This window comes from Canis lupus, chromosome 15, assembly GCF_048164855.1.
Source record: "Canis lupus baileyi chromosome 15, mCanLup2.hap1, whole genome shotgun sequence".
In the NCBI taxonomy this organism is placed as follows: Eukaryota; Metazoa; Chordata; class Mammalia; order Carnivora; family Canidae; genus Canis; species Canis lupus.
The window spans coordinates 28,823,375-29,111,732 of record NC_132852.1 but is presented as its reverse complement, the minus strand read 5'-3'; the positions used below and the strand labels follow the sequence as shown (position 1 = coordinate 29,111,732).

Sequence of the window (288,358 nt, the reverse complement as noted above, 5' to 3'; positions counted from 1 at the left end):
GGAAGGTTGTTTTGTTTTACAATGATAATTTTACAGTGAGAGAAGTTTGCTAGTTTTTTTTATGATTTTATTAATTAATACCTCCCAACAGCCTGAAATAGAATAATTAACAATGCTTGCAAAAAATTTACTATATCTATTTTTGGAAGTGGCTTGACTATAAAAGGAAAATATCAACATCAATAAAGTAAAAAAGCATGCTGAGATATATAACTAATCAGTCATTTCACAGAATCCTAGGGTGTTAACAACTGATCAGGATCTTACAGATCTTCTAGTAAATTCATATAATACTCAGCTTGGAAAATCTCCAAAATGAAAAGACTGAGATTGAATACATAAACTCCTTCAAGGCACAGAGCAGGTTAATGACAAAGACAAGAATAAAGCACAGTTTATGTGCTCATTAAATCAGGATACTGTTTTTCAGTACTGTCCACTGTAAGAACAATTCAGGAAGTGTTTACTGTTCTTTGCAAAGTCCTTCCTAGTCATTACTTCATTCATCCTCATAAGAACCTTATGCAAAAAAAATGACTGTTCCTTTAACAACTCCAGAAATGAACTCTTGCCGCCCCCTCTTGAAATCTGCTCTCTCCGTAGTATGGACCACCCCAACCCCTTCATCACATTGCTCAAGCCAAAACCCTGAAATTGCCCTTCACTGATCTCTTCCCATGCTTACATTCAGTCCATCAGCAAATTTTATCTCAGTCTGCCTTCACTCTTGTCCAAGTGACCAATTTCTCTAGCCTAGACTACAGACATCTGACATATAGTTGATGGTAACTAAGTAACAGCTTAATGTCAACTGAATAGGATCCCAAGTGGTCCCAGCTCCCAGCCTGTCCATTCCTGCCTTCTTTAGTCTATTGCTTATTGTCTGGCAAACAATCTGAAAAGGTAGTTCAGCGAAAAAGTAAAATTGGTTGTGTCACGTTACTCAAAAGTTCCAAATGAGTAGTTCTCATCCCATTGAGAGTAAAATGTAAAATCTAATGGCCTTGCTCACTCAGTTCCAGTCACTGTCCTTATGGCTGTACTTCAGGCATTCCAAGCATGCTCCTGCCTCCTCCATACTCCTCCATCCCTTTACTTTGTTCTCTCTACCTCGAATATTTTTCCTTTCCTTCATTTATCTTTTGTCCAGCTCAGACCTCCTTTCCTACACTAACTCCCCACACCCTCTCTCTCAACTTCCATTCATAGGGGAAAAAAAGAGTTGTCTGCAATTCCACATATTCTCATTCCACCCTTATTTCTTAGTCTTTTCCCATCTAGCTTCCATCCCCATCACACCCTGAATTGATTCCTGCTAAGGTCACCCATAAAGTCCAAGTTACCAAAAACTAATAAAAAAGACTGTCTTCCTCATCTCAACATTTGACACTGTTTATGCTTTCCTTATATTTTGAAACATCAATTTTCATGCCTTCCACAAAACAGTAATCTTTTCATTTTCTTCCTGTCTGGCTATTCTGTTTCTCCTTGAGGGCTCTCTTCCTAATGCAGCTATTAACTGTTGTGGTTCTTTACCCCAGGTGATCTCATCATGCCCATACCATTTGTGGACCTAGATTTTTCTTTTTGAGTCCAGATTCATATTTCTAACTGGCTTTGCACATTTATAAGTTTCACAGGTGTGGCAAATACATGATTCGTGCCTCTAATTCAGCATGAACAACAGACAAATGATCCAATTTTAAAAGTCAAGTCCTCTTTTCCATTCCTTATTTCTGTGATCATACATCTTACTGTACTGAGTAGAGGTCTGTCACCTTAAACATCTTCCTCTTCCTTATTTTCTCATATGCTTTTATCCATAAATCCTATTAATACTACCTTTCATCCCCAAACTGTTTACACATCTACACCTCTACCGAAGCACTTCATCTAAGCTACCCATGTTTCACCCAGATCATTGAACTGACAGTCTACCTGTGCCAATTGGTTCTCTACACTACAACCATAATGATGTACTGAGAAAGCACATATGTTCATATTAAAACCCTTGATTAAACTTTGATTTAATCAAAGTTTGAAAAATCTTTGAAAAACCTTGATTAAGCATTGCTTTTAGAAAGACAGAAAATTCCTTAAGGTGGTCAGAAAAGCACGGCCTGGTCTACCAAATCTTCAGTCTCAGCTTCTATGGTGTTCCTACACATCCTGTCATTCAATCATATTTGTCTTCTACTGCAGATTCTTTGCAAATGCTGCTTCCTCCTCCTCTTTACTCAGGTAGCTCATATCCATCTCTTACTTAGTAGCCCAATGGTCATTTTTTCAAAGAAACCTTCCTTCCCTCTTCCACCGCCCCCCCCCCCCCACCTAGGGCTTATGACTAATTACTTAACTTAAAATTTTAAGAATTTTAATTTTTCAATTATATATATGTTATATACATAACATATAAAGCCAACTGCCTCAGGGTTGCAAAAATATTAAATTGTTTCTAAAATGTCTTATCTATATACAGTAAGTAGTTAGCAAATAGTATTTCCTCATCTCTTGCAATTCCCCTTACCCTTATGATTTTGTAGGACCTAGAATATTGTCACTGTAAACTATATTTCAGGAATTGAAATAAAAAGAGAATGGCCCTTTGTTTCCACCTCAATAGAAAATAATTTGATTAGTAATTGGGAGAGCATAATTCTTCCATGAATTCCACTTCTGAATTATTATGCCAGTTTCTAATGGAACACATAAATTCCAACGACCTGAGGTTCATATATCCAAATTGCTTCAAGAGATACTGTCAAGTTATGTAAGCACTTAGAGAACGAGGAAGAGAGAGAACAAGAAAAAACACTAAACTAGAAGAAAGCTAGAAGAGGTCAAATCCCCTATCTGAAAATATCACATAATTAAGAAAAAACACACAGTATTAGGCAATGTTCATTTAGCATAGTAGCATTCATTTCTGCATAAAAATTTAGATGGTCACTTGTGGTTTGTTGTAATAAGATTTGTTCTATACAGCAGTTCATTCTTAATAAAGAAAAGCATAATTCAGAGTTTGCTTACAGCATCAGTACTCAGAGGGTCTTAGTTCTCTCTACTGATAACTTTTAATTTTAAATGTACTTGAGATTTATAATTTACTTGCTAATCGTTTAGTTCTTATGTTCACCTCTCTTTCACACATCACCATCTAGACAGAAAAGTAAAGAGTGTGGTTGTATATAGCAATGTCTGACATAAGATTTAGACATTCAATTTTGCATTTGCATATTTTTACTGCAAAAACACTCCTATGCATATGTGGTATCCCTGAGATATAATAATAATAATAATTCCATTATAGCATGGTACTTCTTGCTATCCACAGAAACCTCTGCTAGTGCCAGCCCAAGATGGAAACAACTTACATTTGAGGTTGACCAAGGGGGGACATTAGAAAATGGATTAGGAAATGGCTCCCCAACCCTACTCATCACATTCCTTCTCCTTTTCCTACAATCAGCTGATGCTCAGGAGATGGGATTTCATCCCCTGGGAATCTCTATTTGAAAACAAAACAACCATGTTCTTCTATTCTATGGTGATACAGTCCGTCAGGAAAGTAAATGGCTTGTCCTGGTAGAAGGTGGCAGTGACAGAATAGAACCATCCATCCTATCACAAGAAATGGGCAGAAGAGAAATGGAGAAGCTCAGTGTGTCAAGAAGCAATCCTACTGAAAGCCCATCTGTGCAATGTTCATGCGTTACACAGAGGGAAGCATGAAATTCAGGTAACTACTGGCTTGGAGTCTCCCACAAAAAAATAAACAAAATTGGCAAATGCTCATTGCAAATGAGTGTAAGCAACCCCTAATTTGCAAACACTAAATTATACTGGATATCCACTTATATTCCCCACCATTGAGGCAGATACATATTGCCTACAGTGTATCCTTACCCTGTCTCTTCACCCTTTTTTCCAGCACCAGAGTCCTTGCTTCCATGGTGAAATACAAAACAAAACAAAACAAAACAAAGGCAACAAAATAAAATATGAACTTCTTAATAGAAAGATCAAAGCCAAAAAAGTTAAGGAGAAAGGTGCATAAAGCAAGAAAAGCTTAGTGGGCTGCTTTCACAATTCAATTTCAATTGCTCTAGTTCAGTTACTACCCCTCTATACCTGCCCAATTTTGGTTTTGGTTCATTTTCTTGAGCTGCTTGAAATCCTGCTACTTAAAGATATATTAGGGTTGGCAAATATCATTTTTGAAAATGGCAATACATTTAGGAGTCTTAAGAAAAAAATTAGGCAGTTTATTGTAAATGAGGATTTTTTTCAATTGAACATCTATCTATTTTCTGGATTGTAAGACCAAAACATTAGAAAACTGGAAAACTTAAATAACTATTTTTATAAAATACCAATATCCCAATCTATAAAACTCTAATATTTGGTCTTTTCCTCCCTTTTTTATATGCATTTTTCTAGGGTTGAAATCACACTGCTTTAAACTTGAACTTGGTCCTTTACATTTAAGCTTACGTATTTTTTTCCCTGTCATTCAGATTCTTGATAAATATAGTTTTTATGGTTGCATAACACTGTGTTGCATCCATTTACCATAATTTACTTAACCATTCATCCAATGTTGCACATTCAGGCAGTTCCCAATTTTTTATTATTGAAAAGAAAGCTGTGATTAACATCTTTATGTGAAAATCTTTGCATTTCAGAATATTGTTTTAGGATGGATTCTGAGAAGAGGAATTATAGGGTCATAAGGAGGGTAGGCTGCTTTCTGTTTAACATGTATTTGAAGTGAGCTACACTGAGAGCTTGGGACACTCTTAGGGATTGGACAGGCCAGAGGTACTGAAAGTGAAGCAAAAAATAGCATAAAAGTAAAGAAAAGGGGTGCCAAAAAGTGAGAAAGAAAGGTGAAAGATGGGAAAGGTATTCTTCACCTCTTACACAAGTTTGCCTTGGGCTGGTCCTGAGGAAGATAAAAGGGCCTTTATTCTATTTTCTTTTCATATGATCTGCTGTTCCAAAATCTAGGTCTTAGGCTACAAACTGCTCAAGGTCAGCTACACAATTATAAGTTTAAAAACAAAAATTTATGTTTGCTTGTATCATTACGTGCATTCCAAATTCAGAACAAGGAACTGGAAGCTAACTTAAAGAGACAATACGTGAAACAGTTAAAGGCACAGATGCCAGAGAGGAAGCAACCTGCCTGGGTTTAAACATTGGCTCTACTACTTACCACCTAACCTTAAATAAGATACTTCACTGCTCTAAGCCTCAATTTCTTCGTCTATGAAATGGGTTCAATTAATACTATTCACAGGGTTGTTGTGAGGATTAATGAGTAAATGGTATAAAGTGTTTAGAATAGTGCCTGGCACAGACTGAATACTATAAAAAGTATCTGTTGTTATTACAAATAAAGTCTGAAAAACAATAAAAGCTGAGAGCAACCATTTTACTATGGACAGGATGTTAAGAGAGAATGAGCCAGGATAATAAGAAAGCAATTTAATTTCTTAAAATAATGTAAATATCACAGGTAGAAGGGTAACCTTTGTTATGCAACCTTTTGGAAAACACAACAAAAACAGGGTCAAAGTGGACCTTGAAAAGTATTGCTGGGACATGATATTAAATTCAAAACAATAAATGCAACAAAAAAGACTGGGTAGTATTAGTCTTAGTTACCTTAAGAGGTCAGTCATCCTTAGAATAAGGTATCTACACCTGCAGTTAAGAAGCTTGGATAGATTTCAACTCTAAAGACCCAGACAATTTCATTTCAAGATGACATGTATTTGAAACCAGTTATATTCCTAGGTTCATCTTAGACCACACAACTATGTATTCCAGTGAGGTTCATCTTAATTCAAACTATACCTTGAGAAATCAAACTCTAATAAAGGTAATTAAAATGGCTAATATCTCCCCCAAAAAAGTCCAAGATAAGTAGAGAAATGGCTCTGTGATAACTCAGGCATCTCTATCTGGCAGAAGCGCCTAAACTTTGGAGGAAAAAAAATAAGGGGAAGAATCAAAGAGGAGACAGTGTTTACACATTATACAGAACAGGTACCCTCAGGAAATGTTGGTTAATGAGGAGGAGACACTCTTGCTTGAACTAATTAAGTAACTGGAAAAGAATTTCCATCTCCAAATTTGGCAATCCACATGAGACTGCGTGGTCCCTTACTTAGCTGACAACAGCAGTGTAAGCAAACAGCAGGAACACAAACCCAGGTAGTTCTTGTCTGAAATCCCCCAGCATTTTGACAATACTTCTCTTACTTCATCAAGCCTGTCTGTAACACGAGAGAATACATTTGTAACGTATTTCTTCCAACAAACCAACAGTAGGGACTGTCTTTAACTACTTTGCCTCACTTTCAGCTATCATATACTAAATAAGAATTGAATGAGTGAACGTACATCTAATGTTGAACTCTTTCTGCTTGGCCAATTCCATCCCATTCTTTTATTTTTGATTAATTTAAGAATTTAAGAGAATTTAAGAAAATCAGATTGCTCACATATTCTCAGTCAAAAGCAAGCACTAAGATGACCATGGCAGTCATGCCTAAGCTTTAGCCAGTCTTTCCCATGGAGGTTTGCACTGACTGGTTCTGGTTGGTGGACAAATATTTTAACATTATCCTAGGGCTGTTTTTGTACTCCTCAAACAACAACCAAAAAATGCATTTTCCCTTCTCTTTTCCTCCTACACATTTAGCTATTGTGCCAAGTAATAAGGGTTAGTTCAGAGAAAAAAATCTCCTGTAGGATTTAACCAAGTTTACACTGATTTGTCAAGGTACACAGAATACAGAATTTCAACCAAAGCAGTTATTGTCCAGGGAGGCAGCACACAATGTCCTTCTGTGGCCCTGTCTTCATGCTGGCTGGCTACTATAATCTCCTGATGTTATGTCAACTGATGGAAATTTACCTTTCGAATAACCTTCAGATCCCATGATGTTAACATCTTTCTCTCTTCTTTTAACTTCTTTCCTTTTATCTGATGGTAATAACAATATCATTTATTAAGATTATTAAGTACCTATCACATCACTGGTGTATATACATGAGCTCAGTGATGCTCACAACAAGCATGAGAAGTGAATATCATCACAGTCTCAATTTATACATAAAGAAACAGAAGTTCAGTCAGATTAATTCTCCTAAGGATCTCAACTGTAAACAACAGAGCTAGGATTCCAGCTGGGATTTGTTCCATGTTCAAGACTATGATGTTTCCAACGTGTTGAACAGTCTCACACTTTTTGGATAGAGTAGTCTGTTCTAGGGATGCCTGGGTGGCTCAGTGTTTGAACATCTGCCTTTGGCTCAGGTCGTGAACCTAGGGTCCTGGGATTGAGTACAACATCGGGCTTCCTGCAGGTAGCCTGCTTCTCCCTCTGCCTATGTCTCTGCCTCTCTCTCTGTGTCTCTCATGAATAAAAAAAAAAAAAAAAAAAAAAAAAAAATCTTTTTTTTTTTTTTTTTTTTTTAAAGAAAGGTAGTCTGTTCTACTATCAGGTCAAACTCAGCATAGGAAATTTAGGGATGTCTTCTCTAAGTCCCAGTATCACCTAAACGTGTCCAAGATAATGGTTTATATAGCATTTTAATTTTATTTGCAAATCACATCACTCACACCTGAACTACTGAGTTTCACACCCTGCCACCACCCCTCCTATATGATGTCCCTCAGTATGTGAAGTACTTAAAGTACTTTGAACTCAAATCAAACTTGTTGGCTCAGGCTGTTCCCTGTGTTTGGGGAAAAAGCATGTCTATTCTTGTCACTCCTCAAGCCTTCCTCAACCACCTGCTGCTCAGCAGCTTTCAAATCTCTCTAATATCATCACATAAAATGAGTGTGTATTTAGCATCCTCCTCTCAATTATAAACTACTTGGATAGCAAAGTTTTCTTCATCATTTTCTGCCTCATTTCTTGAAAAAAAACTGATAGTCATTCTGCAATAACATTTATTCAATTAACAACATTAATCGGGATCCCTAGGTGGCGCAGCGGTTTGGCGCCTGCCTTCGGCCTAGGGCGCGATCCTGGAGACCCGGGATCGAATCCCACATCGGGCTCCCAGTGCATGGAGCCTGCTTCTCCCTCTGCCTGTGTCTCTGCCTCTCTCTCTCTCTCTCTCTCTCTGTGACTATCATAAATAAATAAAAAAAAAAAAAAGAAATATTCCTCATTTAAAAAAAAAAAAAAAAAAAAAACAACATTAATCAAGTTAGTGTGCCATATTGTGTGTCTTCCTCTTCATTCCTACTTTAAAACTTCACAATTATCTTTCAGATAATATGCTGTTTTAGGTTTCCACTTCTTTTTTTTTTTTAGGAAATTCCAAAGAATATTTGCTAAGCCATAATATCATTGAGTCAGAAACCCAACATACTTAAGAACACTACTCAACAAATAAAAGCAGCTTTTTTCAGTATTTTTTGGTTTGTCTTTTGTTTTACAAAGAAAAGATGAAGGAAAATGCCAAAAAACAACTGCTACAGGTATTCACAGTGTGGAATAATATAGCTGTACAAAGTGGAAACTTGTATGAATTTCAGTTAACTTAGTACCATGCAAAGCAAAGATCATCTTACACAATATGCAAAATCCATGGGCTCAGATAAATAGTCCATGAAAGCAAGGAGCCCTGAAACTTAAACTTCATTAACTTCATGATAAGCCCACCTTTGGGGGGAAAAAAACAAAACAACAAAAAACAAACAAACAAACAAAAAACAGGGATAAATCTTCAGGAAATCAAGCTGATAGAAACAAGTCAAAAGAACCTCTTGGGCAGCCCAGGTGGCTCAGCGGTTTAGCGCCACCTTCAGCCCAGGGCCTGATCCTGGAGACCCAAGATCCAGTCCCACATCCGGCTCCCTGCGTTGAGCCTGCTTCTCCCTCTGCCTCTCTCTCTCTCTCTGTGCCTCTCATGAATAAATAAATAAAATCTTTAAAAATAATAATAATTAATAAGTAAATAATAAAATAAAATTTTAAAAAATAAAGTAAACCTCAACTTTCTGGGTGGGTGCAGGATAGGGCTGTGCTATTATGATCCACTACACTAATGAAGATAGAGAAACCAGGGGAAGCAAAAGATTAAGGAAACATAGCTAGGACATTTTAGAGGAAGAAATAAATTCCAGAAAATGCTTATGAAAGTGACTAGCACAGGGTTTTTTGTTTGTTTGTTTGTTTTTTTAAGGATATTCGATTGTTTCTTGTTCCTATCCAGAGATGTTGGACTATAGCTTGAGGATCTTCGTTAACTGTAGAACATGTTCAGAACAAGCAACACACAGCTAGCTGCACATTCTTCATATCTGAGATGAAGCACAGAGCAGAGGCTCAGAATATCATTAGAAAACCTTTGGTAACACATGCATAGGTGAATTATTCTGCACTGTGAGTACCGGCCTTTCTATTCAGAGTCAGGTCCATCAACACCAACCTGGGATTGGCTCACAAGACATCAGCAAGGCTCAAAGGAATCTCAGCAAAATATTTTAACAGTTTCTAAAATGTAGTCTGTCTCCTCTGTTTAATTTATATGTTTACAGAGTGAAGACATAAGAATTTATTAATTTGTACATAGCGATCTTCTTTACTATTCCTCAGCTCCAAAACAAGGAGCCTTTTTTTTTTTTTTTGCCAAGATAAAACACCAATTTTGCAAAGCTACAATGTTCCTATGGAAGCTTGAAGTTTGAAAGTCATAAAAAGAATAAGTCTCAGAGTTTTTTCTAACAATTTTATTATTCTAGGAAGATGGAAAACTAGTTTTAGTGCTATAGGCACAGAAAGTATCAGCTAGAGCTTTAATGCAGATTCTCCAACATACTCAAACCATAGACTCCTTAAATCTTTTCCTATATTTGCCCTATAAATTGTTGTTTACAATAAAATGTATTAAGCAATTTCTTCTAGATGCGCACACGCACACACACACACACACACACACACACACACACGTCAAACAGAAGAAAAAAAAAACCCTACCATTATAGCTTGTGATCATGATAGTGACTGGTCTTAACACACTAAGTCGATATAATTTCAGCCAAACCTAAAGAAACTTGGCACTTAAGTTTGCTGTAATGATGATGATATCAGCAGTACCTATTATGTGGTCTTGTTATGTGCAGTTATATACATTCATTAACTCATGCAACTCTAGGCCAAAATGCAGTCATACAATAAGCACAATTGTATGTACTAGGAATACAAAGGGTGGAACCAAGGAGAACAATAACAAAGGACACTCCCCACCTTTCAGCAGGATGTTATTCTTGCCACGCACCAGTCCTTGTCTCCCACCCTCCCCTTTTCCTAGTAGGCATTTTTATTAGACTTATACCTTCTCTCTTTCCCTGCTATACAATGGGGATAGGAGAAGATAAATTGTCTTTTTCAATTCAGAAGTTACAAGACTGTAAGAACTGCACCCAATACTGATAAGGAGGACTTCATATTACTGGGAGATACTGTTCTTTGAGCTCAGTGCAGTGATGGGACTTTGGACTGTGTTCCATTAGTGAGTGGGTTCTATGTCTAGGGAGAATAAATGGATATTTAAGGAGATGATTTAACTAGATGAATAAAACGCAGCAGAAATTCATAGAACCTGTCTCTTTTTCTTTTGCACACACAACTAGGTAACATTTGCCAGCCTCACTACCAGTTAGGAAAGGCCATGTATTCTAGCCAACAGAATGGAGATAGAAGTATAGGCCTTGCTCATGAAAATCTCCCTCAGAAGTAATATTCTGTGTTCTTTCTCCTCTCACTTATTGAAGAGAGTAGATGCCATCAGATGCAAGGACCCAGGGCACCCAAATTACTCCTTTAAGATGAGCTGCTATCTATATGTAATCTCATCCTTTCCCTGACTTGGGCAAGAAATAAACCTCTACTGTGTTAATCTACTAAAACTGGGGGTGTGTACCCTCAGAGGTGAGAGAATGCCCAATATGTTCTAGAAAAAAAAAACAGTATGATCAGAGAAAAATAGGCAAAGGAAAGAGTTATAGGAAATTCCCCAAACCTGATCCTCCTCTAAGCTCCCCATATCTATAGAAGAAAGGTCTATTCCTTTAGTTGCTCAGGCCAAAATCCTTGAAGTCACCTTTGACCCCTTTCTTTCACATTCCTCAACCAACTGGAATCTGACCATCTTTCAACCCCTTTCTGCCATCACTGTGGGGCAGGTCACTACCAGGCAACAGAACTTCTGCAATAGCTTCCTAACTGGTCTCCCTATTTCCAATCTTGTTTCCCCTATTGTCTTTATCTCCTCCAACTCTCCGAGTTTTTTAATTATAAGTCATTACTCAAAGCACTTCCCATCTTACAGTAACATCCAAAGTCTAGAGTTCTTATTTTGACCTTCAAAATCTTACAGCAAGCATGGTACTCATCAGTCCTCTAATCTAATCTACCACTCTCTTTCTTATGCTCCCTAACCTTAGGGCCTACTTTATGTGTCTGTCTTTCTCTATATATATCACACACACACACACACACCCCTACTTCAAAATTCCAGTTTACCCTCATGGAGAAGAGAGACCTATTTGCAAGTTGACAAATTTGGCAGGTTTTGGTTAGTAATGAAAGAAATCCCTGGAAGTTTGTTTAAGCATTATCTTTTCATTCTTTCCTATCATTTTTTCCCATTTTAAAATAGTAGGAACTGTAGAAAATATCATTCAACCCTATATTTTGGTCTGGCTTGTGTATCAACCAAGAAATTTCTCTATTTACTTATAACCTAACACAACTTAAATCCTATTTGATAGATCCCTTTAGAAAAGTAAAAATAGAATACTGTCTGCTATAGATGAAATTAAAATTAGCTTCCAAAGTAAGACATATAAAATCAAAAGTAAAAATAAGGCATATCTTTCATAAAAATAAGGCATCTCAAACACTTCCTCATTTCTCTCTTGAGTCCTGTGCATGGGTTTGATCTGTTCATCTAAATACCTCAGTGGCACAGTTAATTAACAGGGTATGCATTGCCTAATATATATTAAAAAAAGAGAGAGAAGAGAAAACAAAACATTTAACAGAAAACGGCCTCTTTCTTTCCCCCGATAAGGCAAAAAGATTTCAGCTGCAACAGCCTTAAACATTTATAGCTAACTAAATTTTTTATGAGATGCTACTAAGAAGGTTCAATCCATTTCTTAAGAATGATAGCCTGGTCACAGAGAGTCTCTTAGAGAGTGAGTCCAAGTCTTTTTATTCTGAATTGGAATGTTCATCAAATGTTGAGGAGAGCTCAGTAACAACTCCTCCCTATACAATCCCACCTCCTTTATTCAAAATACTAGCCCGCTTTTCTTTTATAACTGTTATAAAGAACAAAATAGCTATAAGGGATAAAGTACAAATTGAAAAAGAAAACACTCTCATGCATCTGGCAATATTAGCATCAGAAGAAGAAAAATTCCTATTCATAGTAAGCAGTGTACAATATTAACATTTAGACATTGTGCTCCCCCAAATGTCATTGCCCCATTTTCTTGCTATTCCAAGTCTGCATGAAATTATAAAATGCCTTTCTTGTACAATCTCCACAACAATGTTTTAGCACACACAAGCACAGTAACACATTTTAATATTTATGAGCCAGGAGAAGTCAGTACAGCTTGGCTTTCAGAAAGGCCACCCTGCCTAGCCTCCTACCATCCAAAAAGTAATAAAATTAGCTCAGAATGGCTTAGTGAAGTAACCTGAAAGAAAATATATTTGGATTATAAAAAGGGGAGGGGAGCTGAGGTATAATAAAATGCTAGACCAAAAAGAATACATTAGTAGAATTACCTCTTAAAATTAGTGTTGCATTATAAACTCCAATTTGAATGAAAAGACTAGGTAGCCCAATAATTGGTTTGCAGCACGAGGAGCAGGCATGACAAATTCTACCTTTTCACACTGGGCTTTGTCCATCTTTTGCAGCATAAAGGGTAAACAGGTCATTTCTTGTAAGCAGGTGTCAGGAAAACTACTGGCAAGATTGAGAAGAAATTTCTTTGCATGGTATGTTGGCATATTATACACACACACATATACACACATAATTTTGTGTCCCCAAAAGAGAAATGTTGAAACCCTAATTCCCAATACCTCAGAATATGACCTGACACTATTTAGAAATAGGGTCAATACAGATGGGTTTAGATACGACCAAGCTATACTAGAGGACAGTGGACCCTCAATGTAACATGACTGGTGTTCTTTTTAAAAAAAGAAGAAATCTGGACACAGAGACAGACAGGGAGAATGCCATCTGAGGACAGAGGCAGAGTGTGGAGTGAGGCAGCTGCAAGTCAGGAACATGAAGCTTTGATGGCTATAACCAGAAGCTAAGGAGAGACAAGGAAGGATTCTAGTTAATCTCAGAGGGAACATGGCCCTGCTGACACCTTGATTTCAGACCTCTAGACTCCTGAAATATAAGAGAATAATTTTTTTCTTGTTTTAAGCCACCCAGTTTGTGGTGCTTTGTTACAGCAGCCCGAGAAAATGAATACACACACACACACACACACACACATATACACACACACAGATGCATGCACACACTTCACAGGGAAAGACTTGGAAGGCAAGACCTAGGAATAGGAATTTGTATATGGCAGTTCAAAAAGATTTATTTTTAAAAATCAACACATACTTTGAGAATAATAAATTACAATTGGCTATAAACATCTTGATTTTTAACATGAATATAAATACAGCAGGGCATCATACATGCATTAAATAATGATACACATCTGGCTATTTAAGGAACCAGAATGGTTTAAAAACAAAGTCAAGCTCTTCCCTTTGAAGGAAAGCACTACAGAGCCCTGATTCCCTAACTACCTCAGCTAGTCTCAAAAGAGGCCATCCAGTAATGAGATCAATTTCTTGTACAAATATTTTCATTCCTCATTGTCACTATGAGATCTTTTGTTTCAGGCTCCATCCTCTTCCATCCAGCTTTCTATAATCGCCTCTCTACTGATCTTACCTCTTTCAAACCATCCTGCTCACTACCACATGATGGTTACTGTATAAAGTGACTCAATGGCCCCTATTTGCATACATCTACACTTCTTAAACCATGTCCAAAGAAACACTCAGTAGGAAATAGAGATAGTGAAAAATTGTGTCTCAAAAAAAATTAGAGTTCTTTACTGAGTGATTCAGTGTCTGTAATATGCCAATGTCTGTGGCAAAATTCCAAGGGGAAAGGTTAATGAACAATGTTTTCCAAACATGTTGAACCATGGAGCCCTTTTTAGTCAAATCTCATGGGACTAGATTCTACATAAGATTTTAAAAGAATATATCCCTAAGGTATTAGTTTATCAAATTAACCTAAATAGCACAAACTCTTACTACCCAGGTTATTTAATTATTCAACAAAGAGTGATTAACCCCAAAACTGGTAGGTGTCAGAATTTGGAAATTTAACCAAAACAGAGCTACATCTTTATTCTAAATGAAAGATAATTTTACTAAAAGAGATATGGTAGGTAGGCCAGCAGTGTCAAGAATTTTGCCCTTGGAGTCATTCATCCATTTACTCCTTTATTATTCATTTAGCAAATACTTATATCAGGCCCAGTTCTTGATTCTAGATATGCAATGGAGAACAGAAGACATATGGTCTGAACTTCTAGAGAATACAGTTGAGTGGGCAAAGCAGACAAATTAAAATACAGATTAAAATATAAGTAGGATAATTGAGAAAACTAGGTAATCACATTAGAGGAGCCACCTCACACAACTTTGGATGGGGGGGGGCAGATTTCCCAAGAAAAGTGGCATCTACATTGAGCATGGAAGGGGGAATGGGAGGGAACAAACAGAAAAAGGCTGGAGAAAGGGTATCAAATCCCCTTGGTCTCAACTCACTTCTAAGCTCATAGATACTCCCAAAGTGGTATTAATAACAGGTTATACTTCCACTATAAACTCAATAACTGCTATCTCTCCTAGGAGACTGAGAGGATTTTTGGAACAGTCCTAACTTAGAGGGATATAGTTTTATAATCAATAAGTGAAGTCTACCATAGAGGAGAGGCAGAACCATGTACTTGTCCAACCTACTCAAAATGTTTCTCATTTTCTTTGCAATGGGTCCAAGAGGTATGGAACTAACAGAAACTATCTCAGATTTAGGAATCTGAGATAAAGAAAAGTTAAGAACCTGCCAAGGGAAATATAGCTAGTTAGTGGCAGATCTACACTAAACTAAGTTTTTTTGGCTGCCTGTTCAAGCTTTGGTCTACCACCCCATGACAGAATTATTAGAGATGAACTCATTCAAAAAATAGTCATGAAGCAGCTACTATGTTGTGGCACTGCTTTAAGTATTGGGGATCAAAACATCTCTACTCTGATGGAGCTAACAGAGTACAGCAGGATAAGGAAGTTGGAATTGCCAGGTGTGGAATAACAGGATTCTAGTTCATGAATAGTAGCTGAGGAAGGCCTCATGGAGAAGATGATATTTGAACAGACCTAAAGAAAGTATGGAATTAAGCCATCCGAATATCCAAAGGAAGCTCAATCCTGGCACAGGAAGCCCTTAGGGCAAGAGTGTTGGGTTTCTCAGAAAAGGCAGGGAGGCCCCAGTGTCAGAAGCCAAGTGAGCTGGGAAGACTCTTAGGAAATGAGGTCAGAGAGTAACAAGAGGCCAGAGGATAAAGGGCATTAATAGGTCTTGGTAAGGACTTTGGAAATTGACACTAAGTGAAGTTGGAAGTCACTGGAAGGTAGGGGTAAAGGAATTACATGATTTGATTACAGCTTTAGAAAGTTCACTCTGGCCAATGAGTAGAGTGCACAAAGACACAAAAACATCAAATATGAGATTATTGTAATAATGCAGGCAAAACATGGCAGATGGCAGCAATTAAGGGAATAAGAAGTGGCCAAATTCTGGATGTATTCAGCTAACTTCTTATGAACTGGATGTGAGATATGAAAGAAAGTAGAAAAGACTCTTAAGTTTTAAGCCTGATCTACTGGAAAACTGGAGGTGCCATTTTTTTGGACCAAGGGAATATGGGGTGGGAGACCAGTTCATGTATTATGTTAAAAAGCTAAGAGTGTAATGTTAAAAAGCTAAGAGAAAAAGAAAGTCATCTATATGTTTGCAAATAGACAGACTTACACCATTTAATTGTAACTACAGGTTATATGACAAAGAACTAAATAAAAGCAATCAATAAAAACAAAGGGCATAGCCTGATTACAATGCTAACCTCTTACAATGGCTACAAAATACTGTTTTGAGGTCCTATTTAGATATCAAAGTATATATTTTTGTTAACCATTCACATATGTAATCATATTGTACAGATACAGAAAGAGTAATATACATTACTTCAAATTCTGACCTTTAAATATCAAGGGAAGTCAGTGGTTTTCTTGTTAAAAAAGGTAAAGCTCTATACATAGTAAGTGTAGCTTTCACCAGCACTCAGTATGCCTCTTAAATAAATCTTCTCCTCTTTAGACGCCAAACCTGCAAACATAAAATTTATCATAAACCACTTTGGGTTTAGCAAAATTTGTCTTCAGAGTAAGCAGCGGGTGTGTGGAGGCTGGTGGTGGTGCTCTGTTTAAAGTACATCTAAAGACCTTGTCCTTCTCTTAGTCCCTAGAAGTTGACTTGGAAATCGCTCCCATAGGGTTTAATAAAAGATTGGTTTAGTGCATTGTGTCCAAAAAGTCATTTCCAACTCACTCACTTAGCCTATGCCCAGGTGTCTCACATTGCCCACATATGTGAAGGAGACCATGGGCCTCTGCCCGTGTTACAGATTAGCTAATTTGTTCACTGGGTCCTTAGAGCAGTAATAAGATTGACCAGAAGGAGGAAAGAAGGAAGGTAATGCAAACAAAGGGAAACCAAAGAGGTCAGAGAGACTTACAATGAAAAACAAGATGGGGGTAGTTAAGGCAAGAGTTTTCCTACCCCACAAGATCAATCCCAGTGCCCTATCTGTGAATGGACACATTTATCTGCTTCTTTGGTCATAATGAAAATAAGTTTGCAGTAATATGCAGGGGGGGAAATGGACAAAATAGTATTTTGAATATGTAATCATTATTTCAGCTGTTACTGGTTTCAGATTGAAGAAGAATCTATTAATTCCTAAGATTTATAATGTGGTTTTTAAAAAAGCTTCCATGTTTCAGAGAAATGACATCTATTATGTAACTATTCTAGTCATCAAATCCTCTAGAATACAGTATAATTATTTCCTATATGGGTCATATGATTACAACTTAAAAGATTTATAGTAATGTCATTGTCATTATCTTATCTCAGATGACCAAGAGAGGGTAGGATATTGATTCACTATTGCCAGCAATTAATTCATCTGTGATGGAATATAAACTCCACTTCAGCATTTTGACTTTAATGTCTCTTTCTTCAGTAGCAAATAAGCATATTTATGCTGAAGTTCCTTTTCTCTTTCCTGTTGTCACTGAACATCTTCCTGTAGACACTCTAGCCTCAAGGGTAGAGGAGTATCTTCTTGTTTCTCAGCTTCTTCAAAAGTGCTTAACTCCAAGTAAGCCAGCTCAGTGTGGTCCCACAAGTTATTCAATTGTTCCCTATAAGTTCCATAGTAAAAGAGCACATTTTTAAATCTTTTCCATTTTATTTAACATGATGGTAAGGCAAACATATGGCATGGGTGGGATTGGGAAAGAAAGAAAAAGAGGAAATGTTCAATTCTCATTGTGTAAAAGGATCATGAAGGTCACCTAGTCTGTGTCCAATGATACAAACAAGTGATTTTGCAGCCTCTGCAGGAATGTATGTCTGAATGTGAAGCTTGCATCTGCCAAAGGCAGCCATTCTCACTCAGGAAAGCTCTCATTATTTAAAAGGCTGACTGCGGGGTCATATGGGTTCACACTTACAAATGGCACATGATGAAAAGTATGGCAGGGGCGTGGCAATTGGGTTTGCTATCTACCAGAGGCAGGGCTTTCACATCCATCTGTTGTCTATTAAACCCTTTCCCAGAGAATTACCCGGGCTTCTCAAGAGATGGGATGTGGAAGGAAATTCAAGAGCTCAAACTCCTCAAAATATTCACAGGCTCATCCAGCTCACTAAACCCATCATCTCTGGGGAAAAAATGTGACCAAATTTCAAAGTGCATATTCTTATGATGCTTCAATCTTATTTTAGGTGAGACGGGGTACTGTTTTATACCTACAGGTATTGGACTGTAAGGATTCTTAGATGGTTTAAAGAAGTAGACTAAAATAGAGGCAACTGATATACCTATTCTATGTTTGTATTGGTTTCCAGAATCTGGGTGGCTGTTAGACTACAGGATAACCAGAATAACTGGCCCAAGATTTTAGGAATTGAAGCTATGTGTATGCCTCTTGATTTGCCTCTGCCAGTATGATTAAATTCTCCAAAGTGAGAAGCAGGGTTAAGTGAAATAATCAGTATGGCAGTGGTATTGGCCAATCACAACAGTTTCAGCTGTGAACAACCAGTCATTGAACTGAAGCAAACCCTCTGAACCTCGTCCTTGAGAGAAAAGGCTCTGTGTGATTTACTCTCTAGCTGCTGTGCCCTGCTCTCATCACCAAGAACAAGGTACTGATTTCATGTAGGAAGACTTCCAACACCTTAAAAGTACTAAGAAAAAAAACAATAAATAATTATGTTTACGTCTGTTCTGTGTTTAGAGGACAAGGAGAAAGAGGCCTAGGAGCTAAAATTACCAAGCACCTACCATGTTCTAGATCATACTGACTCTTCACAAAAATACTATGACAGAAGTATCAACACTCCAGGGTAAGAGGAACTACATGTCTTATAATACAATGGAATTTTAGTTCAAACAGGTCTACTGCTATTGTGCTGGTTCCTACCACCTTTATTTTATTTAATATTACAACTGCATTTTGAATAAGAGTCTGAAGAGCTTCAAACTGCATCTTAGGTCTGAATTTCCATAAACATGGAAATAAACATTTTTATGCTTTCCTTTCATGGGAAAATATGTTTGTTGACTATATGTAAATTAACTGGGTTATGCTTTAAGTATTTTAAAAATTAGGTTACTGAAACATGCTTATTGTTGAACATTTCAAAACTGAAAAATGTTTTAAAAAATAGAAATCCCATGTAACATAAAATAATTTCTATATGATTTATATATTTATATCTCATATATGCATATAAAAATATATTTTTGTTGTTTCAAAATATGTAGATACGTATATCTCATATAATTTTTATCCTACTTTTTCATTTTAGTTTATAGCATGGATTTTTCCTACATCATTAGTTTTTGAAAACATTTTAATAGCTTCACAGTATCTCCATGAGTTATTAAATCATCATTTAACAATGCTCTTCAGTTGGCCATATGGACTTTTCCCAGAAATCTGGTATAAGAGTAACATAAACATTCTTTGATTATACATCTTTGTATTTATCTCTGGTATATTTCTAGGCACAATTTCTCTATGAATATTTGCTAGTTCAGCAAGTATGTAATACTGAAGTTTTATTATACATATTTGCTAAACTGCTTTCCAGAATTATGAGGCTTCTTTCTCTCTCCATCTTTCCCAGAATTTAGTATAATTTATTGAAACTTTCTGAAAAGTCCTACCCCTCAAAAGAGAAACAAGTTTTCAAATTATTTGAATTTAAAAAGAAAAAAAATGCTATTTACTGATTTTTCCATTTTGATTATACCCTCTATATTAATATGCTAAGATTTTTTAAAAGCCACATGTATTTCTTTTATTGGTTAAAATATTTAAAATATATTTTCCAAGTCTGTCACTTCTAACTTTATTTATTGTGATTTTTAAATGTTTACTATAGTTTGTGCCTTACCAAAGTTTGCTTCATTGTTTCTTCTTGCTTTTGCATAAATATTTCAAATTATTCTTTTATGGTATCTAGACTTCATGATTGCTTTGGGAATCTTTTCTCTTTTCAAGACTATACAATTATTATATATTTTCCTCTAAACATTTATAATTTTATTATATGAATTTTTAATCCATCTATATTTTATATAGCTAAGTAAGCTAAAAAAAATCTACATTTATTTCAATCCCATTTGTTGACCAGCCTTTTTTTTCTTTATAAATTTATTTTTTATTGGTGTTCAATTTGCCAACATATAGAATAACACCCAGTGCTCATCCCATCAAGTGCCCCCCTCAGTGCCCGTCACCCAGTCACCCCCACCCCCCGCCCACCTCCCCTTCCACCACCCCTAGTTCGTTTCCCAGAGTTAGGAGTCTCTCATGTTCTGTCTCCCTTTCTGATATTTCCCACTCATCTTTTCTCCTTTCCCCTTTATTCCCTTTCACTCTCCTTTATATTCCCCAAATGAATGAGACCATACAATGTCCTTCTCCGATCGACTTATTTCACTCAGCATAATACCCTCCAGTTCCATCCACATCGAAGCAAATGGTGGGTATTTGTCGTTTCTAATCAGCCTATCTTTCCTCATGGATTTGAAATATCAGATTTATCAAATTCTTAAATACATCTATATTGCATATATGCATATAAATATAATTTTCTGTATATGTATACGTACATATGTACAAATACCCCTCATATTATCAGAGAGTGGCCCCTATTAGGCCAATACACCAACAGAATTTGTGAAAAATTATTATAAAACAATATATTGAATTGACATTTACCTTTCACCTTTTGATAACTTGGTGAATGACCATAAAGTCTATGACTTATAACAATAGTTTTTATGAGGCATAAACTTGAACTGTGTGAGCTATGAATTTAGCAAGCAGCAGTGAATCCTTTATGACAATAACTAACATCCCAGCTTTCTGATGCAACTTCTTGGGTTGTTTTTGTTTTGTTATTTTGTTTCTGGTTTGGTTTTTTGCGGGGGGGGATTTTGTTGTTGTTGCTTGTCATCATGTTCATGATAATTCTATGGAAAAGATCCCTGAAAATTACTAATATTTGGAACAAAAGTGAAAAGATATATATGAGGCAATCAAAGAAATCAATTTCTTATTCAGAAAGTAGGAATACTAATTACTTTAGTTACAGACTTCGAAAGAGTTTAAAATACTAAAGGCTTTGGTTCTATCTGGATGAATTTTACAAAGGACAATATATGGTACAATTGTGGTCATTAATTTGAAAGAATTGAGGAATGCCTGGGTAGCTCAGTCACTTGAGCAATGACTCTGGGTTTTGGCTCAGGTCATGATCTCAGGGTCATGGGATTGAGCCCCATGTCAGGATCCACGCTTGGCACAGAATTTGCCTAAAGATTTCTCTCCCTCTCACTCTGTTCCTCCTCTCTCTCTCTCTCTCTCTCTCTCTCTCTGTCAAATAAACAAATCTAAAAAAAAAAAATTGAAAGAATCAAGAAAGGGTATCAGGATCTATGCACTGTATATACCAAGAGTTTATTCTGGCACTTCATACATTTGGTTTAATTTTCAGCAAATGGTTTGATTGTAGAAGAGTATTTGTTTTTCAAAGATTCTGGTTGCTTCATCAAAGTACAGTAAGAAATTAGAAAACATGGAAACATCTGTGAAGGAAAAGAAACTTAAATTGACTATTAGATTTGTAAACTGTAATCTACCAAATGAAAATAAGCCACATAAGAACACTTTTTTGTAAACCAATACATTCAAAAACATCTTGAAACCCATAAATATCCCCCTATTTTAGCAATTATGCCTTAATTTTTTATGTCTCTGCCTTCAACTAGATAAGTAAGATCCTTGAATGAAGGGAACTTACTCTTTCATGTTTATATCTTGAGTACCTGACACACAGAAGATACTCAGTACATGCTTTAGAAATAGATAAATGCCCCTTTTCTGCTTTGGAGTCCAAATACTTGCTCCCAGTAACCCTTAAACAATCACTTTTTTACTCCTAAGAATCATTTGTTGTAATGGATGCCTTGGGGCATTGTCCAGAAACACCTTTGGGACTGAAGTGCTCATACTTTTGGTTACCAAGAGTGTTAACTGTTTTTAACACATAGGGAGACCCTCTCTGGCAACTATGCTCTATTGAAAAGATCTGCCTCACTCAGGTTTTTGCCCATCTACCCTAACCCCCCACCCCAGGACAGCCTCCATCCAGTGATTGTCAAGGCAAGGCTATAGTCCTCCTTGTCTTAAGGGTCATCCCAGCTCCAGGTGGAACTTGTACTGCAACTACTTTGAGGTTCAGCCTTTCCTATTTTCCAGGCATGCTTCTCTCTCCAACTATATTATTCCCTAGAGCACTCCCCAGAAAACCTCCTATGTAATATTAACTGCCTCGAATTCTATTCCCTGGAACCTACTCTAAAACACTCGTGGAGCTTTATAAAAATATAGATTTCTTTGACTACAGCCTTAGCCACATTTTTCTAGATAGGTCTCCTACGGCAATGGAGACAAAAGCAAAAATAAACTACCAGACTACACAAAATTAAAAGGTTTTACACAGCAAAGGTAACAATCAAAAACCAAAAAGGCAACCTACTGAATGGGAGAAGATATTTGTAAATTATATATCCAATAAGGAGTTAATATCCAAAATATATAAAGGACTGAAACAATTCAACACCAAAAAATCCAATTAACAATGGGCAGAGGAGCTGAATAGACATTGTTCCAAAGACAACAGATACCAAATAGACACATGAAAAGATGTTCAACTTCACAAATCATCAAGAAAATGCAAATCAAAATGCAGTGAGATATCATTTTACACCTGTCAGAATAGCTATAATCAAATGGACAAGAAAACAAGTGTTGGTGAGGATGTGGAGGAAAGCAATTCCTTATGCACTGTGTGAGAATGTAAATTGGTGCAGCCACTATGGAAAACAGTATGGAGATTCCTCAAAGAATTAAAGGCAGAAATATCTATGATCCAGTAATTCCCCTACTGGGTATTTAACCAAATAAAAACACTAATTTGAAAAGATATATATGTACCAATATGCTTATTGTAGCATTATTTACAAGAGTTAAGATACAGAAACAACCCAAGTGTCCATCAATAGATGAATAAAAGAAGGTGTGGTGTGTGTATACACATATGTGTGTATGTATGTATACATACATACATGCATATATACAGTGGAATATTACTCAGCCATAAAAAGCATGAGATCTTAACCATTTGTGACAGAGACATAGAGACTATATCCTAAGTAAAATAAGTGAAACAAAGACAAATACCATAAGATTTCACTTACATGTGGAATCTAAAAAACAAAACAAACAGACTCCAAAATACAGAGAACAAATTGATGGCTGCCAGATATGCAGCGGGTGACAGGACGGAAGAAATAGATAAATGGGATTAAGAGGTCCAAACTCCCAGTGATAAAATAAATACATCATGGAGATGGAAAAATACAGCATAGGGAATATAATCAACAACATTGTAATAACCCTGTTTGGTGACATGATGACTATACTCACCACAGTGAGCACTGAGTAATGTACAGAATTATTGAATCAATATGTGGTATACCTGTAATTAATATAACACTGTGTATTAGTATTTCAATAAAAAATAGATTTCTAGACATCATTTTTTGATCTACTAAAATTGATTTTTAAAGCATGTGAATTTTAGTTTTGTAAGTTATATGCCAAAAGTTTGCCTTATAAAGTTTCTCTTTCCATTAAAATACCAGCCTGTTGTTTCACTTCCAGAGAAATTTCAGGCCTGAGGACTAATTGCTAAGTGGTTGTTGACCTTTTTAAAAAGTCTTGATCTTATAACACTTCTCAGCTAATGTCTTCTTTTAGTATCTTTCATCTAAATTGGGCACATAAAAGTTTGTTATTTCTTATATTTGCTTAGGCAGACATCTATTAATAGGTGATTACAAAGCTGTGCCCTCTAATTTGTACCAATAAGACCTTTTTCAAGGCAAATAATTCATTTGAACCATTGGAAAAGGAATTAGGCTCAACATATACAATACTCTATGGTCTACAATGAAGACTCCATCTACATGTGTTGTAATCCCCAAATCCTGTTTCTAACTCTGTCACTATTATCTTTCAAATAAAGGCAAGGGAATAGGTATGATCATCAATACTGCAATTTTATGATTCTCCTTAGTCATCTCTTTGTCTCTTAAATAACAGCTGTGGTGACCACACATGTCACCTGTGTAATAAGACATTTTACAAAACCATCCATGTGATGGAAATCTCTTCATTCCAAAAAACTGTATAAAACTGTAAAATAACTGTATAAAATACAAAGACCGAGAGCAAATATTTTTATTTGCAAAAATTCTTTAAAAATAAACCTATTGGGCCAACAGTTGCAAATAAATTAATTAAATAAGCACCTTTCTGCCCCCCCTTTGGCTGTTTTGATTTCAATGAGCTTTCTACTTTCAGCCCGTTTCTGCAATATAAAGAGATTGGCTCTGGAATATAACTAGCAAAAATAAAAAGAAAGATGAGAATTTTACATTGAGACTGGGAATTTGTGTGCCAAGATTCAATCTGTGGTGCCTGGAAAAGTGCTGAGACCTCAAAACTTTGAAAAATTTGTTTTTGAACAGAAATGCTGACACCACTTATCTGTATCAATTCAGCTCTGAATTGTGTGGGTGCAGTGTGCTGCTTTCACTACTTGAAACATTCTGCCTAACTGTGAGGCAGGCAAACAACAGAAAATTGTTTCTGTGACTGTATTCTTGGACATTACCTGGGAACACATGCAAAGACATGTTCTCAGTGTCATGGGAAGAAATAGGAGTCAATCACCTAAATGGCTTAAGTAAATGCAATCCCCTAACACTACCACAGTACTATAATCCCTTCAAATTTGGAACTATTTTCTAATTGGACAATCACCTAGAGAAAGGCTGGCAAACTATCACCTCAGGCCAAATCCACATTTTTTATATAGCCTGTAAGTTAACACTGGTTGTTACATTTTGAAATGATTGTGGGGTGGGGGGGGAGGGGAGGGAGTCAAAAGAAGATTTCACGATATGTTTCACAAAATTCCATTTCTATCTATAAATAAAGTTTTATTGGAATATAGCCATATTAATTTGTTTATGTACTGTCTAGGGATGCTTTCATACTACAATGGCAGAGTACAGTGGTAGCAGCAAAGACCTCTGTCCTACAAAACATAAAATATCTACTATCGGGCCTTTTACACAAAAAGCTGGCCAACCCCTGACCTAAAACATTGCAATTTACAAGGCTTTTTGATATGCATCAAATTTAATCCAGTGGAGAGCATTATGTCTATTCTACAAAGGAAAATAAAAAGAAATGGCTTGTCCAAGGTTATACAGCCAGTATGGAGAGTTACTCACATTCTTTCACATTATCACAAAGCTTCTCTACAAATAAGTGTTATAAATCTTTAGTAATACTCATTAGTATTTGGTTTGTAAAAAAGTTGCCATCTTTTCATTTCTCAAAACCATAATCAAAAGTAATTGCTTAAAGCCCAGCACTTTAGAGTATTTTGGTGGTGAAGGGCCAAGGATTAAACTCTTGAAAAGCATATTTTCCCTGACAACATTAACTAACAGACTTGTCACTCAAAAGACAAACAGAAGTTTCTCCCTTCAATAGCCCAGATACTCCAATGCAATGGAGGAGAATCCTGAACATGTCATCTTTCTTTTCTCTTGGACTCCTTAATATTTCTCATGCAGATATAGCAGATCTTTCTGACAAGGTCAAATTCTTCTGAAATTGAGTTACTAAAGCAATTTTGTACATTTTCTCTGAACATGCCATTGGCCTTGGCCTAAAAATACTATTCAAGCAGAAAAAATAGTTTCATCTTTTCCACTAGGTTTTCCCTCCACATTTTGCACTTGAATAACTACAGAATTTATATTCTTAATCTTTATACCTATCTTCTTTTTATATGTGTATACATATGAGAGAGAGAATATAACAATTATCAATTGATAACCTTATTAAATGCTTCATAAATACAAGGAGTAGGTAACATTCTACTAAGAATAATGGCCAAGTAAATACTTAAATCCAGGAAGAATGAGTTTTAGCCCCTGCTTGACCACTAAATATAGGACTTTGGGAAACTCCCTGGACCTCCCCAGATCTATTTCTTCACCCATATGATAAGAGAGACCACATGACCTTTATGGGCCATTCCTGTTTAAAATTCTCATTAACTCTGAATATGTGTTACATTGTCATTTAAGCCAAACCTCAATTTCACTATTTCTAAATCAGAGATAAGACCTATGACACAGGTGGTTAATTAAAGTAAGAAAGTATTTAGAGGACATAGCACGTAGTGTTCCAAAGATGGTAATATGATAACCCTGTGTTATAGATCGTTTCACTCATGATAAGCAGTTAAAGAAGAGGCTAGAAAGCAAGAATCAGACAGAAAGTGAAAATGGTATTTTTTTTCTTTTTTAAGTTACAAAAATTCATGACAAAACTTCTACTTGGTACACAGGACTATTCCTTGCCCTGCTCACGTGAGGCAGGTAAGATCCCAAGCCCTGGCTGGCTCTTCTCTGTCCTCCTCACTCATCTTTGCACAGACCAAGAGCATGAACTGTGGTCCTTCCATACTCAATGAGAAAGGCGCTCGAATACACTACCACTTTTCATAGTGAAAGATCTTATTTGATAGCTTATGAAATAATCTCTATTATATATTCTTTTATAAACTCAAGTTGTTTCCAGTTTCATTAAAACAAGCTCTGCCTCAAGATTAAAATTTATAATCTTAAAATTTATTAAGTATGACTTCTCAATTGTCATGAGTATTTTTATATTTTGATTTAAAAGATCCTAATTTGAATTTTTTCAATACTATGACTTTATTACAGTCACCAAAGTAGTTTACATTTTTTTAATATTTTATTTAATTATTTGAGAGAGAGAGTTTGAGTGTACAAGCAGGGGGAAGGACAGATGGAGAAGGAGAAGCAGACTTCCTGCTGAGCATAGAGCCCAACATGGGGCTCAATCCCAAGACCCTGGAATCATGACATGAGCCAAAGGCAGACACAACCAACTGAGCCACCCAGGCGCCCCCAAAATAGTTTACATTTAAACTGATCAATCACACCTCAGAGACTGCTTAGCACCATCACATTAACCTTTAAAAAGTTAACATTTCTTAACTGATAACAACAAAACGGGGATATATAGCAGAAGCACCCGATATTGAGCCAAAAGCTCTTTAGTTCTTTTCTAATCTCTTTCCATAAAGTCATATCGTTTGTGGGTTAAATCTCTTATTCTATATGTCTGATTATTTATCTGAATGCATGGTCAACAATACCACTCTTGGTAATGTTCTTAGATTCAACATTTAAGGTTACAATGGATTAAATTGAATACCCTCATCAGGATTTAAATATAATTGGATGAAGCCAAGGCTTGATTAAAAGTAAATGAAAATACGGAAAGTACTTAAGAACAATTAACCTATTTCTTAGGCTCATTTATCCATTTATTCATACTACGCATTTCCAAGCAATACTACCACAGACCCTGGAGACTCTATGCCCACTATCAAGGGACAGTGAACCAACAGGATTAATAGGGGATGATAAGTGCTGGGAAGGAAATGTGCCCCTGTTTATGGGAGTATAGATGAGAGGCATGTGGATTAGACACTGGGATGTGACAACATTATCTAGTGTTAAAGAACCAGGAAAAAATTAGTTATATAAGGGGAAGGAGATAAAGAGAGATTTGAGGTTGAAAAAATGCACATGGAAAATCACAATGGTATATACCACAACACAAATGACTAAAACTAGGTAGTCACAGGAGGAGTATGCAGTATTTTGGGAAAGTGACCAGAGATAAAAATGTCAGGCCACGAAGAGCCGTATTTGCCATGCTAATGAGCTTGAACTTCAACCTGAAAGCTCTGGGAACCCAGTGAAAGATTTAAGCCAGGGAATGACTACTCAGGTTTGACATTATGAAAGATATAAAGACAAGTTTGATTTGGGATAAGTAATGAATGGGGAGAGACTTGAGGAAGGTAGACAATTTAAGAGTCTAGTGAAGTAATGCAGACAGTAAACTGTGAGTTCATGTAGGAAGAACCCTGGGAGAAGGACAGAGAAGCAGCAAGGAAATGTGGTGCTTTATTAGAAATAATGAGTAAGTGAATGAGAAAAATTTAGAACAACTCCTGGATTTAGGATATGGACAACTGCATGGATTATGACACTATGCACTATAAAGGGGTGCATAGAAGAAACATTATTGATCACTTTCTATTTTATTTTAAAATTTCCTTTTAAAATAAAAGGAATTTATTACATATAAGGAATTTCACTTATAGGAAGGACTTACTTTCTTAGTTTTCAAAAAAGTTCTAAAGAGCAAGAATACTAGACAATAAACACAGAAAAGATAGGCAAAGATGGCATTGTGAAAAATGTTCACATCTGCCCATGTAGAATAAACAGCATCATGAGTTTTGGGGAGAAAACAAGACAAAGTTAGAAAGGAAATTCAATGCTTGATTTTCAACGTTCAAAAAAAAAAAAATGAAGAAGAGTAAAGAAAGGTATACTACAACTCCCAGACAAAAAAGACAGAAAATTTTTCAGACAGAAAGAGTCAAGGAAATAGGATGATTTGATAAGAAGTGGTACTGTCACACAAGAAATTATTTCAAAGGTTAAAAAAAAAAAACATCAAATGATCATTTTTAAAAATATTTTATAGAAACTATCAAGATTTGACTACTTAAATGCATGCATAGGGGGAGGTCAGATAATTTAGGAATTACATCTATATTTAGATCTAAAAGCTATCAAAATGAAAAATGGCAGCATAATTTCACTTTGTTGAAAGCAGCTGCAAATGTTCATACACAGCATTACAATATCCTATAGAAAGAGTAGCTCAGATCTAATGCTTTGGTTATAATAAACAAATTTGCAATTAGGAGACATTTTTAGTCCTATACAAGTATGCAGAAACAAAGCCAGAATTCACTTTTCAAGAAAAAAAAAATTGGCAAAGTTTCCTAAACAGAAGCCCCACTTACACCAAATCTGGTACTGTTGGGTGCCAGACATCCACAGCAGGCACAGACGGTGGAGCTCCTATTGCTTGCTTCACAGATTGCTGTCTGGTTACAATTTCTAGTCATATGTGATTCGATGGAGCAGAGAAAACCCCCTGGCTTTCCTCTATTAGTTCTGCATCCATTGCTCCATCCATCAAAAGCAAAAGTAATTGCCCACAAAAATTAAGCCTAGGTATGCCTCTACTTATCCATGTAGCATACCTTTACTCCTATGCAAAGTTAAAGGAATGATTTGATTTACAAGTTGTCAAGCAAGCACAGGTTAAATAAGGCTGATGAGTCAAGAAGCATTCTCAGTGTCATCCCTGCATCTAACTTCCAAAAGCTCTACATCTTTCCTTCCTTCCTTGATTTCTACCCTGAAATGAAAGGAAGTTTCATTTCTTGAATTAAGGGCCAAAACCATTATCACTGCATTGTCTCTTTCAGGGTGGGGGTGGGGAGCGTTTACATGAGATCAATTAATCATTCACACACCCATTCAAACATTTGTATCATGCACCTACTGGATGTTAGGTGCTATGCCATCACCAGCAATAGAAAAGTAAGCACGGCATGTTTGAAAGCTTACAGAAACATCTAATATGTTAAGATGGTTATATCTTTAAAATATAATCTGATAGATGCTATAACAGAGATATGAGCAAAGTGTTGAAAATCCAGAAGGAAGAAACTAGAAATGGTGATCTTTTATTAACCATGCATCTTTTAAAAGCCCCTTCTTCCATCAAACATAGAAACAAGGACATTTCAGATGGCTTTTTGATAGTGCAATGTGTATTTACTCCACAATTTACAATTTCGAAGAGGATTAAGGAAAAGCTAAGGCTCTTGTCTCCCTACTGAATCATACTCTTTCTCCTACTGAATTATGCCAAAAATCAGAACTTTACAAAAAAAAAAACCAAAACAAAACACCAAATCCTGTATTCACTTAAAAATTTTAACACCAGAGACTCGACATACACACACACTTCATATAGTAGTCTCTGCACATAAATTTCCATTTATTCTTATCCTGACATACATCATGCAGGACTATGGTTCATCGCAAGTGCCAGTGCCCCAGAAGAGGGTATACCCTCCTTTATATCAATATTTACTGAAAATTATGCTCAATTTATCTTTAAAAAGGTGAGAGGGAACAGTGAAAGCACTACAAATGGAAACTTTCTAAAAAGTGTGGCAATTTTAGATTTTCAAAGATCTATATTTAGGAGTTCTAAGATTAGGGTTGACCAACAAAACATCACTTTTCCTCATCTCTAACTTCAAGACTTACTTCTTTCCCACATCTCTATCTTGACAAATTGTTTGGGGTTCATGTAGCTTCTAAATTATTTTTAAAAATGGAAACAAGAGTTTCCGATAAGTAGAACTAGCAGTTACCTTCTATACCTAATTTTCTTTTTTTTTTAATTTTTTTATTTATTTATGATAGAGAGAGAGAGAGAGAGGCAGAGACATAGGCAGAGGGAGAAGCAGGCTCCATGCACCGGGAGCCCGACATGGGATTCGACCCCGGGTCTCCAGGATCGTGCCCTGGGCCAAAGGCAGGCGCTAAACCGCTGTGCCACCCAGGGATCCCTATACCTAATTTTCTGAATATTTCTCACCTCACTTAAAATAACACTTCAGAGCAATTGACCATAAGATTAAATTAACAATCTCATTTGTTTGCTTTTTAAAGATTCATTTATTTGAGAGAGAGGAAGAGTACAAGTGGGAGGGTCAGAGGGAGAGGGAATCTCAAGCCAACTCCATGCTGAGCACAGAGCCAGACACAGGGCTCCATCTCACCAGCCTGAGATCATGACCTGAGCTGAAATCAAGAGTTGGATGCTTAACTGACTGAGCCACCCAAGCCCCTCAACATCTTGTTTTAAAACATTATAGACATTTTTATTTCTATGACAGAAAAAGCCCTAACACGTTAACCAAATGAAAATATTAAAAGAATATATGTCTAAAACTACGTGAAGGGCAGCTTCCAATATAAAAATCCATTTGATCAAGATTCACCTTCAGAAGGGAATAAAGACCAAGAGGATTGTGGTTGTGTTAAAAACAAACAGTTCTAATATTTTTAAAGGTGGACATGGAAATATTTACAGATGCCGTGATATAATCTGGACTCTTGCTTCAATATAATATTGGGAGAGATGAGGTGGAATTACAGTTTGGCCATAATTTGATCATTAACTGAAGCCAGGCAATGGTACATGAAGATTAATTATATGATTCTGAATATTATTTTGTGAATACTTTTTAAAAAAAGAAAAATAGGGATGCGTGGGTGGCTCAGCGGTTGAGTGTCTGCCTTCAGCTCAGGGAGTGATTCCAGGATCCGGGATGGAGTCCCACATTGTGTTCCCTGAGAGAAGCCTGCTTCTCCCTCTGCCTAGGTCTCTGCCTCTCTCTCTCTCTCTCTCTCTCTCTCTCTCTCTCTCTGTGTGTGTCTCATGAATAAATAAATAAATATTTTTTAAAAATAAAAATAAAGAAAAACAAAATAAATGGTCACCTAGCAGACTATCAGGGGAAATGAATCAAAACCAGGACATCATTTGCATGAGAGATGTTTCACATTCACATCATATTTATTTCTTAGAACACCTGTGCATTAGCCAAGGACGTTAGGTACCACTGATAGGGATATCCAAATAATATCCTCACACAGACACACACGTAGCATCTTTTCCCTAATAACTAGTGCTTTCCAAACATACTATTACATTTAACAAGAACCCACAATAAAACACTCTCAATCCTCAATCCTCACATACATATATTTAAGAATAATATCACTGTAGAAATATTTTCCCTTGTTAGAGATGGTTTTGCTTTTACTCATTGACTCTCTTTTTCTTGATCTAGACTAAGCATTCTGAAAGTATACCACCTCCATAGGAAAGGTTTTAGTTCTTGAAATTTTATAGCTACATATATAAAAGGTGCCAGTTGAGTACTTCTTAAGTTTTGTTTCTACTGGCATTATTTGTGAGTATCAAGATATATATATCTATATATATATATAGATAGATAGATAGATAGATAGATAGATAGATATTTATAACAATTGTGTACAAAGACTTTATCACAGAAAAATGATAGATGTGGTTGGTACACAAAATCCTGCTGCAAACATACTGATTTACTTAGGAGTGAGTAGTGTTTGTGGCACTGAATGTTTTCTGCTATAAAGCATGAAGCAGCTTAGGCCTTTAACCACTTTGAGCAACCATGAGTGCATTAAAGGATTCATAAAAGAAGCACGCATGATAGAAAGGAAACTACCTTCCACACAACCTATATACCCACCTAGTCTAGTTGTACATATTATTTGAAGTATATACTAAGGAAAGACAGGATGTAGAATTCTCATTTACAAGTCTACATCATTCTTTCCATATTAAGTGATAAAAGAAAGTAAAAGCGAACAATTTCAAATAAGAAATGTAGAACTAGCAGTTACCTTTTTAACAAGTTTCATTTTCTGAGTATTTCACTTCTCCCAAAAAATGATTCTATGCAGCAAATATCCATTAAAGAATGTAAACAATCTTGTTTTTAAGAAGCTGGAGAAATTTTTATTTCTCTGATAGGAAAAATCTAACATGTTAACCAAACTAGAGTACAAACAGATGTCTAAATCTAGAGAGAGACACACACACACACACACGACTCAAAAAGGCATTAATCACAACATAAAGTACAGTAACCATGGCAATCTGTTTCCAAAGTGGTAAATCACAATCAGGGTTTTTCAACAATTTAGGGTATTCCCAGGTATCTCACATATTGCTACAAAAATAATTCAGCCCTGGTGGCTCAGCGGTTTAGTCCCGCCTTCAACCAGGGTGGGATCCTAGAGACCTGGGATTGAGTCCCATGTCGGGCTCCTTGCATGGGACCTGCTTCTCCCTCTGCCTGTGTCTCTGCCTTTCTCTCTCTCTCTCTCTCTCTCTCTCTCTCTCTCTGTTTCTCATGCATAAGTGAATGAAATCTTTAAAAAAAAATACAACAATAACAACATAAATGTCACTTGATTTTCTTTACACTATGTTGCAGCAATTCAGAGGGGGGTTGAAATGACAAAAAAAAGGAGGAGCATCACTAAAAATCAAATTAAGTGTTTTGAATTTTCAAAAATTTTAAATCACTTCTTTTGGGCAAATAAATATGAAGCTGTGGATTCTTTTCAAATAGCATTGGATAATGTGACTTGTTCTCACAAAAGTGAATGTGCCCAGGGACTTCAACTGAGCTTCTCCTTTGCAGATTAGAGCAGGGATTTCCAAGAGGTAGACACTGATCATCAGTGCTCTTCTCATGTGTTCTGTCAATTTCTCTTCCCTCTGAGGCTCCCATACCTTCGCAAATATCAACATTTACTTTCCTTCACACCTTTCCTTTAAGAAACTTAGAATGATAGAACAAAAAGAACATACATGGGGAAAAGAAAGTTGCAACTTTTACTATGAGTTTGGCTACAAACTACCAGTATACCTTGAATAAGTATGTTCAGTGCTCAAAATTTTATTTTCTTTAATCCAAAAAATAAAGAGACTGAACTAAAGGTTCCAGCTCTAATATTTTCTAAATATGTAAATCAGGCATAACTTCTTTTAAATTACAGAACTGATATTGATGTATAATTTTCATCTCATGGTGTCACTGATTAAAGCTGCCACTTCTCATGACTTTGCCCTAAAGATTGTGTATTTTTGATGACACGTTACTCTCTGTAGAAAACCCAAAAGATTCCACCAAAAAAAATTGCTAGAACTGATATGCAAATTCAGCAAAGTCATAGGATATAAAATCAACAGAGAAATACGTTGCATTTCTATACGCCAATAATGAAGAAGCAAAAAGAGAAACTAAGGAACTGATCCCATTCACAATTGCACTAAAACCTATAAGATATATAGGAAATAAACCTAGCCAAAGAGGCAAAAGATCTGTTCTCTGAAAACCATAGAATACTTAAGAAATTAAAGAGGACACAAAGAAATAGAAAAATATCCCATGCTCATGGATAGGAAGAACAAAAAGTTAAAATATCTATATTATCCAACGTAATCTACAAATTTAATAAAATCCCTATCAAAATACCACCACAGCATTCTTCACAGAGCTAGAACAAACAATCCTAATATCCATATGGAATCACAAAAGACTCTGAATAGCCAAAGCAATCTTAAAAAAAAAAAAAAAAAAAAAAAGCTGGAGGCATCAAATTCCAGACGTCAAGCTATATCACAAAGCTGTAGTCATCAACAGAGTATGGTATAGTACTGGCATAAAAACAGACATATAGATCAATGGAATAGAATAGAGAACCCAGAAATGGACCCTCAACTCTATGGTCACCTACTCTTCAACAAAGCAGGAAGAAATATCCAGTGGAAAAAAGACAGTCTCTTCAACACATAGTGTTGGGAAAACTGGACAGCAATGAGCAGAAGAATGAACTGGACCAGTTTTTTATGCCATACACAAAAATAAATTCAAAATTGATCAAAGACCTAAGTGTAAGACAGAACCATCAAAATCCTAGAGGAGAAAATAGACAGCAACCTTTTTGACATCAGCCATAGCAACTTCTTACCAGACACATCACCAGAGGCAAAAGAAACAAAAGCAAAACTGAACTACAGAGAAATGACCAAGATAAAAAGTTTCTGCAGAGCAAAGGAAACAGTGAACAAAACTAAAAGGCAGCCTATAAAATAGGAGAAGACATTTACAAATGACATATCTGATAAAGGGTCGGTATTCAAAATATATGAAGAATTTATCAAACTGGGGATACCTGGGTGGCTCAGCAGTTGGGTGCCTGCCTTGGGCTCAGGTTGAGATCCTGAGATCCAGGATGGAGTCCCATATCAGGCTCCCTGTGAGGAGCCTGCTTCCCCCTCTGCCTATGTCTCTGCCTTTCTCTCTCTCAGTCTGTGTCTCTCATGAATAAATAAATAATTCTTTAAAAAATAAGAATTCAGGGCAGCCCAGGTGGCTCAGCGGTTTAGCGCTGCCTTCAGCCCAGGGTGTGATCCTGGGGTCCCGGGATCGAGTCCCACGTCAGGCTTCCTGCATGGAGCCTGCTTCTCCCTCTGCCTGTGTCTCTGCCTCTCTCTCTCTCTCTGTCTCTCATGAATAAATAAATAAAATCTTAAAAAAAAAAAGAATTTACCAAACTCAGCACCCAAAAAACAAATAGTTCAGTTTAGAAATGGTCAGAAGGGTGACATGTGGGTGGCTGAGTAGTTGAGTGTCTGCCTTCAGCTCAGGGCGTGATCCTGGGATCTGGGATAGAGTCCTAGCAGGAAGCCTGCTTCTCCCTCTGCCTGTGTCTCTACCTGTGTGTGTGTGCCTCATGAATAAATAAATAAAATCTTTTTAAAAAAATGGTCAGAAGATATGAATACATTTTTCCAAAGAAGATATCCAGATGGCCAACAGACTCATAAAAAGATGCTCAACATCACTCATTATCAGGGAAATACAAATCAAAACCATGAGGAAATACCACCTCACATCTATCAGAATGGCTAAAATTAACAATTTAGGAAACAGATGTTGCAAGGATGTGGACATGGGAAACTCTCTTACACTACCAGTAGGAATGCAAACTACTACAGCCATTCTGGGAAACAGTATGAAGGTTCCTCAAAAAGTCAAAAATCTAACTACCCTATGACCCAGCAATTGCACTACTAGGAATTTACCCAAAGGATACAAAAATATGATTCAAAGGGGCACATGCACTCCAATGTTTATAGCAGCATTATCAACAATAGCCAAATGGAAAGAGACCAAAAGTCTATTGACAAATGAGTAAATAAAGAGGTGGTACACACACACACACACACACAAACACATGTACACACACACAAACACACACACACAATGGAATGTTACTCAGCCATCAAAAAGAATGAAATCTTCCCATTTTCAATGATCTGGATGGAGCTGGAGTGTACTATGCTAGGCAAAATAAGTCAGAGAAAGAAACACTGTACGATTTCACTCATACGTGGAATTTATGAAACAGATGAACATATGGGAAGAAAAAAGAGAGAGAGAAGCAAACCATAACAGACTATTAACAATAGAGAACAAACAGGATTTTTAGAGGGAGGTGAGTGGGGAATGGGCTAAATGGGTGATGGGTATTAAGGAGTGCACTTTTTGGGATGAGCACTGGGTGTTGTATATAAGTGATGAATCACTAAATTCTACTCTGAAGCCAGCATCACACTATAAGTTAACTAGAATTGAGATAAAAAATTTGAAAAAAAAAAAAACTAAGGCTATACATTTTTAAAAATTTTATGTGATTAGACAATAGTCTAAATATTTCTATGAAACTCTAACTTATTAAAAGTATACAGAGAAAAAGCTAGAACTAAGGGAAACAAGTATTTATTTCGACAAGGGTAATATATGGTACTAAGTTAAATTCTGACAATTTATAAGTGGAGGGAAATTCAACAGTCTAAACGTTATTCTTTATAACCTTTTTCTCTGAAAAGGAATGTCTGAAGGATACCAAGGCAACATGACAAAGCAACTTTGAAATCCTTAGAAGGTAATTTCCATGGCACATATTGTTTACAACCAGCTAACATATCATATAATCAAGTTACACTTCTAAGGGAAAAATGATCACATTTGTCTCTATCAATTAAGAGGAGAGGGGAAAAAAGAGCAATATAGAAATTAACATATGTAATGTGTGATTGTGACTTGGAAAGAATATTTCACCTAAAAAAAAAAACAAAAAAACAAAAAGAAAAACTATTAGGGACACCCGGGTGGCTCAAAGTTCTGCCTTTGGCTCAGGGCGTGATCCTGGAGTCCTGGGATCAAGTCCCTCACCTATGTCTATGTGTCTCTATGTCTCTGCCTCTCTCTCTCTCTCTCTCGAATAAATAAAATCTAAAAAAAAAATTAAAAGAAAGTTCACTAGAGAGTAAACACAATATGAAAAATCACCACCACACAAGAGGAACTGTGAATGGTTGTCAAAAGAGGCTAACATATGCCCCTGAGGAGAATCGCTCCTGCAAACAGACACTTGGCACAGACTCCATCTCTCACTCTGATTATGTGTAAGGTGTCTACAAAACTACCTGTCCAGTTACAAACATTTACTGAAGGTACTCATACAGATCTCATCTGTGCTGCTGACATCAGACCACAGCAAAATTTCACTAGCTTTGGGGAAAATAAATGGCACGTATTCTCTGAAAAAATTAACATCATTATCTTAAAACTGTATATTTTCAACTGTTCCTTTTATAAAAACTCTAAATATTGATGACTCTGAAGCTATATTTACATAAAATGGTATCTCAGAAGGTCTACTAAAACTTCCCTATCCTCCAAGATCTAGAAAAGTTCTCAAGGATTACCTTGAACCTCTAAACTGAGATTCAAGGCCATACAGTAGATCAAAATAAACTCTTCCCATCTTATCATATCAAACACCTTAATTTTTTGCTAGCGCTACTGTTTTCAAAATCTCTCACATTTCATCCCAAATGGCTTATCAAGTATTTTTCCCCAAAACACAGTACCTTCCCTAGAAGTAATTATGGTGCTAGTTGGATACAATAATTTTTTAAAAGCTTGATAGAAGTAGTTGAATTCATAACACAAAAGTTCACAAATAAGAAACTGCACTGTTAAGAATAAATTTAAAGTTATTTTACACTTTAATTATTTTCTTGATTCAATTCTATTAAAATTGTTTTAGAAAATTATGTAAGCTTATTGTTACCCACACCTCTGTTAGGAAGCTGCTCTGTACTCTGACAAGGAATTTGACAGTAGTCCAAGTGATCAAGTGAACTCTGAATTATTAACTAGGTAGACTTTCTCTTGACCTAATCATGGATCCTGTATTTCAATTAGGTTGAATTGCCTTTTTTTTCTTTTTTAGCACTAGTCAATCTCTGGCCTATATTGTATACATGCACCTTTCATGAAGCCTCACCTTGTTTCCACATCTAGATTACATATTCTATAAGCCTAGGTCATTACTCTGTGCTTTTATCATACTTAATAAATACAAATGTTTATAATTAAAGACTTTATCATGGACCTAATCTTAAACTTTATATTAAATGAGACTCCTTAATTAAACCTTATCTATTCATCCTTGCATAAACATAGCAGAAATGCTGTTTTTGTTTCTGTCAGAAAGGGAAATATCACAGGTAAAAGGGAAAAGCAGAGACAAACCCATTCCAATTTTTACTTGGAAAATTTAAACATCCATAAGGATCCTTCACAAAGAACATAAGAGGTATTGGGATGCCTGGGTGGCTCAGTGGTTGAGCATCTGCCTTTGGCTCAGGGTTTGATCCTGTGGTCCTGGGATCGAGTCCCGCATCAGGCTCCTTGTAGGAAGCCTGCTTCTCCCTCTGCTTAAGTCTCTGCCTCTCTGTGTGTGTGTCTTATGAATAAATAAAATCTTTAAAAAAAAAAAAGAACAGGTATTGAGAGAAAAAAAATTAGAAAGTACAAGGCTACCAAGGTTACAATTATTCTGTTCACAGAACCAGCAGTGTCCTCCTTCATTCATCATATATGCAAGGAATGTCATATGCCTCTACATACGAGTTCTGCAAAATTCAGCAAATGAGTTGGTTCCATTACAAAGTTAGCAATTTATAAGAGATCCAGTCTTCTTTAATTTGGGGGTCTAGTGCTAGGCAAGGTGATTAGATACAGACTTATACAGATAAGTAACTATCTCAGAATGCAAAGTAATGCCTTTTATTTCCTAACATGGCACATGAAATGCTTAGTCATTATGAGGACAGACCAAGAACCACTTTTCTCACACAACTCTAAGTTAAAGCATAATATGGTCACACAGTAACAAAACAGTCTATGAATACTGAAAACAAGAAATAGATATCAGCATGATTCATGTGGGAAGAAAAGAAAAGTTATGAAAATGCTTTCACTTTATCATTCTAAATCCTGGCTAATTTTATAGCCAACAATGATGCACATCTCATTTTGACCTATGTATAATAGTCACCAATGCAAATAAACCTAATAAAATGAACAAAATTAACAAATAAAATTTCACTGTCTTCTAGTGTGAACATGGGATCAGAAGGAAAAAACATTTCCACTTCCTAAATAGGATACAAAATTAACAAGATAAAAAGAAAAAAAGTTAATCTCTGTTTCCAGCAAGTGTGTAAGGATAAATCTGCACATCTGACAAACTTGTACAAGCTCCCGAAATGAAAGGAGAGTGGACAGAAAACTTACATAGAAGTTACTGTAACTAAATGCAGAGATGGCCCTTCCATGGCAGATTTCCAAAGATATCAGCAAAAACACTTTCTCAACTTGTATGGTACCCTGAGGTGTTAAAACTTTATTTTCTGTATGCTAAACTGTCTTGTCAATAGAGTAGAGGTCTGGCAGAATGAGAAGACGTGAAGGGAAAATAAAGTGAAGAGTGAGGTTAAATAAACAGCAGTGACAGTTCTCTGAAAATACCAGCAAAAATACATCACCATGGAGAGAAAGCATAGTTAAGAGTAGAAGACATCACCACCCCAACACCTCACTGTGTGCTGAAATGGCAGAAAGTATGGGAGGGAATAGGAATGGTGCAGAAGACTTCCTGGATACAGTGTGAAGCAGAGAAGTAGAAACAATAGGCACACACACACAGAGAGAAAAAGATCAATCAATCAAATGAGCCATATTTGCAGTGAGCTCTCTGCTTCTCTGCAAGCAACTAAAAAGAGAGTCTTAAGTAGTAAAGTTTGAAAGGCTACCCCAATCCCCCACCCCGTCCCACTCACATCTCTGCTAATACAGCTAAGGCAGGAAGACCCTACTCATTCAATATTGAGAACAAGCATATCTCGTCTTATTGCATCTGGCAGATACTGTGTTTTACAAATTGAAGGTCTTGGCAACACTGCATTGAGCAAGTCTCTTGGCACCATTGTTTCAATAACATTTGCTCACTTTGTGCTTATGTCACCTTTTGGTAATTCTTCCAGGATTTCAAGCTTTTTCATAATTATTATATTTGTTATGATGATGTGTGACCAGTGGTCTCTGATGTCACTATTGTAATTGTTTTGGAGTGACACAAACCATGTCCATATAAGACAGCAAACAAATGATACACATTGTGTGTTCTGACTGCTGCATGGACGGGCCACTCACCCATCTCTCTCCCTTCTCCTAGGACTCCCTATTTTCTAAGACACAACAATATTGAAATCAGGCAAATCAACAACCCTACAATGGCCTCTAAGTGTTCAAGTGAAAGGGTGAGTTGCACATTTCTCACTTTAAATCAAAAGCTAGAAATGATTAAGCCTAGAAAGGAAGGCATGTCAAAACTGAGACAGGTGAAAAGCTAGGCCCCTTGCACTAGGTAGCCAAGCAATGACTGCAAAAGAAAAGTTTCTGAAGGAAATGTAAAGTGTGACTCCAGTGAACACAAAAGAATGCAAAACAGCCTTATTGCTGATATGGAAAAAGTTTAAGTGGTTTGAATAGAAGATCACCAGCCACAACATTCCCTTAAACTGAAGCTTAATCCAGAGGAAAACCCTATCTTTGAATCTATGAAGGAAAAGACAGGTGAGGAAGCTGCAGAAGAAAAGTCTGAAGCTAGAGGAGATTGTTTATGAGGTTTAAGGAAAGAAGCCATCTCTATAACATAAAAGTGCAAAATTAAGCAGGAACTGCTGATGTGGAAGTTATGGCAAGTTATCCAGAAGATCTAGCTGAGATCATTAAGTTAGGTGGCAACACTGAACAACACATTTTCAATGTAGATGAGAAAGTCTTCTACTGGAAGAAGATGACATCTAGAACTTTCATAGCTAGAGAGGAGAAGTCAATGCCTCGCTTCAAAGGACAGGCTGATCCTCTTGTTAGGGGTTAATGAAGATGGTGATTTTAAGTTGAAGACAATGTTCATTGATCATTCTGAAAATCTTAGGGCCCTTAGGAATTATGCCAAATCTACTCTGCCTGTGTTCTATCAATAGAACAATAAACCGTGTATAAGTCTGTTTACATGATTTACAGAATATTTTAAGTCCACTTTGAAACCAACTAGGCAGAAGAAAATTCCTTTCCAATTATTACTGCTCACTGACAAAGCACTTGGTCACCCAAGAGCTCTGATGGAGATACACAATGAGATCAATGTTGTTTTTATGCCTGCTAATACAATATCCATTCTGCAGCCTGTGAATCAACGAGTAATTCTGACTTTCAAGTCTAGTATTTAAGAAATATATTTTGTAAGGCTATAGCTGCTACAGACAGTGATTCTTGTGATGGATCTGAGCAAAGTAAAGTAAAAACATTCTAGAAAGAACTCACCATTCTAGATGACATTAACATTTGTGAGTCATGGAAAGAGGTCATAATACTAACATGAACAGGAATTTGGAAGAACTTGATTTCAACCATCATGGATGTCTTTGAAGGGTTTAAGATTTCAGTAGTAAAAGTAACTACAGATGTAGTAGAAATAGCAAGAGAACTAGAAGCAGTGCCTGAAGATGGGGCTGAATTGCTGCAATCTCATGATCAAATTTGGACAGACAAGGACTTGCTTCTTATGGATAAGCAAAAAAGTGGTTTCCTGAATGGAATCTACTCCTGGTGAAGATGCTGTGAAGATTGTTGAAATGACAACAAAGGATTTGGAATATCACATAAACTCAGTTGATAAAGCAGCACCATGGTTTGAGAGAATGGACTCCAATTTTAGTTCTACTTTGGGTAAAATGCTATCAAATAGTAAGCATCACATGCTACAGAAAAATCATTCATGAAAGGAAATTAGCCCCATCAACAGATAGGGCAAACTTCAGTGTTCTCATATTTTAAGAAATTGCCACAGCCACTTTGGTCTTCAGCAACCACCACCCTGATCAGTCAGCAGTCAATAACATTGAGGCAAGGCCTTTCACCAGCAAAAATATTACAACTCTACGAAAGCTCAAATGATAGCTATCATTCTTTAGCAATATTTTTAACTAAGATATGTACATGTACAATTTTTAGAAATAATGCTATTGCACACTTAACAAACTGCAGTATAAACATAACTTTCACACGCACAGAGAAATCAAAAATTCATTTATCTTGATTTATTGCAATATTCACTTTATTGTGGTTCGTTGGAACCAAACCCACAATATCTCAGAGGTATTCCTATTTCCACAAAAATATGTCATAGCACCAATACACAGTGTAAGAAAAATATTGAGAAAGAGCAGTAAAACTTACTAACAAATAAGGAATGCGAGATTTCTTTTCTGCAACAGAACAAAGATCTGACTCAAATTTTTGTCATTAATTTTATAAAATAAAGGGAGAAAATATTGTTTTAAATCATAAAGAAAAAAGTGGGAATTCAACAGGAGTTCAATTATGAGTAGTCAGAACTCAAGAAACACTAAGGAAAAATAATCAGAAATGATAGTAAAAAAGAAAATCATCTTAGAGTAAACAAATCTGTAGAAAATATAAGAGACATAAGACACACACAAAAAAAGTAGAACAAATTAAATGGAAATAGACTTAAAATGAATTAGAGAAAATAGATATGGAAGACAAAGTAGATAAATACATATTTGCTGTGCTTAAAAAGAAAAACAAAATAGCATAACAAAGAATTTAAAAATACAATTCCAAAAATATTCCTTGAAATAAAATAAAACTTAACTATATGTATTTAAAATTACACTGTGGACCGTAAAAAACTAACCCACATTATACAACCCAGATACACAGCCTAGTAGTGTTACTGAACTTTAAATATTAAAGTAAAGCAGACCAGAAAAATTAACAATTATTCCTAAGTGAAAAATACAAATTTCTCCACAGTTGCACTCAACTCCATAAAACGGCAACATCTACAAGATCCTCAAAGAAAAAAAAAGTATGTATCAAGTTGTTTTTCAAGAATAAAAATAACATGAGGCACCTGGGTGGCTCGGCTCGGTTGAGAGTCTGACTCTTGATTTCAGCACAGGTCATGATCTCAGTGTCAGATTGGGTTTGTGTTAGGCTCCACACTTACATGGAAGTCTGCTTGAGGTTCTCTTGCTCTCCCCCTCTCCTATTGGCCCTCCCCCACTTGCATTTGCTCTCTCTCTCTAAAATAAACAAATAAGAATAAAAGCAACAATGTACAGCAAAGTGACTACAGCTAATAATACTGTATTGTATCCTTGAAATTTGCTAAAACAGATCTTAACCAAAAAGAAAAGGTAACTACATGAGGTGATGGATGTTTTAATTAGTTGGGTGGTAGTAATCATTTCACACTGTATATATATATCAAATCATTACATTGTACACCTTAAATATATACATTTACATTCTATTATACCTTTAAAAACCTGGGGGAAACCCTTTAAAAGAATGAAGACAACAAACAGCTTTTTAGCATACAAAAACTAATCCTACTTGAAGATAATACTAGACAGGCTTAAGTCAATAAAATATGACTAGGGAAAGTCATGGAAAGATTTGAGGATTGAGAAGAATTGAGGAGACTAAAACAGAAAGCTAATACTCTATGTTCTGACAAGTAGAAATGGTACAATTAGTAAAAATAAGGAGAAAAAAATTAGAAAGTTGAAAAAATTTTTTGAAAAAAAATGTTTATTGCCTTAATATCAAATATCATTAAAGCAGACCCAAAAATACTGCAGAAATAGAAATGTATTTTACACAAAGTAAACCCAAGATAAACTCAGACATGAGTGGTAATGAGGAAAGAGAAAAGGGAAGAAGAGGCAGGTACTCATGTTCATTACTGAATTACCTTGTAGAAAACTGATACACTCTAAAGAAAAGGAGATCTAAGGGTATAATATAAAAGAACAGTTTTAAACATAACCCATAGAATATGAGACCTTCCTAATAACAAAAAAAAGTGAATACTTAAAGCAAAAGACACAACATAATGATAGAATACAGAATAAAGCTAACACGAAAACAAAAAGTTAATATATGACAGCACTCAAAATACATCTAGTATATCAATATCAATAAGTTTGCTTTGTTAAAAGATTTTAAGATTGAATCAGAAAGAGAAACCTAACTCAATGTTTGAAAGAACACCTAACACAGTGGATTCACAAAAATTAAAATGTAGGCAAAGATACCAATGAGATAGAAACAAAAATAGAACATCTGATATTCATATGCAAGGTATATTTCAAGTCTAAAATTATGTCAAGTGTTTATAATCCTACACAATGCAATTCTCAATAAAAGTTCAACCATTAAAAATAACTATAATAGAGCATAACATCCGCAAAGTTGAAAGTAAAGGAAAAGACAAACAGGGACGCTTGGGTGGCTCAGTAGTTGAGCGTCTGCCTTCGGCTCAGGGCATGATCCTGGAGTCACAGGATCGAGTCCCACATTGGGCTCCCTGCATGGAGGCTGCTTCTCTCTCTGCCTATGTCTCTACCTCTCTTTCTGTCATGAATAAATAAATAAATCTTTAAAAAAAGACAAACACACTAGCTACAGAGGACTGGTTCTCTTCCTTCAAAATACAAGAAAACAAAGTAGCTTCATTAGCAAGTTATAACTGTTTGATATATGACAAAACCACACAAAATAAGCTTCATTAGCAAGTTATAACTGTTTGATATATCATACAACCAAACTATAACCACACTATTCAATGACCCATATTTATGGATTTCTAGTATATTTATGAAAATTAATAATATATTAGGCTATAAAAGACATTCTCAAATATATCCAAATTCTAGATATCACAGAAAATATATTCTGAACAGAACACGCAAAATCTAAAAATCGTAACACCAGGAAAATGATAAAAAGTCTTCTCTTGTGGAAGTTTTGAAATTCCCTCTAAAACAACTCCCTCCTTGAAGAAGACATATAGCCAGAGATTTATGAATTTATAGGAAAATAATATTAATGAGGGCGCCTGGGTAGCTTAGTTGGTTAAGCTGCCTTTGGCTCAGGTCATGATCCCAAGATCCTGGGATCGAGTCCTGCATCAGGTTCCCTGCCCAACAGGGAAGCTGCTTCTCTCTCTCCCTCCACCTGTCAGTCTCCCTGCTTGTGATTTCTCTGTCAAATAAATAAATACAATCTTTTTTAAAAAAAGAAAAGAATATTAATGAAAGCATCATATATCTGAATTCATGGGATGTAGTTAAAGCATTGCTTAGAGGAAAACACCAAGCATTTAATTTTTATAATTATGTTTGAAGAAGAAAATAGAGCAAATTGAACATCTGAATCAAATTTATGAAAAAGAAAATGAAAAAACTCAATGAGAAAATAGGATAAATGATTAATATCAAGAATTAGGAGAAAAGGGTAGACTTAGTAAATAAATTTAAAAGCCTTCTCATTAAAAAAAAATAAAATACAGCTAAACTAATCAAATAAATAAGAAAAAACACAAGCACAAAAATAAGAGTAAGGGGAGGAAAAAAGCCATTAAATAGAGAAAAATAAAAGAAACAGAAAAGACCATTTTACTCACCTCTATTCAAAAAAAAATTCTAATCTGGATGAAGTACATAACTTTCTAGGAAATATAATTCCCCTAAACTGATTCCAGAGGAGAATAAAAATCTATTTTCAATGGACAAATTAGAGAAAAGTGCCAATAAAATCTCTAGGCTTTGGAAGTTTTACAGGTGAATTCCACCACACTTTTATTTTTTTATTTTTTTAAAATATTTTATCTATTTATTCATGAGAGACAGAGACAGAGAGAGAGAGAGAGAGAGAGAGAGAGGCAGAGACACAAGCAGAGGGAGAAGCAGGCTCCATGCAGGGAGCCTGAGGTGGGACTCGATCCTGGGTCTCCAGGATCATGCCCTGGGCAGAAGGTGGTGCTAAACCACTGAGCCATCTGGGCTGCCCATTTCCACCACACTTAAAGAATAGTGAAGTTCCAATGCTTTAAAACAGTCCTAAAACAGGGGAGAAGAAAAACTTTTATTCTCTCCACAAAGATTAACATAACATTAGTATCAAAACCTGATAGAGACTGCGGTAAACAAAAACAACTTAAAATTTTACAAACGAATATTAATGAAACACAGCCAGAACCACTATAAAAGAATACTTCGTATCAAATGTGACTTATTCCAGGGAATGCAGAAGTGATCAAATACTATAAAATTATTAATATAATTTATACCAATATATTTAGAGACATATTACATGATCATCTCCCCAGATGGAAAAGGACCTTTTACTTTTTCACATACAAAAATATATATATTCTTGATAAAACAAATCACCTAAAATCTAGGACTAAATGTAGATCAGTATGAATAAAAGGCTAAGTGGTATAATAAGATGGGAAAATAAAATGGTTTCAAGAACAAATATATTTATTTTCCTTTCTCAAATAATAATGTAATAATAGCATTTCAGGGAATCTCTTCTGGGACCTGGTGGCCTTGCTGTCATTGTGCAGCTGAAGCTGGGCTGCTATCACTTCCAGTTTTCTCCCAGCAGGAAGCGAAAAGAAAGGTTGTGGAATAAATCGCATATCCCTTTCACTTACATAACATTGGCAAGAACATAGCCACATATTAATTAAATAACCACACTTAAATGCACCATAGGCTGAGAAATATGTCTCAAGGAGGCGTCCACATGTCCAGCTACAATTCTATTACTCTACAGATGATATTTCCTTAACAAAGTAAATATATCCAAACTCAGACCAAAAGCCATCCTCATGCTTTATGATAAAATACTAGGAACATTCCTGTAAGTCAAAGGTAAGACAAAGATGCCCATTATAACTGACATTATTTAAAGCTGATATTTAAAAAACAAAAAAAAGGCGGGGGGCGGGGGGGACACCTGGGTGGCTCAGTGCTTGATACCAGGGTCCTGGGATTGAGTCTTGCATTGGGCTCCCTGCAGGGAGCCTGCTCCTCCCTCTGCCTGTGTCTCTGCCTCTCTTATGAATGGATAAATAAGATCTTCAAAAATAAATAAATAAAAATAAAGCTGATATCTAAATGCAACCCAAGGCAATTAGATAAGCAGTAACCAAATTAGAGTAATACAAATTGGAAAGTAGAAAATAAAAATGATTTGTTAGAGGAGCTGTGATTATATACCTGGAAAATATAATTAACTGAAAAACAACTATAGTGAAAGACCTCAGTAAGGGGGTAGGATTAGAATTCAATGTGCAGAAATCAATAATAGTACCAAAAAATATATACACCAAGGAATCAAGTTGATAAGAAATGTGCAAGACTTACATGATAATTTAAATACTAGTGGAGGATATCTAAAAAATTGTACACATGGAAAAGTAATATCATGGTTTTGAGAACAAATTTCAACATCATAAAGATAGCAATTTAAGTTAATTTGAAAATCTAATGCAATCATGGTAAAAAGACCAACTGCTTATATGAAATAAGTCAGTCTAGAAGTTTATAAAGAAAAAAATAAGAAGATTGTCCAGAAAAACTCATAAGTAGACAGTTTAGCAATTTCAAATATTAAAAGTAGTTTAGAAATGTTAGCTGTTAAAACATATTACAAAGCCTCAGTATCAGTGAGTACTGGCAATTAAACAGATCATTCAATAATTAAGTAACAACAACAACAAAAAAAAACACAAAATATAGGGTGGGAGGGTGTACCGGGGTGGTTCAGCATCTGACTCTTGATTTCAGTTTAGGTCATGATCTTAGAGCCCTGGGATTGAGCACTGCATCAGGCTCTCCGTTCAGCAGGAGTCTGCCTTGAAGATTCTCTCTCCCTCTCTCCCTTCCCTCCATCATGCTTTCTCTCTTAAGTAAATAAATTTAAAACAAAACAAAACAAAACAAACAAAAAAAACTAAGTAACCAACATAAAGAAAAAAAAAAAACCTTATCATTACTGAACAATTCCAAACGAGAATTCCAAAGATTTAAGAGATAGTAAAAGTAACACAAAAGTATTAGAAGATAGAATTCCTTTACAATCTTGAAGTTCTAACTATGACTAAAACTCCAGAAGCCATAAAAAAACCCAGATATATTAAACTGAAGATCAACCAACTCCTCATGGAAATAATAAAAAATACATATAATCAAAGAAAAAACACAGATGATAGAAACTCAAACACAGCACAGCCCCGGGTGGCCCAGCGGTTTAGCGCCGCCTTCAGCCCAGGGCATGATCCTGGAGACCCAGGATCAAGTCCCACATGGGACTTCCAGTGTGGAGCCTGCTTCTCCCTCTGCCTGTATCTCTGCCTCTCTCCCTCTCTCCCTCTCTCCCCGCCCACCCCCCGTGTGTGTCTCTCATGAATAAATAAATAAAATTTAAAAAAAAAAGAAAAGAAACTAAAACACATTTTTCACTTGACATCAAAGAAAAATGCATCATGTATAGAAAGCCTCTGGGAATCAATAAAAAGACCAAAAATAGGAGGAAAAAAATAAGGTTCAGAAAAATATACTGCTTAAATATATAAAAGATGTTTCACTTCAGTCATACTTCTAAAAACAAATTAAAAATTCACAAGTATGTTATTTTTCATTTACCATACTGGCAAAATTCCAGAAGTTGACAACACATTCTATTAGTAAAGCTGAGGGGAACAAGTAATCTCATATATTTTCAGTGAAACTAGAAATTAGCATGGTGCCTACAGACAAGCAATTTGACAATATCCATAAAAATTAAAACACATATATATTCTTTGATCAGGCAATTCCAATTGTGGCAATTTATCCTACAGTATAAAATTATGTATGTATAACATTCTTTGCAAAATAGTTTATAACATCAAAAGATTGTTAAAAAAAAATAAAATATCCGTAAGTAAGGGAATTGCTAAATTATATATGATGGTACTTCAGTGCAATGAAGTATTATGCAGCTATAAAAAAATAACTCCAAAGTATACTGTGTTAAGTACAAAAAAATCAGGAGGAAAATATTTGTAAAATATGCCTTAAGTGGAGGAATAAGAATATATGCTTGTTTTAGCTTTTCTATGTAATGAAACTCTGGTAGGACACCTAAGAAACTAGAAACAACAGTTTTATTATTGATGTAATTGATACATGGCATTATATTAGTTTCAGGTGTAACGATTCAATGTTTGTATCTATTGTGAAAGTAATGATCACCAAAGTAAGGCCAGTTAACATCCATCAACACAGTTATAATTTTTTTCTTTTAATGAGAATTTTTAAGGTCTACTCTCTTAGCAACTCTCAAATATACAATCCAATAGTATTACCCCTTACCATGCTGTACATTATATCCCCAGGACTTACTTATAATTGGAAAATTGTACTTTTTGAATCCCTTCACTCATTATGTCTACCTTCAATCTCCAGTCTCTGGCAACCACCAAACTGTTCTTTGTATCTGTAAGTTCAGATTTTTATTGTGGTTTTTGTTGCCGTTGTTGTTTGGGTGTTGTTTTTTGTTGTTTTTTTTAGATTCCACGTGTGAGATCATATAGTATTTGTCTTTCTCTGTATTCATAGGGAAGAGCAGGGCAAACAACAGGAACTAGAAAAATGAGGACATACAAAGGAAATCTTTTACTATATACTCATTTACTCTTTCAGATTTTTGAACCATGTGAAAGTATCACCTATGCAAAACACTCGTTAATTTAAAGGTAAAATTTTAGTTTTAATTTACTGCTCTTGCACTGAGGAACTTAAAAGTGTGTAAGAAATTATAAATCTAATATAGCCCCTAAGATGTACAGGAATTCAATCATCAGACATGAAACAAGCATTGCAGTCCTTTTGGACATTGTACTTTGGAGTCCATAAAGTAGTTTTAAAATTGTTTTAATTCTGGCATTCGATTATCTCCTTTGTTAAGTAGGAATCACAGAAGTATGAGCTTTTCTTTCTGAAAGCACACAGTATTAGTACACATAGAATTAGCAAGTAGAAAAATGGGTGGTAAGTATTTTTATTGTTCACAAGGTAGGTCAAAATCCTATCTCCCTAATTACCACTCTTTGGTAAGGACTAATTGGGAAGAAAGCCAAGAATACACATGCAAAATAGAGAGGGGGGAAAAAACCTCACAGCAGAGGAACAGTGGGGCTTGATAGCTTTTCAATGATTTTATTCATCAAAATAGAATCATCTTGTCACAACATTAATTTTCTACAATTTACTTTCATAAAGCATAGAACACAGGCTTTCTCCATAAATTACTATTTTCCAACTTTCATCACATCTCTTGTCCTACAGTGGCAAGATGAGGTAAGGGGAGGGGGGGCAGGAAGGAGGATAAAAGAGCAAAACAGAAATGACATTTCCAGAGTTGAGACATTCTTTTGAAAACTGCTCTTCTCATGCAGCTATGTGTTATAGGAAATCTGTGTAGAATTCTATTTTAAAATATCTTAAGGCTTTATCTTAAAACAATGAATCAGAAATGCATCCTACTTATACTTCGTCAGGGGAAAGTAACCAGAATCTTACTTGAGAGATGGAATCGTTAATTTTTCTAACCAATCAAAAACAAGTTATGAGTGTTAATAGTGAGCTTTCAAGTTTTATGGGAACTTTGCTTACAAGGCCAATAAATCAACATGTGAGTACATTTTACTTGAAAATATCAGACTACCACACAGCTCACCACACTCTTAGCATTCACATAGAAATGTTCCATTTATTTGGAGTTTAATAATATTGTACACTATCCATATCATAGGTAAGAACTCAGAAATAAGCAAATAATAAAGGTATCCAGGCAGACAAAAAAAAATAGTACCACCAATTCATGTACTTTATTCATAAGCTAGTTCCTTAGAACTTATTCAAAGTCCATTTGTTTTTTCAAATTAAAAAATTTCTGGAAGCTTCACCAAACTACAAGTGGAAAAACTATATTAAAACGTACTTCTATTCAGAGACAAATTCAGCAGTAAAGACAGATACTGATAGCTATATAGAAAAAAATTAAGATTAAATATTATGGTAGATGGATAAAACAAGAAAGACACAGTCCAGGTTCATTTAAAGTGAAGACAAAGAGTGCTTAATACCTTACCTGTCTAGTGTAAATAACTGTATTACAACTTATTTTGTATAATGTTACCCTAAATTATCTGGAAAGGATTGTGTTTAACATTTTCAGTTTGAAAAACATGTAGTATGATTAAGAGAAATTCAATAAACTGGTTAAATTCAAATTGTTTTAGTTAAAATGTTTACAACACAGAATTCCTAAAAGAGTTTTAGGATGGGTCTGCCTTCCTCTATACATAGGGACAGTTATATTTATGATCTGAATGGAACCTCTGTAGGCACAAAGGGCACCTTAACCCAAGGGTTAAGGTTAGGGTTAGGGTTAGGGTTAGGGTTATATATAGGGTTATATATATATATTCAACTGAATAAATGGTGGGAAGAGGATAGTCTATTCAATAACTGGTGGCAGGAAAGTTGATACCCACATAAAAATGATAGGATGCAACTGAACACCGATCTTACAGAGACACATACAATGGAATATTATTCTGCCGTTAAAAAGAAAATTCTGCCATTTGCAACAACATAGATGAAACTGGAGAGCATTCTGCTACGTGAAATAAACCAGAAAGAGAAGACACATACTGTAATGGTATCACTTTCATGTGGAATCTCAAAATTTAAATCCCCAACAACAAAAAAAAACACACACACAAACAAGAAAATGCTACACATATTTTCAGCCCACACATCATTATCTATTTTAAGTCTACTGACCAGGTTTTTTGTAGTCCCCTGGGAACATGGACATTAGACTAGAGGATCATGGCTGCTTTCACATCTTCCTATAAGCTCATCAACTGTGTGCTAATAATTCATATACTTAAGCAAGACATTCACAATTCATTTTAAATGGTGCAACTGTCTAACAAATTGTTTAAAACTTTTTAAAATCTTCAGTGTTCCATAAAAATAAAAGCCTTTTCAGAATAATTGAAACCAGTAATGCAAAACAAATGTATTTCCTTGATAAATTTAGTTTTAAGTAAACTTTAATTTATATGCTAAATTTTTTAATTTAGTTCAAGTTTTGGCAGAGACATGTTTATTTTAATTGTTGGCCTTCAAAATTCTAGCTTAGGAATAAACATCTGCTTCTTTCCAATTTTCTGCAGAAAATGGGTAAATTTCTGTAAGTTGTAAATGAGGGCTGAAGACAAACTCTACTGCTTCTGGAAGTGTTACAAAATTGCAGCACTTTATGTGAGATCTAATAGCATGAAATGCATTACCATTAAATTTTCACTAAAGTTCTTTATATTTAAGATAACTTTTAAAATATTGCATTCTTTCTATCAAAACATAGCTATTTAGTGTGCCTAAATATTCCTCTTTGGAACACTTGTTGAATACCCTTATAAATTTTGAATTCTTCCCATTGCTTTATAGAGAGATACACAAAACAAATGGATCCTTACCACAAGACAAAAACCTCCCAGTGGAAAAGCATAAACACAGTTTCAGCCCATCTGTATTGGAAGCCTTGTAAATAATCTGACAAATAATAGCAATAAACAATGTGTATTTCTTCAGCTATATCCTTTGGAGGAAATCAACAAAACTTCCAGAGATTAAAAGTTACAGCTGTTATATTATAAGAGGTAACATTCATCTTTTGCAAATACCTTAAGAAAACAGAATTCTGAGAAAATCCAATCGCCGTTAACAAAAATTTTTCCTTCCTTCAACAGTGATGGCAACATTAATGAAGGTATTGCTAAGCATATTTGTATCCATCAAAACCCTGTAGTCAAAGAATCTGGGTAACAATAATCACTGCCCATTAACAGGATTAAAAATATACACGTTTTGGGATAAAGATGTAAAACTCAGATGATAGGGGATCCCTGGGTGGCTTAGCGGTTTAGCATCTACCTTTGGCCCAGGGCATGATCCTGGAGTCCTGGGATCGAGTCCCGCGTTGGGCTCCCTGCATGGAGCCTGCTTCTCCCTCTGCCTGTGTCTCTGCCCTCTCTCTCTCTCTCTCTCTCTCTCTCTCTCTCTCTCTCTCTCTCTATCATGAATAAATAAATAAAATCTTAAAAAAAAAAACTCAGATGATATTCACTGATACCCCTGAACATCTGCAAGAATATTTTCTTATGGGGCGTTACGTTTACTTTCTTCTTCAGTCTATCTTTTAAAGTATTACACAATTGCCATGTAATGATATCTAAACCTGCCAGTGATGTTCATGATTCATGAAATGGCATATTCAGGGTTGTAAGAGCGAGTGGTAAAGGACCAAGAAATACATACTTTAATAGAGCCAGTTAATTGCTAGACACTTACAGCCAGTCAAGAACCAAAAGGAAGACCTCTGCCCAACTGTTTCAATTGCTAAATATCAACTCAATAAGGCAAGGTTCAATCACAAAATAGCAAGTCTCAGGGTCCAGAGAAAATGCCTAAAGAGTACTCTTTATAACAGTAATTCTCAAACTTTAAAGTGCGTAAGAACCACCCGGTGAGCTTGTTAAAACTGTTTCTAGGACCCATCCTGAGATTCTAATTAGTAAATCAGGTGAGGCCCATAAATTTACACATCTAATACTGCTGGTGGTACCAGTGCTACTGCTCTAAGGAACACACTTTGAGAATTTTGCCCCACAACTACAAATAAGAATTTTCATTTTATAAAATTTCCAGGTGATTAACATGAAGTTTGAGAAGTATTGTTTTAGAGAATGAGTAAAAGGATTTTTTTTCCTTCCTCTTATGCTATCAGGGCAAGGAAACAGGGAAAAGAAAAGACAGTTTCAGAAAAAACTAAAACTAAGTGCTTAAATCACACTCTTTGTCATGAAGCAATTCTATTTGGTTAGCTTGCTCGCCTTTCTCAATGAAATGTCACTCTTTCCTTCCCTTATTCACCTGTTCATTCTCACTTTACCTTACCTAGGGCTCACCAGAAGGCAGAAGTTCCATTTGGAATTCAGGTCTGCATGTTGTGGATTTTCTGGGAAAATCTAGATTCATATAATTTTGCTCTATTCAATAAAAATTATATTGATACTTGGAGCACCTGCATGGCTCAGTCAGTTAAGCACCAGCCTTCTGCTTAGGTCATGATCCTGGGATGGAGCTCCATGTTGGGCTCCCAACTCAGTGGGGAGTCTGCTTCTCCCTCTGTCCCTCTCCTTCCCCCTGCTCATGTTCACACTCTTTATCTCTCTCAAGTAAAATCTTTTTAAAAAGTTATATTGACACTAAACAAAAAACTGACTTTGAATGATATATTTATAAAACTTTTCATGTAAAGAAATTCACAGAAAAACCATTCACCAAAAAATCCCATATCTTTTATCAGACTGACATGGGGTTTAGAAACATGGTCACAAGGGTAGGAAATCTCAACAGTGGCCTTCTACGGTCATTTTAGGTCTCAGAAATAGGGGAAGGAAAGACAGTTTCTTGTGTTACATGTAATTTTATGTTGGGTGTAACTACATGAACTAGACCAAGGATACCCCCAACTAAGCCATATAGAAGATAAATATGCCATCACATAGAGACTTTTTATAAAGGATAAAATGAAAATAGCAAGCTTTTGGCGATGGTTCATGCTTGAAGACTAATAACACTTCCTACTTGTTGATTCGTGCTACTGTGAGTTCAGGAGCTCAAGTGGCAAAATGGCTTGTCTACTAATAAGCTAAAGACAGAAGAAGAGCTCTAGTCCATTCAGAAACTGCAGAAATGTGACTAACTGGGAAACTTCTCTTCTACCACAATAACCCATCTCTACTTGTTTAGCCTACCTAAAACTGCTACATAGACCTCATTTCCCCAATTATTTCCATAATGGATGAGCCTCTTTCTAGGCTAAAACCTGACCACATACATGAGTAGATTTCAGGTCTGGTAAGTACAAGGAGCAAAGGAAGAGGACATACAGAAACACCAAACTTAGTCTCATTTTCTCTAATAAATTGAGAATTCTGGAACAGAGCACTGGACTCAGAGTTCTAAACGAAGGTTCCAATACTAGTTTTTCTACCTTGAAGCAATTCCCTTGGTCTCCATTTTTTTTTCAAAATGATACTACATGATTATTAAGATACATACATATCTAAGAGTCTATGATTATGTTGGTGATCTAAGCCACTAGAAAGCCAGAGAAACAGCTAGTCAGTAACAAATGGAAAACAACAATTTTGTATGAAACCAAGGAGTTGCAGTTCCCCTAGCTCCATCCAAAGTACTTTAATTTCAGATCAGAACGCAGTACTTTGGGCTACCCAGGAAATAGGCTGTAGAATAAGAAATATTCATGTAAGCATGCTTTGTAATTTACTCAACCAAAAGTCTTTCAGGAATACCACCCACACACTGAAATCAGGGTTTCCATTCATAAGTACCAGGGATTAAAATAGGACCCAGAGGATTAAAGTTGCCTCCAAAAGTCTACAACTCCTTGGAAAGTGAAGGCTTCACTCACTCTTATTCCCATCACATCTTGCAAGTCTTTCTTAGAAGCAAATCAGAAATACTTTTTAGAAGAGACATGGATAATTTCATGTATAATCATCTAAGGGAGTGCCTACATGGGGCCTCATTCTTTTAAGATCATAGAGATTTTATCCTAAAAGAACCAGCAATGTCAACTATATCTAGATGATGTGTTTAAAGGATGATTAAGAGCAGAAATTAGAGGGACCAATTCTTGTTTATTTCTAAATAGACAAATAAACCTTTCAAAAATGGTTCTCTGTCATCTGCCTTCTCAGTATCCATGTCCTCTTATGGTAATATCCACAATTTTTATTTGCAAACCATCTCTACTGCTGAGTCAACTGACCCGTGTCTTCAGTCTAATGGTCCCTTTTCCTCTAATAATCATGTTTCTTCATGAATCAGTTTGTAGATTTAACTAAAATTTATTAAAGTCTGAAATTTTAAAAAGGACAGAAAAGAAGGCACAGAATGTCCTTTCCCTGATTTGCTTGTTTCAGGATATGCCTACAGAGTTCATGGAAGTGAAAGCTGCAAAAGTTTTAAAGGATCCTTCTCTCATGTAGGAAGACTTGGGCATGAAGTAAAGTACAAAATCATACAATGTTGATGTCAAGGAAAACATACACTGCTTCATAATAGTTTCCATTTGATTCAAGCAGCAAAGACCTATATACTAATATCCCATCTCCTTTTCTTTTCTTCTCAACTCTATATATCAGAATTCTCATGAAAATTTTCATTTCAGCCACTATAATATCTTGTAGGAGGCAGGCACTCAATAAATACTTGTGAAGACATTTTGAACATACAAACACATTAGCTCAACATTACAGAAAGTTAGCCTAAGGGTTTTTCACTAAAAGAAAGTCATAGTGACGAATTCTCTCTTTGATCCTGATGCATTTTTTAACATATTCTTTATTGCCAAATGAAAGTGTGTGTGTGTGTGTGTGTGTGTGTGTGTGTGTGTATATATATATATATCCTTGTTGGCTAAAGGATACCCTTCCCCACACCACTGGCATCAAATGGCCATAAATCACAATTGGTCCTTGTCATGAGAGAAACTGTCAACTTGAGCTTGTCTGCTTTAGAATACAGCTGTAAGGGTATATAATCAGACAGATAACTTAAATGTTTGGTTAAGAACCACTGCCATACAGAAGCAGAAAATATTAGGAGTGGGAATTATAAACACATTATATCTTTCTACAACAGTAAACTCCTGGATGGAAGTCAGAAGGAGATTGGTCTACCTTGGCACTCATCTGAGCGGGCTTAGTGAAATATGAAAATATAAACCCAAAACTCTGTAGTTGTAGTGCCAACATATGTATTATTATCATTTTGGATTGTACCTCCTTTCTGCACCAAAAGAGCTGTTAACCATTCAAAAGTCTTAAAATCCTAATTATTAGATAGACTACTGGCAAACTGGAGAGACACAGAATTCAAGCTGACTTTTAAGAAAATAGGCACATCTCATATTTTTCCATTAGACATACTATGACAATTTTCAGAGTCCTAATAAATTACAGAAGAGACACATGTACTGTAACTTAATACCTTGCATGCCTTCTAAAAATCCTAGAAGACTTGGGGAGTCCTATATCATTTATTTGAGCCTAGAGACATCATCCAGGACTGAAAGTAGATGATGCACAGAAGAGCATTCCAAAGCTAACTCCTCTACTTTCCCAAGCCAAAGGAAGCCAAAAGAAAAAAACTCTCTCAAAATAACTCCCTGTCAACAACATTTTAAAAATACAAATATTTTCAAGACAGTTAAGAATTGGTGGCTAGGGGATCCCTGGGTGGCTCGGCGGTTTGGCGCCTGCCGTTGGCCCAGGGCGCGGTCCTAGAGTCCTGGGATCAAGTCCCACATTGGACTCCCAGCGTGGAGCCTGCTTCTCCCTCTGCCTGTGTCTCTGCCTCTCTCTCTCTCTCTCTCTCTCGGTCTATCATGAATAAATAAATTTTAAAAATCCAAAAAAAAAACCAATTAGGGTAAAAACTGACTTGGAATTGATTATGGGATCACAAAAAAGGACCCGAAATGTTCACTTTTAGTTATTACCGGAGTTTCTATAAAATCTCAACATAGTCATTACAGCTTTACCAATTAAGATGCGTAACCCAAGTACAACTAGACTTGGGTTGTTGTACTTAACAGATGTTTTCTTGGAGAAAGAAAGTTAACATAACAGATGTTTTCTTGGAGAAAGAAAGTTAAACTACCAAAGGTTTACCAGCTGCAGGATTTCAAATGCAGTTATAGGAACACTGGTCTCCAATGACTCAATTTGCAAAGAAAAATCTCCCACACAACCCACACATTAGACAAGATGACACAGACACCTATTTCAGAACTTAAATTTGGGATGAATAGACTTGAATTTATCTCACAGCCAATAGCTTGCCAGAGAGAACTTTACAGAGTTGGATACTATTATTTCAGACACTAAATCCACAGCTCAAAATCAATCTGGATAACCAAACACATCTGTAACTAGTGATGGTCATTAAAACCAAGTATGCTGGAGCCCTGACTTCACTATTATTCAATTATTCCTATTACATGAAATGGTTTTCATACTGTGAGTATGGAATGAATGAAATTGTGCTCTCTTCTGATCACCATGCATATACACACCCCTACACATCTGAGAGGCAGTGCAGTGTAATGGAAGGAGCCTGGACTCCAGTCATGAACAGTTCTGTCGCTATCTTGCTGAAGACTTTGGGCAAACTAGGTGATCGTTTAAGTTATTAACTTATTTAACAAACAATATTTGAACTTTTTAAATAAACATTATGTGAACAAAAACCAGGAAACACAAACTTTACTCAGCTGTTAAAGGAGGAAAATCAGATCTAGTTGTTTTTTTTTGTTTGTTTGTTTGTTTTGTTTTTTTTTTTTAAGATTTTACTTATTTATTCATGAGAGACACAGAGAGAGAGTCAGAGACACAGGCAGAGGGAGAAGCAGGCTCCATGCAGGGAGTCCAACGTGGGACTCGATCCCGGGTCTCCAGGATCAGGCCCTGGACTGAAGGTGGTGCCAAACCACTTGAGCCACTGAGCTGCCCCAGATCTAATTTAAAGAACTGGTGTTAGAGAGACCATGGATGCACATTGTTTCCAAGACACACAGTTCCACTCCTCCTTCAATCTCAGGCACTGTTAGATTGCAGTAAGCACTGTGGAAGTTCCCATCATATTTGTCATCACTAGGGTCAGTCTCTTCTCTCCTACCCTGTAAAATCCATTAAGGCCGGGATTTTCTTCTTTCTAGCACACAGATATATCCTTTGAACCTGCATATATCTCGGCACACAGCAAGTACTTAATAAATATTTGTCGAATGAATAATCTTTTAATCCTTAAAGTTATTCTGGATCTACTAATATTTTTGCTGTTTTATAGTTAGGGGACTGAATAATGAGATACACTCTTTTGGGGCACCTGGGTGGCTCACTGGTTGAGCGTCTGCCTTTGGCTCATGTCATGTTCCCATGGTCCTGGGATCAAGTCATCAGGCTCCCTGCAGGGAGCCTGCTTCTCCCTCTGCCTATGTCTCTGCTTCTCTCTTGTGTCTCTCATGAATAAATAAAATATTTAAAAAAGAGAGAGATACACTCTGTCTATAAAATCAGGTGATCAGTCACTTCCAATTCCTCAAAGTTAAGATTCTTATATTTTCTAATACTTTATCATTTTAACCTTCTTCCTATATAATTGTTATTTATATTTATTAGTTATTGGTTAAATAAGAAGATCCTCAAACTATAACATCTCCTTTCTATTCTCCCAACTTTAAGGAAAATAAAATACTTAAACTTAGAATGGTTTGTTTTTAAAAAAACCTTATTCTCACCTCTCCATATAAACTATCTAAATTAGATTATTCCTAAGAAATTCTCTCAAATCACTTCCCCAACCTAAATTCCATAGCCCTTTCCCCAAATAAGAAGCTAAGTAAACAATCAAGAGTTACATTTAAACCATGGAGGCAGGATCCCTGGGTGGCTCAGTGGTTGAGTGTCTGCCTTTGGATTAGGTCATGATCCCCAGGTCCTGGGTTTGAGTCCCACATTGGGGTTCCCGCAGGAAGCCTCCTTCTCTCTCTGCCTATGCTCTGCCTCTCTGTCTCTCATGAATAAATACAGTCTTTAAAAATAATAATAATAAATAAAACATGGAGGCAAACATTTCCCCAAACAAAATTTGGACTATTCTGTTTTTAAGAGCAGCAAGAAAATCATTCCTAGTATCTTCCAGATGTAATTTTAGCCCCCTGGTCTGGAACCCTAAATGAAAAAGACTTGGGTCACACACAGCAAACGTCACTAGGCTACAATGGCTCCAAGTCATTATTTTCACACACTGAGTCCCAGCCACCAATGCCCCTTATAGGCCTCCTGTGAAAAACAACAAAACAAAACACAAAAACAAAACAAGTAGCTTTGCTAAATCACAAGTTTAGGTTTAGAGAATGATTACTTCCTCACAGTTCTTTCTTATAAGCCATATTTGCAAACTGACCATATAAGCTCACTCTTCCTTCTTCAAAAGCAGCCTCTCCCTTACCATGTGTATAGTCTTCTCCACTAGAGGAATGGATGTATATTTGGGCACTTAGCAGACACAGTGTTCTGCTACACCAAGGATGTCATTAATTTAATCTAGCAATATAATAATATTCAGAGCAATAATATAATATTCAGAGAAGTGCTAAAACAAAAAGCTTAAGGTTGTAATGGCAAAATCAGAATGTGATTCCTGGTCAGACTTCCCATTTAATACTGTTTCTGATACACAGAGTGACTTTAAGAGATAGAACATAATGATTTATAATTAAGGCACCACTATAGGACACAGAGTATTTCACTTTGCCTCACCTCCCTCCTACCTAAAATATAATAATGAATTTTAATGTACTTTAAAATTATGGTAACTTATGATAGAATAGTCACAGAGACACATGTCTGCCATTGACTATGCTGATACTTTACATATTATCAATATGTAAAGTATCAAATTCTCTAAGGTGGGAAAGTCAAAAAGAGCTGCATTCTTCCTCAAGGAGAACCAGAAACCAGTATGTTCAAGACAGAATTTCCTTAGGAAAGCAGCCCCTGCCTCAGACAGCACCTACAATAAACATGTTTATGAGCAAACAGTATCAGAAAAGCATATTGTGAGTCTTGGAAACAGCATATGCCTCATTTCATGGGGGTTGCTATGGTGCTAGGCTTTTTTTTTTTTTTTTTTTTTACTGCATTTTAGAAAAATAACTGTAAAATGAGGGTCTATCACCAGCATATAATACAAATAACAACAGCATCAACTTCTGCACCCTTGTTGTGAATGGTTTCCCTACGTTTTCATTGAAAATGTAAATTTAAATACCTTTTGTGTTGTCTCAAAATAGTTCAGGACAAATTCTATTCCAAGGAAGATTTCTCTGCTTACCAGCTCTATCTAATTCCCAAAGAGTACAGGATTTCTAAAACATAAATCAAGGAAACCCCTGCCAACACACAGACACTACCCACCCAGTAAGAAAAGTGGTATGACAACAAAGTCCCTGAATGAATCAATGAAACACAGAGAGGTATGGTGGCATTGAGCAGCAGTGATGGTCATTATAGGCTTTGTCTTGGAGTTCAGCTAAGGCCTTTCTGAAAGCTTGTACTAAAAAAATAAAATCAAGCAATAACACAGTTCACATTACTTTCCTGAGTCTAAATACATAACAGATCTCGAGTAACTGTCCAATCCAGGCTATATCTTTAGGGAATTTAAAACTACCATAAAAAACTGAAGCTTCTGGTTCAAGAAAAGGCTCAGAGTTATAGATGAGTCTTCTTAAATTGCTGGTTCCTACTATACTTACCCTTAACATACATTTGTTTTGCCACTTGATTCAGTCATTTGGGGTTCTCTTCTGTCGTGAGAAAGCTCACATGGCTCCCCAACCAAGCTATCTACTACTCATTGACAAGTTTTGATTATACTGGGGCTGACCTAATTCACTTTAAAAGATATGAACTACTACTTAAGTACAGTAGTACCTAATTCATAGAACTTTCAACCACATCAAGGCAGCTAGGTTTACGGGTTAGATTTTCTATTCCTCTTGTATGCTATCAAAACAGGTATTTCTACTCTTTCAGTCTATTCCCTAATATTCTTCAATAAATTTCCCTCTCAGCAGAGAGTACAATAGTAATTAGGAATCAGACCTTTAGTAACGTCATTTTACATTTTCCCAACTAAATTGTTTATGTACATTTCCATAAGTGCCTTAACTTTTTAACTTAGGATATGAAACTCTTGAAGAAAATGTCCACACCTATACTCTGGCAAGATACATGCTCAATACAATTTTCAAATTACCAATAACACCAATCATGACCATGAAGAATGTTGAAAGTTCTACTTATAAATTATCAACTATAAGGAAACAAAAATCACATAAATAAAAATAATCAGTTTTACAGCTATAAAGCTACTTTAATATGAAGAATATAAATACATATATGGGATAATTTCTAAAATTAGCCTTAACTCCTTAAATTGCTACTCTAAAGTATATTTATAAACAATGGAAATCATCAGTCTTAAGAAATGTATTCATCTCTATACAGAAGGAACATTTTACACATTTTCTCAAAGAATTAGTCACACCAGCATATTTAGTACCATGAAAATTAGAAGTAATTGCATTGAAAAAATTCTTCAACTTACTAAAATGGATGGTTATTACTTTTCTTATATATATTTATAGAATGGAAGAACAGATCTTTTTTCTACTCTAATCCCCATGACTCACTCCCTACCCATTCACTAATGATATAGGTAAAAAATTGATCCTATTTTCACCTTTTAAAAATTCCACCTAGAGAAATAGAATTCACCATTGCCCTGTTACTTTACCTCCCCCATTTGTGCATTTACCCACTAAATAAATATCATGACTACCAAGCAGTGTGCTCAGTACTGGGGTCCAATCTTAGCTTCCTTAGCAGATTTCCCTTCCCTGTCCCCATCTCTCAGTATTAGAGAGTCCCAGAACTCAGATTACAATATCGTTCTCAAGTCAGTCTACACCTGCTTATCTCGAGCCTCTAACACTCGCCTGGTTTAATTAGCATCTACCATATGCTGACAACTTCCACATTTACATATACTGCAGACATCTTTCCTGAATTCCAGATTCATATATGGAACTGCCTACTCTTCTGCCACTAGATGTTTTACAGTACCTTGAACTTTTAACATGCCCAACACTAACTCCAGATCTTTTGCACCAAGCCTGCTCCTCCCACAGCTTCCCCTGTCTCAGTTGATGGCAACATTATCCTTCTAAGTGAGGCTGAAAATGCTAAAGTCATTCTTAACACCCCTTTCTTTCCTATCCAAGCTATCAGCAAGCCTATTAGCCCCATCCTTAGAGGACAGCATATCCATAATCTCATGACCTCACATCATTTTCAGTGCTACACTCTGGTTCAAGCCACATAATCTCTCTCCAGTATGATTTCAATGGGGTGGTCTCCTCCTTCCACCCTTTGGCATCCTTTAGCTGTGTTCAACAGTGTAGCCAAATCTACATGCAGTCTCCTTGAACAGTCCTAAAATATTCCTGCCATAGAGACTTTGTACAGACTGTTCCTTCTGCCTTCAACACAATTTCACCAGTGATCCACATGACTCCTAAAAATCCTTAAAGTCTTTAATCAAGTGTCATTCTCCTAATGAGGCCTACTCAGATAACCTTTTTACAATTGTAAATGATCCCTCACCCTGGTACTCTCAATCCTGACCCTGGTACTCTCAATCCTTCCAACTCTCAATCCTCCTTCCTTTCATTCATCACCTATTATAAATAAGATGTCTTCTCCCACTACAGAACTAAAATCTTTATTGGTTTTTCTCTATAGATATATATGAATGTTCAGAAAAATATCTGGCATATAAAAAGTGCTTAATAAATATTCATTGCATGGACAGATAAATTGAAATTAAGTATATAGCTCTCACCTTCAAGTAAATCCCCCCAAAAAAGTGGGAGAGAGACCAGGACAGTAATGATTTTATTTCACTAGTAAGGACTCTAATAGAATCCAGCATGGAAAAACCATAAAAGACTAACCATACAAGATGGACATTTTTCTAACCAAGATGATTTTGCCTATATGATTTCTTACTAAACTTTATTCATACCATGTTTTAAGGAACAAGAATTATCTCTTAAATTACATATTTGCACATCCATTTTCTCTATTCTTACTTAATTGATATCATCTGAATAAGAATTAGGAACAGCTAGCATGCAGGTTGGAAGCCCACTGTTTTACTAGTGTACTATGGGAGGAAAGGGGAGAACAATGGCCCTCCAAAGATGTCTGTCTATCCAGTGGAACCTGCAAATAGGCTATGTTATGTGGCAAGCAGGAAGTAAGGATGCAGATGGAATTAGGGTTCTGATCACCTGACTTTAAATTTAGGAGATTATCCTGGATTACCTGAGTAAATCCAAAAATCCTTGTGAGTGGAAGAAGCAGGCAGAAGAGGAGAGACATGAAGATGCCACTCTGCTCTTTGAAGATAGAGGAAGGGGACCACATCAAGGAATGTAGGCAGCCTTTAGAAGCTGGAAAAGGCAAGAAAACAGATCCTCCCCTAGAAGCTCCAGAAAGGAATAGAACCCTGCTGGCATCTTGATTTTACCCCAGTGAGGCCCATCTAAGAATTCAGTTTTAAGCCAAATCTGCGGCAATTTGTTACATCACCAATAGAAAACTAATACATCTACTGAGCACACAACTATACCAAATGAATTACAATTTCAAATAATACAGAAAAAAATGTGGAATTACCATTCTTCTCTTTTTGCTCACTCCAATCCAATCTTTGAAAGGTAAAAACTTTGGTGAATGTATGTGTGTCTATGTGTCGTATGCACTCATATAGCTTTTGTAAATAAAAACAGAACCATAGTATATGTGAATACATAGTTCTTAACCTATTGATTTTCCTTCTGTGATAACATGGCAGATTTTCTTATCAGCAGGTATAGATGTACATCATCTTTTTTTTTTAAAGATTTTATTTATTTATTCATGAGAGACAGAGAGATGGAGAGAGAGAGAGAAAGAGGCAGAGACAGTCAGAGGGAGAAGCAGGCTCCATGCAGGGAGCCTGATGTGGGACTCAATCCTGGGTCTCCAGGATCACATCCTGGGCTGAAGGCAGTGCTAAACCGCTGAGCCACCTGGGCTGCCCATATGTACTTCATCTTATTTTAATGCCCCAAGGTCTATAATTGTAAAGTTGTACAATAACGTATTTAACTATTTCCATATTAAATGCACATTTAAGATGTATAATTATACTATGTTTTTAAGCAGAAAAAAATATATTTTTTAAAAAGCTTTTGTAAAGGTTAAGGGGATGGTGATCGATATGGTATGGCGGCTTTGGGAGAAATTGCACTGGGACCAGTCTTCAAGGGTGAACTTCTTGTCCCAGCTGTTAAGAGTATTGTCAGAGGACAGTCCCAGCTGTGAGTCTCTTTGGGAACTAGAGTTACTGGAGCTTCAGGGAGTGCCTAACCCAAGGTCACATGGAGGACAGCCTTATCTACTGACTGGTGAAGGTAGGGTATAAAGATTTGGCCATTTTGGCATAACATGGGACTACACCAATAAACCATTTCAGCTCTAAAGCTCCTTGTGTTGTTGAGCAAGAGGACATCTTGACTTTTGCCTCTACCTAATCCTGATTCCTCTGCTTCCCTTACACTGTGTTGACATCTGATAATAAATAACACATTAAATCGGGTCTCAGAGTCTACTACCCAGATGACCCAAACTGTGAAGCTTCCAATCTTCTTTATAAACATCCATTACTCTACAATGGTGTGCATAATATGGGTTATCCCTACCCTAAGTACAATTATGGATGGTTTAAGTTCATATATGTGTAGAAAAATACAGTTCTATACAGATTAAGAGTATGTCTTGTCTTATTTACAAGGAACTGAATGCCTCATGCTGCCTTACTATTCTTTTTGTTTTCATACTGTAGCAATAAAAGGCTTCACTCTGCCAATAAACAAATCTTATCCATTCAAATCTAAATGTTATTTTTCCTTTTTCTTCCCTAAGAAGTATATTTTTTCTATACAATCACTTCTCTATTACTCCAGCTACTTACTGCATTTAGTGGCTTCTTCCCCACCCCCTCAGAAATACTCCTTTCTAACAAGAAGGTACTAAAACCTAATTTTGTAAAGTAGATATGAAAAAGAAACAACCTGAGAAGGAATCTAAAGGTAGCTAATTTGGTATAAAATCCTTTAAGAAAGCATTGTGACAAAGAAAGATAAAGTCAAACATTAACAATTTACTGAATGTAAAATTTCATCATACAAAAAAGCATTTCCTCCTCAAACTTCAAAATATTACTACGAAATAGGACAGCACATAAAATCGAAGTGTCAGATGTAGCTAGACCCCAAAATGTCATGTTTTTACTTTAAAAATATTTTTATTATTGTTGAAATGAGAATTTTAAAAGGAAAAGAAAACTACCATCATTTTCTTAACAACCTATAATTTATTTGTAAAAGTTGACCCCCAAAAAAACCACGAATTCCATCATCAGCTCAGGAAGCAGATTCTATATCATTTTTCCCTAAATACTAAATGACACAGGCAGCAATTAAATATGCAGAGAAAGAAACATATCACAGAAGGATGGGACAATTTTGATAAATGCTGATAAACTGGGATGGAGAATAGTAGTTTTGTAAATTGCTGTTTTCAAAAACATGTATTTTAATGATTATTTTTTGCCAAACAGAATTTGAGGGATATTTTGTATAAAACCACTGATGAACAAAACTGGTGCCTTATTAAAAGTATATTTAGTTTCAAATAAAATTGTCATTTTACTTTGAACAAAAAATGCTTTTTAGATCCAGCCAATTCCTTAAAATGTTAAATACAGTCATAACCTAACCCAGCAATTCTACTCCAAGGTATAAACCCAAGAGAAATAAAAACAGACACTCACACAAAAACTTGCATGTGCATGTTCATAATAGCATTAATCATAATAATCAAAAAGTAGGAACATTCCAACATCCATCAACTGATGAATAGATATACAAAACATAGTGTATCAATACATGGAATATTATTCAGCAATAAAAAAAGGATAAAGTACTGATATGTGCTACAACATGGATGAACCTTGAAAATATACAAAGTCAAGGAAGCCAGTCACAAAAGACCACATATCACATAAGTCCTTTTATATGAAATGTACAAATAGGCAAATTCATTGAGACAAAAAGATAAGTGGTTGCCTCCAGTTCGGAGTGCAGAAGGGATGGGGAACAACGGCTAATAGATATTGGGTTTCTTTTCAGGACGATGAAAATATTCTAGATTTTGCATGTTAATGGTTGTACAGCTTTAAATTGTACATCAGATGGAGGAACTATATGGTATGTGAATTATACTTCCATAAAGCTATAAAATACCAGTTGAAAAGGCTGGTTATGTTGTAGCTATTTATAATTTGTGTAGATTTTGACAGAGTATAAATCTGTAATTATCAAAATGTTTTCTACTATCCCCAAATCTCACATTTTTTTGTATAAAAACATCTGCCTATCCCACTATAAATACAAGTTATGAAAGGAAAAAATGCATCTAAAATTAAATGGTATTTTCAAATCAGATTTCTCTTTAATATATTTCATTTGAATGATTTGCATGTGAATTATCCACACTGTCCATTAGCCATGGTTAAATTCTGAATCTCAGATATAGATCTCCCAATACAAAAGCAGATCAACAGATCATTCCCCTCCCAGCACACAAGCTGCACAGACTAGTTTTTTAATAATTGGCTTGAATTTTTAAAAAGTAAAATTAAAGAGGCAAAACTGAAAGAAAAATAAGCATGTGAAGCTCATAATTTTAGAATGGGAATTTTTTTTTTTTTAAGTAAGCTCTATGCCCAATAAGCGCTTCAACTCATGACCCTGAGATCAAGAATCACATGTTCTACTGAGCCAGCCAGGCTCCCCTAAAATGAAAAATATTTTAAATTCATCCACTTCAGAATTCACTTGGCGTAATAAGCACTGGGTATTATATGCAACTGATGAATCACTATGAAAAATATTTAAATTTCACTGAATTTAATTTAGTTTTATTCTTTTAATAAAGGTGATTATTAAATACTAAAGATCAGGTTTATATTTTTAAGATTTTTAAAAAGAGTTGTAATAAAATAGTAATTAATAAAAATTTTAGAAAAAGATTATAAATCTTTAAGGACCTCTGAGTCCACTTGTTTGCTCACATACCCCCCCCTTACTCTCTAGATAAATACCATCTTCTATTTTGTTTCTTATTACTCATTTACTCTTAACAGTTTTATCACAATTGTATCTCAAAATAATATATTGTTTAGGTTGTGTGTTTTGAGCTTCATACTATATCTTTTTTCAGGCAAATTGCTTTTTTATTCAATATGATATTTTAAGATTCAGCCCTGTGGTTTTTATCAATAGTTCATTGTTTTCAAGGCTGGATAGCATTTCAACTACATAGACAATTTTCAAGTTGTTTATCTTTTTATTTTGAAAAAAATTAGAGGTATACGGAAGTTGCAGAAGTAGTACAGAGATGCCCTGTGTACCCTTCACCCAGTTTCCTCCAATAGTTATATCTTACCTAATTATACTACAATATCAAAACCTGCAAATTGGCTTTGGTACAATGTGTGGGTATAGTTTTATGCCATTTTATGCATGAGGGCTTTTTCCCCTCCAATTAAAAACAATGATTCTACCTTTTATAAAAACTAAAATCCAAACACAAAACCAAATGCTGGCTAGAATGTTAAGTGACAGGGACTCTAATCCATTGCTTCTGGAAATGCAAAATAGTACAGCCATTTGGGAAGACAGTTTGGCAGTTTTTTACAAAACTTAACATATTCTTACCATATGATCCAGCAATTACACTCCTTTACCCAAAGGAGTTAAAAACCAATGTCCATCTACAAACCTATACATGGATGTTTATAACAGCTATATTCACAATTACCAAAACTTGGAAGCAACCAAAATGCTCTTCAGTACATGAATGGATAAGCTGTGGTATATCCAGACAATGACATATTATTTAGTACTAAAAAGAAATAAGTCATCAAGCCATAAAAAGACATGGAGGACTCTTAAATGCATATTACTGAGTCAAAGAAGCCAATCTGAAAAGGCTACATAGTCTGTGATTCCAACTGTATGATTTTCTGGGAAAAGCAAAACTATGGAGACAGTAAAAAGATCAGTGGTCTCCAGGGGAAAGAGGGACAAATCGGTGGAGAATATAGGATTTTTAGGGCAGTGAAACTTTCCTTTGTGATGCTATAATTTTGGATAAGGTTATTATACATTAACCAAAACCCATAAAATGTATAAAACCAAGGGTAAACCCTAATGCAAACTACAGAGTTTGGGTGATAATGATGTATCAATGTACACTGATCAACTGTAAAACAAATATACTTCTCTTGTGAGGGATGTTGATCATAAAGGAGGCTGTACCTAGTGGGGACTGGCAGTTACCTGCAAACTCTCAATTTAGCTGTGAACCTAAAACTGCTCTAAAACTGAGGTCTATAAACTTTCAGCTCTAAAATGAATTATGTCTAAGGTTCTAATGTATAAAATAGTAACTATAGCTGATAACACTGTGTTGTATAATTGAAATTTGCAAAGAGAACAGAACTTAAATGTCACTAAAATATATATGTATAAGATACATATAAATGATATACATGTTTATATGTAAATAAGTATACGAGGTAATACATGTTTTATTAAAGTATAATTGACATATTAGTTTTGTGTGCACTGCAATTAGACATTTGTATACACTGTGAACTGATCATATTAAGTCTAGTTACCATCTATCACACAAAGTTAATACAATAGACAGTACTCACCATGCTGTACATTACAATCCCAAGACTGCAAGTTTGTACCCCTTAACCTCCTTCACCCATTTTTCCCCCCCACCAACCCTCCTCCCCTCTGGCAACCACCACTCTGTTCTCTGTATCTAGAAGTCTGGATTTTGTTTTGTTCTTTTAGACTTCACTTATAAGTGAAATCGTATAGTCCTTGTCTTTTTCACCTAGCATAATATTCTCTTGGGTCCACCTATGCTATCACAAATAGCAAGCTATCATTCTTCTTTATTGCTGAGTAGTATTTCACTGTGTGTATGTATGAGTGTGTATATATATATTTACATATATACACATTTATTTATATAAAATGCAAATTTTCTTTACCCATTCATCTATCAATGGACACTTAGGTTGTTTCCATATCTTGGCTATTATAAGTGATATTGAAGTAAACAAAGATGCACGTATCTTTTTTAATTTGTTTTTGTTTCTTCAGATAGATATCTAAAAGTGGAATTACTGAATCATACAGTTTTATTTTTAATTTTTGAGAAAACTCTGTTTTCCATAGTAGTTGCATAAATTTACGTTCCCAACAATGGAGCACAAGGGTTCCCTTTTCTCCACATCCTTGCCAACATTTGTTATTTCTTATCTCCTTGATAATAGCCATTCTGTTATGTGTGAAACAATATCTCATTGTGGTTTTGATTTGCATTTCCTTGATGATGTGATGTTGAGCATCTTTTCATGTGCCTGCTGGCCACCTGTAGGTCTTTGTTAGAAAAATGCCTATTGAGATCCGCTGATCACTTTTTTTTTTTAATAATAAATTTATTTTTTATTGGTGTTCAATTTGCCAACATACAGAATAACACTCAGTGCTCATCCCGTCAAGTGCCCCCCTCAGTGCCAGTCACCCAATCACCCCTACCACCCGCCCTCCTCCCCTTCCACCACCCCTAGTTCGTTTCCCAGAGTTAGGAGTCTTTATGTTCTGTCTCCCTTTCTGATATTTCCCACACATTTCTTCTCCCTTCCCTTCTATTCCCTTTCACTATTACTTATATTCCCCAAATGAATGAGAACATATAATGTTTGTCCTTCTCCGATTGACTCATTTCACTCAGCATAATACCCTCCAGTTCCATCCACGTCGAAGCAAATGGTGGGTGTTTGTCGTTTCTAATGGCTGAGGAATATTCCATTGTATACATAAACCACATCTTCTTTATCCATTCATCTTTTGATGGACACCGAGGCTCCTTCCACAGTTTGGCTATTGTGGACATTGCTGTGCTGATCACTTTTAATTGAAAGTTTCCGGCTATTGAGTCGTAGAAGTTCTTTATACATTTTTAATATTAACCCTTTATCAGATATATAATTTGCAAATATCTCCTCCCATTCAGTAGTGGTCTTTTTACTTTGTTGATGGCTTCCTTCACCAAGAAGCAGCTTTTTACTTTAATGTAGTCCCAATAGTTTATTTTTCATTTGCTGCCCTTGCCTTTGGAGTCATATTCAAAAAACAATGCTAAGACTGATGTAGAATTGCTTACCACATATGTTTTCTTCCAGGAGTTGTTTTAAAGTTTCTGTCAAATCTTTAATCTACTTTGAGTTAATTTTTATATATAGTAAAAGATAATGGTCCCATTTCATTCTTTTGCCTATATCTGCTCAGTTTTCCTAACATCATTTATTAAAGAGATTTCCCCATTTTATAGTCTTGCCACCTTTGTGGTAAATTAATTGACCATATAAATGTGGGTTTACTTCTGGCACCTGTAATTCTGTTCCATTGATGTAGGTGTTCTCTTTTTATGCCAATAGCATATAGTTGTAGTAACTATTTTTATAATATAGAAATCAGAGAGCATGAAGCCTTCAGTTTTGCTCTTCTTTTTCAAGATTGCTTTAGCTATTCACGGCCTTTTGTGGTTCCATAAGAATTTTGGGTTTTTTTTTTTCTATTTCTTTGCAAACTGTCACTGGAATTTTGATAGCAATTGCATTGAATCTGACTTTTGGGGGGGTAGTATAGATTTATAAACATGTAATATCTTTTCATTTATTTATGTCATCTTCCATTTCTTTCATCAATGTTTTATACTTTTCAGTGTCCAGGTCTTTTCACCATTTGGGTTAAATTCATTCCTAGGTATTTCACTTTTTATGATGCAGTTGTGAAGGGGATTGCTTTCTGCTTTCTCTTTCTGATAGTTCATTATTTGTATATAGAAATAATATATTTCTGTATATTAATTTTGATCCTGAAACTTTACTAAATTATTAGCTCTAACAGGTTTTGCTAGAGTCTTTAGGTTTTTCTATACATAGTTTCATGTCATCTGCAAAAATTGATAGTTTTACTTTTTCCTTTCCAATTTAATTCCTTTATTTCTTTTTCTTGCCCAACTGCTGTGCTCAAAATTTCCAATACTATGTTGAATAAAGGCGGGATAGTGGGCATCCTTGTCTTGTTCCCAATCGTGGAAGAAAAGCTTTAATTTTTCACCACTGAAGATGATGTTAGCTGTGTGTTTGTCATATATGGCCTTTAGTATATTTAGGTATATTCCTTCTATACTCACTTTGTTAAGAGGTCTTATAAACGATGTTGAATTTTATCAAATGCCTTTTCTGCATCTATTGAGGTGATGTTTGGCTTTCATCTTGTTTATATGTATGTTTATCACGTTGATTGATTTGTAGATGTTGAATCATCCTTGTAAGCCTGGAATAAAATCCATTTGATCATGATGCACGATCCTTTTAATGTATTGAATTCAGCTGGCTAATATTTTATTGAATATTTTTCCATCTATGTTCATCAGGGATATTTGCCTGTAATTTTCTTTTCTTGTAATGTCATTGTCTGGTTTTATTATCAGTGTGATGCTGGGCTCATGAGTTTAGAAGCTTTCACTCCTATTTTTTTTTTTTAAGTTTGAGAAGGATAGGTATTAAATCTTCTTTGAATGTTTGATAAAATTCGCCAATGAAGCCATCTGTCCTGGAATTTTGTTTGTTGAGAGGTTTTTGATTCCTAGTGCAGAGAATAAATCAGTAATCAGCCTACTCTGATTTCCTATTGGCTCATGATTCAGTCTTAGAAGATTGAATTTATTTCTTCTAGGTTGTCCGATTTGTTGGTGTATAACTGTTCATAGTAATATCTTGCAAGCCTTTGTTTCTCTAGTGTCAGTTATAAATTTGTTTCATTTCTAATTTTTATTTATTTGAACCCTTTTTTTCTTGGTGAATCTAGCCAAAGGTTTGTCTATTCTGTTTATCTTTTCAAAAACCTGTTCTTGGTTATATTGATCTTTTCTATTCTTTCTAGCTCCTATTTCATTTACTTCTACTCCAATCTTTATTATTAACTTTTCTACTAATTTTGGGTTTCATTTTTTTCTTTTTTCTAATTCTTTTGGTGTAGAGTCAGCTTTTCTTATTTAAGAGAATTCTTATTTTTTGAGGTAGGCTTCTATTGCTCTGAACTTCTCTCTTGTAACTGCTTTTGCTGCAGTCCACATCATTTGTTTTCATTTGTCTCTCTATATATTTTGATTTCTCCTTTTATTTCTTCAATGACCCTTTGATTTTTTTAGTAATATATTGTTCAATTTCCATATTTTTGTGGCTTTTCTGGGGGGATTTTTGTAGTTGATTTCTAGTTTCATACTATTGTGGTAGGAAAAGACACTTGATACGAATTCAATCTTCTTGAATTCATTGAGACTTGTTTTGTGGCCTAACGTGATCTATCCTTGAGAAAATTCCATGTGCACTTGACAAGAATGTGTATTCTGCTTCTTTTGGCTGGAATGTTTCGAATATATTAAATCCATCTGGTCTAATGGGTTAAGGCTGAAATTCTTACTGATTTTCATTTGGATGGTCTATCCAATGATGTAAGTGGGGTGTTAAAGTCCCCTACTATTATTGTATTGCTGTTAATTTCTCCCTTTAGATATGTTAATATTCACTTTATAGGTTTTGATGTTCCTATGTTGGTGCATATGCATTTATAAATGTTCTATCTTCTTACTCAATGGACCCCTTTATCATTCAATAATGCCCTTCTCTTTTATTACAGTCTTTGTCTTAAGTCTACTTCACTGGGAGCATCTGGGTGGCTCAGTTGGTTAAGCATCTGCTTTCTGCCCAGGTCATGTTCCCCGGTTCCTAGGATCAAGCCCTATGTCAGGCTCTCTGCTCAGTGGGGAGCCTGTTTCTCCCTTTCCCTCTACCTGCTTGTGCTTTCGTGCTCACTCTCTCTCTTTCTCTGTCAAATAAATAAAACCTTTTTTAAAAAGTATTTCATCTGAAATGAATACAACTATACCGTTCATCTTTTCATTTTCATATGCATGGAGTCTCTTTTCCTCCACTTAACTTTACAATCCCTTCACTTTGTATGTGTTCTTATTTCTGAAGTGAGTCTTTTAGGCCGCATATAGTCTTTTGTTGTTGTTATCGTCGTCAATCTATTCAGCCACTTTGTCTTTTAAAGAATTTAGTCCACTTACAAAGTAATCATTGATAGATACATACTTATTGCCATTTTGGTAATTGTTTTCTAGCTGTTTTTATAGTTCTTCTCTGTTTCTTCTTCTGTCACTCTCTTTCCTTATGGTTTGATAATCTTTGGTGTTATGCTTAAATTCCTTTTTTTTTATTTTTTATTTATTCATGATAGAGAGAGAGAGAGAGAGAGAGAGAGGCAGAGACACAGGCAGAGGGTGAAGCAGGCTCCATGCAGGGAGCCTGACGTGGGACTTGATCTCGGGACTCCAGGATCACACCCTGGGCCAAAGGCAGGCACTAAACCGCTGAGCCACCCAGGGATCCCCTTAAATTCCTTTCTTATTTTCTACATTTACTATAAGGTTTTTACTTTGTAGTTACTGTGAAGTGCATGTATACATCTAACATATACAATAGTCTATTTTAAGGTGATAACTCAAATTTGAATACATTCCAAACTGCTACAACACTTTTACCACCACCACCCCCACATACATTTTGTTTTTGATGTCAAATTTTGATTTTATGTATCTCTTATTATAGTTTGTTAATTTTACTATTTTGTCTTTTGACCTTTATATTAGCTTTATAAATGATTAATCTACCACCTTACTACATATTTACCTTTTCCAGTGAGATTTTTCCTTGCATATATTTTGTCATTAATTAGAGTCATTACTTTCCAGGTTAAAGAAGTCCCTTTAAGGTGTTTTATTAGGTCAGTTTAGTGGTGATAAGCCCCTTTTACCTTTTGCTTATCTGGAAAACCCTTTTTCCTTCTATTTTCTCTATTCTCAACAATAACCTTATGGGGTAGAGTATTCTTGGTTGGAACTTTTTGGGTTTTTCTTCAGTACTTTTAATACACCATGCCACTCCCTTCAGGACTGCAGTTTCTGCTGAAAAATCTGCTGGTAGCCTTCTGTGGTTTCCCTTGTACATACAGTTGTTTTTTCTTGCTGAGTTTAAGATTCTTTACCTTAACTCTTGACATTTTAATTATAATGTGCCTTAGTACTCTCTCTCTTTGGGTTCATCATTTTTAACTCTCTGGGATTCTCATACATGAATGTATTTTCTTCCCCAAATCAGGAAAGGATTTCTTCAAATCCTTTGAATGTGTTTTTCTACCCCTTTCTCTCTCCTTTTACCTTCTTGGACCCCTACAATACAGTATTTATTCCATTTGATATTGTCTTATATGTCCCTTAAGGTATCTTCATTTTTTTCAGTTTTTTTTTTCTTTTTGCTGCATTGTATGGGCAAGTTCCATTCCTTTATTCCAACTCACTGATCCATTCTTCTGCTCCATCCAGTCATTGAACCTTGCTATATTTTTCAGTTCAGATATTGCATTCTTTGGTTCCAGAACTTCTGTTTGGTACTTTCTTATATTTTCTATGTCTTTGTTAGATTTCTCACTGTGTTTATCCATTCTTCTTCCTAGTTCAGTGAGCATCTTTATGACCATTACTTTGAGCTCTTTTTAAGGTAGATTACTTATATTTCATGAAGGTTTTTTTTTTTCTGAGCTTTTGTCCCTCTGTCTCATTTTGCCTAATTGTGTCTGTACTAGGCAAAATAGCTAACTCTCCCAGGCTTGGAGGAGGGGCCTTTTGGGACCCAGAAATATAATCCTTCATGGCCACCACAGCCAGGTACTCCAAGGGCATCCTGGGGAAGGGGTGAGGAGTTCTAGGCCTGCCAACTGTGGCAAGCCACAGCTGTGATGCAGATGTTCAGGATGCTTGCCCAGAGTGACATGGCTCCACCTTGGGTGGGGAACAGGGCACACACCTGGCCAGCTATGGTACAGGGTAGGGCAGCATTCTTGTCCAACTGGCTGTGGCATAGCTATGATGCCAGTGGGGCAGAGTGTGCCTGCCTGTGCTAGCAGGCTGAAGGGAGATTGCTACAATGGCATCTGCCAGTGCTGGCATTAGCCTGGCAGTGTGAGGTCACAAATATGGCAGATGCCAGAGCACTTATGTCCCTGGAGAGAGTCCCAACACGTTTCTGCCTCTTGGGCAGTCACTTTGAGATTGGTAAATGGATCTCCTTCATATATAGTCTAAACATTTTTCAAATTGCTGCTTTTGCACTGGTCTGAGGTACACTAGTCTATACATGAGATCTTAAAAGGTAGGTTCTCCATTCTCCACAGTTCTACAGTTCTCCTGGATATAATCTCCATTGACTTTACATTCTGGGGGTTTATCTCTCCAGTTCATAACCCAAAGGTTGGATACCTGAGGTTGGGGCATAAACCTCTTGAACTTCAGAGAAAAGTTCCATATTTTTTGAGACCCCTCCTGATTGTGGGTGGCTATGTCTGGAGCGGGGTTTTTGGTAAAAGCATAACTCTCTCTCTTATCCATCTTGATGTTTCCCTTTTATCTTTTGCTGTGGAGGTGCTGCTAATCTAGTTTTCAGGACTTTTTCAGAAGAAATTATTCCATTTGAAGCTGTAGATTTGTTGTGTTCATGGGGAGAGGTGAGTTCAGATATTCCTACACTTCATCTTAAATTGTCTTATTGGATAGGTTAATTAGCTAGATGAGAGGAATCCTTTTCACAATTTATACATGTACCAAATCAGCACAATGTACATTTTAAGTATCTTACAACTTTGTCAGTTATGCCTCAATATAGTTGAATATGTTGAGCAAATAAAGTCTACTTGAAAATTTTTTAAACAATTATTTTATAAAAATTATGGTTATCTGGTTACATGAATAAGCCTCTCTCCAAAGTATGTACCTAGGAGTGGAATTGGTATCTTACACTTGACAAAATAAAGCCCAAGTGTTTTCCAAACTGGTTTGTTTGTTAAGATTTTATTTATTTATTCATGAGACACACACACACAGAGAGAGAGAGAGAGAGAGGAAGAGACACAGGCAGAAGCAGGCTCCACTCAGGGAGCCCGATGTGGGACTCGATCCCAGGTCTCCAGGATCATGCCCTGGGCCGAAGGCGGTGCTAAACCTCTGAGCCATCCGGGCTGTCCCCCAAAATGGTTTTAAAGACTTAATCTCTCGTCGAAGAAATTTGCTTTGATGTGGATGGAACTGGAGGGTATTATACTGAGTGAAATAAGTCAATCAGAGAAGGACAAATATGGTCTCATTCATTTGGGGAATATAAAAAAATAGTAAAAGGAAATAAAGGGGAAAGGAGAGAAAATGAGTGAAAATATCAGTGAGGGTGACAAAACATGAGAGACACCTAACTCTAGGAAATGAACAAGGGATAGTGGAAAGGGAGGTGGGTGGAGGGTTGGGGTGACTGGGTGATGGGCACTGAGGGGGGCACTTGGCGGGATGAGCACTGGGTGTTATGCTAAATGTTGGCAAATTGAACTCCAATAAAAAAATTTTTAATTTAAATTTAAATTTAAAAAAAAGAGAGAAAAAAAAATAAAGTAAGTAAAGACTTAATTTCTCTCCATCATTCTATGAGTCCCTAAACTGCAGCTCCTGTTATTGCTGATGTCAGTTTTTCTACAATGCTAAGAAATGGTATGTCATAGTGGTTTAAATTTAAGCTTCCTTGATTACTAATGAGATTGGGTATCTTTTCCTAAGATCTTTTGGCCATTTGTGCTTTCTCTTTTTCAAGGTACTGGTTCAGGTCCTTTGCCTATTGTGTTTAGGGATTGTTGGTCTTTTTAACATAGACTTGTTCTTTATTCTTATGTATATATTACTGAAAAAAGGTAAGCATAACTCCTCTCAGATTGTGGTGGTTTGGGGTTTTTTTGTTTTTCTTTTACTTAAGTCCTTTGATGATCAGTGTATTGACATAGTAAAACTAACTCTTTCCCTTCATGGCTGATGCTTACTTCCTTACCTGGGGGTTATAAAATATATTTCCCCATATATTTTTTTTCTAACAACTTTTAATTTTGCCTTATACAACCTGAATTGATTATTTAATGCATGATATGAAGTGGTGTCCATATTTTCTCCACATATATAATCAATTGTCACAGTACCATTGATTGATAATTCTTTTTTCCACTTATTTCAGAGCTGTTTATAAAGTTTCCAGGGGGTGCTCCTGGATTCTCTATTCTCTTCCAATTATCTATTTTCCTGTGTCTTCTCAGTACTATACTGTCTCACTTTATAGTTTTATAATAGTGAGACTTAATATCTGGTCCATTTGCAAGTAGGAATTAAATTTACATGTTATATGTTGGGGAGGGAGGTAAAGGGATTTTGATTTTAGTTTCAGAAAACTTCTCAATTTGGGGAGATTCATATCATCTATGGATTGAAATTTTTTATTCAAAAATATTTATTTCTCCCTTCATTTAGGTTAAGTGTCTTTGTTTTATAATTTTCTCCATACAGATGTTACCTACTTTTGTTAGTTGTTTCTAAGCACTTTATATTTATGATAATACTACTAGAGGTATTCCATTGCCTTTTCTAAATAGTTATAGCAGAGTATAAAAATACAATGATTTTATATACTGACTTTGTTTGCAGCAGACTTGCTCACCTCTTTTATTCATTCTAATACTTTACCTATAGAATCTTTCAGTTTTTCTACATGGACAAAATATCCTCAATGACTAGTGATTGAACTGGAGAGGAAGATATAATGCTATGAATTCTTTCTTTTCCTTCCTGCATTATTTTAGTTAGAACTTCCTTATGTAAATGCTGCATAGAAATAGTCTTGTTGATTGAGAATGTCTTGTTCCCAGTATTTAAAAGGAAGGATTTCAATTTTTCACCATTAAATATTATGTTTGCTCACTATACTATACACTTGAAACTAATGTAACACTGTACATTAACTGGAATTAAAATAAAAAAATTAAAATATGTTTGCTGAACGTTTATACCTTCTAATCATAGTTTGTTGATTTTGTATCATGGATATAGAAAGGGCATTCCATAAAATCTGATATCTACTGAGATATCTACTGATATACTGATATTGTATTTTCATTTAATAAAAATGTATTAAGCATCTATAATGTGTCACGCTGTTTCAGACAGTAGAAATAAAGCAGTAACAAAACAGATGAAAACACTTGCTCCCAGGGAGCTTATCTTCTATTAGAGAACAAACACAATGAATAAATAAAATGCACAGCATGTTATTACATATTGATCAGGAGAAGGGATGAAAATGAAGTACAGAAGTAGAGTAGGTATGAGGGGGGACCGCAATTTAATTCTAGTGGTAAAAATGCATCTCACTGAGGAGAGGACATTGACAACCTTCAAGGAGAAGAAAGAGCAAATGCAAAGACAGTATGGAATAAGTATAATAAGTGAGGCAATATAAAGTTCTGGTATAATTTTACTCCAACTAGGTTAATTAACAAAGAAAATGTTAGTATACTATTTTAGTTATTTATTCCCTATCATAAGCAATGAAGCTTAAAAATCATGCATGAACTATTAACAAAAACAGCTTAAAAACATTATAAATCATCATTAGTAATAAAACAGTATTCGTGTTAAAAAATACTAAAATAACCATTTCAAAAAAGAAATGTAAGTAATAAACAAATTATCCTTTTGTTCAAAGTAAATGTCATTAGAAAAGTTCAATTAGAGACACGAACCTGTCAAAACAAGAGATGGGAAAAGTATAAATAAGGAAAAAATATTCACCAGTATGAGACCTAAAACTCATTATAAGTGTTCCCTATCAATTATCGGACCCAATCCAGTACTAACACTCTAAAGAAACATGAAAACAACAAGGCAATCATTCAAGAGACTGCTGCAAAAAAAGAAATAGTTTCAAATTCGTGTTCTAGAAAGTTTAAGCTAACCACAAGCACAAAATTTTCAAGTTAATGTTAAGAATACGAAAGAAAAAAAAGACTCAGCACTTCTAACTAGAAAAGAAATAAATAGAAAAAGAAGAAAAAAGAAGTACATCTAAAAATGTAAAGTTTGGCCAAAAGAGAATAAGGAAACTCCTAAATTCAAAAGTCTCAAAAGTGTTCTATGGAACACAGTTTGTGGGATAACAGGTGTTTATGTAGGGAGAAAAAAAATAGGTCACATAAAATTGATCTGGTTCCTGTATGCAGGATATCTCAGAGTCTTTAAATATATCACAATGAATTATGAATTACTAAACCATTTTCAGGGGTAAGGTATGGGGGACATTCAATAGGTGTGCAAAAATATGTGACCTTTCCCATGCCAGCTAGACCATGCAACCCTTCCTTTCAAGGAAAAACAAAACACTGTTAGTGAAATGCTGCCCTAAGGAATGCAGGTCAGATGAAATTCATAAAATACTTTGAAGACTTTAAGGAATGCTTTGAAAAAAAAGTTAAAAGGATTTTCTGGTTGCTGAGGGGTTTTTTTCTTTTAATTTATTATTGGCAGAAAGCCAGTGGAAGAATCAGTTGGACTTACAAATCTGAGTATGTGGATGAATAAAAGGTACAAAAGAGAATAAATAAAAATTCTGACACATTTTACTGAAGAGGCTATTTGGATACAAATATCCCAAAAAATAACTGAAATAAGTAGTCCAAATATGCTAAATCCAAGAAAGATAAATGCACAGGATGTTCTAAACCTAACTGATAAACAAAAAGAAAATAAATCACCAGGATGGAATGGTATCCAACCAGATCTCTGGATGATTTTGAAGACAACTACAATTTGTAGGCAAAATTAAGTAGCTAGCCCAAGAATTGGCTCCTACAAAGATCTAATAAACTAAAATTCAGCATGGATTTGTTCAAAGTATAGAGTATGTTGATGGAATTTTTTAAAGGTATTTATTTATTTATTTATTTATTTGAGAGAGAAAGAGAGAAATATGGACAAGCAGGGGAAGAAGCAGAAAAAGAGATTCTGCAGCAGACTCCATGCTGAGCACAGAGCACAATGTGGGGCTCAATCCCAGGACCCCGAGTCATGACCCAAGTCAAAACTCAATTGTCAGATGCTCAACCAACCGAGCCACCCAGGCACCCCAATGGAATTTCTAATAGATTTGGACACAGAACCAAGAATAATCTATTGTAAGAAAAGGTATAACAATAGCTATAGAATTTATAGAGTCTATATCTATAAAGGTAGATTCCATAAGAGAATCTAGATATAAAACACCTGAAATTTTTTTGAAGGAGTGAATAAAGTGAGGAACGAAATCATGTTTACTTAGACTTTCAACAGGTCTTGAACCACACTCTAAAAACAAAGACTTGAAATATTAAACTACTACCAAAACAAAGATTCTGTCCCAGATAGGAAACTGTCTTGGTGGCAGAAAACAAAAGGCAGACATAAGCAAAATTTCAAATATAGTTCATCTAGGGATTTTAATGTGAAAACTTGTCTCATTTTCATAATATTGAAAATGGAGTACACAGCAAATTTTCAGGTTTAGAAATAAGTAGCAAAATGTCAAGCTGCCAAAACAAGTGAGGGTTATCTAGCACAATCCTGGTAACAACAACTGCCAGAGCCAGTACCAACCAGGACAGCTCCATTCAAAGATGCTTATCTTGTGTCAGACACTACATGAGGCACTTTATATGCATAACTTTATTTAGTCTTTACAACTTCCTACAGAAGTAATTATCATTTCATTCCACCAGTTTACAGACTATACAATTAAAGCTTAGAGAGGAAAGTGACTTCCCCAAAGATCATTTAGGTATGTAGGTAGAATAATAGTAGCTGCTAAATGGTAAAGCTAAAATTCTAAACCTGGCCACTGACCCAAGAAGCTTTACCCTTAACTACTATGATGCATTAGAAGCCCCTGGAAGGTGTGTCAAACACAAATTGCTGGACACAATCCCCCAGAATTTCTAATTAAGTAGATTTTGTGGGTCTTGAATTTTTATTTCTAACAAGCTGATGTTCTTGCTTGAGGGACCACACCCTGTGAACCACTGTCCTATACCAAATGGCCTAAGCCACAGGTGGTAAAGCAGAGGAAGAAAGAGATCACAGTAAGGACGGCTCCTGGAAAAAAGAAAAAATCTTGGTGGAGAAAGCTGTCGTACCATTAAGGAAGAAAGAAACAAACCAACCAGTAATAGAGAGCAAGCTAAAATCATATGAAAATGTTCTTAAGCCTTTTTCTCACTTGGTGGGCAAAGAGTCTTCTCTGGAACTCAAGGAACCTAGAAATATTCAAACTAGCTTTGAACAAGGTATAAATTTAGAGGCAAAAAGATGTTCCCATGTTCAGGAACCTACCTCGCCCCCCAAACCCACTACAAATCTCTCCCACTCACAATCCAATGCCTGGAATTCCTTTAACAGGAAATAAGACATTTCATCCATCGTAGTCAGAAATGGAAGCCTGAGAAAGAAATAAGCCCTAAAAAGTGAATATATCATTGTCCGGATTTCATTCAAAATGTAAATGACTGCTTGTAGGTTAGCTATAGGTCTAATGTGATATGACATATCTAATTTTCCTAAAATTATAAAAATTCAATGTATTACTTTGGGGAGAAAGCATGGTGCTACATAAAAGTTATCAAATTTGGTGTCAGAAGTCCTCTATTTGGGAATAAATGACTTCTGACAAGTTATTTTCTTCACCCAAGAAAAAAGAATAATTCCTCACAGAGGTACAAAGATCAAATGTGATCATACCTATGAAAGCATTTGGTTCACCTAACTGACTTTTTCAATTGTAAGGTGTTATTCCTGTTTTAGAGAATAATAGGTTTTACAAAAGCAGTTACTAAATGCGCATTGTATTTAGATTTATGATGTATATTGATGCTCAGTATTACTTTGAACAAGAGAGGTCTTCTAGATTCCTGAGACAAAAAAGACATCAGGCATTCCTGAAGTAGGACTTGATAATATTTCTCAATGTTCAAGTCTGAAGACAATGAGAAAAATCTAGAACGACAAGAGCATACACACTGTTCAGCATTTTAGACAAAGATAGAAGACTGAGAAGTATGAAGTTTATCAGCCCACAAGGAGACTAGATCTCTACCTACAGAGACTGCAAACAGCAAGTTCCTATGATGAAACTCTAAGGCAGTTTTTTCTCTCTTTTAGTGAAGACTTAACTGAATGAGAGCTGCTGTCAGGACATCATCCTCTGAAACCTGCAAAAGATAGTCTGTGTTCCCACAGTTGTGGAGCTTTATAGAGTTTCCTTTCCTCTGGAAATCGAGTAAGGAGGGCAGTGTTACCTTGGAGCACAACAAAATATGTTAAAGACCCACATTCCCCTTCATCTGCTGATGGCAGAGACTAAGAGGAAGAAATTATGCTAAGGAGGATATGGCTATGACATGAATGGTGGATGAGTCCACCAAGGCTTTGGTTGGACTCATTTATCCGAAGTCTAAGACTTTAGGATAATTGTTGATACATTTTCAGTAGAGTAGGTTTAGGTCACAAACTGTAATATTAATAGTTCATCTGTTTATTTTTTTTTTAATTTTTTTTTTATTTATTCATGATAGGCACACAGTGAGTGAGAGAGAGGCAGAGACACAGGCAGAGGGAGAAGCAGGCTCCATGCACCGGGAGCCTGACGTGGGATTCGATCCCTGATCTCCAGGATCGCGCCCTGGGCCAAAGGCAGGCGCCAAACCGCTGCGTCACCCAGGGATCCCTAGTTCATCTGTTTAAATAAGGCACTAAATACTAGGTACCCCAGTCATTTCATACTAAACAAAGCCTACAAGATTTTAGGTAAGCCTCAAGAAGCCATGGAAGTTATATCTAAGAAATCTTTGCCTAACCCAACACAAAAAGTATAGTGATAAAAACTGGTAAGTCAGGCTTTACCAAAATAAAAACATGCATTTCAAAAGATGCCATTAAAAGAGTAGAAGGAGAGCAACTAACTAGGAGAAAATATTTGAAAGTCATATAATCAATAAAGGGCCTGTATCCAATAATGACAAGTGTTGGCAAGGATGAGGAGGAACCAGAGCACTTCTGCACTGCTGGTAAAACTAAAATTTGAAACTGCTACTCTGAAACATAGATTTACCACTTGACCCAGAAATCCTACTCCTAGGAAACTACCTAAGTAAAATTAAAACTATTTGCAAGCATTAGCCAGAATAGCCAAAAAGTGGAAACAAGCCAAATGTTCATCAACTGGTAAGTGAATAAATAAAATGCAATCCATCCAATACAAAAAAAAAAAAAAATATTCTGACTAGGATACATGCTACTACATGAATGAACCTCAAAAACATTATGCTAAGTGAAAGAAGCCAGACACAAAAGACCATAAACCATATGATCCCATTTATATGAAATGTCTAGAAATCTATAGAGATAAAAAGTAAACAAACTTGGTTGAATGGATGAGAATGGAAATAAATGCAAATAGGCACATTTCTTTTTCGGGATGATTAAAATTAAATAATGTGATAGTTCCACACAACTCTAATTTTACTAAACTCTACAAATTGCACAGATTTTACTAAAAATCATTAAACTATACCTCAAAAAGATGAATTTTATAGTATATGAATTCTATCTCACTAAAACCATTTAAAAATTAAAGCATTTTTTACAAAGAACACATGGACAGCCCTGACTGTAAATCCCATTAGGAAATGTTAATGTGGGATGCCTGGGTGGCTCAGCAGTTGAGCGTCTGCTTTTGGCTCAGGGTGTGATCCTGGTGTCCCAGGACCGAGTCCCACAGTGGGCTTCCTGAGTGGAGCCTGCTTTTCCCTCTGCCTGTGTCTCTGCCTCTGTGTGTGTCTCTCTTGAATACATAAATAAAATATATTTTAAAAAGGAAATGTTAATGTATTTATACAATAATATCCCACTTATACTGGTGTCACACTACTAGAAAACTTGATTCTTAGGATGACAAGGAGCACAAAGAATAAAACATCTCCCAACAGGGAATAAGATGGCCATTGGTAAATGTATGTGCCTTAGACTACAGGAAGAAATGGGAAGTTCTCTGCCCAACCTCTCCCAGGCTTGAGATTAGAACTTCATGACCTATTATATGTATAAAAACAGAGCACTGATTTAATAAGCTTAATTATCTGGTTTCCCTCAGCAGCTAACATTTAGGAAATGACAATTAGTACTGAGTAAAAAATCAGAATCAAACACTATCAAAGCACAATCATCTGAGTCTGACCAACCTCTCACAACTCAACACCACTGATGGCAGAGCACAATGATTTTTCCAAGACCCTGTGGCCAACAATGGTCAGGGCACCTGCTGTACAATACTAGAAAGAGAATCAGTGTTTCTCCAAATGAGATCATCAGAAGGGCCACAGGTGCTTATTTCTGACAGAGACTCTCTTGCCTCATTCCCAACCTACTGAGTAAGAACCCCCCAGGAATGATGCCTGAGTATCTGCATTTTTTACAAACACCCTAGGTAATTCTTGTACACACTAAAATTCAAACCCTAAGAGACTTAGGCTTACGGAATATTTGAGATGGAATCCTTATCAAAGACTAATCCAAACCTCATATTTTGTAGATTAGAACATTTTGGACCAATAAGGTAACATCATATTCCAAGATCCCCAAATATTTCTTCAAACTCAGTTTTTTTAAAAAAAAACTATGACTCTAGTCTTATAAATTATCAAGCATATTTACTGACACAGAGGAATGTATAACGAACCTTGGAAATATTTTCTTCAAAGATTGATGAAGATAAAAATGTTTAATCATTTAATGAGATATGTCTCTGCTCTCAGGAAAATTAATTCAGAGCACCTCATTACCCGAAGGTACCAATTAAATGAGTCATCTTATATATAAATTATTTTCACTTGTTGATATGTTCAGTTTAATTATTACATTTTCCAAAATCTACATTTTTTGTGGAAAATACATAGGTTATTTGACCAAAAGAGAAACTGGCTTTATCACAAATCACTAGCATTAAGTTATCATTTGTTCTGAAGACCTATATCTCCAGCGCTACAATTCATTTTTTATATTAACCCAATCTCAATTCTCTTATGCATAAGTCCTAAATCACAAGCTAGCAGACATAGATAGCTTTTATACAGAACCTTGGAAATCCAAATGCTTAAATCAGTCCAGATTGTTACTTCACAGAAACCTTTTGTCCATAGCCTTAATCATATGTGCAGCTTCAATAAAACTATCTGTATTCCATCTGTGTTTAGTGATTTTGTCATTTTTTTAAATGGGGTAAATAATGCAAGCCAATATCGAAACTCTCTAGATCCTAGAATATTGATCTAATGGCTTGTCTACTACAAGGCTGGTGTCTGATGTTTCCTTATGGTTGAAATAGAAAAAAAGAAAATCTTCCCACATCAATGATATAGTGGGCTTGCTGAGGTAGAAAACATTCTCGCTACTACACTATCCAATTTTGGTCAATGATATTGTGCTGATATTTAACAGGGAGGAAAAAAGACCCAAATAGCAGACATTTTCCAGACTGACAACTGAAAAGAGTTTAGGATGAGCAAATTCAAATAGATTTTTAAAAATGTAATTACAGTAAGACCTCTTACACCAGTGACATTCAATACATTCTTATATGCAACATTTTGACAATCTCAATCTTTTTTCTCTTCTTCTCTTTCTATACTGCTATCTTTTTTATTTCTGATAGATTGCGAAAGACCTAACATATGTCTTGAAAACAACTCTATTTTCTGCTATTGAGAACTGTTCTTCAAATCCAGAAGCCATATTCTGGTACATAGCTCTTTGCTAGTGACACTGGTTTTAATCTCTAGGAAAATGAATGGTGGGCTACTAACTCCTCCATCTCATGAAATTTTTACTTCAAGGATGTCAGCATCTTTTTATTTCCTTGGCTCCTTTCATGATATCATCACTGCATTCTACAGAATATTTCACAAAACTTAAGTCAGTAAAGTCATTAATTGTAAGTCTACTTGGTTAGGACAAAGTTTGATCTGTGTTGGCTTCTGTTCTATCTTTAACGGGAGAAATATTAGCAAATAATAGCAAAACAAAGAGTAAAGCCTAAAATACATATATATCTTTTAGAAACTAATCTGTTAACAAATTTTCCTAAAAATAGCCATGCATATAATGATCCTCTTCTGCCTGGTAAGGTTGCCAGATACTCAAAAGTCTGCTTTCCCCCACTTGATTTTTTTTTTTTTTTTTGACAATTGAATGTATGAGGAAACAGATACTTAACAAGAAACAAAACGTTTTTGATCTGATGTTTTTCCCTGGTAACCTGTCATCCCTTCTCACTAAAAAGGTTACTGTGCTTCCACAACATCCCATCTCCCAAAAGTCACAGAAAAAGTTCAACGGAAAGAGTTATAATAGAAAATAACTTTCTTTCATTTTAACTTGAGGTTTGAAAGGTAAGATTCTGGACCCTCTTCCTCACTGCCCCCTTCCCTCCCATGCCACCCCACTATTACCACCTACCAGGTGGTAGAAACCAGGGAGTTTCTAACTTAACACCAAGTAACAAAAACTAACTTGTGCCAAGCTTGGGAGGTACTCCTTTAAAATCCACATTCTGGGAGCTTTGATCTGCCCATCTCTTGCCAAAAGGTCCATTTTCTATAAAATAGTTCTTAAGCTTGTTCAGTAGTACATTTCTGCCAGTAATCACATTTCCTGCTTATCACCTTTTGAGATCTTCCTGATTTCAAATATACATATAATGTAATTGAATGAAATAACTACTTTAAAATAAAGTAAGGGCAATGTAACATATGCTAATGACTTTTGATTTAAGGGAAAAGGTTGGTTGGGGCAATGTAAAAGGAATGAAAAGAAAGGCCTGCAACCCAGAAGCTCAGGAGGACTGGGCAGGGATTTGATAGAACATGCCAGTGAACAAAACAATGGTTAGAAAAAGGAATCAGAACATAGCAATAGTGGCTTTAGTGAGTAAGAACAGACCCAATGCTGGATGGATTGTTTTTAGTAAATTTTTAGCCTAAAAATATCATGTAAAAGATTTTTTCAATGACCTATAGAGCTTTAAGAGAAAAGGCTGAAGGCTGGCTTAGGGAGGACAGTAAGAAAAAAATAAAATAGACTAGATGCAGAAAAAATGTCTTTGTCCTGAATTTCTCTAAGTCTGATGGCTAGTTTTCCTTTTTGTGATGCATATGTTATGCCAAGACTCCTCATCCCTATAGTAGCTTAGTTATATATAGCACAAGCCAAATCATTTATGCTGATTATATCATTCATTCATTCTTTCTTTCATTCAATTACTGAACTCCTATATGTCACACATTCTGTCAGGATCTGTATAAAGTTATATAAAACAAATGTTTTTCACAAGAGATTCCAGTCTGTAGCTACTATGACAATGTAGTGTTCAGGCAAAAGGGAAAACGGCTCTGGAGATACAGGCCAGAAAGCCAGGCCTCCACATCTACCCACACCTTTCTCTAGTGTTTAGTTCCGAATACCTGGTCTACAATTTCCTAATCATTTCATTTTAGCTGGGGACACAGTACTTTCTCATCCACTCAATTTTACAATAAGCTGAAATTAGACTCACGCTTCTAAATAGTACTCTTGGTACACTGTTCATTCTGACACAGTAAGAAGCCAGATTGAGATAAGAAGGTGTCTCTCTTCCTATTTATCCTAGAAAAATGTCCAAGAAGATATAAGAAAGGCCAGTTAGCTTTAGGGATTTCTGTGACTAGGGCATTCCTCCACAAAAAGCAAAATCCCATCTATTAACCCACTTCATTTCAGCCACTGAGCAGACATAAAATTGAAATAACTTTTAGTTACTGCCAATCTGGGATCTATCTAAACCAATGATCCAAGAATAAGAGGTTCCACAACCCACTGTCAAATTCCACTCCATTCCTTTTAATTCTGAAAAGTGTAAGATCTGGTTGCTTTGTAATATTCTCATTACTTGCTTAGAGAAATTTCAAATATCCACCCGTAAATTATCTAAGTCTCCTGGTTCCATATTATGATCTTATAATGCGATCATTCAATAAAAGGATCAAAAATTAGTTTTATGCGCATCAATTTTTAACCCCCTCCTTTTCCTTTCTTTTCCAACAGCATCCTCATTGCTGAACCAATATCCTAGAAATAGATACAGGATCTGGACTCTTCTTCACAGTCTGTCTCTGGTAAGAAAATAGCTACAAGCTATAAATAAGAGCAGTGATTTCCAATCTTCTGAAATTTGCAGTATCCTATCACTGCTTAATTTTAGGTTACTCTTCAGTTCTTTTCTCTTTTTCGGTTAAGGTGACCTGAGACCATAGTGCTGGGCACAGAGTACTGTACTCATTGTCTTGTCTAGTGTCTCTAAGATAGTAGACAGTGCCCATGACTCCTAGCCCTTCCCGACAACCTCTGCAGCCTCCCGTCCTCCCTCTTCTCCATCTGTACTCTTTTCTCCAGACATAGTAAATCACCATGCAGCTCCCTGACCAGGCCATTACCTCTCTCAGATCTGTGCCTTGTACATTTACAAATGCTGTACCCCTGCTGACACTTGGGCATAATCATAGCAATTATCACACCAAACTGCAATGTGCTGTTTCCTTGTCCACCTCTATTAAACTGTAACTACTAAAAATGGACAACATCCTCTACCCATCTACAATGCTTAACATATACGAGTACTATATTCTTTGTCAAAATAATGAAGTGATGAGTGAGGTTCCAAGCCTGGGGCAGATGCTCCACCCTCTAGCACCCTATTGGCTTATCTGTCTTCCATAATAGATTGGGAGCTCCTCAAATGTGGGAATGGAGTCTTTTCTCATATTGTAATGCCTCTTTTGTTCCCTGAAGACTATTCAATATTTATATGTTAGGGTGGTAGGTAGTCTTTTGGAGTAACAATCAACCGTCAATGAATATTCAAATGACACCAAATGAGATGGAGGCATTCTGTAGTACCAGGTTAGAACAAGTTAACACTCCAGCCCAAAAGCCTCTCTCCAACCATGGACTCACTGAAGCTCAGTTTCCCTGTTTGCCAAAAAGGGTCAGTCAGTTTTAACAGTCCCAAACCCCATAGGGTTGTTTGAGGACTGAATGAGTAATATATCTAAGGTTTTAGTGTTTGACACATAATAAGTGCTAAAATATTGTAAATTTGAAAAATGATATGAGACTGCCAGGTAGGTTGTAGAATCTGAAACCTGCTCCTAGTCCTGCCAGAAACAACACACGTGGTAGTTTCCTATCACAAGCATTCATCATTCTGAGGGAACCACCATGGCATGGAATCCAATTCCATCTAGCCAGCTCAGTACTTAATCAGTTATATTCCTTGGGACAGACACCAAGTCACATGTCACAAAAACGGACTTACAGAATCTTGCAGTAGTTCCCAAGCTGACACACACAGTGGTAATTTGCCCAAAAGCTAACCACCAAAGAAACTGAATGTGAAGGAAACACTTGAGTGGGTGTTCTGCCAAAAAAGAAAATTACTTGCCTTTTTTTTCCTTCAGAATAAAAGTGAGCATTTCAAAGATTACCATATTAAAGGGCTATCCCACGAGTATTTTTTCCCAGCCACCATTTTTCAGAGAAGTTCTAATCTATAAAATTTAGATCACCTCCCCACTTTCCTCTAATCAATGTCAAGGTAGGAAATGTAGAGGCCTTGGAGCAGTGAGTCATTAGACTTCGCAAGAAATGCAAATTAGCAAAGGAAAGGGATTTAAAAAAAAAAAAAAAAAAACTTGCAAAGCTCACAGCCTGAGGAAAAGTAGTGCCTCCCACCTGCCCACCTCCTTCACTCAATTCCAGCTTCTTAAAACCAAAAGGCTTTCACCTTTTCTTTAAAGGAGCCCAGGAATCTGCCCCATAGCTGCTGCTACCGCCCGGTTTGTCCTGAAGTTTGCAATTAATGCAGTAATTAAAGCCCTTTCAAAGGGCTCTTGGTTCAATCAATGGTGTTTTATTTTCTAGAAGAAGAGGCTCTCTTCCTATAAAAACACAGGAGGAGGTACATTTAAAAACTATATTTTAATTGCAAACAATGTGGCTGTGATTCCCAAATGGCAAAAAGACGGTAAGAAAATAACTGGAGGTGGGGGGGAGCCTGAGATGGCACTAGAGGGGTCCCCGAAATTCCTTTTCTGCCATGTTCATGCCCTGCTGCTGCCCTGCGGCAAAGGAAACTCATTTGAAAATGGAGCAAATTGGCAAAATTAAACAGATGGGAGCCCTGGGTCATATCACACCACTTCATTAATGCATCCAGGATGAACACGACATAACTAAACAAAACCAGAAGAGTTTAAAAAGTTTAAAAAAGAAAAAGGAAAGCCTATACTTTTCTGTATTGACTGATAAAAGGCAGATTTAACCCAAACTATTTTAATAACATTTTCAGATGCAGGCTGAGACTAAAAGCAATCAAGTTTAAAATGCTACCAGTTAAATGACCCTTTTTGCCATGTCTACAGAAATCATTCCTTTCATAGCTCTTCTGTGTGACAGATCTCTAACGCACAGTTTGGATGATCCCCTCCTTGTCTGGACCTCCTTCAATGGCTCCTTCTTTGTGTAAGATACAGTCTCTGCTCCTGCCCCTATGAGCAGCCCCGGCCCATCTTTCCAAATTCGCAGCTTATTTTCTAATTTTCTAAGTGATTTTGCACACTCCCCAAAACCATCTCACTTCCATCCTGGGAGTGCATAATAGTTCATGTTCCCAGACCAGGTCCTTTGGACAGAATGTCATAAAGGCAAGCTGGTACTAGAGAAACCCTAGGCTTAAAATCCAGCTCTGACTTTACTAGTGGATGAGGAAGTTCAGGTCACATACTTATATTTTCTGAGCCGGTGTTTCCTTATACAAAAGAAGGGTAAGAGAGCTTTCTTCCAGATTGTTATAAGGATGATTGTAGATTTATAAAGTTCCCAAGCCACTGCCAAGCACTTGTGTCTGTTCCTCCCAAAGATTCTTTGCTTGACCAAACTTTAGTCAGGCTCTTAAACTTTCACCTAGGTCCATCTGTATAGTTCTCTATAAAATCCAGTTTTAGCCAGAACCCTGAAAAGCCCATTTCTAGAGTCACCCCTCCCCTTACCCCATTCTCCTAGACTGATATCTGATCAGGTTTTCATCCTGCACCATCCCCAAGGTGAGGTCTGATCATCCTGGCCTATCTTCAGCAAGAACTCAGGTCAGTTTAGCCAGAATCCCTCTCACCTCAATGTTTCCTCTGAGTAACGTTCTAACCACTGCTCCTAAACCTGCTTCTTGGCTATAGATCCCCACTTGCCCATGCTGTCTTGATAACTAAGTCCAGGTCTATGCTGAAGTTTCTTTTCTTTTCTTTTCTTTTTTTTAAGATTTTATTTATTTATTCATGAGAGACACAAGGAGAGGCAGAGAGACACAGGCAGAGGGAGAAGCAGGCTCCATGCAGGGAACCCGGCACGGGACTCAATCCTGGGTCTCCAGAATCACACCCTGGGCCAAAGGCAGGTGCTAAATCGCTGAGCCACCCAGGGATCCCTGAAGTGTCTTTTCCCTATTGAACGGTCCTGAATAAAATCTGTTTTTACTACTTTGACTACTGTCCAGCTCTGGTTTTTGACACCACCCACCATTTAAGGTCCACTTCCAACCAGGCTCCTCTCAAAAAAAGCCTGTTCTGTCCCTTTCAGGTGGAAATGAGCTCTACTTCCTCTGAATACTTATATCATTTATCCATGACTTGCTCCTTTGACATTTTGCCAAAAGTAATCTTGTAGTGTAGTTATTTTGCAAGGCCCAGATACCTTCATAATGAGACTCTAAGCCCACTGGCCATAGACCATGCCTTCAAGATCTTTTTATCCACCACAGTTCCAAGCACAGAGCCTGTGACCTTAATTAATTCATAATCTAAAATGAAATCTATTGAGTTTCGCCAGGTCATTGTGGCTTGTTCTTTTTTTTTTTTTTTTTTTCCATTCCAAAAGAACTTAGAAAGTACCACACCTAATTTCGCAGATCAACCACCATCCCCCTCTCCTCATGGTTCCATCCTCCTTTTGGGTCTCCCCAACTGGCACAAAAAAACCTAGTGAAACAATTCACTTTTTTCCCTCATTATAATATTAAATTAAAATATAACATGTCGTTAAATTATTGTTTTAGAAGTTAAAGAGAAAATTTTACAAAATTACAAAACCAGATCATGAAGACTATCACAAGAAGAAATCTTAATGTACTGGTAGAGCAATCTTTCCACCCGGTTCTGAATAACTTCCCAGCCAAGTTTCTTAGCAACCCTTCACTATCAATTCTACTTTCTCACACAATGTCAACATTTCCCTTCTCTGTGCATGAGTACCCACTGCTTCCCTACACCCCATTAATCTCTTCATCACTTATTTAAATCAGCTCTTCTTCAAAGAAGCCTAAAATTTTGGGGGTGGAAAAGTATAATTATTAATTGATTGAAATTATTAATTAATTGAAAGTATAACTATTAATTGATTACTTCTTTCTTTTAGGGGAATTCCCAACAGCGTGAAGCCCCAATTGCAAGGGACTGCTTCTCTCTGTTGGAGAAGAAAGAGGACTCTGAGGAAAGAGTGTGGGTAGGGAGAAGGTAGGTGCTAGACTGTCAAAAATGACAAACACCTACCATATCACAAAGAAAAATAAAACCTTTCTACCCCCTGTCTTTTTTCTCAGCTGATCAACCAGAAAATCTTATTACAGGGAAAAAAACACATTCTCCTAGTAAGACTTTGAGTTGTGAATGAAATGAACAAAGTTTATCTACCTATTCTTTGCTTGCTCTATTTTTCCCTACGTCAAACTGCAGCATCCTCCTCCTCCGACTTCCAGCTTTAAAAATAGAAAGGATGGGAAAATGAGACAAGAAAACTACCCACCAGAGGAAACATACCAGTACTTTTGAGTAGGTGAGAAACTTTCCAACGTGTGGTACAACCTACCTGCTTGTCCAATAACTGGACACAATCCTGCCCTCTGCCTCATGGAAGCCCTGCTACTGACAACTAGACAAGCCATTAAATAAGTCTTTCATGTTTGAGGGAAAACAAAATTGTAGTAAGTCAGGTTTTATGTAAAATATTCTAGTAGGTTCTGTCAGAGACCCACAGAAATGTGGCCTTCAATTTCGCACTCATAACCTAACCAGAAAAATAAGCACATATATATCATCATCCACAACTAACTGCATGATGAGTATCAAACGAATAGTAAAAGTAGTAATACTGGACCCTCCTTGGACTGTGTTGGTGGCTTGTTGGTGGGGCGAAGGGTATTGATTCTCTGTCTCCCCTCCTCTCTGGAATTTCCTGAGGGAAACAAACAAAATCATCGGCATCATTTTTGTAAATAGTTGGACAAGTTCCAAACACCTATTTCCAAAACCTGAGCTTCTTTGGTAAAAAGTGCCCAGGTACAATGCTTAGCCACAAAAGCCCTTGGAGGTTCCCTACTTTATCCAATCCAATCTATCCTGGGTCTATGGAACAGAACAGTAGTCCCTCCAGCAAACCAACCTATAGAGCACTAACAAAGACCCCTGAGCATTGCCCAGTGTCCCATCCTCCTAGTAAGCAAGTTAGGCCAGAAAGTCTGCCATGTATAGAAGGCAAGGAGGATGTCAAGCCATCCCTGAGAACACAAGCCCTCCCACACTTGGCCACAGCAAGGAAAGAAGACCTAAAATGGCAATGGCCCACTGAAGGGCAGACTGGATCAATCATATGACCAACTCCTAACATGGTAGGAGCTTGCAAGGAAGATGGTGAAAACAAGGAGCCCACAGAATTCCCTGATTTTCTCTTCCCACATCCCAACAATGAACTCTTGGTAAATTTTCTCAGGCCTATAAGGGTTTCTACTATTCATAAATCCATTTCATCCTAGTAATGAAAAGGTGTAACTAAGGAGTACTTCCACACAGGCACCTTATGCAATGAGACATGTCCAAACTAGGCAGGTGCAAGAGCTCTGCTTACACTTACTACAAAGTTGGTACCTGGGTGAGGTCTGAAAAGATAGAACTTTCTTATCTACCATTCATTGCCCCTATAACTAGGCCATGGCACATTAAAGCAATCGGGAATTTGTAGACCAAATGAGAGTTAGAAATGGACAGAAGCGGGACCCAGGAACTCAGGAGTAGCAAGTGAAATGGGCAGATATTGAAAACACAGAGGTGTCAACATATATTTTGTCTTTTTGAAACAATGCTGTACACCACATATGCTAAGGTCATTAGAGCCTCCCATAACACTTTCAGGAGCCCTTGATTCATGGAGACATGGCTTTGTTTGTTTTTGTTTTTTGTTCTTTTTGACAGCTCATATTTAGCTTCACAATTATCAACCTGTATAGATTTATTTTTAATTACAGATAAAGGTGTTTAAATGCTAATTAGAGCTCTTGATACCGTAAAGCTCAGGAAACCTCCCCAGAACCCACAAATTCCCTGTTCCTGTCCACCAACTGCACAACACAAGTTTATGGCTTCATTGAGCCTAGAAGTACCTGCCCATGTCCTGTAACTGGAAAGTATTTGCTCTGGGAATATATTCTCTTGTTGTTCTAGGGCCCATTGTGTAGTCAGGAAAACATAAAGCCTAGAACTCAGGTTAAATCCCAAGATGACCCCTTTTCCTTTTAATTTCAGCAACCTCTTCAGGAAAGATGGCCTTTCAAAGAGGCTGAGCTGACAGATTGTAAAATAAAAATATGCATCACAATGGTAAGGTTCTTATTCAGCATGTACTCAGAGCACTGCATTTGGCTCATAAGTGCTCAGGCATATTTATTGAATAAACAATGATGAATATGGAGAGCATATGCAGTGCTCTGCTGACAACATTTTCATTGACTTTTAACATTTTGTTGGGAATTTAAAACTGGACCTCCACAGGACACTGCTTAAAAAAGGTCAGTATGTATTTAATTAATAGCCTTGTATGAAGTCCTATGCTGTATAACTATGAATGGAAATCAACGATACAGTGAACATGCTGATTGTTTAGTTGGAAAATCATTGGTTTCATCCCTATCTGTTCAAAAAAAAAATGTTGCAATGCATTTAAATGAATGACACCGCAATCCAAAGAATCATCAGAGTTTGAAAAACACAGACCCATAATTCCCTGAAATATTGCCAACTCTAGGCTAGGCAGACCTAAGTTTGCACCATCTCTGCAGGAACTAGCATAGGTGGAACCTATTGAAATAGGAAGTTGAAAATTTAGAAATTCATGCAGTGTTGCCTGCACTTCTCCACCAAGATCCTGGTGGGAATTAGTTCACTTAGGGCCAGGATCAGATGTTCGTACTCTGAGGAACCTTCGTTAAGACCCATAAAGTTCAGTCAGACCACTGGGAGTGGCCAAGAAATTCCTTTGATCTACTAAGAATTGCCTGAGAGCTAAAGAGAATATGGTTTTGTAAAAGGATTTCTCAAATCAACAGCTCGGAGAGTTTATTCCTTTTAAATGTAACTTTGAAAATATCCTGTCCAGCAAATAAACACACAAATGAAGAAAGGGACCAAATTACACAAACTGTTTGGGAAATGCTAAATCATCATAATAATAGCACTACAAGAACAAGATTTGTAATTATTTCCCAGTTTATAATCCAGGAGCAATAACACGTCAGATAAATTTATAATATACTTAGGTACCGCAATAGGTTTAATGGGTGGTTGCTATTAAATATTAGTAATAAAAAAATGTAGAAACAATTATAAATGAGACCAGAGACATGAATTTAAATGAATGAATGATGGTGAAATAATATCATAGAAAATGACTATATTAGTACAGACTTCCAACTCTATATGGAAAGAAAAAAAAACAAACCCCTTAAGATTAAAAAAAGGGGAGGCATGTTTTCTAATAATAGAATTTAAGCCAGAGTGTTATTCTAGTTTTCTCCTATTAAAACAGAAACGACTTTTCTTCCAAGGAAAAGTGTTCGTTTTATTTTATGAAAATATATAAGAACACAGAAATAACCTCTTCCCCATTTGATGAGGTTTTTTTCATGAGAGTTTAATTAAACTCTAATGGCATGTGGGCCTCGGTTTGTTAGTACAAAAGCTGTCCAAAGAAGGGGCAAATGTCTAGTATTGATAAGATGCTCTCTGTTCTAATTATTTTTCTTAACCAAGATAAATACATGCAAAGTGCTTCTGCAAATGATTTATAACACACTATGCAAACACAAAAAGAAACACAGTCTTGTTTACCCAAAAGCACCATCTTAAATTAATATCCTCTCTAGAGTTTTTTGTGCGTTTTCTGTTTGTTTTTATTCTTTCTGATATTTCCCCAGAAGAGGTGCTTTCTCCTTCATGGGAGAAATTTAGTTTTAATCAGAAAGTCAAGATCTGAACACTTGTGACATGTGATATCTCCACTCTGGTTAAGCATACATGTTTCCTCTCTTCCAACTTCTCCACATCCCACCGAATAATTGTAGCATATTAGGAGCAGTAAATAATCAAAATGTACTTGCTGAATAAGGGAAAGCAAGGAGTAAATACTATTTTTTTTATTATTTACACTACCATGGTTGCCATATATGTTGCCTTTCACTTTTTTCCACGAACTAAGATAGAAAAAGGCTGCATTTAGTAAATAAGGAAACTTTCTAAGAAATCTGAATTAGTTTCGAATTTCAACTTCATTATTTATTAGCTGTATATATTGGGCAAATATCATAGCTACTCTGAGACAGTTTCATCTGTAAAATGGGTACAATGATGTCAACTTCTTGGTTAGTTAAAATTTGAGGAGACAATAAATTTAAAGAGCTTTAGCACAGGATGAGAACAAAGCTTAAATCATTAGAAGATGGAAAGCAGCATTATGTCCATTTTTTTTTGTAACTACAAAAAGGTTGGTTTTCATCTTGCTCAATTCCCCCAAGATAATCTAAATACAAAAATTCTGCTCTCAGCCTGGTTCTACAGAGTACTCAGCAATATGGGAAATATTCCCAAAGTCCTGAGCCCAAAACATAACAAGCAGCTACTCTGCACTCCAGTTAGGCAAGTGAGGTCTGGCAGACTGCTTTTTCTCTGTGTATGTGCTGGAAGGGTCCCTCGGGGTCGTTCAGGGAACAGGGCCATCTCTATTCCCCTGCCCAAGGGCATCTGCCCCAATCTGCTGCTGCTTAGGCTCATGGCTTAACATGAGGTACAGACAGCACATCCTCTCTGTACCTCACGCTAAGCTCCGAGCCCAGCTGCTATTCTCAGAGTTCCCTTACTGGGTGTTTTATTACTGCTCTTTCTCAGAGTCCTATTCCAGAGTCATTCTGGAAAGGGAATATTATCACTTAACTTTTTAAGGAAAGGTGCTTCTCTCTCTCTTCAGTCTTTCACCTGCCTGGGCTGCTACCATCTACCGCATTTTGCAGAAAGAACCCCTGTGCAGAGCCAGCACAACTGAGCCTGAACAAATACTCCTCTCTGACCAACCAACTGCCCCAGACACAATGCACACCCGAGAGAAGCTGCCTGCTGAAGTGGTGCTGCTCAAACTTCAGAGAGCACAAGAAACACTCAGACAGCAGCAGCTCTGGCAAGGACTCAGGGGTCTGCGGGCCTGAGGAGCGTGTGGCCAGTACGAGGCCACACTTGATCTGCACACCACACTTAAAGGAACTGTGGCATCCAGATTGGGAGAGTATGGATTCATAAGGGAATGGACAGAACAGCACTCAAGGAGCTGATGCTCATCCTTATGTCTGCCTCTACAGTGACTTCCATGTCCCCAGCTACACTGTATCTTTGTTGCCCTAAGCTGGCCCCTGATGACTACTTCTTTGTAGTCATACTAATTAACATTAGTAAGGTGCTTACTATAACCTAGATGCTATACATATATTATCTCAACCCACACTCACTCATCTCTAAGGGAGACACATTACTCTCATTTTATATCAGGTTCAGGAAACACTGAGCAATGTTCCCAAGGTCACAAGTGACACAGGTAAATCTAGAAGCCCAGTTCTGACCCTTAAGAAGGGTGCTAAGTCAACCCCAGGCTCCAGATCTTCCTCTATTGGATCTCACCATGTCTCATTCCCTTCCTGGAGAAATATTAATGTACACGTGAGTTGTTTCCTCATTCAGACAATAAACTTGTTAGCACAGACCTTTTAGAGACACAGTGTCATCTCTGGACACAGAGATACCTGGCTCGTTCACTGCAGGCTGTTGAAGACATAGCCTTGTCCAAGTTGGTCTGACTTCAGTAGTCTCAAAACACATCCAGTCCTCCCTACCTAATCACTCACACAAACTCCTTAAATAAAGATCAACAGGAAAGTTTACTGGTAGCATTAGGTGCCTACTATGACAGACAGGACAAGACAGCCTCACTCAAGGGACAATGAAACTAGCATTCTATCAGACTGCACTGTTCTGAACCTTGTCATGGTTCTAACAGAGGAAATCAAATGACCTGAATGCAAATAAATGCCTCTCAGCAACTCTGTGACCTTTAAAGTTCTGTAAACCTTTTTGAATCTTGGGTTAAAATTGGAATAAAATGACATACCTTGGTGTTAAGGAATAAAGAAGGCAAAATATGTAAAAATGTTCAGCACATAATAGAAACTCAGTAAGCTCTAATTCTCTTTTCTTATGCATCTTCTGGTTTTCTCAAGAATCTTTAACTTTAGTAGTTGAAGAATCCTTAGTGACTACCAGGTCTCATGGCTCCCAAACCTAAGCACCCACCAGAATCACCTGGAGAGGTTTCCAAAAATGCAGATTCTCAGGATACACTGTCCGGACCAAATGAATTCTACTCTTCAGGAGAGATCTCTGTATTCTAGTCTGGAAACCACTTTTGCAAACCACTAGCCTGTCCAAGATCGGAACATCTGGTCCAAAACTCCATCCATGGTTCTCCAAGATGAACTGGACTGAGAATCTGCTGTCAGAGGTTTCAGAGCTTTTTTTCCTATGTTATAGAGATTTCCTTTTCAAACTTTTCCCGGCTTCCTTTGATTTACAATGTATGCTTTTCATAAATATGAGTCCCAGGCTATTTACTTATTACAGTTAGGAATGCCCAATGTAAAAATCATTGCACGAAAACACTATTATTGCACAGAAGGAAACAAACGAAAACAGGAAATTTAGAACCATTCTTCCCATGATGGTTCAAACTCCTTATGCAAATATCACTCAATGTATCAATTCAGCAGCTTACTGGACAATAAAAAGACTGTATGTAGAAGGGCAGGAGAAATGCATTCAGTTACTGTCAGAATAATAACTTTGCATTTCTTGACTGCTGTGCATTAAAATGCTCAGTCATAGCTTCAGATACAGCTTGCTCTCTGTCAACCTAACACACAGTCCAAGGACCTTTTGACTCAAATATTTTTTTAAATTAGATTGATAGATGTCACATCACAAGTATGGATGTGACGATGCATTAAGTTCCTATAGGACCCAAGTACTATATACAGACAGTAGTTAGTTCTCAAGTCAATGTGTCAAGAAAAATCTGAACAACAATTTGTCACTAAAGTGGCTTTCATGGTACATAGGAAAGATTCTTATCTAAGGGCAAAACACTAATAACAAGGTGACCTTCAGCAACATTTTAGTAACACTAGATATAACTTGATTTTTAAAAATCATATCTTTGTATAAAGATTGTATCTTTCAAACAGTCATTCTTCCCAATTCTATGCAAAAAAAACAAAACAAAGGTTCTGAAAAGGGCTTCCTGCTTATGTCTAAACTGATAAAAGCACTACTAAAACTAAATCTTAATAATCCAGAGGCTAAAAATAAAATAATAATAATAATAATAATAACAATAATAATCCAGAGGCTGCTCACAGTAACTCCAGCCCACCCCTGTCTGGGCTCCACCCTGGCACTCAGCCAGAACCACTTGCTAGGGCCTCTGTGTCGCTACTGACAACACATACTTTTAAATGCAGTGTTTGGCAGTGGTCAGCACTTAAGAAATGCACTCTGCTTTGGACCCTCCCTTCCCCGTTCTCCCAAACAATTTTCTAGGGACTCAGGCACAGGTGACAGACTTGGACACTTTTTCCATCCTGGATCCACTTACGCCTTCCTTTCACTTGTCTGACTGCTCCTTTCCTGTCACCTCTGTCTCCTCTTTAGTTACTGTTCCTCATGCTTCCTTCTCTACTCACTCTACCTCACCCTCTACCCACTTTTCCCTAAGCCAGTATACCTACTCTCATGGAGACAGAAATAACTATGTCCTTGTCCAAAACTCCCACATGCACAAAGCCAGCCCAGACTGCTTTGTGAGCTCCATCCATTCCACTGCTTCCTTGGCATTTCCACTGGGATAGATCAAAAACACGATGAGCTGAATGCTCCTCTGTCTGCAATCCTCCCCATTCCAGTAACCCAGGAGCCATCTTCCCCTCATCCCCTGTACAAGCAATCCACCTTCATAACCAGGACTAAAAGGGGCCTCCAAGGTAGTCTCAAATCCATTTGCTTCTCTGGAGCCTACTGTTCCCACTCTAGTGCAAGCCCACAGCCTAATCTCACTTGCAACCTGACCTGAACACCTGCATGAACTGTAGGTCCCTTCTGGTTCACACTCTGCCCAACAGCCACTTGTGATATTTTCATAAGGGAAATCTTGCAACTCCTAGGCTTAAAAATCCTACAGTGATATCTTATATTTTTAGGACCAAGTCCATAATCTTTAAAAATCCAGATATGATTGTATTTTTCTCCTCACTTCTCAGATCTCATCCTTCCCTTGTTTGCACATATCCTCCTCTCTGCTGTCCCTCATCCCTGCTTCAGAAATCAGACGTGATTTTCTCCCCTCCCTTTCCCTGCCCCCTTCAGAAATGCCTCATTTTCAAGGAGCCCTTCCTATAGCTTTCAAACTAAAATAGATTTTTCTGTTATGTTCACATAGTACCTTGTACTTTTCCCTTATAAAGCTTACTGCAATTGTAAACATTCATCCTACAATTCTTTGTGTAACTGTTCTTTCTACTCTGTGAGCTTGAAAAGAGCCAAGTCTAATTTCATCATTGTGATCCCAGAAATCAGTACAAAGACTAGCAAATAACAGATGCCCAATAAATATTTACTGAATATGTAAATTCAAAAAGTACACCCACTGCTCCTCTTTTTCTATTAGTTACGTACAATGATTTAGTGAGCTCATGATTCTCATCATTTATTTAAGCAACATCCTCAGAATGGCCTCTACGGTTTCTCTCTCACAAGTCAGGAATACCTAAATCTAAGAGGACAGAAAAGGATTTGGGACCGTATAAACTGACTGCAAAAGATGAGGGACAAATTAATGATAAATCTCTAATCCATTTTAATGAACAGACATGTCCCCCAATTTACCTACAGGTAAGAGATGTCTCCAGCTACTGTCTAGTCATCTAGAACTCAAAAACTTTACAAAGCCAAACAGCCCATGACAAAAAGGAAACTGAAGAAGAGAATATAAAATATATCATTATCCTTTATACTTTACACATAACTCTTAAGTATCCTCTTTATCTTCTTAATATTTGATAAAAAGATATTTTTATAAAAAGATTTTTAAAGAGAACAGTAACATGCATGATGTAGATGCACAAAAGACTATTTCACACAGCTTCGAAAGCATTCATTTTTGTCTCTCTCTATTCACCTATTATGAATTGATTCCTTTTCCTCTTGGTCACACAAAGGAAGCACAAGCACACACCCCGTTAATCATAAAATCACCAACAATTCTTACATTAAGGAATTAGGTGGATGATATTGGCACCTCAATCATTTTCATGGACTTTCCAATGGTATTTTAAAGAGAAATATTACTAAGTACATAATGACAGTTATTTAGCAGATTACTGGAAAAAATACTAAAAAGTTAATAAAAGTGATTAAAAATGGTGAAAAGATTACTCATCAATACATTTAATACACCGGGCAGGTTTAACCTAACAATTTTGCTTTTATGGGCAGCTTTATCAGCCATTTTAATTTATCCTACTAAGAAGAAGTGTGCATGATGAAACCCAATTAAGTCAGCAGTGATAAAGCCTAAGAGTATTTCTCCACAGCCCCTATATCAAAATGATTTGTTAAACACGGAACTCTAATAGTCATCCTGATGTGCTAGTGAAAGACACAGTTAATGTGGCCTTACCCTCTGCATTTTCAATGACACTGAATGAAACCAGACATATAACTTTAAAGATTTATTGCAAAACTAACCTATCAAATGTTAAGTTGAGCTCAAGGAAGAGCATGCAGTTAATACCATATTTGTCAACGATAAACATAGATGGCTGTTATGATCTGCTCTACATATATCCATTGGACTCTCCACTGTGATGAAGCAGAAGACAAATTTGTCCACTTTTCAGATAGCCAAGCTATTAAAGATAAAATGACCATCACAAACTGGAACCCTGCCTATTTCAACCAATTTGGTCTGAAGTGAGGTTCAGCTATGGCCCCCAGGTATTAGTACAGGTCTCTTTCGGAGGAAAGTAAAGACTAGAGCATCTCATGCCTTGTCCACACACTAGGCAGAAATAAACTATTGCATTTGAGCCATTATATATTTGGGATACCATTTGTTACAGCAGTCAACCTACCCTAACAAATACATCTGCTATGAGAAGGCAGTGTTCCAAAGGAGCAAAAATCCCTTAAACAATACATAGTCCTTGTTACAAGTTGTATTAAAAGTAGTATTTATTGCTTTTCCTTGCTAAAAAGTAATGCACATTAAATATAAAAACTTTAGAAATACACACAAATGAAATGAAGCAAATTCTAAACATTGATAATTCCAATTCCCAACTGTTATGTAGGCTTCTGTCATATAACTTTGCAGGCCTTTATTTCTCTTGAGATAGACACACAAGATAAACAGATTAAGACAGAGGAGGTAAACAGATGATAGATAAAAGTAATCATACACATATTGTATAATATTGACAATATACTGTGACCGTATCCCTAAGTTATGATACTTTAAACATTCTCCCACTAAAGCATATAGTCTAGAATGACAGGTAGCAAAAGGTAGGCAGAGAAGCAGACCATTCTGGGAAAGGGGAACAATACAGGCAAGTGCACAGAGATCTAAAGCCACTAAGCACGTGTGGAGCAATGCCATCAGTAAAGTACAGGGTTTCAGGCAGAAGAACTGTATAAGAACACTTAGACAAAAGTTAAAAGGCCTTATACACCATTCTAAGCAGCCTGGATTTCATCCTGATGGTAACCAAAGAGCCTTATGCAAAGATGTAGTATGATCTTTTCTGAATCAGAAAGATCACTGGGGTGCCTGGGCTCAGTTGGTTAAGTGTCTACCTTTGGTTCAGGTCATGACCCAGGGTCCTGAGATCAAGCCCCGCATGGGGCTCTTTGTTCAGTGGGGAGTCTGCTTCTCCCTCTGCCCCCTTTCCGTGCTCTTTCTCTCTCTCTCTCTCCCGCACACTCTGAAATAAATAAAATCTTTAAAAAAAAAATCACTCTAGCAACAGTATAGAGAATGAATTTAAGAAGGGGAGAATCCATGAGCAAAGTGGTTGTGACAGTTACAGTAAGAAATAATGACATTGGTGTAGAAGGAAGAAATGAGAGATATTACAGGAAGCATAATCAACGGGATCTGGTCACCAAAGTCACATGGAGCAGAAAGAGAGACCTCTGATTTGAAGTAACTAGGAAGACAATGATGCTATCATATGGTGAGGGGTTACATGAATTCAGATCAGCACCTACTACTCAGGCACAGAAAAAGCTATCAAGAAAACCACTGAGAGTAATAGTAGTCACCACTGATAGCAATAGAAGTGATTATAATGGCAGTGAAATAATTTCATTATTAGTACACACATTTACCCATGGATTGGCAGGGGAGATGATGAGATACCATTTGATATGTTTAATATAAAAGGTCTATAGGAACTTTGGGTGACTTATCCAGTAAGTAGCTGGATATTTGGATCTGGAGCCAAAAAGCAAGGTTTAGGCTAGAGATAGGGATTTAAGAGCCACAATTTATAAGCAGCATTGGGTCTGCTGGAGTAGATGAATTCACCAGGGGCTCGGGGAGGCCAAACTGAAGGGGAAAAAAAAACTGGATGCAGCCCAGCTGAGTCTTGCCTTGCCCTGCCCTGCCCGGCCCCTGTGGCACTGTCAAGGCCTCTTCCTGCAGTAATTTAAAAAGTCAGATCAAATTATTCCTCATTTGACAACTTGTTTCTGCATTGCTCATAAAAGGACTAAGATATATTGTTTTCTTGCCAAAACCGCAAGACTCATAAACTGAGAAAGTCTCTTACCCCTACCCTACATCAAGGTAGGAATGTTCTCCCCACCATCGCCAGAACGCTGCCATCCAGCTGAAATCAAGCTTGCCCATCTCTTCATGCTGGCCTCCTCCATATCCACAACAGTGCTAATTATTAGAACCTAAAAGAGTACTAGATTAACATTTTAAAATAAAATTCACAATAAAACACACTTTGAATCATTCCTTTTCATTTTACTGAAATAAATGAGTGAACTTTCTCACTCTAAAAAATTTACACATGTGGATTAATCTATTAATCATACTTTATAATTTCAAAGACAAACCTGAAGAGACAATGGTATTTGCTTCTGGGGGAAAAAAATGCTCAAGAATACAACCAAAGGCTACTATTTTAGACAATGTAACACAAGGACACAAAAAGGCAATGGAGGTGGAAAGCCTTGGGGAAGAAGAAGAGACTCTTGGGAGGGCTCCCACTCATTAAGCTCTCCTACTGCCCTTTCAGATGGTATAAAAGTTTCCCAACTGTCTTTTCTATAATTAGCCGCCTTAGAATAATACAAAAATGAGAGAGGAAGAGAAAAGCTCCAGGAGCAGGAGCCGAAGTGGTTTGTACCATTGGGTCATTTCTGAATGAGGATCAAAGGCACTGTGATCCAGGAAGAGCATTTTAGTTCTTCCCACTCATTCTGCATATTAGGGAACAGAGACCCAGAGAGGGAAGGTTACTTACCCAAACCACACAGGTACTAACCTACAAAGCTGGGCATGGAAACCAGTTTTCCTGACTCCGAGGCTGGGCACTTTGCACTCGTAAATAAGCAGAGAACCACCTCCCCACCTCCCAGTGCCTACCCACTGTGGTCTAGTGACTGAGGTGGGACAATACACACACAGTAAATTTTTAAAACATTTTTTAACAAAGATAACAAAAGGGAAATTTGTAATGGCAGCATGTATAAAGTTTTCAGTAAAAAGGTGCTCTATGCTCAAAGACTACAGTGAATATTTCTGACAGGATCATTACTGGGACTGTTACAGAAGCAGTAGGATCTGAGCCATCCCTTGAAGAAGACATAATTTCCACAGGCAGAAATGAGAGAGGATGTAGATCCAGGCGGAAGGAATGGCCCATTGAAAAACAAGAGTCAGAAAGTGCATGGCCTGCTCATGGTGCAGTTAAACGGGATGAAAACATTTATACAATAAAACTCAGAAATATGAGGCTTGGTTTAGAGTATGAATATCAGGATTAAAGAGTAACTATGGTATATCCATCGAAAGTTTCTGAGCAGAAAAAGGTCTAATAAAAGCAGTATTTTAGAATGACTCATCCTCTCGTGCAGTGTTTAATAGAAGACAACCTTTAGCAGTGGACAGAATAAAGCAAGGAAATTAAGGAGGAGGGAGAGGTGGTGGGAGAAATTTAATGAAAAATAAAATCAATTAAAAATTTTTGATACTAATCCAAATATGATAAGGTGCTTTTCTGGACCATGTTGATAGCATTATAAAGACAAATATAATATTCTTATGATGACCAAAGGCCAAGTCTACTCTTTAAATCTCTTATTGGTTTTTATTAAGCTATTATCTGTTATAATTTTGTTATTTTGTGGCTTCAGCTTCAGGAACCTAAATGCTAGGTAAATTAAGAATGGAACAGATGAAAACCTCTGTTTTCTGAGCACTTTTGCTTCTTATTAATGACAGTGTAATTAGAGGCACTAACTTCAGAAAACAAAATAAAAACTATTCATCACCACTTCACATCCATTAGGTTGGCTGTTATCAAAGCAATACAAAATCACACACCTTTGAGAGAACATGGAGAAATTGGAAACTTTGTGTGTCGCTGATGGGAATGGAAAGTGGTACAGCTGCTGTGGAAAAGACTATGGTTGTTCCTCAAAAAAATTAACATAAAATCACCATATGATCCAGCAACTGCACTTCTGGTATACACCCAAAAGAAACGAAAACATGGTCATGAACAGATATATTTATAGATGCATGTTCATAGAAGCTTTATTCCCAATAGCCAAAAAGATAGAAGCAACCTGAAAGTCTACTGACTAATGAACAGATAAACAAAATGTGGTATATACATGCAATGGAACATTATTCAGCCTTAAAAAGGAATGAAATTCTGACACATGGTAAAATATGGATTAACCTTAAAGACATCAGTGCCAGGTAAAATAAGCCAGTCACAAAAAGTCAAAAACTGTATGATTCCATTTATACGAGATATCTGGAATAGTCAAATTCATGGAGACAGATATTAGAATGGTTGCTGCCAGGGGCTGGGGGGAAGAGGAGGATGGAGTAGGGAGTTATTATGTAATGGGTATGGAGTTTCAATTTGGGAATGTGAAGTTACAGAGATGGATGGTGCTAATGGTTGCCCAACAATGTGAATACTTAATGTCACTGAACTGCACACTTAAAAAAAACATGGTTTAAGTGGTAAATTTTTGGTTACCATCACTGGGGGGGGGGGGGTTGCCGGCATTAGACTACAGTCCAAAAGGCTAGAATTTTTAATAAAATTCCTGCTCTGATGAAAGAAAAGTTGCTAATGATCCTGAGAACAAGATGCAAGCAATCTCAGTGGACAGGAATGAAGACAATGGAGGAAACAGCATCTCAGAGGTGTCAGGCTTGCAAAGAAGAGCCTGGGAAATTTCAAAGCTGTGGCCCTTTTGTGCTGATACATGACAAGGAGCATCCCCCACTCTGAGCAGAACATTCCATCCTGGCAGTCACCAAAGAGCCCTCACTGCCAGGATCACCTCCCAAGGGCGAAGTCTAATGACAAATTCTATTTGAAGCAAACAGCCATCCTTCTCCTCCTCGTAGATAGCTGCCACGTTCTGTACAGAGGTGCAGCCAGGATGTTCCCTGCAGTGGAGGAAAATGCTGCCACTGCATCTGCTGCTTCCCTGATAACACATCGTGGCCCATGGTGTCTCCAGGGCTGACTGAGACAATGACGGAAAAGGAGCTCATTATTCATCGGAGCCCAAATGGATATGTGCCATCCCACACTCAGTCTAACCAAGAGCTGACGGGATGTCAAAAACAAGGGGGCAGGGAGGGCAGAGTGAAAAGTAACTCATCTAAAATCTTTTTATTACTTCTCAGGGATACAAGCAGTGCCTTTCCGTCTTCAGTTACAGGAATGGAACTTACATTGCTGAGATAGTTAAACACCTGGGGGGGGGGGGAACGGAGATCAAGGAAGAACATACAATTTCTGAGTACTGAGATTTAGTACCCAAAGTGAGCTGGAGTGACGTGGGAGTGGGTCTGCTCAAAACAGTAATCGGGATTCACTGATGATTCAAAATCCTTTCTGTGCTTGGTCAGTCTTTACAACAAGGGCATTTTCCCCCAGCTGGGGCTATAGACTACACAGAATAAATATTATACAGAAATAATGGAGGAGAAACTAATTTGGAGAAATTAAACCACCTTTTTCTGCAGCCCCAAAAGTAGATCCAGAGATGGGCTCCGGGTGGTGAGTGGAAGAAACAGTGTCCTGGCAGGATATGGCTCTAAATGCTACTTCAGTCTCACCAAGTTAGAGCCCTGAAGAAAAAGAACCAGAAAGGGTAGGGGTTTTTTTTCCCCCTTCTTTCAAAATTTAGCCTTGAACAATGATTGCCACTACCCAACAAGCTGGGGGGTGCTTCCATCATTTACTCTTTTAAATTATTCAACAAGTATTTAATCTACACTTAACCACCAAGCAATATGTGCTTATCAAAGAGGGAAGAAAAGATACAAACTCAATGAGGGGAGTTATAAACCCAGGGCTTTAGTAAGCTCAATATTTTATCTTCCTTAGCCTCAGTGGCAATTCCTAGACTGGAGACAAACACTTGGGATGACAGTATTACTGCTGGAGATTTCCAAATTTAGCAAAGCAGACAAAGCCTCACCTCTCTTATCATGCCCCCTCCATGCTCAGAACCCCCAGATGTGCCCACTACCAAGACTCTAGTGCCCTCGTCAGGAATGTCCCCTTGTGCTGGGCTCAGTTCAGCTCATGTATTTTGGCACAGCAGAGCAAAGAGAAAAGAAACAATTCCCTCCTCCAGGTTATCTTGGCCCAGCATTACCTCCTAAATCTGGCTACCAGCTCCAGAATCATGCACCACTCTGAGCTGTTTTCTTCCAGTCCCCAGCAGTCTGGGGCAGATATCCAAAGCCAGAGCCTTGGGCTTTGGGAGAAAAAAAATCTGAAATTGAGATACAATGCAGATTACCATCTATGTCCTCATGAGATAGAAAAAAGAGCCTATTGGACACAGAAAAGACCACCTACATTCACAGTATTGTGATCTATCTTCTGATATATTTGGACTCAGCCAAATCCCAAGGTGTCAAGAGAAGGCTAATGATTGTAATGATAAACAGCAATCCTATACTTCAGTCTCTCACAGACTAGGATCCACTCATGAGCCTCATTGTTTACTTAAAGCCTTCCCTTGCAGTGTCCTCACACAGGAAACAGAGATGAAGGGTGTGTGTGTGTGTGTGTGTGTGTGTGTGTATATATACACACACACAGTCTCAGGTAGGAACTGGTAGGACTATCTCCCAAGTAGTATCCAAGCTGTGGGTAAACTAAATTTGGGTTTGTTTTTTGTTTTTTGTTTTTGTTTTTGTTTTTGTTTTTTTGGTTTTGGGGGGTTTTTTTTTGTTATTATGAAAAACAAGATAAACATTTTACTAGGTCATAATGGAGTGAACCAAGGTTAGGACATAGTTTGCAAGGAACCTATTTTCCATTGGGAAAAATATACTGGTTCTCTTAAAGATTAAAGATTAAAAAATAATGTAAATTACCACATATGTATCTCCTCTCTAGCATTCCTTGATGGCAAGTCTAAAGTGTGTGTGTGTGTGGGGGGGGGGTTCCTAAAAACTGGATCTACACCAAACAGAGAGGAGTCAACCCATTTTAAGCTTTCAATTTCACCAAAATTTCTTTTATTTTATCTACTTCAACCTGTATGGATCATTTAGGGATAGAGAGCCAAGCACAGCATGGCACTAAACAATATGAAAATACAACCTCTCAACCAGCATTTACCTCAAGTCAGTAAGCCTTAAGCCTATATTCTGTAAATTCTCAAATAAATCAACTTTAGACTTAAAAGTAAGACAGAATGTACCACTCATCAGTTGTTACATGTTACAAAGTGACCAATAATTGGGGGGCAGTAGCTAGATCATATGGTCTTTCATAATGCTACTTTAATTTTATCTTAAATTTTATGATAACATAAGAGCACAGAGTAACATGTGCATGCACAACGTTAGAACACTCCTATACAGATGGGAATCTGTCCACTAAAGTCATTTCTGTTAATTAAAAATAAGAACATTAAAAAGGAGTTCTCACTTTCTCATGAAAACTTTGACTAAGGCAAGTTACTTTATTATTTTTGGCAACAAATTGCATGAGTCACAGGGATCCTAATTTTTTACCTTTTGTTTTCATTATATACTTTTTCATTATTTACTTTTAACGAATGTAATGGTCAATGAATCCCTACCACTGTTCTTCATCATATACTTTTTGTTTTCATTATTATGATTTATTTCTATAAGGCTAGTCAAAATACTCATCCAGTAACACCTTATGTGTAGAGAAAAGCTTTTCACATCATTTAAGCATATCAAAAACAACCAAACCAAACACCTAAGTATTACTAAGAGCAGATGAGAGTTTAAAGGTCTTTGGGCATCTGGCCAATTCATAAATTGTCACTGTAATTTAAGAATGTTTTTTTTTTAAATCTTGTTTATAATAAAGAAAAAAATAACAAGAAAATGGGCATTGAAGCAAAGAAGATTCCCTGAACAATGAATAGATTACATATGACAAGGGCAATAACCTGCCCAATCATATCTTTTGCTCAACATTTGCTATAAATATACAGGCCAACAGCAGAACAGTTCGTTGCTTTACCCCTCTGTGTGTTTAAGTTCCCCGGTCTAACCTGATATATTAAGACATACAGTAAAACTTTCCCTAGATTCCAAGGACTTACAGATTTCCCACAACTGATGAGAACTATCCCCCAGAGCTTATAAAATATTCTAATTCAGATATTTAAATTACCCTTTTAGAACATTTTTATTTCAGGGAGTCATTTTTCCAAATGACCAATCGTGGTGTCATTTTTTTTATCATAAATATAAATGAATATATAGATACAGTTCTCTCCTTGACAGAAAGAAGTGTTGTGCATATAGATTTTAACAGTAAGAGTTATACAGTCTAAAGAGAACAGTCACAAATGCTTGGGAAATTAAATTTACATGTGTATTTATGAAATACAAGCAGTCAAGCTGTATTGTATCTGTTCCTATTGCTACTTACTTAATATAGCTTTTATTAAGAATTATTTTCTCCAGTGCTGGCTAGAAAATCCCTGCAGCATTTGTCATTTTCATAACACTGTAAGGTCAGCTCACTTTATTAAATAGTTATTGAGGATATTAAAAAAGGTAAATGCCATTTATCATAAATATTTGATAAACATGCTTATGTTATCGATACATTCCAGTATTATGGGATATACCAAATGTTTACATTGGACTGAAAGACGACGATGTATAAATCTTGCATGGCCCCATTACATATGTTAATCAACATCAGTATTTTTACATCTTTTTGGAAATCGTTTTCTGCCTAAAATAACTGCAATGCTTTGAAAACTAAAGTTGTAGTGCAACAATGATTTGTTTGAATAACAGAAATTTAATTGAAGAGCAAATTATTTTGCATTCTGATTAAAAACCTAAACACATTTCTTAGCTTGTTCAGTGAGCAAAAGCAAAAGACCAGGAAGCATTTAAATAACCACAAGAAGTGTATGTAATTTATTCAAACTTCAGATATAAAGCAAACAAGCTAGGAGATTCTGTGTTGTCTTCTAAAATACACTAAACAGTTGGTTTCAAAAGATCCATTTTTCAGAAGAGAACTTTTTATACAGATACTGCTCAGGAGTTTATCTTAGGTGGGGTAAAAAAAAAAAAAAAAAAAGAGAGAGAAAGAGAGGGAAAAAAAATTCAAGGAAGACTCCTATTAGCTCAATCCTAAAACTAATCTGTTGCATGTGTAATTTCTACACCAGGAAGCAACTTGCAGGAAACACTGAAGCTGAGCACATGACAGCTGGAAATTGTTCCCCGGGGTATGATATCACAAAATGACTTTGCTATATTCCCCCTCCAGTCTGGCATCATGGCTCAGGCAGGAACACAACCATCATGCCCCCAGGGCAGCTTCATGTCCTTAGATAAGAACCCACTGCCCCACCACTCTCCTGAAATCTTTTCACCAGAAGCACACAGCACCAGCTCGACCAGGACAAATCAGCCCCTATTCTCCCTGTGTTTGTTTGTTTTTTGTTTTTTTTTTTTTCCTCAATTTGTGCTCCTTTGTCTGGTAGGTTGTGAGTGACATTGTTAACGGAAACCACACAACTGGGTGCATTCACAAGTTTTCAAACACTCAGGCACACACCTTTAAATCCAATGTTCCAATGTGGATTTACTGAGTTTACATTATATAAGATGCTCTTACTCTTTACTTTTATCCCCCGATGGTAGAATAACTTCTATGCTCATAAAAACGCAAGAGAAACTTTCAGCACGATTTCCGTCAGTCCTTAGCTAAACCTAATAGTTAAGGTTTCACTCAGTATCCTCACTTGAAGTACCTAAACATATGCAATAATTACACAAACCTGTAGCAGTAACTTCATGATTTCTTAATCTATTCAATTATATGCAGAGAGATTTCCAGTTCATTTTAAAAACCTGTTTTGCTTAGCATGGCCAATTTTATATGTATTTCCTTTGGCAAACAAAAGGGCAAAACTACCTTCCTGAAGGTGTTCCCCTTAGAAGCACAAAAACAGAACAGTATTCCTCTAGGCAACATGAATATTCCATTTCCAAACATCCTCTGGATGCTTATAAGAACTTTATCCCTAAAGTCTGACGTTTATTTCTAGTCAAAACACAAAACACCATCGCTAATCCAGTAACACACCCCGCAATCCTAGTAATCATTGCCAACTATGATCCCTTTTATATCCATTTCCACCATGTATAGTTCATGATTCACAACTCATGATTTGGGGTAAATGCAAAATCCTTTCTAAATTACATATAATAAAGCGTGTGAAAATTGGACAATAGTATGGCTTAAAAGATCTTGTTTCAGATTCTATAACAGACTAACATGTGCTGCAGTACAATGGTGTTGAGCTTTTGTGTTCCCTAATAAGACAGCTCCCAGCAGAGCGTTTCCCATGTTTTACAGTGACATCTATCAGCCAGACCCGGGGAATCCCAACGTCACTCAGCCTTCTTCAGCACCACTGTCTGAGAACAGCTTCTGTCCACAGAGTGGTGCAATCTGAACAGGTCTGGCGCACAAAGTGCATTGTTAAAATAGGGAAATGGTGGATAAGCAATGCTCTTCCCTGTCATCAAAACCAAATCGTTAGGTATCAATTAACTGCAGGATAGTAGCACTACAAATGCCAACCAGAAATTTAAGTTATTGGCTATCATCCAATACAAATTTGAAAGAACCGACGCACTTTGCATCACAGGCAGACAGAGCATGGCGTGGTGCTGAGTTTTGCAAGAATTCAATTAACCCAACCATCTATTAGATACATAAAGACAGGGAAAAAGCTACAGTGCATGTTAGAATGTATGATGTGCAATCATGTTAATTCATGGTTTGAGAAGATACCCTGCTATGTTTTAGTGATTGTATGGTAATCAGGAAATTACATGGATATTTCGAACCTAGGAATTATTTTATGAATGGCATAAATGCAATGCCACCTCAAACACATAATCAGCTAATTTCTCAGACCTGATCATACTAAGGAGATCTGAGAAGAACACTTTCCAGCGGTAAAATGGGAAAGGGTCTGGGAAATTGATGGCTAAACTTCGCTTCGCAAACCCTTCTTCAGGGCCTACACGAGAAGCTCCACACGCGTATCACGTTTATCTGTTCCGATTCACTGAAGCGCCAAAACATACTCCCAACCAAAATACTGTGAAAACAAAAATTCTGGAGAGGACTTCACCAAACATGAATGCCCCAACTTCATACTTCTCGCATGCACCTATTCTGTCTGCGCCTATGTGTTGGACATGGAGTTGGCCAAAAACCCCGTCACATTCCTAGGGGAATCTCAGCGCTGTGTGCTTTCCTTGCGCGGGTTCCCCCGGACACGGACCCCCGACCACCTCCACGCTCGGGGCCCTAAGGGGAGGAAAGGCGTGACAGTCCCGCCGGACTCACCCTTGCTCCTCCAGAGCCCCCGCCCCCCCATGGCGGCCCCCGCAGGCACCATCAGCACCTCCTAAGCACAAGCAAGTTCAACGATGCGCTCGCGGGAACGCAGCCGGCCCCTTTCCACTGTACTTGGTGAAAGAAACCCCACGGGATGAAAAAGTTTCAGGCGGCCCCAACCAAGGAGCAAACTCGGGCTCTCCAGGGAACAGGTAACTGGAGAAGGCTCTGCCTGTGGAATCCAACCCGCGAAACCACCTCGCGGAGCCGCTCAGCGTCCACAGCCCGGAGCTCAGCTCGTCAGCCCGCGTCTGCCCCGCGGCCGTCGAGCCCCCGGGCCCGCGACCTCCCCGCCCGGCCGGAGCGCGCCCCGAGGGCGAGGCACTTACCGCACCGCTTGCACAGCACCCGGCTGACCTCCTTCTTGAGGTTGCGGCCCGTCTCGAGAGGGGGGAAAGAGGCTCGGAAGGCGGCCGGCGCGCGGCTGCTGCTGTTGGCATCCGGCTCCATGAAGAAGATGTACCTGCTGTCCTCCTTGAGCCTCCCGCAGGAGGGGAAGGCGGGGTGGCCCCAGGCCCCCAGGCGCACGGTGAGCAGCGAGTCCTTCTTCAAGCCCCCGGCTTTCACCGCCCACACCTGGTGCACCTTCACCAGATAGGGCGCCTCGTCGTCTCCGGGCTCGCCCGCGCGGGGCGCCGGGGCGCTGGGCCGGGAGGGCACGGTCCCGTGGGCGGCGGGCAGCGGGTCCGGGGCGGGCGGCCCCCGCGCTCCGGGCCGGGCGGGCGGCTCGCGCTCGGCGCCCCGCGCCCCTGCCCCGGCCCCGGCCCCGGCCCCGGCCCCGGCCCCCGCCGCGCCCGCCGCGCCCGCCGCCGCCGCCGTCCTGTCGAGTGCCCCCTGCTGCCGCCGCGGCGGGTGCACCTTTCCCTCGATCACCACCGCGGCGCGCTGAGCCAGCTCCTGCACCGAGCCCACGCTGGGCGGGGACGAGTAGCACACCGAGGCCCCCGCGGGAGCCGCCTCGTCGCCGGCGGCCGCCCCCGGCGCCAGGGCCGCGGTGCACAGCAGCAGCAGCAGCGGCAGCAGCGGCGGCGGCGAGCGGGCGGCGGGGCCGGGGCCGGGGCCGGGGCGCGGGGCGCGGGGGCCGGCACTGCCCGGGCGGCGCGGGGAGCGTCGCCATCTCATGGTGCGAGGTGCGTGCGGGCTGCCGGCTGTCGGTTCGGACTGTGCTCGCTCTGTCGCGCTGCCTCCCTTTTCCTCTCCTCCTCCCCCCGCACCGCTCCTCCTCCCCCCTACCCTCCTCCTTTTATTTATTTATTGGGGGGGGGGTGTAGGAGAGTTGTTTATGGGAGGAGGAGGAAGGGGAGGAGGAGGGAAAGGAAGAGGTGGGTGGAACCACCGAAGGGCCAAGAGGTATAAGGGGGAAAAAAAATTTAAAGCAAAATAGAAAAGAAAAAAAAAAAATCCGCTGCCACCGCCTCGGTTGCTGGGAGTGACAGGTCCTCCCGCCGCCGCCGCCGCCGCCGCCGCCGCGCCCGAGCCCTGCTGTCGGGGCTGCTGTCACAGGAGGAGGACGTGGAGGTGGAGGAGCTGCTCAGCGGGTGACAGTCCTTTGTGTGAAGTGATGCTGCGGCGGCTGCCGAGGCTGCGAGCGGGCGGCTGGGCGAGAGCGAGGGAGAGCCCTGGAGGCGGAGTTGCGTGCCTGGAAATCGCTGGGTGGCCGCGGCGGCGGCGGCAGCGCCCTGCGCCGCGCCGGCCTGTTTACCTGCGGTCGCGCTCGCCCCGCACCCCGCGTCCCCGCGCCGATCCCCGGGCCCGGCCCGCGAGTTTGTCCCCCGCGGCCTCGCCGTCCCTGCGCGCCGCCGCCCTCCCGGGCGCCCCGACTGCTGCAATGGGAGGCCGGGCGGCGAGGAGGCTGCAGTCCGAGTGGGCTGCGGAGAGGCACGGGGAGCGGGGGCGACGCTTCAGCGCCCGGGGACCTGTTAGCCGGCGCAGGACGTCCGGCCGCAGCGGGGAGCGGGGGCACACGCGGGCTGCGGGCCCGCATTCCAGAAAAGTTTCGGGTGAACTGGATACTTGAGAGTCAGAAGGGAGCAACACGTTCACAGGGGACCCGCCGCAATGAAAGCAACTTTGTATCACGCTCGCTCTCCTGCAAACGTGCACACACACGGCGCTCCAGGTACGACGCCGCCCCCGCTCGATCCTCGGGTGACACTGGAGTCTTGACCATCCTTGCCTTTTCGTCCGTCCACACCCTTGGCTCCCCATGATTTTAGGACATGTGTGGTACTGCTGATACGTACGACGAGCAAGGTTTGGGTAAAGTAGTTGCTCAATAAGGCAATTTTGTATAAAGTTTATGACACCTCGTCCACTAGTCCCTTTTGTTGAATGATTAAAATGAAACGAGAGCTGCTTCTGTGACTGCCGGAACAGAAATCTCAAACCTGAGCAGCTGTAGGTTACATATTCCACCTGAACGCCCCACCACCCCAACTTTACCCTGCTCCCTTCTCCCCTCCCCCACCCTGCCCCGCCAAATTTCGGGAGCTATTTGAAGACAGGAATTCGTCCCCCCAGGCGTGTTCTTTTCAAACAAGTACCACGCCACAGAAGGAGAACGCATCTTCAGCATTAGAAGAAAATATTTCCTCTTAAGCTTTTTTATGGTGAAAAGATGTATTCAATGACCTCATAAAACTGAGTTGAAGTTGTTATCCAATGGCCAATAAATCTACTGGGTGAGAATCGAAGATTTGAAAAGCACTCTTCATAATATCTTTTACTTTAGGATTCTACAAGTTGCTTCTAGCAGCTTATTAAAAGTGTGTCACTCAAGTTTTAGATTTTTTTGGTGTAAAAATAACAATAAGATTTATAAGCCACAAAGATTTTTTTTTTCCCTTGGCATAATATAGTTGGCTGGGAAACAGTGTGCCACTCCCTCAAAGTCCAGATTAGAAGGACAGGGTCTTGATGCTCATTGTGTTTCAACTGTGGGGATTCCTATTTCTTAAGCCCTGATGGTGTGCTTCAAGAGAAGATCCCCATGTAGCAGCATAATAGTGCAGGTCTGGCCTCCAGTATGTTCTCTTTAGCGCTGGTGCTCCTACCGATTTAGTAAAAGAAAATGATCAGACATCCAATCCTATCTGGTGTCTTCACTTTTCTTTGACCTGACCTCACATGTTTCCGACTCTCAGCCTTTTTGTAGTTGCAACTTTCTCCGGTGATCTCCACCTTTCAGACCTTGTATCAGACCCCAGTTTTGTTGGCCTAAAACAACATACATTCACTTGGCTCAGGATTCTGCAGGTTGGCAATTTTGACCGGGCTCAGGTAAGGGGATTCTTCTGTTCTCAGCTGGACCCACTGAAGGCTTTGCTAGGGTCTGAGTAGACTCAGATGGCCTAAACTGAGACAGTTCATCTTGAACAATGGGGTCTCTTTCCTTGGACAGGCTTAGCCTGAGTTTGTTCATGGCAGCTGGCCGTGTTCCGAGAGAGTAGCCATTAGCATGCAAGCAAGGCCCCTTGAGGCCTAAGGTCAGAACAGACACCTGGTCACTGCCACCCTTACAAAGCCAGTTCAAATCCCAGGAGTGGAAGGGTAGATTCTCTGAATGTGAGGAACTGAAAATTTGCCTCACCAATGGGCAGGGATATCAGAAGGGAAAGAATTGTGGACATTTCTGCAAACAACCCCCCCTCGACAGTAAGCTTCCTTGGAGGCCCACCTGTTCTCTGGAGCCTTTCTTAAATACTAGCTACTCAGAGTGACCGCTCCCTGCGTGTTCGCAGTGTGTCTCATGCCTCCTCAAATTTGATCTTATTTTACTGAGCGCACATGCTTCAGCTTTACCCCCAACACACCAACTAAATTGTAAGCTTGTTAAAAAGCGGGAACCATAGTTTCCCCATTCCCCCATGTTAAGGCAGTTTTAATCACTCAATAAATGTCAGCTGATTCATCACGGACTGATGTGGTAATGTGATGACCATGCATTACCCCAAAAGTACCCCAACACTGTCACAGGGAGATGGAATTCCAGGCAATAAAAACAACAATAAAATTTTAAAGCACTGGCTTACAGTCATTAAATTGCAGATACCTCCTCTTAGTATTTTACAAAGCATTTTATGTATGACTAAAAATAAGCTGCTTATGTTTGTTTTAAAATGACTTTTTTAGATGTATTTTTTTAAAGGCCTTTACCTAACTCCCACATTTTCTCCTACTCTCTCAGCTAAGTGGTGTTAAGGGGGTAATTCTTGTGGGTATTTTCTGTGTGAAGGTAGGCCTTCCAAGAACAGTTCACTGCTAAGAACTTTTTGCTTATGTATTTCATTTCAGCTTTTGTATCGGAGTCCTCATTTTTGAGGGCACCCACACACTGAAGGGATGTTACCCTTTTTTGCCCTTATTTTAAAATGAAAGGGAAATGGCATTTCCACTATGATTAACATATAAGCTTGAAAAGGGGTATGAATAATTGTTCAGTGTGTTTAAGTGCTTTTCAGAAAAGGGACAACTTAATTTGTCCACACCAACATTTTAAAAAGAGAAAAAAAGCTCATTCTCATATTCATCCTAAAACCACGGTTCTTAAACATTAGTGTGCAGCCGAATCACGTGTGTATGAAAATACACAGATTGCCAGGCCCCATCCCAGAGTTTCTAAAGCAGTAGATCTGAGGTAAAGCCCAAGATTTTGCATTTTTAACAAGTTCCCAGGTGATACCCTTGCTGCTGGTGGAGAGACCACACTTTGAGAACTACAGCTCAAAACTTTAAATTTATAAACTTCAATAGATACAGCATAATAATGCCATAAACACACTCAGGGATTAGATTCAAATATTCGGTGTTCCCTCCATCATGTATTTTTTCTTATCTCAATTTTGCAAAGAAAACAGAGGTTATTAGAGTCCGATGCTTTTTAGCAGATCTGTTCTGACCAGTTTAAGAAGGCACAGATGAGCACTTACTGAATCAAAAGTATGTGTTTCCTTGAGGACTTAACCTTGGAACCAAAAGAAGACTAGGCCTCAGAGCAGTTGTCATCATGTTACCTGGTAATATTTTATCTGCTTAACTAAGGAAAGAACAGATAAAATTATACAGGTACATGTGAAATAACAGTTTTACTAGTTTAGAAAATCTAAAGAGGAAGTCCACAGGGCAATGGTGAACTCAAAAAGTATTCTCACCCCCAGCATTTTATACACGATTAAATACTTCTAAATGGTGGCTATTGAAGGGGTAACAGGAAATCCACAGAGGCACTGCTATCTACTTTATCATCATTGACCAACAGCACACGGAGTTCATACCTCCACCATAAATCATGAAACAACTATACTTCTGGTGCTGGAGTCCTGAAAGCGCAGTCTCCCAAAGAAGCTTCACTTGCCTAGCAGCTTGTCTTGGAACGGGGACCAGGGTCCAGAACAATTTAGACACAATTAACAAGAAGCTGGACTTAAAAGAAGAGCAATTCAAAGGAAATGGTGAATCATAGACCCATGGAAGCCACCCATGAGCAGCAATGTGACAAAATGTCTCTACTGAAGAGTGGCTAGAAAATTAAGGAGGCTTTATTAAGTACCACGTATTATATGAGTCTTCAAGACCTGGGCCAACCCCCTTGAGTCTTAGACACGGGGAGCGGGGGAGGGCCTGGTCACCTCTATCAACACACCCATCTGTCCATCCATCTAGCCATATATTTAATTCCATAATTTAAAAATGGCAATACTATGTGGCATAAGGCAGGAATACAGACATGAAAGGTATCTGCTCTGAAGAAACTCAGAACCCAGGGCCGCTAATTTGCATACTTTGGTCTGATGTGAAATTCTGTAGATTTCACATATTTCAGCCCAGTTGAAGGAGAGGATAGAGAATGAAACCAAGAGGATTTTCTGATTTCTTTTTTGTAATTCAAGACACCTTTAAACTTTGTGTCAGGTTTGGCAATCCAGAAATCCCATATAGGTTTACTTCCTTACCCCACAGAAGAAGCAACAGCCCTTGCCAGGCAACCCAGAGATGAACATTCCTTGAACATTTGCATTGGACAGTATATGTAAAGTTTGGAGGCATAATTGGCCTAGGGTCATATTCCAGTTCTGTTTTTTATCAGCCCTGTAACTTTACAACAATTCATGAATTTTCTGAGCCTATTTACTTATTTATTAAGTAAGCATAGTCTGCTTTATTTCACGGGACACTTGGAAGAATTTAAACAGCTTAATATAGGGGCACCTGGGTAGTTCAGTGGGTTAAGCATCAGACTCTTGATTTTGTTGGCTCAGGTCTCAGGGTCATGAGATCAAGCTCAGCACAGAGCCTGCTTAAGATTCTCTCTCCTCTCTCTCTCCCTCTCCCCTTCACCCCCTCCCTACCTCACACCCTCTCTCTTTCTCAAAAAATAAAATGGCTTAGTATACATGAAAATCCTTTAGAAATTTCATTTATGCAAAATACAGAGTGGATAAACGATATCTTGTCCTCAAGAATCTTCCGACATAGTAATAAAGAGGGTATATTTTGGAAATTGCCCTAAAGTTGATTATATGTCTATTTAAAAGTCTATTGTCAGAAACTCATGACTTCCCAAGGATACTATTTCTTTATTAGACATATCTGACCATTTAAAAGTGCTTTTCTATAATGGGCTGTAAGACACTTATTTAAAACCCGTTCATACAATGCAAACTGCAATTCTCTGGTGTGCACCTATGTCATACCACTGTTTTTTCTAAGCTGAGTCAGCTATGATTGCTGCTCTGGAGCTGGCAATCCTGTCTGTCACCTCCTCTCTCCCACATGTTTACATGAGTTCATGATTTATGGTGGGGGGCAGGAGGTATCGCGTTTTTTGTTGTTGGGAGTGTGTGTGTTCTGAAGGACAAAGGAAGGACCTGCAGAAGAAACAGAGGAGGGGGGAGGATGGAAAGCTGGATGGTATGGGATGTGTTCCCCAAGCTAGCTCAAAACAGGGGCTCCTCCTCATAGGGATAGAATCACAAGTAAAAGCTGAAATGGTCATTGTGATAAACAGCATTGTAGAACTGAAAGACACACACCACGCATGTCACTTCAAAACTCAAGTGAAAAAAGTAATGTGAGGGGGGAAGACTGCTTTCCATTTCTGGGAAGAAGGAACACTGTAGATGTGTCCTGAAGAAACTAAGGGGAAACAGCCAGCAGTGAGAATGTCACTGCACTTGTCAGAGAAGTGGAGGAACACCACCTCTTTAGAAGAAAGAACAGAAAAATAGCAGATTCAGTTCCCACAGGAGTGTGGCAGCCCCCCGGTGGGAATTCCCAGCCATTACCACAGTATACTTTGGAAGAGCTGGGTGTGTGTGTGGCTATTAAGCTATAACCCTGTAATTATAGCCATGGTAGCTAATGAGCTAGAAATATAAGAATCGATGTTAATCTGACTTCCTTGGTACCCTCCTTGGGGATAATGAAATGATGAATATTAATATTATTATTAACATTATGATTGACTAATAATAAACACAATACTATGTAGTAGAGAAGGGATCATTATCATCATCTTGCAGATTATTGAAGCAAGTTGTTGAGCTCAAATGCTGTTTTTATTTTATCACTTTACTGTGAGCACAAATTTCTTATGTCTTATTAGTAGTGAGGCACTATCAATAGATAACATAAACCTTCCAATAGAAATATGCTATTTAAATCCTAAATATATTATACATAAGTCATATATTTCCCCTCAAAAATGAATTTGAAAATGTCATCATACACTGATATTTAAGGAGTAAGGAATATGGATTTTATTTATTTATAGTAACACTTTATGGAGCTTATTAGAAAGCTATTTAGAAATATGCCAAATTTGAAGAAAGAAGAGATTTGATGGTTAAATTTGTTTGGAGTTACATCTTTCTCCATGATAAAAGTAAACAGAATTTTTCTTTCTTTCCAATTATTCCAAAACAATCAACGCATATTCTTAAATTTCTAAGAGATTTCCTTTAAGGATGAATCCAATCCAGGAAGAAACTTATGAAAAACCTGTAGGAAATTAAATGGTCATATTTGGAAAATTTTTCTAAACCTTTACTGTGGCATATGCCCCAATCAAGTCAAAGAAAGAAGGAACTTAACAGCAGATTATGAATCCTAAGACTCAAAGATAAAACCCTGGCACTCAGTTCTCAACAATTTGGCAACTTCTGATTATTTCACCATGGGAGCTCTCAACATCATTCTTCCCTTGGAAGGGTTAGGATATATAGATGGCACCTTCAACCACACAAAGAAGAAATAAATAGATATTTAGACTCAGGTGGAATTAAAGTCCATTTACTTTGTGCGTCTTTTTTTTTTTAAGATTTTATTCATTTATTCATAGACACAGAGAGAGAGGCAGAGACACAGGAAGAGGGAGAAGCAGGCTCCACGCAGGGAGTCCCGGGTCTCCAGGATCACACCCCAGGCTGCAGGCAGCGCCAAACCGCTGCGCCACGGGGGCTGCCCTATGCGTCTCTTTCTATGAGAATAGAACGCTTCCAATTTTGTCAGTTCTGTTTCCCTTTGATTTTACAGATTGTTCTGCTTTAGAACAGTCCACACATGCTGATAGCAGGACACTTTGTGTTCCTTAACATAAACATAACTCCATGAAAACCACAATTACTTCATGTCAACTTCTAGTTTGTAGTTTTGGTAAAAGTCTCAGTGTGGAAGAGAGTCTGCAACTATGTTGAGGAGTGTAGGAGCCTGAAAAACAGGGATATGTAATAAAAGAGATCAGACCAAGAGAAATCATTAACTTCCTACCATACTGGTAGATTATACATCAGTTTTTAGTATATCTACTCATGAAAGAATGGTATAAATAAATATTTTATTATCCACTCCCTAACCTGTTAGAACATCATAAACTTTCCCTTTTAGATTATGCTTTGCACCAGAAACACATCAAAATGTTATAGCATGAAAGAATCCTGGGTGTCTTTTCTGAAGTTCTTAATTTTATAAATGATAAAAGGGTTCAGAAAAAAGTTTTCCTTTCCCGGGGTCAAAAAGCTGATTGTTTTCAGAAGTAGGTTTAGAACTGGTGTCCTACTCTTCCAATTCTGCACTTTGCCCATGAGCTTCCATATATTTTACTAAAAGCCCCGTCATAAGCCTCCCTAAAACCCTAGTGGCTTAGGCTTTCTTTCAAAAACCATTTCTGAAAGTGATAGTGTGCCAAATCTTAACACCTTAGAAGCACTGACTTCTCAGCAACTAGAATGTGAAGTTAACCATCACAAAGGTTTACTGTAGGGATCCCTGGGTGGCACAGCGGTTTGGCGCCTGCCTTTGGCCCAGGGCGCGATCCTGGTGACCCAGGATCGAATCCCACGTAGGGCTCCCGGTGCATGGAGCCTGCTTCTCTCTCTGCCTGTGTCTCTGCCCCTCTCTCTCTCTCTCTCTCTCTGTGTGACTATCATGAATAAATAAATAAAATCTTTAAAAAAAAAAAAACAAAAAAAAAACAAAGGTTTACTGTTACAAAGGAGGTCAACCACTAAGCCAGCATTGAGCAGCCTCCCCTGACACTTCTTCTGAAAACAGTATTCCCCCAAAATAAGAAAGAGCTTTCTATATGTTTTCCCTGTTTACTGAATGTGTCATTTTTCCATAGCTAAGATCTTCCCTGGTGTAAGAAATAGGCCCAATTTGGGACATAAGAGAGTTAAAGGCTTTTCCATCATCTTTTCCTGGAATGCCTTAATAATGGTCCAAAAGCCCAGGAGTTTCTCAGGGTAAAATCCAAAACTGACCCCCTATATGCAGGGCAAAGAGAGAACACAGGAAAAAAGTCAGACCACTCCACATTGGGAAGTGGCAATTTTAAAAGGCAAGGGAACTTACATAGGAGGCTTGTCTTGGGCAGCTACAAGACCAGTAGATCTCCACACCCACCTGCCACAATCTTGAGAGTTTATACAGAGGTCTTAACTGGGTTCAATAATATGCACAACCAACATAGCTTCAATAACACATTACTCCCTAAAGGCTAGGACCCTGAGGTAGCTCCTAATGTGGAAACAGTGGGCAGGATATATTCTCCAAGGACAGAGGAAGGGGTGGGAAGCATCCTATTGCCCAAGTCCAGCTCACTGGTCAACCAGCGGTCACATCTTCTTGATGACCTCCTCCAACAATCAGAAGACAAATCCACAATGACTCACCAAAAATATGAGATGATATAAAGTCTAAATTAAATTATAATCCGGGGATCCCTGGGTGGCTCAGTGGTTTAGCGCCTGCCTTCGGCCTGGGTGTGATCCTAGAGTCCCGGGATTGAGTCCTACGTCCTACGCCCTTGCATGGAGCCTGTTTCTCCCTCTGCCTGTGTCTCTGCCTCACTATTTCTGTGTCTATCATGAATAAATAGATAAAATATTTTTAAAAAATTATAATCCAAATATGATCCAAAATAAAAATAAATCCATTAAGCTGTATATTTCTTTGTATACGATATATTCTCTGAGTGATAAGACCAAGAAAGATACAATAATGGATATAACTAATCTTTGAAATGAGAATACTGAGCCCTTTCATGCCAAATGTATCTACCATTCATAGCCAGATCTCCAGTGGCCCTGGAACATGTGAATTTGAACCCTTCTTCCCAGTATACTCAATATATAAAGCAGTCTGAACTTGGTGGAGATGACTTTACTTTTCTCCAATCATTGCTTTTAAGCATGCTCTGCTGAATCTCCATCTCTCGGTCCTTATTTCAGACAGACCCCATAGTCTCCAGATTTTTTTCAGGTATATGAAAAAGCCCCATTTCCTTAATGGTGACTCCCATGGAGGGATTAAAAGTGGCTTGGTCCTATCTAAATCTAATCTCCTATCTAATTTAAAGCCTCTCCCCTGGCCACCTGGGTGGCTCAGCAGTTGAGCATCTGTCTTTGGCTCAGGGCATGATTTCAGAGTCCCGGGATTGAGTCCTGCATCAGGCTTCCTGCATGGAGCCTGCTTCTCCCTCTGCCTGTGTCTCTGCCTCTCTTTCTCTCTCTCTCTCTCTCTTTGTGTGTGTGTGTATGTCTTTCATGAATGAATGAATGAATAAATAAATAAATAAATAAATAAATAAATAAATAAATAAAGCCTCTCCCCAACTGCCTTCATTCAGGGTTGCAATGGGGGGGAGAGGAAACTAGCCTGTTCCCCCTCCTGCCCTTCCCTCTCTTCCCCCATTCCCCTCTCATTTCTGGCTTTTCTAGGGTCTAAGTTGCAGAAGATGAGATTAAAGGAAAGGTATATATTCTTTTCCTTGCTTAATTACTTTGCGTTTTAGTTCTCCCTTGATTAATACTGACTGGCCATCCATGACCTTTTTGAGACAGATATCCAAATACTAGCACTTTTGCAAGGTTCAGGGGAAGCTCCTTCGGGAGCTTTGCAGGCACTCCATACTGCACAGTTCCCAGACAAACATAATCCAGTTTTTGGCTTATCTCTTAAAATTCTCCCTATCCCGAATAGAATATATCCTCCTATCCCAACCTATCACTACAGTGTTCTCTTGCCTCGGCAATGTACCTCTGGGACAAAGTGCTTTTAAGATCACTTCTACCTTTCATAGTATTCTCTTATGCCATAGGACACGCAAACATCTTTTCCGTGCCAAATGGAAAAGCAGGCTACTCCCTGGTGCCTGCTCATTCTGTTCTGTTATTAGGACTACTCCATGTGTCATCCTGCCTTCAAAATTCCCCAGGTGAGGAGCCCCAGTCTCCACTCATGTATACCTCAGTGGTCAGGAAGCACCAGGCTACTCTCTCAACATCTCTCACCTTCTACTGCTCTGGCAGTCCCAAGGAAGGTATAAGGCCTTGTAATTCAGCCAGCTTCTAGCTAAAGAGAGAGATGCCAATTTCCTCTGATATCAGGTTCCTTCAGTATCTCCTTGTGGTTTCTATGCAGCCTACCTAGCTGGTCTGAAGGAGGTGTTACCCTCCTATATCTGAAGTGAATGGGGAAATGTTGCAGTCCTCCCCAACAGCTCACTACCTTTATGAATTACCTGCTTCCCTCTGTGGGTTGGGCCTGAGTCACAAGGTAATCAAGTGAAGAAGTGAAGATCCCAGGACAAGACTGGCCACAATTTAGTAAGTTCACAAAGTATCACTATGCTTATATTATCTCTGTGCCAGGCATGAAATCAGGGCAGCATCACAAAATCAGCAAGGTTGGTATCTGAAATGTCCTATAAAGGAAAGGAGGGCAATTCTTTACAGAGGTCAGTAACACAGTATGAAAGATGAGCCAAAAACTCATTCTGGTAAATAGGATTGAAAATGTCTATGAACCCTTTTCATCTACAGCAAAAGTCAGTCTGCCAAGAATAAACATTTGGGAAATACTGAAGCAGTAAGTGATTTTTATCTTGATATTAAAGATACCAATACAATGCATATTTAATTAATTAAAATTGAGTTTGATAGACTGTCCTTTACTATATTATTATGAGCATTCAATTAAATGCACTATTACTTCTGGAATTTTAGAAAATGGTCAGCTCTTTAGTTATTTTTCTCTTCATTAAGTTAAATTAATATATAATTCTTAGGTTTCTTCCTCGGCCCCAAGGCAAAAATTCTTAATTTTAAGAATTTTAATTGAGAAAGGTACAACATAGGGGAATATCATCAATTCATCAATGGTACTGTAATAGTGTTATATATCACAGATGGTAGCCACACTTGTGGTGAGCACAGTAAAATGTGTTGTACACCTGAAACTAATGTAACATTGTGTGTCGACTATACTTCAATAAAAAATATTAATAAAAATTTTTAAAGAATTTTAGAAATTATATTTTTACCACCTAATTTTATTATTCTCTAATTGCCCGTGAAATTTCAAAATATTCATAGATAAAAGTTTTCGTTAGGTTGACCAGATGTCAAAATGCTGTATAGGCAGTTTTTAATTTATGAACTCAATGTAGCTCAGTATTTATGGAAGCTCAAACAATTGTTAAGCCAAATGCCATGCCAAGTGACCAAAGAACTCTCCTTCCTTTTTTTTTTTTTCCTTCCAATTTCCTTTTGGAGATTCTACTCTCCAGGTCTCTTCAAACTCTCGCTACCCAGAAATGCTCCTAACTATATCTTTATTCTTTTTTCACCTAGGAACTGATCAAATTCAATTAGGAGGCATTAAAAGAAAAGTGAATTCCATCTGCTATAATTTATTCTTAATGGTGATACTCTTCTGCACTTAAAAAGCATCTCTGGTCCTGATCCCACCTCCTCATCACCCCTTTGTAATTTCTGTTACAAAAATGTGACCACAAGTATTCCTGATGGCCTAAAGTGAATGCACATTTGAATTTTTCCTTGGAAACATTGTTTCAGTTTAGTGCTATTGTGGCAACCAGAGACAGTAGGGGGTGGCCTTGTGGATCCAACCACCTGTAATTGTTTCTATAGGAAACAGGAAAAAGATACAGTTATGAGCATTTCTCCCACATACAGGCACACTCCCCAAACCCTAGTAGTATTAAATCAAACTTTTGGTTTTTTGCAGTGTTTTCATTCTAAAAAATTATATCCTTCTGTTTTATGAAGTAATCTTGAATTTTTTTGTTGGTGAATTCCTCCTTTCCACTTTTCTGGAATATCTTTCTGAAATTCCTTGACTTTCACAAATGGTGTTCTGATGCTTTAATCTTTTCTCTCTTATTTTCCATTACGGTTTTTCTTTTTTGTGTGGGTGGGGGGGGTGGTTTGGCTTAATGGTTTTGCAGTACTATAGAAATAAATAATTTTACTTCTACATCTTATTTTGAGTATTTGTATTTTCTACCATGATTTTTTCTTTTTAATTTTCAAGTTCTGTCTTGTTTTTGGACATTGATTTTGAAGCATCCTATTCTTTATACATAAAATATTTTTCTTATCTTTCTAGGGACATTAATGATAATTTTTAAAAATGTTTTTCCACCAAATTGCACGTTTGTCTTGGTGTCTTTCACTTAGAAACTTTCCTCAATTATCTGGTAACATTTTGTGTCTTCTCATATTTACAAAAGGGAGCTAAAAAGCTGATGGAAGATGTAAGCTTAAAGGCAGAGCTTTGGTACCAAGAGTTTTATGGTAGAGAGAACTGGAGGACTGTTTATTCAGCACATTCAATGTCAGTCTCTTTAGGTCTTTTTTCTTTTGAATTGGTCAGATTCCATAGAGCTTCTTCCTGGTTTATGCCTGGAAGGTAAAGGCCTGACCACCTTTGTCTCTGGAGCCCATGAAGGGAACAGCCACGAGGAAGCAACATTCAATGTACATACATGCATTTAGCTCCCTGTTTTCAGGATGCTTCAACTCTCAAATACATCAGATGTCCCCCAGCCCAGACACCATCTATTTTACCCTCTCCAAGGAATAAACCTTCAATATTATGTATGGAGAAGGAACAGAAATATGGGATCAAGGTGTGGGGTGGGGAATCTAGATATCTAATAGTTCTAAACAGGTTTCAAATAGTTCTTTTATTTATCTCATATTATTTATAATAGTATTTATATAATGCCCTTTTTAGGGCTATCTAGTATTCCATATACTATAGTTTATTTAATCATTCTTCTATTTATGGACATTTAGGTTATTTACAGTTTTGATGATATTGGGAAAAAATATATGATTAATAGCCTTCTAGCTAAATCTTTGTGTATATTCTCAATTATTTACTAAGTGTAAGTTCCCAGAGGAGGAAATATAAGATGAAGGGATTTGCATATATTTATCAGATCCACTACTTGTGCTTGTGAGAAAGCAAACTACTTTTAGTAATATCCAAGACCCAACATGATCTGTATCTGGGCCCCCTTAACTCTTTGAACCTTTTCCAACATTTCCTGTTCTCACACCTTATGCTGGCCTTAGTATGTACCATTTTGTTTTCTATCTCAGGATATTTGTACATTCTGTTTCTTCTATTTCCAGTCCCCCACCCCTCCTCTGTCTGGTACAAGCCTGTTCATCTTTTAGTTTCAGCTCAAGTGTATTCACTGTGAGAGCTTCCCTGAATCAACCAATCTGAATCAATCATTCCCTTTTTTGTGCCACTGCTGTATCCTATTTCTATTATGGACCATATAACACTATATTGCATTATCTGTCTCACTTACAAAATTATACAAGCTACTTAAACTCAAAGATATTGTTTTATTTCACTATTAAATATTCTTCTGATCCACAGAGGAACTGACTTCTTATATTATGCTAAATGTTTTATATACTCTCATTAAATCCTTATAATCTGATGAGAAATGCATTATAATTTCTATTCTGCAGATAAGGAAACCTCACCTTAGACAGGTTATAGTACTTCTGCAAGAGTCACAGTTAATCAGCAGCACAGTTGGGGTTCAACCCCAGGCCTACCAGTTTCCAAAGATAGTATCCTTTCTTCTTTGCTCTTAAATAAATCAACGTGTCCTTCCTCCATGCATGTTCCTCCCCATACTTCCTGTATTGGCTTTCTAGGGCTGCTGTAACAAATTACAACAAATTTAGTGCATGAAAAAAAAAAAAAAAACACAGAAACTAATTCTCACATCGCTCTGTATGCCACAAGTCTGAAATTAAAGTGTCTGCAGGGCAGCACTCCCTCCCAAGGTTCTAAGGATAATCTATTCCTTGCTTCTTCCTGCTTCCGGTACTTGGTTATGGCTGCATCATTCAAATATCTGCCTCTACTTTCACATGGCCTTCTCTTCTCCTTCTGTTTCTCCCCTGCGTATCTTGTATAAGGACACTTGTTGTCAGGTCAAGGACCCATTCAGATAATCCAGGATGACCTCATTTTGAGATTATTAATCATATCTGCAAGGACCCTTTTTATGAATAAGATCACATTCACTGGTTCTAGGACCCAGACATATTTTGGTGAGATAACCAATCTATTACAACTCCATCTTCTTATTATACCTTTGAAAAGAGACAGCATTGTTTGGAAGAAATACCTTGGCTCTGAAACAGATGGACTTGAATTCTAATTCTAGCTCTGCCTCCTAGTCCCTTGTGCCCTTTGATTAGTAACTGAAAACCATGAGCCTTTCCCTCACCTTGAAAATGGAAATATTATTTGTTCCATGGACTGGTTTGAAGATTAAGTAAAATAAATCACCTAACACATAGTGGATAGAAATAACTGCTCATTCTCTCTCCACCTTTATATGTAACCCCTCTCAGAGGCCAAATCACCAATTGATATAAGACTTTATTAAAAATCACTGAAAACAAAAGTTCAGTTTTTAAACACGACCATTGTTTGAACTCTGCACTCTGTGCTCTTGGTTAGTTTCTGTTTTCAATTTCCTTGGATCTGGTTCTGATTTTAATATAAGTAAAAGTCATATGGCTACATAGTCAAAATATGAATTTTAAAGCATTTTTTTGCATTTTTCTCAATAAAACCAACAAATATTTAAGACATATGTATTATCACATAGTGCTAGTTTATAAGCCTCAAAAAATGTGTTAGTTTATAGATATACTTCATTTTTTTAAATCCCAAATAGCATTATCTAACCAGTCACCAATTGTATTTCCCACTTCTTCTGGCTATTTCCAAACTCGAACTTATCTTCAAAGAATGAATATCTGCTACTCCTGAATATGTTCAAAAGAATGTGATAGGCAGCATAGTTGGGCAGAAAGAACAATAACAACTGAATTGGAAGAACTCACTTCACACTCAATGTATTATTACCAACTATTAGACCTAAGGAAAGTCATCATCTCACTGAGCCCATTTTTTTCTTCTACAAAATGATGATGCAGGTATCTGCCTTGTTAACTTTCAGAGCCACTGTTAATACATGCTTCATGTTAACAAAATACATAGTGCCTGGATTGGGCTAGAAATAGAAAGTCGATTCTGAAGAACAGAGATCTTGACCCTCTCAAGTGGGCAGAATGAAAATAATATTGTCTTTAAAAGCATTTATACATTGTTTAGTGTTATATGTTACTGGACCCTCATGCTCCTAGTAATGATGGCCACCCCTAGGATCATAGGAAGATACAGAACTCAACTTTAAGACTCTCTTAACTTTATGATTAACCATGGGAGTGGGCAATACAGCACACCTACCTGCTCAAATTAATAAGACTTAAACCTCCCAATTCATTGCATCACGTTTCAAAATTCTCTTCCAGGTCCACGTCCCCTGTACAACATCTTACAAATTCTCATTATAGTTTGTAAGGGACCATCTGGAGGATATATCTGAAGATCTTCTCTCCTTCCAGACCTCAGTGTTATCTAGTGGTCTGGTGGGCCCCAGAAGCAGGCACTGCTGGCCCAGGAGCACATGAAACTCTCTTCCTCTGGGCAAGACTACGGGCTCCTTCCTGCTTATCATTATTGGAGTGTCCTATGACTCGTCCTGCTGATTATTACAAAATCTCATATAGCAGTTAAAGGAAATGTAAACAGTTTTACCTATACCCTTCCCATTAGCCCAAAAGCAGACTACATGTTACAAAATGCAGGATAATAAATGTTAAAGAGTAAGAAAAACCCAAATATCATACTACCCTAGAGTAAGGAAAAGAGGAATGCAGGCCAAATAATGAAGTGCCTTTGAGATACAACCTGCTAACTTCAAATGCATTTATCCCATTTTAAGGTCTCTTCAATCCCATGGAAATTAAAAGCATAGTTGTCTCACAAGCAAGACTGTCTAGGTGCACAGCTAACTTTATTTCCCAGCCTTCCTTGTGGTCAGGTATAGCCCTGTGATTGAGTTTCTAGCCAACAGAAAATGAGCAGAAGTTATGTGTATCACTTCTAGGCCTAGCCCACAAGCATCCTCCTGGCTGGAAGGAAGATAACCCCCATGCACCTTGTGCTAAAGAAAGTGGAGTCTCCATTAGTCTGACTGTTAACCAGGGAATGAGTGCTATCTATTCACATGTTTAACCATCCAATGCCATCATGGGAACAGAAAAAAAAAGTTACTACATTTAAGACTTCACATTTGAGACTTAACTTTGGGAGTTTGGTTCCTCTAAGTAATAGACTCCCAACATTAATTCCTTGAAATAAATCTTAAAAGCATGTATTTTTTTAAAGATTTTATTTATTTTGAGAGAGCACGAGCAGGAGTGACCACAGAGGGAGACTCCTCACTGAGCAGGAAGCTCGATTTGGGGCTTGACCCCAACCCTGAGATCATGACCTGAGCCCAAGGCACCTATTTAACTGACTAAGCCACCAACACGCCCCTAAAAAGCATGCATTTTGAAAATATTTCGAGTCATGTTGGTGTCACTGAAGTTCTTAGAGGAAATAGTGAGATTTGCAATCAGATAGGCCTGAATCTGGGTTCATGTTTACCACCTGCTACATTCACGATATTGATCAAGTTTCTCTAAGCCTCAGGGTTTTTTTTAATGTACAATATTGGGATATTAACAGGATCTATATCATAGTATTGCTGTTTATCTCAGTGCCTGGCACATACATAATAAACATCCAATAAAGGTTAGCTGTCATTCAGAGCATATCCTCCCATGTAAGTTTTTAAACTGTAATAGTCATTAGTGCTATTACGAAGTCATTCTGATTTTTCTTCTAGATGAAGGGTGGGATTGTACTTCACATCCCTTAGAGTTTTATGTTCGCATGTGATTTGTTTTGACCAATGAACTCTAAGTGGAAATGATATGTATCATTTCCAGGTGGAAGTTTTAAGAGTCAGCAAGCATTTAAAATGCTATGTCTTGGGGTGCCCGGGTGGCTCAGTGGGTTAAGTGACTCTTGGTTTCATCTCAGGTCATGATCTCAGGGTTATGGGATCAAGCCTCATGTTGGGCTCTGCACTCAGCCCAGAGTCTGCTTGTCCCTCTCCCTCTGTTCCTCCCTGCACTCATGTACTCTCTCTGTCCTCCTCTCTGAAAAATAAATAAAACATTAAAAAATAATAATAAATAAATACAAATAAAATGCTATCTCTTTTTTTCTTCCATACCAGTAGCAGTGATACAGCTAGTGGCTACTCTGTCAGCTTGGGTCAGAGAATGAGGAAAACACTAGCCAACTCATGTTGTATATCTAGCGTGGCCAAGAAATAAATCCTTATTTTAAACAATTAGGGATTTCGGAATTTATTTATTACTAGCCCCTTTTGTCCTTTATGGGAACAAATATTCATATGGGTAAGTTAGTTTTTAAAATAATTTCATCATTTTATAGCAACCTCTAATACTAATAGCTGACAATTACAGAGTACTCACAATATTCCAAGAACTGCTATGTACTTAAGATGTGTTAACTCATCCATTTCCACAATCCATTTCCACAATAACCCAATGAGATACCTGCAGTATTCTTATCCTCCACTTAGTAGGGACAGAAAAGTTAAGAAACTTCCCCAAGGTCGCACAACCAGTATACACTAGAAGCCAGTTTTTAAAACAGCGTACCTGAGGCCTGTGGCTCTATTAGTCACCTTGCATCCACTTGCTGCCTAAAGTGGATGCTGTGATGTGTCTCCTAGGTCTGGGCTTCAGGACCTAGACTCATTTTATCAGTCAGAAACATTGACTGTCAATGTGCTAGCTAGGAACATAGTCCCTCCCTGGGAATCTCCCTCAGGTGATGAGAGCTGTGTGGGGTGAGGGAAGTGGGGTGGTGGGGTGGAGGGGAGCTCTCCCCAACCAAGTGAGCCCTCCCTGAAGGACTGGCAGGAACTACTGTCACTTGCTTAGCAGTTCAATTTCTCCTTTTGCCTTCTCCTACTTTCCTCACCTCCGCTGTTACCCAAAGCATTCCCCAATAACCTTCTTCATTTAAATCGGTCTCTAAATGTTTTCCAGGGAACCAGATCAATCCTCCCTCTATATTCCTACATGTGTACTGAAATCTAACTGATGTATTAACTCAGTGCACAGTTAATTGCCAAATGATTGTTGTAGGCCTCGTGAATTTGGGGAAAGTAAAGATCATTAGGCTGTCAGGAAAGGACTAGAATGATGAAACCTCACAAGTTAATGGAGATATAGAATCCTCTACTTTCTCAATTGAATTCAGTACACTTCATTTCTCATAAATGTCACCTGTAGTTATTTAGATCCAGAAAAAAAAAATGCCAAAAAAAAGAACCACATAGTTTGTATATAACAAATGATAGTTGGTCTTTATTATGACATTTATTCATCCTTGTAAGTAGAAATGGAATATTGTCTCAAGGTTACATAACTCATGAGCTGGTACGCTTCATCTCTTTCACGAAGACAGATGTCTCAAGAGAGTAGAAGCCATGTATCTTTATTGTACCAAATATTACATATCTCTGTGTTTCAGTTATACATAAGAATACTATTGAAAACTGACATCTTAAATTGATTTTGATTTCTAATAATGAGTAGAACCTAAAATTTCAATCATAACCCATCAGCTCTCTCACGCACATCTTAATTTACTTCATACAATTCCAATAAAATTTAAAGTGAACCAAATACTACTTCTGGTGTATTTCTTTTACCACAATTGAGTTTTTGTCACGATTTAAGCTCTATTACAGCATCTGTGGTCTGTATTTCATCAAATGAAAAATACATATTGTAGAACTTGAAATAAATAAGCAGTTCATGGAAGTTGTTATAAAACAGGGCAAATTATAAAACCAAAAAGTCTAAGTGGATGTATGCAATTTAAGAAAAACACTGTCTACTTTACCTTGGTAAATGCATATCTTATGCATTGTCCATTCTGCTGAAAGATCTTTATTACATATGAATATAGATTAATGACTAATGTTATGCAGAATTCAGAAGAAATTAAATTACTATATTTTCTTCTCTATAGATTGTCTTGGTACATTTAAGCTACTTTGCATACTATTGACTGGATGGCTTAAACAATAGAAATTTATTTCTCACAGTTCTGGAGCTGGAAGTCTGAGACCAGGATACCAGAATGGTCAGGTTTGAGTAAGAGTCCTCTTCCTGGTTTGCTAATGGGAATCTTCTCCCTGGATCTTCACAAGGCAGGGAAGAGAGAGAGAAAGCAAACTCCTTTGTGTCTCTTCTAAAAGGGTTCAAATTCCATGATGAAGGTTCACCCTCATCACTTAATTACTGCCTAAAGGCCCCACCTCTGACTACCATTATATTGGTATTAAAAAGGCTTCACACATGAATTTGGGGGAGAAGGGACACACAAATATTGAGCCCTTAGAAGAGATTTATTCTTATTCTTCACTTAACCAAAGAAGCTTGAATTCAACGGTGAAAACTTTAAATTAAGTAACTTGTATGGTCCATAGAATTTTAAAAGTAAATCAGTGTGAAGCTTACATTTACAAAACAGGCAACAAAGTCCTTTGTTACCACCATTTCAAAATGTAAATAAGAATTATATTCCTTATTGGCTGCTTTAATTTTGTTGAATGTACATTAAATTATGTTAATGCTTCAGTGGGGGCATATTTTTGCATTCATATTACTACCTGTTGAACAATTACTTTATTTTCACAGAATTACAGGTAGAAATAGAAAATATGCACCCTGTAAATTAGAGAAGTACTTGAGAGTAGCCCCTTGGAGGAAGCAAGGAAAGTACAGCCAGAAAGAGTGGAAATACTAAATTATAGGATATTTTCAAGGAAATACAATCTTTGAAACAATTGCAAGTGCCTGAGACAATTCAAACTAATCAAAAAACTACCATAATAGGGGTTCTTATGAGATTTGGTTTAATGCCTAGAAAAAAATTATCTAAAATTAGCATATCAATTATTTTCAGGTAAACAGTTGCTTTTCACCAGCTTAAGGGTGCACAAAAATAATTTGTTTACTGAAATAATTTATAAATCTCCCCCTCAGCAATCTTATTTTATGTTTTAACTTGGACGTATTAAAGCAAAGTATGCTTACTCCCAAGTGCTATGCCTTCCATTTAACTAAGCCTCAGTTCTGAACATTTGTGGTGTCAACTGCTAGACTTTAACTGCATTTTTGTTATCTGAAAGACATTTTATTCAGTTAATGCTGCTTCTGTCAAAATAAATTTTGTCATTAACATGCCTAAGCATCAATATAAAAATGTCTAATTTAAAACAAGATTTTTAAAGACCATCTACCTAAATATAATAGGTAATTTCCTATAATTTTCCTTACTATGTTGTACATCTTATGAATAATAATTACATCTTAATCTAATCCCAGGAATGCCCAGGAGAGAGTAGTTCAACTGCAGTATGGACTCATAATAGAGAATATCTTAAAATGTCTTCTAAACTCTCAAACAGGCCCATTCACCAACAACAAACCCTGAGACAGAATAAATGAGTGTAAATATAGTAAGAATGACTATAGAAAATATTTTTGGTTAAGAGGATATATTAAACAGAAAAGTGATTTATTTCTTAAAAAAAGTTATGGAAGTTTCTTCTCAAAATAGTTATTAACAGTATTAAATGTCATTAATTTTTCTCAAATGATTACAAATTCTCAATAAAAAAGGATAAATCTTCAAGACTGTATTACAGTACAAGGTATAGAGAACACGATAATAGGTGTACATCTTATTTCCTATAATAAAATTACTCTGCATAATTATTTCAGAAGATGATATGGAATATTGGTTCAGAACATAGGTTCTAGAGCCAGATTATCTGAATTTACTTATTTTTTTGAAGATTTCTTTATTTGAGAGAGAGAAAGCACACATATGCTAACACCCACGAGTGATGGGGGAGGGGAAGAGGGAGATGGCAAGAAGCAGATTCCCCACTGAGTGTGGAGCATGAAGTGGGGCTGGATCCCATGACTTTAAGATTGTGATCTAAGCCAAAATCAAGAGTCAATGCTTAACCAACTCAACCATCCAGCTGCCCCCTGAGTTCTAACCTTGACTTCACTTTTTAGCTGTGTGGCCATGAGCCATTTACCTAACTTCTTGGGGCTCAGATTCCTCACCTAATAAATGGAGATGATCATAATTATAAATACCTCATAGGATTGTTACAAAGTTTAATGTAGTCATACTTAGCAATAGAACAGTAGTTAGCACATGGTAACAATGCTCAAAAAGCATTGGTCAGTTTTGCCAGTTAATTTTTCCATGCTAAAGTTGACTTATAAATTCCCCAGATTGTGTGTCCTAGTTTAAACATTCATATAATCTCTTATGTGTACATGTAATGTTTTTAAAGTTTCCTACCATTGAAAAATTGTGTATATAATATCTGGACATCAAAAGAAAAAAATGAGGTGATTTTTTTTTTGAAAGCTTGGTATTGTAAAGAATTGTGACCTACTTACTTATGGTCTTTGAATAACCCAGCCTTTCATACCTGAAGTTTAGAACATAAGAAATGCCACACTGAGTTGCTCCCTTGGCTTCTTCAGCCCATCATTCTTTCTTTGACAATGGTACCTAGAAGAAAACTCCAGGGAAAATAAGGCTACCCTCCATATAACTAAATAAAGCATTCAGGAATGTATACCAACAACCTTGTATTTCCTCTTGGACACATCAAAGATCTATCTATCATTCATTAACTTAAGTGAGTCCTTCTTAAATCATGTTCCATTTTTAATCTATTCCATTCTATGAGGATGGCAAGCTAAGCAGATGTATAGTTCCTTTTTATCCTGAAAACTATACTCACAATCTTCACAAAAGATTTCCACAAATAAGGAAATTAACATTAATGTGATAAAAAGAGTCTTATGCATAGCATATGAGTTGAAAGACATTCTGGATATTTTGAACTTAATTCTTAGAGAATTTTACTAATCCAATCAAGCCTATAGGAATGTTTGTTTCTGAAAACCCAGTTAAAATCTCCTTATTTAGATCAGTGAACTCTCCAACCGGCCAACAAAAATGCTGACATTTGCAGTTTTAGAAGCAATGGATCTTTCGAGCATAGTTTCTTATTTTATTTGCTCTAAATTCTCTATCTGCTCATCAATATATACTAACTACCTTTTTGTTTCTCTACTTAAGAGATGTTACATAAATAAGTATATAAAATGGCATCTTATTTTATTTTTACTTCCTCAAGGTATAGGATAATTACATCCATAAATATAAATTTTTAAAAATTAGTTTCAACATAGGTTCAAATATTCCTGTAAGTAAACAATGTTGGGTGATAATTAAGTGTTTGATGCCTATAGTTGCACTTTATATCAGTAATGGACTAGAGCAATATATATCTCTCAAATTTAAAGGTGTGCTTTCTTTTGAATTTATAACATTCCTTATTTTATACAACTAAGCAACCCATCTTCTACTTTTTTTTTTTAAGATTGATTGATTGATTGATTCATGAAAGACACAGACTGAGAGAGGCAGAGACATAGGCAGAGGAAGAAGCAGGCTCCTTGCAGGGAGCCCAAGGCAGGAGTCGATCCTGGATCCTGGGATCAAGACCTGATCTGAAGGCAGATGTGCAACCGCTGACCCACCCAGGCATCACTTCTACTTTTTTTTTTTCTATAAATGCACAAATCAAGTAAATAGAGCTTTAATAAATATTATTTACAAAGAACATTGTTAGGCCTTAATTTTTTTCAAAATCTTGTCCTAAACATAATGTTAGGACAAAAGTTAACAAAATTAACAAAATTAACAAAAGTTAACAAAATTAACTTTTGTTGACTTATTTAATGTTAACAAAAATTAACTTATTTATCATATGACTTATACCCCTACCACTTATTTTCCCACATATGCACTTATACCCCCACCAGGAATTTACTCAAGAGAAATGAAAATACACCCACTCAAAGATTTGAAGTGAATATTCATGGCTGCGTTACTTTTATTAAAAAGTGGAAACAATCAAAATATTGATAAACTGGTGAATAGTGATGCATCCATACAATGGCACACTGTTCAGCTATGAAAAGGAATAAAGTACCGAAATGTGCTACAACATGGATGAGCCTCAAAAATATTATGCTAAGTAAAAAGAAGCCATATGCAAAAATACCACATATTCCATATGATTCCATATTCACATGACTCCAGTTATATGAAATGCCCATAAAAAGGAAATCTAAGAGATAGAAATAGATTAGTGCTGTCTGGGGTAGCAGTGAGAATGAGGAATGAATGCAAATGGGCACAAAGGTCTTTATGGCAATTGGAAATATTCTGGAACTGCACCGCGATGTTAGTTGCTCAAGCCTATATACATTCAACTAAGAAATCAATTACACACTTAAGTAAACTTATGGTATATGGATTATATCTCTCTAAAACTATTTTTTAAAAATATAAGATGTAGGGATGCCTAGGTGGCTCAGTGGTTGAGCATCTGCCTTTGGCTCAGGGCGTGATCCCCGGGTCTGGGATCGAGTTCTGCATCAGGCTCCCTGCATTGGGCCTGCTTCTCCCTCTGCCTATGTCCCTACCTCTCTCTGTGTGTCTCTCATGAATAAATAAAATCTTTTATATATATATATATATATATATAATGTAATATATATTGTATATATTATAATATATATAATATATATATATGATGTAACACACCTGAAAATATAAAAGGGCTGGCTGAGTCTGTCCCCATCAACTTATGCATATATAGGCCTCAAAACTACCTGCAAGGGCAGGGCAGAGCACTGGTTGCTTTAAGTTACACACTTGATTGAGTAGGAAGAAATGCACATGGGTTTCAAGTCCATAACGTCCCAGTACTGCTCTATTCCCTGATATTGTAATAACAATCAGTTACAGTAGTCCAACCTCAGGAAATAGCTTTACTACTTCTTACCTCTGAATTTATCAAACTCCAAACATCTACATGCAAACCTCTCAATTTAGTATAAATAACCAAATTAGTTTGACACAGGTGCAAACCACAGGTGTACTCCCAAAGGGAATCTTTCCCTCCTTATCTCCCTCCCTTCCTTTCTTCTTTACTTCCTGTAAATATTTACTGAATACCTCTATTCCAGACACATTCATAGGTGCTAGGGATATAGACAAAATTATTTGCAATCACGGAATTTATATTTTAGCAAATCCTTGTATTAGATATCTATTCATGTGCAATAATATTACCCCACACATAGTACCATTAGAAAACACACATTTATCATCTCACATGTTCTTTGGGCCAGGAGTATGAGCAGAGCTTAGTTGGGTCTTCTGCAAAGCTGCAAGCAAGGTGTTGGCCAAGGCTGCACTCTCATCTGAGATTCAAGTAGGGAAGGATCTGCTTCCTTGCCCCTGTGATTGTGGGAAGCATGCAGTTCCTTATAGGCTGCTGCACTAAGGGCCTCAGTTTCTCATCATCTGTTGACCAGAGGCTGCTCTCAGTTTCTTGCCATGTGACTCTTCATGGGCTGCATACAGAATGGCAGCTTGCTCCTTCAGCAAAGGAGACAGAGTTTCCTCAAAGGATGGGTTTGCAATCTTACATAATCACATCCATGTAATCATGTCAACACATCTATCTCTTTTACCATATTCCATTGAATAAAAGCAAGTCACAGGTCCACCCACACTTAAGGGTAAGTGACTATGTAAAGTCATAGATACTTGAAGGTGAGGATCATAGTGGGAGGCACTCTACAATCTATCTACCACAGTCCACCCTCTCTGGTCCCCAACAATTTATGTTTTTTCCTTATGTATAATACACTCATCGTATCATAGGTCCCTCAGAGTTCCATCCCATCTGCACAAAGTTTAGAATCTCATCATCTGGGCAGCCCAGGTGGCTCAGTGGTTTAGCGCGACCTTCGGCCCAGGACCTGATCCTGGAGACCCAGGATCGAGTCCCGCATCGGGCTCCCAGAATGGGGTCTGCTTCTCCCTCTGCCTGTGTCTCTGCCTCTCTCTCTCTCTCTCTCTCTCTCTCTCTCTCTCTCTAATAAATTTTTAAAATATTAAAAAAAAAGAATCTCATCATCTAAATCTAGTGCATGTGATGCTGAGTCTCTTTAGGTTCATCTGTCAATACATAAAACTAAAGGGACAAGTTATCTACCCTCCCCTCATATACAACATACCATAGTTGAATGGATATAAGAAAACCTTTATATACACACAGACATTTCTGTTCAAAAAGGGGGCAATAGAAGGAATGAAGGCAGTAGTCCATAGCATATCTGAAATCCAGCCAGGCAAATGTTGAGAGTTCCTGGACTAGGTTTCAAAGCCTCTTCCACTTTTTACTCTCTTTGTGCCTTTCAGTCCAAGCTACTAATGTATGGTTGTTTTGCTAACACAATTGTCTCAAACACTTTGTAGGTGTCTGTAAGTTTCATTGAAGTTCACTATACCAGAGAAAGGGACAATGCCTGTAAACTTCTTGGAACCCCATGATTTGATCAAAAAATTCCATGACGCACAACTTTAATGTCTTGAAAGGCCCTTTGTGTCACTGAAGATAGCTTGAGTCCTTTGGTCTTTCTGAGGTTTTAACAAAACGCTGTACAATCACATCCTCATCTTCTCTTCTAGATCGTTCATTTGTAACAGGGCTTTAAGTTATTTTCAAATATAATGTCTTTTGCCTCTGAAGAGGCACACTTTCCAAATCATCAAGCCCTGGGTCCTTCTGAACAGTTCTTCCCTCAGTTTGTTTCCCTCCTGTTGTATTTCCCATAAGCAGCCAGAAGAAACAGGTGATATCCAACACTTTCCTTAAAAATTTCCTTAGTTGGATAGCTAAGTGCATCTTAACAAGTTCTTTTTACCACATAATTGCAAGAGACAATTTTGCTCCAATTTTTGCTATTACATAACAAGGATTCTAACCCTAACCCTAACCCTCTTGCTCCAGTTTCTAATAACATAGGTCCCATTTCCTTTTGAACTATTAACCAGCAGCATCATTAAAGCCCAAATTTCTATGAACAATAAGTTGCAGACAGTTCAGGATTTCTAGGCCATGCTCCTCAGTTTTTTTCCAGCCTCTATTTACTGCTCGGTTCCAAAATCACTCTGACATTTTTGGGTATTTTTTATGGCATTACACCACTCCTAGTACTAAAATTTGTTTTGATTATCTACCTATTACCACAAACTTAATACCTTAAAAAAACATTTATTATCTAACAGTTTCTATGCATCAGGAGTCTGAGCACAGCTTAGCTGAGTATTCTGCAAGGCTGCAATGAAGGTAGCAGCCTAGTAGTCTCATCTGGAGTTTGCATGGAGAAGGATCCACTTCTTTGCTCACACAGCTATTATTTTCAGCAGCCTGTGCATTGCCACACTGAGGTCCAAGTTTCTTGCCATGTAGACTTCTTACAACATTGCAGCTTGCTTTTTCAAAGCTAACAAGACAGAGAGTATCTTCACCAGATGGGCATTACAATCTTACGTGATAAAAGAACATGTACATAATCACATATATCCCATCACCTTTTTCATACTCTATTGCTTAGAAACAAGTCACAGGTTATGCCCACATTCAAGGGGAAGAGATTTGCTATTCTTGGTAAATACCAAGAAGTGGGGATTTTAGAATTACCTAGAATCTTTCCTTCACATACTAGGACAAGTCTACCCCAACAGAATCAATGAAACTTTAACCAGAATCTACTTTCCATTTCTTCTCAGCCTTCATTCTATGGGGGTTAGCATGTTATTTAAAGTTTCTCAATCCAGTTTCCATGTTCGTGAAATAACCCTTCTTCCAATTTTTACCTCACAGATACAAGGAGGATGAGAAGAATACTAGAAAATGTAATAGTATTATAGAAATTAAAAACTACTAAAAAATCAAAGATTATAATTCCAAGATTTGAGCCCAATGAAAGTGGGAAGAAATTCACCAGGATAAGGCAGGTATAAAGAATGGGCTAAGGATATGTATATGCAAAAGTGTCTTACTGGCTTTTCTTACTTTAAAATCAGTTTGGTTGAAGAGAAAATTCTTAAGACTGACAATAAGCATGAAGATATTTTATGTAATTATCTTAGAAGTATATTGTTTTTTTAAAAAAATGTCTAGTATTAGTAAAATTATAAGTGATAAAATAGATACTATGATAAGGATGTCTATATACTCGTGCTTTCACTATTTTATTATTCATGCCTTTCCATGCTGCCCGAGGAAAAATGTTTTAATTAAACAATTTCCTACAATTGAGATAATGCAGGTAACATCTAGCATGATTTAAGTCTATATACCACTGCATTAAGTGGCAGTGACTTTAGTGTGGTATTTTGCTGTTAACTATTAAACTAAATTGCTTCTTAGTGTCCTTTTTAATGTTAAAAATATTAAATACCATGAGATAAATTTTGCTTGAGTTTGGTTTTAAACATTATTTACCAACCATAAATAATAACTGTGTCCCAAACACTATTCTTATTTCTTTACATGTATCAGGTCACTTAATCCCCACAACAACTAGATAAAGGGACATGCTATTTAACTGCCATTTTCCAGATGAGGTAACCACATATAGAGGGATTAAAGAACTTCCTCAATTTCACATGGCTGATATGTGGTGAATTTGGATTCAAACCTGGGCATCATATTTCAAAGTTCGTGCTCTTAACCATGTTACAGTTTCACTCTTAACAGGAGTTGCATAAGGTTTAATTAATATTTGATCTATGTGAGGAAGATGAAAAGTGCTCTAAATGATCACACAGTTTTGTATTATCTATTCAGTTTCAAATGAATGAGTGAACCAGGGCACAAGTGCAGTAATTTGTTTAAGTAAGTCAGAAAAACAATGTAAATATTATTCACTTAAGTTGCAGGCATTGAGAAAAGGTTGCTTAAATTGGGGATCCTAGATGGCAGTCCTAGAGGAGATTTTGAAGGAAAAATAATGACTAAGACAGGTTTACTCTTGGAAGGGGAGAGAATCCCACCACAAAATAAGAAAAGATCATTATCTGGTTAAGAATCTTTAATACCAAGGTTTAATCTAGGGATGCTCAAAGAAATCCATAACTAAAGCATTGCATTATGTAAGTATACATTTTAAATAATATTTCTTTTTTTTTTAATTTTTATTTATTTATGATAGTCACACAGAGAGAAAGAGAGAGAGGCAGAGACACAGGCAGAGGGAGAAGCAGGCTCCATGCACCGGGAGCCCGATATGGGATTCGATCCCGGGTCTCCAGGATCGCGCCCTGGGCCAAAAGCAGGCGCCAAACCGCTGCGCCACCCAGGGATCCCTAAATAATATTTCTTAAAGTGGGATTGTATTATTTCAATTTAACTTAAAGTATGATGGAAATTTTCTTTAATCCTATTATGTTGATTTTCCATCAATAACTTCAACAGAAAAAGGAACACAAGTGTACCTGGAGGCAGATGCAATGATTGCTCCTAGAATCTAGCAAATACCACAGGTCATTTTACCTCCTGCTGCTGTGGCTAGATCCCAAATCCTGCTACAATGAGTTTACTCTCTTTGTGCCTCAATTTCTCAGTCTTCTTATACCAATGAGATTATTTGCAAAACTTAGAACATGCTCGTTATGAACTGCAAACACCTTGTAAGAAGCCCACTTGGTATGTGTAAAGATTTCTATTGACCTGTGCATATAACCCCCCAAATATGAAAAAAAGGAAAAAAAGAAGAAAGAGGGAAAGCAAAAAACTAATCTAGCCATTTCTAGCTCTTATCAGGGCACTAACTGTCAACTTGACAATGTAGTAAGTTACTACTTCAGAGCTATTAAGGTTAACTACAGAAAATTTTTTAGCCATCTTATTCATTTTTAATTTAATTTTTATTCAGGTATAATTAACATAGAGTGTTATACTAGGTTCCAGATGTACAATATAATGACTCACCAATTCTATATATGACTCAGTGCTCATTAGCATAAGTGTGCCCTTAATCCCCTTTATTTCACCCATCCTTCCTCCCCTCTGGCAATCACTAGTTTGCTCTCCATATTTAAGAGCGTTTTTCTGTCTGTCTCTTTTTTTCTTTGTTCATTTATTTGGTTTCTTATATTCCACATAGGAGTGAAATTATAGGATATTTGTCTTTCTTGAGCTGACTTATTTTACTTAGCATTATACCCTCTAGGTCCATTTATGTTTTTGCTCATAATAAGATCTCATTCTTTTTTATGGCTAATATGCCACTGTATATATACATAACATCTTCTACCCAAAATGGTGAAACAAAAAAGGCAAATTTGTATGAAAGTCATTTAAGTCAAATATCCCTAAGTCTCCCAGACTACTCCCTTTCATAGAATCCCCAATTCCTTTAGGTTCTAGTCCCCATTCCACCATGTATAGTAAGTCCAGTGTCCTGATATTGCTGCGGATTCTCAGAGCAGAGCAGAATGGGAATCTAGAGGAAAAGTAAAACCTCCTCTACCTCTTCCTTTTTATTACGTCCTCTGCTTAATTCATGATTGCTACTCACTCTCTAGGTTTCCCCTAGCTAGCCTCTTTCCTAATGATTTTGCCACAACTTAGATTTGCCCAAACTAAAAGCAACACAAGGATATTATGTGTCAAAAGTTTAATTGAATATTTAATGACAAAAAAACAATAATTATACCATATAATGGGAAATAACTTTACATTTTATGCCATACATTATTACTGTTTCAAAAAAGGCACCCCCAGTTGACTATGGGATATCTCTTACTAAAAAAAAATCCATCCTTACTTAGACTTTTCTCCACTCTGCTGGGGTCCTCTTCTCATGAAAACCATATTCTCTTTTTTCCAGTTTCAGGGACAACCAAAGAAAGAGCACACATCTTTAAAATGTGGTTTTCTCTAAATTGTCAAAGATCAAATTCTTAGACCTCCATCACCCATAATTTTTGCAAATAGAATACTGGAAAGCATAAAGTAGTGAGTTCAATGCATATTAAAATTTACTTTCTTTCTTCTTCAAAACAAATGTAAGTTATATAGATGTTTTTCTTTATACTAGAATATAAGAACATTTGAAAATTCTGGAGGAACTCTCCAGATGCTCATGTGCAAACACACACAGTATCCTGTGGTGGGAAAACCATCTTTCTTCTGTAGAAAAAAAAGCACAATATTTGAGAAAAGATAAATCTGGGTTCATACCCAGCCTTTGTCACTTGCTTGCTATATAGCCTTATTTAAACTCCTAATATCATTGACTCTCAGGTAGATAAACCTCTTTCTCACCGTGTTGGTCTGAAGATTTAAAAAGACAATGTATGATAAGTGATTTTCCTAAGGAATTTGAGCAATAATTATTAGTCATCTTCAGCCTTTAGGAGAAAAAGTATTAAAATGAGTTGTGTTTGTATTTTTTTTCAAAGTGATTTTCCTTTCTTCTTTGTTCTTTTTAAGTTCCTTTGATCAAGCCCATTGCAAAATACTACTAGAAATTTCTTAGTAATCCTAGACCTTGCTTTTGAAAATATTATGCCTCATTCCACAGGATGGATAACAATTTCAAAAAACCTGAAATTCACAAATAAGGGTAAAGATGAATCCAAACTGTTTTGTAATGTATGGTCAGCAGACCAGAATCCATTTGTGGTAATCATTTATATCCAACTACTGGATCCCACCAGCCAAATATGAATTGAAGTGTTCTGAAATATCTATAAGGCAATACAGTGAGGCTAAAAAGACATATTGGCTTGGCTCTGGGCTGTTATTTGCCAAGAAAAGCTGCTGTAGAGGCTACTTTTGTGAATTTTTTAAAGCCTTCATGCTTTATCTTGACCAAAATTTATGATCTACATGTGCCAACTGGAATGGCCAAAAATTCCAGAACATTTAGTAAATAAAATAAAAACCCAAAAGTATTCACAGATGTTTAATATCAAATATAAAATAAGTGTGGCTGATACTAATATTTTTAGTTGGACAAAGAATTCTATTAAAACTTTAATTTCAAAAGTGCTGATTATATAAATTGTAAAACCTGCACATAAAGGAATATTTTGCATTGATTAAAAAGAGCATTAGAAATATAAAAGCTAATAGAGAAATTTCTTCAAAATATGTTAATAAAAAAAGCAAGTGCAAAGCATTGGGTATAATACTCTCATATAAATTTTCCAAAATTTAGTTAAATATATAAAGTAAAGGAGAATTTTATAATATTTGAAATTTTATCTTGTGCCACTATTTTTAAATAAAATAAAAATTCATCAGAACTGAACTATTATAGATATTGTTACACCGTAAATCAAATGGAGTTTCTCATACTGGAAACTAAGAGTAATGAGGAATTGGATAGCTTGTGGAAACTACTGATTCAGTAACTTTCACAAAGAATTTGTGTAATTCACATAAGGGAGGGCCCTCCTAGAACCGACCAAAAAAGAAAGAAATATCAAGAGCTAAGATTTAAATTATAGAGCTCTCATAATTTCACCAAATACACAGAGATAAATTAAAATTTCTATTCCAATTTACATATTCAATATTTTCCAGAAGTGAAAGCTTCAATATTGTTCTTTTTAAAATTATATTTATTTATTTATTTGTGAGAGAGAGAGAGAGAGCACAAACTTGGGGTCAGGGGACAGGGGCAGAGGGAGAGGAAGAAGCAGACTCCTCACTGAGTAGGGAGCTAGTCCTGGGGCTTGATCCCAGTACTCTGGAATCATGACCTGAGTAGAAGGCAGATCCTTAACTGCTTAACTGATTGAGCCACTCAGGCGTCCCTATTTTCACTCATTTTATAATGTAAATAAAAATTTTTTAACACTCCAAAAAATTTTTCTTTTCTGCAAACTAAGGAGAAAGTACCCTTCTCATACCACTACAAACAGTAGACATTATCAATAAAGAGCTTCCAAATCTTTAGTAAAGTGCTACTGAAATTAACATGGAATAATTATAAATCAAGATAACTTGACAATTGATTACAGAAAACTTCAAGATTTCCATGTTCATTGTCATCTTCTCCTTTGGATCATACCCTTCATTTATTTGTTTATTCACGCATGTTCAACAAAAAGTGAACAAAATAGAGTTCCTGACCTTAGTGAGAGAGAAAATACGCATATATCTAAAGCTAGAGACTGAGAGGTGATATCAAGTAAATTAAAAAGAGTGCAATATATACAAATATTGAATCATTATGTTGTACACCTAAAACTAATTATAATGGTATATTATAATGGTATATGTCAATTACATATCAATTTTAAAAAACAGGAAAAAAATTTAAAAGAGTAAAAATATCACTTCTAGTCAAGAAGGGACCAGGTTTACCCTCAAATCTCTAACTTGAAATAACAACAACAGAAAAAGAAACAGACAAAATATATATGTAACAATGATTTTCAAAAGACTGGACATTAGGCAAAGAAGGGCAGTGATCCCAGAGAGACAAAAAACAAACTAGGTAATTAGTATGATTGTCCCAGATATGTGGCCTTGAGAGATTTTCAGACCACAGAACAGAGAGAAGGAGCCCAAGCAGAGCCTGGTGGACAGCCTGGCTAAAGATGCAGCTGAGAATCTAGGGATAGCAACTAGTCTAGACAGTTTGTAAGATAGAGTAGTGGAGAAGGAAATGCCAAACAGAGAGAGACTCTGAAAATCTGCAGAGGGTCCTCATTTAGTACTAATCAGTACATGCATGGAAGGAAACTACCTGAGTCTAAAAAAAGAGCCATCACAAAAGATCACAGGAAATAATCCAGCATGCACACGGTGCTGGAAACAGTGTTTGTCACCACCAGCCAGACTTGGAAACGTCATAATTCATGAAACATTGGATAGAGTTTTCAAAAGAAATTCACCTCATTGGTGAGAAATAAATAGCCCTCCCTAAATTTTGTGCTAGCCCTGCATTACAAAATCTTAAGAGAAAGGTGCAAAAAGATCAGGCTGTAATTTAACTGTAAATTTTTAGAAAATTTCTAAAGTTAAATTTTACTTTAACAAGTAATTTAACTGCTGCCACAACAAAACTCAAGAACACTGACAGGAATATAAAAATATCCAGCACCCAACAATATAAAATCACGATGTCTAGCATCCAGTCAAACATTACCAATTATGCAAATAAGCAGGAAAATATAAATCATAATGATAAGAAAAATCGTTCACAGTCAACTCAGGATTAGCCCACATGTCAGAATTAGCAAACAAAAACATTAAAAATGGTATTATACTTGCATTTCACACACACAAATGTAAGTAAAGACATAGAAGATTTTTAAAAATCTAACATCTGGATGAAAATACAATGTCGAAGATAAAATAAACAGTAGGTAGGATTCATGACAAATTAGAACCTGCAGAGGAAGAGTGATGAATTTAATTAAAGTATAGTAGAAACTATCCAAAATAAAATACACTAAGAAAAAATAATTTAGAAAATAATAATAGTAGTAGTAAGCTGTGGGACAACATCAAGTGGCCTAATATGCATGTAATTGAATTATCTGAAGAAATGAAGAGAGAGTACAGGACACAAAAAATAATAGCTGAAAATTTCTAAAGTTAATGAAAATTAAAATCCAACAGATTTAAGAAGTTCAATGAACTATAAGTACAAGAAACATGAAGAAAATTACACAAAGGTACATTACAATCAAATTCCTCAGAATCAGTGATAAAAAGAAAATCTTAAAGCTGCAAGAAGAAAATAAACATTATATAAATAAAAACAAAATAATGATGATAGATTTTCTTTAGTATATAATGCAAGCATGAAGACAATAGGATAACTACTGAAGGAGAAAATCAAATTGTCAAGTTAGAAATCTCTACCCTCCAAAAAATGTTAAGTGACAACAACAGAAAGATGTTTTTAGACATAAGAAGGCAAAAGAATTCATTGCCAGCAGACCCACAGTATCAGAAATGTTAAAGGAACTCCTTCAGACAGAAAGAAAATAATGCCAGATGGAAATATGGATCTACACAAAGGAAATGATAATATGTGTATAATGTATGAAATAGTTTTCTTAATATTTAAAGGTCTGACTTAATATTTAAATATTAAATTTAAACCAAAATAACAACAATGTATTCTAGTGTTTATAACATATGCATAGCAAAATGCATGATCTCCAAAAGTATAAAGATGGGAGAAATGGAACTAATTCTATTGTAAAGTTCTTATACTATATATACATTAAGTGGTACAATATCACTCAAACTATGATAACTTAAAAATGTGTAAAATAAATCCTAAAGCAATCACTAAAAAGAAAACTGTAGCTAATAAGCTAAGAAAGAATATAAAATGAAATTATAAGAAATGTTCAGTTCATTCAAAAGACAGTTGAAGATGTACAAAAGGGGAATGAAGAAAAGATAGGATGAGAAAACAAATGTCAAGAAACAAGATGGAAACCTAAGTACATTAATAATCACATTAAGTGTAAAGGATCTAAACCCCCCAATTAAAAGGCAGATGTTCAAACTGGATTTAAAAATATGACTCAGCTATATACTACCCATGAGAAACATATTTTAGATATAAAGACACAAGCAGGTTAAAAGTAAAAGGATGGAAAATTATATACACTAACCAAAAAGAAAAAAAAAGCTGAAGTATCTTTATGAATAAAAGACAAAATATATTTAGAGCTAAAAATATTGGCAGGGATAAAGAGGGTTATTTTATAATGCTAAAGAGTGTACTATTTCAGGAAGACATAGCAATCCTAAATGTTTTTGCACGTAATAACAGCTTCAAAACACATGAAGAGAAAACTGAAAAAGGTGTAAGGAAAAGTAGACAAATCATAATAATAGTTGGATATCCTTTAAATGAAAGGTAAACAGGGGAAAAGAAATAATATAAATAAGAGAAGAAATCAATGAAATAAAAAACATAAAACCAGTAAAATAAAGAAACTCAATAAAATCAAAAGATAATCCCTTGAGACAACCAATAAATTCAATAAAACTCTAGCCAGATTGACCAGGAAAAAAACAAAGAGATATTAATTGTCAAGATCAAAATGAGAGACATGATATTACTAGAGATTTCACAAATAGCAAAAGGAAGGAAAGAGAAAATTATGAACAACTGTATGCACAGAAATCAGACAATGTTGAACAAATTTCATGAAAGGTACCAACTACAAAACTCACTCAAGAAAAAGAAATAAGCTCTATAAATCTGAATATTCAATACTGTGAAGATATCTACCCTCTCCAAATTAATCTATACATTTTCTGTGCTCCAATAAAAATATCAGTTTTTTTAAGAAATTGATAAGCTGTTTATAAAATTCATATAGAAACATAAAGAACCTAGAATATCCAAAAACAACATTGAAAAGGAAGAACAAAGTAGAAATACTAACTCTACTTGATTTTTATTTCAAAACATATTATAATGCTACTATTAGGATCAGCTTCATGGAGTTGCACCAGATTGCACTCTTAGGAGAGTCCTCTGCTGGAAATAATGCTCTGCTGTTACTGCCTTGAAATCCTTAATAATTTTTTAACAAAGGAACTCATATTTTCATTTTATACTGAGCCCCACAAATGTAGCTGCTCCACCTACAGAAATCAAGACAGTGTGGTATTTATGTAAAAATAGAAAAGTCATTAAATCAGTGTAGAGTCCAGAAATAAACCCCACCCACAACCACTTTTGACAAAGGTACAAAAGCACTTTAGTGGAGAAAGGATAGCTTTTTTAAACAAAGAATGCTAAAAAAAAAAAAAATTGGACATTGATATGCCAAATAAATGAATTTTGATCCAACTCATACTACATGCAAAATTAACACAAATAAGCATAGTCATAATGTAAAACCTAAAATCATAAAATCTCTAGAAAAGAAGTTCAGAGAAAATCTGTATAACCTTCAATCAAGCAAAGATTTCTTAATAACAACACAAAAAACACCCATAAAAGAAAAAAAATTGATAAAGAAGACTTCACCAAAACTAAAAATCTTCCCTCTTTGGAAAAAAATGAGTCCAGAGGAATAGTTAAGATGGCAGACTAATAGGGGGACGCTGTGTTTGCCTTGATGCTCAAACTCTGCTAGATCAAGATCAAATCATTTTGCAATACTAGGAAATCAACCTGAGGATTAAGAAAACATCTGCCCAATTGAAGGAAGAGAACATGGCAGATGTGAGGTTCAGAGACATCAATTGGGACACAGAAAAGTGACAGTGGTGCCACAGAGGGGTGGGAGCCCTGTGTGGGGAAAGAAGTCAGGGAAAGAGGGAGATAATGGAAGAGAGAGCAGCAAGTAGGGCAAGAGCTGTAGTGTGAGGACCCCTTGGGTTGCACAGGGAGAGAATTTTCCCCTTCCTGGAGGCCTGCCAGCACCACTGGGCAGCTGTTCACAAGAGGGGACAGACATGCACACTCAGGGCAGTAATCTGGTCACAGTTTTTTGTGGTGCTTTCCCATAGACTCCAGGCATCTGCACAAGCATACATCTGCTTTCCTGGGACATAATGGTGCAGATCAGGGTGCTGAGAGACTCTCCTCTGATGGAGGGGAAAGTCTCCCTGAACCCTGCCAGGTTCTTTAAGATTTAAAGTTTTGAATCCAAGCCACTGGCCAGAAATAAAACAAAGGATAACTCGCACTGGGTGTGCCAATGGGCTGGACACAGACAGATTGAAGGCAGAGATCTGCCAAAAGCCTAGGACAGAAGAGGGGAGACTGTTCACTTTTCTCCTGAACAGCTGTGGCCTTGTAAGTTCCCCTCCCCAGGGATGAGAGATGACACCATCTTCCACCCCCACCCACCAGCACCGAGGGACTTCAGAGAGAAATACACATCTCCAGTGGGAGCTGGAGTCACCTACACCAAAGTGTACCACCCTGCACCCAGCAGGGGCATCTTTACTAAGGCAGGTCTGACTATAAACCAGGGCAGCAGGCCTCTCCCTCAGAAAGCCAACACAATCACATCTCCTGATCATAGAGTGCTCCAAAGTGTCTGCTTCAGATCCAGTGGAAATAGGACCAGGCTTTCTTTACATATATATTTTCCCCCCTTTGGAATTGGGCTTATAGTTTTTTAGTTCATTTGTTGGTTTGTTTGTTTCCTTTTCTCATGTTTCAGTTCATACTTTTGTTTATTTTTTCCTTCTTTCTTTTTCTTTGGAGTCAGCCTTATAGTTTTTTGCCTGTTTGCTAGCTTTTTTATTTCTTTTCCTTTTCTATTTCCTTAGATCAAGGTTTTTTTTTTCCTTTTTAAAAATCAGGCTTATCTTAACAAACAAACCAAATCATACATAGTTAAACAAATCAATCATACATAAATCATGCCCCACTGCAAGCAAGGAGGAACTCTGCAAAAGACTGACCTGTGGGGAAGAGCAAAAAAAACACAATAGCAGAGTGCACATAGCATACACCAGAAACACTTCCTGAAGTGCCAGGCTCTGGACAGTATATGACCCTTTCTTAATATGGTAGTACTCTCAGCAGCAGTAAACATAACAAGTTTTCTTAACATGCAAAAGACAGAAACCTAGACATAATGACAAGATGGAGGAATTCTCTCCAAAAGATCAAGAAGAAACCACAGCCAGGGATTTGCTCAAAACAGATATTAGCAAGATATCTGAACAAGAATTTAGAACAACAATAATAAGGATACTAGTTGGACATGAAAGAAGCATAGAACACATCAGAGAAACCCTGGCTGTGGAGATAAAAGACCTAAAAAATAGTCAGGCTTAAATAAAAAAATGCTATAACTGAATGCAAAACTGATTAGACTTAATCACAATGAGAATGGAAGAAGTAGAAGAACAAATAGGTGATATAGAAGATAAAATTATGGTAAATAATGACGCTGAAAAGAATAGGGAAAGAAAACTATTAGATCATGAATATAGACTTAGAGAACTCAGCAATTCCACCCAGTACAATATTTATCCATTTCATAGGACTCCCAGAAGAACAGCAGGAAGGGGGGGCAGAAGGCTTATTTGAACAAATTATAGCTGAGAACTTCCTTAATCTGGGAAAGAAAACAGGCATTCAAGACCAATAGACACAGAAAGGTCCTCTCAAAATCAACAAAAATAGGTTAACAAGAGGACATAGCATAGTGAAATTTGCAAAATGCAAGGATAAAAAGAGAATTCTAAAAGGAGCTAGAGACAAAGATCCTTAACCTACAAGGGTAGATACATAAGATTAGTAGCAGACTGGTCACACAACTTGGCAGGCCAGAAGAAAGTGGCTTGATATATTCAACATGCTAAATGGGAAAAATATGAAGCCAATAATACTATATCCAACAAGGCTGTCATTCAGAATAGGAGAGATAAAGAGATTCCAAGACAAGAAAAAACTAAAGCAGTTCATTAACATTAAACCAGCCCTATAAGAAATATTAAAGAGGACCTTTGGGCAGGAGAGCCCAAAAGCAACAAATATAAGAAAAGAGATAATCTACAGGAACAGCAACTTCCAGATAATACAGTGACACTAAAGTCATATCTATCAATAATTACTCTGAATGTAAATGGGCTAACTGCTCCAAACAAAAGACACAAAGTATCAGAATGGATTAAAAAATAAGACCTATTGATATGCTGCTTATAAAAGATTCATTTTAGACCCCAAGACACCTCCAGATTGAAAGTGAAGGGGTTGAAACCATCTATCCTGCTAATGGACATCAAAAGAAATCTGAAGTAGCCATCCTTATATCAGACAAACTAGATTTTAAACCAAAAACTTTAATAAGAGATGAATAAGAGCATTATATCATAATGAAGGTGTCCATCTAACAAGAATATCTAATAACGATATTTATGCCCTGACTTGGGAGTAGCCAAATATATAAATCAATTATAACAAACATAAAGAAACTCATTGTTAATAATACAATAATAGCAAGGGATTTTAGTACCCCACTCAAAGCAATGGACATATCATCTAAGCAAATCAACAAGGAAACAATGGCTTTAAATAATACACTGGACCAGATGGACTTAACAGAGAGATTCAGAATATTTCATCCTAAAGCATTCTGTATTCAAAAGAATACACATTCCTTTGAGAGCACATGGAACATTCTCCAGAATAGATCACATACTGGGTCACAAGTCAAGCAACAACAAGTACAAAAAGATTGAGATCATACCATGCATATTTTCAGACCACAATACTATGAAATTTGACAAGAAAAAATGTGGAAAAAACACAAATATATAGAGGTTAAAGAACATCCTACTAAAGAATGAATGGGTTAGCCAGGAAATCACATAGAAGCAAATGAAAATGAAAACAGGACATTCCAAAACCTTGGAATACAGCAAAGGCTGTCATAAGAGGAAAGTACATAGCAATATAGGCCTAACTCAAAAAGCAAGAAAAGTTTCAAATATACAACCTAATCTTATACCTAAAAGAGATGGAAAAAGAACTGCAAATAAAGCCTAAAACCAGCAGAAGAGAAATAATTACAATTAGAGCAGAAATAAGTGATGATATAAAGGGGTGCCTGGATGGCTCATTCAGTTAAGCAGCCAACTCTTGGTTTCAGGTCAGGTACTGATATCAAAATCATGAGGTCAAGCCCCACATCAGGCTCTGCACTTAGCTCAGAGTCTGCTTGGGACTCTCTCTCCCTTTCCCTCTGCCCTTTCCCTCCTGCTCTCTCTCTCTTTATAAAATAAATAAAAATAAAGTCTTTTTAATATAGAAATTTAAAAAAAAACAGTAGATCAATGAAACTAGGAGGTATTTCTTTAAAAGAATGAACAAAATTGATAAACCCCTAGCCAGACTTGTCAAAAAGAAAGGAGAAAGTACAAAAATAAATAAAATCACAAATGAAAGAAGGGAGATCACAGTCAATACCACAGAAATTCAAACAATTATAAGAGAATATTATGAAAAATTATATGCAAATAAATTGGGCAATCTGGAAGAAATGGATAAATTCCTAGAAACATACAAACTACCAAAACTGAAACAGGAAGAAATAGAAAACCTGAACAGACCCATAACAAGCAAAGAAATTGAATCAGTAATCAAAAATCTCCCAACAAATAAGAGTTCAGTGCTAGATGGCTTCCCAGGGGATTTCTACCAAATATTTAAAGAAGAATCAATACTTATTCTTCTGAAGCTGTTCCAAAAAAATAGAAATGGAAGGAAAACTTCCAAACTCATTCTATGAGGCCAGGATTCCAAATTTTGATTCCAAAATCAAATCAATCAATGCTATACACCACATTAATAAAAGAAAGGATAAGAACCATTTGACCCTCTCAATAGATGTAGAAAAGGCATTTGACAAAATACAGCATCCTTTCTTGATAAAAACCCTCAAGAAAGTAGGGATAGAAGGAACATATTTCAACATCATAAAGGCCATATATGAAAGACCCACAGCTATAATCATCCTCAATGGGGATAAATTGAGAGCTTTTCCCCTAAGGTCAGGAACACAACAGGGATGTCCACTCTCACTGTTGTTGTTCAGCATAGTACTGGAAGTCCTACCCTTAGAAATCAGACTACAAAAAGAAATAAAAGGCATCCAAATCAGAAGGGAGGAAGTCTAACTTTCACTCTTCACCATGATGTGATATCCTATGTAGAAAGCCTGAAAGACTCCACCAAAAAATTGCTAGAACTGATATACAAGCTCTGCAAAGTCTCAGGATACAAAATCAATACACAGAAATCCGTTGCATTTCTATACACCAATAACGCAGAAGCAGAAAGAGAAACCAAGGAGTCAATCCCATTTACAATTGTAAAAAAAAACCCATAAGATACCTGGAATAAACCTAAGCAAAGAGGTAAAAGTTCTGTACACTGAAAACTATAGAACACTTAAGAAAGAAACTGAAGACACAAGGAGATGGAAAAACATTCCATGCGAGTGGATTGGGAGAACAAATATGGTTTAAATGTCTATACTATCCAAAGCAATTTACACATTCAATGCAATCTCCAACTAAAAAACACCAGTATTTTTCACAGAACAAGAACAAACAATCCTAATATTTGTATGGAACCAGAAAATACCACAAATAGCCAACCAAAGTTGGAGGCATCACAATTCTAGACTCCAAGCTGTATTACAAAGCTGTAATCAAGACAGTATGGTACTGGGGAAAAAAATACACATATATAAATGGAACAGAACAGAGAATCCAGAAATGGACCCATAACTATATGGTCAACTAATCTTCAACAAAGCATGAAAGAATATCCAATGAAAAAAAGAGTCTCTTTAACATGCGATGTTGGGAAAACTGGACAGCAATATGCAGGAGAATGAAACTGAACCACTTTCTTATATCATACACAGAAATAAATTCAAAATAAATGAAAAACCTAAATGTGAGACAAGAAACCATCAGAATCCTAGAGGAGAAAATAGGCAGCACCTTCTGTGACCTCAGCCACACGCAGGAATTTCTTACTCAACAGGTCTCCAAAGGCAAGGGAAACAAAAGCAAAAAGGATCTACTAGGATTTCATCAAGATAAAAAGCTTCTGCACAGTGAAAAAACAATCAACAAAACTAAAAAGCAACTAACACAGATGGAAGGAGAGAAGATATTTGCAAATGGAATAACAGATAAAGGGCTAGTATCCATAATCTATAAAGAAGGCACCAAAATCAACACCCCAAAAATAAATAATCCAGTCAAGAAATGACTAGAAGACATGAACAGACATTTCTCCAAAGAAGACACACAAATGGCTAACAGACACATGAAAAAATGCTCAACATCACCCATCATCAGGAAAATATAAATCACAACCACAATAAGATATCACCTCATACCAGTAAGAATAGCTAAAATTAACAACTCAGGAAATAACAAATGTTGGCAAGGATGTGGAGAAAGGGGAACCCTTTTGCCATGTCAGTGGGAATGCAAACTGGTGCAGCTACTCTGGAAAACAATATGGAGTCCTCAAAAAGTTAAAACAGAACCACCCTATAACCTAGCAACTGCACTAGGTAGGTATTCATCCAAAGGACACAAAAATGCTGATCCGAAGGGGCACATGCAGCCCAATGTTTATAACAGCACTATCAATAATAGCCAAATTATGAAAAGAGCACAAATGTCCATTGACTGATGAATGGATAAAGAAATTATGATATCTATATGCAATGGAATATTACTCAGGGGGAAAAAAGGAATGAAATCTTGCCATTTGCAACAACCTGGATGGAGCTAGAGTGTATTATGCTAAGCAAAATAAGTCAGTCAGAGAAAGGTAAATATCATTTGATTTCACTTATGTGTGTTATTTAAGAAACCAAGTAGATGAATACAGAGGAAGGGAAGGAAAAATGAAATAATATAAAACCAGAGAAGGAGGTAAACCATAAGAGACTCTTAACTATTCAGAACAAATGGAGGGTTGCTGGAAGAAAGGCCAGTGGGGGGATGGGCTAAATGGGTGAAGGGCACTTGTTGAGATGAGCACTGAATGTTATTTTTTTTTAAGATTTTATTTATTTATTTATTCATGAGGAGACCCACACACAGAGATTGAGAGAGAGAGAGAGAGAGAGAGAGGCAGAGACACAGGCAGAGAGAGAAGCAGGCTCCATGCAGGGAGCCCAACGCGGGACACCATCCCAGGTCTCTAGGATCACACCCTGGGCTGAAGGCAGCACTAAACCATTGAGCCATCCAGGCTGCCCAGCATTGAGTGTTATATGTAAGTGATGAATCACTTAATTATATGAAAGAAAGAAGGAAGGAAGGAAGGAAGGAAGGAAGAGAGAGAGAGAGAGAGAAAGGAAGGAAGGAAGGAAGGAAGGAAGGAAGGAAGGAAGGAAGGAAGGAAGGAAGGAAGGAGAAAAGAAAAGAAAAGAAAAAAAAGAAAAGAAAAGAAAAGAAAAGAAAGAAAAGAAAAGAAAGAAAAGAAAAGAAAAGAAAAGAAAAGAAAAGAAAAGAAAAGAAAAGAAAAGAAAAGAAAGAAAAGAAAAGAAAAGAAAAGAAAAGAAAAGAAAAGAAAAGAAAAGAAAAGAAAGAAAAGAAAAGAAAAAAGAAAAAGGGAGAATATGAAGTCACAGACTGGGAGAAGATATTTGCAAAGTGTAAATCTGATAAAGGATTTGTATCTTTATATATATAAACTCTCAAAAATCAACAACAAAACACAATTCAATTAAAAATTGGCCAACTATTTGAATGAAAACTTCTCCAAAGAAGATTTATGAATGTCAGAGTAACACATGAAAAGATACAATATATCATTAGGGATATGCAAATTAAAGCCACTATGCATGGCTAAAATGAAAAAAACTAAAAAAAAAATAATAATAAAATAAAATGAAATGAAAAAGACTGACTACCAAGAATTGGCAAAGTGTGGAGGATTTGGAATTTGTGTATCCTATTGTTGGTAATGTAAAATGGGACAACTAGGGATGCCTGGGTGGCTCAGTTGGTTAGGCATCTGCCTTTGGCTTAGGTCATGATCTCAGGGTTCTGGGATCAAAGCCCCAATTGAGCTCCCTGCTCAACAAGGAGTCCACTTCTCCCTCTCTCTGTACCCTGAGCTCCCTGCTCAACAAGGAGTCTGCTTCTCCCTCTCCCTCTACCCCTCCCTCTTGCTGTGGGTTCTCTCTCTCTCAAATAAATAAAATCTTTTTTAAAATTTAAAAATAAATAAAATGGTTTTTCTTTTTAATTAAATATATGCCTATATATGTTCTAGCATTCCACTCAGGTATTTACTCAAGATAAAAGGAAAAGCAGATGTCCACACAAAGACTTACATAAGACTCTTCACTGTAGGTTTATTTGTAATTTCCGAAAAATAGAAAAAAAACAAATGTTTATCAACTTGTGAATATAAACCAAATTGAGATATATCCATATACTAGAACACCATTCTGTAATAAAAAGAACTCCTAATACAACACACAACATGGATAAATTCTCAAAACCACTGTAAAAAGTTTAAAAAGTTGGCCACAAAAGACTAACATAAAATTCTAGAAAAGGTAAAAAAGATCAGCCACAGAAAACAGAACAATGGTTGCCGGGGTCCAGGATGTGGTACAAAGGAGGAATGAAGGAACTTTTTTCATAATAGAAATGTTCTATAACATGAGTTTGGTAATAGTCACATGACTATATACACGTATTGAAAGTCATTGTATTATACTTTTCAAATTACTAGTTTCATTTCATGTAAATTATATTGCAATGAAGCTGATAGTTGTTTTTTTTTTTTTTTTTATGATAGTAACAGAGAGAGAGAGAGAGGCAGAGACACAGGCAGAGGGAGAAGCAGGCTCCATGCACCGGGAGCCCGACGTGGGATTCGATCCTGGGTCTCCAGGATCACGCCCTGGGCCAAAGGCAGGCGCCAAACCGCTGCACCACCCAGGGATCCCCCTTTTTTTTTTTTTTAATTTATGATAGTAACAGAGAGAGAGAGAGAGGCAGAGACACAGGCAGAGGGAGAAGCATGATAGTTTTTTTAAGTAAGCTCTACACCCAATGTGGGGCTTGAACTCACAGCCCCAAGATCAAGAGTTGTATGCTCTATCAACTGAGCCAGTCAGGTACCCCAAAGCTAATAATTTTTTAAAATGGCTTATTAGAATGCTTCCCCTAAGAGATGATGCTATTGGCTCATGAGAAAAATACAAATAAATTTCTCTTTAAGTATGTGCCTGAAAACATTATCTTCAGAGCCTTACTTGATGTCTGATTGGAAGAGCAACATCTTATCCAGGCAAAGGTAATACATAGTTGCAGAATTTCATTTGACAGTCTCACCTTGTTTTTTTTTTTTTTATGATATGTTAAACTGTAGTGCACAAAACAGAAACAGTAAGTATCAATATCCTTTAATTACTATCCTTTCATGGATAACTCCTGGTTTTAGGCATGTAGAAAACCATCTCTCTACAAATCTTTACTAATGTCCCTGAAGTCTTGACAAGGCTCCTTGTCCCCCTGTGAAAGAGAGATCCAGGAGATGGTCTGCTATACTGAATACCTCAGAATCTACACATTAGATTTCTACACATTATTTATTTAGATAATCTACACATTATTTATCTGTCAAATAAAACGTTTTCATTAACAAACTTTGTGGAACTAGAATTTCAAATCTGTAAATCCTGGAAAGGAAGGGAGAACAAGAGGTGGGTTGGCGAATGGGGGGAGGGGGGCAGGTGTACCTGTTCCTTAATGTTATCTTATAGCACCTCCTGGTGTTTGGACACTGAAGGTTTAAATCTTGGATGGCCAAATTTTCATTTTTCTCTAAAACCAGAGAAACTCAGATGATTCTTTATTTAAAAGTAAAAATACACAATAAATGAATTCATAAATGAATTATAAATGAATTTATAAACTTACAAACTATTTACAGTGAAGTAAACTGAGAGATTCTTGGTTTGCATCTGCCACTTGTTTTCCAAAAGAAATAAAAATAATGCCTAGAGGATAGTCCTAACTTTAAAAAAGAAAACATAGCAGGAGGAACATAAAAAACACCTGAGGGGATGCCTGGGTGCTCAGTAGTTGTGTGTCTGCCTTCAGCTCAGGGCATGATCCCGGGGTCCTGGGATGGAGCCTGCTTCTCCCTCTGCCTATATGTCTCTCTGCCTCTCCCTGTGTGTCATTCATGGATAAATAAGTAGAACGTTAAAAAAAATTAGCAGAGTTTTTTAGCCATCCAGCTACCCTTAACCCCACATAGAGCACTTCACACTAAAAGAACTGAGCATTATATAGAAACACAAATGTGGCCTTGCCAACTTATAGCCCCCAAAGAGAGATGTGAGGGCATGTCTTACTTAAGTCGCTGTGTGGCTAGGTGCCAAATCTTCAGGTGTTTTGTCATGTTTTTATTCTTTGAAATTGATATGATGAGCCACCAAAACACAGTCTTCTTATAGCCGCAGCTCCACAACAGAGTGGGGTAAAAATAACCCTTGAGTCTAAAAGAGTTCATGATGATGGATGGGACAGCTGTTCCCATGCGTAGGTAATCAACCACTGACAACAGATGCTAACCCTGCTTGTGCCACACAAGCCAGCTTCTACAGCGATCGGACCCTCTATCTCAGTCAGGTTCTGAGCACTCATTAGGCATGGAGAAGAGTCAGGACCAGTTTTACCAGTAGGAAGTTCATCATTTGCCAGGGCTAACAAAAATGGTTTGCAAGGAAAAGAGCATGGAAATTCAGGCATGCTTACTTAATAAGAATGAGCTAAATTCGATGCCTCTTTCCTCGTGCCTATACCCCGAGCATTCCATTTTCACTAGACTTCTGTTAAGGTAATCAACCAAAGTAGGAAATGGAAAAAAACACACAGCGCATTTGTTGCATCTCAGTGACTCTGAAATAATTTGAAGGTAAGGGAGGCTGGAGGGATGAAAGCTAAAATGTCCTGAGATTATCTGCGGATATCATTTATCCATGCTGGATGCTACCCCAAGTCCATAGGTAATCCAAGGAGTCAACTGGAGTTCATGTCTCCCAATATGGATGTTGAACAGACAGATCAAGGTGGGGGGAGGGGACAGCATTTATCACTAAGTTACATAAAAAATGATATAGCTAATCTATTGCTAATATCATTGCAGCCATTAGATAGCATGTCTTGGTATAAACGCAGTGATAAGCTTGAAATTTGAAAAATTAATAAGTCGGTTAGTTAATATGATCCTTTCACTCCAATTTTTTCAGTTTCTGCTGTTTGTGTATTATTAAAATACTTTTTTACTCTACTGGAGGAAATCAGCAGGTGCTTTTCAATTATTTAAACTCATCTGGAAACCAAATTACTTAATGTAATTATATCTAGAATAAAAAAATAGTAATAAAAGCCATTTACAGTTCTGAGGGAATCTGACATATATATTCACCATTTTGTAAAGAAACAATTGATTTTTCTTTTTGATTTATTTTGATTTTGTTTTCCCTAAGAATTGCAAGGGAACAATCAAAAAAAGATGGTAATATTTATCTCAGAGATAAAATGTGCTGTTTTCCAATATGCAGATATTATCCATGAAAAATCCTTTTTTTTTTTTTTTTTTGCTGTTGTTTCACCCAGTTGCATAGATAATGAGGATTCCCATGTCACCTCTGGTATAATTAATAAGGGAAGATTTCATTCTTACTGGAGCAAAGGAATATCTTAGAACTGAAACAAAACAGACAGAGAAACCAAACAAACAGCCAAGCAGGGCACAAAAGAATGTGTAACTACTACTATGAAAGAGAGAAAAGCCACAATAAACAATATAATTTGCATGTTTTAAACAACTTCATTTCCTTTTTAAAAGGCCAGAGTCTTATGAAGCTGCTTTTCCAATTATCCTGATTTTGAATCAATGGGTAGGTGTTTGGGACAGAAAATTTAAACGCAGCTGTTTGGATATGAAAACCTCCATAATTTAGACTTGAGCCAACCAATAAAGTACCCGTCAACCTTTTACAACTTCAGAAAAAGCCTCAAGCTAGCATTTATGCCCGCCTCGATATGTAAAGGCTGTACTTGGCTAGGATTTGACTCTGGGGAAATTATTCTGAAAGGAGCAAGTTAGAAAGGTATAAGCACATAGACTTGTAACACAGCAAAAACATTTGCTTTACTGGTGCAATGAAAGAGCAGCTGCACATTTCTCACAGCCCTCAATTATGATCTATGCGTACCAACACAGCACACAAATTCTGCTTTTTATATTAGTGTTCCTACAACTGACAACAAAATCTTGTTTCAAGCAACTAAAACAAGGCAGAAAGGAGAGCTCTCGTGATCCAAACAGCTAACACAGAGGTGACCATAAAGATAAACTATTCTTTCAAACATGTGCCTTTTTGAACATAATTCATTTTTAGTATGAACCTTGTAGGGCTTATCATAAATTGAACCATTTATTCTTAGAATTTAATGCCTATTCCTCTCACTGAGAAATGTTATTTTTAATTAAACAATTAAACTAAATTTGCCATCCTTGTGTGTTTTATTTAAGACTGAAAGCGCTGCTTTCACAAAGCATTGGTATTTTATTTTTCAGTCAGTAACTCCTCATAAATATATATATTTCGCCAACTGTTCTGATAGTGGCCAATTAGAGAAGTTCTTTTGGCTCCCTCTAGCTTATCTTTAAGGAATGAAATACATGACTCTCATCACACTTCTCTGAACCTATATGCGAATGTTTGGGTCACAGTGTTTTAGTCTCAGTCACAGATGTTAGACCCAGACTCTGACTCTCAAGCCAACGCCAGCTCATGACAAAACTGACACTGCCCTTTTGCAAGATGAAAAAACAAGCAAACAAACAAAAACCAAGGGGAGAAAGCAGTTTTCATAATACTGAATTTATTCCATTGGGAAAACTGCCCTTGATTCTGTGAGCATGTCTTTCAAATGCTTGATGGTTAAAATTCTGTTTTGAAATAAACATCATTGTAAATGGTAATATTTTTAGGGCCTCTACCTGGCACAATCAAAATACTACTTAAATTTCCAGATTCTGTGAACTTCTGGTTATTTACAAATCTGAGCTAATCTAAAGGAAACAGTCAACAAAACTAAATGACAACCTACAGAATGGGAGAAGATATTCACAAATGACATATCAGATAAACGGCTAGTATCCAAGATCTATAAAGAACTTTTCAAACTCAGTACCCAAGAAACAATCCAGTCATGAAATGGGCAGAAGACATGAACAGACATTTCTCCAAAGAAGAACTACACATGGCCAACAAGCACATGAAAAAAATGTTCTACATCACTTGCCATCAGGGAAATACAAATAGAAATCATAATGAGATGCCACTTTACACCAGTGAGAATGGCTAAAATTAACAAGATAGGAAAGAACAAATGTTGGCAAGGATGTGGGGAAAGGGGAACCTCTTACACCGTTGGTGGGAATGCAAGCTGGTGCAGCCACTCTGGAAAACAGCATGAAGGTTTCTCAAGAAGTTAAAAATAGAGCTACCCTATGACCCAGCAATTGCACTACTCGTATTTACCCCAAAGACAGAGATGTAGCAAAATGAGAGGATACCTGCACCCCAATGTTTATAGCAGCAATGTCCACAATAGCCAAACTGTGGAAGGAGCCATGATGTGCTTCCACATATGAATGGATACAGAAGATGCAGTATATATATACAATGGAATATTACTCAGCCATCAGAAATGCTGAATACCTACCATTACATGGAACTGGAGGGTATTGTGCTGAGTGAAATAAGTCAATTGGAGAAAGACAATTATAATAGGGTTTCACTCATTGTGGAATATAAGAAATAGTGAAAGGGACCATAAGGGAAAGGAGGGAAACTGAGTAGGGAAAAAATTAGAGAGGAAGACAAACTATGAGAGACTCCTAACTCTAGGAAAAACAAAAGGGTTGCAGAAGGGGAAGTGGGTGGGGTGATTGGGGTAACTGGGTAATGGGCATTAAGGAAGGCACATGATGAGATGAGCACTGGGTATTGTATACTATATGCTGGCAAATTGAATTTAAATAAAATATTTAAAAATCTGAGCTAATCTAAACTAAGCAGACCCTTGACTCTCTGTGATGTCAGTAACAACTGATTGGCCAAGCAGAGATGCTTCCACATTAGCCTAGATAGGAATTGCTTGAATTGACAACACCCAATTCAACATTATGTACTAATTACTTTTCTGATCTTAAAACTGTTCAAGTAGCTCAAAATAATCACCTACTCTTTCTGTCTCCAAAATCTTGTGTATACTATTAGTTTGGTCATCAAACTTTTATCATAAATAGCAGGTATTGCAAAGATAAATTTTATCTCAGGTATTCCCAAACCACTATCTATCAGTGGGGTTATAAGAAATGAGTTCAGTTGGGCTGGCCAAGCTTGGTTTTAGGGGAAGAGGCCTCAAGTTCCTCAGAGAATCACTGGTCCCCCCTGCAAACCTTCCATTTATCACTGGGTGACATTGAGGATCTCATCACTTGCCTATTCCTTAGATTCCTCCTCCTTTAAGTGCAGGCTACACAAATAATCCTGACCTCTTAAGAGAATGCAAGTGGAGTTTAGCTTACAAAATTGCAGGGATGGTTTTGATAGTATCTTAATTCTAAGTGTTAAGCCAATATGTGCAATTCAAATGGTGGAAAGGAAAATAAGTCCATTCAGGATGACTTTCCACAGGTGGAAGCCAGCTTAGCACTTTGATGATTATAGGTAGCAGAATCATATGGGAATTTGGAAACTACTGAATCGTGACAATGAACATGGGTTTCTCCATAATCTATACTTTAAGGTGATATAATTGATGTACTTCTATATAAACCCACATTGTATCTGCAAAGCCAAAAACACAACAGGAAAAACTTACATCATCCATATTTTATTACATCTGTGGATATTTCTGTTTTCTTTTGCCTCCTGAGATAGATCTTAGCTTTTGGTTCCAAGTGTTACACATTCACTAGCAGGATTTCCTATGTTGTGCAACTCTCTGAGTAACATCCATTAATCTAGATTTCTCAAGAGGTTCTAAGGCCATTAGATCCTTTAAATTGGAGAGTTGTTCTTTTATGAGCTTCATGGAGAATACACATTGAATTTCTATCCACAGATTGAAGAAAAATGTTTATTTAAAACAGGTGTATTTTTAGGTTGTTTGGGTTTCCTTAATATTTTGGAGTGTTTATCAGTTCACCTATAAAAAGCAGCATCTAGATGCTGCTTTGCTCTTTCTCAAAACTGCCTATTTAAGGGCTATAGCCTCATTCTGTATTACTAGGAAAGAGTAGGTAACACGGTGTTAGGAAACATACAGCCATAAATACAGTAATGCAAATAAACCTAACATTATCTCAGATGGACTGTCCAATTTTAAAGTACTTGAATGCAAACTGGATAAAAATAGGATTAAAAATTTTTTGATTCTTTACTTGTATTCTATACAATAATTCTAAATATTAAACAAAAATTCCAAAATATTCCTAAACAAGTTGCAAAAATACCTAAAATCTTAGTGTGAGGCCAAGAGCATTTTGCAGAGGCTTTTTTTTTTTTTAGGATTTTATTTCTTTACTTGACAGAGAGAAAGAGAACAAGCAGGGAGAGCAGCAGAAGGAGAGGGAGAAGCAGGCTCTCTGCTAACCAGGGAGCCCAATGCGGGGCTTGATCCCAGGACTCCTCGATCATGACCTGAGCCCAAGGCAGACACTCAACAGACTGAACAACCCAGGTGCCCCTTGCAGAGGTTTTTGATACTCTCCCACTCCCCTCTCCAAATCTAAGTAGAATCACACATTGCCATACAAATGCAACTTCAAAACAAACACCTAAGCCACCTCCCTGCCATAGTCTTCAGCCAGATTGTCTCTCCTAAGCCTCCCCTAAGAGAAACAGCCCTGTTCTTAGTAGGACCCCCATTTAATTGAAAATATAAAACTAACTCATCTTCTCTCTCCAAGTAAATGAGAGCCAGCCTAATAAACTGCCAAGAGGACTAGCCTACAGTAAGGAAGTTTCCTTCCAGGTCTGGCTGGGCCCCTAAAAAGCTTGGGGAAGTCCTTCCACCACTTTGGGTACCCTCCCTCCAACAAAAGGCATTTAAAATGGATAGAAAGACTCTGTCTTAGTTGGTGCCCATCTCTGTTTCAACTCAGTCAATGGCAAACCATGAGGACACTAGCTGAACTTTATGAATTAGTAAATGAATTAACACCCAGGAAGACTAATAATTCCATTGAATACTATTTACTGATTGGTACCATTGAATGATGTCAGAGTATGTTAGCACCTTTACACTGAAATTCTCCATAACTCACTATTTCTGTGTTATTCAATAATACCATTTTTCTCTTCTGATATTCCTTTTTTCTCATTTATTAGGATAATAATTTGTTTGGCTGCTATTCCTGGTTCTGTTGCTAAATAGCTATATGTTCCTCACACAGCTTCTCATTTAGTTTCTCAAAACTATATGTTTCTCTCACTACAAACATAGGGTTTAGGATTCTATAATTTTAAAATATTTTTAACCTTTTTTATTGTAAAATAAAGTGAATGGAGAAACTCCACATTAAAAAAATGTGTATCTTAGTGAACTACTTACTCTAAGATTATCACCCTTAAAAACCACCATCTAGGTCAAGAACTTGAACTGTTCCAGCTACTCCTCCTGTTGCAGGAACATGGAACATATAAAAAGCAGAATGTGTGTGTGTGTGTGTGTGTGTGTGTGTGTGTGTTTATATATAATGAATATAACTTGATGAGTTTGCACCCATAAACAATCACCACAATCAAAACCTATTATTTACAAAAGTTTTCTTCTACACTATTTATTTACTTATTTACTTGCTTATTTTATGATTAAAAACATTTAACATAAGATCTACCCTCTTAGCAAAATTTTAGAATACAATATTGGTAACTATAGGAACTATGCTATACAGTAGATCCCAAGGATAGATTCATCATGCGTAACAGAACCTCATGTCTTTTTGACCAATATCTTCTAACTTCCATTCTCCTGCAGCCTCTAGTAAACACCATTCTGCTTTCTGCTTCTATGAGTTTAATTTAGACTTCTCAGATAAGTGCGGATCATGTAGTATTTTCTTTGTGTCTGGCTTATTTCTTAGCACAATGTTATCTAGGTTCATCCATGTTGTTGCAAATGGCAAGATTTCCTTCTTTTTTAAGGCTAAATAATATTCCACTGTACACAAATACCACATTCTAACCAGTTATCTATTGGTAGACATTTAGATTGTTTCCATGTACTTGCCTGTTGTGAATACTGCTACCACGAGGATGTAGAGAAGAGGGATCCTTCTTGTGGACTGTTGATGGCAATGTAAATTGTTGCAGCCATTGTGGAAAACAGTATGGAGGCTTCTCAAAAAATTAAAATAGAAGTATCATGTTATCCAGCAATCCTACTCCTCGGTATATATCTAAAGGAATTGAAGTCAATATCTTGAAAAGGTATCTAAATGGCCATGATGATGGCAATTCTCAATGAAAGGGGAAAAAAATGAAATGACAGAATTTCTAAATAATAATGATAAAACAGAGATATATAGAAATTAATCTTTAGAAGACATTTCATAGACTAATCATTTTTGTGAGTCAGAAAAATGAAAGACTAAATAAACTGAACACCAGCTCAAAAATCCATAAAATGAAAAAGTAAAAAGAAAGCACAAGGAAAAAATTAAAGGTGGAAATTAATGAGGCAGAGAATAGAAAAATAGTAGTCAACAAATAAAATTCCTGTAGGTTATTTTAAAGAAATTAATAAAATAAGGGATATGTCATAAGTATGAAAAATAAGAAATGAAGACAAATAACCACTCAAACAGAAAAATTAAAAACATCTTAAGAGATTACATTGCAGACTTCTATTCAAATAACTTTGAACACCTACATGAAATGGATAATTTCCTAAGGTAATACAGACTAATGATATTTGACTCTATTATAAATAGATAACATTTTCCACAGAAGATAAAAATAAAGCTATTAAGAAACTACACCATTTTAAAATCACTTTGCACTAAATTTAGAAGAAAAATCTATCAAACTTTTAAAGAGTCGGAATTTCCAATGATTTATAAATTGTTCTAGAACACTGAAGATGAAGGGACATTCCTAGTTTTTAAAGAAGTATTACACTGACACCTAAATCTGAATTTTTTAAGCAAAAAAATAAAAAAATAAAAATAACCCTAAAGAGTTATACACTTATAGATATCAATGTAAAAATACTAAAAACATTAGCAAATCAGAATTCTACACATTAAGAAATAAATAGAAGACAACAAAAATATGAGAGAAAACATGAGTTTGGTGAAGTTCAAGTGACTTTTCAATATCTTTACTAATTGTTTCTCCTTTCTCTAAAATGTAAGTATTAACTCTAAAAAAATTTTTCAGATCTACTTCAAATTAATCTTTATTTTCTTTTTAAATTTAAAGAATGTTATCATGTAACTTGTTACTTGCAAAAGAAAATGACTTCAAAATTAATGCCAATGTTGTTTTGTAAAATGATTTAAAAAGTAACGAAGGCATATTTCAAATAACTATTGGCATGAGATCATTATATTTTGTTATCTTTAATGATATAAAATTCATAGAATAGTTTCTCCTTGTTTTATGTTTTTTAAAATCAAACTTCTGTTAGTTTTACCATTTCACTAGAATCATGTTCTAACTCCATTAAATTAAATTCCATGAGGGCAGCCCAGGTGGCTAGTGGTTTAGCGCTGCCTTCAGCCCAGGGCGTGATCCTGGGGACCTGGTATTGAGGCCCGCGTGGGGCTCCCTGCACTGAGCCTGCTTCTCCCTCTACCTGTGTCTCTGCCTCTCTCACTCTGTCTCTCTGTCTCTCATGAATAAATAAATAAAATCTTTAAAAAAAAATTCCATGAGCAACTCCTTGCTTTTATTACTCTAACTTCAAGGCTCTATTCTAAAAAATCAATAGGCAATGTAACTCTTTTGAAAAAAAGAAATATCTCGATCTAGATTTAAAAAGACCTCTTTTGAAGCTAGAAAAAATCTACAGTTGCATATCAAATTCATTAATAGGACTATCTTTTAGACAACGTATATAGTAATCTACTTAATCAAATAAAAATTTTTATGTATTCCCTGTATAAATGTAACCATTGTGAGTTTCAAAAACTCTCAAACAAAAAGTGTTTCAAGATTTTTGTTCTTGCTTCTTTTGGACACCTTGAAAATCTTATTAACAACTGTGAATATGAAAAATACAATCAAAAACAATAATAAGGATATTTAACATAAGTATCCAGCCTAGTTCATTGCTAATAGACAAACAGCTAAACCTCAAACTACTGTATTTCAGTTACTGTACTGAAAGCCTGTGCATTGTGATTATTAAACATCACACATCATCCATCCATTCACTGTAATCACTGATTAAAGGGTTTTGTCTATATTTTCTTCTCATGGTTGTATAGATTAGATGAATTTTTTGAAAAGAGACATGTGTCAGATCACACTGAATTACTTTGATATTGATATTAATTTGTGCCCTTGTTACTATTTATTAGTAATAACATAATACTACAGTAAGATCGCTCTAATTTCTCAACAAGATTGTTACATCCCTTTTTACAGAATGTTTATATTTCCATAAAGATTAAATATTCAGTCTCCCTTCCCATACTCTATAATGAAGAAATGTCTTGTGCTTTTTCCATATCATTAGCCCTTCATTCATTCCAAGCACTTTATGTTGTCTCTAATGGTATCTATTTTTGCACTGCAATATCGGAGAATTGCAAAACTGGACAAAAGTTTCACAATAGATTTGTAAATTAAATCATTTTCATTAAAAGGAAAATATTTGTATTGTCAATAACTTTATGTGAAGTACTTTAAAAAGGCATATTTCCATATTATAATATGTCATGAAATAAAGCTATGACAGTTCAAAAAAAAAGAAAAAATAAATAAATACATGACCAAATAGAATTTATTCTTGGAGTGCAAGGTTGATTCAAAATAAAGTAATACATTAATATCATCCTCCATATTACTAAATCTAAGGAAAATTTCATATGAGTATCTCCATATATTACTAAAAATTCTTTTGACAAAAATTCAACATCCATTCCTGATGAAGACCCTGAAGAAAATAGAAACTGAGATTTGCTTTCTTAGCGTAATTTTTAAAAATATATAATATATAAAATAACTATACTATGATTTTATAATAATAATATAATAACATAATATCTATGATACTATTATGATAGTATTACCTCAGAGAATCAATGATAAAAGAAACTTAACCAAAAAAAGAATTTAATAACGCAGCAAGATATAAAAATAACATGAAGAAATCAATGGCCTTCATAAAAACAAGCAAACCAGTTAAAGGTTGTGATGATAGAGAAAAACCATATTTGCAACAGCAACAAAGAAGAATCAATATGTAGGAGTAAGTACACTTAATGAGTCTATGTGCAAAACTTATATGAAAAAACCTTAAAATATAAAAATGTCCTGGTTCAGCACTGACATGTAGAGCTTAGAATGCGTCACTCCTATCTGTACAATAAGGAAAAGCTGGACAATCTGAAAATCAATTACTTTTCTTGGTCCCATAAGAGAACTGAGGTTGCAAAGTAAATCAATACTCCCAAATCTTGAGAGGCAGGCATGTACAGAGAGTCACAGCTAAGAACAGACTACTTGTAATTTAAGCATCTAGAGTGATAAATTAGGAACACTTAAATGGTAAGTTTTAATTGTTGGAAACTGGGTGTGTGAGAATGAGAAATTCGTTGGGGGCCAAAGTCTTGAGAGAAAAGGCTTTACCTTCAGGAACCCCACCAGGTTCTCCTAAGGAGAATTAGAGGAAGATTTCCTCCCAGCTTTGTCAGGGAGAGGGGTCAAGAGTAATCACTGTGAAATAATCCCAAAGCCTTCTCCACAACAAAGGTCTACTATCACAAAATGCATGTTTGAGTCTTATCTCAGATGAGGGAAGGTCATTCCTCATACTCTAGACCCCTTTGGCCTTCCTGTCTCACTTTAGAAGGGAAAAAAAAAATGTTAACAGGGGTCAGGGCTTCTGGAAATCAATTGAGAACACTGTAACCAAGGAAGGAAGCATGGGGCGGGGAGGGGGGGAGGGAGAAAAAAACCAACTGTGCCACTGGACAAACAAACTGTAAAGGTTATAGCCAAATACACAGTCTTACTACAAGACTGAGATTTAATTTTAAGATTATAGGGGATCCCTGGGTGGCGCAGCGGTTTGGTGCCTGCCTTCGGCCCAGGGTGTGATCCTGAAGTCCTGGGATTGAGTTCCATGTCAGGCTCCTTGCATGGAGCCTGCTTCTCCCTCTGCCCGTGTCCCTGCCTCTCTCTATCTCTCTGTGTCTCTCATGAATAAATGAATAAAGTCTTTAAAAAATAATAATAATTTTAAGATTATAAACTGCTCTCCCTCCTTGCCTTTTACCATCACACCAACAGAAGTCTAGTATTATAACAACAGACTTGTTGGAAAGAGCTTCAAGCCACAGACTTTCTCTGAGGAATACATAAAAGCCCAAAGTCAAAAGGGGAAACCAAAATAAGAACACTGGAGGTATCTGAAGTTTCTGGCACCATAGCTATGACAAACATTAAGCCCACAATCACATAAATTTTCTTACTGAAAGTCCATTTATCAACCTCTGGTACTTAATACAAGTTCAGTTTTCCACAAAATATTAGGAGATACACCAAAGTCAAGAAAAACAAAAATTTAAAGAGACAAACCAATCATCAGAATCACACCCAGATGTGACAAAGATATTAGAATTATCAGGCAAGAAACTTAAAATAGCTATGGTTAATATGTTAAGAGCTCTAATGGAAAAAATAGACAATATACAAGAGCAAATATACAATATAAGGAGGCAGATGGGAACTTTAAGAAAGACTTAAAAGGAGATGCTAGAAATCACAAACATAGTTACAGAGGTAATGCCTCTGATGAGGTCATCAGTAAACTTGACACAGCCAAGGAAAGAATCAGCAAGCTTGATAAAACAATAGAAACTTCCCAAACTGGGATGCCTAGATGGCTCAGTGGTTGAGCATCTGCCTTTGGCTCGGGGTGTGATCCTGGAGTCCTGGGATTGAGTCCCACATCGTGCTCCTGCATGGAGCCTGCTTCTCCTCTGCCTGTGTCTCTGCCTCTCGGTGTCTCTCATGAATAAATAAATAAAATCTTAAACAAAAAAAAAAAAAAAAGAAGAAAGAAAGAAAGAAACTTTCCAAACTGAATTGCAAAGAGTAAAAAGCAAATATAAAAAAACAAACAGAATATCCAAGAACTGTGGGACATGGTATAACATATGCATAAATGGAATACCAGTAGAAGAAAGAGAACGGAACAGAAAAAATTTTTGATGTAATAATGGTTGAGAATTTGACAAATTTAATCACACGAAGCAAAGCACAGATCTAGGAAAACCGAGATCACCAACCAGGATAAATATCTCAACAAAATCTGAAAAACTCCCACACCTGAGTCTATCATATTCAAACTAAAAACCAAAGACAAACAGAAACCTTGAAGATATGAAGAAACCAGAAAAGGAAAAAAAAAAAAAAAACCCACCTTGCCTATAGAGGAACAAAAGTAAGAATTATGGGGGACTTCTAATCAGAAACCTTGCAAGCAAAAAAAAGAGTGGAATGAAATATTTAAAGTGTTGAAAGGGGGGAAAAATCTATCAATGTAGAATTCTATATCCAGAAAAAGTATACTTTATTTTTTTTTTAATTTTTTTATTTATTTATGATAGTCACAGAGAGAGAAAGAGAGAGAGGCAGAGACACAGGCAGAGGGAGAAGCAGGCTCCATGCACCGGAAGCCCGATGTGGGATTCGATCCCGGGTCTCCAGGATCGCGCCCTGGGCCAAAGGCAGGCGCCAAACCGCTGCGCCACCCAGGGATCCCGAAAAAGTATACTTTAAAATTGTAAGAGAAATAAGGATTCTATCAGATAAATAAAAACCGAGGTAATTCATCACCAGCAGACCTAACTTCTAAGAAATTTTAAGAGAAGTTTTTTTAGGCAGAAGGGAAATATTTTTTAAATATTTTATTTATTTATTCATGAGCAACAGAGAGAGAGAGAGGCAGAGACAGAGGCAGAGGGAGAGCAGGCTCCACACAGGGAGCCCAATGTGGGACTCGATCCTGGGTCTCCAGGATCAGGCCCCAGGCTGAAGGCGGTGCTAAACCACTGAGCCACCTGGGCTGCCCTGAAGGGAAATTATATAGAACAGAAACCTAGGTTTTCAAAAAAATGGGGGGGGGGGGGGGGTTGGGAGTGGAGAGTGTGCCAAAAAAGAAATAAATGAAGGCAAAATTAAGATATTTTCTTGTTCTTATTCTTAGTTAACTAAAACATTACTGTTTAAATTAATAAGAGTAATAATGCATTGGGTAATTATAACATGTGGATAAGTGAAATGAATGACAACAGTGTTGCAAGGGACAGAAAAGAAAAATGGAGAAAGTACTCTGTTATATAACAACTGTGCTACATGTGAAGTGGCATAACATTAGGTGAAGGTGGACTTAGTTTAGTTAAAAATGAACATTTTAAACTCTAGAGCAACCACTAAAAAAATTTTTTTAAGAAGTATAACTGATACACTAAAAGAAGATATAAAATGGAATCACACAAATGCTCAATTAAAAACAGAAAAGGTTGAGGCACTTGGGTGGCTCAGTCAACCGTTGAGCTTCTGGCTCTTGGTTTTGGCTCAGGTCATGAACTGAGGGTTGTGAGACTGAGCCCCACACTGAGCTCCCGGCTCAGTGCAGAGTCTGCTTGAGATTCTCCCCCTTTCCTCCTCCTCCAACTTGCTCATACTTTCTCCCTCTTTCTCTCTAAAATCAACAAACAGATCTTTAAAAAAAAAGAGAGAGAGAGAAAGGCATAAAAAGAGAAAAGAAACAAAGAATATATTCAACAAACAAAACCATTACAAATATGGAAGCATTAATGTAATTATATCAGTAATCAATTTAAACATAAATTGTCAAAATACACCATTAAAAGACATATTGGCAGAGTGGATAAATATCAAGATATAATCATATACTGCCTTCAATAAAGTTACTTTAAGTATAAATATTCAGATAGGTTAAAAGTAAAGGGATGGAGAGAGATACCATACTCACATCTATCAGTGGAAAACTGGAGTAGCCATATTAATGTCAGGCAATGCAAACTTCCAAATAAGGAAAATAATAAAATATTTAGAAAAGAGCAATGCATAATTATAAAGGAGTCAATTCCCCAAGAAGATATGACAACTTTGAATGTGTGGTGTGCACCTAATATCAGAGTATCAAAATATATGAGTGACAAAACTGACAGAACTGAAGGAATAAAAAGACAAACTTTAATATGTATAGACTTCAATACCCCTCTCATGTAATTGGGAGACCAAGCACACAGAAAATTAGTGAGAATATAGATGACCTGAATTATCAATCATTACCAATTGACTGGATCTAACTCACACTTATAAAATATTCCACCAAACACAATAGAACACATATTCTTCTAAGACTTGGAACATTCACCAATAAAGACCACATTGTAGCCATGAAATTATGCATTAAAAATGTAAAAGACGGAAATGACACAAAGTATTTTCTAGACCATAATGGGATTAAGTTTAAAAAATCAGTTAATAGAAATATAGCTAGAAACCCCCAGATATTGGAATTTAAACAAAACACTTTTGAATAACCCACAAGTCATAGATGATATCTCAAATTTAAACACATTTTGAAATAAATGAGAATATAACTTATCACAATTTGTGGACTGTAGTGAAAGCAGTACTTAGATGGAAACTTTAGCATTAAATACATACATTAGAAAGCAGGAAAGATCAAAAATCAATAACCAAAAGCTAGATTTTTGAACTTTGAAAATATCAATAAAGTAGGTAAATATCCAGGAAACCAAGAAAAGAAAACATTACCAATATAAAAATTAAATTATCATTATCAAAAACAAAATATTATCAGATATGTCATGGACATTAAGAGATAATAAAGAATACTAAAGAGAAGTAGATACCCATAAATTGGATAACTTAGATGAAATGGGTCAATTCCTAAAAATATACAAACTACCAAAATTCAAGCAGAAATAGGTCATCTAAATAGCTCTGTTATCTATTAAAGAAATTGAATCAGTAAAAAATAATCTTCCAAAAAAGAAAAAAGAAGTCAGGGACATGGATTCACTGGTGAATTCTACCATAGTTAAAGAAGAAATAATCCCAATTCTCCACAATTTTTTCCAGAAAACAGAAGTAGAGGGAAAAGTTCTTAACACATTCTATGAGGCTGACATTGTCCTGCTAATTCCAAAACCAGACAAAGACATTACAAGAATGGAAATATCTCCCATTAATATTGACTCAAAAATGTTCAACAAAATATTAGCAAATCAAATCCAACAATGTATAAAAAATAATTATACACCACAATCAAGTGGGGTTTATTCAAGATATGCATGACCGGGGATCCCTGGGTGGCGCAGCGGTTTGGCACCTGCCTTTGGCCCAGGGCGCGATCCTGGAGTCCCGGGATCGAATCCCACGTCGGGCTCCCGGTGCATGGAGCCTGCTTCTCCCTCTGCCTGTGTCTCTGCCTCTCTCTCTCTCTCTCTCTCTCTCTGTGACTATCATAAATAAATTTTAAAAAAAAAGATATGCATGACCAATTTCAACATTTAAAAATCTATCATTGTCATCTACCGTATCAGCATACTAGAGAAGCAAAATCACATGATCTTTTAAACTGAAGCAGAAAAAGCATCTAACAAAATCAAATGTCCATTCATGATAAAACTCTCAACAAACTAGTAATGGAAGGGAATGGCTTCATTATGGTAAAGAACATATACAAGGCCCTACATGTAACATTATACTTAATGATAATAGGCTGCATGCTTTCCTCCTGAGATTGTGAATAAGACAAGGTGTCCTCTCTCATCATTTCTATTCAACATCATACTTGGAAGTCCTAGCTAGTACAATAAGACAAGAGAAGGAAATAGATTGTATAGATTGAAAAGCAAAAAATAAAATGGACTTTATTCACAGATAATCTGATTATCTATGTAGAAAACTCCAACGAATCTATGAAAAAAAGCCATTATAACTATTAAGTAAATGTAGTAAGTTCCAGGACACAAGGTCAATATAAAATAGTAAGTTTCTTTTCTATATACCAATGAATAATAGGAATTTGAAATTTAAAAATACAATTTACCATAGTACAAAAGATAACAAAAATACTTAGGTATAATATTTCAGCTTAGGTATAATATTTGTACAGGTGGAATATTTGTATACCTGTACAGGTGGAAAACTACAAAACACCAATGAAAGAGATTTTAAAAATCTAAATAAAGATATTTCATATTTGTGGATTAGAAGATTCAATATTATCAAGATGTCAATTTTCCCCAGTTTTATCTGTGAAGTCAATACAGTCCCAATCAAAATCCCAGGAACCTATTTTACAGATATCAATAAATCAATTCTAAAGTTTTTATGAAAAGGCAAAAGGCCTAGAATGGCCAACACAATACTGAAAAAGAACAAAGTTGGAGATTCACACTACCCAGTTTTAAGACTTACTTTAGCTACAATAATCAAGACAGTACAATATTGGTGAGAGAATAAAGCCACATTAATGGGACAAAACAAACAGGTTAGAAAGAGAACCATACAAACATAGTTGCCTGATTTTTGTCAAAATCACAAAGATAATTCAATGGAGAAAGGAAAGTCTTTCCCAAAAAATGGTGCTGGAACAAAAAATGGGTATCATATGCAAAAAAATCAACCTAGATACAGACCTTATATGTTTTTTAAAAAATAACTCAAAATTAAACATAGCCCTACAAGTAAAATGCAAAGTTATAAAACTACAAGAATATATTAGAAGAACATCTGTGTGGCCTTAGGTTTGATGATGACTTTTGATACAACACCAAAAGCATAATCCATGAAAGAAAAAGTCAATAGCCTTAATATATCAAAATGTAAAACTTCTACTCTATGAAATACACTAAGAAAATGAAAAGATAAGCCACAGATTGGGAGAAAATATACATATTTATTAAATAATTATGTCTAAAATATGTGAGAATACTTAAAACTTAAAAAAAGCCCTCACACATCTCAATTTTAAAATGGGGAAAAGATCTGAAATATACCTCACCAAAGAAGATACACAGATGGAAGATAAGCATATGAAAAGATATTCAATGTTATATGTCATCAAAGAAATGCATATTATAAATTTTGAATACTAACCCTTTATCGATATGTCATTTGCAAATATCTTCTCCCATTTTGTAGGTTGCCTTTTAGTTTTGTTGATTGTTTCCTTCACTGTGCAGAAGCTTTTTATCTTGATGAAGTCCCAATAGTTCATTTTTGCTAGAGTGTGTTATGCAAAGTGAAAGAAGTCAGTCAGAGAAAGACAAATACCATATGATTTCACTCATATGTGGAATTTAAGAAACAAAACAGATGAACATACGAGAAGGGGGGAAAAGAAAGGAAAGGAAACCATAAGAGACTCCTAACTCTAGAGAACAAACTGAGGGTTGATAGAGGGGAGGTAGGCAGGGGATGGGCTGAATGGGTGATAAATTAAGGAATGCACTTGTGATGAGCACTGGGTATTGAATATAAGTGAGGAATCATTAAATTCTACTCCTAAAACCAACATTACACTGTATGTTAACTAACTAGAATTTAAATAAACTTTGATGGAAAACAAGAAAGCACAACACAGAGGAGGGGCAAGACGGCGGAAGAGTAGGGTCCCCAAATCACCTGTCCCCACCAAATTACCTAGATAACCTTCAAATCATCCTGAAAATCTACGAATTCGGCCTGAGATTTAAAGAGAGACCAGCTGGAATGCTACAGTGAGAAGAGTTCGCGCTTCTATCAAGGTAGGAAGACGGGGAAAAAGAAATAAAGAAACAAAGGCCTCCAAGGGGGAGGAGCCCCGCGAGGAGCCGGGCTGAGGCCGGGGCGAGTGTCCCCAGGACAGGAGAGCCCCGTCCCGGAGGAGCAGGAGCTGCACCGACCTTCCCGGGCGGAAAGGGGCTCGCAGGGAGTTGGAGCAGGACCCCAGGAGGGCGGGGGTGCCCTCGGGCTCCCTGGGACACTAACAGACACCTGCGCCCCGGGACAGTGCGCCGAGCTCCCTAAGGGCTGCAGCGCACGGCGGGACCCGGAGCAGCTCGGGGGGCTCGGGCGGCGGCTCCGCGGAGGGGGCTGCGGGGCGGAGCAGCTCGGAGGGGCTCGGGTGGGAGCGCGAATCCAACAGCGCAGGCTCGGGAGCACTGGGCACCGGGACACAACCCAGGATCCGGCCTCCCCCCGGACAGGCAGAGGCCGGGAGGGCCCAGGACAGCAAGGATGCTCCTGCCCCGAGCTGAGCAGATCAGCGGCCCCTGAATCCAGGGCTCCAGAGCTGCGGCAGCCACTGCGGTTGTTCCTCCTGGGGCCTCACGGGGTAAACAACCCCCACTGAGCCCTGCACCAGGCAGGGGCAGAGCAGCTCCACCAAGTGCTCACACCTGAAAATCTGCACAACAGGCCCCTCCCCCAGAAGACCAGCTAGACTGACTGACAACTTCCAGGGGAAGCCAAGGGACTTAAAGTATACAGAATCAGAAGATACTCCCCCGGGTTTTTTTTTTTTTTTTTTTTTCTTTTTGATTTCTGATTACTTCCCCCACCCTTTTTTTTACCTTTCTTTCTTTTTATCTTTTTCTTCTCTTTTTTCCGTTTTTTCTTCCTTTTTTCTTTTTTCTTTCTCTTTTCTTTCCTTCTCTCTCTCTCTTTTTCTGCTTTTCCCAAAACAACTTGTTTTTGGCCACTCTGCACTGAGCAAAATGACTAGAAGGAAAACCTCACCTCAAAAGAAAGAATCAGAAATAGTCCTCTCTCCCACAGAGTTACAAAATCTGGATTACAATTCAGTGTCAGAAAGCCAATTCAGAAGCACTATCATACAGCTACTGGTGGCTCTAGAAAAAAGCATAAAGAACTCAAGAGACTTCATGACTGCAGAATTTAGATCCAATCAGGCAGAAATTAAAAATTAATTGAATGAGATGCAATCCAAACTAGAAGTCCTAACAACGAGGGTTAAAGAGGTGGAGGAACGAGTGAGTGACATAGAAGACAAGTTGATGGCAAAGAGGGAAACTGAGGAAAAAAGAGACAAACAATTAAAAGACCATGAAGACAGATTAAGGGAAATAAACGACAGCCTGAGGAAGAAAAACCTACATTTAATTGGGGTTCCCGAGGGCGCCGAAAGGGACAGAGGGCCAGAATATGTATTTGAACAAATCCTAGCTGAAAACTTTCCTAATCTGGGAAGGGAAACAGGCATTCAGATCCAGGAAATAGAGAGATCCCCCCTAAAATCAATAAAAACCGTTCAACACCTCGACATTTAATAGTGAAGCTTGCAAATTCCAAATATAAAGAGAAGATCCTTAAAGCAGCAAGAGACAAGAAAACCCTGACTTTTATGGGGAGGAATATTAGGGTAACAGCAGACCTCTCCACAGAGACCTGGCAGGCCAGAAAGGGCTGGCAGGATATATTCAGGGTCCTAAATGAGAAGAACATGCAACCAAGAATACTTTATCCAGCAAGGCTCTCATTCAAAATGGAAGGAGAGATAAAGAGCTTCCAAGACAGGCAGCAACTGAAAGAATATGTGACCTCCAAACCAGCTCTGCAAGAAATTTTAAGGGGGCCTCTTAAAATTCCCCTTTAAGAAGAAGTTCAGTGGAACAATCCACAAAAACAAGGACTGAATAGATATCATGATGACACTAAACTCATATCTGTCAATAGTAACTCTGAACGTGAATGGGCTTAATGACCCCATCAAAAGGCGCAGGGTTACAGACTGGATAAAAAAGCAGGACCCATCTATTTGCTGTCTACAAGAGACTCATTTTAGACAGAAGGACACCTACAGCCTGAAAATAAAAGGTTGGAGAACCATTTACCATTCAAATGGTCCTCAAAAGAAAGCAGGGGTAGCCATCCTTATATCAGATAAACTAAAATTTACCCCGAAGACTGTAGTGAGAGATGAAGAGGGACACTATCTCATACTTAAAGGATCTATCCAACAAGAGGACTTAACAATCCTCAATATATATGCCCCGAATGTGGGAGCTGCCAAATATTTAAACCAATTAATAACCAAAGTGAAGAAATACTTAGATAATAATACACTTATACTTGGTGACTTCAATCTAGCTCTTTCTACCCTCGATAGGTCTTCTAAGCACAACATCTCCAAAGAAACGAGAGCTTTAAATGATACACTGGACCAGATGGATTTCACAGATATATACAGAACTTTACATCCAAACTCAACTGAATACACATTCTTCTCAAGTGCACATGGAACTTTCTCCAGAATAGACCACATACTGGGTCACAAATAGGGTCTGAACCGATACCAAAAGATTGGGATCGTCCCCTGCATATTCTCAGACCATAATGCCTTGAAATTAGAACTAAATCACAAAAAAAAAAAAAAAAAAAAAAAAAAAAAAGAACTAAATCACAACAAGAAGTTTGGAAGGACCTCAAACACGTGGAGGTTAAGGACCATCCTGCTAAAAGATGAAAGGGTCAACCAGGAAATTAAGGAAGAATTAAAAAGATTCATGGAAACTAATGAGAATGAAGATACAACCGTCCAAAATCTTTGGGATGCAGCAAAAGCAGTCCTAAGGGGGAAATACATCACAATACAAGCATCCATTCAAAAACTGGAAAGAACTCAAATACAAAAGCTAACCTTACACATAAAGGAGCTAGAGAAAAAACAGCAGATGGACCCTACGCCCAGCAGAAGAAGAGAGTTAATTAAAATTTGAGCAGAACTCAACAAAATCGAGACCAGAAGAACTGTGGAACAGATCAACAGAACCAGGAGTTGGTTCTTTGAAAGAATTAATAAGATAGATAAACCATTAGCCAACCTTACTAAAAAGAAGAGAGAGAAGACTCAAATTAATAAACTCATGAATGAGAAAGGAGAGATCACTACCAACACCAAGGAAATACAAACGATTTTAAAAACATATTATGAACAGCTATACGCCAATAAATTAGGCAATCTAGAAGAAATGGACGCACTCCTGGAAAGCCACAAACTACCAAAACTGGAACAGGAAGAAATAGAAAACCTGAACAGGCCAATAACCAGGGAGGAAATTGAAGCAGTCATCAAAAACCTCCCAAGACACAAGAGTCCAGGGCCAGATGGCTTCCCAGGGGAATTTTATCAAACGTTTAAAGAAGAAACCATACCTATTCTCCTAAAGCTGTTTGGAAAGATAGAAAGAGATGGAGTACTTCCAAATTCGTTCTATGAGGCCAGCATCACCTTAATTCCAAAACCAGACAAAGACCCCACCAAAAAGGAGAATTACAGACCAATATCCCTGATGAACATGGATGCAAAAATTCTCAACAAGATACTAGCCAATAGGATCCAACAGCACATTAAGAAAATTATTCACCATGACCAAGTAGGATTTATCCCCGGGACGCAAGGCTGGTTCAACACTCGTAAAACAATAAATGTGATTCATCATATCAGCAAGAGAAAAACCAAGAACCATATGATCCTCTCATTAGATGCAGAGAAAGCATTTGACAAAATACAGCATCCATTCCTGATCAAAACTCTTCAGAGTGTAGGGATAGAGGGAACTTTCCTCGACATCTTAAAAGCCAACTACGAAAAGCCCACAGCAAATATCACTCTCAATGGGGAAGCACTGGGAGCCTTTCCCCTAAGATCAGGAACAAGACAGGGATGTCCACTCTCACCACTGCTATTCAACATAGTATTGGAAGTCCTAGCCTCAGCAATCAGACAACAAAAAGACATTAAAGGCATTCAAATTGGCAAAGAAGAAGTCAAACTCTCCCTCTTCGCCGATGACATGATACTCTACATAGAAAACCCAAAAGCCTCCACCCCAAGATTGCTAGAACTCATACGGCAATTTGGTAGTGTGGCAGGATACAAAATCAATGCCCAGAAATCAATGGCACTTCTATACACTAACAATGAGACTGAAGAAAGAGAAATTAAGGAGTCAATCCCATTTACAATTGCACCCAAAAGCATAAGATACCTAGGAATAAACCTAACCAAAGATGTAAAGGATCTATACCCTCAAAACTATAGAACACTTCTGAAAGAAATTGAGGAAGACACAAAAAGATGGAAAAATATTCCATGCTCATGGATTGGGAGAATTAATATTGTGAAAATGTCAGTGTTACCCAGGGCAATTTACACGTTTAATGCAATCCCTATCAAAATACCATGGACTTTCTTCAGAGAGTTAGAACAAATTATTTTAAGATTTGTGTGGAATCAGAAAAGACCCCGAATAGCCAGGGGAATTTTAAAAAAGAAAACCAGAGCTGGGGGCATCACAATGCCAGATTTCAGGTTGTACTACAAAGCTGTGATCATCAAGACAGTGTGGTACTGGCACAAAAACAGACACATAGATCAATGGAACAGAATAGAGAACCCAGAAGTGGACCCTGAACTTTATGGTCAACTAATATTCGATAAAGGAGGAAAGACTATCCATTGGAAGAAAGACAGTCTCTTCAATAAATGGTGCTGGGAAAATTGGACATCCACATGCAGAAGAATGAAACTAGACCACTCTCTTGCACCATACACAAAGATAAACTCAAAATGGATGAAAGATCTAAATGTAAGACAAGAGTCCATCAAAATCCTAGAGGAGAACACAGGCAACACCCTATTTGAACTCGGCCACAGTAACTTCTTGCAAGATCCATCCACGAAGGCAAAAGAAACAAAAGCAAAAATGAACTATTGGGACTTCATCAAGATAAGAAGCTTTTGCACAGCAAAGGATACAGTCAACAAAACTCAAAGACAACCTACAGAATGGGAGAAGATATTTGCAAATGACATATCAGATAAAGGGCTAGTTTCCAAGATCTATAAAGAACTTATTAAACTCAACACCAAAGAAACAAACAATCCAATCATGAAATGGGCAAAAGACATGAAGAGAAATCTCACAGAGGAAGACACAGACATGGCCAACATGCATATGAGAAAATGCTCTGCATCACTTGCCATCAGGGAAATACAAATCAAAACCACAATGAGATACCACCTCACACCAGTGAGAATGGGGCAAATTAACAAGGCAGGAAACCACAAATGTTGGAGAGGATGTGGAGAGAAGGGAACCCTCTTACACTGTTGGTGGGAATGTGAACTGGTGCAGCCACTCTGGAAAACTGTGTGGAGGTTCCTCAAAGAGTTAAAAATATACCTGCCCTACGACCCAGCAATTGCACTGTTGGGGATTTACCCCAAAGATACAAATGCAATGAAACGCGGGGACACCTGCACCCCAATGTTTCTAGCAGCAATGTCCACAATAGCCAAACTGTGGAAGGGGCCTCGGTGTCCATCGAAAGATGAATGGATAAAGAATATGTGGTTTATGTATACAATGGAATATTCCTCAGCCATTAGAAATGACAAACACACACCATTTGCTTCAACATGGATGGAACTGGAGGGTATTATGCTGAGTGAAGTAAGTCAGTCGGAGAAGGACAAACAGTGTATGTTCTCATTCATTTGGGGAATATAAATAATAGTGAAAGGGAATATAAGGGAAGGGAGAAGAAATATGTGGGAAATATCAGAAAGGGAGACAGAACATAAAGACTCCTAACTCTGGGAAATCAACTAGGGGTGGTGGAAAGGGAGGAGGGCAGGGGGTGGGGGTGAGTGGGTGACGGGCACTGAGGGGGACACTTGATGGGATGAGCACTGGGTGCTATTCTGTATGTTGGTAAATTGAACACCAATAAAAAATTAATTTATTAAAAAAAAATTAAAAAAAGAAAGCACAATACATCTATTAGAGTGACTAAAATACAAAAAAAAATTGACAATACTAACTTCTGGCAAGGTTGTGAAATAACTGGAACTCTCATTTTTTTTGCTGGTGGAAATGCAAAGTGGTACAGACACTTTGGAAGACACTCTGATGCATTCTTATAAAATGGAACCTAGTTTTACCACATAACCCAGCAATTGCACTGCTAGGTATTTATTTCCTCAACTGATTTGAAAACATGTCCACACAAAACCTATGGTCTCAGGGCTGTGAGATCAAACCCGTCATCGGGCTCTGCACTCAGCACAGAGTCTGCTTCTGATTCTCAACTTTTCTCCCTCCCTCCCCCTCTGCCCTTCTCCTGGCTTGCATCCTGGTGCAAGCTCTCTCTCTCTCTCTCTCTCTCTTTCTCTAATAAACAAAATCTTTTTAAAAAGAAGTATTTTTAAAAAATTGAAAAGAAGCTTTATTTATAATCACCCAAATTGGAAGAGATCAAGGTGTCCTTCAATGGGTAAATGGCTAAATGAACCATGTATAATAGTATTCCATCTGGAATATTATTCAGGGATAAAAAAGAAAGAGCTATAAAGCCACATGAAAGCATGAATGAGTCTTAAATGCACAGTGCTAAGTATAAGACAACAATCTGAAAAGGTTACCTATGCATGATCCCATTTATATGACCTGGAAAAATAAAAACTGTGTAGACAGTAAACAGATCAGTCATTGGTGGGTGATTAGGGGAGAGGGAAGATTAGGTAGGTGAAGCACGGATCATTTTTTAGGGCAGTAACACTATTCTGTATGGTATTGTAAAGGTAAATACGACACTATGTACTGGTTGAAAACCACAGAATTTTATAGAACAAAGAGTGTACTTTAATATATGCAAATTTTAAAAAGTCATTTAGGAATTTAGGGGATCCCAATATGGAATACACAATATGACAAAAGAATCTAACTTTATTTATAAATGCCTGGAACAACCTCACTGGAGGGAAAGGGAGAGGTGCTCACCTAAGCAATTTTGCAAATGAATGCAGTCCTTAAGAATGCATATAAACTCTGTGCTCTAGTTGGCAAAGTTATTTCCTATGGGGAATGGGTTAACAATTCTGAGATTTTTATGTATACTAAACTGAACTACTAAGTAAATGGATGGCAAATGGTAGGAGTCAGGTTTCTCACTGTTAGATTAGGAGGTTACAGGCAAACAAGAGAAAAAGGCTACAATGATCCACGCAGCAATAAATTAGAGTTGGAGACATCAGTATAAACTTGTGTTTTAGCTTAATTTAAATACAGATAGTTGCATATAGAAATATTTGTAGGTATGTCTAGATAGAAAGATAGTATACACACATATCTCTTTGCTCTACCACCTGAGAAGGCCTAGAAGCAAAAATTATCCCAATAGCAATGAACATACCTAGTGCTCAGAACTCGGTTTCTAATATCATTCTCCAATAAAAGGAACTAGGGCTTCTTGGATAAAAGTGGCTGAGTCTTAGGCTGTTACAGAAAATATACAACATGAGCCTGGAGTATCTTTTAATGCTAGACAGTAAGGAAGTACTATAACAAACAAAACCCACATAAAATGATGGGAGATAGGTTAAGGAATACAGGAGCCAACTGGAAGAGCTCCAGTGGCTAGAGCTGGAACAATATGAGCAATAAAATAAAGTAGGGTTGAATTATATAACCCATAGTATGAATCCATATTGATATAAATAAATGATTGAATAAATAAATGGGAAAAAATAAACAACTCTCCCATGCAGGAGAACTCAAAAAAATTTATAGACATTCTGCTTCAGACAGGGAGAGCATAACTTCCCACTCCTCAAGGAGTGGCTTTCCATGGTGACTCTCTCCAAAGAGTATTGTATGAAAAAGGAAGGGAGTAATTTAACAGTGGAAAAATCTGACCAACACTATCTCAGCTGGGTGACCAAGGTCATTATCAATAGTGACATCATGTGATAGTATGTACCCTCAGTATATGTGGTCATCTTCCTCTCAAAACCCAAACTCTCAATCTACTCATGAGAAAAATATCAGACAAACTCCAGTGGAGGGATATTCTACAAAATACCGGACCAGTACCCCTCCAATCTATCAAACTCATTGAAAAACAAAAAGGGAACTCCTGGCTGGCCTGCAACTCTTGATCTCAGGGTTGTGAGTTTGAGCCCCATGTTGGGTGTAGAGATTATTCAAAAACAAGGGAGGTCTGAAAAAGTGCCACAACTAAGAAGAGCCTAAGGACATGTAGTAATTATGTGTAACATGGTTTCCTGAATGGAATCCTAGAACAGAAAACTATATTAGGTAAGAATGAAATCTAAGTAAATTATGGACATTTAGTATAATAATATAGCATTATTATATAATAATAATAAAACCTTAGTAATAATGTATAAATATTGGTTAATTATTGATAATAAATATGAGATATCAATAGGGGAAACCAGGTGTGTTTAAGTCCAGTGTCAAGGAGTGGAACAGGTAACCCTTCCTGGAAAAACACTGTAAAGTCTGGTTACAAAAGGCATGAGTCCAAAGAAGATGAGGAATCATAACTTCCTTTCAATAAGATATGTACCTTATTTTACAAGTTTTCCTCCCATCCCTTTCATTTTTCCTTAAAATTTACTTGATAAAGGATGTTTTTTCTATGAAGACTCTGACGGTACGGAATTTGCTGGCTGAAGCCTGATGGAGTAGTTTAACATATCTGTGGCTGTAAATTGAATGTGGCATCCAGATGCTTGACTGAATGTGGGTTCCTACCTTCTATGTGACTCTCAGTAGTGGTGTGTTCTTTTGGCAGAAGGCATAGCGGCCAGTTGTCTCTCTTTTGGATATGTTAGCAGCCAGCCACTACTGAGGCTCGTTAGATCTTAGCGGGGGTGGGTGGCACAGTGGTGGTATTTTTTGTTTTAATTCTAAAACTTCCTAAAGTCAACTTTATGGAGGTATAATTTACATACACCAAAAATTAACTATTTTAAATTGCAAGGGAAAAAAACTCTGCTAAAATGAAAATGTATGGTTTTAACAGTTCCTTGGATTTCTGCTATTCCATATTCAAATGAAAGTATTGTGTATGCTCTCATTCTTTCCCCTTAATTTACAAAGAACAAAATAATGATCATAAGTTTTCAAGGAATCAACAAAACTGGGGGTGGGGGGAAATGTCTGTTTTCCTGTTCACTGACATCACTAGTAGTAATCCTCACATAAGTAAAAGTGACCTAACCTTCAGACTAAAATATGTCTTTCTAGATCTCTTTGACATGTATAGCTTATCACAGTTTGCAAAACCCTTTTACATTTGTTTTTCTCATTTAGTACAAATAACCACATCATAAGAAGGCACCACTGATATTAATGCCGTGAGCTATATTGAATTTGGACATAAGGGAGCTGGGGAAGAGGGAGGAAAAAAGATAAGAAATAGCCATGGAAATAAAATAAAAATGTGTGATAGGGAGAAGATGAAGGAGACATTCTGGCAAAGCTGATAATCTAAGATAGAACTTGTCAATACCAGTTTGAGGAAAGCATTCAGTTTCAGAATTCAGTAATCAGAAAATGCTCACATAACCACAGAACCAATACAAATATGTGGAAGACTTTTCACAAACAAACAACAAACTCTCTCCATGAAAATCAATTAAAAGAATAAAAAACTAAAATGAGCTCATTTTATTTTCCCAAGTCAGATTTTTACATATTTTCAGGTCTATCTGCATTGGCAAAGAAGAGAACGAACACAGGCTCTCGATCTGGCTTTAAGTCCCAATTCCACCATGTACCTATGTGACCTTGGGTGATTAGCAAGTCTCTGTGCTCTAATTACCTCATTTGAATAATGAGGAAATAATGTCTATTTCCTAGGACTGGAGAAGAGGCAAAATGAAATGTTACACAGAATATTCTGGGACAAGTGTTATTTTTAATAAAAGCTCAGCGCACCCACAACAGTGTGGGGCTACGAAGGGCCTAATCATTAAGATCCTTGGGAGCATTTTCTCTCCGTAGTTCAGAAACTGTTCATGAGCAGAGAAAAAAACACAATTTGATTCAACTTCAATAACTTCTTCCGCAAAAACAAATTGGAAAATGGGTTACGCAACTATTTGCATTTCACATTGCTATGAAATTTGACATTGGATACAATTCAGAAAAACTTAGCCAATTAAAACAGAAAAAAGATTCTTTATCATTAAAGAAAAGAAGTTCCTCCTTCTGTCAATGTCTTTTTAGATTGGGCTCCAAAGAGGACTTCAGTGATCATTTTGATACAAGGTTTATAAATGCTTTTGATTATCAAATGTTATTTATACAAGTTACCCAGCAGAGATTATTAGATTATGTTTATATTTTTAATATAATCATACATTTTATACTAATAAATACCAATATCAATAAATCATAATTTTTACTTTGTGGATTCAAAAATCTCTCCTCCCAAAAATATAACATTAAGCAGTAAAAGGAAATTAAATTGTCAAGTGATATGGAGGGCAAAACTTCATTTATATCAAGTTTTTGGATTTTAAAAAATACTATTTAGTCCATTACTACCATTCATATTATACACACAAATACACACACCAAATACCAATCTCTGCTGGGGAGGGACAGAAAGAGGAACAGGAAGAGGCTTCAAATATATGTGTAAATCTATTTTTTCTTAACAGATATCTGAAGTACAACTGTTAAAATACTCAGATTTCATAAATCTAGGTATTAGGAACAAAGACATTTATTATATTATTCACTATGCTTTGCTGTGTTATGTTAATAATTTTTTAATTATTATAATTAAAACAATGAGTACACACGGGATAAAATCTCTCTAAGAAGTAATAAGGGGTATAATATGAAGGTGTATATTTACCGAATCAGTTTCTACCATCCCAGACCCACTTACTGAAGTATCACCTTTGATTAAAATATGTTCTAGTTCTTCTACAGTTACCACAATAAATCTCAAACATATACCACTAGTCTTAATTTTATTAATTTTAGGCAAAATCCATTAATATTCTCCTATAAAAGACAAAAGAATTAGCTCCCTGACATGACCCGTTCTCCCCCTTCCTCTCCTCCAATTTGTTGGTCATTATTCAGTTAATCTTTAAAAGTTTAAGTGATGTTACTTTTGCAAGATATTCAATTACTATTCATCAATTACATGGCCCAACATCTCTACACATCACCCTAGTTCTTGGCATTTAAGATCATTTTTTTGGGGCAGCTTTGGTGGCGCAGTGGTTTAGCGCCGCCTGCAGCCCAGGGTGTGATCCTGGAAACCCTGGATCAAGTCCCACATCAGGCTCTCTGCATGGAGCCTGCTTCTCCCTCTGCCTGTGTCTCTGCCTCTCTCTCTCTGTGTGTCTCTATGAATAAATAAATAAAATCTTAAAAAAAAAAAAAACACATTTAAAAAATAAAATCGTTTTTGTACTTTTTTATTACAATACAAATAGGATTTGGGGAAGGAAAGAAAGTGAACTGGAAACTAATAGTCATCTTTTTATTATTTCTTTTTTTTTTTAAAGATTTTATTTATTTATTCATGATAGTCACACAGAGAGAGACAGAGAGGCAGAGACACAGGCAGAGGGAGAAGCAGGCCCCATGCACCGGGAGCCCGACGTGGGATTCGATCCCGGGTCTCCAGGATCGTGCCCTGGGCCAAAGGCAGGCGCCAAACCGCTGCGCCACCCAGGGATCCCCTTATTTCTTTAAATGTGGTAAAGTACACATAAAATTTATCATTTAACCATTTTTTAAAAAGATTTTATTTATTTATTCATGAGAAACACAGAGAGAAGCAGAGACATAGGCAGAGGGAGAAGCAGGCTCCCATGGGGAGTCTGATGCAGGACTTGATCCCAGGACCCTGGGATCACGACCTGAGCCAAAGGCAGACATTCAACCAATGAGCCACCCAGGTGCTCCTATCATTTAACCATTTTTAAGGGTATAGTTCAGTGGTATCAAGGACCTTTACAGTGCTGTGCAACCATCACTACCATCCATTTCCAGAATTCTCTTTATTTTGCAAAACTGAAACTCTGACCATTGTTAAGAAGAAAGCACGGGCCCAAAGTAGTTATCACTTCAGTTAAGGTCTCAAGTCAGTAAACCAAAACTTAATACCTAAAATAACTGCAGTTTCAACCTCCCAGGAATGTCATCTTCAACTGGTCAACACGGGAATTTCCTGGTCAGCCTAAGAAATTTACTGACAGACCTTTTATGTTCTCCCAGGAGGTCAATTCTACCTAAAACAATGGACTCTGCTAATAATTCCCAATTTTCCCCTCCCTCTCCACCTTTAAAAACCTTTCTTTATTGGTATCTCTTTGTGTTCCCTTCTACTTGTTAAGCCAGATCAAATGAATTGATTAATAAAGCCAATTAAATCTTTATTGGCCAAGTAAACAATTTACTTGGCTAAACTTCTGTTATTTAACACCACTAAACAATAACTTCTGTTTTCTCTCATGCCCCAAGCCCCTGGCAACCAGCATTCTACTTTCTGTACTTGTAAATTTGACCTACTCTAGATACTCATGTAAATGGAATCACACAGCATTTGTCTTTTATGTCTGGCTTATTTCACTCAGCATATCTCCAAGGTTCATCCACAGTATAGCATGTGTCAGAATCTCCTTTATTTCTTCCATTTTATATATATTTTTTTTCATGAGAGAAAGCAAGAGAGACCGAGCAAGTGCACATGCACGTGCACACACCCGCACATGTGAAAAAGGGAAAGAATCTCCAGAAGACTCCCTGCTGAGCACAGAGCCCCACCCAGGGCTCCATCCTGACCCTGAGATCAGAACCTGAGCCAAAACCAAGAGTCAGGTGCTTAAACGACTGAGTCATCCAGGCGCCCCCCAGAATCTCCTTCATTTCTAAAGCGGAATAACATTCCATTGTATATATGGATCATATTTTGTTTATCCATTGATCTGTCAGTTGACACTTGGGTTGCTTCCACCTTTTGGGTACTATAAATACTATTTGTACACTTGTTGGGTGTACAAATAACTCTCTGAGACCCTATTATCAACTCTTCTGGATATAGTATACCCACAAGTAAAATTGCTAGATCATAACCATATTTTTAATTTCTATAGTAGCTGCACTATTTTACATTCTAACCAACAGTGCACAAGGAGCCAATTTCTCCACATTCTCATCAACACTTGTTATTTTCTGGTTTTCTATAGTAACCATTCTAATGGATATGAGACAGTATCTCAATCTGGTCTTGAGAAGGTTAATGTTTAATCACCTTGAGCACTTTTTTCTGGGCTTATGGCTACTTGTGTATCTTCCTTGGAGAGATTTCTTCAAGTATTTTGGCCATTGTTTAATCAGGTTGTTTTTTTCTCTTGTATGTATGATTTAAAATGTTTTCTCCCATTCTATGTGTTGCCTTTTCACTCTATTGATTTTTTTCCTTTGGTGCACAGGAATTTTTAACTTTGATGTAGTCCAATTTATCTATTTTTTTTCTTTAACCTATCCATTTGGTATTGTACCCAAGATACCTTTTCCAAATCCAATGTCATGAAGCTTCTCCTTTGTTTTGTTTTGCTTTTTTCCTAAGAATTTTAATTTTAGCTCTTACATTTAGGTCTTTGATCTATTTTGGGTTCTTTTTTTTTTTAGAGAGAGAAAAAGATTGCATATGAGCGGGAGGAGCGGCAATGGGAAGGAGAGAGAGAATCTCAAGCAGGGCTTGAAACCAGGATGCAGAAATCATGATCAGAGACAAAAATCAAGAGTTGAAAGCTTAACCAACTGAGCCACCTGTTCTTGATCCATTTGGAATTAGTTACTGTATACAGTATAAGGTAAGAGTCCAACTTCATTATTTGCATGGGGATATCCAGTTTCTCCCAACATCTTTTCTTTAAAAGACTGTCCTTTCCTCACTCAATGGTCTTAACACTCTTTCAAAATCATTTCACTTCCATATATGTCAGAGGTTATCCATTTGCCAGTCCCACATTATTTTGGTTCTGTAGCTTTGTAATAAGTTTTGAAATCAAGAAATGTAAGACCTCATATTTTGTTCTTTTTCTAGATTATTTTGGCCATTCAGGGTCCCCCAAGATTCCATATGAATTTTAGGATGAGTTTTTCTATTTCGTAAAAACACCTTCAAGGTTTTGAGACACTGATTCTGTGTACTGCTTTGGGTAGTATCAACATCTTAATAGTATTAAGTCTTTTGATCCATGAAGGTGGATGTCTTTTCACTTATTTGCATCTTAATTTTTTTTCAGCAATATTTTGTAGTTTTTGGTGTCAAGTCTTTCACCTCCTTTGGTAATTAATTAGTAGGCATTTTATTTTTCTTGATGCTATTTTAAATGTAATTTTTCTTAATTTCCTTTGCAAGTTGTTCATTGTTAGTATATAGAAAAATCCAACTAATTTTTGTGTATGTTTTGTATCTTGTAACTGGTGAATTGCTAGAATTTCCAGTACTATGTTGAACAGTAATTGTTACAGAAGGCATCCTGTCTTTTCCCTAATCTTATAGGGAAATATTTCAGTCTTTCATCATTGAGTATGATGTTGGTTGTGGGCTTTTCATGTATGGTTTTTATTATGTTGACTTAGTTTCCTTTTATTACTAGTGGGGTTTTTTTATTACTAGTGTTTTTAAGTGTTTTCATTATGAAAAGTGTATTGAATTTTGTCAAAAATATTTCTGCATCAATTGAGATAATTGTGTGGGTTTTTTCCTTCATTCTGTTAATGTAGCGTATTATATCAATTCATTTTTCTATGTTAAACATATGTTTCACATATTCTTGCATTTCAGGAATAAATCTCACTAAATCATGGGGTATAATCCTTTTAATGTGCTGTTCAATTCTGTTTGCTTAAGTTTTGTTAAGGATTTTTGCATCAGTATCCATCAGGGATATTGGTCTACAGTTTTCTCTTACTGTCTTTGCCTGGTTTGGATAATCAGGGTAATGCTGATCTCATAGAATAAATTTTAAAGTGTTCCCTCCTCTTTAGTTTTTTGAGAAGAGTTTAAGAAAGATTATTATTAATTCCTCAAATTTTTGGTAGAATTCACTAGTGAAACCCATGTGGTTCAGGACTTTTCCCTGATGAAGGGTTTTTTATTATCGATTCAATTTCCTTACTAGGTATAGGTCTGTTCAGGTTTTCTGTTTCTCCATGATTCAATCTTCATAGAATGTATGTGTCTAGGAATTTATCCACTTCATCTAGGTTATCCAATTTGTTGATGTACAATTGCTCATAGTGCTTTTTTTTTTATTTCCATAAAATGGGCTGTAATATTCCCTCCTCATTTCTGTTTTTAGTTAAGTCTTCATCTTCTATTCTTAGTGAATGTAAAGATTTGTCAATTTTGTAGATCCTTTGGAAGAAACAACACTTGATTTCGATGATTTTCTCTACTGTTTTCCTCTATTTTATTTACCTCTGCTCCAATCTTTATTATTTTCTTCCTTAGCCAATTATGTTTAGTTTATTATTCTTTATTTTCTTAAGGTGTAAATTTAGGTTACTGATTTGAGAACTTCTTTTTTAAATGTATGTGTTTACAATTATAAACTTCCCTCTTAATACCTCTTGCATTTTTGTTCCATCCCATAAGTTTTGTTACGTTTTTCTCTAGGTTATCTCAAGATTTTTTCCTAGTTTCTCCTGTAATTTCTTCTTTAACCTATTCATGTTGAGTATATTGTTTAATTTCCACATATTTGTGGATTTTTCAGTTTTCTTTCTGTTGTTTATTTCTAGTTTCATTTTGTGATCAAAGTATTTTAATCTTTTAAAAAATCTACTACAACTTGTTCTGTGGCCTAAGATAAGGTTTATCCTGGAAAATGTTCTATGTGCACTTGAGAAAAAAAGCATACTCTGCTCTTAGATTGGGTGATATGTATATATCTGTTAGGCCCACTTAATCTATACTGCCATTCAATTCTCTATGTCCATATTGATTTTTTTATTGATTTTCTCTCTGGGGATCCCTGGGTGGCGCAGCGGTTTGGCGCCTGCCTTTGGCCCAGGGCGCGATCCTGGAGACCCGGGATCAAATCCCATGTCAGGCTCCCGGTACATGGAGCCTGCTTCTCCCTCTGCCTGTGTCTCTGCCTCTCTCTCTCTCTCCGTGTGACTATCATGAATAAATAAATTTAAAAAAAAAAAAGAGATTTTCTCTCTGGTTGTTCTATTATTGAAAATGGAGCATAGAAGTCTGATCCTATAATTGTAAAGCTGTCAATTTCTCCCTTCAATTTTATTTTTGCTGCATTTGTTTAGGAGCTCTGATGTCTGGTGCATATATGTTTGCAACTGTTATATCTATTTTGTGAATTGACCTTTCTATCATTAAATAATGGTCATCTATGTTTCTTGTAATAATTGTTTATTTAAAGTCTGTTTTTTTTTTCTGATATTTTTATAACCACCCCTTTTGGAATATCTTTCTTCATCCTTTCACTTTCTACCTATGTGTGTCCTTACATCTAATGTGAGTCTCTTGTAGACAGTAGATAGATCTTTTTTTAAATTTTTATTTAAATTCGATTAGCCACATATAGTACATCATTAGTTTCAGATGTAGTTTTCAATAATTCATCAGGTGCACATAGCACCCAGTGTTCATCACATCATACATCATGTACCCTCCTTAATGCCCATCACCTAATTAGATCCTTTTTTAAAATTCATCTGTCAGTCTGTCAACCTGTATCTTGATTGGAGAGTTTAGTCCATTCACATTTAAAATAATTACTGATAGGGAAGTACTTACTTATTGCCATTTTGTTATTTCTTTTCTGTATGCCTTGTAGTGTATCTGTTCCTCATTTCTTTCCTTACTAACTTCTTTTGGGTTTGGTTGATATTTGTAATGACATGTTTTGATTACCTTCTAATTTCTTTTTGTGTATATTCTATAGATATTTTCTTTGTGGTTACCATAGGGATTATATATAATATCCTAAAGTTAAAACAATCTATTTTGAGCTGATAAAAATTTAACTTCAATTGTATACAAAAATATTATTTCTCTACTGCTTTGATCTCTCACCATTTTGTTATTATTGCCACAAATTGCATATTTATATGTGTATGTTAATATAGATTTATTATTCATTTTATATTCTTGTCTTTTAAATTCTACAAAGTAATAAATGGTAGAGTTTGGAACAAAATTATAATGATATATTTTTTATATTTGCCAATGTACTCACTTTTACTGGAGAATTTTTTATGTTTTTATGGTTTTGAGTTACTGTCTACCATTCTTTTATTTCACCTTGAAGAAGTCCCTTTAGCATTTCTTATAGGACAAGTCTAGTGGTAATTAACTCCCTCAGCTTTTGTTTACCAGTAAACATTTTAATTTCTCCATTTTTGAAGGACACTTTTGCCAGATACAGAATTCTCAGTTGACAGGATTTTTTTCTTTCAGCACTTTGAGTGTATCATTGCATGGCCTTTGGTCTGTCGGGTTTCTGCTAATAGGCTAATAATCTTGAGAATCCCCTTGTATGTAATCAATTGCTTTTCTCTTGATGTTTTCAACATTCTTTATTTTTGACTTTTCACAGTTTGATTATATTGTGTCTCAGTGTGGGTCTCTTTTGAGTTTACTCTACTGGGAATTTATTGTGCTTCTTGTATTAGATTTCCATGTCTTTCCTCAAATGTGGGAATTTTTCAGCCACCATTGTTTCTTCAAATAAGTTTTCAGCACCTTCCTCTCTCTGTTCTCCTAGGACTCCTGTAATGTATATATTGATCCACTTTTGGTGACCCTGTAAGTCCTTAGGCTGTGTTCACTTTTCTTCATTCTTTTATCTTTTCGGTTCTCAGATTTGGTCATTTCAAGTGACTTGTCTTTATGTTTGCTGATTCTTCCTTCTTCCTGCTCAAACCTGCTGTTTAAACCCTCTAATGAATCTTTCAATTTTGTTATTTTATTTTTCAGCTCAAGAGTTTGTCTCTTCTTCATTATTTCTATCTGTTGATATTCTCATTTTTTTCATATATTGTTTTCCTTATTTCCATTAGTTCTATGTGTTCTCTTATTTTACTGAGCATACTTAAGAGGGTTGTTTTAAAATACCTGTCAGGTAAGTCTGAAGCCTATGTTTCTTTAGGGTCTGTTTCTTGAGATTTATTTTGTTCCCTGTGAATGGGCCATTTTTTACTATTTCTTTGTATGCTTTAAGATCTTTTGCTGGAAACTGAGCATTTAAAAAAATACATCCACTTCACCCAGTCTTGGAGACTGGCTATATACAGGGGAGGATCCTCATTTAAAAAAACTGATGTGAAAGTTTAAGATTTTTTTCAGGTCTTTTCTGGGCACACATCTTCCCTGGCCCTATGGGTATGTTTTATCCTATTCTTCTCTATTCATAGGTGCTTTCAAATGTCCTAATTTCCCTAAGAGTCTCATCCCATTTCTTTCCCAAGGCCTTAGGTATATTCCCCTTAGATTATATTCCCCTGCCTCTAATTTCCTACCCCAAGACAGCCACAGTTTTACAATCTCCCTGACACTCTTTTGCATTAGGATGCCTGCTAGTGTTTTTGGCAAACTCCAACCTGATAGCCAATCAATGACATTGCTCCCATCAATGCTCCAAGGCATCCAAGACAGAAACCAGTCACTTGTACAGCTCCATATACAACAGAACATCACAAATGAGTTCTACTTTCTTTTCCATCCTGAATGAAGAACTGGGAACTAGTTGACTTCCTCCCATGCCAAACCAAGTACACTGGGGCAAAGGTGTAAAATATGCTATAAAATTTCCTACCATTTTGAGTGTGGCTTTTTCCTAGGTGGGAATTTATCAGGTTGCTGCAGATCCTTAAATGGTTTCTAGAGTTCCCACAAAGCTATTCTGGTCCGTAGGTTGTTGTTTACTATGTTTCTGTGAATGAAGAAGGGTTCTTCCTAGTTTTCCATCTTCTGTAGTCATATTTTTTAAAAACACAATTGGTGATATCTCTCCCATAAATTGGATTAAATTATTCAATCTTTTTCTGTTAAAATAAACTCCAAACTCCTTGGTCTTCATTCATTGTATAATATGTCCTCAAAGTCTTGCTTTCCTTTCCAACTTTATTTTGTTCCATTCTTCCCCTTTCTCACTAAGCCTTAACCACAAGAGTCTTCTCTTAGTTCCAGGAATGCTCAAGTTCTTTCTGCTTGATGTCTTTTCATTTTTGTCTAGAATTCTATTCCTTCCCTCTCTGCATTGCTAATGCCTATTCGTCCCTTCAAGTGTTAGCTTAAAAGACCCCTCCTCAGGAAAATGGTCCCTTACCTTTCAGATTAGGTTAGTCCCATTTTTATATGCATCACAACACCAGGCATTTTTTTCCTTCATATTGTTTTTTCAAATGAAAATATATAGTTTTAGGTGAGTTTGGGGGTGATAATTTATTCAATATCAGTCTCCCCTATAAGCCAGTGAACTCTTCAGTACAGTGAAAATGTTTGGTGAAAATTGCTGTGTTCACAGTACCCATCACAGTTCCTAGGTCACAGTAGGTACCCCAAAATATTTTTGTTTGTTTCTTTGATGAATAAACAAAGCTTCTCATTTGTATGTTTGCCTCATTTTACTTGCTCTCCTCTTTAGTCCTATAGAGCTATCGCTACATACGAATTTCCTTTCTAGCTTCAATATTTATACTGGACTGTCTCAATGTCTCCCATCTTCCATCCCAATGTCTTACATTGGCACTGACCTAGGTCAACATCACAAAGCACCAAAGCTTTCTTTTTTTCAGTGTCCTTTGCTTACTTTGATCACTTTCTTTCCCTTCAGGTAGCCAGTGTTTTCATCCTGGGAAGAGGTAATTGCATTTATAAAATGACCTTGAGTTGCTACTAAATTCTAGATTTACTTCATCAAGAGGCCCTCTTAGCAGCAGACAGTGTATAAATATAAAGTGGAATTGCTCACATCATTGACAGGCATGGAAGAAAGGTGATTTTGGAGGGAGGTCCTCCACAACTTTTAAGTAACAATGCATAGTCCCTCCTGTTCAGTCTCAGTTCTTTCATTCCTTCATTTGCTGCAATGTTCTGGGTACCTACTACATGTACAGTATATGCAGTAAGAAGTAGTGCAAAGATTAATAAGACTTGATCCCCATCTTTAAATACAGCTTGACAAAGAGATGGAAACTTGAATAAACAATTACAATACATATCCAATTATTAATTCATTCAACAAACATTTATTGAGAGCTTACTCTGTCAGGCTGTTGGGGAAACAAGTATGAAAAGAAATATTCTTGCTCTCAAACATTTTACAGTATAAAGGCAAACATACTTGCAAGCAATTAATGTTAAAATACATTGTTGAGGTCTCATAGAAGTGGGAAGTAAAGGCTTCATATAATTCTTTCAGCAACTCAGCTAACAAAGACAATTTCCACCCTCAAGAATATTTTGCTGATAGTCCCTTTTAACAAATGGCAAGGAGACTGACCATTTTTTTTCCAGAAGGAAACAGTACAGTATAAAGGGAAAATTATGATGAAGGAAGACAAAAGAAACTATAAAATACAAGGAAAGAAATGTCAAGAGGATAAAAGGTTAGAGTAAAAGCAAGCTTAAACTTTTAATAAGGTCAAATGGGAACCAATTAAAAACAATAATACTTTCTCAATTCAGCTAAAGGGCTGATGGGACATTGCCAGGTGACTTGGTTCAATTCCCTGCCTCTAGGCTTTACTTAATATCAACAATCCTGGGTAGTGACTATGATGTTCCCACCTGTATCTTCTAGTTTGTATGCAATACCTTTATTTTCATCAATTAAGCCACTTCATTTATTTTACTTTGGCAGAAGAAACCAACAGAACCAGCTTTCATTTGTAATTTATTGCTTCTTCTAGGGCTTTTCAGAGGCAGCTATCTGGTATAGATTTCAGTAATACATGTGCAGTGAGACATAAACTATCTAGAACACACCCCCTTAATCTTTGCAATAAAATTGTTATGATGGACAGGGTGTGAGAATCTAAAACATAGGGCAGTATCTTAACCTATTTTAGGTACCTTGAAGAAGTGATACTTAGCAAGTGTTTGAGTTTCTTTGTTTGTGTTAAGGGTCCAAAGTAAAAATGTATATTTTTTAAGGTCCTGCTCAGAGTTGGTTAAGTCTACGTATCTATATATTCTGATGTTTCATTTCACCTTACAAGGGAAAATCAAAATATCAATTGTAGTGGATACTGTGATGCTCTGCCCAGATCCCACCTCAGGGCACACTGACTCATACCTTAACTTTTCAACATCAAGGGGCTTTTGTGTTTGGACAAAACTGACTTCTTGTTACATTGCTTAAATGTTCAATTTATTTAAAAATTGCCAAGAAATATATATAAGTTAAATTTCCTTAAATATTTCAAGCTTTATTATAAAAGTAATTAAATCTCCTTCAAAGATTTAGAACAGACTTAAAAATTTAGCCTAATTCTTTTGAACATTTCAAACATCCTAATCAGTAAACACAACATACAGAAATACAATGTTTTCAAACTGTGTAACTACATCTAGACTTAAGCTTGTTTTATAGCATTAACATGTGCTTGACTCATCTATTATTTCTATACCTCCTTACAAATTGCTAGTATTACAGAAATACTAACTTTGACACCATCTCCAGAGTTAACAGTATTCTTATAATCAACAGTTTCAAAACACAATCTCAAAAATCTAGATTATCAACCAACTGATTCTTAGTTGAGAAATGAGAATTGATTATTCCTCTCAAGATTACTTTAAAAGATTATGCAATCTTTTATACTTATACATTGCTTATTAAACTAATAACAATTTTTATAACAATGATTTAAACTAGATTTTAGCTCTTTGTAACTGGTGGTTACTATCCAAATGATTTACCCTTAAGGTTCACTTGGTTGGTGTTCATAACACATGTCCCTTGATAGCAGCATTAAGATGTATGTATGTGCAATGACACTCCAGTACCAATGAGTACACCTACCATCCAAATCTTGGTTCCAAGATACCATTACCCAGTAAAAGTACCAGGGCTACTTGGAGAAATGACTGATCCTAGGGTTTGAGGAGAATAAGTATAAGATGAGCCTGGAATATCTTATTATGCCAGAAAGTAAACAAATTGTCCAAAATATGATGTGGAAAATGCCAAATAAAAAATGTAGAAGGAATGAAAGGGGGATTAGAAAAATTTCCAACCATACAGCAATAATTGACTCATACAAGAATCATTAGGGGGTGCCAAAATCATGTTGTGACTATTTGATGGGATGCCCACACATTTCCAAAGTATCTCCTCATGGTTTGGTTTAGTTCCAAAGGAAAAATGCTATTTATAAGGGAAAATCATGGTAACATCTTAATCAAGGGATCAAAGTTAATATCACTACTACTTATACAAATTGAAACCTCTGAGGTGATTCACAGAGGGCACATCATGTACATAAAGTTCTTGCCAAAGAAGGACACCAGAATCTACATGAGGAAACAGACAAACCCAAATTGAGGCTCATTCCATAAAACTAGCCTGTCTACTTTAAAAAATGTTAATATTATGAAAGCAAAAATGACTGAGGAAATCTTCTAAAAATACAAAGAGATAGGACAATTACATATAATATGTGATACTAGCATTGGATCCTACGTTGGGGAAAAGTGTTGTAAAGAATGTTCTTGGGGAGTTGGCATCCATCTGTTACTGGGCATCATGGATGCGTTCAGATGTCTGATGAAGCCCAAGATCATTAAAAAGAAGACCAAGAAGTTCATCTGGCACCAGTCACAGCGATATGTCAAAATTCAATGCGATTGGTGAAAACCCAGAGGCATTAACAATAGGGTGCACTGAAGATTGAAGGCCAGATCTTGATGCCCAACATTGGTTACGCGAGCAACAAGAAAACAAAGCACTTGTTGCCCAGTGGCTTCCGGAAGCTCCTAGATAACTTTAAGGAGCTTGAAGTGCTGTTGATGTGCAACAAGTCTTACTGTGCAGAGATTGCTCACAATGTCTCCTCCAAGAGCCACAAAGCCATTGTGGAAAAAGCAGCCCAGCTGGCCTTCACCATTACTCATCCCAATTCCAGGCTGTGCAGTAAAGTAAATGAACAGAGAGCTTATGTGCACACCATAAACCATAAAACTATATAAAAAATAATATTACTGGAACAACTGGTAAAACTCTAATATGGACTATATATTAGATGATAATATTGTACCAATGTTAAGTTTTTTAATCTTGATGTTGTGGTTAGGCAAATAATGTCCTTGCTCTTAGAAAATATATACTAAAATATTTTGTGGTAGAGTCATTAGGTCTGAGATTTACTCTCAAACGATCTAGCTACTTAGCAGTAATAATGATGGTTTTACATGCACGTGAGAGTGACAAAACAAATGTGAAAAATGTAACCAACTGGTGAATACAGGTAAAGGTACACAGGAATGAAGAATATGAGTTGTTGAAGGAATAAAGGGCTACTATTGTTCCAAAACCTCTAATTTTATAGAACTTTTGAAAGAAATGTATTTCTTTTTAGGCTTATGTGTTTTAATCATTTTTCTGACTTACTGCAATATACTATTTAGAGAGTAGTATACGTAGTACTACATTGTAACATATATATACTTATATACACTATATATAGAACATGTTATAATTCCAGCTGAAGAGAGTGAAATTTGATTAAGCACATTTTTTTTACTACACTGATTAGACACATCACTTTATAGATCTTACTTCTGACAATGTCAATACTGTTGCCACTTCTTTTTGGCATGTTCTTCTTCCACTTCTTGCTCTCAGTTTGAAACAGAACCTCCCTTCTGATCCCACCCTGCTTCCCACAAAAGACAGAATCTCCTTCTCCTCTGTTTCCATGAACCTTCAAATAATGTCTGACATTGCCATTTTTCTTTCTGCCTTATGTCACCTGTTTATACATGGTGTATCTGAACTACCTTCAAACATTCCCTGCCTTCTTCCCTATCCTCAACTTTGAAAGGGGAGTACAGGGCTTCCTCTTTCAAATAATATCTTCTCTCTCTCTTTTTTTCCTCACTTTGCTACTGCCTCAGAATATTACAGCAGTTAAGATCACAGCCTTCAAAAAATAAACTATTTGGATTTCATGAAAATAAAAAACTTCTGCACAGTGAAAGAAATAAGCAATAAAACTTTTAAAAGGCAACCTATAGATTGAGAGAAGATACCTACAAATGATGTATCTGATAGTATCTAAAATATATAAAGAACTTATATAAACTCAACACTCAAAAAATAAAAATCCAATTAAAAAATGGGCAGAAGACAATGAATGGACATTTTCCAAAGAATACATATAGATGGCTAACAGACACATGAAGATGCTAAACACTACTCATCATCAGGGAAATACAAATCAAAACTACAATGAGATATCACCTCACACCAGTCAGAATGGCTAAAATCAATAACACAGGAAACAACAGGTGTTGATGAGGGTGTGGAGAAAGGGGTCCCTCTTACACTGTTGGTGGGAATGAAAACAGCTGCAGCCTCTCTGGAAAACAGCATAGAGACTCATCAAAAAGTTAAAAATAGAACTACCCTATGATCCAGCAATTGCACTACTAGGTATTTACCCAAAGTATACAAAAATACTGATTCAAAAGAATACATGCACCCCAATGTTTATGGTAGCATCGTCTACAACAGCCAAATTATGAAAAGAGCCCAAATGCCCATAAACTGATGAATGAATAAAGAAGGTGTGGTATGCACATACTACATTAGGGCAATTTATGGGAAGTAATTTAGTCCAGATTCATTTATCAGTCCACAAATACCATTCTCTTCTGAGTTCTTTGTTCAGTATGCTAATGGTTATTAGTCCTTTTCTTTAATTAGAGTTCGGCCATGACATTTCTTTTCTGCCCAACCCCATATTTTTTTGTTATCCTCCACTTAAAATATCCTACAACTCACTAAAAGTCTCTTTTTCCAAAAATAAATAATATACATTATATAAGGGCTCCAATATTTAATTTGATAGTTGATTCTATGATATACTGCCCAGATTCACCTTCAAGACTGAAGGACCCAGCTGCTGGAAGAGCAGCCAGCAGATAGTCCTCAGCTACCAGCCCTCTTTCAGAAGTGCCTTGGTTGAAAAGAGCTGCCTTGCCCAAAGTTACCCCCTCCCTAGACATCCTTTATCCAATGACTGGTAGGTCAACATAGGATTATAAAGGGCTAATCCCCTCAACTCAAATCAGGCTGCAAGGCCAGTTCACCCCAAGAGTTGACCCATGGGTCAGCTGCGGCTGCCACCTTTTCCTTCTGCCCAGTCTTGCTTTTTTTCTCTTCCCTTCCACAGGTATTTTTCCAGAGCATTCTCTAATAAGCTATTACATTTTAAGGAGAATGGCATAAATTTAGTGGTTTCTATTAAGGGCCCAAGGGATGCAAGAGTGATGATTTTCATCATATTTCCATTTAATTCACCAGTCACTCACCAGAAAGAAACCAGATGGACTCTGAAAATAAGAATGGATTACCACAAACTCAACTAAGCAGCAGTTGCCCAAATGCAGCTGCTTGCCAAATGTTAGCATCTTTGCCAGTACATATTACTATGACTTCAGGCACATGGTATATGACTAGTGATTTGTCAAACACATTATTTTCTAATCATATTTTTTTAAAAAAATAAGAAAGAGCTCGCATTCACTTGAAATAGACAAGAGTATACATTTGCAGTCTTGCCGAAGGGCTATGTTACCTCTTCTTCCCTGTCATAAAACAATTTTAAGAGATCTTTAACTGACCACGCATACCACAGAAAATCTTACTGGTGAACTACACCTAAGATATCATGCAAGTTGGACCAGATGAAAAAGAAGTGGCCACTGTACTGTAGGCCTAAGTAAAATATATGCATACCAGAGGGTGGGAGATATACTCTATGAAAATTCAGGTCCTGCCACATGAGTAAAAGTTTTAGGAATCTCATGGTCTTGTGCATTTGGGCATATCCCCTCTAAAAAAGGAAAGATTATCAGAACATTTACATCCTACCACAAAGAAGGAAAAACTGTACCTAGTAATGTTTCCATGTCTGGAGACAGCATATTCTGTAGCCAGTAATACAGTATCAAATCCTACGCCAGACAGCATAGATGATTTCCAGTTTTGAGTAAAAACCAAAGCAGAAAAATAATGTATAGCACGGTGATACAAGCAACCCTATCACTTGAGCAGCATAACACACCAGAATGGAATAGCATTAGAGGTATCTGTGGTGGGATAAGATGCCATATGGTGTTTATAGCAAGCCCAAGTGGAAGAATCACAGCACAGATGTCTAGGGGTTTGGAGCACGGTCATGTCATCTACAACAGACATTTACACATCTTTTGAAAAGTACGTCCTGGTATACTACTGGGCTCAGGTATAAATGTCGGTCCTGATCATGGGTGTCAAATCACCATGAAATCTGAACTTCTCATTATAAGCTGGCTACCATCAGACAACAAAGTCATGAGGTCAGGTAAATCCAGGACTAATGCATCATGCAACAGAAGTGATACACCCAAAATCAAGGAATAACAGGACCAGGAGACATTAAAAAAAAAAAAAAAAAAGCAACACAAGCAGATATCTTAGATCCTGAAGTTATCTACTGTTGCTGCTGTAGCACTTGACAATTAGGTCATACCTATCACCATATAGGGGCATCTCTTATATGGTCAATTCACCAGACCATAACAGACACATGTTCTGAGTTTGGACATGGCTTTTTCTCAGAAAAAAAAATAATTCCTGTTTGGTTATAAATGGATTTTCTTTTCTTGATAAGTGAGTGAAAGCTAGAAACAGATGGGGGCCATGTTGTAGCCTGACTTAGAGATGGCTCTTAACAACAGTGGTAAGGGAAATGTTCCCAATAGGCAAAGCTTAAGCAATGTAGTTCTTTGTGAGGTTATAATGTGCATGGACTTATGTGCAGTGGCAAATGACTTGACCATAAGTCAGTGTTCAAGAAGAATAAAAACTGGAAGGGCAGGAAAAGAAGGTCTGGGATAAAAGGATTTGGATGAACCTGTAGGAACAGACATAACTGAAAATCTTTGTATCAAATGTTAACACCTTTAACACCTACAAGAGAGCACCTATTTATAGAAGAGGAACTAAATCAGGTAGAAAATCTAACCTAATTAGCTCACATCAGCCAGTGTCTGTTATCAACTTACCTAGTCCTAGCACAATGGACATGCAGATGAAACAGCTATAGTGGCAGGGACAGAAGTTATTCATAGGCTCAACAGCATTGCTTCCACCTACCAAGGCTAATCAAGCTACTGATCTGATTCAATGTTCAACACTAACTCCCCTGAATGGCACCATCTCTATAGGAGATCAAATATCCATTTGGTGGCTAGTTGAATACCTTGGGACCTTTCGGCTTGGAAGAGGCTAAAATGCATGTCAACGTGAACAGACACATGTTCTGGGTTTAGATTTGACTTTTCTGCCCACAGCATGTCAGTCAGAACCACTGTCTGAGGATTTACAGTGTTTGATTTACAGTATCATCCTAAAAATACACCATCAGACCAAAGGATCTACTTCAAAGAAAGGAGGTGCAAGGTGTGGGAACGGGTACTTGGTATCTGACCATGAGATCACTGGCCATGTCAACTACCAAACCAACAGAAACCTACTAGCCCAAAAAAGTAATGGAGTGACTCCATTCAACTTCAACTTCAAAGTTGAAGTGCCAGCTTGAAGGTCATACTCTCAATATGGTTCTCCATCCTCCCAAATGCAATTCCCACTCTAACTCAATGATCTATATATGGTGCTATGTCCCAGGTGTTGGAATACATGTCCCCAGGAACTGATAAATGGAAAGAAGAGTGGCCTCTCTTATCACCACTCCCAGTGGCCCACTTGGGTAATTTGTGCTTCCCATTCTTGTAACTCTAGAAACTGCATGATCTGATGTCCTATTTTTCAAAGGGGAAGTATTTCCTACAAGGAGCAGAAAGATTCTAATTGTACCATAAGCTCTGGCTGGCACCTGCTCCCATCTTGGTGGTAGTAATTAACCCTGATTATTGGGAACAGTAAGCCTTCTTGTATACAATGCGGACAGGAAGAAATATGTCTGACACCCATGTGATCCTCTTGTCAAAGCTTGATGGCAAATTGACTAATGCAACTAAGACTTGAAGAAGATAAGGTGACGAGAGGCTCAGGATAGTCAGAATCATGCCAAGAAGAAAACCACCAAAACTAGCAGAAGTTGAGGGAAATCTAGAGTGGATAATGGAGGAGGGAGATGGTGAGTATCACCTGAGACCTTCAAACTAGCTGTATTATCAGGGTGCTAGATTATCCTATCAACCTTATTCTTATAAGAATCCTCTGGAAAAGAAACCCACTGGGATCCTGGAAGATTAATTCTTAGTATGTATATGAAGAAGTGAATACAAGAGGTACAAGCAGTTCACTGATATGCTGCTAAGATGCCCGTTTTAGGAATGAAGATATTATTCTACCAGCTTCTGGAACTGCTGCCAGCTGCCAGCTGTCTTTGTAAAGTGTGTTGGCTGAAAAAAGCATCCTTGCTCAAGGTCATGGCTCCTCCCTGGGTGCAGCACATAAAGACTGATGATGGGGGTTATAAAGTCCTGGCTCCTTTGCCCCAACTCATGACAATCCCCAAGGCCCTTGTCAGTCTCTCAGATATTCCTCTGGATCACCTATGACCTTCATTAGAAAGCACCCCAATGCTTTCCTATTGTCCCCTGTGCCCAATTCTGCTTCCTTCTCTTCCTTTCCATAGGTGTTGCTTCCAAGAGAATTCTCCAATAAGTTTTCTGCCCACTAATCTCCATGTCATCCCAAAGAACCCAATGTATACAACCAATGATGGCGTCATATCAAGCAAACTCATCCTGTGGACCAGAAATAAATAAAGAGACTCTAGTTTAGTCAGATGTTTGGTTCTAATGTGTTGACTGACCACAATCAAGTCAATAAGCTATATGACCTTTATTTTCCTCACCATTTTCACTGAAAAGAAAAAGAGATTGCTGTCGTCCTTAGTTCTAGACTAACAACCAACTTCCTTTAAGTTCCTGAGTGGCTATTAATTAGCTTTGCAACCTTGGGAATATTACTGTAAACCTCTGGGCCCATCTCTAAAATGAGAGGTAGACTAAATGATTTTTTGTGTCCTTTATAGCTCTAATAGCCTGTGAATCCAAGTATATAAATCCCACATCATTATTTCTGTAACATAGCATTTAAGATGGCATTTTCAATTTTATCAATAACTTTGTTGCCAAGAAAAAAATTTTTTCAGTCCTTATGAAAAAGGCGTTTAAGGTCCTTGCCAAAAAGATTTTTTTTTCAAATCCTATTACTTCATTCTTTCTCATCCCTTTGTTCCTCCCTTATTGACCTTTTTGAAATCCTTTTTGGCATGTACCTTTTCCTCCCATTCCTAGGAGACTTTGAGCAAATAATAGGGAAGTAAAATGAGTATTCAGTGTTGGCATACAAGTATTATAAAGCTTAGTTTCAAACACTTCATGTTCTCTTCCCTTTTCCCTGTGTTTACAACCTCTGTTGCATTATACCGACTTTCTAGCTTATTTTTCTTAGTCAATATTTATAACATGTTTACTACCAAGGCTCCTCAGAAATATTTTCTAGTCTTATGGATGTTTTCCCTTCCCTACTACCTGTCTGCTCCTTTACACTCAGTTTGAACCCCTTTCTGGCCATTGTCATAGGGGTTGCCTAAAACTGTCCTTTTTCTTTTGCTACCCCTGCTCTCCACTAGCTGGCTCCCCACATTCCCACAAAGAAGAAAAGAGACATCAACATACTGCAACAGGAGCAATTAGAAATGGGGTTGGTGGCTGGCTGTGCCATTCTGGACATCTGAAGAGGAGCCAAAAATAGAAATGAGCTGAGTCTGTTCAGAGCTTAGTGCTGCCAGAGGAGTTTCCTCAGTTAGTTCTCAAGGCTATATTTTCTGAGTCATCTTTCACAGCTCACAGGCCAAAACTCATAACTCATATGCTGTGCTCTCCATCAAGACACAGTTAATGTCAGAAAGTGGTTACTCTCTAAAGGAAGATCTTTACTCATGTCCTGACTGACAGCCCACAGGGTCCATGAAATGAAGGGCATAGTGCTCACCTGTATCAAAGCTGCAGTGAAAATCTTTTACATCAGACTATAAAAGTATATCTTCTCTGCTCATTCTCATCTCTCTCAACCAACAAAATACTTTAAAAAGAACCATGTTAAAAATAAATATGTATTAGCCTGATGTGCAGACTTTAAGTTCTGTGAGCCAGAGATTTCACAGCAGAGCAGAGAAAGTGAGTAGCAGTGGGGCTCCTACGTTAATGTCTCCCAGATGCTCCTCATTGCTTGTTACCTTTTCAAAGTTCCTTTATTTTTTATTGTTCAATGAATGTCAACAATGGTCTTTGGCTTATTTTTTCAAATCCTGCCATTAAATTATGTTGAGTTGGTAAGAGGATAAAGCCCAACTGTGATAAACTAAAATATCCCTAATTTTGAGTATTATTCTCGCTATGAAATTTCTTAAATTCCAAAGTTGTCCTAGTTACCCTATTCTCAATTTCTGATTTAGATAGTTTTAAGATAAAAGCATTTGCCTTTCCCCATCCCATTAGGTCAATGAATAAATTCAGAAATATTTTCTTTCTTTCTTTGCTTATTGACACACATCAAATCACAACCTATTCCACCTATCCCGCTGTTTGGCAGAGCTCAGAACACTGACATGAAGTCAGGGAGGTAACTAATGCCACACTGTGTGTTAGCAAGGAGAAATAAGAGATCTCAGAGCTGCTGGCTCTGAGATTTCTTGAGAAGAAGGAAATGTTTACCTAACTGCCTCAACAAAACCCTTTGGTTCTTTAAATGCTGCTCCCTGAGCCTGTTAACCTTGCACAGTAAGAGACAGAAGGTTGGAGATGCTCTGTCTCATAATCAAAACTCTCAGAACAGTTAAAAATGGGGACAGCAGCGCCACCAAGGGACGCCGTGAGCAGTAACTAATAAAAACCAGCACAAGATGCCTTGCATGTGGGGGATGCTGGGTTAATCACCAACAACCTAAAGTTTAAAATATATTGGCTGCAATGTTGATTTAAGTGACAGGAGAGGTGTTGCATTACAACCATCTCTTTGAAATTCACACTCAACTTCTTCCACGTATTTTGGCCACAGCATGCAATATTAGGTGCTAGAAAAGTTTACATTTGTTACTTATTGAAAAATTTTGTCTCTTAGTCATATTGAAAATATAATGTCTGCAAGAACAAAGATGATGAATGGACTAGTAAGTTCCTTAACTCTACCAGTGTAACATGTTCTCAGCTCCGCAAGGGCAAAAGACAGCAATTCTTTCAATTATGGAGAATAAACTATGTTAATGGGAGCACCAACATGGGTTCACCTGATGATGTTGAGGATCCTTTCACTCAACCATCTACCCTAATTGTGGAAATGCACTATGCTATTTATCAGTCGGGGAGAGCCATGTTTAAGAGGACATTGACAGCAGTACATTATATCTTGGAAAATTGAGAGCTAAAATATTTCCAAGCGCCATGTGCCCCTTGGAAATTGCACAGGGTGCTACTTCTGGGTTGTTTTTGTTTCTGTTTTTGTTTTTGTTTTGTTTGTTTGTTTGTTTGTTTGGCTTCCTGTGCCTTACCCAACAATGATACAGCACTTCTTAGGTCATAGAAAAGAGTTTTCTTTTAAGACTTTGTGAGCTACCCAGCATTCTATAGCATCCATAATAGAAATTTATGACATTTGTATAATGCTTTATTTAGAGTTTTCAACTTGTCTGTAAATATATACTACTGGATTAAATTCATTCAATAATTTTTAGGATCTGAAAATGACCCAGGAAAATAACCCTCCCACATAAACATGCAATGACAACAAGGCACACTAGGTGTTATTACCCTCATCCAGCAAATGAATAAAAGTAAAGCTGGGATGTAAAGTGGTATCTCAAGGTTACAAGATAACAGATTTAGGTCTGGCAAACGACAGACAAAAATATTTGTCCAGACAGTAAAGTCAGTTACTTGATAATTAAATTAGCAACATAATGAATCTATAAAGGAAAAATGTAGAGCCTCTGATAACTCAGAAGCCTCAATGCAGTTAACTGCTTCCAATTTAATATTTGAAATAAAACCTATAAATTCCACTTTCATTTCCCCTCTCTTTTTATGTTGAAAATATGAAGGAATAAAGAAATTACCAAGTCTGGTAACCAACAGGGATTCTTTACCTTTTTTATGTGTATTACTGCCCCTTTGGCTAACTGGTGAAGTCTGTGGACCACTTCCCAGACTAATGTTTTTAATGTGCAAAAGAATATACCTAGGTTTACAAAAGAAAATGATTAAAACGGCATACAATTATAAAATATCAAAAGAAAAAATTGTGATTTAATGATATTATGTGCTTCTATATTAAAATATTTAATAACAAACTCTATCTGCAGGTCTAATAGCTACTCTAATTTAAAAATAGTGACAACACATAAATGGCATTTCCAGAGATCTGCAACAACTGCAATGTGATATGAAAATATCTATAATTTCTATTGGTGATAAGGTCACAGATATTCTTAATACTACTGTGGTTTGTGCCCACATATATAATTGAAGAAACTGTTAAATTTCAGTCAGTGATTAATAATTAAAAAGATGGAATTTTTACAGACTGCTTGAATTCTATCCAAGGGCTTCTTGTGGGCCCATGGATCCTATATTTAAAACTGCTGTGGTGGGAGGAAGGAAAGAGTAAGAGCATCAAGAATGCACATACAGTATTCACAGTAGCCTGAATTAGCATTAGGTTTTATCAGCCCAGATAAGAACACTGTTTTCTGCTTCTCTTATAGTTCCCCACAGCCACCAGAACAACATGGATAAATAGTCGGTCTCCAAGAGCACCTGTTAACACATTCATGGATGGTCAGACCTCTTGGCTGAGACTCATTGCAGGGTCTCCCTTCATGGGCCAACTTCTGTTCCTCCTGCTGGAGATAGGGGGACCCTCCTTGACAAAATGAGCATATAGCCTTAGTGAACCAAGAGATTAAGAATGAAACCCTTCCTTATCTCCAATGGCAGGTGGGAAAATTACAATAGCAAAATGGGAATAAAACAAATTAAAAACATATCAGAGAGAATGTTTCACTTAATATAGTTTCTGCTTGACAAATTGTTTCTTCTCCTAGTGGAACACTTTATTTTATATGACACTAAACGGAAAGAATAAATCAAAAGCATTGTTTAGTTGGGGTAAGGAGAGAAATAAACGTGAATGAATTTAAACTGTAAGTCAAAATGGTACAGATACCTCTGATGAATGACAGTGGTTGACTCTCGATGGTTTCATTATGCAAATTATGTTATTTGTTTTCCAGCTTTACTCAAAACAAACGATGATGCCAGAATAAAAGCAAATTGTATTCGTATCAAGTGTCTCATCAATGTGACTTAAAATATTACAAAACTTACCATATCCTGGCCTTTTTTATATTACCCACTGATCATTTAATTCCAAGTGTTGACATGACACCATATCACCACCAAAATTTTTTTCTTAATAAATATTCTGTGCTTAGGAAAGCATCATGGGGAATTAGAGCTTACAGTAGATGAACAAAATGAATGCAATTTTTCCAGTCTTTCTGCCATATAAATAAGCTATTTCTTGTTTTATACCAGTAAGTTTATATTTCCTACCACGCCTCCACAGTAACTGTGAAAAGCCAAGTATTCCTGAGTTAAGGAAACAGCAAAAGGAAGCAAATTAAAATAAATTGTTCTCTGGAGCCAGATTTCCTTGGGTGGTAACTTGCCTTTTCCAGTTCAGAAATTCTCATTCCTCACTCATCCCTTTCCTTCTGAGACTTTCCACCAATTCTCAATTTTGATTCCTTTCCCCTCTGCTTAGACTCTTCTCAATTTAAATGCCATGATCCATTTCCTCCCATGTTTCCCCTGCTTCTACTCAGAGCTTAATCCTAGAGTAATCACACAGAAGGCAGCATGAAATAATGACAAATTTAAAATAATGAAAAATGTGATCTTATAATATATGAAGGGAATATTTCAAATTCAGCAAAATCTAGTATTATTTTTTACCCTTTAAGGATCAGGGAAAAATTGGTGATTTTGCAGTAGAAGAGCTCAGATTTCAACTATTTAAGAGTCATTTTACTAGTGAAATCTACCTTCCCATTGAACTCCATACACTGACCCATCAAAGAAAGTATCTTCTTAAGACAGAAAAAATACTATTTTCTGAGAAATCTGAGCAATGTTACTGCTACCACAGAAGATAAAAAGGAGACCAGGAGAATAAGGCTTCAGGACTAACACCTATGAACACTAAAAGGCATCCAAACCATCTTGGTCTGTTTAATATTCCATTCAAATCAATGAATACTCATTGAGCATTTGCTATGTGAAAAGTTTCTGAGGAATATGAAATCATTAGCAATGGCTGCTACAAAGTGCATGGATTAAAGATAAAGAGAAAAGGAATGGTGGTATTTATCTTGTGGACTAAGGGGAGATATTCAAACTAGAAAATTATATGACCCAGCTTCACTTTTGTAAGATTCTCATTACAGGATAAATTGGAAGAAAAGAGTTATTACAGGACAGAAGACAACCTAAGAGAGTTCTTTCTTTTTGTTTCATATTAATGCTTGACTAATTCTGATAACATTTGCTAGGACGGTGTGTTTTGTTTTTTTTTTAATGTTCAACTTATAAGTCAAGTGGCTCAGCAGTTTAGCACCTGCCTTCAGCCCAGGGCATGATCCTGGGGTCCCAGGATCGAGTCCCGCATCAGGCTCCCTGCATCCCTGCATGAGCCTGCTTCTCCTTCTGCCTGTGTCTCTGCCTCTCTCTCTGTGTGTCTCATGAATAAATAAATAATATGTTTAAAAAAAATAAATAAAAGTCACATCTTAAAAATACCCTCATATCTTAAAATTCAAAAGGCTTTCCAGTAAGAGAAAAGCAAATCATTTAAAATATTGAAATAAAACCTGATGAACCAATTTCAATATTATCCAAGAAAAATATTAATATATAACTTTAGCATCCAATATGAAATACTAAGGAAATATGTCGACTTTCTTAATCACTAAATTATTTCAGAGGATTTGTAGAGAATCAAAGACCATTCTCATTTCAAAGAGAAAAGTTTATTTAACCTATTCAAGAAGATTTTAAAGTAACTTGGATTAAATCATTAAATACAGACTTCTAGTTCAACAGAGCAGTTGAGCCCTGTTCAAAGAACAGATTAATCTGTTCTCCCTAACCAACGCCACTAAAATAAAAGGGAACAGGTATAAACATATGAATACAAAGGACATGAATCCTGAGATAATAGGAGATGAAAAATGTTGACACCGTTTTGGAAGATGAAGTGTGGATGGATGACTGGTGATTAAATTAGCAGAGAGAGAAAACTGAAATCCCAGCAGCTTTTCAGGGAAGGGTAGGTCGTCCAAAAGGGATCAAAGCCTCTCATGAATACTTGAGCAGTTCAGGAACTAGAGCCACCAAGTAACTATAATTCTCAAGACAAGGGTATGAGTTGGGGCTGACAACATAGTACTGGTCAAAAACCAGGATATGTATAAAAATCGGTTACAAAAAAAAAAAAAAAAAAAAAATCGGTTACACACCTTTATCTTCTTCCCAAACCCACAGTGCCAGATAGCTGCACCTCCCCTACCCTGCCAGAAAACTGGAGGCTCTTCTCAGGCAAGAGAGAACTGAAGAGGCTCTGGTCTCCCAAGATAGTAGTTACAGCCACAGGTGAACAGAATCTCCACCAGAGGTGGGGTAACTAAACTACAATCTACACACTGACTTGGCCCCAGAGTGTTGGCAGTAAGGCACCTATGTCTCAGAAAGCAGGAGAAAAAGAGCCCATAGAAATAGCAAATGTCCACTTAATCCACAGTAAGCTCAAAAGGTAACCAACCCATCTTCACTGCACACACATATACATAGTGCTTCCAATTCATTTTTTCATACCTCATTTATAAATATGACAGACAGCCAAGAATCACCAAACATTGGGGCAAGGCTTCAGAGTAAAAGACAAGGGGCACCTAGCTGGCTCAGTTGGAAGAACTTGTGACTCCTGATCTCAAGGTCGTGAGATCGATCCCCATGTTGGGTTAAGTAGAAAGTACTTAAATAAGTAAAACTTCCAAAAAAATGAAAGGCAAAATTAAAACAAAAAAGCAGGGAAGAAGGAAATTATAGGAAGTAGAAATGAGAATATGTGAATTCCAAATCCAAAAGAAAACTTCAAAAAAAAAAAAATCTCCAGAGAATATCCTGAAAGTGATAAGAAAAAAATCACACCCTTGAATTAGAAAAGATGACTATATTAAAAAAAAAAGAGTTCCAAAAAAAAAATCTGTATCTCTCTTAAATTTCTGCTTTAACATACTATTTTCAGTGAGGCTTACTCTGACTCTACTTTTAAAATGTAGTACCACCAACCACTTGGTACTTGCAATCCCTGTCTAGCTTCAGCAAGGAGAAAATAAGATCCCCATATAATGGTCCCTGGCATATTATCATGGTGGTTCAATAAGTGTTAGCGAATGAATGAATGAGGGGGAAAAAAGTCCTTTGAAATTAAAAATATAATTGCAAATCTTAAAAAACTAATAGATAAGTTAAGAATAAAATTAAGGAAATCATCTAGAAGGTAGAAAAGAAGGACCAAGATAAGAAAACAAGAGGAGAGCTTTCTGCCCCTGGACGCCCCCGAGTAAGCATCGTTAAAGTCTCCCCTCCCACCACCGTCATGTCTAAGTCAGAGTCTCCCAAGGAGCCCGAGCAGCTGGGGAAGCTCTTCATCGGAGGTTTGAGCTTCGAAACAACCGATGAGAGTCTGAGGAGCCATTCTGGGCAATGGGGGACGCTTAGGGGCTGCGTGGTAATGAGAGACCCCAACACCAAGCACTCCAGAGGCTTTGGGTTTGTCACGTAGGCCACCATAGAGGAGATGAACTCAACCATGAACCCTCGCCGCACAAGGTGGACAGAAGAGTTGTGGAACCAAAGAGGGATGTCTCCCGAGAAGATTCTCAAAGACCTGGTGCCCACTTAACTGTGAAAAAGATTTTTGTCGGTGGCATTAAAGAAGACACTGAAGAACATCATCTAAGAGATTATTTTGAACAGTATGGGAAAATTGAAGTGATTGAGATCATGACTGACCGAGGCAGTGGCAAAAAGAGAGGTTTCGCTTTTGTGACCTTTGATGACCACGACTCTGTAGACAAGATTGTCATTCAAAAATACCGTACTGTGAATGCCCACAAGTGTGAAGTAAGGAAAGCCCTTTCGAAGCAAGAGATGGCTAGTGCTTCGTCCAGCCAAAGAGGCCGAAGTGGTTCTGGAAACGTTGGTGGTGGTCGTGGAGGTGGTTTTGGTGGGAATGACAACTTTGGTCGTGGAGGGAACTTCAGTGGTCGAGGTGGCTTCAGTGGCAGTCGAGGTGGTGGATACGGTGGCAGTGGGGATGGCTATAACGGATTTGGTAATGACGGAAGCAACTTTGGAGGTGGCGGAAGCTATAACGATTTTGGCAATTACAACAACCAATCCTCAAATTTTGGACCCATGAAAGGAGGAAATTTTGGAGGCAGAAGCTCTGGCCCCTATGGTGGTGGAGGCCAATACTTTGCCAAACCACGAAACCAAGGTGGCTATGGCGGTTCCAGCAGCAGCAGCAGCTATGGCAGTGGCAGAAGGTTTTAATTACTGCCAGGAAACAAAGCTTAGCAGGAGAGGAGAGCCAGAGAAGTGACAGGAAAGCTACAGGTTACAACAGATTTGTGAACTCAGCCAAGCACAGTGGTGGCAGGGCCTAGCTGCTACAAAGAAGACATGTTTTAGACAATACTCATGTGTATGGGCAAAAAACTCCAGGACTGTATTTGTGACTAATTGTATAACAGGTTATTTTAGTGTCTGTTCTGTGGAAAGTGTAAAGCATTCCAACAAAGGGTTTTAATGTAGATTTTTTTTTTGCACCCATGCTGTTGATTGCTAAATGTAATAGTCTGATCATGACGCTGAATAAATGTGTCTTTTTTTAAATGTGCTGTGTAAAGTTAGTCTACTCTGAAGCCATCTTGGTAAACTACCCCAACAGTGTGAAGTTAGAATTCCTTCAGGGTGATGCCAGGTTCCACTCGAAATTTATTTGCAACCTGCTTGGGCACAGAAGCCATTGTCTCCACAAACCTTGGTGTGGTTGAACTGACAGTTAATGTGTTGTGACCTGGAGTTCACCGTTAAAAGGGTCACCCAAGCAAAGTCCTGGAGTTTATTTGGTTATTATGATTGTTGGCACATCCTATGCAATATATCTAAATTGAATTATGGTATCAGATAAAATTATAGATGGGATTAAAGCTTGTGTATCGTCCATTATCATGTGTAATCAATAAACGATTTAATATTCTCTTAAAAAAAAAGAAAACAGAGGAGAAAAAATTATGAAAGAAATAATACAAGAATATTTTCCAGAATGAGGATGTGATCTTCCAGATTTAAATGGCCCTCTTAGGGCCCATAAAAACAAATGAGAAAGACTAACACCATTGCACATTATTGTGAAACTTCAGAATATCAAGGAAAATGAGAAGATCCCAAAGCTACAGAGAAAAAAAATTATCTATTAAAATTAGGAATCCAAGAATCATTAAGCTTCTCAGTAGCAACACCAGAAATAGAAGACAATGGGAAAGAAATCCACCTTAGAATTTCAGGGAGAAAATAATTTTTGATTTATAAGTCAGTATCATGCAAAACTATTAATCAAATGTGATAATAGAATAATAGTTTCAGACATTCAGGCTCCTGCAATATGATTTCCTTTGACTTTCTCAGAAAGCTGTTGCGGAATGTGCTTCACCAAAATGAGGTGTGATCTAAGAAACAGTAATCAAGAAATCCAGTAATCCTAAAATGAATCAAGGAGAAAGGCAAAGAGAATCCCCAAAAATAGTGAAGAGAAGTGTCCACGACAACAGCCCTGGAGCAGACTTAGAATGTAACCTGTAAAGATTAGAGTAGAAGGAGAGAGAGGGTTCCACAAGGAATTCTGCTAGAAAAAAAAATGAACCTGACCATAGTGAGATGTTTCTAGTTCTTATACAAAGCAAGTGGCTGATTATATAACAGGTAAAGTGAAGCTTAAGAAAATACATTAAAATTAAAAATTTTAACTCCAGGAAAAACAAAAACACAGCAAAGAGAAAATATAATACATTGCAGGGCTCAGCTATAATAATGATATGTTTTATGACAATAAAAAATCCTAAACATTCATTTAAAATGGAAATTATGAATCAAATGTATTAAGAGGATGGAGAGAATGATAGTGGGGGGGGGGGAGGAAGCAGCAATGAGTTAAGAAAGTAACTCTCGAAATAAGACACCAGCAAATAATACCTAAAGTTAAAGTCACGAATTCACAGTATAAGTACTTTATTTAGATATGTAGGGGCAACAGTAGAATAAACAGCTGAAACACTTGAAAATGGTTGCCTCTGGGACATCAGACGTTGGATGTGGGAGGGCCCCCCCCAGGGGATGCAGCTTTTGTTGGGGACGGCAGTCACATGTGCACAATCTTTTGATCCCCAATCAGCTAAATAAAAATGAACCTTGGATCTGGAACACTTCCTCACCAAGGAAGAGAGTCCACACAGTCCACTATTGAAGCTGATCTTGCTCTGTTTCTCCCTCATGTGAGTAAAGCATTGTTCTACCCAGCACTTGACTGCATTGTGTTTTCCTTGGCAACTCTTATACCAAGATGCAGTTGGCAGAAGGGTTTGGAGTCCTCCCCTGGGATCAAGTAACTGGTGTGGGGTACTCCACTCTGTTGGCATTGATAACTAGTGCTTTGTCTGCCATTTTTATTATAAGCTTTGTAGCACTCTTTGACTTACTCAGTTATATGCAATTTCTATCTTAATAAACATAAAAATTCATTGACCATTATTTCAAGTAATAGTACTGCAAATAGTACTGGTATAACCTCCACTGATGTTGGGATTATAATCAACATGCACACCGGTTTCTGTAACAAATGATGCCCAGTTTATTTATCATTTTTTATAGTTATTAACAAATAATGTATTTGGCTTACCATAGGAAAAAAGTAGAATCTTTGATTATACAGTTTTAAAACACTGAAGCTCTTTTGAGGGTACATTCTCTAAATCCACACATAAAGGAAAGTGGCAAAACTAATTTAGCTGTGTGGTAACAGGTAGATGGAAAGAAAAACAAAAGAGCAGTTTTTAAGTAAGCACTCTAGTCCATATATTTGCAGATGGCAGACAAAACAAGACACATCTACCCAGAAGGAAAATATGGGTTCTGGAAGCCTGAGTTGGAATTTGGTTGTTAATTGGATATAGGAAATGAGATGTCAAGGAGGATGCACATTTGTTTTACATGAATAACAATAGAGTGGGTGGTTATGTTGTTCCCTGAGAGAAAGAACAGGGAAGAAAGAAAAATCTGGAGAGCTGGGAAGGGAAGAACTGCATTTTGTTTGAATATTGTTGTAGATGTCTGTTAGACAACTGGACTTACAGGTTAGAGCTCAGGGAAAAGATCTGGACTAATGCTAGGGACTTAGAAGCCTTCAACACAAAGGTGGCTGGTAAGCTTGTGAGCACTACTTGATAGGGTAGGCAAGATCAATAAAGCAGAGTGTGCAGCGTTAAACAAGGACTAAGACACACTGTTGAGGAAAACCAGCAGCTCAAGAAAGAAGAATCTGGGGCACCTATGTGGCCCAGTGGTTGAGCATCTGTCTTTGGCTCAGGTCATTATCCTGGGGTCCTGGGATCGAGTCCCACATCAGGTTCCCTAGCACATCAGGCTTCCCCTAGGGAGCCTGCTTCTCCCTCTGCCTAGGTCTTTGCCTCTCTCTGTATGTGTCTCATGAATACATAAATAAAATCTTTTTAAAAAATTAAAAAGAAGAAGAAGAACCTGGGGGGAAAAAACTGCAGGAGAAGACAAAAAAGGAATACCAAGAGAGTATGATTGGTCTGACAGCAGACAAAAGCATAGAAAAAAAATCAGGAATAAAAACATAGTTGAGACAAAAGCTGTAGAGTGATGAAGGGTGAGTCCATGGAACCAGAAATAAGATCATTAACAGTCTAGGTGGGAGAGATTTGGGTGGAGCTGTGAACGAAGCTGGTGAAAAGCAGGAAGATGAGAAAATGGTAACAAAGTTTATGGATGACTCTACAAACAAAAAGGAAAGAACGAAGGACTTCAAGCAATTGCCAGAGGAGAAATATTACCATTACACAAACAAAACAGTAAACCCTTATCTGCTTGACTAGGCACCTGAACCCCTACCTATCCCTTCCCCCATCTGCTTTTAGAAAAGCTGGTCTTGTTTCAGAAATTCCAGATGCTGTCCAAAGCCCTAATCCAAACAGAAAAGACCACCCCAAATCAGTACTGGTCAGATGCTGAACTTCTAATACTGTTACTGCTAGCGATTCATGTTGGCAGGGGGATCACTTACACTTTGCCTCCCTCCCTGACAGTGACCTGCAAGTGTGAGTTCATCCCACTGTGTGGATACTGTGAGTTCTGGCCATTGGCTGATGAGCTCCACAGCTCCGGGCAATTCCTCGAGCAACCCTCCCTCCTCACTGACTAGTGTCACCGAGCAGCCACCATGCTTCAATACCAGTAGCACTTATAACAGTAAATTACCATTATTTAGTGCTTATTATATGCCAGGAACCATGCTAAGTGCTTCATAGACATTATCTAATTTCCTCCTCAACAATTTTATTGTTTTATTTCTAGGTGAGCAAATTGAGGCTTAAAGAAATTAATAAACTTGTCCACATTCATACTTAATAAATGATGGATCTAGGATTAGAATTTAGGTTTACCGTGCCCCAGGACCACACCTACGACAACATAAATTAGAACAGATTTCATGGGTACATTTATTTCCCAATGAAATCAGGCCTCCTGGTGCAGAAGGATTATGGCCTGTTTCCAGACCATCAAGTTCCCCCCTGTACAAACCACTGGTTGGGCTATGTAAGCATAAAACAACAGCCCTGCCCTAAAAGTCTTTTTAATCTAGCTGAGGAGATCAGATAAATAGGTTTGAAAATGCAATGAACTATATAAAGTAGCTATGATTAAGGGTCAAATGACTAGTAGAGAATAGAAATGCTATTTGGAGGTAAGAGAAAGAAGAGATTCAATCAAGCTGGGAGGATCAGAAAAGGCTTCAGAGGAAAAGACCTGAGTTAAATCTTGAAAAATGGCTCCAATTTTAACAGGAAGAGAAGAGGGAGGAGGATATGAAACCAATCAGTAGATATGAAATTGGGACTGAAATGTTAGTGATAGCAAATGCAGGAAATGAGCAGGTCACCGCCATCTGAGCTAGGCAGAGCCAGTTTTTCTCAGCATGGAAACATTCACAACCAAAGTGGGGAAGCTATCCTTCTCAAGCTCCCTTAAAGACTTCTAGCCTGATGGTGGTTTTCTTTTCTTCGGTTAATAAAAGGCTTTCATTTTGTAAGATACCACTCCATCCCACCATTACCCAAAACCCAATTCAAGTTATTTCAGGGCCCTGATTTCCTCATATTTCCTGATATGACTCATGCAGTGGCAGCTTGAAGGAATAGGCTTAAAATCTCTAATTGAGGCAGCAAAGAAATAGTGAATTAAACCTTTTGTGTCGCACTGCTGCCAAGATTTTATGGAAGAATGAAACACATATATTCATGTTTATATATGTTATGAGCCAGATCAGTTCATTAAAGTTTCACAGAGTTGAAGCAAACTAAAAAAAAAAAAAATTATATTCTGATTTATTCATCAAAACTTCCAGCTTGATAAATGAGCAGAGGATTTCAGAAAATTGTCTTGTAAAGGAAAATCTATCTCTTTAGAAGGAGGCATTATTATTATACTCCTGGTTCTTATAAATAGGAGTATTAACTACTGTTTTTATTTAAGAAATGATGATTAAATAATGAGATGGTCTCTTTGTTTGTTCCAGCTTTTGTTTTTCCAATTTGGTGAATAGGAGACACAGGAAAATATCTGACTAGGCTTCAGAAACAAAGCAGGGAAGGAATATGTTTGATATTTATAAGATGCTCGTGTTCTCAATCATCCTCTAAATACCATTCTCGGCACTGGCGATTAAATTAAATGACTACAAGTAGTAACATCCAGTGTTACTTTGGTCTTGTATAGAACTTTGAATGTATAGCTTTGGGTTTCTGGACAGGGTGTCATTTTTGACTGGGAACTTCAGTGCATGATTACAATGAAGACTTCTCATTTGCATATAATGTCACAATCAGCTCCACTCCATTTGCAGTCAAATGTCCACTGCTAATTGCCAGGCATCTAATATTTATGTGTTAAAATATAGTGAATAAATATTTATGCCTGGAAAATAATGAGCTGGATCTTAGCTAATTTGAAAAAACAAAGACAATACAAAAAGGCCATGTGAAGTAGAAGCTGTTCTAAATACAAGGCACTGAGAAGATTACGTTTCTGGCTTTTAATCCATATTCATTTCAGTGTCTCCCACAGGAACACTCTATGAGTCTCCAGTAAATGATTGTGGGATTGATTTTGCAAACGGAAACACTAAACTGGCTGACTCTAGTCAATGGAGAAGCAGTGCTGTGTGGTCAGGTTTCCAACCAAGGCCAAATTTGTCATTGGCTTGTAGGTGACCCTTGCAGGGATCTGTTTGTGTGCATTAATATGCATAGTGGTTTTAATGTTTTGACTGAAGAAGGCAAATGTGGGGTTTTTTGTTTGCTTGTTTGTGGTATGGGTGGCTGGAGAAGGTCAGAAAAATGGCAAAGGTGACAGAGAAGAGAGCAAGAAATTTCCCACTCTCCCCTTCATGTGCCCACGTGGAGGAAGGGTGATGATGACATGCCAAAGGATCTGACTTCAGGAACCATGAGGCTTGAGGACATAAATGACCACCTTTCACAATCTGGGCACCTGAAGGACTGCCTCAGGAGCCATCAGTGTGCTGTACCCACAACAGAAACAGTGAAATTTGCGAGAAGGGCACCACCTGCAAGTGAGAGCTAAATGAGAAGGTTCAAGTGGCACAGGTTTACTCACAGGTAAAGTGAGTCGAATGACTTTTTTGGTTTCCCAGTGCATATAAAAGTTATGCTTATACCATACCTTAGTCTATTAAGTGTGCAAGGTCACTGTGTCTCAGAAAACAATGTACAAATCTTAATTAAAACATACTTGATTGCTAAAAAAATAAATACTAACCATCATCTGAGCTTTCAGCAAGTCATTATCTTTTTGCTGGCAGAGGGTCTTGCCTCGATGCTGATGGCTGCATGGTGGTGGTTGTTGAAGGTGGGGTGGCTGTGATGATTTCTTTAAATAAGACAAAGCTTTGCCAAAACTGTGGACTTTTCCTGCCACAACCAATTCTCTGTAGCATGCAATGCTGTTGACAGCATTTTACCCAAAGTAGAATTTCTTTCAGAATTGGAGTCAAGCTTCTCAAACCCAGCCACTACTTTATCAACTAAATTTATATCATATTCTAAATCCATTGTTGTCATTTTAACAGTCTTCACAGCATCTTCACCAGGAGTAGTTTCCCTCTCAAAAAGAAACTTTATTTTTTCATCCATAAGAAGCAACTGCTCATCCCCTCAAGTCTGATCATTAGCTTGTAGCAATTTAGTCCTATCTTCCGGCTCTACTTCAAATCCTGCTTCTCTTGCTATTTGCACCTCATCTGCAGTTACTTCCGCCACTGAAGTCTTAAACCCCTCAAAGTCATCCATGAGGGTTGAAATCAACTTTCAAGCTCCTGTTAATGTTGATATTTTGAACTCTTCCCATGAAAAATGTTCTTCTCATACCACAAATATTCTTAATGGTATCTAGAATGATAATCCCTTCTGGAAAGTTTTCAATTTACCTTTCCCAGATCAATCAGAGGAATCACTATCTATAGCAGCTATAGCTTTATGAAATGTATTTCTTTTTTTAAAAAAAGATTTTACTTATTTATTCATGAGAGACACACACACAGAGAGAGAGAGAGAGAGGCAGAGACACAGGCAGAGGGAGAAGCAGGCTCCATGCAGGGAGCCTGACATGGGACTCGATCCCGGGTCTCCAGGATCACACCGTGGGCTGAAGGCGGCGCTAAACCACTGAGCCACCTGGGCTGCCCTGAAATGTATTTCTTAATAAGACCCAAAGTCAAAATGACTCCTTGATCCATGGGCTGCAGGATGGATATTGTGTTAGTAGGCATGAAAGTGATATTAATCTCATTGTACATCTCCATTAGAGCTCTTGGGTGACCAAGTGTATTGTTAATGAGCAGTCATATTTTGAAAGGACTCTTTTTTCTGAGCAAGTTTCAAGAGTAGGCTTAAAATATTCAGTACACCATGTTGGAAACAGATGTGCTGTCATCCAGGCTTTGTTGTTCCATTGACAGAGCACAGGCAGAGTGGATGTAGCATAGTTCTTAAGGGCCATAGAATTTTCAGAATGGTCAATGAGCATTTGTTTCAACTTAAAGTCACCAGTTGCATTAGCCCCCAAGAAGAAAGTCAGCCTGACCACCGAAGCTTTGAAGTGAAGCACTGACTTCTCTTCTCTAGCTATGAAAGTTCTAGAGGGCATCTTCTTCAAATGGAAGGCTGTTTAATCTACACTGAATATGCTGTTTAGTGTAACCACCTGCATTAATTATTTCAGCTAGATCTTTTGGATAACCTGCTGCAGCTTCTACATCAGCACTCATTGCTTTATTTTGTACTTTTGCTACAGAGATAGCTCCTTTCCTTAGATCTCATGAACCAACCTCTGCCACCTTCCAACTTTTCTTCTGCAGCTTCCTCACCTTTCTCAGCCTTCACAGAATTGAAGAGAATTATGGCCTTGCTCTGTATTAGGCTTTGGTTTAAGGGAATGTTGTAGCTGGTTTGATATTCTATCCAGACCATTAAAAGTTTCTCCATATCAGCAAGAAGGTAGTTCTGTTTTCTTATCTTACATGTGTTCAGCGGAGTGGCACTTTTAATTTCCTTCAAGAACTTTTCCTTTGCATTCACAACTTGGCTAGCTGTTTGGTATAAGAGGCCTAGATTTGGGGCTATTTCAACTTTTGACAGGCCTTTCTCACTAAACTTAATCATTTCTAGTTACTGATTTAAAGTGAGAGATGTGTCTCTTCATTTCACTGAAACACTCGGAGGCCAGTATAGGGTTATAAATTGGCCTAATTTTAATATTGTTATGTTTCAGAGAACAGGGACACCTGAGGGAAGGGAGAGAGATGCAGAATAGCCAATGAAAACAGAATGCACAGAACATTTATAGACTAAGCTTGTTGTATTATATGGGCACAGTTCATGGCACCCCAGTAATACAAATCATATCAAAGATTACTCATCACTGAATCACCATAAAAATATAATAATAAAAATATCAGAAATACTTCAAGAATTATCAAGCTGTGGCACAGAGACATGAAGTGAGCAAATGCTGTTGGAAAAATGGTATCAATAGATCTGCTCAACACAGGGCTGCTGCGAACCTTCTACTTATAAAAAACATAGTGTCTGCAAAGTCTTCTATAAAGCAAAGCACAATAAAATAAGGTATGCTATAATGTGAAGAATCTTATTGCTGGGTGCAGTTGAGGAACTATTCTCTAAAATTCCAGGATTGACTGAGGGAGATTTTAAGAGGAAGCTGGTTTTCTCTACAAGCAGAGAATGGGTCAGGAGGAGGTGGCAGAGGAGTCAGTCCATGAATATGCTCGTGCTCTTTTCTTGGCCTTTGAATATTATATAAATATGAGATATGTTCATGAATTTAATGTTAAATGTCAACATCCTCTCCAAAGGCATCCAGGCAAAAAGATTTATCCCAGACAAGTTTGTCTGATGATTACTTGAAGCTTGAACCTCTCAGCATGAACATCAGCAAACACAGTGATGAATATTTGATGGAATTACTTAATTTTACTCAACACAATTATTTTTGTAGGACATTATGCTCCTTCTATGTGAAGAACTGATTATTTCATCATCACTTTGGAAAGAAGTTTCCAAAAGGATGTGAAAGTTGCTCTCTTTCAAAGCTAGAAAGTAAGCAATTACTTACAAATTATTCCAACTCCGTTGTATCCAGTATTGATGCAGTGAAAGTGAGGACAGGGCTTTAACTAGCAATTGACTTGAGGCATGTTTGTTGCGTTGCTGTTCTAGAATATTAAATTACCTATTATAATTTACTAACATCCTAATGAAAGACTGAATACTGTTCGACTAGACTGGGAACAAGGGAAGGATATGTGCTTTCAGTACTTCTATTCCACATTATACTGCAGCTCTTAGGCATTGCAATATGGCAACAAAAGGAAATAAAGGCATACAAATTAAAAATAATGAAGTAAAACCATCTCTATTCGGAGACAATATGATCATGAACATAGACAATTCTAAGGAATTTACTGAAAAATCCACTATGACTAATAAATGAGTTTAGCAAAGTGTCAGAATACAAAACCAATATACAAAAATCAATAATTGTATTTCTATATACTAGCAATAAATGTTTTTTTAAGTTTTTTAATTATCCAGCACTCATTCCAACAAATGTACTCCTTACTCCCCATCACCTATTTCATGCACCCACCCCCATCTCCCCTCTGCTAAACCAGAAGCTTGTTCTCTGTAGTTAAGAGTCTGTTATTCAGTTTGTCTCTGTCTTTTTTTTCCCTTTGCTCATTTGTTTTGTTTCATAAACTCCACATATGAGTTAAATAATATGGTATTTGTCTTTCACTGACTTGTTTCACTTAGCATTACACTCCCTAGCTCCCTCCATGTCATTGTAAATGGCAAGATTTCATTGTTTTTACGGCTGAATAATATGCCATTCTGTACATATATAACACACCTTCTTTATTCATTCATCAATCAATGCATATTTGGGATGCTTCCATATTTGGACTATTGTAAATAATGCTGCTATAAACATAGGGGTACATATATATCTTTGTACTAGCATTTTGTATTCTTAGGGTAAATATCAGCAGTGCAATTGCTGGATCATAGGGCAGTTCTATTTTTAATTTTTTGAGAGACCCCCATACTCTTTTTCACAGTGGCTACCAGTTTGCATTCCTACCTACAGTGCAAGGGGGTTCCCCTTTCTCCACATCCTCTCCAACACCAGTTGCTTCTTCTGGTTTTGACTTTAGCCTTTCTGACAATGTGAAGTAATATCTCATTGTAGTTTTGATTTGCATTTCCCTGATAATAAGTGATAATGAGCATCTTTTCATGTCTGTTGGCCATGTGTTGGTCTTCTTTGGAGAAATGTCTGTTCATGTCTTCTGCCCATTTTTTAAACTAGATTGTTTTATGAGTATTGAGTTGTATACTTTCTTTATATATGTTGGATATTAACCTCTTATCAGATATGTCATTTGCAAATATCTTCTCCTATTCATAGATTGTATTTTAGTTTTGCTGGTTGTTCCCTTCACTGTGCAGAGCCTTTTATTTTGATGAAGTCCAATAGTTTATTTTTGCTTTTGTTTCCCTTGCCTTAGGACATATCTAGAAAAAAGTTGCTACAGTCGATGTCAAAGAATTTATTGTCTGTGTTCTCCTCTAGGATTTTTGTGGTTTCCTGTCTCATATTTAGGTCCTTAATCCATTTTGAGTTTATTTTAGTGTATGGTGTAAGAAAGTGGTCCAGTTTCATTCTTTTGCATATTGCTGTCGAGTTTTCCCAACACCATTTGTTGAAGAGATTATCTTTTTTCCCATTGGATATTCTTGAGTGATAAATGTTTTTAATTTTTTTTTTATGATAGTCACACAGAGAGAGAGAGAGAGAGAGAGGCAGAGACACAGGCAGAGGGAGAAACAGGCTTCATGCAGGGAGCCTGATGTGGGCCTTGATCCAAGGTCTCCAGGATCACGCCCTGGGCTGAAGGCGGCGCTAACCCACTGAGCCACCTGGGCTGCCCTGTCCAAAGGCATTTCTTAATAAACTTCCTGCATGCTAACTTCTATCATTGAGTCTGCTTTCTGGGGTATTCTCCTATGGTAGAGTCAAGGTATAGAAGTCACAGGAATCCAGGGGCCAATTCATTACAAGAAATGACTGCCTAACAATTAGAGTGGTCCAAAAATAGAATGTTCTACTCTGAAAAGCAGTCAATTTCTTAGCATAGAAAGATCTCAAAATGATTGCCAGAAATTTTGTCAAAGATTTCTGATTTAGTAAAACATTTAAATATGCAACCAAAAAGTCTCTTCTAATTCAAAAATCCTCAACTAGCTTTTTGACTTTGGATAAATCATTCATTCACTTGAGACTGTTTCCTTTTTAGGAAATTAAGAGTATGAGATGAACACTAACATCCCTCGGAGCTCCCATGATTTTATAATCTATAAAGTATTGTTACAAGAAGTTTGTAAGAAGATAGAGCTACTATGATCCTGGTTTCACAGATAAGGAAGAAAGATGACAGATCTAGGCTAATGGCTGTTATAGCATAAAGAGAATGCAGACCACTCCATGCTAGATAGCTGATTTTCTATGAGAAGCTCCAAGCTCCTCTGAAAAGAGTGTTTGTCAATCACCTATTACAATTGATTCTCATTTACTTATTTCCTCAGATTCATCAAACTTACCCACATCTTACTCTCTTTAATATGCCATGCCAACACCTTATCCTCATGCCATCTGGTACATGAAACCATCAGCTTGTTTGCTAAAAGGTCTTCTGGTGCTCAGCAGGAAAGTCCAAGAAAAATCTTTTATTTCAGTTCCTTATATTTAAAAGACCCAAATACTTACCAAAAGAGAAAGGAAAAGTAACATGTATACATACATACTTTCTGATTACTTTTATTATCCAAAGTCCCTAACGTCAATGATGCTGGTAAAATATTATACTAATAATATGAGCGTTAGATATTATTAATATTTTTGAGCAGTGTTTTAAGGTTTGCAAATGACTATCATATGCATTATCATATTTACAGGTATATTTATAAGTAGAGAAGTAATGCTTATTATCATCATCATCATCATCATCATCATCATCATCATCATTGCCACCCAGGAAAGAATAGTAGAACTAGGTTTATCCTGTAGCATAAAATATTGAGAAGTGGCATTAGAAATAACGCCAGTCACATGGACTATTAGGCTTTAAAATGAATATTATCTAATATCTTTCTCTGAAGGGCTTTTAAAATTGGAAGAGAAAAGAGTCACATGTGACAGTGAAGATCTGAGGTAGGTGTGTGTGGAGGCAAACACCCACTTAACAATCTATTAAGGTTCCTAGAATAAAAGCACACACCCACCAGTACTTCATAGATTATTTAAACTTTCATATGTCAGAGGATCAGCCCAGAAAAAGTTTTGTGAATTTTTCTTGCTAGGCCACTGAACACAATAAAAATTCCCTGTTAAATTCCATGGGTCCTTTTCATAAAGTCAACACCAACAAAGTACCAACACCACAGCTTGCTTTAACCAGCCTTCTGAATCATCACATGGAGCCTGTTTGAATATAATCAGCAAAGTTTCTTTTAGTGAATGTCTGTATCAACCTCAGTATGACTTAGGAGAATATTTAGAAGAAAATAAAATGTAAACAACTTAGACCCCATACTTTAGAAGCATTGTTTGGATGGGTCTACCTTCTCTGCAAAAATATTTTTATTGTTTTGCATCTTCATTTGGTTGAATGACAGGAAAGAAAACATTCCAGTTGGCAAACAATGTGAAAATCGTCCAACACCTCGTCTCCATTTCAATATCCTGAGACTAAAAATACATAGATATAGCCCAAGATTTATCTTATATTTTCTAGAATGTGAGAACATATGATGAAAATACAGAATGTCTAAACATAACTAAAAAACTACAGCCCTAAATAGCTGCTGGCTGATTAATTCTGGCTCCCACCCTTATGCTTTGTGACTTGCAGTTAAAAAACAAAAGCAAAGCCAAGCACAAAACAATACATGTAAGAAGTTGAACAGACCACTGAATGTTGCTCTTTTTGCCTGAGTAAAACTGTCTTAAGAAGTGAAGGGTGGGGACGCCTGGGTGACTCAGCAGTTGAGCCTCTGCCTTTGACTCAGGGCTTGATCCTGGGGTCCCAGGATTGACTCTCACGTCGGGCTCCCTGCATGGAGCCTGTGTCTCTGCTTCTCTCTCTCTCTGTATGTCTCTCATGAATAAATAAGTAAAATCTTTAAAAAAATAAAAAGAAGTGAAGGGTGGTCCCAAATCATGATGTTGGGCTGAGTGTACAATGCTGCCTCCTCTTCTGACAAAAATCCCTTTACAAGCCAGAAAACACAGCAAAAGAGAGAGATGAATCCACCTAAAAAGTAGAAAACAAAGAAGGGAGACCTCATAGAAATACCACAAAAGGCAGAAAGCAGAGGACTGGATTGAAGAAAGAAGCCAGAGCCCAAGATGTAACTAAAAGAGGAAGGAGGGAAACCACAAAGACAAGAGAAGCCCCAGTGTCCCACAATTAAAGGTGGCAGATGCTAGAAGCAGAAAAACGTCCAGAACAGACATGTCTTCCTCCTGTATCCTGTTCCCCCCCACCTGTCCGAGGGCCAGGCAACAGAAACAAGAAAATTCTCCTTTAGGTGAACATGAGTGGCAAATGACAGTGGAAGAGGGACAGGGTGATATTTCAGGCACCTGTCAACACCAGGAGAATAGTAAGCCCTGGGCACAGAGTTTCCTTCCACTTATTACACTCAACAACTGGCCCTGTCCTTCCTGTCAAGCAGGCTATAGCCAGAAGCAATCTTTTCTGAGTTTAATAGAGACTTTCAGTTATAAAGATGTGAAAGAATCATAAAATGCTTAAAGAAAGCCAATGTGGGACGCTTGGGTGGCTCAGCGGTTGGGCGTCTGCCTTTGGCTCAGGTTGTGATCCTGGAGTCCTGGGATCACGTCCCACACTGGGCTCCCTGCATGGAGCCTGCTTCTCCCTCTGCCTGTGTCTCTGCCTCTCTCTCTTTATGTCTCTCATGAGTAAATAAATAAAATCAAGAAAGAAAGAAAGAAAGAAAGAAAGAAAGAAAGAAAGAAAGAAAGAAAGAAAGAGAAAGAAAGAAAGAAAGAAAGAAAGAAAGAAAGAAAGAAAGAAAGAAAGAAAGAAAGAAAGAAAGAAAGAACAAGCCAATGCTGTGAGAAGGCAATAAGAAATTTAATGAAGAGAAAAAATTTACATGCAAAGAAAGAAAGCTTATAGGCTGAGTAGGACAGATCTTCTGATCATTATATATATATTTCCCAAAAGATACAAGAGAGTATTTCATCCTAAAAATCAACAAGAGGCTGAAGAGATTGACATTTTGACTATAAAATTACAAATTGGTTCAGAAGAATAAATACTACAGAATTTCAAATCTATAGAAGTCACAGAAAGAGATCTATCTCTTGACATCATTTACCACCTACAAATGCTATTAGAAAAAAATGACCACAGAATGCAAGAGTGGGAGGCTAGGGGAGAGAGGAGAAAGATGAAAAATACAGAAGAAAGGGGCACTTGAGTGGCTCAGTTGGTTAAGCATCAGACTCTCAATTTCGGTTCAGGTCATGATCCCAGGGTCCTGGGATCAAGCCCTGTGTCAGGCTCAGTGTGGAGTCTGAATGAGATTCTCTCTCTCCCTCTCCCTTTGCCCCTCCCCCTGCTGTGCTCTTGCTCTAAATGAACAAACAAAAAATTAATAAAATCTTAAAAAAAAAAACAGAGAAGGATTCAAAGAGTAATGATGAACAACAAAAGAGCTTTTTAGAGTTATCTAAATGTGCTGATAGGATACGACAAAACTGCAGTAACAATCAAACTAAAATTCCAAACTACATAAAAACAAGAAATGTTCAGAGGTACCTATCTAATTAATGAGGAAAGCTGCAATTCTGAATCATCAAACTTTAGTCAAGAAATACATGTTTCTATGATAAAAATTTAGGCATAATTACTCAAAATAGAATTATTTTCAAACCAATAGAGTGAGAGAAAAAGAGAAAAAAAAAGTTCAATCTAACAAAAGGTTGTACAGAAGGTAAAGAGAAATATACAGCAAGGGAGATAAACAGAAAACAAAATAAAACTGCAGGAAAAAGTTAAATGTATCATTAGTTATAATCCGTATGCCAGGGTTAAACTCCCCTATTAAGACAGCAACTCATGGATTAGTTTAAAAAAAAATCTCTCTATAAACTGTTCATCATTGACACACATAAAATGAAAGCACAAAGAAAAACCTAAAGTAACACAGTGGAAAAACACCCATTAGGCTAATTCTAACAAGAACATAAGACAAAGGAAAACTTCATGTGAAAATATTAAATCCTTCCTTAATTAAAGGAAGACTCCAGTAAGAAAATGCAACAGTTATAAATCTATAAGTAGCTAATAAGCTTCGCAATTTGTGTAAATAAAAAGAGATATGAGTAATAAAACATCTTAAAGGATGTTAACACAGCTCTATAAAGAACTGACAAAGCAGGATAACTGAGTGGCTCAGTTGGTTAAGCATCTGCCTTCATCTCAAGTCATGATCCTAAGGTCCTGGGATCAAGCCCCATATTGGGCTCCCTGCTTGGTGGGGGAGCCTGCTTCTCCCTCTCCCTCTGCCTCTCTCCTCCCACTCATGTTCTATCTCTCTCTGTCTCAAATAAATAAAATTTTAAAATCTTTAGAAAAAAAGAATTAGTAAAGTTTAAAAAAAAAGACACTAATAAAATTAGAAAATTAAAAAAGTTTATCAATAAAACCAAAAGGTACTTTTTGCAAAGATCCACCATTTTTAAAACTGACAAATATCATTTCAAAATAAAATGTAGTGTTGTAAATGAAGTAGAAACAGATAAGTTTAAATATTTATAAAAGATACCACATTATTTATCTAAATGAAAGTGGACACTACTTTAAGAAAATAAAAATTCTCACAACTGGCTCAAGAAAAAATAGATGTAAGTATATTTAGAAGAAACTGAAATGTCAGGCAAAGGACTAACTTTAAAATTGTACAAGACCAGGTGGATTTACAGATGAATTCCACATACCTTTAAGGAACAAATTGTTCCAATTTATATAAATTATTTCAAAACATATATGAAGGAATTCAATCTGAAAAGGCTACACACTGTATGATTCACTTACATGACGTTCTGAAAAAGGCAAAACAACAGACAGTAAGAAGATCAGTGGTTCCCAGGGGTTGGGGAAAAAGATGAAGAGAAGGAGCACAGAGGACTTTGTGGGCAGTGAAAATTCTCTGTACAATACCATAATGATGGATACATGTCACTGTACACTTGTACAAACCCATACAATGAGCAACACCAAGACTGAACCCTAAGGTAAACTATGGATCTCAGGCGCTTATGATGGATGATGTATCAGTGCAGGTTCATCAACTCTAACTAGTGTACCGCTTTGGTGGGGAATGTTGATAAAGGGGAGGCCTTTATCAACAGGTGTAGATGAGGGCAGAAGTTATATTGGAAATCTCCATACCAAAAAAAAAAAAAAATCTCCATACCTTCCATTTAATTTTTCTGTGAACCATAAACTGCTCTAAAAAAAAAGTCCTAACAAAAAATTAAGTAATTAATTAAAAAAAAAAAACCATAAGCCTCCTAGCTCATTCTTCAAAGCTAATATAACACTGCTATCAAAACCACAAAAAAATTGTACTAGGAAAAGCAATTATGGGTAATTTTCACTGATAAACATATAAACAAAACTTGTAATTTACCTAACTTAATACCAAAGTGTATTAAAATAATATTATAAATAAGTAAATATGTATGTCTGCATATGTGTGTTTCTCTCTCTCTCATTATGCTCTGGGAAACTGAATAAATACATATGGTCATCCAGTAAGGATCCACTTAAGATATAAATGGAAACCACAATAGTGACTTTCATAGAGATAATTTAGCACAAAGAATTGTTAGCTAGCCAGATATTGAAGAATGGAAAAGGCAGAAGAGAATACAGTTGACCCTTGAACAGCACAGTTTTGACCTCCGCACGTCCACTTAAATTTTTTTCAGTACTGGACTATAAAACATATTTCTCTTCCATGTGGTTTTCTGAATAACACTTTCTTTTCTCTAGCTTACTTTATTATAAGAATACAGTATATAATACATATAACATAAAAATATAGTTTAATTGACTATTTATGGTATGGGTAAGGCTTTCAGTCAACAGTGGGCCTTTAGTAGTTAAGTTTTGGGGGAGTCAAAGTTAAATACAGATTTTCAACTGCGGGGGTGAAGTGGGGTCTGCACCTCTAACCCCCAAGGCCCAAGTATACTAAAATATCATGGGCTAGCCAACTATAGGAAGCAGCGACCACCACCCCTAGGGCAGGGAGAACAATGTGAAGAGGTTAGAACTATTAGAGCTTGGGGTGCCTGGGTGGCTCAGTCAGTTAAGCATCTGCTTCATCTCAGGTCATGATCTCACAGTACTGGGACTGAGCCCCACATCAGGCTCCCTGCTCAGTGGAGAGCCTGTTGCTCCCTTCATGCTCATTCTCTCTTTCTCAAAAAAATAAAGTCTATTTTTAAAAAAAGAATTATTACAGCTTGGAAGCTCAAGTGACTTCTCAGACCTGGGGCCCAAATTGCTCAGGATGGGGCACTTGCTGGATGATGTTGGTGTCTCTAAAAGGAGTGTAGAAAACTAGTTCTATGAATGTTTTCAAAACTACAGACTGGACCATTGATTGCTACTGGGAAAAAACTCACTGCTGGGATGAAAAACAGTTGCTGGATGTCACTGAAAGGAACAGGGAGCAAACAGGAAGAAGCATGTCCCTTCTTCCTCCTTCAGCCTTCCTGTCAGCCTCTAGCATCCCCTAATTGGCAGAACCTGACAGGCAAAAGGGAAACATGATTTACAGAGTCCTAGGCCCAGCATCCCAGATAGAAGATAAAAAGGTGGCATTGGAATTAAAGCCATAGCTTAATACTAACATAAGTATATGTACATACACTGTACTTCCTATAGCTTGGATTTCCTCTATACATGTAAATCAAATAGTTTTTTGTTTGTTTTTGTTTTTTGAAGAAAGTCAGAGAGAGCACTTACATTCATGAGTGGTTGGGGAGAGGCAGAAGGAGAGGGAGAGAGAAGCTCTAAGCCTGATGTGGGGCTCAATCTCTCCACCCTGAGATCAGGACCTGAGCCGAAATCAAGAGTCAGACGCTTAACCAACTGAGTCACCCGGGCGCCCCTAAATCAAATAGTTTTTGTTTGTTTTAGCCTCCTGATCATTACATACTAAAACATTAAAAAACAAGAGCAAGAGCCCATTAAGATAATTTTGATAGTTACAGTAGAATATAATTTTTATAAAGCTTGGAACTTGAACCATATTTCTCTTCACTTATACTGCATATCTTTATTTGAATACATTTATTTTAATTTCGCCCTTCATTGGTTAGGTTTCTCATATAATTCATGCATGGATTTCTTCAAGTAAACTCATTTTTAATAAGGTCTTTTTGTGTGTTTAAAAAAAGCAAGTGGTTTAGTTGAAACTGTGTTTACATTAACATAGTCTTAAAGGGTTTTTTGTGAATTGTGTGATTTTTTCCCCAACTATTTGGATGTTTTCCTTTTCCTTTTCTTTTCTCTGCACTGAGCATGGAGTCTGCTTGAGTTTCTCTCCCCTTCTTCCCCTATGTTTCAACTCCCCTCACTCTGCTCTCTCTCTTCTCCCTCTCAAATAAATAAATCATTTAAAAAAAGAAGCCTAATGTTTCTGCCATTTCTTCTGCTTCTTCCCTAGTCTTTTTCTATTGAAAGGTAGCAATTATTCATATATTCTGGATATTAATCCTTTGTTAGTTAAAAGCATTACAAACGTCTTTTTCCAATTTGATGCTGATCTTTTATATATTATTTAAAGTCTCTTTGGATGAACAGAAAGTCTTAAGTCTATTGAGTATAATGTATCCTCCTTTTCAGTTGAGATTATGCCATGTGGTTGCTGCAGAAATTCTCCTCTTTGTCTAAAATATTCTTAGATATACACACTAAAAATTTTAGTTTTGTTTTTCATATTTAAGTTCTAATTATTCCTGGAATTGAGTTTTATATACGATATGAGGTGGATATTCAATTATATATATTTTCTATATAAATAATGAATTGTCCCAAGTGACTTAATAGTTATTTTCTCACAAGGAGAAAAAATGAGTGGGAAATATCAGAAAGGGAGACAGAACATGAAAGGCTCCTAACTCTGGGAAACAAACTAGGGGTGGTGGAAGGGGAGGTGGGCAGAGGGTGAGGGTGACTGGGTGACGGGCACTGAGGTGGGTACTTGATGGGATGAGCACTGGGTGTTATTCTATATGTTGGCAAGTTGAACACCAATAAAAAATAAATTTATAAAAATAAAAAAATAGTTATTTTCTCACAAATCTGCAATGCCACCTCCCCTAAATGTATCATTTTCCTAAATGAGTCAATTTCTGAACTTTATATTCTGTTCCACTGATCTATATTCCCATCCATTTTTAATTACTGTGGTGTTATAAGAAGTCCTTTTATTTTGTTTCCTTGGTTGCATCTTGACTGTTACTGTTCCTTTATTCTTCCACATATATTTAGAATCATATGGTCTAATTGTCTGAAAATTAACATTTGGAATTGTTATAGAATTGAAGTGAAAAATATATCTATACAAAGAATTAAGACCTTTATATTATTGAGTCTTCCTACCAATAAACATGATCTCTTTTATTTAGTTAGTCTTCTTTAACATGATCTAATTAAGTTTTCTAGATTTTCTTCATCAAAGTACTGTATATCTTTATTTGATTTGTTACTCAGACTTTAATCATTATTATTGCTCTTGCAAATGGTATCTTTTTTCATATTTTCTAATTATTTGTCCTTGTGTGTAGATATGTCAGGTTTAAATATTGTTCTTACATCCAATATTGCAATATGATTGCTAAGCCTTCTTTTTAACTCTAATAATTTGCATGTTATTGCATGTTTGTAATAATTTGTATATTATTAGGGATTTTCCATGTAATTACTTATATCATCTATAAATAACAGAAAAAAAATATATATGTCTTATTTTCATATTCCAATATTTTTTTTTCTGTTTTCTTGTCTTCTTGGGCAATCTCAGACCTCCAATACAATATGAAAATAGAGAGAGAGACTTGGAGATCCAGAGAGACAGAAAGAGAAAAAAAAAAAGAGAAGGAAAAGGAGAAATAGGAGGGAGGAAGAGGAAAAGGGAAATAAGGAGGAAGAGAAAAAAGAAAAATGCATATGGTAGGCATCTGTGTCTTGTTTTGATTTTAGTTTATTTGGGTTTTTGTTTTGTTTTGTTTTTGTTTTGATTTTAAAAGAAGTGTTAATACTATTTACTCTTTAATCATAATATGTGCTGTATGTTTTCAGTAAAGTCTTTTTCAGGTTAAGGGAGTTTCCTTCTAAGCTTTGAATTTGCTTAGAATTAATGGAGAAGTCCTCCATCTACTAAGATAATTTATTTTTCTTCTTTAATTTTTAAGTGACAGATTTGATGCTATATCAACTCTAATGTTTTCATGATTTTATACTTTTATGGGAATTCTAGCAGTATATATATATATGCCCATGTGCACTAGTAGTTTTTCAATATCTATTGCAATCCCATGAAACTTAGTAGAAAACTCAAAGACCTCAACAAACTATAGAAATAGACTAATTTGGGGATCCTTGGATGGCGCAGTGGTTTGGCGCCTGCCTTTAGCCCAGGGCGCGATCCTGGAGACCCGGGATCGAATCCCACATCAGGCTTCCGGTGCATGGAGCCTGCTTCTCCTTCTGCCTGTGTGTGAATATCATGAATAAAAAAAAATAAAAATAAAAAAAATTAAAAAAAATAAATGTTTAAAAAAAAAGAAAGACTAATTTTTAAGTGAACACCAATTTTTAATAACCCCCAATGATCTCAAGAAATAATCCTAAGGATATTACTCAGCCATTAAAAAGAATGAAATCTTGCCACTTGCAACAATGTGGATGGAACTAGAATGTATTATGCTAAGCATAATAAGTCAGAGAAAAGACAGATACTATATTATTTCACTTATATGTGGAATTTAGGAAACAAAACAGATGAACATAGGGGAAGGGAAGGAAAAATAAAAACAGAGAGAAAGGCAAACCATTAAGTGACTCTTAACTCCAGGAAACAAACTGAGGGTTGCTAGAGGGTTGGTGGGTGGGGGGATGGGATAACTGGGTGATGGGCATTAAGGAGGTCACTTGTGATGAGCACTGGATATTATATTCAACTAAAGGATCACTAAATTCTACCCCTGAAACTAATAATATATGTTAACTAACTTGAATTTAAATTTTAAAAAACAACATCCTATGGAGTTTGGTTGTGTTACAAGAATAATGTGAGTTTAAAAATATAAAATAGTTTGACCAGGAAAATTTGACAACTTTTATTTATTTCTGCATCTGTTCAAGATCCCTCAGAAGTACCTGCACCTCTCTCTTGTAGCCATGAGAATCACAACTCTGATCACCGTATATATATCCTACCAACCATAATCTATAAATACATACCTATTTACCCCTCCTTACTAGAACAAAGTCGGTGCTTTTCAAATTTTTAATTACTGTACTCTATGTTTCCTGATATTCTCTCTTTGGAAAACTATTTTATTTTCTTCCTTCAAATTACCATTTAGAATATTTCATGAAGTCTTTCTTCTCGGAATACTCCACCTGATTCAATTCTTCTAGTCTTTTCACTAAACTATTATGCTTCAGCTACTGACTATTACCAGTCCTTGGTAATGTATTACATTTTGATAATGATTATGTGAAATATATAAGTAGCATAATGCCTAACACATAAATTGCATTTGATATTTGATATTATCTAGTTAAATTCTTCCATTAAATTCCTTCATTAAATTCAAGCTAGTAACATGCTATTTACAACACCAACACCACCATATACTAAACAATATATTGTTTTGCATACAATTAATGTTCTGTGATATGTCCAAAAGCTATTTCTCTCCCCTCTCCACCACCATGAATATATTATACTCTGCTCTTTTAGGATGCCCTGTTTTACAGACTACTTTTTCTTTTCTATTCATTACTGCAATCTCCATTCCTTCATTAACCTCTTTCTTACACTTGATAAGATCCCAACTGGATGGACTACAAGCCCTTTATAATCAGAGCCAAGCCTTAAGATGAGATAAAGAATAATTATTATTTTTGCCCAATGAATTTACATTTAAGGTTGCCAATGAATAGGGAATTTGGTGCCAGGTTTTTCTGGAGTCATTCTACATTCTATAAATCTTTGACCAAACTGATACATAATAAAGTTAGCATTTGAAATGCTATACAGTAATACATTTCTTTAGACATTAAAATCAAAGTTAATAAAACAAAAAAGAGTATGACCAATTAAAACACTTATTAAAAAGTCAGAATAAGAATTCTGAAAGAGACAGTTCAAAATTGTGAACATTAGCTGAAATAAAAGTGATCTCAAAACTGAATTGTCAAATTCAGAGTAAAACTACAGGGCAAATGAATCCTTTGGTCATTTCCTGTGCAGTGGGTACCAATAAAAATAGTTTAGAAAAAAAAAAGTAGCATGTGAGTTCATCAGGGAGAAAACATATTTTTTAAAGAAAAAGTTAAAAGAGTACTCATAAATTTTCACCTAAAGTTTGGCTTTCCTACCTTCCTTTTGATCTCCTATTTTTCCTCTCATGAGCCTCAGCCTATGTGGTATGCTTTGGGTGAATTTCTATTAAATATACTCCCACTGATTAGAGTCAGCTTTCTCTACTTAAATTTTATGAAATCACTATTATTCTTGTCTAACTTACCACAAACTCAAATTATATTTTGATAAAGACCATTAGCAGGAGTAAGTAAAGTGGGAAGCACAAAAGCACCAAAATTAAGTATATCTATAAAAATCAGCCAAAAGAGTCACAAAATGGAAGGATATAACATATGAAACTATATACCTAAAATGTGGGGGGAGAGAAGCAAAAATTTAATGTTTTTAGAATGGTTCATACATAACCGACCATCAACTTAATATAGGCTGCTATTCACTAATATAATGCTATTCACATTATACACCTAATGATAGCCACAAATCAAAAACTGGTAATAGATATACAGGAAACAAAGAGAAAGGAATACAAATATATCGCTAAAGGAAGCCAACAAACCATGAGCATAGAGGGAAAAGGAAGAATCAGAGAAGAACTACAAATACAACCACAAAACAAATAACAAAATGGCAATAAATACATATCTATCAATAATTACTAAATGGATCAAATACTCTCAAAAGACATATGGTGATTGAACAGATAAAAAGAACATGACTCATCCATATGATGCCCACAGGACACTGACCAAAAGACACCTGCAGATTGAGAGTGAGGGGATGGAGAAACATTTATCATGAAAATGGATGTGAAAATAAAGTCAGGGTAGCAATACTTATATCAGACAAAACAGACTTTAAAACAAAGACTGTAACAAGACACAAAGCAGGACACTACATAATCAAAAGGGCACAATCTAACAATTGTAAATACTTATGCACCCAACATCGGAGCACCCAAATGAAGACTTAATAACAAACATAAAGGAACTAATCAAGAATAATACAAAAATAGCAGGGGACTTTAACACCCCACCTACATCAATGGACAGATCATCCAAACAGAAAACCAACAAAGAAACAGTGGTTCTGAATGACACACTGGACAAGACAGATTTAAAATATATTCAGAACATTTGATCCTAAAACAGCAGAATATACATTCATTTCAAGTGCACACAGAATATTCTCCAGAATATATAACATATTAGCTCACAAAATCAGCCTCAATAAATTCAAAAAGACTAAAGTCATACCATGCATCTTCTTCAACCACAACACTATGAACCTAGAAGTCAATCACAAGAAAGAATCTGGAAAATACATGAAGATTAAATAACATGCTACTAAACAATGAATAAGTCACCAAGAAATCAAAGATGAAATTAAAAAATACATGGAAACAAATGAAAATGAAAACACAATGGCCCAAAAGCTTTGGGATATAGCAAAAGCAGTTCTAAGAGGGAAATTTATAGCATAATAGGCCTACTTCAGGAAGAAAGACAAATCTCAAATAATTTTATACCAAAAGGAGCTAGAAAAAGAAAAAAATAAAGCCTACAGCCAGCAGAAGGCAAACTAGAGCAGAAATAAATGATATATAAACAAACAAACAGTGGATAGTCTTTCCTCCTTTGGTGAATATTAGTTGACCATAAAATTGAGGGCCAACAATGCCACAAAGCTGTGGTCATCATGACAGTGTGGTACTGGCACAAAAACAGACACATAGATCAATGGAACAGAATAGAGAATCCAGAAGTGGACCCTCCACTTTATGGTCAACTAATATTTGATAAAGGAGGAAAGACTATCCACTGGAAAAAAGACAGTCTCTTCAATAAATGGTGCTGAGAAAATTGGTCAGCCACATGCAGAAGAATGAAACTAGACCACTCTTTTGCACCATACACAAAGATAAACTCAAAATGGATGAAAGATCTAAATGTGAGACAAGAGTCCATCAAAATCCTAGAGGAGAACACAGGCAACACCCTTTTTGAACTTGGCCACAGTAACTTCTTGCAAGATACATCCATGAAGGCAAGAGAAACAAAAGCAAAATTGAACTATTGGGACTTCATCAAGATAAGAAGAAGCTTTTGCACAGCAAAAGATACAGTCAACAAAACTAAAAGACAACCTACAGAATGGGAGAAGATATTTGCAAATGACGTGCAGATAAAGGGCTAGTATCCAAGATCTATAAAGAACTTATTAAACTCAACAGCAAAGAAACAAACAATCCAATCATGAAATGGGCAAAAGACATGAAGAGAAATCTCACAGAGGAAGACATAGACATGGCCAACAAGCACATGAGAAAATGCTCTGCATCACTTGCCATCAGGGAGATACAAATCAAAACTATAATGAGATACCACCTCACACCAGTGAGAATGAGGAAAATTAACAAGGCAGGAAACCACAAATGTTGGAGAGGATGTGGAGAAAGGGGAACCCTCCTGCACTGTTGGTGGGAATGTGAACTGGTGCAGCCACTCTGGAAAACTGTGTGGTGGTTCCTCAAAGAGTTAAAAATAGATCTGCCCTATGACCCAGCAATTGTACTCCTAGGGATTTACCCCAAAGATACAGATGTAATGAAACGCCGGGACACCTACACCCCAATGTTTATAGCAGCAATGTCCACAATAGCTAAACTGTAGAAGGAGCCTTGGTGTCCATTGAAAGATTAATGGATAAAAAAGATATGGTTTATGTATACAATGGAATATTACTCAGCCATTAGAAATGACAAACACACACCATTTGGTTCGACGTGAATAGAACTGGAGGGTATTATGCTGAGTGAAATAAGTCAGTTGGAGAAGGACAAACATTATATGGTCTCATTCATTTGGGGAATATAAAAAATAGTGACAGAGAATAAAGGGGAAAGGAGAGAAAATGAGTGGGAAATATCAGAGAGGGAGACAGAACATGGGAGACTCCTAACTCTGGGAAATGAACTAGGGGTGAGGGAAGGGGAGGTGGGCAGGGGGTGAGGGTGACTGGGTGACGGGCACTGAGGGGGGCACTTGATGGGATGAGCACTGGGTTTTATTCTATATGTTGGCAAATTGAACACCAATAAAAAATAAATTTACAAAAAAAATTTAAAAAGAAACAAACAAAAAACCCCAGTAGAAAAGATCAATGAAACCAGGAGCTATTTCTTTGAAAAGATAAACAAAACTGATAAAGCTTTAGCCAGAATCACAAGAAAGAGAAGAAGAAGAAGAAGAAGAAGAAGAAGAAGAAGAAGAAGAAGAAGAAGAAGAGAGAAGAAGAAGAAAGAAGAAGAAGAAGAAGAAGAAAGAAGAGGAAGAAGAAGAAAGAAGAAAGAAGAAGAAGAAGAAGAAGAAGAAGAAGAAGAAGAAGAAGAAAGAAGAAGAAGAAGAAAGAAGAAGAAGAAGAAGAAGAAGAAAGAAGAAGAAAGAAGAAGAAGTAAAAGAGAGAGAACTCAAAATAAACAAAATAATAAATGAAAAGTAACCACACAACAGAAATACAAAGGATTATAAGAGAACATTATGAAAAATTATATGCCAACAAATTGGACAAGCTAGACGAAATGGATAAATTCCTAGAAACAGAATCTCCCAAAACAAAACCAGGAAGAAAAAGGAAAAAAATGAAAAGACTGACTACCAGTAATAAAATTGAATCATTAATAAAAAAAACTCCCCACAAACAAAAGTCCAGGAGAATTAATATCTCTTCTTCTCAAACTATTCCAAAAAATGGGTCAGGAAGGAAAACTTCCAAATTCATTCTATGAGGCCAGCATTACCTAGATACTAAAACCAGATACACTCCAAAAAAAAAGAAGAAAGAAAGAAAGAAAGAAAGAAAGAAAGAAAGAAAGAAAGAAAGAAAGAAAGAAAGAAGAGAGAGAAAGAAAGAAAGAAAGAAAGAAAGAAAGAAAGAAAGAAAGAAAGAAAGAAAGAAAGAAAGAAAGAAAGAAACTACAGGCCAATATCTCTTTTTAAAAATATATTACCAGAAATTTTAGCTATTGAAAATGTGCCACAATGAGGAAGGCTGAGTACCCTTTGCTTCACACCTTTCTGTAGACAATTATATACATTTTTATGGGTTAACAACCACCTATAAATGCTGATGACTGAACCTATTTCCTAAGCTACATTAACACATATATACTAATTGGGCACCTACAATTTAAGATGCCCAAAGTTCAATTCACCATCTTCTGCCCTCTACTCTTTTATCTCAGTTAATGACAAAGCTATAAACATAGTTACCAAATTATGGTAACTTGTTATTCCTCTGGACTGCTCCTTTCTCATTCTCCATATACTACCAACTTCTGTCATTTAATTCCTAAATACTTCTCAATGCTAGCTACTCCTCTTCATTCCCACTACAACATTTAAGCTCTCATTCCCTCAACAATGAATTAGCACATTATTCTCTCTGCTTGCAGTCTGGTCTTCCACTTCACCTTTTTACCAATACTAAGTACACCTTGTGTCAGATGTCATGTGTCAGAGATAAGCTATACATAAGAAAGACAAAATCCCTGACCTTACTACATTTGTAATCATTAGGGAAGAAGATAAAAACATAAGGATAAATGAGTAAACATACAAATGAATAATGGAATTTCAGTAGATCATTAGTACAATGAAGAAAAATGAAGCAGGGCTGGATGGCATTTAATGAAGAGGAGGGGCTCTACTTGAGATGGGAATATTGGAGAAGGCCACTTTGGGAGGTAATACACCAGTCATAGCCAAAGGTGAAAGCTGGTGTAAAAGTTGAGCCAGGAACTACTTTAACAAAACAGAGAACAGCAAAAAGGACTGGAGTGAGCCAATGAGACAGTATAGGAGATGAGGTCAGAGGCTGTCAAAGTCAGATTGTGTAGGCCTTTGCAATAAGTGTTTGAATTTTAGTTTAGTTTATAAGAAAAACCACTCATTCATTTGTTCATGCATTCATTCAACTCAACAAATATTTATTGCATACCTATTTTTACTGAGCAGTGTAGTATGCACTGGAGATACAAAAATGAGCAAAAAATGAAAAAAATCCCTTTCCTCATTGAGCTTCCATTCTATGGAAGAGAAGAAGAAAACAAATGATAGGGATCCCTGGGTGGCGCAGCGGTTTGGCGCCTGCCTTTGGCCCAGGGCGCGATCCTGGAGACCCAGGATCGAATCCCACTTTGGGCTCCCGGTGCATGGAGCCTGCTTCTCCCTCTGCCTGTGTCTCTGCCTCTCTCTCTCTCTCTCTCTCTCTCTGTGACTATCATAAATAAATAAAAAATTTTAAAAAATGATAAAGTAAATTACATAGTATGTTGAAAGGTGATTAAGTCTCAAGGAAATAAATAGGGGTAAAGTACTGGAAAAAAGTTTGAGTGAGGAATATCTGTGATCCTAAATAGGGTGGTCAGGGTAGGCCTTACCAAGAAGGTAATATTTGACATAACTAGGAGGAGTTGAGGGAATCAGCCATGATGGTATCTGGATAAAGAGTCTTCCAGACCAAGAGAAAAGTACATATAAGGCCACATAAGGATGTGTGGCATGTCTAAGGAATAGCAAAAAGACCCATATAGCTATGGAGGACTTCTCCATCGTTACTATGAAAAAGAACAAAGGCTTGGAGCAGGCTTGAGGGGGAGGAGGGACGAGTGAGAGTTCAGATGAGTCTGTTAGACATCCAAATGGAGAGTTTTGGTATGCAGATGGATAGAGAAATCTAGACTTTGAGAGAGTCTTGGACAAGAGAAATAGAGTTTGGAGGTGATGTAGTCTAGCTTTTATTTCATCATTATAACCCAAACTCTGAAGTCTAACTAGATTCTGAGAAGGGAAAGGAAATATGGAATCCAAAGAATTGTATCAAATGAAAAGTACAATAAACAATATCAAGAAGCTCTACTCAGCTGCCAAATGGAATGGTTTTGTGAGTTAACACTGAAAACAAAATCAAATTGATCAGACTTGCCCACCCTCAGCAATGGTGATCTTGCTGGTTTTGCCTTCCCTAGACCAAACCTGATACCTTGCCGAAGATCATGTCCTTGCTTTTCAACCAATCATCTTAAAAACACAAATGAAAAGGCTGGGTGCTCAAAGCTATAGCACGGACAAGACACCAAGGCCTAGTCTCTAAAATAAGGCTCACATTAGCAAATTTCTCCCTGGAGATGGCCTTGCCACAATGGCTATTATGGTATTTGAAGACACCATTCCATTCTGGGACATAATCCCTTCTAATTAAATAAATCATGTTAAAAACATTGTCACTTTTCTACAAATTGTTCTTTGATAAGATTCTATATAAGCCCAAGTTCTAACCACTCCTTTGAGTTTCTCATCAGTGGGTTCACCTACATGGATGCACAATGCACATGTTGATAGATTTCAGCTCAAGTGTAATTAGTTCTGGTAAGCATTCCTGGGGGCCCCAACTATGCCCCAATGACTTTGTCTGTGCTCTTCTAGTTCCCTAAGAAAGTGTCCAATATGTCACTTTTCACAACTCATTGACACGATCCCTTTCCAGGTCCTTCCCACTCACAGCCTGGTGCTCCTTAGCAAAGCCCCTGGTGTTTCAGCCCCAGCACAGTGCTGGTACATGGGAGACCCTCAATGAGATGAAATTGAAGAAAGAAGGCAGATATAAAAAAAGCAAATAATAAAAGAAGAGGTGTCGCCATTTCCTGGGGATCTCATTTGGATAGAAACCACATGGCATTTCTATCTTGAAGAAGCAGAAATGATGAAAATTAAATGTATAAAAACTAAACAGAGAAGAAAATACAGGAACACCTGGCAAAAAAAAAAAAGTCCTACTTTGGTACCAGGCAGCCTTCAAATTCAATTTCAGAACATCAGCCTTCAAAGAAACATACACTTTAAAATATCTCACCAAAATATTACTCAAACATAAGTGTGGTTTTCAGCAAACGATTTTGGATCATTTTTCAATATCATGTTTATTTTGAGAGATTCAAAAACACTGTTATCTTGTCATCTGTTCTCCAGATTTTTTTCCCTAGTCATTTCTTTGCTTTTCCTATCACCTTAATTTAAAAGCAATCAAATGTGCTGTCACAGACACTAGATTATAACTTTAGGTACAAAACAAATAATGAGCAACTCTTTTAAGAAAGGGAGGGCATAACCACTGACTGCAAACAATATAATTAAGGAGACAAGGCAGGCTAGAATTTTCTCTGATAACCTCCCTTCATATGAAATTGGTGCTTCAATCTTCAAGAAATTCCAGGCTCTGTACTTAATAAACAATCCTAGGTATATACTGCTTCTCCTAAGAGGGATGAAGAACTCTGAGCCCAGAGAACTTGTTTCCTTCAGATCCCTCCCAAGGCAGACAGCAGGCCTCAAACTTGGCACAAAGAGTAGGGAATTGTGCATCTGACTCTGGTGCTCCTTGGAAGGCCCTGAATAATTAATTTTCCACTTCCCCTACTGTCTCCCCACAACATTCCCATCTGATTCTTATCTAAGAGCCCGGCACTAAATACTACTCCTTACCATTTCCGAAGTCAGGATTCTTCTATTCCAGTGTCTCCCAAATATGCCTTATCATGTGAGGTACCTAGTGTGCTTTGACATACAGATTGTCCCTAGACTTTCCTTTGGAGACAGATTCAGTAGGTCCCAGATGGAGCCCAGGCTGCTCTATTGCAATGCAAATGTCTCAAAGGAGAGATAACAGACTAAGCTTTTGTTTTATTCGTTTGATTTGTTTATAAGTGACCTATTTCAGGGAAACATTTAAGATGCCTAGCCACATGCTGGACTAAAAGAAACTTCAGTGATTTGCAGTGTGAGGAGAAGCTTCCGGAGCTGTCACTGCTCTGCTGGGTAATGAACGGATCTGTTGCGCACCCAGTACGCACCTGCTTGGCATTAACAGATAACTATAAAGGACTCTTCACAAAAGAAACTGAGGGTTGCTGGAGTGGAGGTGGATTGGGGGGATGGGGTAACTTGGGTGATGGGCATGAGAGAGGGCACGTGATGTGATGAGTGCTGGGTGTTGTATCCAACTGATGAACTATTGAACCCTACATCTGGAACTAATTATGTTCTATATGTTGGCTAATTGAATTTAAATTTTAAAAAAAGACGATAGGCTAAGAGTCAAGCAATGGTAGACTCCACTCAGGCTTTTACCACAAGTTGTGTTAATTCTGCAACTTTTTTAAGACTCTGAGCTAACACATTTCTCAACTAGGAAGTGTTGGGTTTCACGATCTGAGAAGGTAGTTGCCTATCTTGCAGGTAAAACAGGCCATCCATCCTGACCTCTCAGGCTCTAGGGCAAATTGCTAAATATGATGGATAACTATCCCACAGCCCTCAGGGGTCCTTCTCTGAGCAAATACAAAATTGAAACATTCCTGTTCGCTATTTGTTACAGGTTGAATTATAGCCCCACCCCCAAAAAAATATGTTGAAGTCCTAACTCCCACTATCTTAGAATGTGACCTTATTTGGAAACAGGATCCTAGCAGATGTGATCAAGTGAAGATGGGCATACTGGATTCAGATGTGTCCCAAACCAATGCCCAGTGTCCTTATATAAAGAGGGAAATTTGGACATACAGACACAGATGAAAGCTATGTGAGAATGGAGGCAAGACTGAGTGATGCCTCTATAAACCAAGGACACCAAGGATTGCCGGCAGCCACTGGAAGCTAGAAAGTAGCAAAAAAGGATTCTCCCCTAGAGCCTTCAGAAAGAGTATGGCCCTGTCTTCTGATTACAGACTTCTGGCCTCCAAACCTGTGAGAGGATAAATTTCTATTGTTTTAAGCTACCCAACTAGTGATACCTCATTACATCAACCCTTGGAAACAAATTCACCATTTACCTGATAAAACACAACCATAGAATCATGGTTATTAGAATTATATTAATACTCATACACTAATCATCATTTTTTAAAAGATTTTATTTATTTATTTATTTGATAGAAAGAAAGAGCACAAGAAGGGAGAGTGCCAGAGGGAGAAGGAGAAGCAGGCTCTTCGCTGAGCTGGGGCTTGATCCCATGATCCTGGGATAATGACCCGAGCCAAAGGCAGATGCTTAACCAACTGAGCCACCCAGGCACACCTTTTATTTACTTTTTTTTAAAGAGAGAGAAGGGTAGCATGTAAGTGGTGGGGAGGAGCAGAGGGAAAGGGAGAAAGAAACTTAAGCAGGCTCCACACTCAGCGCAGACCTGATGCGGGGCTCCATCTTATGAGCCAGAGACCAAGAACTGAGCCAAAATCAAGAGTCAGACACTTAACCAACCCAGCAACTCAGGTGCCCCACTTATCCATCTCTTTAAAAAGAATTTTAAAAAGGAAAAGGTGGAATTTAAAAGAGTGTACAGAAAGCAATCTCTCCCCCACCCCTGCCTCCTACCATCCCTACTTCCCCTCCATGTGACACTGAAATCCAATGTTGTTAACACACCTCCCCAGCAGTTTACAAATAGTGGAAAAGGAAGGAAATGGAGTATGTAGGAAGGGAAACATTTGGCATGCTAATCAACTGCAAAAATAACTTTATCAGACTGGAATGAGATTGGAGTTTTGCTGATGTGCCTGCCAGACAAAAATATTTAATGTTCTAGGACACAGAGAGAAATGCTCTGGAGTTTTGCTATAATGTTACCCATTATAATTCAGAATTCGATGTAAGGGTTCATCCTGGATGCTATCCAAATTGGGCTTATTATGGAAGATCCTCAGGGAGTCTTCTTTTAACATCTCACACACCTAAAACCTGAAACAAAGAATGCCTCCAAGCAGTCAAGCTCCTATGGAACCAGCCTCATTTTGGTCACTGTGGAAGCACTAAAATATTATAAATAGACCAGGAAAATGGGGGAAATGCAGTCTTCCAAACCGAACTTTACTATACATCATTTGCTTCCTCTCTACAAGGATTGGCTGCTGGCCATCGAATTTTCCAAAGGCAAAGAGATGTGAACTATTGCCTCTGCTTCTTGTACTATTGGACAACTCACTCAACTCACTGAGGAATAAATGCTCCTGGACATCCAGTCTCCTAAATAAGATCTATAAGACTTTCTTCTAGGAAACATACAAATAAAAATAAAGGCAGGTGGGATAAAAGAGGTCTGGCAGAGGGCAGCATGATAATGAGGAGCTTGCTGGAATATTTTTGGGACACTCGGTGCCACTGTTAATTTTAGTTAGTGCATAATTCCTAAAAAAAGATCTCATCCCTGTTTTGTTTGTTTGTTTATCTTCGTAAAGTGGTACAGGGAATAATTTCAATCTGCAAGAAGTTTCTTCTAATTGGCCCTTATGAAAAATTTGAAGAATAATATTTCCATGAAATGGTTCTGGTAAATTTACCCAGGTCACCAAAAAATAAGCCACGGACTTGACTGGAATTGACTCTAATTTCTGTCTCCAGATTTGGCAAAATAATCCTATAGCTGGAATTCAAGATCTAACAAAAATCACTGCATGAGTACAAGTCATAATTAGGCAATTATGGGTTCTAATGATGTGATTGTTCATATTTATACTGATAACGTAATTAGTCCTAATCAGATTACAGGCTCAAATAGACTAAAGATTTCTTTTTTTTTTTTTTTAAGTGCTCCTCATACCAAAATCATTCTAAGAGAATTACGTTGTTATTACCTACAAGATAAAATATGCTGGCAGTCTTCTCCATATTTCTTAAAACATAGAATAGGGTAAAATAAAATATTCCACAAACATAAAGCTTTCTTCTTGAGTTCCCACCACTGTTTAACAGATACACACACACATACACACACATACACACTCCAGGGGTATTAACGGCTTTTCCATTTGACTCCTCCTTCAGTGTACACATGTGTTATTTTTATCACAGAGCACTGGAACCTTGAAGTACACAAGAAATAAACATTAGTTATGTATTTTTTTGCATTCATCCATGTAGTAGCCAATAGTCATAATCTCTCTAGATTGACTAGTTCTTTCTAGAGCATATTATGGGATCTTTCTCTTCCTTGATAGTTCAACACCTTCCTATATCCCAACCTTGAGCTGAATTCTCAATCTTATTCCTTAGGCTTCAGAAGCGTAAAACATCTCATACGTGGGAAACACAGGCCCACCAGGCAAATTAAAGGTCAAACTTTTGCCTCAAAGACTTTAGAATCTTAACTCCAGAATTTCCCTGTCTTGAATATTGTGTCCATTTTACACTTCCGCTCCAGACATATTACAAATCTGATTACCATGTTATGCTCAAAACTCTCAAACACTTTTGTAAACCTATTCTTACGCCCATTCTCTCTTCAAGTACTACACAATCACTATAAAAGAATTCTTCATGTAACTTAGACTTACATCATGTGATATAACATTTCTAATAATATAGAAGCAAAATCAGACAGTGGATGTGACAAGCGCTCTGTATCAGACTGCTCTGAATTCAATCTCAACTCTGTCAAGTACTATCTGTGTGACCTAGGGTGCTTAACTTAACTAATCTGTTTCTCAGTTTCATCATCTGTAAGACGAGAATAATTTATATATGTTTTTCGTAGGCTCATTATGAGGATTTACTGAGGGATAAGATTTTTTATAATAAACAATTAGAAAGATTCAAGAAACTGGGGCACCTGGGTGGCTCAGTCAGTTAAGCATCAGCCTTTGGCTCAGGGCATCATCCCAGAGTTCTGGGATTGAGCCTCATGTAGGGCTTCCTGCTCTGGGAGAAGTCTGCTTCTCCCTTTCTCTCTGCCCCCGCCCCCTCCCCCCACACTCATGCACTCTCTCACACACGTGCACACTCTCTCTCGAATAAATAAAATCTTTTTTTTTAAGAGAAAGATTCAAGAAAACTAAACATGAAATAGAAATAATTAAATCCACATGGAGGGCAGTGAAGAACGAATAGATGGAGAAATTCAAATTAAAGCTGTGAAAGGAGTGCCTGGGTGGCTCAGTCAGTTAAGCATTCAACTCTTGATTTTGGCTTAAGTCATGATCTCAGGGTCATGAGATGGACCCCCCCTTCGGGTGTAGAGCCTGCTTCAGATTCTCCCTCTCCCCCTACCTAGCCTCCCCACTGGCACACGTGGGTGTGCACTTGCACTCTCTCTCAAAATAAAATATAAATGTGAAAGCCAAACTCAAAACTACATGTCAGCATGAAAAAAAAAACCTATAAACAGATTAAAATAATTGTAGAGAATATGGAAAATTAAGAGAAAAGAGACATCATATAGTATTTCGAATGAGTAGTTGTTTCTGGAGAAGAACCCAGAAGAAATGTACTCGTAAACAAGCCAGTTGAAGAAAACCCTTCTAAACATAAGGAAATTTAATGTATACAAATCAAAAGGGGCTACTATTTTCCAAGAAACATCAAAGAAATGTTACACCTAACAACCTTGTGATAGCATTCTCAAATGGCAATAACAGATGCGGACAGAATTCTTTACTCAGCCACTTCTTACCTCTACCCACCTCCCAAATAGTTACTTACAGAAAAATAAAAACCAGCCTGACCTCTAACTTCTCTTCTGCAATATTAAATGTCAGAACTAACCTGAGCAAAGTTCAAGCTATCATTGAAGTTCAAAGTATAAAGCAGTTCGGCCACGCAAAGGCTCAGAAAACACACTTCTCTTTAAAGAAATTCCTTGAAGCACTCCAACTGACCAAAAGAACAGAGCTAACAGGGTCCTTGAAGGCCAGTTAAAAATAGATATTAAGTCTAAGAATAAATTTTATGTCTGGTTATAAAGTTGAATGTGAAGCAAAATATGTCTTCTAAAGAGAAGATACAGGATATAAAAATAATAATGTGAGTACAATCACTAGGGTGTGTAACACAGGAAGATCAGTGTAAAAGACTCAGAACTAGGAGAGGGTAGTGGATTCTGTGCTACTGGAGAAAGTAAAGGTGTCCTAGATTTCATCTGTCAAAGAAGAGGACCCAAAAGAAAGCCCTTCAAGTATCACCTACTAAACACGGTTTGAGAAAACTTTTGAATTTCACGGAATGGAAACGAGATATACATTTCCCAAAATATTTGACGATATAACAGTAAGGAAGATAAACAGAAAATGAAAGAAACACTAGGTGGCATTTCTATTAAAGTATCAAACCACAAACAGAATTAATAGCAACTATAGCAAATCTGTCAGCTATGACCTTGATATTACATAAATGGACATTGTATGAGTTGCCCGATAAAAAGACAAATAGTCTCCTCTTTGGTTACAAAACTAGAGGGATCGGATTCTTAAATATAAAATAGAAGCAACTAAAACATACTGATATAAGATGATTTTTTTAATGAAGAATGGAGAGGATTTTGTCCAAAAATAAAATAGTTATGGTCAGATATTAAAAGCAGATAAAAAGTAATTCTAAGTAAATATAACATGAGATAAAATCAAGTACAGAATAATTATAGCAGGTAAAATAATACAACTACCATATACTACTATTAAGTATAATAACTACTAGGAAAAATACAACTCCTGTAAGTGTTAAGCACCAAAATAACATTGTGCCATTTTACATAAGGTAAAAACTATTATAAGTTTAAGGAAGGTATTAAAAAATAATATTAGCAAGAGCCTTTAGCATATCTCTGAAGGCTCTAGGAGGGTATTCTGCTTCTCCTTTTCCTGGCTTCTGGGGGTTGCCAGCATTTGTGGCATTCCTTGGCATTGCCTAGCCATTAGTTACATCATTCCATTCTCTGCCTCTGTCTTCACCTGGCCTTCTTATGTATGTGTCTCTGTGGGTTTGCCAGTCTGCTCAAAAGATACCAGTCACTGGATTTAGGGCCTACCCTAATCTGAGTTCATCTTAATTAGTCACATCTGCCAGACCCTCGTTTCAAATAAGGTAACATTTGATGTCCCTAATGGACATGAATTTTGAGAGGACACTACTCATATTAGTATATTATGCTACAGAGAAAATCCTAAGAAATCTCCAACTTTGGAAATATTACAGATCACTTTCTCTGACTATGACAAATTAAAGCAGAAAAAAAATTGCCTTGACATTTTAGAATTTTCTCCTAAAGTACTCTCAATGCTGAGGAAGAAATGAGATCAATACACAATTTAAAAATAACGATGAAAACTACACTTACAGAAATGTAAAGAATACTGTTAAAATGCACTCAGAGGAAAATTTATATTTTAAAAGTATTTCTTTTTAAAAATGAAATGATTAAATAAGCTAAGCATTCAACTCAAAATTCGAGGGAAAGAATAAAATGAAGTAGGAAGAAGACATAACAAAGACAAAAGAAGATACTAAAGATACAGCATCTAGTAAAATTGACAAATAAATCTAAATGACAGTTTTTCAAAAATACTGATAAACAAACCTCTTAGCAGAATAAGCAGGAGATGGGGAGGGAGGGAGAAAAAGAGAGAGAATGGATGAAAAGACAACAAAACATTGAATGGTTAATGGGATACAATGACAGTAAACAAGACAGGAAACAGGGTGGTTCTTAAACAGTAGAAATAATGCAGCAGTTCTAACTATCAATCAGTGTAGAATCCAAGAAGAGATCCCCTTCGGGAGTGGAGCACCCATCTCACCTGCTGCCAGGAACGTGAATGCATATGGACGCCCTCTCCAGGAATGGGAATTGTGCAAGGCCCACGGGAGCCCTCTCACTCAAAGTCACACTCACACTTCTCTCCTTGGGGGCAGTGCACACATAATGAGTGGTCAACTGGTCAAATGGGAAAACTCTACAGAGCCATCCCAAACCCAGAACTCCCTACATTATCAGCTGCCCAATATTGCTACCCTCAACATTCAACATTCACAGTGTATTATGTACACAAATATCAAACGTTCCAAGTCCATCTCCCAGGGACTAGAACTGCAATGGGACCTCTATTTCTGCCTCATCTCTGTCTTCCTTTGTTCTTTCCACTGTTCTGATCACAAATAGTGTCTGATACAAAATAGGTAATTAATATTGCTAAAAGAACCAATGAATAAAGTGGGGGTAAAGGAAAATATAAATTAAAAAACCAACTCCAAAAGATACTAAAGTCTGAAAATACTATCTGCAGAAGAAACTGAAAGATGTGAAAAAAAAGTATAAAATTGTCCCCTAACCTATCCTTCCAAAGATATCTGACCTAAGTCAAAGAAGAAAAATTACATAAGCATCTCCAAATATATTAGAAAGGCATGGAGCAAAGTTATCTCTATTCCCAACAAAATTCTTGAAAACTAAGAATAGATTAGTACCTCAGTGATATGAAGAAGAATATCCATCCAAAACATCAAGCCATCAAAATTCTTCTCAAAAGTCAATAATTTTAGATGAATGGTTGCCAAACACTGGGATGGAGGAGGGTTTTGTAAGTACTTCTACATATGTATTCAGTTTTTGTTTGCCTTTAGGTAATTATAAAAACTACTTTAAAAAATCTGAGATAATCCAAGTTATAACAAACTGAGGAAATATGTATTACAGACAACTATATTTATCTCTGATAAATAAAGGATTGTTACAAAATTAATAAGAACAAGTTGAACATTCAATAGAAAAATGGGTCAGAAATACAAATAGGCAATTCACAAAAGCAGAAATAAAAACAGCCAATAAATATTTAAAAACAAAAAATATATTCAATTTTAGAACTATGAAGTTGTCAATTAATACACCAGTGAAGAATCATGATGTTATATAGATCTCAAATATAGATGTTGGGAGCGTAAATTGTTCCTACCTTTCTCAAGAGCAGTTTGGTAACAAGTATCAAAAGCCTTAATATTTTGGACTCCTGTGTCGCTCAGCAGTTGAGCATCTGCCTTTGGCCCAGGGCATGATCCCGGGATCCAGGACGGAGTCTCACATTGGGCTTCCTGCATGGAGCCTGCTTCTCCTTCTGCCTGTGTCTCTGCCTCTCTCTCTCTCTCTCTCTCTCTCTCTCTCTCTCTCTTTCTGTCTCTCATGAATAAATTAACAAGAGCTTTAAAAAAAAACACCTTAATATTTATAGATTCTGAATCAAGTAAGTCTGCATGTAGGAGTCTTCATAATGTCACAAAATGTATGTATAAAAACGCTTAGTTTTTTAAAGATTTTATTTCTTCATTTGAGAGAGAGAGCATAGGAGGCAGAGGGAGAGGGAGAAGTAGACTCCCCACTGAGTAGGGAGCCCAATGCGGGGCTCCATCCCAAGGACCCGAAGATCTTGACCTGAGCTGAAGGCAGACCCTTAAACATCTAAGCCATCCATGAGACTCAGCAATTTTTTTATAATATAAAAATAAAAGCAATCTAAATATCCAGAATTAGAAAATAGTTAAGTAAATTAAGATCTAGCCATATAGTGGAATTATTTACTACCTCTAAAAATAAAATTTTCTAAAAATTTTTAATAACAGGAAAAATAATGATACATGATACAAAGTTACAAAAGCAAGATACAAAATAGTTTGTAGTGTATGATTCCTTACACAAGACAAAATAATTTAAAGCTTAAAAATAGCTAAAATTTGTAATTCTTCAATAATTTATCATCCCCAAACTCTTTGGCACAGTTTTGCTGATATAGAGGTGAACAAGCAAATTCCCTGCCCTATGGAACTTATCATTTACTGCTTAGTAAGCCAATCAGTGGAAAAGCACACCCTCCCAGTCTTCTTTGGGGAACTTACACATTAAAGGTGCCCAATATGGGGCTCCTGGGTGGTTGAATCAGGTAAGCATCTTCCTTCCTCTCAGGTCATGATCCCATGCTCAGCAGAGAGTCTGCTTCTCCCTCTCCCTCTGCTGTTCCCCCTGCTTGTCCACTCTGGTGCTCAGGCATTCTCTCTCTCTCTCTCTCTCTCTGTTAAATAAGTAAAATCTAAAAAAAAAAAAAAAAAAAAAAAAAAAAAAAAGACTCATTGGCCTATTAACCATACAGTCTCCTTGGCATCTAAGTGAGGCATCACTAGTGACAAAAGGTTGGTTTCTGAACCTTGTGGAATAGTATGTGGACAGAAAACAACAACAACAACAACAACAAAAACCACCTTAAAAACCTTGAGAGTACAGACTGTTAATTTCTAGGGCTCCCAAAAATCCACGCATGTCAGCATTTAATTTGTGCAAATTAATCCCTTTAAGGCAAGAGCCTTCCATAGCATACTTTGCCATTTTCCACTTAGAATACTGGGACCAGACGGAATTAGGTTAAACAGAACTTTGTAGATAATTCTGAAAGGAAAAAAATGGAAGGAGGAGGAGAAGAAGGAGAAGAAGCATTGGGTGGCAAGGGAGGGAGGGAAGAGGGAAAGTCAAATAAAGGCCTGGGAGGAAGTCAGCCCTGCAGTGTTTTCATTCCTGCTACTTACATATACAAGACTTCAGTCTGAAGAGACAATAACTTGCTCTGTGCCCTACAAGACCCAAATGTGCCCACTGTCAACCTCATTCTACAGAAGAGGAATCTTTCAAATGAATCAACACAATAGCTCATCTAACCTTTACTTGGTCAATAATCAAAGTGGGGAGAGAAGCCAAGATTCTGATCTCTTGTCTTGTATCAATTTTAAAGTAGTGTCTCATTGTTATTAAAGGCTTCTATTGTGCTAAAGTGCAGGAAACTAATTGGACTCATTCTGGCTTTCGTGACTCATAAACTTAATGCTCTTTTAGCATCATTTTGGCTGAGCAGATTTCCTAACCACAGTTTAATAGCAAAAGACATTTAAAATAACAATCTCAAAAGTCTTTCCAACCTCTCCAATTAGAGTAAAATAAATTGGCTCTTAGAATTAGAGGCTGTGCCTTCACAGTCTATGGAATATCTCACTGGTTTCATGTATCTTAACTATGAAGGAAAATGACAATTACTGATACTTCGTTTTCATCTTGTTCCTAGCTACCAAATACTTCTACCAGCACTGAAGCCACCTGCTTTGTCATGTACTTTTAACTTGAATCATCTTCTCATGGTTTGGCATGGCTTTCATTCATTTTCTTTATTGGTTATTTTAGCTTTCATTTGGTCTCTGGGTAAGGCTATGAGGTTTGGTATGTGGAGCAATCAAAAGGATTTTCATGTTATCATTATCAGTTAATATTTATTGAGTTCCAGGCTTTGTTATACCAAACCACAGACAAGTCTCCTCGACAACTTTGTATTTAAAGAACAACAGATAATCACTTTTGCTGCATCATGTCTGTGATCTTTTTGTCCTTATCATTTACTAGGTGGAAGTAGTTCCTGACCCTAAACCAATTCTTAGTGAAGATATCTGATTGGCGGCCCACCAGCTTTAAGGATTGATCCTGGGGACCTTATCTTACTTAATATGCCAGTCTGTTTATTCCAAGTTTACCCAAGTCAACCTTTATTTCTGGTTTGAAAGTACATGAATGGAGTTTATTTCTGAGACTTTAGAGACAAAATAACTAGTTAAGAAAAACCAAAATAAAAGTAATCTAACGTTTTACTTGGACATAACGATTTTATACACACACATTCATATAATATAATGTACACATATTTAGGATATGAATCACTAATATCTTACCCACAACATTCCTCTGGAGCCCTTTGCTGCCTTAGGATCTCCAGGTGTAGAACCTCAGTGTGTGGATGGACTAGGAATTAAAAGTCATTTGGAGGGGTACCTGGGTGGCACAGTCAGTTGAGTGTTTACTTGGCTCCTATTCTGTGGAGTTGGCCACAGCCTGCTTTTCATTCTTGGCTTGGCTCAAGCTCTCAAGCTCCCACTATTTGGATGCAGACTTTTATTTCTGGCCTAGCCACATCCAGGTACTCCCCTCCTGCACTTCTGATTGCGTGGATGCTCTAACAGAAGGGTAGGGACAACCTCAACCATGCTCCCCATCCCCAGTATTTTTCTTTGTATCAGCATTTCCTGATCCTTTACCATATTTTAGGTTCCTCACAGGTAGATTGCACTATACAATTTCACGCTATACAATTTCCAGATATAACATGATCTACATATACACACATATAAGGTTATACATATATGCATTTGCGTGTGTGTACATAAGGCTTTAGCTCTTCTCCAAAGTCAGTAAGTTCTTCTTTCTGCTTCCTTTTTCTCAGTCTCTTCCTTTTCTTTCACTTTATAGGTATAATTTTCAGAATATCAAAATCTGTCTGACAATTAAGCAGGATAATTTTCACTGAGAAGAACCAGTTACCTTTTCTTTGAACTGAGGTTTGTCTGTGATACTGGAGACTATAATTTTAGCCTCTTCACTACACTTCTGCCACGTCCTAGGAATAAAAGTAGAATTCACTCTGAGGACACACAACAAATGTCCCTTTATAAGATTAAGTGTATTAGCAGAGCCTAACATTCTATATAACCTCCCTCATTTAGAAGGAAGCAACTCACAGAGAACTCAGACTGCACACAAGTGCCTTCCTCAAATTTGGAGGAGCTAAAGGGTTCTACTTGCATATTTTATTAATATATGCATAGGCTCACAAAGACAAGAGTCATGAAACACCACCACCATGGTTCTAAGGCAGGCCCTCCATGCCTGGATATATTACCAGCACTGGAGCAAATGCCAATGGGCAGGCAGTATAGTCTGCACACAGTATCTGCGTTATATGTGGATTAATTCACACAAGCTTTACTTTTGTTATACCCTAGCTGCTAATCCAAGACCAACCAGGAGAAGGCAGTACAGGCTAAACAACAGAAACTACATTTTCTTTAAAGTGGAGAATAATCTGATGGGGATTATCTCTCTGTCCATGTTGGGGAACAAAAGAACCTCTTCTGATGCTACCATCATCTGCACAGCCTGGCTCCCCCTCACCTTTTCAGCACTCTTCATGTTCCCCTACCAATACCTCCATTCCTCCTTAAATATTAAAATACATACAATGTAGACACTAGAAAAAAATCTCAATTATAAAGTTGCCCAATCCATCTTTAAATTCCCAAGCATCTTTCTCTAGCATTACCATTTAAGACCAAGTTTAGTTTTTAGATAGCATTTTTTAAGAGCTCATGATGCTTTTATATGATAAGATATACTGATCATGAGCCCTCAAGACCACTCTGCTTCACACCCACAAAAATACAAGACCACTTGTTTCAAATACAAAAACATTTCATACATGTAAAAGAGGGCAATTTCTTGCTGAATATGGAACATTATTCCCCGATGGCACTGGGAAGTGAATGAAGACTGCTCACCAAAAGCCTTCTAGAAAGAGGATTCTAATTAGAACTTCAGCCCTTGACACTGGGAATCCATTCACCCCACTAGCTGCCTGGAGGTACAGAGTAGGATCCCCTCTCTGTTCTGCAGGACCTTGGAGATAAAAGATCAAGCTGCTATCAGGACATTTAGGCAAGTCCAATTCTTCTACTGATCAAAGGAGCATGGGCTTCATTAACCATTAAGCCTCACTCCCAATTATTTTTGTTTGAGTGGTTGGATTTTCTAGGATAGTTGTTTTTTTTTTTTCTAGGATAGTTTTTACCAGATTACCCCAAGCAAAAGTATGAAGTTGCTTCAAGTCTTTCTCTTCAGCAATTCTTTCATTAATGCCACCTTTATTTTCCTCCCCAAGTGCACAGGGCATCTACACTGACCCCCACACTGGCCAGGGATCTCCTCAGAAGCCACCCCACTAGGACATTCCTTGTCTTTCCCTTGTCTGTACTAATCTTTCGTTCTCTCCCCAACAGATACTTATTCTTAGTTAGACCTCTCCACATGAACAGTATCAGGGTTTCTGAATCTTAACACATGATCTTATTGTACTACTTAAAACCACACTAGATATATGAGGGATCTTTGAGTACTTTTAATTGCTAGCTGGCACTGTGACCTCAATTTTCTTATTTTTCTTTCTTTTTTTTTTTTTTTTTTTTTGGCCCACCCAATGGACTCCTAAATCTTCTCACAGCCATTTCAAGAAAAAGTGAGCAAGGGGCACCTGGGTGGCTCAGTCCATTAAGCATCTGATTCAGGTTTCAGCTCAGGTCATGGATTGTAAGATCCAAGCCTAGGTCTGGCTCCCCACTCAGTGGGGAGTCGGCTTGAGATTCTCTCCCTTTGCCCCTCCCCCCACTCGCATGCATGCTCTCTCTAAATAAATAAATCTTTTTTAAAAAAAGAAAAAGTGAGCAAGAACATAGAAAAGAGAGCCTTCTTTTCTCTTAAAAAAAGGATTTGTGAAATACATTAAACATGCAGATAAGAATATAATGAACTCCTATGTACTTAATACCCTGCTTTATCAAATATTAACATTATTCTACATTTGCTTCAGGATACCACTTTTAGAAAATATTACAGAAAGAATTAAGCCCCGCCCCTTTGATCCCTCCTCATTCTTCTACTTACTTTCCTCCAAAATAAATCTCATCATGAATGGTTCTATATATTTGTTCCATATTTATAACCATAGACATTATTTAATAATGCTTTATGATTAAATCTTTCTACAAGCAGAATCATATTGTATACATCATTCCACAAAGAGGATTTTTACTCAGTGTCATGTATTTTAAATTTATCCATGCTTACAGATGTACCTCTAATTTACTCATCTTAGTTGTGGTATAGCATTCACTCAGATGACTAAACCATAACTTATTTATTCTTTCTCCACTTGGGAAACATTTGACAAAGGACATTCTATATGTTTCTGTTATCGTACACATATAAGATTTTTTCTGCCACATACAGAGAAGCAGACTTGCTGAGTCAGAGAGTGTTCCTCTCTAATTTTCATAGATATATTGCTAAATTAATGTCCACGGTGGTTATATCAGTTCACACTCCCACCAGACTTTCAAGTTATCACTGCTCTGTACCTTTTTCATAGGATATAAGATTATACTATTTTTATTATGCTAATCTTTGCTGATGAGCATAAAATAGTATCTCATAGTATTTTTGAATCATGCTTCTTATGGAAAGTGATTGTGACTATCCCAGCACAACTGTGTGACATATAAAAATTCTGTTTTTTCTAACCACATCTTACATATGTGTGTGTGTGTGTGTGTATATATATATATATACATATATATATATATATAAAGTAATAATGTACTTTGAGGAAAAAAGAAGTAAATTATTTTAAATGGAGTGTGTACTCAAAATTCAGGATGCATGTTTGCATACACATGTGCCATTCTGTAAAAATTGGCCACCTAGAAGGAATAAATAAATTGATGTTCATCAATTCACAGTATGAGTTTATCCAAGCAGATGCTAACATAAAAATAACACCTGAAAAGTCTGTGAGAATTAGCTATCATGATCTGTAGACTCTTAATGGCAACATCAGATTAAGTCAGCTTCTCTGGCACCTACATTTTGGGCATTAAGTCTAATTTCGGAGTTGGGACTTGGTTTCCTACTTACTGAAGTAAAAGCATGGCCAGGATAAGAGGCAGGTGCTTTTTTTCTTCTTTTTCTTATCACATCACAGGACCTTAAAAATATTTCACTTATCCTGGGCATCATTGCAAGCACTTCATCTGAATTATTTCTCTTAATCTTCATAACTATAATAGGGTACTATTACTGTCCCCATTCTAGAATTAAAGAAACTGAGAGTCTGAAAGATTAGGTGAAATCACAGAACTTAAAAATGACATGCATCTGGTTCTTCCTAATTGAAAAGTCTTAGATATCTACAACCACATAGAACACAAAGCAATCCAATTCAAAATTCAGATACCTATATAACTATTTTTGAAAAAGTACTTCTTAATGTTAGAAATGCAAGCATTTTCTCTATTTCTGTTCTACTTCTAACTACAAAGACAAAACAACCCTATGCCCATTATAAGACAGCTCTCATATTTCCTGGAACCTTCTCTTCCCCAAGTAAAACACTCTTACATCTTTCCACTGTTTTTTCTTTCTGTTTCCCACCTCTATATCCTGACTACTCTCCTCTGGGTGAGCTTCAGATATGGTCCCCTCTGAAAGTATGATGCTCAGAACATATTGCAACAGCATATGTCCAAGGAATATTTACTACAATGGATTCATCAGCTGCCTTATTCCATACCTTATACTCGACTAAATGCTGCCCTAAATCATACTGGCCTTTTTGGCAGCCATATCATACCACTGACTCATTCTAAACTCATGCCAACAATAATTCCCAAGTGATTTTTTAAACATGTATTTCTGTTAAGCCATGTCTTTCTTAGCCTGTATTTTAACAGTTTTCATTTTATCCAAACGTAGGATATTACATTTGTACCCATTAAACTTTATTTGTCGCAGTTTGCTGAAATTATTTAGGTTCTTGATTCTTTCACTTTACTGGAATTCACTCTGAGTGTACATGATGTGTGTATTATCTTTGTCTTCATCAAATTCATTGATTAAAATCTACCCAGTGGTTTGTGCTGCAGTCACAAAAACATTTCTTCAAACTCCCACTGATCTCTTCAAAAAGTCATCCAGTGTCACAGGGTTTGATCCTTTGACTGTGTAAATCTATCTAAATGTATTAGTTTCAACTTCACATTTCTTCATCTTGATAACAAAGATATCATTAAAACTTTGTGAAGTGTCTTTCTAAATGTCAGATAAATTGTATCTATTTTTCCTGTAACCTTGACAAAGAAACAAAAAAGAAATGGAGCTATTTAGTTATAATATATTCTCAATGACCCTATATTAGATATATTTTACGATGTCCCCTTTATAATAACACTTTCACCTGCCTTATAAATAATAAGTTCTAGAATTTTGCTTGGTATCTAAAATAATCTTACTGGCTAATAGATTTGGAATTCACTTCTCTTTTTCTCTTTGACAGAAAATGAACTTCACTTCCAGGAAAGATACAGTAAGTTGCAGCAGGTCAGTGATTCTCCTTACAACTAAGGGAGAAAAACCAAATAAATTACAAAAATTGTATGTTTAAAAATATCAGAAAAGTATGGAGCCAATGAGGACTAGAACTAAAATTTCAGAATTCAAAGAGTTTTTCCTAAGACAATTGAAAATCACCAGCCATTTTCTTTCTTTGGGTCAATTAACAATTCCAAAATAGGCATGAGTATCGAGGCTGGCGTGAGGAAAAAAGAAAGAAGTTGTGAATTTAGAGGCTTCACAGATACTGACCTGTATTGGAAACTAGAGAAGCCCTAGATACACAGTTTTTGCCAAGGGTCAGTTCTTGAGTTCTGAAGCAGCATGTATAAATGGAGGGGGTAAGTTGGAAAGGCAGCGTAAAACCTTTCACAATTTCTTGGTTCTTTGTATGAAAAATACCATAAAAACCTAAAGAGTGGGCAGCCCCAGTGGCGCAGCGGTTTAGCGCCGCCTGCAGCCCAGGGTGTGATCCTGGAGACCCCGGGATCGAGTCCCACATCGGGCGCCCTGCATGGAGCCTGCTTCTCCCTCTGCCTGTGTCTCTGTCTCTCTCTCTAGCTGTGTCTCTATGAATAAATAAATAAAATCTTTAAAAAAAAAAAAAAAAACCTAAAGAGTTAATGCTCAAAACCTCCAGTGGTCAGAACTGAATCCTCCTAACAGGTTAACATCAAGAAGACAGAGAACCACAAATAACTTAACCAGGGATAAACCAGAAGTTAACTAGATCTCAGAAAAACTCTAATTCCTAACACAGATCATCCATGATTAGACTGAAGAGATGTGCCCTTCAAACTATTTACCTAACACAATAAGGTGAGAACCTTCTTTATTGGGAAACAGCATCATCTACAACCTCCATGGTTCCTTTATTCCCATTGTCGTACTATAAATATTTGCTAGGTATATAAGGAGTTAAAAAAATATAACTTCCAGTCAAAAGAAAAAACAGAAGATAATTCAGATATTAACCACAATAAACAAAACCTAAAAATAATTCTATGACACAATCAACAAAATGTAAAGGTGACCTACACAGTGGGACAAAGTATTTGCAAACCACATTTCTGATAAGAGATCAATATGCAAAACATATAAAGGACTCATATAATTTAATAACAAGAAAGCAATCCAATTTAAAAATTGGCAGAGGAACTAAATATAAATTTTTTCCAAAGACATATGAATGGCCAACAGGTAAATGGGAAGATGTTTGACATCACTGATCATTAGCAAAATGAAAATCAAAACCACAATGTGACACCACCCCACACTTGTTAGAAATGCTGTCATCAAGAAGACAGAAGATAACAAGTGTTGACAAGGATGAGGAGAAAAAAGAATCCTAGTGCACTGCTGAAGGGAATGCAAATTGACATAGCCACTATGGAACACAGTTTGGAAGGTCCTCAAAAATTTAAAAATAGAACTACCATATGCTCCAGAAATCCCACCTCTGGGTATATATCCAATGGAAATGAAAGCAGAATCTCAAAGAAATATATGCACTCCATGTTTTTTGCAGCATTTTTCACAGTAGTTGAGATATGGAAACAAGGTGACTGTCAATGCATGAATGGTTAAAAAAATGTAAGATACACACACATAGGAATACTATTCAGCAATGAGAAAAAAAGGAAATCTTGCCATTTGTGACAATATGGATGGACAGTGAAGGCATTACACTAAGTGAAATAAGCCAAACAGAGAAAGTTACATAGTGTATGATCTCACTGACACGTGGAATCTAAAAATAACGAACTTATAGAAATAGAATGGTGGTTAACCAGTGGCTAGGGGGAAGGGAGAGGGATGGAGAGGTGTTTGTCAATCAGTACAAACTTCCAATTAGACGAATAAGTTCTGGGAATGTAATGCATAGCATTACAATTATAGTGAACAATAATGTATAATATACTTGAAAGTTAAGAGAGTAAATCTTAAATGTTTTTATCACAGAAAATAATGGTAATTATATAATGTGATAAAGGTATTAGCTAGTGCTGAGGTGGTAACCATTTTGCAAAATATAAATGTATCAAATCAACATGTGTTACATCTTAAACATACAAAATTTTATGTCAATTATATCCCAATAAAGCTGAAAAAAATGTTTAATCTTTTATGGAAATGTGAAAGAATATAAAGAAGAGATAGATAAAACTGAGAAAATATGAAGAATTTGAATCTATAAAAAAACTAGACAATTTTTTCTAGAACTAAAAAATACACTAGCTGATATTTATATCTCATTGTTGGTATTGAATAGCACATGAATTACAAGACAAATCAATAGGAATAATCCAAACTGAAAAAGAAAGAAGAAAATAGCAGAGAGAAAAAGGGGAAGAGGAACATAAGAGTAAAAGTGGGAATCACTTAAAAAAGAGAGAGAGAGAGCATCCCAGAAAGAAAGGAGAGCAAGAATGAAGCAGGAAAAAAAAAACTGTAAATATTGAAAACTGATGAAAAATACCACCCACAGATTCAAAACAAAACAAAACAAAACAAAAAAACAACAACAAAAAAAAAAACTAACAAAAAAAACTAAATCCAAAGCAGGATAAATGCTTTAAAAATCCATAATTAGACGCAACTGGATTAAACTGCCAAAAATCAAAGACAAAGAAAAATTGTAAAAGCAGGTAGAGAATTGATCAATAAATTCAATGATATCCCCATTAAAACTGCAGTGGAATTTTTTGTGGAAATTAACCGTCTGGTACTAAATTTTCTATTTGATGCAGAAGACATAAAATAACCAGATTAAGTTTTTTTAAAGGATAAAGTTTGAGGACTTACACTACCCAATTTTAAAGCTTACAATTAAAGCTATATTAAGACAGTGTGGCACTAGCATAAAGAGAGACATACAGACCAATGGAACAGAACTAAGTATTCAAAAATAAATACATATTTATGGCTAACTGATTTTCAACAATTTAATAGGAAAAGAAAAATATTTTCAACAATGACACTAGGATAATTGGATATTCATATGTAAAAATACTAAAAGGAACTTGGACCTTAGGCATATACATAGAAAGAAGAAAATATAGGAAGAAATATAATACTAGTGATCTTAGAGTAGGCAACAAATTTTTTGATATGACACCAAAACATGAGCCAAAGGGATCCCTGGGTGGCGCAGCGGTTTAGCGCCTGCCTTTGGCCCAGGGCGCGATCCTGGAGACCCCGGATCGAATCCCACGTAGGGCTCCCAGTGCATGGAGCCTGCTTCTCCCTCTGCCTGTGTTTCTGCCTCTCTCTCTCCCTCTGTGTGTGACTATCATAAATAAATAAAAATTAAAAAAAAAAAACACATGAGCCAAAAAGAAAAAACTGATAAACTTGATTTCATTAAAGTCAAAAAAATTCTGCACTTCAAAGAATACCATCAATAAAATGAAACTATCAACCACAGACTCAGAAGAAATATTTCTAAATTATGTATCTGATAAACAACCAGTATATAGAAAAATATGAAGAACATCTGTAAATAAATAAAAAGACATACAATCTAATTTTAAAAGGAGCAAACCCCTGAATTACCATTTAACCAAGAGAGGCATACAAATGACTAGTAGTAATATGATAATGTGTTCAATATCATTAGTTATTAGGAAAATTCAAACTACAACCACTGATCATTTAAATACAATAGTAATAGTTTTATGCCAATTTTTCACACATGTAAAAATAAAATATATGAGAACAATAGCAAAAAGTATAAGAAGAGAATAGAGAAAAACTAATGTTGCATCTTTCATGGTTTGAGATACAAGTTACTATAATAGGCAAGAAAGCATATGGGAATTACTAAGGTAGCCACTAAAAGATACAAAGAATCTAAAACTAATAAACTAATAGAGATAAAAAAACAAATGATAAAAATAGTAGTTGATAAATACAAAAGAAGGTAGAGAGAATAAAAAGATAAAGAACATATGGCAAAAATAGAAATCAAATATCAAGATGATGGTCCTAAACACACCTTACCAGTAATTACTATTTGAAATGGAATAAACAAACTAAGTTTAAAAGACAAAAAATAGGGGATCCCTGGGTGGCTCATTGATTTAGCGCCTGCCTTGGGCCCAAGGTGTGATCTTGGAGCCCCAGGATCGAGCCCCAGGATCGAGTCCCACATCAGGCTCCCTGCATGGAGCCTGCTTCTCCCTCTGCCTGTGTCTCTGCCTCTCTCTTTGTCTCTCATGAATAAATAAATAAAATTTAGAAAAAAAAAAGACAAAAAATAAAATAACATTCAAAAACATGTTGTTATCAAGAGACACACTTAAAACATAAGGGTACAATTACATTGAAAGAATAGAAACAAAATAAACCACAAAAGCACCAATCAGAAGGAAGCTGGTTGGGCTCTTAAAATAGACTTTAAGAAAAAAGTAACACTTTGTTACTTTAGATGAAAAATTTTTAAATCTTTTAAGCTTGTTCTTTGTATATAGCAGTTGTCTATGGATTTTTTGAATTAGGGGTCAGATGGTAAATGTTTTTAGCTTTGGGAGCCACATGGACTATGCTGCAACCACTTAACTCTGCTGTAAAACAGCCAAAGAGACCTAGAGACCATAGGTAAACAATAAAACTTGACTGGCAAAAATTGTGTCAGGCCAGGTTTGGCCAATCTGTAGGCTACAAATTGTTGATCCCTGGTACATAAGAAGGCTATGGGTTTTGGTACAGTAAAGTTACATTTTTTTGTCAGTCAAAAAAGAAGGAAAGAAAGAAGCAATGCTACAGAAAAAGGGTGACCTTCATGATACAAGATAATTTTAAAAGGGAGCATAATCATGAATTCATACATAGGTAATAACACAGCTTAAGTGAAAATTATTTAGCTTCAAAACACATGAAGACAGGGGATCCCTGGGTGGCGCAGTGGTTTGGCGCCTGCCTTTGGCCCAGGGCGTGATCCTGGAGACCCGGGATCGAATCCCACGTCGGGCTCCCGGTGCATGGAGCCTGCTTCTCCCTCTGCCTATGTCTCTGCCTCTCTCTCTGTGACTATCATAAATAAATAAAAAAATTAAAAAAAAAACACATGAAGACAAAAATTTCAGCAAGAACATATAAGATTTAAACAACATAATTACCCTATTTGACCTAAGATAATAGATAACCTAACAATTAAAGAATGAATACTCTCGCTTTTCAAGTGATATCATCAAGGTGGTACAGACTCTGGCCTCCAGCCCCCCACAAAGATTACCAATTAAACAGTCAATAATTAGCAAAAACAGAGCCTTGTACTCCACTCAAGAAACTTAAGTGAACACAGTTAAATGAAAAATCTGAGAACAATCACACAAAAACAGGAGAACAGATTCACTTTGCCTGCATCATCACTTCTTCCAAGGTAGCATTGCTTAGCACCAAAAAAGAAACTTTTCAGCTAAAAAAAATAAATAAAATAAATAAAAATAAATTTTAAAAAAGTTCCTCTAACTGGGAAAGGAAGAATAAAATGAACAAGGAGCTTCCCCAGCCTTTTGAGGCACCAAGCTTCAGTTTCACCCACTCAGACCAGAAAACCAGAGATGGTGTATAAAAATGTCTAAGAACAAGGAAGAAAGCAGGGACTACCAGTAGTAGCCATGTAGCAAGAGCAATCAAAGTTCACAGTGGCCTGCTCTATAACCAAATATAGCAACTTTTGCCACTGAAAACCAACTGCCAGCACAGCTACTACAGACCCCCTGCAGATCTCACCAGCCAGGTATTCTCTTTTGCTGATGTGAGCCTTCCTTATCCCTTCCCATTCCCTCCCTTCAGCCCCCACTGTAAATTCAGAACTGCTCCAGCAGCCAGCCCAGGTTCCTGTGGCTTCATAAGTACAAGACATCATCCTAGACCCCTGCAGCTAACCCCCATCACTGGGCAAACACTCAGCACCAACAGGCTGTGCATTTGCATGTCACTCTCCTGAACTCCTCACAGTGCTCATGCCCAGGGGGCAAATGACACCCTCCCTACCCCCCCGCACAGCTATCAGTGCATCCATAGTTGGCCCTGTCCCTGCCTCTACACAAGCACCTTGGCCTACACAGCAAAGTATGTGCTTATCACAGGGTCTGGCCACCACTGCTACCTGTTTTGGTCCCTACCTACTGAACCTGAAGGCACTGCTAAGGCACCTGTAGCCATGGCAGACACCAGAGAGCACTCACAAAGAACTACAGAGCTACTGGTGCTGTAGACCCCAGTGGACTGAGCTAAAGAGACATCATGGCTCCCAAGCCCAGTGCCACCCCACACCACCACACTGAATGCCCTGAACCACTAGACACAGTATCACTACATGATCCCACATGCTGTCACCCATAAGTGAAAATCTTCTCTTACCTAAGTGAGTCTTTGAAGTCTGGAAGACATGACTGCTTTTTCAAATGTGTAAAACACCTAACCAAGGCAGTAGGAATTATTAAGAATTAGAGAAGCATGACTTCACCAAAGGATGAGAGTTAACTTGCAGTAGCTGACCCCAAAGAAATGAAGCTGCAGGAACTGCCTGGCAAAAAATTCAAAATAAATATTCTGTGGATGCTCAAAGAGCTACAAGTAAACAATTTAATGGTATCAGGAAAATAATATAAGAAAAAAATGAGAAGTTCAACAAAGATATAGAAAATATTGAAAAAAAAAACAGAAATCTTGGAGCTAAAGGATACAATGACTGATCAGAAGAATCCAGTAGAGAGCATCAAAATCAGACTTGAACAAGCAGAGGAAAAACAAGTGATCTCAAAGACAGATCAATTGAAATTATCTAATCAGAATAACAAAAACATAAAAGGATGAAAAAGAGTGAAGAAAGCCTACGTGATCTATGGGATACCACCAAAACAAATATGCACAAATTATTGGACTTCAAGAAGGAAGAACATGGCAAAAGAGGGCAGAAAGACTATTTAAAGAAAGGCTATAGTCTTTAAAGGCTATTTAAAGAAATATGACTGAGAACTTCCCAAAACTGGAAAAGGCATTTACTTGACAGCACTAATCATCAGGGAAAAGCAAATCAAAACTGCAGTGAGAAATCACCTCATGCCTGTTGGAATAGCTATCAACAAAAAGACAAGAAATAAGGAGTGCCTGGGTGGCTCAGCTGGTTAAGCATCTCACTCTTGATTTCACCTCAGGTGGTGACCTCAGAGTCCTGGGATCAAGCTCCCCATGGGGCTCCCCACTCAGCAGAGTCTGCTCATCTCCCTCTCCTTCAGCATGCGCCCATGCACTATCTCTCTAAATAAATAGATAAATAAAAACTGTTTTTAAAGGACAAGAAATAAAACAAAAAAAGAAAAAGAAAAATAGATAAATAAAAAGACAAGAACTAACAAGTGCCTGAGAGGATGTAGACAGAAGAAAACCACTGTAAACTGTTAATGGGAATGTAAATTCATATAGCCACTATGGAAAACAGTATAGAGGTTCCTCAAAATTTTAAAAATAGAACTACCATAAGACCCAGCAATCCCATTTCTAAGCATATAGCCAAAGAAAATCAAAACACAGTTTTGGGGGTGCCTGGGTGGCTCAGTCAGTTAAATGTCTGCCTTCAGCTCAGGTCATGATCCCCGGGGTCTGGGATGGAGTCCCGCATTGGGCTCCCTCCTCAGTGGGGAGTCTGCTTCTCCCTCTCCTTCTGCCCTTCACCCTGCTTGTGCTCTCTCTCAAATACAAACATATGTATTTATGTATGTATGTACATATGTATACATACATACATAACTAAATCTTTAAAAAAAAAAAAGCCCACAGTCTTAAAGAGGCATCAGTATCCCATGTTCACTACATTATTCATAATGGCCAAGAAAGATATCAAAACAACTTGTATCTATCAACAGATAAATGGATAAAGAAGATGTAGTATATACACAATGGAATATTAGTCAACCACGAGAAAGAATAAATTCTGCCATTTGTGACAAGGATGGCCTTGAGGGCATTATGCCAAGTAAAAGAATTTAGACAAAAAAAGGCAAATATTGCATGATATAACTCATATGTGGAATCTAAAAAAGCCAAACTCATAGAAACAGATAATAGAATGGTGGTTACCAGGAGCTGTGGTGTGGTGGAAACGGGGAGATGAAAGGGCTGTCAGAGGGTTCAAACTTCTAGTTATAAGATGAGTAAATTCTGGGGATCTAATGTATAGCATGGTGATTATAGCTAATAATACTATATTATATACTTGAAAGTTGCTAAGAGACCAGATCTTGAATGTTCTCACTACAAAAAGGAAGTGGTAATTATGTGACGTGATGGCTGCATTAGCTAACACTATGCAGTATACAAGTGTAACAAGTCAGCAAGTTGGACACGTTAATTTACACAATGTTATATGTCAGTTATAGGTCTCAACAAAGCTGGATAAGAAATGACTGCTTTTCAAATGCACATAAACATTTCCCAAAATAGATCGTGGGTCCTAAAGTAAGTCTTTGACAAATTTTCAAAAAACTGAAATCATATCAAATATATTTTCTCAGCACACTGGAATTAAACAATTAAAATGAAGTAGGGGCAAGTAGCATGTGCCAAACATCTAAAGCAGTACTTATGGGAAAATTTTTGTCTTTAAATGGACATTTTAAGGGAAAATTTGAGAATAAAGGATCTAAGCATCTAACTCAAGAATCTGGCTAAAGGTGGGATGTGTGGGTACCTCAGCGGTTGAGCATCCGCTTTCAGCTCAGGGCATGATCCTGGAGTTCCTAGGATCAACTTCCATATCGGGCTCCCTGCAGGAATCCTGCTTCTCCCTCTGCCTATGTCTCTACCTTCTCTTCATGTCTCTCCAGAATAAATAAATAAAATCTTAAAAAAAAAAAAAAGAATCTGGCTAAAGAACATCAGTATTAAATCTAAGGAAGCAGAGGGAAGCAAATAGTAAAAACAAAAAACAAAAACAAAACAAAACAAAAAACAACCAGCAAAAATCAGTAAGTAGAAAGTAGACATACAACAGAGAAATTCAACAAAGCCAGAAGTTGCTTCTTTGTAAAGATTAAAAGTGATAAATACCTAACAAGATCAGTCTAGGAAAAAGAGAGACTACAAATCACCAGTATAATTAAAGGAACTTCACAACAAATATCAGATATTAAAAGTATAATAAGGAAATACTGGGAGCAACCTTATGCTAATAAATTTGACAACATAGATTAAATGGGAAAATTCTTTGAAAAAACAATATTTACCAAAACTTCTATAAATAATAAGAACTCCATTAGTTTGATATCTATTAACAAAATTAAATTAGTAATCAAGGGATCCCTGGGTGGCGCAGCGGTTTGGCGCCTGCCTTTGGCCCAGGGCGCGATCCTGGAGACCCGGGATCGAATCCCACGTCGGGCTCCCGGTGCATGGAGCCTGCTTCTCCCTCTGCCTGTGTCTCTGCCTCTCTCTCTCTCTCTCTGTGACTATCATAAGTAAATACAAAAAAAATTTTTTTTTAAATTAGTAATCAAAAGTACTCCCACAAAGAAAATCCGGGCCCATATGACATCACTGATGAATTCCAAAATACATTTAAGGAAGAAATATTACTATTTCTATACATGCTTTCCAAAACCAGGAGGAAAAACTTCCTAATTCATTTCATGAAACCAGCTTAACCTGGCTCAAAATCTGACAAGAAAAGGAAATTACAAACTAATATCCCTCAGGACTATCAATGAAATATACTCTATAAATTATTAGCAAAGTGAATCCAGCAACAGACAAAATGGACAATACATCAGGATCAAGGGGGGCCCCCAAATTGTAGCCCTCTCTACATGTTCTAGACTCTGGTTTGCTTCACTCTTTCCTGCCAACCTTAGAGGTTCCAATTTCTATTTCTAGATTATTTCAATATTACATTTTTTTGTTCCTTTAGAATTCTAATGCCTGGGAAGCCAATCATCTATGCTAAGGATCCTCTCTTTAAAATACTCATTATTGCCTGTTTCCTAACTAAATCCTGACACATGTACTTTCTTTTGTCTTTGACACTTGGCATATAATTCTCCCTCTACCCCAAATACCACCCACTCCCTGTGTTCACCAGCCTCCTCATACACAGAGCTCATCAGCTAATACCTATATGTCCCTTTGAACTCAGCTCCAATAGCACGTCCCCAGGAGTCCTTCCTTCCTATATTCCACAGCACCTTGCGTGTGCCCCTGTCATAACACTTACCATACTGAATTACTATTGCTTATCAACCTGTTAATATAGAGTCTGTCTATCTATAAATAGATATGAGATGGATACATATTTATAGATATGGGCAACTCTATATATAATATCCATTATATACAACATATAAAACATAATATAATAATGTACATGTATATTACATATATTTACATACATATTATACAGACATTATACATATATAGAGAGAAAGATAATGTATGTAACATAATTATATACATAATACTATAAGCCAGGATACCTCAAAGTCCTTCAAGTACCCTGGCATTTAGTAAGGCACATGCCATTGAATAAATAAATGTGTAGCAGGAAGAAAGGAAGATTTGTTCCCAATGCTAATCCTCAGCCCAGTGGAAACAGGATTCCCAAGCTATAATACTGAATACCTAGATTAATGAGTTATATGCCTTATATGGCTAATTCTAACAACTGACTTCTAGAGACACAGAATTATTAATTCATTAACTACTGTATGTTAGCATTTGAAATGTGCCTGTTCATTTCATGGAATTTTGTAATAATGTTAAAATACCCACAAATATAAATTCTTTTTCTTAATTTAAGTTCAATTAGCCAACATAGAGTACATCATTAGTTTCAGATGTAGTGCAAATATAAATTCTTAAGCATAAAGTCCACAGTCACCATGATTTCACAAGCAATAAAGTGAATGAGGTCAAAATTAATTTCTCCTCACCCAGAACACATTGTTAATCAATCTGGACAAATGGAGAGGTGCTGGCTATTTCCCAGGCTGAGCTAATCCTCTCCTGTAGCACATGCAATGACTTACCACTGTGAAATGTGATTAAGTGTATTACATTGCCATGCACCTGCCAGGGATCATCAGATGAGTTCTCAGGCAGTGACCAGTAGTCAGGCCACCCTCAACAGCACATTTGCCTTGCCACATGGGAGAGAAAAGAATATACACAACTAGAAGGGTTCTGGACTTGGCGGCTGCTGGTTCAAAACATGAAGCTGGGTACAAAAAATATTTATTGGCCCAGCCCAAGTCCTTCTCTCCATGAAGTCCTCCTTAGCCACCTCAACTCACTGACCTCACATATCCTTGCCATCTGTACTGTTCCCTTGATGTGCGGATGCCCTCAGATTGTTATTTTCTTGCCGGGTGCCTATTTCCTGCTCCCAAACCCTCCCCATTCATCTCACCTTCCTCAGAGAAGAATCTACTAAGTGACTAAAGACAAAAACTGATGAAAGAGCATGAAAGGGCCCCCATAAAAGTGTTTCACAGAGATGCGAACAAAGGCTTAAAGAAACAAGTTGGGGAAAAGCCCCACACCAGAAGACACTGTCTCTCCAACCCATCCTGCCCACACATTTCAGACTCAGTATTTGTATCTTGGGTGTAGAAAACAATGCCTATGAATCTTATGCCCAATATAAATCAAGTCTTACCCCTATTCTTTTTCACAGAAATCTCATAATACTTACTGGAGCCAATTATTGTGTAATGAGTTGTGTGTCTGCCTCTGCAATAGCTTTCTACTAAACTTGGAGTTTCATGAAGGCAGACTTTGTTGGTACTACACTCCACAGAGCCTGGCACTTAGCAGGTCTGCTCTATTTCCTGACTATATGAATGGATGCATGTGGGGCGGGGAGGGGGGTGGATTCTAAATGAGAGTACTGTAAAATCTAAAGGGCCTTTGCAGCACAAAGTCTTAGTAGGGCTTTTGATGAGGAGTTCTGAGAGGCTCTTTAAGGCAGAGATGTGTTGGAGGGTCACATTGAGGGAGACAGTTTTCCTAGCAATGGGAGTGTCCAGGTTAAGAATGAGAGGAGATAAGTCAAACATCTAGCCGCTCAAGGATTTTTCCCAGACTTGAGACACATAAGGACTTAAAGCAGGGATATTTAAATTTCCTTCTAGTTTATACAGCTCAGTTAACAGTATAGGAAAAAAAGATAAGGATTCAGGGCAGAAGCTTAAGTCAGGAATAAAGAAAGTGCATGTGGTTAGAACAGTCCTGTATATTTTAAGATTCTACATTTTGAGCATGGAATATAGGAAACCTTACTATCTGAATACATTTTAAGTTTCTCCAGGGCAGGAACTCTGTTTTACACTATATGGCCTTCCTTCAATCATTTTGTTTCAATTCACTTCTTATTCCCATAAAGTTACCTATCTATATAACATATGTATTATGTTATATATGTGTATCTGTGTGTGTATATACATATATACACGTGTGTGTGTATATATACACACATATATATATACTAATTTAAACAGAGCTTAAATACTTCAACAATCTATATCTCAAAATATCTCTCCAGGCTCAGAAGTCACTTGTGCCTAAATTACCAAAGACTCTAGAGGAAGAAGTTAGCCAGCACTCAGACAGGAGCTCCCCCATTTTATTAGAAGCACCTGACAATTCAGGGGCTGCCTGCCACTGCTGTTCCCATGGAAACAGACCCTGGATCTCAGAAACTCAGAGTGTGAGAGCCTAAACTAATCATTGTGGCAAAAAAAATTAAAAAATAATGGCCTATTTTCTTTTTGCAGTGTGGAAATGGTGATTAGGTTAATAGACCCTGATCCCTTTTCCTATGGATATGTTTTTATAGAAATAAAGATAGAAGTCCATCCTATTAAAACTTTTTCTGCACTTGTTCATTCCAAGCTGCATCAATACCATTTCCCCATCAACACTTCAAAATTCAATAGGATCTCAATCCAAGAGTTAAGTAAGATTTAGAATATCAAGCCACACAGTCTGGATATATATTAATTTATTTTGTATCACTTCACTAGAAGCACTGTTCAAAAGCGAAGTCTGGTATCTAATGATCCAAGTCTTTAGGCTGTTTGCATTCAGCAAATCAAAACTCTTTTGGAATGTTCATTTTTATAAAGCACATAGAATCTCTCTATATCTCTACATGCTTCAACCAAGCCATTAAGATACAGATAAAACTCTGATCAGACGAAAAATCGCAACTACTCTAGATTTAATGCATATTAAGAGTTTGTATTTATTAGTTTTTTACTCTACATAGAATATGCTAGAGTTTGTGGATAAAATATGATTTATAAGCAAGCTTAACCAGCCAACATCTGCACTGCATAAAATGAAAGGCTAGGCATTTGTTTCTGTTAATGCTACTTGTGTAATGAGTAAAATAAGTCATGCTGACCACCTGGCTGACCCTAATTTCACAGGGAGAACAAGGGAGAAATCATAAATGTGTATCTCAATCAAGGGAATAGAACTCTCCAGAATAAAGATATTGCAAATTTAAGGATTATTCTTCAATGAATTGTGGAAAATAGACCAACTTCTGGTGTCTTGAGTGAACAAGAGAAAACTAAACACAAAGTTTCTAAAATTTAGATAAGAAGAAAACTCATATATTTACTGCTTTACTCACCTCATGTCCAGTTCATTCACATGTCACTTCCCTTAACCACCAACAACCAACTTTCACTAGCAGACTTTGAGTGACTATGGATGGTCTCCATCTCTCTTTACCACTCAACCTCATCCAGACAGCCATTCAACTGACAATTATATAGTTTGTAAAAAAAAAAATTGCCTTGTTGGTTTCCATTCTACCAAGTATTATTTTCAATCCTATGTATCCTTAACATATTTATTTGATTTACATTATAGCACATGCTCTTTGCAATATAGAAGAAAGAATTTATTTTTATCCAACACTATATAGCATTGTCTCAAAAAACATACAAATATACCCACATATGATTTTATCAAGTATTCAATAGGTACTTAGTGCTTTAAATACTTTAAAATGCTGGTCTATTTCTCAATAGTTGTTTAAGAATATTTTAGTAATATTTGAGTAATTGCTTAGGGCTTTTCTACAGGATAAGAATATGTTATTACTTTCCCATTTAAAACAATGAGATGTGTGCCCCTGGCATTCAAAAATTTACTATCTAAACCATTTTTAAGAAAGATAAATGTGTTCATGGGATCCCTGGGTGGCGCAGCGGTTTGGCGCCCGCCTTTGGCCCAGGGCGGGATCCTGGAGACCCGGGATCGAGTCCCACGTCAGGCTCCCAGTGCATGGAGCCTGCTTCTCCCTCTGCCTATGTCTCTGCCTCTCTCTCTCTCTCTCTCTCTGTGACTATCATAAATAAATAAAAAAAATTTAAAAAAAAGAAAGATAAATATTCCAATATACTCACAATGATAATATATAGGTTATCAGATTATAAATAATTTTTGTTCCTTGTGACTTTTCTATTTTACAACTCTTCCAAACTAAATATTCATTTCCTTTAGAATTGGAAAAAATAGAATTTTTAAATGTATAGAACAAAAGTTCTTAAATAATTTTCACTTTTCATACTGTTGACAGTACATATGGCATTTTTATTCTGAAAATATTGTGTGTATAAGGGAAAGGAGTTGGAAATATGAGTTTAACACATTTGTGTAAAAACTCTAGCCCTGAATTTAAATTTGAAGCATGAGTAGAAACTCTATTCTGTTCATGAAAAGGCCTAGAAACAAAGATAAGTAGGGAGATATGAGTGCCCATAGGGCCAATACTGCAGTCTCCAAATATTCCAATAAATCAATTAGAAAAATACAACCCACAAATAGAAATAGTTCCAAGATGTGAACAGGAAACTTGCACAAGCCATATAGACATGAACAGGAAACTTGCACAAACCCAATTGGATAATAAACACAAAAAGATGCTCAACCTTAATAACAATCAGGAATGTACAAAATTATCATATACAAGTTTTGGGGGGGGCATATTTTCATTTGTTATGCATATATCCAGAGGTGGAATTGGTTAAGTATCTCTACGTTTCATCACTTGAGGAAGTATCACACTAATTACAAAGAGGCTGCAATGTTTTATATCCTTACCAGCAATATAAGTATTCCAATTTGTCCACATCCTTGTTAACACTTATGATCTGACTTTTTGATTCTAGCCATCCTAATGCATGTAAAGTGGTATCTCATTGTGTTGGTTTGTATTTCCCTGATGACTGTTGATGTTGACCACTTTTTCACATGTTTACTGGCCACTTGTATATTTCCTTTAGAGAAATTTCTATTCATACCCTTTATCCATTTTCAATTAGGCTATTTTTATTTTAATTATGAAGTGGTAAAAGCCCTTTCTGTATTCTACATAGAAGTCCCTTACCAGATATATGATTTCCAAATATTTTCTCCCATTCTATGTATTTTCCTTTTGCTCTTGCTATTTTGAAGCACAAGTTTTTTTTTTTTAATTTTTATTTATTTATGATAGTCACACAGAGAGAGAGAGAGAGGCAGAGACACAGGCAGAGGGAGAAGCAGGCTCCATGCACTGGGAGCCCAACGTGGGATTCGATCCAGGGTCTCCAGGATTGCGCCCTGGGCCAAAGGCAGGCGCTGAACCGCTGCGCCACCCAGGGTTCCCTGAAGCACAAGTTTTTGATGAGATCCAATTTATCTAATTTTTCTTTGGATGCTCATGCTTTTGGCCATATCTAAAACTCCTTTGCTAAATCCAACATTATGGAGATATACTACTATGCTTTCTTCTAAGAGTTTTATAGTTTTACATTTAGGTCTTTGATCCAATTTGAGTTAATTTTTATATATGGTGTGAAATAAAGGTCCAATTTCATTATTTTACAAGTTTATGCAGTTGCTCCAACACCATTTCTTGAAAAGACCCTTCCTTCCCAGGGACCTCTGGGTGGCTCAGTGGTTTGGCGCCTGCCTTTGGCCCAGGGGCGATCCTGGAGTCCCGGAATCGAGTCCGGCCTCGGGCTCCTGGTGTGGAGCCTGCTTCTCCGTCCTCCTGTGTCTCTGCCTCTCTCTTTCTCTCTCTACATCTATCATGAATAAATAAATAAATAAATCTTAAAAAAAAAAAGACTCTTCTTTCCCCATTGAATGATCCTGACACCTTTTTCTTAAATCAGATGACCATAGATGTATGGGTTTATTTTTTGCACTCTCAATTGTCTTCCACTGATCTCTTTAACTAGCCTTGTTCCAATACCAATTCTATTACATTGATCTATATTTCTATACTTATGTCAGTACCATACTCTCTTGATTCCTATTGCTTTGTAATAAGTTTTGAAATAAGGAAGTATGAGTCCTTCTACTTTGTTCTTTTTCAGAATTGTTTTGGCTATTCTGATTCCCTTGTAACTTGTATGAATTTTAAAATTAGCTTATCAATTTCTGCCCAAAAAAAGTCAGCTAAAATTCTGATAGGATTGCATTAAATCTCTAAGATCAGTTTGGAGTATATTACCATCTTACCAATGTTAAGTCCTCTGATCCATGAACATGAGATGTTTTTCCATTTATTTAGATCATCTTTAACTGCCTTCAATAATGCTTTAAAGTTTTCAGAGTATGCATTTTGTACTTCTCTTATTAAATTTATTTCTCATTATTTTATTATTTTCGATGTTACTATGAATTGGAATTGTTTTCATAATTTTACTTCAGTTTGTTCACTGCATGTGTATAAAAGTATAAATGATATTTTTATGTTGTTCTTCTATCCTGTAATATTGCTGACTCATTTATACTGTTAATATTTTTTTAGTGGATCCTTTAGGATTTTCTGTATGTGACATCATGTCATCTACATTTTGGGCGAAAAAAGCACTTATGATGCACATACTATATGATGAGAACTCACTTCATAGGTCTCAGCATCTACTAATGATAATATTTAGCTGGCTAAAATTCAGCATATAGACTAATATTTAAGAGTAAGGCTTAATTATAAAAATAAATACTTGGGACTACATTAAAATAAAAAGCTCCTGCACAGCAAAGAAAACACAATGAGCACTGCATAATGTACAGAATTATTGAATCACTACTGTATTGTATACCTGAAATTAATATTATAGTAGAATTAAAATTAAAATTCACACACACACATACACACACACAAAGAGAGTAATGCTTGATTATTTCAACTACTGTTCGGAAGATGAAAACTCAGTGAACAATTGTTAGGTGGAACTCTTCATTGCTGAGGCAATGTAGTAACAAATCATTTAAAATGAAGAGATTTGTGTTTTTTTTCTCAGAAAAGATCAGAGTCCCTATCACTGACACACAATTTCTTTTGCTCAGACCTTTTCATAGGTTTACTTCTGACCAGGTTTTCTATTGGTTAAATTAAAATTGCCAGGTTCCTATGTAGATATTATTTTGAGAGATTAAATCATTATTGCAATTTGTCATTTTAGCTGATTGGCTTTTGAGTCTCTCACCTGTAGTGATGGTGGATAACTGGATTTCTGCATTCTACATTCATAGAACTTTTCTTTGGGTTGTAGTTGAAATCTCTGAGCTGGCACCAATAAATACCCCCCTTCTTCCTAAACTGGGCTCTGAACAATTTGGAAAATAAAAGACTACAGATGGAAATGAAAATATCAACCTTTATAGGGAAACAGCTGGCTAGGAAAGACATGCTCACTGAATCCTAGCATCAGACACACATTTGACTGCATCCCGGTCAGAAATGGACCACAGGGTAGACATATCCCAATGGAAAGAAAGAACAGAAGGGAACTTTTGCCCTATCAGTACAGCCTCCTTCCTAAGAGGAAGATGAGCTGGAAAGAGTATACACAAAATAATCTAGTTACTAATTACAATTAATCTAATTTGCTAATCACATGCTATTCTACATACTACCAGGACATAATGAGGGAAGGGGCAAAGTTAACCTAATTGTACTTTATCAAAAAAAAAAAAAAAACAAACAAAGCAAAACAAAAAACTTCAGAATGAGAGAAGAGGCAGTCCCCTCTATGAGCTACTAACAGGAAGAGTGAGAAAAGTCCCGTGCTACAAAAGCTACCTCTCAGAAAATAAACACACACACACACACAGAGCTTGATTTTTCTCTGCCTACTTGCAAACATGATTCAATATATCTAATAAGATAAATCAAACATAGAGCAGCAAGCAGAAATATGTTCTCTGTCTTGTTACTTGTCACTTGTTTTAACCCAAAAGTGTGAGAGTGAATCCCACTGTGATCCAGGACCTCCTCCCCACACCTGCACAGACCCTCCACTCCAGGGCTTTCCATTTCTTCTCATGAGTTTTAAATGCTCAGTAATAAAAAGGAGGCATCTTCTTGACTGCATTCAGCAAAAATCTGAAAGCTATGAGTTTTGGCAATCTCTACACAGCCAAATAAAGCACTGAAGGGATTGCCATACATTTTCAAAAACACTCACAAGGGAATGTCTTATTTGCAGCTGAATTGTGACAAATAAATCCTTTTCTAAATGTCACAAGCCTAGACTTAATGGAGTGAAACACATGCAAAATGGGTAGCGTAAACGACCAATTCTGCAGCCCTCCAAACCAGTACTTTTCCCTCAACAATTGAAACAAACATTTGGAAACTTTGTGGTATAAATAAATGCTTTGCAAAGATGATTTAGAAAGCTCAGATGCACACAGATAAAATGTGGTTTGTCATGCAAAGTGCTCTTTGGCAAACTTGATGCTGGGTAACACAAAACAGCCAGAAGTTGTTGTATGGTTGAACAGTCAGTGATTCATCACAAAAGACAGACCAAAAATTGCCCGCCATGAAATATACTAAATTTAATTCTTGAGGGAAGGGTCCAAGTTGGCAATGTAGGAAGATCCTCAACTTACCTTCTCCCATGGACACACGAAATCAACAGCTACCTATGGAACAATTCCTTCTAGAAAAGACCCTGAGAGCCACTTGAACAGCTCCTCCACAACAAAGGACCAAAGGGCCACAGTGAGATGGACAGAAAAGTCAAAGTTGCAGTCTGGCCAACATCCCCATCCCCAGTGCAGGGACCCACAGTTGGGAGGGGTCTCACAAAGTGGGAGCTTCTTCCAGAGGAACAATAAACTTATGACACCAACCCGGCACCCCAATCCTTGGGATCTGCACCAGGAAAATGAATCCCCAATATATTTACCTTTGAAAAAACAATGGAGCTCACATCCAGGAAGCCAAAAGTACAAAGTACAGTAGTGAAATGACAGACCTCTCTTAAAGGGCATACATGCAGACTCACTTGCCATGACTTGGGGCTCAGAACAAAGCAGTAGTTTGAAAAGTACCTAGCCTATTTGTGAAAGAGATCCATCTGCTAATCTTAAAGTGCTGCCAGAGGGGCAAGGGCCTATTGGGACTCTCTAGAATGGAGGCATGGTTGACATCATTTCTGCACTCCTTCTGTACCTTATTGGCACAAGCATGTACACAAAATTCATGCACCCCCCCACATTGATCTGCTAAATCTGGAGGGTGAAAACAGTGCCTGCACTCTCCATCCTCCTCACTAAAGCCTGTAGGTGTGCACAGACCACAAAAGGGACTCTCGTAAAACACCTGGCTCTGGTGGTCAGGGAGGCTTTTATTCCTGCATCCCACAGGACTGTAACAGAGAGATGGTTCTTGGCAGGCTACTACCTTCAGGGCACTATGCAAATAGCAGACTACACACACCCTGTTTTCTGGGAAAAATGCCTACTTACGAGGCCCTTATCCTGAGAAGCAGGCTTCAAGTTTGCCATATCTCTAGAAGCTACGGAGGTTCAGGCCAGGGTACACCATTTTTGTACTTTTCCTTGGCCTCACTACAGCTTGCTGATACCTCCCAGAAAGGAACTTACACACTCCTCTGGAGCCCTGATTTTTATAACTGTCACCTAGGAGACAACTTCAGATAACCTGGTCTGGTGGCCAACAGTGTTTATGATTACAGTCCTACAGGGATATATATATTGGCATACTTTGAAAGCTGCAACCTATCCAATCAGGCTGAAACTAGGTATGCCTAAGACCCTCCCTTTGAAACATTGACAGGTCTTGGCACACTTGCAACACCTAGGACTGATCAAAAATAAACCAGCCTGCTTAGACAATTACAAAGGTTCAAGAGACAATCAAAACTGTTGAACAACAAGCTTTACCTCCCACACAAAGCTACTCTCTCCACACTAGGAGAGATAGGTGTTTCACTTATTACATAGAAACAAACACAGAGAGTCAAGCAAAATGAGGAAACAGAGGAATATGTTCCAAGTGAAAGAGTAAGATTAAAAACTCAGGAAACAAACTTAATGAAACAGATAATTTACCTGATAAAGAATTCTAAGTAATGGTCATAAAGATGCTCACCAAACTTGGGAGAAAAATGAATACAGTGAGAATCTCAACAAAGAGAAAATATAAGAAAGTATCAAAGAGAAATCACACAAACTGAAAGTGAAACGATGTTCCAGAAATGAAAAAGATGTTGCATGAAAATGCAAACCAAAACTGATGTAGCTACACTTATATAAGTCAAAACAGACTTTAAAACAAAGATGGCAATAAAAGACAAGGAAGGGTATTGCATATGTATAAAGGTGTTAACCCAATAAGACAATATAACATTTCTAAATATTTATACATCCAACAGAAGAGCACCTAACTATAAAAACCAAATATGAACAGAGCAAAAGTGAGAAATTGACAACAATACAATTGTTGGGGATTATAATACCCACTTACATCAATGAATAGGTCATCTAGACAGAAAATCAACAAGAAAACATTGGCCTTATAGGACACATTAAACCATATGGACTTAATAGATATATACAGAATATTCCATCCAGAAGCAGAATACACATACTTCTAAAGTGCACATGGAAAATTCTCCAATATAGATCATATGTTAGGCCACAAAATAAGTCTCAATAAATTTAAGAAGACTGAAATCACATCAAGAACTTTCAACAACAACCACAATGATATAAAACTAGAAATCAATTATGAAAGAAACCACAATTAGATAACACTTTATACCTATAAGAATGGCCAGAAATCAAAATATAAAAATAACAAGTGTTAATGAGGATATGGAGAAAAATGAACCCTCACACACTGTTCATGGGAATGCAAACTGGTACAGCCACTATAGAAAACAGTATAAAGTTTCCTCAAACAACCAGAAACAGAATTACCATATGACCCAGTAATTTCACTATTGGGTATTTACCCAAAGAGTATAAAAACATTAACTCAAAAAGATATATGTACCCCTATGTTTACTGCAGCATTATTTACAATAGCCAAGATGTGGAAGCAACCTAAGTGGCCTTCCATAGATGAATGAGGATGTGGTATGTGTGTTGTGTGTGTGTGTGTGTGTGTGTGTATACACACACATAGTGGAATATATATATATTCCACACACACAAGCACAATGGAGATATAGATATAGATATAGATATAGATATAGATATAGATATATCACAATGGAATATTAATCAGCCATAAAAAAAGAATATCTTGCCGTTCTCAAAACCATGTATGGCCCTAGAGGGTATAATGCTAAGTGAAATAAGTCAGTCACAGAAAGACAGATACCATATGATTTCACTCATATGTGGAATTTAAGAAAAAACATAAGGAAAAAGAAACAAAAATTTTTTAAAGATTATCATTTATTTTATTTGAAAGAGCATGCACACCTGTGTGAGTGGGAGGAGGGACAGAGGGAAAGGAGAAAGACCAGCTGACTCCACTCTAACCACAGAGCCCAATGTGGGGCTCAATCTCACAACCCAGGGATCATGACCTGAGCCAAAATCAAGAGTTAGATGCTTAAATGACTTAACCACCCAGGCATCCCCCAAAACAGACTCTTAAATACAGAGAACAAGCCAGTGGTTGCTAGAGGGGAAGTGGAGGGAGGGAGATGCTGAATTAGATAAAGCAGATTAAAGGAAGTACACTTACTATGATGAGCACTGAGAAATGTATAGAACTGTTGAATCATTAATTTGTACACCTGAAACTACTACAGCACACTATATTAATATACTTCAATTAAAAAACTGGAAAAATCACAAATATGTAGAAATTAAACAACCTGCTACTGAAGAACCAATCAATATAGAAATAAAAAAAATACCATGAGATAAAAGAAAATGGAAATGCAACATACCAAAATCTAAATGCAACATACCAAAATCTATAGAATGCTGCAAAAGTGTTCTAAAGGGAAGTTTATAATAATAAATGCCTACCTCAAGAAACAAGAGTTTCAGTTTAACTTTACACCTCAAGGAACTACAAAAAGAAGAAAAATGAAGCTCAATGTTAGTAGAAGGAAGAAAATAAAGATCAGAGTAGGAAAAAATAGAAATTGAGATTAAAAAAGATAGAAAAAAATGAATAAAATTAAGAACTGGCTTTTTAAATAGATGAACAAAATTAACAAACCTTTAGCTAGACTCACAAAAAAGAAAGAAAGAAAAAGAAAGAGAAAAGAAAGAAAGAAAGAAAGAAAGAAAGAAAGAAAGAAGAAAAGAAAAGAAAGAAAAGAAAAGAAAAGAAAAGAAAAGAAAAGAAAAGAAAAGAAAAGACAGGACTCAAATAAAATCGAAATTAAAGACAAGTAACATCTGACAGCATGAAATCTTAAAAAAAAAAAAAAAAAAGACAGGAAATAACAAGTGTTGCAGGGTTGCGGAAAAGAGGAAACCTCATCCACTATTGGTAGGAATGTAAATTGGTGCAGCCAGCCACTACAGAAAACAGTTTAGCAGTTCCTCAAAAAATTAAAAACAGAAATATCATATGACCTACCAATTCCACTTCTAGATATTTATCTAAAGAAAATAAAAACTGTAATTATAAAAGACATATGAACATCTATGTTCACTGCAGCAGTATTTACAATAGCCAAGATATGGAAGGCCCCAAGCTATGGTTACGTTTTTGTGACTGTGATACTTCATAGAAGATTCAGCAAAAGTTCTAAGAAAGCAAGACCTGTATCTGTCTTCTACATTTTGTATTTCCACAACTGAGTACCAAATGTGGTACAAAATAGGTGCTCAAAAAATATATTCCTCCAACCATTTCCTTTTCCATTTAAAGCCCTACACCATCTGTC

General features: G+C 36.9%; 1 protein-coding gene and 2 long non-coding RNA genes across 15 annotated transcripts in view; 1 reads left to right on the top strand and 2 right to left on the bottom strand.

Annotated features, from left to right (window-relative positions):
• The window catches only part of LOC140605507 (uncharacterized), an 83,258-nt gene extending 30,535 nt beyond the window's left edge, over nucleotides 1–52,723 (top strand). Inside the window, exons 3-5 of one of the 2 annotated variants that reach the window (XR_012008156.1) lie at nucleotides 18,346–18,645; nucleotides 18,738–18,846; nucleotides 52,589–52,723. This is a non-coding gene — a long non-coding RNA (uncharacterized lncRNA). Of the gene's footprint in view, nucleotides 1–18,345; nucleotides 18,646–18,737; nucleotides 18,847–36,662; nucleotides 36,773–52,588 lie in introns of those variants that run through there. The other variant, XR_012008157.1, reaches the window with a different exon arrangement.
• Nucleotides 1–115,426, bottom strand: part of NRG1 (neuregulin 1) — a 1,074,255-nt gene extending 958,829 nt beyond the window's left edge. For all 7 annotated transcript variants that reach the window (XM_072776370.1, XM_072776369.1, XM_072776371.1 and 4 more), the window contains exon 1: nucleotides 115,169–115,426. In XM_072776370.1, the coding sequence (XP_072632471.1) occupies nucleotides 115,169–115,289 (121 nt within the window). In that variant the 5' untranslated portion in view covers nucleotides 115,290–115,426. The remainder of the gene's footprint in view (nucleotides 1–115,168) is intronic.
• Nucleotides 115,427–123,109: 7,683 nt separating this feature from the next.
• Nucleotides 123,110–258,143, bottom strand: LOC140604803 (uncharacterized). 6 transcript variants are annotated; one of them, XR_012007620.1, is made up of 5 exons: nucleotides 257,987–258,143; nucleotides 135,731–135,828; nucleotides 130,148–130,329; nucleotides 126,859–127,041; nucleotides 123,110–123,545 (listed from the first exon to the last, which is right to left on the bottom strand). It is a non-coding gene; the product is annotated as an uncharacterized lncRNA (long non-coding RNA). The 6 variants fall into 6 exon arrangements; XR_012007622.1 differs by having other exon boundaries at nucleotides 130,148–130,326; XR_012007619.1 differs by lacking the exon at nucleotides 257,987–258,143 and adding an exon at nucleotides 161,862–161,962.
• Nucleotides 258,144–288,358: the final 30,215 nt, after the last annotated feature.